General features: G+C 43.6%; 5 protein-coding genes across 37 annotated transcripts; 2 read left to right on the top strand and 3 right to left on the bottom strand.

Moving 5' to 3' along the window:
* Window positions 1-12444: 12444 nt before the first annotated feature.
* ABHD6 (abhydrolase domain containing 6, acylglycerol lipase) lies at window positions 12445-28472 on the bottom strand. Of its 3 annotated transcripts, none has more exons than XM_054162551.1 (10): window positions 28363-28472; window positions 24725-24784; window positions 22916-23059; window positions 19287-19443; window positions 18781-18894; window positions 18431-18563; window positions 17040-17197; window positions 16173-16227; window positions 15597-15697; window positions 12445-14885 (listed from the first exon to the last, which is right to left on the bottom strand). In XM_054162551.1, exons 3-10 carry the CDS (start codon window positions 23032-23034, stop codon window positions 14709-14711), a joined length of 1014 nt encoding a protein of 337 aa, XP_054018526.1. In that variant the 5' UTR covers window positions 23035-23059; window positions 24725-24784; window positions 28363-28472; the 3' UTR covers window positions 12445-14708. The 3 variants fall into 3 exon arrangements, with proteins under 3 accessions (XP_054018526.1, XP_054018540.1, XP_009908334.1); XM_054162565.1 differs by lacking the exon at window positions 28363-28472 and adding an exon at window positions 25308-25396; XM_009910032.2 differs by lacking the exon at window positions 24725-24784.
* Window positions 28473-35561: 7089 nt separating this feature from the next.
* DNASE1L3 (deoxyribonuclease 1 like 3) lies at window positions 35562-41720 on the top strand. The gene is made up of 8 exons (XM_054162290.1): window positions 35562-35812; window positions 37499-37587; window positions 38483-38575; window positions 38874-38986; window positions 39449-39561; window positions 39915-40072; window positions 41236-41332; window positions 41565-41720. Exons 1-8 carry the CDS (start codon window positions 35681-35683, stop codon window positions 41691-41693), a joined length of 924 nt encoding a protein of 307 aa, XP_054018265.1. The 5' UTR covers window positions 35562-35680; the 3' UTR covers window positions 41694-41720.
* Window positions 41721-52273: 10553 nt separating this feature from the next.
* Window positions 52274-123245, bottom strand: FLNB (filamin B). 5 transcript variants are annotated; one of them, XM_009910028.2, is made up of 47 exons: window positions 122807-123234; window positions 98820-99068; window positions 97747-97844; window positions 96731-96878; window positions 93549-93667; window positions 92711-92788; window positions 91778-91940; window positions 90345-90542; window positions 88512-88649; window positions 87192-87318; window positions 86494-86630; window positions 85959-86152; window positions 85492-85605; window positions 84818-84961; window positions 84354-84477; window positions 83940-84100; window positions 83305-83395; window positions 82899-83068; window positions 80633-80750; window positions 79892-80154; window positions 78694-79291; window positions 78306-78479; window positions 77788-77950; window positions 77241-77401; window positions 76023-76190; window positions 75327-75416; window positions 74394-74517; window positions 73966-74122; window positions 72175-72364; window positions 69851-70098; window positions 68046-68120; window positions 67227-67329; window positions 66206-66346; window positions 64543-64671; window positions 63907-64080; window positions 63598-63756; window positions 63034-63237; window positions 62303-62455; window positions 61860-61982; window positions 61028-61294; window positions 60436-60573; window positions 60229-60344; window positions 58304-58436; window positions 57077-57253; window positions 54432-54650; window positions 53317-53520; window positions 52274-52612 (listed from the first exon to the last, which is right to left on the bottom strand). In XM_009910028.2, the coding sequence occupies exons 1-47, from the start codon at window positions 123153-123155 to the stop codon at window positions 52425-52427; spliced, it is 7959 nt and encodes a 2652-aa protein (XP_009908330.2). In that variant the 5' UTR covers window positions 123156-123234; the 3' UTR covers window positions 52274-52424. The 5 variants fall into 5 exon arrangements, with proteins under 5 accessions (XP_009908330.2, XP_009908331.2, XP_009908332.2 ...); XM_009910029.2 differs by lacking the exon at window positions 75327-75416 and having other exon boundaries at window positions 122807-123244; XM_009910030.2 differs by lacking the exons at window positions 68046-68120; window positions 75327-75416 and having other exon boundaries at window positions 122807-123243.
* A 41217-nt stretch (window positions 123246-164462) lies between these two features.
* On the bottom strand, window positions 164463-256819 carry SLMAP (sarcolemma associated protein). 25 transcript variants are annotated; one of them, XM_054162374.1, is made up of 25 exons: window positions 256728-256819; window positions 255147-256596; window positions 218268-218421; window positions 209525-209597; window positions 208205-208241; window positions 206732-206794; window positions 205175-205270; window positions 204819-204890; window positions 203810-203950; window positions 200328-200465; window positions 198924-199092; window positions 198788-198838; window positions 198186-198236; window positions 194761-194823; window positions 190455-190511; window positions 186855-186935; window positions 186545-186604; window positions 180744-180866; window positions 179938-180012; window positions 176079-176399; window positions 174680-174797; window positions 172940-173111; window positions 172307-172441; window positions 168764-168853; window positions 164463-167722 (listed from the first exon to the last, which is right to left on the bottom strand). In XM_054162374.1, exons 2-24 carry the CDS (start codon window positions 255342-255344, stop codon window positions 168770-168772), a joined length of 2532 nt encoding a protein of 843 aa, XP_054018349.1. In that variant the 5' UTR covers window positions 255345-256596; window positions 256728-256819; the 3' UTR covers window positions 164463-167722; window positions 168764-168769. The 25 variants fall into 25 exon arrangements, with proteins under 25 accessions (XP_054018349.1, XP_054018358.1, XP_054018334.1 ...); XM_054162383.1 differs by having other exon boundaries at window positions 218274-218421; XM_054162359.1 differs by lacking the exon at window positions 168764-168853.
* A 7512-nt stretch (window positions 256820-264331) lies between these two features.
* Window positions 264332-288037, top strand: DENND6A (DENN domain containing 6A). 3 transcript variants are annotated; one of them, XM_054162344.1, is made up of 20 exons: window positions 264332-264566; window positions 267227-267265; window positions 267360-267402; window positions 269640-269752; window positions 271638-271718; window positions 272040-272145; window positions 273278-273357; window positions 275320-275382; window positions 276442-276497; window positions 276790-276912; window positions 277085-277180; window positions 280013-280107; window positions 280765-280830; window positions 280924-280988; window positions 281606-281695; window positions 282737-282790; window positions 283456-283565; window positions 284149-284251; window positions 285809-285883; window positions 286357-288037. In XM_054162344.1, the coding sequence occupies exons 1-20, from the start codon at window positions 264384-264386 to the stop codon at window positions 286486-286488; spliced, it is 1773 nt and encodes a 590-aa protein (XP_054018319.1). In that variant the 5' UTR covers window positions 264332-264383; the 3' UTR covers window positions 286489-288037. The 3 variants fall into 3 exon arrangements, with proteins under 3 accessions (XP_054018319.1, XP_054018312.1, XP_054018323.1); XM_054162337.1 differs by having other exon boundaries at window positions 272040-272148; XM_054162348.1 differs by lacking the exon at window positions 280765-280830 and having other exon boundaries at window positions 272040-272148.
* Window positions 288038-288358: the final 321 nt, after the last annotated feature.

Raw genomic sequence — 288358 nt, 5'->3', positions numbered from 1 at the left:
GGTGAAGTTGCCATCCCTGGAGGTGTTAAAACTTGTGCAGATGTGGCGCTTTGGGACATGGTTTAATGGCCATAGTGGTGTCAGGTCATCAGCTGGACTCGCTGATCCTAAAGGTGTTTTCCAAACGAAACAATTCTGTGTTTCTATGGAGCTATGGCATCTAGTACAAGCCCAGGCATGGCCAGCTGCAGTGATCACCCAGGAGACACAGTTGTTCTCTCAGGGATGCTCACAGCTTTGTCATCCCCTAGGGCTCTATGCGGCCCACCTCTGCACCAGCTGACACTGGCATGTAACAGGACTTGCCAAGTCTGTGCCTGAAAACAGCAGCTGCATTTCTCAGGCTGCCTGACATAGAGAGGACCTGCACCATGATCCAGTCCCACCCCATTCCAGGAGGTCTTGGGGGCTGTACACCCAATGGGGAGCAGCAGGACTCATTCCCTGCAAAACCAGTCCCTATGGCCAAGTGCCCGTCACAGCTGCATGCCACCACGGGGCCCCCCTGCCCATTGGTAGCCTGTCATGCAGGACAGGGGCAGCAGGCAAGTCCCCATGTGAGGTGCTGTCAGTCTCATAGGAGGAATATGGTGATTTAGATAGAACTTGTCACTGGAAAGAGTCTGGGGACAGTCTCAGTAACACTGGGTGGGGAACGTGCCCCATGGGTATATATTGTTAGTGTTCCTGACCCAGAGACAGTTGTACTGACCAGAAGCAAATGGGGACATGGAAACAATCCAAGGAAGAACCCCCACTCAGATAGTGAGCTGCTCCCACGGCTAGGGCCCAGCCAGAGGTCATCACCAAAGTGCTGATGGGAGCCCTGGGGGTTGGCTGCAGGCTCACCTGGCTCAGCCCCAGTGCTGGCAAGGCAGGGAGGAGCACCTGGCAGCCAGCACTTGCTGTAGGGAAGAGCCCTGCCTGAAGACTAGCACAGCAATTTGTGTAGCCCCCTGGCCACCTTGCCAGCCCAGCAGCCCCCCCCCCCCCCCCGCCATGTCCCACCATCCCCTACCTCTTCACTGGTAGCTGCCTCCAGCTGCAGTTATGCCATGACACAGCTTTGAAGGGTCTCTCCAGGAGCATAGCCAGCATCCTCACATCCTCTCTGCCTCACTGGGGTGTTTCCCTTGGTGTTTTGTTTCTTCTTCTATTATTTTTTTTTAAGAAGTGCTGCCACTTTACCCAGGGCAAGGGAAAGGGAACACTGCATTACTCTGGCTCCTCTTCTCTCTCCCTGCATCAGGGCTGGCATCCCACAACTCTCTGCCAGCAATCAACTGCACTTGTTGGAAGATCTCTCCTGAGCCCAATTTTTAAATTAAAGAAATACCCTTAGGGTATAATTAGAGATGACATCAGCCTATATTCAGACCAGGTGAAGAAGTCAGGGTGGTACTGGTGGCTTTCAGAGCAGCCTGTGTGGTTCAGCCTTGCAAAATGTCTTGGTCTGTGGTGAGATGGGTGAGGTGATGCTGCAGCTCAACTGGCATGCCTGCACAGCTCTCCTGGAGCCCTCCTCTTAAGGATCACACCAAAGAGAAACTGCTCTTGGTTTGGTCTCTTTGCACTAAACACACTTGCTATCCAGCTATTTTAACAAGCTGGCATAGACAGATGCACACAGGCTTTCTCTGGAGTACCAAGCTGTGCCAGCCATCCTGGGAACCGGCCTGTCCTGTCATTAGCAGAAGTGCAGATTTCAGGGGTGTGGGTGGCTTTGTTTGCTTTGGATTTTGCTCATGCACTTGTTTTCCTTGGTATTCATTCCGGCAGCTCCAGATGGGTATGTACCCAGGAGCACAGTTCAGTCAGCTGCCCCTGTGGTTCTGACCTCCCCAGCACTGTGTTCCCCTTTGCTCCAATTTCAGATAATTTTAGGCCTGGCTGGCTAAAAATACTGGCAAGCAATTAATCCCCTTCTGCAAGATGGGACTTCCTGCCCCCATCCACAGAGAGCAGGTGGGAAGGTGAAGCCAAACCATGCCAAGTTACAACCCCACCAAGTGAGAGGTGAGAAGGCAGCTTGAAAACCTAGGGCTGAAGTTCACCCCTTCCTGGGAACACAAATTCTCTATAGCTCAAAACCCTTCCACTAGCTGAACTACTGCCTCTGCACAGCCAAAGCTCAGCTCCATCATTAATTCAGAAAACCTAGGAGGAAAACAATTTTTAGTGTTGCTGACATGGTGTTTCTGTGGCCCCTTGTACTTATTACCTTGGTGTCCCACCACTGCAGATTATTTAGTCCTGCCCACAGTCAGCACTGCAGGCAGGACCTTGCCCATTTCCCAGGAGGGTGTGGAGGAGAGGCCAGGTACTGTTATTAAGTGCTTGATCTCATGAGAAACTTTTTGATTGCTCTTGGCCACAGGAAAACTGCAGTGGGGCTGGAGCTGAGCAGGGCTGAGCCCAGTGACATTCCTAACAGAATGTTCCTGCAGCTGCATGAGAGCAGCCCCAGTAAACCTGATGGCTGGCCCCCCACCCCTGTCCTGCCCTATCAGACATGATGGAGTCCCATCCTCTCCAACACAGAGCAGAGGGTTTCCTTCAGTGTTTTGCAGCACTGGGGTGGCCCTCAGCTCTTGGGGGTGCTGACACTGAGGGTATTTCCCAGGTGTCCCACCCTGGGAAGTGTTGATTTCTGCCACTTTTCCCGGTAGTGTGGGGAGCTGGAGCCACCTTTGCTTCAGCTCAGCTCCCTGCTCTGCATCACACAAGGGCATTTCCCAGTTTGGGGCTTCTTCTGCTGGCTGCCTGGGGCACACAGAGGAGCTGCAGTGGAAACACAGTCAAAGAGGACATCCTGCAGCAGCAGTGCCTGGACTTCTCCCCATCATAGGATCACAGGATGTTAGGGGTTGGAAGTGACCTCTGGAAATCTTCGAGTTCAACCCCGCTGCCAGAGCAGGACCATATCATTTAGTGCAGGTCACACAGAAACACATCCAGATGGGTCTTGGAAGTCTCCAGAGAAAGAGACTCCACAAACTCTCTGGGGAGCCTGTTCCAGTGCTCTGTGACCCCTACAGTAAAGAAGTTCTTCCACATATTGAGGTGGTACTTCCTGTGCTGTAGTTTACATCCATAACATCCACGCATCCATGGTGCATCCACTGCCACACCAGGGGTGCCACCACCTCACACCCTGCTGCAGATTTTGCAAGGTGGTCCCCAGGGTGCACCACCACTAACAAGGACAATGAAGCCTGTTTCTGTGCTGGGGACACCAACAGCCACTTGGGGTATCATGAAAGACAGTGTGATAGGAGGCAGCGCTTCACCTCCTGCAATCCTGGCCATGCACGTTAGCTCCCGGGGGGGTTCATATCTTGTGAAATGGCCCATTTGTGTGTGTCTGCCCACTCTGCTTGGGACATAGGCTGGGAAAGCAAATGGGCCACTGCAGAAGTAGACCCCACCCAAACAAGAACCTCAGTCCTGCCCTGCCCACCTGGGAACACAGGTTGGCCTTGGCTGTTGGCACAGGGCTCAGCACAAGGTGATGTTATCATTTATTGTCAGTGTTTAAGCGCACTGGGTGTGCCTCCTCCTGCTGCCCTGGACTTCACCTCACCTTCCCTGCCCTTCCCAGCTCCTCCAGAACAAGCTGACCAGCGTTCAGGGCTCTGTTTTAGCCCGAGAGATCAGTTGTCAGAGGTTCACGTTTTTATTTAACTCCCGTTCAGCTTCCCAAATTAGCACAAACAGGCTCCTGTTCTGTTTGCCTTGGAAGAAGATGCATTGCCACAAATTATTTTTGATTCAAGTAAATAAAGCCTCTGCTTGTTTTCCCCCCCCCTCCCCCCCTGCTCGTTTTTGATGTCGCTGGCTAATTTCAGTGTGCAGAGAAGCGACTGCGAGGGCACTGGACAGTGCCCAGCATGAGGCACCAGGAACACCCTGGGCTCCCTGCCCTGCCACTGCTGCAAAGCCAGCGTGGGTCCAGCCCTTCTGCAAAGGGCTGCTTGTGTCCCCCAGCCCTGAGGCAGTCCCAAGCTGGGTGCTCACCCTGACAGCAGCACCTAGAGCGCTGGTTTCCAAACCTGGTAGTAGGTGGCACAGTGGCTGCTGTGGTGCCAGGCTGCTTTGTCACTCCTGCCCTCCTGCTGCCTGTGCCTGGAGATGCCAGGCACCCTGCTGGCATGCCGCAGATGGCTGCATTATTTTCTCCCACCCAGCATGGTGGGAGAAACTGCAGGGGTTTCCCAGTCTGGAGAAGCTGGGCTGAACACAGGTAGGTGGGCATGCAGTTGCCACTGCTACCAGGCATCCTCCAGCCAGGCCAGAGGAAATGCACTGGTTTGACATTGCTCCATGGTGATGAGGATGGGGACAGGTGGGCATGCTGTGAGGGGACAGCAGCCCATTCCCAGCACATAAGCATAGCTGTGAAAGCAAGGATTTGTCCCAGTTCTGCTGTTCCCAGTGGCTTAGCCAAAGGATTAACTGGTGCAGTAATTCCTCCCTAACCAGCCAGAGCAGTGCAGGTTCCCATTCCCACTGCCCAGCCCATTCTTCTCCCACCCACCCACCCAGTGGTGCTGCTCTTGTCTCAGGAGGGTTTCTTTCACTGCCTCTGTCCCAAAGCTTCCTCTGCATTTGTAGCTGGGAGGAGAAATACCTCTTGGAGCAGCGGAAGATGGGGGAGGGGGCAGGGGTCACAGGGGAGCAGCCAAACCTGGGGGTGCTGGCAGCCTGCCCTTGGCCATTGAGGGGCACCACAGAGGCTGCAGCAAGCCCTGGGTGGCACAGCATGGCATGGCACACCAGCATCAGGTGAGAGTACATGCAGCATGAGACCAGGCATAAGGCCTGCAGTGGCACCTCAGGCAAGGGTCCTGTGCCCAAATGGTGCCAGAGGACTTTCAGGGGACGAGTTGCACGAGGCTTCATGTCAGAAGGGTGCATCGAAGCAGTGTTGATTCAGTGCTATCCCAGACTATTTTTGGCACCTGTTTTGCAATGGAACAGAAGCTCCTTGCCCATCTGCACGTTGTTACCTTGGGGGTTCAGCCCTTCCCAGCACAGCAAGCCCTTCAGTCCTGCAATGGGGACAAAGCAGTAACTTTGCAGGCTGGCACAGAGAGCCCCTGTGGCAGGGCCAGCCACCTTGGGGGACAATGACCCCACCGAGCTCCCATTCCCTGCAACCCAAGCCTACAGCCCCCACCGATCCTTTCCAACATTGATTCACCTAGACACACAGAGAGCTATTTATAGCTGGGGCTGATGTTGATTTGGATCAAGTGGAAGATAACAAGGCTATATTTACATTTATCTCTCAGCCTGTGCAGAGAAATAGGCTTTGCTGGCTCGGGCAGGCTCTGCCCAACCTGTCAGGGCACAGCTAGGTTCTGATGGACACGGAGGAGGGATGCAGCTCAGAGGTACTGAGGGCACAGCAGATGCAGCAGGACAAGCCCTGATATGCTGGTCCCCATTGTGTTATCCTGCCTGACCAGAGGGTCCACTCCTGTCCCCACTGCTTGGGGGAGCAGTGGCACAGGGAGCTCACAGCTCCAGATTCACAGGTCTCAGAGCCCATTCTGGCTGCACCCCCTGAGCTCCTCTGTCCTATGGAAAGGTGGGTGGGTGCCTATGGGGACCCTGTCACTGGGACAGGGCACAAGATGAAAAGCTGCAGCTTGGCAACATCCAACTGCCAAAAGAGTTGCTTTAATGATAATGTTGTGAGTGTTTGTTTGTGTTTGCTGTGCTGAGAAGGATCTAAAAATATCAAAAACACTCACTTGCCCTGTAATGAGATGTTTAGCAGAGGGAGCTACCATACAAAACAAACCAGTGGAGATGGGAGGCTTTTCCCATGGGGAAAACTTACGGAGCTGCCATGCACGCCTCCAAAACACTCCAGTGGGTGGACATCCAGTGCTAGCTCTTGGGGGCCCATGGCACTGGCATTGCTGTGAGTAGGCCAGTACAGACCCTGTAATTACCTTGGAACAGATTGCTGGAGGATATGGGGATCCCTAAGGGCGGGAGGCGGCACCAGTCCTGGAAATGAGGAGCTGGCTCCTGCTGGCAATAAAGCAGCAGGAATCACTCCAACCACAGCAATGCTCTGGGGAGAGTGGCATCTATCCCCAGTGACTAAATCTTAGACAAACCTTGATGCTCCTGGTATCTGGGAACCAGGAAACCTTACTCCCACCAACCTTTGTCCCTCCAGGCCAGGATACCAGCCATGGCCCTGGCACACAGAGAGGTGTGAGTATGATAAGAGGTTGGTCACAACCATGTTGCAGAGGAGTGCAGATGTCACACTGCATCCCTGCTGTCTGGGATATGAGGGCACAGCCCAGAAGCGCTGCTGGTTATGGCTCAGCTTTTGATTTACAGCAACTCTTATTAAGGAAGCTTTCTGTGATGTTTATGATGGGGGGAAAAGCAACCAACAACCTTCCCAGCTCCAGAGTGACCCACAGCCCCACTGCTGACACACGCGGTTTTAAATACATGGCCTTGCCTGGGCACAGTGCCTGCCAGCCTTTGGTGGCCTTTTGAGCACCAGACTCCCTCAGTCAGCAGGGCAAGATGTTTGCCTCCCTCCTCCTGTGCCTGGCACAGGATAGCACCCGGGAAAGCTGAAGCCGCCCCTGAGCTGCTCTTTTGGCAGGCCTTTCGCTCGCTCAATTAAAGGCAAACCCACCCAGAGCAGTGTCCCACGGCTGAGGAGCAGTCAAGTGATAAAGTGATTGGTTTCTGAGCATGTCCAGGATGAGGGCATGGTGACCAAGCTCCTGGGGGTCATGAGGATGCTAAAGTTGCTTGAAAAAGCAGAGATTTTTGCAGGTGGCTGCTCCTTGTCTCATCTGCCCCACTGCTCCCACCCCAACCCTGGATACCTCTTATGAGCTGACTGCCTTTTGCTGGTGGACCACTGATGTGGCATGGGGGCTGGAGGCAGTGGGAGGAGAGCATTCCTCCTCCACAGCACCCACCCAAAAGCAAGAGGCCAAGGGACTGTCTGCGATATCTCACAGCCTCTCATCACCAGCCATGCACAGCAGCTCTCTGCAGCTGGCCTTTATGCCACCAGCTCTCAGCGCCCAGTACAAGGTGCAGCTGGCCTTCACCCCAGTGCTAACAGAGGAGTCCAGTCTGGGGACAGCACATGTGCCAATGTCACCATGAGCAGCAGTGCTTCATCCTGCAAGAGCCAGGATACCAGTGGGCACCCAGCTCCCATCAGAATTAGGAAGCTCTCCAGGATTTTTCTGCGTGCTGCCTGTGCCTTGACACCTCCTGAACCACAGGCAGTATGTCAGTCATATGCCTCACACCCTGGTCTCCACTCTGGTCTTTGCACCTTTACACTGCCTTTTCCCACCACACTTCATGAGCAGCTGTACCCTGGGAAACCTAATGCCCAGGGCTACCAACCTTCCTGTCCCCTTGCATGCTCAGGCACACACTACCCACCTTGCACCCCCAAGCGTGCTCCAGGAACTACAAGCAGAAACACACCAGGGTCAAGGGTATGTGCAGCCAACATGCATTAAATCAATTAAATATGGATCTTGCTAGGACACACTGGTTAGAGTATGCAGCTCTGCACATTATTCCTGGTTCAAACCACACCTCAAACAGGAGAGGACCAAGCTGAGACTGGGGAACAGAAAAGTAGCAAATGGACAGGTTTTGAAGCAGAAAGGAGACCACATCTCAGCCCTGCTCATTGAGGAGCCCAAAGCCCTATGGGCAGAGCTCACCTGGGGCTTGGAACACAAGTAGGAGAAGCTCAGCCATCCCCTATCCCCAGCACAAGTTGTTCTGGGTGTTGGTACCCAACGTTCAGGGCCCCTGCACAGGCATGGCATGGATGGGCTGGCTTGTACCCAGGGCTGAACTGTTACATAAAGGCAGAAACATGTTTGTGCTGCCAGGTGAGACCATAAATAATGTTTGTGCCAGAAGACTAGCTCCAGAGCCAGCAGGATAAGGGAGCCATGCTCAGGGGAAGCCAGGGCCAGGCAGGTAGGTGAAGGCTGTGGGTTCGGCGCAGGAGCCCTCAGGGCAGGATACAGCACTCAGGATAGACTAGTTAAAGTTTGTACTCCCTCTTAGTCTGTGCTATTTAAAGCCCTTTCTTGTGAAAGCAAGACCCAAAACAAGCAAATAAATGTTATCTGGAAACACAAAAGCCCTGACAAATCTCCCAAAAATTCTCGTGGGCTGCATGGTGGTTGCACAACAGGAAGAGGCTGTTGATCCCACTTGCTCTGTGCCGGCACTGCATTAGCCTCCACCCAGAGCCGCCTGTTCCGGCTTCAGACACAGCTAAACACAAAGGCAGGCCAGTGAGACAGGGAAGGTTTCCAGGTAGCCCGTGGCCAGGTGCAGTGATTGAGAAATGCAGGGGTAGTTGCAGGAGCTCTCCTGGCTGTGGCACTCTGGTTGCGTAGATGGGAAATGCTGGCAGGGGAGCAGGGACTTACAGATGCCAAGAGGAGGATGCAGCACAGGCTCTGCTGAGCTGTGTGGGATGGGAGGCCTCACATCGCTTTGCCAAGGGTACAGGGGTCTTGATCCTGCAGGCATTGCCCCCATCTCCTCCAGCCTTCCTGTGGAAAGGGGGTGCATGCACTGGCATTGCTCCTGGCAACGTCCCTGCCCAGCACCCCCTGCTTTTCTCCTTTTACATCCCTCACATTATCCCCCACCCTGAGCCAGCACTCAGAAACAGCCTTCTTGATCTGTTTTCCAGGAGCATGGAGGGCAAATCAAGGCTCTTGAAAAACAAGTTAATGATTTAACTCCTTTCAGGGGTGACTTGCCCTTAAACTTCAAAGTCTGGACATCTTATGGAAGGAGACAATTTGACCCTGACAGCACCATTCTCCAAACAAGACAGGAATGCTGTGCTTTGCCCCTGAACTGGTAACACACAGGTTAGAGATGTATGGAGCACTCAGCTCCCATAGAAAAAGTAGCCAGATCCTGCCCAGGCATCAGCCCAAAGCAAGGAGCAGGACACCAGTGAGGTGCTGGGCGGTACTGGATGCAGTTTGGAGTGCAGGGGTGCAGCACTAGGACTCCCCTCTGCACCCCCTGGGGTGCTGCAGTCTCCCCATGCTGGTCACTTGCTGCCACCTGGTGCCAATTCAACACAGTGCTGGGGATCTGGGTTGTTCAAACTCGTGATGCCATGTGTGTGGAGGATGGGGACCCCATGGACACAAAGCAGATGATGTCCCCATCCTCAACACCCGTGGTCCCAACCAGCCCCACTTGTCCTCCAGAGGACAACCTTCACCTGGTTCTCCAAACAGGCCAGCGACCTCTCTCCTGCCTACGGGGTCAAAGCCAGGACTTCAAATATTTCCTAACCATCCTAACTTCCCAGGCATCGCTGAGGGTTATTTCCCCTAAGGCAGGTGGCTGTTCCAGCCATCAGACCTGGAGGTGGTCCCCATAGTGTCCCAGAACAGGTTGGGAACAGGGAAAAAGCAAAAGCACCTGGAAACCAGCAAGGTGGTAGATAAGAAGAATGACTCACTCCAGATCGATTTTGTTTTGCAATAGGATAACAGGTCCCCAAGGCAAAGAGAGAACAGTAGGGGCTCTGTTTCTTTAGTAGGGTTTTTGTCAAGCAAGACTCTGTAATTCTTGCTGGAAAAGAAAGGAAACTCAAGATCAACTGAACCTGCAGGCTGGTTGCAAAACACGCAGCAACATTATTCTCACTTGTTACCGGTGGTTCCCTGTGGAAGAGGAAGAAGACAGTGCTCTCCACAGCTCTGCCAGGAGCTCGCTAATTGGGCTGAAGGACAGGGTGCTTAATGAATACACAGGTGAGCTTTTCCCAAGGGGTGTACTGGAGAGCTGGGGTAGGATACAAATGATCTTGGCAGATAGACTAAAACAAGCTGGAGGGGAGAAAAGGAGATGTAATTCTAGGAGGACCAATACAGGATTCTGCTCTCAGGCATGAGTGACCAGTGTGCAAAGGCAGGCTACAGAGCAAGACTGCAGGGCAGGGTGACTCACAGGCTGCACAATGTCATTCAGGGTGGTTGGGGGGGGGGGGGTTGTTATTGTTACTATCTATTTATTTTAAAACCAAACTGATGGGATGTTTGCTCTTAACACACTCATGAAGCAAGATACTCGCTGTTTGAAGCCAAAGTCTGAGCCCACAGTTTGCCCAGCTGCCTGCATTATCCCTCCACATAGAGGGGGAGCAGCTGGCAGAGCCTGTAGGGTTTTATTCTGGACACAGAAAGTCTGCAGACATGCAAGAGGGCACTGCAGGAGTTACGAGCTTGCATCCAATGGGAATGGGAGAAGTAATAAGCTTAAATTTCTGCAGAGATTCGGGATAGTCATCAGGACACCTGGCAGTTGCCAGGTAGCTGTGGTAGGATGTCCAAGACCAATGGGGTGATTTTGGGCTGATGCAGAAGGTGATCTAGGGATGGCCTGGATGATATCTCAAGGTTACTCCCAGTCCTACATTACTGCTATCCCATGAAAAGGCTGCAGAGCAGCACAAGCTGCTCCTTCAGGGCACACAGACTCTGCCCGGGGTGCCTGACCTCTCCCGGGCTTCTCCAGCACTTGGGTAGCAAAGGCAGAGGCCACGGCGAACTTGTGTGAGGCCTCCCCCACAGCTGTACCTTATGCCTTGCAAGGACTTTGTGTTACCCGTTCAAGGAATGCAGGTGATCTGCACTGAGGCAGTGCAGAGCCTGGGCCAGAGGAATGCCCTGTACACCCTGCAGGGAAGCAAAAATCCCTGTGCTGTTACCAGAAAGCTGCCAGCTCACCCAGTGCTCCTGTCCAGCTTTTCCCGGAATGCAGGAAAACAAATAAAACCAATAGAGCAGCACACCAGGGCTCTGCGTGGGCTCTGCTCTCCCCAGCAAAACAGAGGTTTCTGGGAAAGAGTGGAGTGAAAAGAGAAGAAAGCAGTGGGATGCCACTGCCTCTGCCAGGCACCTGCCTCCAGGCAACAGCCAGAACCCTTGTCAGAGCACCCTGGGCACAGACAATTGCTGGATATATAAAAAGAAGGAAAAAACGAAAGGCGGCAATGACCATGTTGAGAAGCTGAAGACAAAGGTTTTCTGTACAAAAGGAATGTCTCAAGCTGCTGGTGAGATGCAGCAGACAGGCAGCGCTGTTGGGCAGGGAATGGCAAGGAGAAGCCATCAGCGCCCGGGGCCCAACCAGCATTCATTGAATGATCCCAAAACTGCCCCCAGGAGGCTGGCACTTAGAAAAGGGCCTCCCAGAAGGAAAACCAATCAAAGCTCAAACCCAAACACCCACCAGATCCTCTATGTTTCCCCTCCATTTGCCACAAGTCTCAGCTAAAGGGTCCAAGGAGGAGAGCTTTGTCACATCATGGGGCAGCCACAGGAGTGTGTGTCTCCATTGTGCCCTGAGATGCAGGGACACGGGTAGGGACTGTGGTGCCTCCTCCCACAGTAGGCAAGAAGGTCTATGCCCCAGGGTGCTCTCATCCAGGCTTCTTTGGGGGAAATGGCTTGTATCTAAGAGGATTGTGAAACACACTGAGTCAGGGGAAGATTCAGCGGGTAATGAGCTCCTGGGGTGGGAGACACCCACAGCAGCAACCAAACCCCAGACCCCCCTGAACATTGCTGACTGACAGAGGATGCTCCACACAGAGCTGTGCTGGTGAACATCCTCCTCCAAGGCCACAGATGCTGTTATTCTCCTTTGCTAGAAAAAAAGGGGAGTAAGGTGCTTCTCCACTGCAGACAAACATCTGGCTGCAGCTGTGTGGAGCAGGAACCAGCCAAGGTTTCCATGCGTGCCTATATTTCAAGAGCACCACATTTTCCCCCTTCAGCAGCAGCTGGGCGTATATCAAGTGCCCAGCAGCTGCTCCCACCAGCTCTGTCCTTCCTGCTCCTGCAGACACCCCAGAAGAGGGTGATGGGCATCACCACAGACCTAGATGCTCAGCAGCAAAACTTCTTGCTTGGAGGCATCATCAGATATATCAGCAAGCCAGCCTGTTGTGTTTTGCAGCCCGTTTTCAGGACACATTGAATCAACCTTGGCAAGAACTGTAACAACCAGGGGTCAGCTTCTTACCTGGCTTTTATACGAGCCTCTACCTCCATGAGCTTTCCTGCAGGAACAGAAGACAGTGACATGAGTAACTTGTGACACAGTCTTTCTTTCAGCAGAGTATTTGCACAACTCCTGTTTGCAAACCTATTCACAACATACTGACTTTTCCGGTCTCTTTCAAAGAGGTCTGCAAGACTAGAGTGGGTGTGTGTTCAGCTAAATATTTACAAATACATTTTCTATTTGTAATCAGGACTTGCAAGTTTGTATCACAAACAGATTAATTTATAACACAGTCCAGGGGGGATACAGAAAATAATCCCACTGACTCCAAGTGAGCCCGGCGTGCAAGAAATGCAGTACAGATTAACCATTGAACACAGAGTCATTTCAAGGCTCACCGTACATAAAGTTGAACCCTAATTTTGACTGATTGAGCCCATCATTCTTTAATTACAAGTATGAAACAATATCCTTGCTTGTAGAAATATTCATTGTTGCTGAGGCCATGAAACAGAAACCTGGGTCAGAAGATATAGGTCTGCGAAGGACTTTGGGTCAAATTTCATAGCTGCTCTGTGGGAAAGTGTCCTGGGTTGTAACAAAAATATTTGGAATCCAATGCAGTCCCCCACTCCTGCCATGCCAGGATGCTCAGGCTATGTGCAGGCTCCCAGTGCCTAGGCTTGCTGTGACCAGAATCCACTGACATCCTTCTATCAACTCTGACCAAAGGGCACCTAAACCCACCAGGAGAAGTAGGACTTTCTGCCTGTTGTCAAATGCCACACTCAGCCCAGGGATGCAGCCTTACCTGGCGGGAGGCTGGAGGCTCAGTGACAAGGGAGCAGCAGCTCAAAACATGGGAGCAGCCCTTCTTCCTCAAACAAAAAATAATCAATGCACAGTGGACTCCTTAAATCACTAGATTTTAATAGCCATAGAAATCCTTTGTGTACAGCAACCAGTGGCATATGAGGAACCATATAGATACCCAACAAAATGTTCTGGCTTTTACCACATGAAACTATCAGCTGTAGTAGAAACAATAATCAAGCAATTAACAGCAAATTTCCCATTTTCTAAAAGAACAATGTTTCTTCTCTTAAAAAGAGCAGAGAAGCTGACAAGGAGTTTCAGATACCTGTACAGACTGGGGTTCCTCAGAAAGATGGCGAGAAGACAGCTGTCAGCACCGCAAGCGTGCACACCCAGTCTGTGGGTGGGCCCTAGCAGCACCTGGTGTCAGCCCCTGAGGAGGGCTGGGGGTGACCAAAGGGTGATGGCTGCCTGCTGCTCTGCCCCCAAGAGGGCCACATGCCACCTTGCCCTCTGGCAGCCATGGGTCCTGTAAAGACAGGACCCGCCCTCTGCCCCTGGGACCTGTGGCAAGGGACTGCACCTGGAGAGGTGCAGGATCCATCCCTGTACATCACCCTGCAGGCTGCAACGCATAGCTCATCATCATTGCCTGTTTCTATTGATGATTTCACGTGGTCAGGACTTACAATCATTGAGAGCACACACAAGCACACTGTACCTTTCCATGGCACTGCCCAGCACCTTGCAGGTGAGCTGTCCCCCTCCTCACTGCCCAGCCAGCCCAGGAACCCTGGATCCCTGCACTGGTAACATGCACAGCCCACTCCCCGCTTCATGCCTGGTTGTCAGTGATGTCAGCATTTGCAGAATTTGCAGAATTCACAGAATTCATTAAGAAAATTGTCATCTACATCAATGTGTTCAGCAGTGTACATGGTAGAAGAGCTGAGATGAGTTCACCCGAGTTTGCTGACTCGAACCCTGCCCATGGGCTTATTGCTGACTTGGGCTGGGGAACCAAATCTCTTTTGGCGGTTTTCCATCCCTCCGTATCACACAACAACGGCGAAGCTGCTGTCTGCACCCCCAGTTCTCGCTTGCTATGTTCACTCTCAGGGGGAACCATCCCCCAGGCAAGGCGGGCTGTGCCACACATGCCCTGCCCTGGGCAACATTAAGGCAATACACATACACAGGAGCTCTTTGGGGATTTAAAAAACCCACTCAAAGTGTAAACATTTTTGCACGTACAGTCATCGACTTCCACGCACGAAGTGTTCCGTAGTTTTCTGCATAAATCACGAGTTAAGGAGCTACACAAAGAGCACTCGAGCAGACACCTGGAGCACTGGGGTTCTCTTACAGCATGGCAGCATGCAACGCGACGGACTCTAAGGAGTAGAAATATTCTAAGTCTCAAGTCCAGGATTCTTCCTCCTCCCTACGATTGTTACATAGTTTAGGTAAATGTCATTAACAATTACATGCCGGTAACGGGGACGATGGGTGGCTGCGTAAGGAGCTTCAGGACACGGCACGGCTAGCGCTTGGTGGTTTCAGCTCATTTCTACTTTATCTCTAAGTAGAAAAGGGAGAGATTCTGCTTCCGTTCCTGTTATCTATGGAGGTTGCTCAATGACCCCTAGGTCGCTGTGCTGGCGGTGCTATAGGTTTAGGTATCAGTGATTCTGACTTCCTCAGGGACTTTGGCACATTCACCCCGATTCATACAAGATCCCTGAGAACTTATCAAAGCTGCAGTAGTTTACAATTTAAAAGACCTGGCGTGGGTGCTCGGCTCCTCGCCACGCTCACGCCTGCTTCTTGTTGTTGTCCATGCTGTGCAGCAGTGCCAAGAACTCCATGATGAGGTTGGCCGTCTTGCGAGGCCGCTCCACCACCACCGAGTGCCCACAGTTCTCCAGGATGTACACGTGGCAGTCTGGGATAGCGCTTGCTAAGACACTGGCACCGGAAACATCCAGGACCTGGGTGGCAGGAGAAGAAATAGTCACTCCCACAGGAGTGGCTAGGTCTTGGTGGACACCACAGAAGCCCCATGGGAGTTGCTTTTGCAAGTCCAGTTGAGATGCTGAGCAGGAATGCAAACATGCTCTTTGTGATGCCAGCCCCACCTCATGGTACCTGTGCCTGGGGAACAGGACAGGGAGGCTGCTGGCCTCAGCACACAGCAGGGAACTCTCTTGGATGCATTTTGGCTGCCAGCTCAGTGCAAAGGGGTCACAGCAAGCAAAAGCTTGCACCTTTGTGTTTACAAAGCCCTTTGCACATCCGCAGCTTGCCTCCTTCCCCTTCATCTGTAACAAATTGCCATGCTTTTGCCTCACTGCCTGCCCACGAGCAGCCAGTTGCCAGGACAACTCTCTTTGCTGGCACTTTATTCCTCTTCCCATGCTACTCCTGCATGGTGCTGGCATCTGCCCCCTGCCAGCCTCCTCAACCTCCCCAGGCCCCTCACCCACTCCAGCCCTGGCTCTGTCTTCTCCGCCCTCCAGCCCCATGCTGGCTGGCAGCTTGCTGCCCATCACCCTATTGAACCCCGACATCCAAACCCACCGGGGCCAGGAACACGTGTGCCAGCTCCCCACAGAGCACAGCCCATGCCATGCCCCTGTGAGTGGACACAGGCAGAGATAGAGACAGGGTCCCATGGGGGAGATGGAGAGTGGGCCACCTACCTGGTCCTGCTTTCCCCAGATGACCTGCGTCGGTGCTTTGATCTTGCTCATGTTCTCATGGAGAGAGTGCCTGGACTTTTCATCCACAATTTCTAAAAACACTAGTGGAGCCAAGAAAAGAGTCAATCCTACAGGTGGGATGCCATGTCTTCCCTTCTTGCAGGGGTCTCTGGGCCAGCCTTGTTAGTGCCCCCTTGCTGGGAAACCCAGGCAGGGGTGATAGGCAGAGCCCTGGCAGGCAGCCCTTGCAGAGGCTGAGTTCTGCACTGCCACCAAGCCCCTCTCCAAGAGATCCTTCTCCAAGCCCATCTCCTCATAGATATTAGTACTAATTAACTCAGCATGAACAGGAAGCAGAAAACCCATCTCCCATGAGAGTGGCAGCAGGTTGCTAACAGTGACCCCAGAGCATCCCAAAATTGTTAATGATGGGGGCCTGTCCTACCCTCAGCAAGGTAGCAGGGAGTGCAAGGAGACAGATGGCAGCAAGGGACAAGCACCCAGGAACAGTCTGTCCCCATGTCCACAGGGATCCAGCTGGAAAGCCTGGGGAGAGGGGAGTGGCTGCACACTTACACTTCCGGTAGAAGTCATTGTGCGGGATGCGAACATCAACGAGGCCCTGGAGGATCTGCAGGGAGAGCAGAGGAGAGCTGCAGTCTGCACAGGGCAAGGCACACCCAAGAATGCCCATGAGCGTGGCAGGGAGCTGGGACCGTCTCCCTGCCACCCAGACGTGCCCTGCACAAATTTGCCCCAGCACAATTTCCTTCCTAAGCACGTGTGGTGTCGCAACTGCACTTCAGTAATGTGTGTTTCAGCAACAGGCAATTTCTGTCTTTTATGATGCAGACCCAAACTTCTCCTCAAGGCCAGCTACCCATGGCCAGCAGGCTGCCTCAGCCATGGCTGTGCTTTTCTTCTACCTCCCACCTTTTTTTTTTTTTCCTTTTGCAAAAGAATAGAAGTCTTGGCGTTACCTTGTTTATTTTTTAAACTCCCCAATCTACTCATCCCAGACTTCCTAAGGAAAACCAGCTTAATAGCCAGCCTCCAGCCAAGTTTCTCTGACCTAACAATGAGACAATTGACATTTCCGTGGCTTTTCCTTAAAAAGCAACAAACAATCCCCCTTCCTGCAGGACAAGAGCTGCCTCAGTTAGTTAATACCTTCTGCCAGCCGTATTTTCTAGAAAGCCCTTTGACATCCCAGCCCACTGCCAAAGACCTGAAGGGAGGAATAATTACAGTGAGGCTGTTGGAAGGCAGTGGGGAAAGTAAGGCTGAAGCAACCTGCCTGGGTCATGGCAGAATGGCAGCACCAGTTCTGCTCCCAGCATCACCTCAGCTGCTGCCATGCAGACTTGAGGAGCAGCAAACCTGCCTTGACCCCCAGCCCCAAACCCCTCTATTCTGACTGCCACAGCTGCCCAGGCTCCTCACCTGCTGTGGCACCTTGAAGCGAACGTAGGAGCAAAGCTTCAGCATATCTGCCATCTCCTCAGGTGTGGAGGGAATTAAGGGGATCCTGTCGATGCCTTCAGACTCATGCAGCTCCCGGAGCTGCTTAATGAACTTGCTGTCAGTGGTACTTGGCAGACCTGTGTCAAACAAGAAAGGAGGCACAAACAGGAAACCCAGATGAGACCCCTAGCAGCCTCAGCAACAGAGCACCACTGTCCTGATCTCCATCACGCCTGCCTCTGGCCTTTCACTTGCTCAATCATTAAAAAAACCCAACCCAAACAACAACAAAACAGAGGGGAAGAATAAAATCTGTACATACAGCAACCCTAATGTGTGCTCAGCAGTACTGCAGCCTCCTCCCTGTTCCAGGGCTTGACACCACCAAGCTCCATGGGTTGGCACAACAGGAGATGTATGCCCTGTAGCTAGGCATGAACACTTGGGTGTTAGTGTCTATGCGGACAATGGATGCAAGTGTTAATGTCTGTGCCCAGCCTGCTACCACAAAGGGTCAGACAGGAAATTTCAGAAGCCCCATGTGTATGCAGTAGCAAACTCCCCCAGAAGCTCAACGCCAAACATCTCTGCAAGCCCACACAGAGATTTCACATCCAGAAACACACAGAGAGTTGGCCAATCTCTCTTCCATAGAGGAGGAGCACTCTGCCACCTGCAGAGCCTGGTAGCTAGGTAACCTCATGCTTTGCTTCATTACTTATTTCTTATCTAGGAGCTGCTTTCCTTGTGTGGGAGGGGGAAGGAGCTGCTAGAACAACTGTGATGCAGCAAAGCCCTTCCCAACAGAGAAGCTCTCTGCCAAATTCCCTGTGCCTTTTGCAGCATGTCATGCTCAAGCTTCCCCAGGCCCACCAGTCAAGGGGACAATGAGGATGGAGGGGTGTTGCATAGGCACAGACATCCCACTGACCTGCATCTGGCTTCAAAATGTTCTTCCCACTCAGAACACCCAAGCATGGGAGGAACAAGCTCACTGCCCCCAGAGCCCCAGCCCTCCTGCATGCTGGGCCTCTGGAACAGCCAGACTGGGGAGAGTTGCTGCCTGGCTTCCCCCTCCAGACTGAGAGGCTATGGCATGCCATGTAAAACAGGTGCCACCCCATTTTCCTATGGAGTAGGACTAATCCCATGTGCTGTAGTCCCAGCTCTAACCACAGCAATGCAGGCAGACTCCAAAGCCTGGAGAAGAGCAAGGACAAGACTGTGATTTTCTACCATGCCCTGGATGCCTGCCCTGCTATTTCAAAATTCCTTGCACTAAAAGCCTCTTTTGGTGGTGATACTGCTCTGGGCTTTAGCACCAGCTCCTGCTTGCCCACTCCCCGTCTCTCCTTCCCTGCATTGCTCACCTGCAGGACAGATGAGGGTCAGGCTGCAAATGTCATCTGGGTATTGAGCTGCATAGACACCAGCAACATTTCCACCCATGGAAGTGCCAACCAGATGAAAGGGCCTTCTGTTGAGCTTGATGCACTCCACAAACTGGCAGGGGAGCAGAAGGAGCATTGTTAGAGGAGACAAAGCAATGGTGTGGAGTCATTAGAGAAATTCAGCTCCAAAGCTTGAGGTCAGTGGCTCTGCCTGCCTGGGAAAGGAGGGAGCAGGGCCACCCAGAATAGGGCTCATGAGCTTAGCACCCCTCATGTTCCCACATCACTCGCATCCCTGCATGTCCCTGCAGAGGTGATGGGGGGTTTACCTGGTGTATCCTCTTAGCTTGCCCATTAATGGAGTAATCATCCAAGGCTGAGCGGGTTGTGCCCTCATGCCCAGGCATGTCAACACACACCAAGTGCAGGTTCTTTGGCAGGAACTGCAAGAAACAAATCAGAGGTGGTTATGACATGAAGGAACTGCTGTGAAGCACAGGGATGGAAACTGGTGACCATGGGTGGAAGCACAGGGGTCACTCTCCTAGCAGCCCCTCGTTACTCATGCATCAGAACAAGCCAGCTCATGTATGAGGGATGGCATGATGAGAAGCAGTGGGCAAGATTCACTTCCCAATGATGAGGCAGGCACATACTGCTCTTTCCCCACTGCTCTGTATGTCATAGGTATGAAAGGGATCCTAAGCTAAGAAAGGTGTTTCCAGCACGTTACAATGATCATCACATCTCACACATGCAACCACTAGGTCCCCACACTGCTCTTAAGCCCAGAACTGTCTCACAAAGTAACAGCATGATAGAAATGGAGTCCCACCTTGACTATAGCCAGCCACATGTCTTTGTGGGCTGAGAACCCATGTAACATCAGGATGGATGGTCGGTACCCAGGTCTCCCTCTATAGGAATAACAAAACTGATAGTCATCGTAGTTGGCGTATCTAACCTGCATACCCAGGGCTCGGCGCCAGTACCTGCAAATGAGATGAAAACACCACCAGTGAGTGAGGCAAGACCAGGGCCCAGCAGCAATATAGGCCAGGTGACAAGTCCAAACTCAGCCACAGATTTATTACATTTGCTACAGCAGTGCTGTCATGGCCCTAACTGGGACTAATTCTAAGCATCTGGTCCCTGGACCAGACCCCATGCTTACAAGTGATCCCTTACAGGTGGGTCCCAGCCAAACCAACCATGTCATCTGGCAGCACCACAGAATCCATTCCCCATGTATGAACTAGAGGATCTTAAAAATTTTATACACACAAAGGAGCAGAGGGAACCATCCTGACACAAGGTCAAAACACCCCAGAAGGTACTGAGCTAATCCCAGGGGAACCTGTGTTGTTCCTCTGAACACAGAGGCAGACAGGTCCTGCAGCACACACCTGCAGCCTGCTCAAGGAAGATGCAGTGAAACTGCTGGCCAGAGATTATCAGTGACACTTTGGACACATGATGTGTATGTGCTGTCCAAGACAGAGCAGCAGGCACTCTTCCTCTGCATTTCCCCTATGCTCAACCTTGTCGGGAAAATTGCTGGGCTACTCCTGATGGCCATGATAGTGGCAAGTACTTTTATACACCATATCAGAGTTTATTTGAGACACAAGAGCAAGGTCACTTATACTGCTAGGCTGTCCTAGCTCTCTGCCCACTCAAGCTTATGCATAGTGCAATCCTCTTTTAGCATAATCCCTTTTTAGAGGGAGTTAGTGGGACTTAAGCAGCATCTCAGCTCTGTGCTGGTCCTACAAGGAGAGGTGAATTTCTCCCTGAATAAGTGTCTTAAGAGTCCTCGCCTCAAAGGCACCGGTGTAAACTACCGATGGGCAAGTTGATAACATTTTTAGCAACTGATCCTGATGGATCAATTCAGCAGAAGGCAAAATAATCTGTGCAAAGCTGAACTGATCCTTTGCAAGGTGTTAACACGCTTAGTGGCAGTGGCTAAACTGATTAACCCCTGGCAGCAGAGAAGCAGGGCAGGAAGAGCAGGCAGACTCTGGTGCCGGTGTCAGCAGGGCAGCCCTGGATGTTACATGTGGCGGGGAGAGCATTAGTGGCAGGGGAGGGACTGGGACCACAGTGGCCCAGCATGACCCTTAGCTGCAGCCACTGAGAACATGCAGACGAGTAGTGAGAAGTAGTGAGGAGGACGAGTAGTGAGGAGGAGGAGGACGATGACGAGTAGTGAGGAGAAGGAGGAGGAGGAGGACGAGTAGTGAGGAGGAGGAGGACGAGTAGTGAGGAGGAGGAGGAGGAGTGAGGAGGAGGAGTGAGGAGTGAGGAGTAGTGAGGAGGAGGAGGAGGAGGAGTAGTGAGGAGGAGGAGGAGGAGGAGTAGTGAGGAGGAGGAGGAGTAGTGAGGAGGAGGAGGAGTAGTGAGGAGGAGGAGGAGGACGACGAGTAGTGAGGAGGAGGAGGAGGACGACGAGTAGTGAGGAGGAGGAGGAAGACGACGAGTAGTGAGGAGGAGGAGGAGGAAGACGACGAGTAGTGAGGAGGAGGAGGAGGAAGACGACGAGTAGTGAGGAGGAGGAGGAGGAGGACGACGAGTAGTGAGGAGGAGGAGGAGGAGGACGACGAGTAGTGAGGAGGAGGAGGAGGAGGACGACGAGTAGTGAGGAGAAGAACTGTGAGTGATGGGAGAAAGGAGAAGGGTCCCCAGAGACTTCTCAGGTTGCTCCCAGGAGCAGTAACACAATGCTCAAACTGCATGGAGCTAAAAAGGGGTGGTCAGCATGGCATACTGCCTGCCCCATCTCCTGCCTCTGCTGATGGGGAAACACAACGATTTTACCCCCAAAAAGCTGACTCAGAAAAAAAGCAAATAAGAAAGAAGAGTAAAGGACAAACCCACTCTTCTTGCCCACTGTTCCTAAGAAATGAGGTGCCTATGGAACAGAGCTTTGTGATTACCCCTGCAAGATGCCAATGCTGCCAGAAATGCTGGGAGAGAGAGATCATAAAATCACAGATGAGGGCATTTACACTGCAAAAGAAACAGCCCTGCTGATTTCTGCTCACATCCTCCTTCAGCTGAACAAAGACAAGATTTACCTGGTGCATTTTCACTCAGCCCCCAATTTACAAGCCTGTAGGACAAGGCAGCAAGGTCTTCTCTACCTCCCTCTCATCCTGGCTTCCCAAAGTTCCCAGCATCAACACCTATTCTGCCTCTCCTGCCTGTGGGGCAACCCTACCTGAAGGCTTCACCCTGACCATACTTGCTCTGCTCTGGTGTGGCAAACACTTCTTCAGCAGTCCACTTCTGAACCTGAGCCCATCAGGGTCCTCCCTGGGTCCCACCAAAGGAAAAAAACCCTTTGGCTGACAAACATACTGGCTGGAACTGCCCCACGCAGCAGCCCAGACATCCCTGGAGTAGGAGGCTGTCTACTGCCTGCTCTCCTTTGCAAAGTGATGTTTGGCCTCACAGCTGCCCATCCAATGCACAAGCAGATGAAATCCTCTCATGTGCTGATCCAAGTCACTGGGGTTTTCATCCCATCCTGCCTCCTCTCTCAGCTCCCAGATGCTGTGATGAAAAGGTTGCTAATAAATGTGCCTTAGAAACAGGCTTCATCATGCTGCTGCATCTGAGTGCCGGATGGGCTAATGTCTTGTTCTCACAGGAGGTCACTTTGATTTGGACGCACCCTGTGAGCAAAACTGCAGGATCCACCATCTGCCAGCAGCATGGGAGGGCAGGCTGCTGCTGCCCATGCTGATGATGGGACCTGCCCTGGCTTCTGCAGGAAGCTCTCCCCTACAACAAACCCACACAGGAAGTGCTTATCACTATTTTTCAGGGACAGAGCGGGACTACCTCCCAGTATTGGAAAGGATGAGGTACAAAGGGTAAGGAAAAGCAATCCGTCCATCTTCTCTGATGCTGCAGCCCAGAAAAGAGGAGGAGAATGAGAAAATCCTCATCCATAATTACTAGCAAAAGTCCCTGCCAGCTGAGCAGGCTTTTAACCAGGAGGGATCATGAAAGCCTCATCATCAGAGCTGCGGCAGAGCCAAGGACACCCATGCCAATGGCTGCACTGATGAGTCAGGAGGTCGCCAGCCTGCCAGGCTGGCAGATGGGCTGCAATGGCAATGCTTTCCTCATGCACAGTCTCATCCTTTGGGGAAACAACCCAGAAACATACAGAGATATTCTGCATCACAGATAAGTCTCAGCAGCAGAAAAGTTGTCAGGAAATGCCTTTTTCTTCTCTCAGAGATGCTTAAAGACACAGACAGACAGTATGCCCATAGGAAATCCCACCTCACCTGCTCCTGCTGCCATACTAGACAGGAACAGCCACCTCTGTCCTTCCTGCCTCTGGGCAGCTTACACACTCTGCATGTGCCAGGGTGCAGCAACCTGATAGGGACCAGCAGTAATTCCACCCCTGCACTGAAATTAGAGCAGCCAGGCCAGTGAACTCACCAGTAGTAGATGCGGATGAGTGCTGAGGGCCAGAGGAGGAAGGAGGCCACAAAGGCCAGGATGGGGATGGCCAGGGTGCCGCCGGCAATGACAAACATGTTCAGCACATCCAGATCCATGCTGCTCTTCACCACCCAGCCTCACCTGTGCACATTTAAGGAATGATCAGAGGTTAAACACCAAAACACAATGACAAGTCGATGTTAAATGAGATCTCTGCTGCCAGGGAGTGTGGTGAGGGATAGACTCAGGAGAAAAGTGTCTTTCAGTTTTAAAACGCTATTTTTCCTCCTGGCTCTTTAATGGATCTATTTATTACAATGTTACCCCCTCAGGAGATCACATCTCAAATGGGCAGTGAGTCTCCTTAACAGGCACATACCATGACCAGGGTGGATGGGTGCGACTGGCCCCTGGGGCACTTCAGCAGAGGGGGGAAGCACAACCCTGCCTCCTTGGCTGCAGGCAGCCTCTCAGCTGAGTGCAGACAAGGCTGCCTTAAGGCAGGCTTCACGTTGCTTTTTGGAGGCAGGTCCGGCTCCGGCTCCCCTCCCCCTGCCAGATCCCAAATCCCCAGCACACAATCACTGACCTAGAATTGATGGCTTGAGCTCGGCTCTCATTACTGCTCTGCACAGGCACCAACTAATCAAGGGAGCAGAGCCTATTAATGGACTTGGGAACTGAAGAAAACAACCTGGCAGGGAGCTCTTTGGCGACCAGCCCTTATCTGAGGCAAGTTCATCCCCTCCCGCACATCCTCACTCCTGTTCCACGGTCATTTTGCTCTTGCTGTTAATCACAGGTCCCTAACTCGGCCTCCCTTCACACAAATCTCAGGGATGGCAGGTGGAGGACACAGAGTGCAAGGGTGAGCTCCCACACATCATCCCTGAACTTGCCCCACCATAGGCAGCTGGGATGTATTTTTCTCATTAAGAGATTAAACCCTGTCGCACACACATCTCCTCTAATTCCCCCTGCTAACCAACTTACATCTCGCCCTTTCTTCCATACTCTCCCTTTTGTCACACGTTTATAAAACGAAACATCCTCAATACCTGCTCTCCCATCAGCCATCCCACCCCATCACCACCACCACGTTTCTCCGTGACAGGGAAGGCAGACTAATTTCTGCTTCCCACAAAACTCACGGTGGATTGTGGTATGTTTTGTGTTATGCCATGAAGCAGGAACAGAATTGCTGCAGTCACATCCTCTCCCTCCCTGACGCTGTTGCACTGGATCACATCAAACACACACACACACACCCCCTTATGTATGACCAAGAAAAACGGTTTACAGACCCTGCGAAGCCACAGCCAGGTCTTGCCGTCTTCCCCCAGGGGGGAAGCAGGAACACTGAAATCTGAGGAATACCGTAAATATTTTCACCAGGCACTTCCTTAACAATGAAAAACCTCGTTTACCCTCTTCAAGCCTCAACAACACGCCGTTATTCGTTTAATTAACATTTTGTAGAAAGACCTTTGATCTCTGCACGTCTTGTTCTTAGATAAACACTGTGCAACAGAGAAGCCTCCTACGTGAGAGCACATCTGCAGAGGAGCCCACCCGAGAGCACTCGCTGCCTTTCGTTATGTCGCTAAAACAGGGGAGAAATTATGCACAGAAAATTGCCATCATTCCCATCGGCGACCCGTAACGAGAGAAGGTTGCAGCTAGAAGAACGGACAGGAAAACCGCCGAGTAGTGGGAGCCCCTGAACTCCTCAGCATGGGGTCACCGCCTCCGCCGCTCTTGGAAAGCCGAACAAGAAGGGGAAAGCCTTTAAAAAGCCCAGCTTACTTTGCAGAGATCCCCTCCTCCTCTCGGTACAGGTCCTGCTCACTGTGGTAGCAGCGGCAGCTGAAAACAATCAGAAGGAGGGGGGGAAGGTTTAAAATCTCACTTTTGCTTTCTCTTCTTTTCAGCCTCCGTAGCCAGGCGAGACCGCGAGTTTGGAGTATTTAAGGCACCGGCTTCCCTTCGAGAGCCCTCATCTTCACCTCTTGAGCAACCTTTCCCCTAATTATGTAAATACAATCTTTTGTACAGTAAAGCTAAGGAGGGCACTGATTCCAAGCAGGAGCAAAGTGCAAGCTGCCATCAGAGAGGAATCAAAAGCTAGGGAGAGTTGATGCCAACAGCCTCTGCTGCAGCAGGGCTGTGCGGCACCCAGTGAAACGGGGCTCATGGTTGTCCTTCAGGTGATTACAGCTATTAGAACAAAGCCAGATAAGCTGCTTCACATCCTCTTCCTCTTTGTCTTAAATGTAATTTTCCAAGCGCTCTTGGTGCCCCTCAAACCTTCCCTGTGCAAGCCTGGGTGAAGCGTAGCACAGTCACAGGAAATTACTGGAGAGGCAGGAAAACGCTGGTCCGAACTCACCGGCAGCTTTTGGCAGTGGAAATTCAAGCTGGAGACACAGCAGGAGCACCAGAGCCCCTTGCATAGGAACCAGGGGCTGCTTCACGCCAGAAAATCCGCCAGAGATTCTCTCCTGCTGCAACTGCAGGGCCAGGGGCACCCGAGGAGTGTTTCGACAGGGCCATGGCAGCTACTGCTCACCACGTGAGCCTCGGCACCCAATGCCGGCCATGCGCACCCGGCAAGCCCTGCTTGGGGCCCCTGTCGGCCATAGGTGCCCGGGGGGAGGATGCTCAGGGAGTCCCACAGCTGTCGAGCTTCTTTCTGCATGGGCAGAGCATCGCCACTGATTGCCATGGCAACCTTCGATGGAGGCAGTGGGAAGGGAAATGATGGCAAGCCCAGCTCTGCGGTTGGAGGTAGTCACCATCACCCCAGTTCCCAGCGCTATAAGGCACCATGTGGGGACACTGGCTCCCCAAAACCACACAGGAACACATGCAGTGCCAATCCTCTGCAACTGTGCTTTGCCCAGGGGAGAATCACCCTCTGTGCTGCACCCATACCAGGGATGGGAGAGGGCAGCATCTCCCCAGGCCCTGGCATGGTCCTTTGCTATTAGCTAGGGAGACATCATGGACTTAAAAATAAAAGTGAGCTCCCTGGTAACAGCTGTAAGACTCCAGGCCACAGCTCATCCATCACTTTGAGGTACTCTGTGACAAAGAGTCACAGCAAATGCTCCAAGCATTGCTACTGCTTCTTGAAAGGATCTCCAAATACCTCATACATTAACTCACAAACATCAATTAGGCAGGTCTGATAAATTTCAACTGATCACAGTAGTGATAGGGGCAGGCTTTGAACACAGCAGAGCATGGGATGCCAAACCAGGAGCACTGTTTCCCATGCAGGCAGCCCAGCTGCAGGTACTAACCACCACAGCCGCTGCATCCTGTCTGAGAGGAGTCTCCAAGCAAACCACCCCAGGTAATGGGATGGACCCCAAACAGATGCTGAAGGGAAGCTCCATGTCTCCACTTATCTCCTGCTTCCTTTCCTGTGTCAAATTCAATCAGGGCATCATCACCTGCAAACAGAGAGGCCAAGAGGCAGGAGGGGGCTGTGTGTTGCTACAGAGGACAACCACACTCGTGATAGTCCTCAGGGCCTCCAGCCAAAAGGACAACAAGTTACTGTGAGCAAGGGCTGAAGCCGCAGCAGTACTTTTTCTCTTTCAAGCTCTGTGGGTCACACCAGAGAGGCTGGAGAAGACCCAGTGATGCAATTCAGGTGTATCTATCAATTTTTCTGAAGCCCCATGCAAGATGCAGCAGCAGCAGCAGCAGCACCCCCAGTGTGTGGGAATGCAAAAAAAAATATAAAAAGGAAGCAATTCCACCCATGTGAAAGCAGCTCAGCTTGTTACCCAGGGAGACAGGAGGCTCTTGGCCAGGATCAGCATCTCTTGCAGAGCCACTCTCTCTGACAGGGTGAGAGGCTGTGGGACAAAAGCCTTCACAGGGCAGAGGCGATTGGCTGGGAAGGGGAGGGCAGCAGCTAGCATGCTGGGTAACCCCCTACAAGGACAGGGAGGGTTTGCACAATGCAGAAATCATGTGTGTGCCCTCACTGACCAGAAGTGCCAAAATTCAAGAACAAGGGCTGTGTCAGGCTGTTCTCATCCAAGCTGGGGATGCAAAACCAGGGCTGCTGCGTGTGCTCAGTGTTTCACTTACCCTGTGCACAGAGCAGCCCATGTGTGACCAACAACTGATCTAAAAACTCCAAACAGCTGAAAGCTAAGCAGCACATTTAGGCATACTGTGATTTGTTTGTAGGAACTGAAGAAAGAAGAAGAAACATTGACTAATGTTTAGGTCCCACTGCAGAAACAGGGGGCTTTGATAAGCCTTAGCAGCTGATATGGAGCCCCCAGAAAACCCAATGCACACCACTATGTAGAAAAAAACACAAAACATGCAAGCAAGCCACTTCCTTTGGAAACCATATCCCCCTTGGCATCCACAACCACCAGAAAAAATAATCATAGAATCATAGAATATAATGCTGAACATAAACCACAACATAACTAATATTACAAATCCTCACTGGTATATTTATAGATGCCAGTCACAAAGAAGTTTCATTTCAAATCTGTTAAAAGTCTCTGTCCATCAGCCAGCCAGCAGTCTGTCTTAATCCAGCCTCCAGAGGGCTGGGAGTAGGAAATGTGCCCTTTCACCTTAATTTATTTATAGAGGCAGAAAGGAGATAATTATTTCAGCACCACCCTTTCACAAAACATTAATCTCTGACCCATTTGCATCTGTGCAACACAGCTCACAAACGTGAGCTGGAGACTCAGAGCTGACCCCAGCCCCGCTGCTACACCTCAGGCTGGGAACACACAGGAACGAGCTGTCAGTGTCCCTGCCAGCCAGCCTGGGGACAAGGTGGCTGACCAGCAGGAGCGGAGCAGCCGTGCTGCCAACCAGCCGGCTTATTAATTCATAAGGTGCCCGTCCTCCTTCCGGACCCCGTCGCCATCCCCATCGTGCCGCACACGCACGCAGCGGAGGACGCACGGCACATCTGAAGTCACGAGTGCGCCCGGGCTCAGCCCTCTCCTGGTGGGGGATAGGAAGGAGGAGGGGAGGGATGGGGCAGGGGTACAAGGGGCATGTCCAGATTCCTTCTCCCAGCACACGGCCTCCCCGCAAGAATTGTCCTCCAACAAAATTATGTCCTCCAAACAGCAGCGGCTGAGATGCAGTGCCACTCTCCAACCCTTTATGCCCTGTTTCCTGATTTATTTATTTTTTTTTGGGGGGGAGGAGGATTTTAATGCAAATTAATTACATTTTCATATATTCAAATTATTTCTTGCATCTTGACTTTGCTCCCTGTCTGCTGCCCTCTCTCCCTCCCCACCCCCAGCGATGCTAGCGCTGGGACCAGGATGGATGGGGTAAGGGTGGGCAAACGCCGGAACGGCGTTCGGGGCTGCCCCACAGGTCTCCCCTGGTCCTGGCATAGCTACCATCAGTCCCGCATCCCTCCCTCCGCCTCTCACCGTGCCGATCCGAACCGGGCCGGGCCGCAATGGCAGCGCTGAGCGGCGGAACGCGGCGGCTCCGTGGTGCCCGCCCTCCCTTCCTCCCTTCGCGCCGGTGCCGGTTGCAGCTCCGCGGGGGCGCAGCGGAGCGCGGCGGCGAGGCGGGGATGCGGCGGGGCCGTGCGGGGGTTGGAGGAAGGTGGAGGGGATAAGACTCGCGTGAAAGGGGGATGCAATAGACGAGAGAAAGGACATGCAACTGGGTGCAATGTGGGGGACACCATAAGGCTGCAGTGGGGGCACAAGGCAGGTAGAGAGGGGGTGCAACAGAAATGCCGAGGGGGAGCGCCATGAGGCTTCCACGGGGGTGGGTACCATGAGGTGCAAGCAGTGGAGTGACAACAGGGGGATGTCACGAAACTTCAGTGAGTGCAAGGAAAGGATGCAATAGAGATGCAGTGGGGTGCCAAGGGAAGGTAACAGGGGTGTCCATGAGTTGCAAGGTGGACACGGTGACACTAGAATAGGGGGAATGTAAAGAGGCTGTGATAGGGATAAGACAGGGATACAACAGGGGTGCAGAGGGCCTGCAATGGGACACAAGGAGAGTGTGAAGGGTATGCAATAGGGTGGGAGTGGGCTGCAATATGAGTACAAGGAGGGTACAGCATGGGTGCCAGAGGAATGCAAGGCAATTGTTCATGGTACAGTGGGGATGCAATATCACTCCAGCTGGGGGGTGCAGGAGGCAATGCAAGATGGATGTAACAGGGATGCAATGCAGCAGTTAAAGAGGCAGTGCAACTGGGAGTCGGGGGGGAAAAGGGGGAGTACAACAACAGGGTGCAAGGGGAGACATGACAGGAGTGCAAAGGGGTACAGTGGGAATGCTGCAACAGGGATGCAACGGGGTGTGCTGAGGAGACATAGCAAGGATACAAGGGGGATGCAATAAGGCTTACAGAAGTTGTACAATGAGATTGCCATGGGCGTACAAGAAGGATAAAAACCAGACTGTGATAGGACTGCTACAGGGCTACAACAAGGAGATACAGTGTTGGATACAACGGTGGTGGATACAACAGTGGTTACAACAAGGATGTAAAGAGGATGGGATGTAACTGCTGCAGCAGTACAAAGGGGAATGCAGCTCTGCACTCCACACAGATCTCAGAGACCTTGTGCACCAGGCCCAGGAGCAAGTCTGGGCATGAGGGATGCCTGTCTCTTTCCCAGGTCCCTGTGATGAGGGCTCTGCAACATTTCCCACAAAAAAAAAAAAAAAAAAAGGCACAAAGGATGAAATCAGAGCATTCCACTGATACTTCAACACCTGAAACAGGATTTCTGAGCCTGCCATTTAGGTTACAAGCCTGTTACCTGCCCTATCTTCCTACCAGATGACACTGTTTCCTCTCAAGAGCTGCATTTCAACCTGCATTTAAAACCTACTCTGAATTTTCTTAAGGCTGCCACCCAAATACTTTTGCTCCAAGCAAATTACTTCCATTCCCCAGGGTCACATTTCAGCTTGGTATGTACTTTCAAGATAAGCCCAAAACTATGAGAAAACTTAATTAAATTGGAAATGAGATAATTTCCTGAGTAAATGCAAGCAAACTGGGTCAATAATCACCACACCTGTGCTTTGATAAAGGGTGTCCCTTTGGTCTGGCAGTTTGGGAGAGCTGTGTAAAGGGCATTCCACATCAGAGTTTACTAGAAGAACCCAAACCTTTTGATAACGTGAGCTGTTAGAAGAGGTTTGTAACTGAAATCAAGGATTCTAGGTGGCCTGCTGCTGGCAAGGCACAGCTTCATGCATCACTTTTTGGTTTTTTTTAGGTTTTGTTTGAAGAACTTCCCAGTCATGCAAGGATAAGCAAAAAGGAGCTTCCACTGTGGTGACCTCACCAGGCATGGGAGGTATTGCACAAGCCTTTAAATGTCGTTTGCAGTTGTATTTGTTTGTTCAGCTTTCTCGTGCATGGCCCCAGGCTCCCATGGGACACATGCAGGGCAGCGCTGACTCACACCAGGGATGGATTACCCAGTGGGTAGTTATTTCAGGCCACCTGGTGGGAACACCTCTGGACATAGTCATAGCAAATGATGACTCTTAAAATAGAGAAGCCGAAGCAGAGACTTGTGGTGGTTTCATGTCAAAACATGGCATGAGCTAACTGTGGAAATCACTCTCGCAATCTCAGCATGCTGCCACATGGAAGAGTCATCAAATGGCTCTTTTGGTGGGGAAGGAGGGATCTTCAGAGCTCTTGTAAGCCAGCCACTGCTGGAATGAGGCCACAGTTTCAACAGTTCACAGCCCTGTTGAGGCAGGTGGCAGCACAATGATGACTTTGCTGGGCAGACACCAAGGCTGCTCCTTGATCCCTGCACTGCAGAGACCTTGGGCTCTCTGGGTGGCACAGGGGGCTGTGGGAGAATGCAGAGCACAGCTAGGTTCCCTATCCCTGCAGAAAACAAACGAGCCTCAGGCTTGAGGGCAAGCCCCAGCAGTTAATGCATATACCTCCTTGAGGACCCTACAATGCCATTTTGAGGATGGTTGCAGTGCGGCAAGCTGAAATTAAAGGCCAGTACCTGCACTGACCTGCCCCTTGTGTTTCAATTCTCTCAGTCCACAGATGCCACTCATCACACAGCTGTGGCATTCAGTGAGGGCAGTCACCCCCCGAGGCTGACAGTATTTCAGAAGCCAGCATTAGCTATCCTGGCCCTCAGCTGAAAATTCCTCATTTCTAATGCCAGTATCAGGAGCTGACTGTCACTGGCACAGGAGCATAGCTTTGGTGCTGTGGGCAGGACAAAGGATGAGTGATCCAATTTAAAAACAAAAAGAAGTCTAAATCAGAGTAGCCACACTAAAAAATAAATAAGTAAAACTAATCAGAATTAGCTGCCCTGTGTCCTCAGAGATGAAGCAGCAAGACTCCTGTTTTCCATAAGAAGGTGGAAGCTTTGACTAGATTCAGTCCCAGGAGAACTGAAGCTTCTACCTCACTAAGCTGAGGAACAGCATTCTCCACCAGATTAAAGGCTTCCATGTTATTTTCCGTTGCTGTGTGTTGAGTCCCCAGGGAGCACAGAAAGATTGTTTGCAGCCATAACAAGTGACAGCACAGTGCTTTGGCAAACTGAATCATCTTCCCAGGGTGACTTGTCCCCATCTGTTTCCACTCACACAGTGCCAGCCTTGTGGAACAATGCTGTGACTAATCCCCAGGGGACCATGGGCATGGAAGAGTGGCAGGACAGGCGGGTGCCCCACAAACCTAGTGTGGCACCACAGCCCACCCATGGGGCTCGCTGCTGGGGAGCGTCTTGCCATGCCCTGAGGAGAGGGCAACTTTAACGACATACTGTGGCCAAAAGTCACTCCCTAGGGCAGGGATAAGATCTTGGCTCACCCCATTTTGCTGACATTGGGTTCCAGTGAGCTCAGGGATAAACAATGCTTCTGGGCACTGCTCTGGGCAGGAGCCTGTCACCTTTCAGTGGCTCCATTGCACAACCTGGGACAAACGCAGCAACAAATGCTCCTGCCTTTTAAAACATTATAAAGCAAGCCCTGCTTGCTTGTTGACAGCTTGAAACAATACTTTCTTAACCCCGCTCTAAGTTAATGTGCATTTCACACACATTTTAATTACACCTTTAACTGGTAGCAATAAGAGTGCACTTATTGTCACAAAATGTGATGTTTGGTGGCTGCAATATCTTTGGGGGGGGGGGGGGTAATTCCAAAGTCTTGTCTAATCATCCTGCGTCAAAGCCTTTATTTCTGATTATCGTGTTCTCTCCCACATCTCAGCCAAGCAGCCTTGTTCAAGACTGAAAGCACAACAAAGTGTTTTTCCTTGGACTACTTTAGCAGTCAGGCTTTCACTCTTTGACCCACTACTCAGACAATACTGGTGTAATAAGTTAGAAAAGAAAACCCTATCAGAGTCCTGTAGCAGCAAAGGAATTACATCCTGACAGTAACTTCTTAAGTAGAACACATACTTTCCAGAATTGAAAATAAAGATTAGGCATCAAAGATGACCCCACTGATTCAAGACATCTGATGTATCTTGCATGCCAGCCTCAGTTATACCAAATTTCAAGTGGGTCATGCCAGGACACTTGTCATTTGATTGACAACAAAGCTACTTCCCACATGGCCATATAAGGTCTGCGCTTCAGTGACACAGAATGACCCAAGTGCTTTGCTATTTATTAACTTGAAATTCCAGGAGACCAATAAAATACTCTGCCTGATGGTTGTGATAAGGTCACTAAGAGCCCAAAGGTCACTTTATTTGCCCAAAGAAATCTACTTTTACTGTGACACTGCTGACTTTGGGGCTGGCCCTACTGGCCAGAGCTGCAGTTTAGGTAAAAATTAAGGAACGCCTAACAGCTTAAAGCCTGGTACATGGGAAGGGAAGAGGAGGGGAGCACATATCACCAAGGTTGGAAGAGACATGGGTCCCTTGTCCAGTAAACAGACCTATGGTGGCATCTGGGGAGCATCAGCCTGAAGTGGCTGGTCCCTGCACCACCCCAGCACTGCTCTCTGCCCACGCTGCCAGTGCTCCCCCAGAGCCATGTGCTTCCTTTTGGCTTCCTCTGCCAGAGCAGAAGGGGATGTGGTCTTGCCTGTGATCTCTCCCTGCAGCCCTCCAAGGGAGGCTGAGGAAGTATCATAGATCCTCTCAGTTCACCTCTGCCAGCAAAAACCAAGCTGCCCCATGAGGCAGCCAGGTCTACAGCTGGAAGGAAGTGGCAGTACCTGAGTGGAGAGGAGAAACCACCATGTCACTGCCAGACCCTCACACCCTCACTGTCCCACGGGGACCCTTAGCGGGCACATGATATGGAGCCACATCCCACTTCATCCATCCCCCAGTACCTTTCTGAGAGTGAAAAGATGATGGAAGGCTGCATTGCTGCTCCAGAGATGGCAACACACCTGGTACAGCCTAGCACAGGCTGTCAGCAAAGATGGGCTGAAGAGCCATCAGAAGGAGCAGACAGGGCCTGGCAACTCACACTTCCTGCTCTGAGCTCTTGCCCAAACTGGTTTCAGCAGCCTCATCCTCTGCTTCTTCTCCCCTGAAAGCAGAGAGAGGCTGAGGAGGAACTTTATTAGGTAATGTCCTACAGGTGCTGATTAGCTGGAGGTGGTGTCTCTCACTCAGCATCTCTCAGTGTAGGGGCAAAAACCCAGCCCAGTTTGGTACCACCAGCTTCACCCCTCTTGTTCGAGACCAGGACAACCTTGAACTAGCACAGTTTGTGAACCTGCATTGAGTGGCTTTCATGGCCTGTTAAGGAGCAAAGAGCATCTGCACAGAAAGTGCTGTAAACAGAAAGATAAGATGGTGCAAAAAAGAGTGTGACCTCCCTGTGTCCCACCCCACAGGTCACCTCCCTGCTGCCTGTCCCTGTGGAGGGTGGCTCTGTCTGTTCTGCTGATAACGCCTGGGATGGAGGGGAAAGGGGAAGCTGATAAACGAGCAGTCCTGGGGACAAACATGGCATCCACAAAGGCAGGTCTCTGCAGTTCAGGGTTAAAGCCCTCACAGCACCACACAAACATTTGTTTTTTGACGCCAGGGAAGCCTAAGGGAGCATGGATTTCAAGGGAGTTCCAGGTTTTGATGACTCTGACCCCAAGGCTGCAGCTGCTATCGTAAGCTCTTGGCTCAGGCTGCCCTTTTAGCAAGGACAGGCAGAAGATTTCCAGCCCCTAAAGCTGTTGCTTTCCCACCCTCTGTTAGTTTTCTCTAGAGTCTGTCTTGCCTGAGGCAGGCTAATTAGAGCCAGTGAAGAGAGCTCAGTGTGACCCCTGTTCCCTTGGAGGGTTTCACACTTGCTCCCCAGGTTGCTGCCTTCATTAACAAGGAGCAGGCTCACACAGCAGCACATCACTCACTAACAGCACCTGCTCAAAAATCCCTCTTTAGCCAAAATGGGTTTGTGGTGCCTGTGCCCACATTTGCAGCACCCTCCTTGGAGAGCCACAGCTGCTTCCTTAGCAAGACTGGGATCTCACTGCAGCCAGCCATGCTGCATTTTTGGGAGCCCCTCATTCACTGCACTTTGTGCCAGCACCATCTGACCCTGTTCAACTGATTGAGGCAAAGTAAGATCCATGCACTGGAGCGTCTGCTTCTGGAGATGCACAGGTGGCCATGCAGGCAGGACAGCAAGGTGCAAACAGGCTGCATGGCTGTTCTCAGGAAGAGAAGAAAGAATGTGAAAACACCCTGCAAGCACTGGGAGAAAATTCCAAGGCATTTGATGACCCATTTAGCCTGACTTCTTGTTATAGCTCCTGCCACTGAACTTGATCAGGGGGCTGACCAATGCATTTCCAGACAAGGGCTGGCAAATGGTGGAAGAGGAAGAGAGGGAAGTGGCATAGATTCCCTGCAAAAGCTACCCCAGCTGCAGAATCCTCACTTGAGTGTCATCTTGACCAAACTCCTGTGATCCCTTTTGCCACATGGCACAGGCCAAACCCATGTACATGTGCTTTGAGTCACCAGCCTGAGACTGCAATGATGAGGACACCTGGCTGGGCGTTTTGGGAGCAGGGCTGGGGTCATCACATACATTCCCATGGCTGCACTGGGGTGGCTGAGCCACTGAGCCCGGTTAGCTGCGGGCAAGTAGACATGGCCATCCCACAGCTCTGGGCAAAGGGAGAAGCAGGTTAAAGTGTCTGGCCTGTGAGGATGGACAGTTCATTACTTCCTCACAGCATGACTTTCCAACCACAGTAAAAGAAGAACAAAACATGGACATAGTCAAAACCTCTATGTCCAGGATGTTCCACCACTGGGGCTTCTGGTACCCTCCAGAAACCCCCCTCTCCCCACTGCTGGTCCCTTTACCATTCACCTTCTAGTCTTGGCCTCTTGCCCAGGGTAGCCCAGGGAACTTGTTCCTGGCCTGACACTGCCTGGGGGGCGGTCTTGGCTACTGGCCAATATGGCAGGTAACCCACAGCAAGTGCCTCCCTGTGAGGAGGAATGCTGGGTTCTGGTGGAGAGGTTGCTTCCCCAGCATGGGGAAGGTGGTGCAAGGAGCAGGTTTTCCCCCAAGGCAGAAGTTCAAAGTCTCTGTGATGCTTTGCACTGGGAGCTGGAAGTAAAGGAAAGGAGGAAATGGAGATTCCTGTTCATGTTTGTGATTGACACAGCTGACTGCTCAGCCTAACCTCCCGACTGGCCGCAGAGGGACGGATGCACAAACACAGACACGCACACATACATATTTATAGGCACACTCGGAGCAACTCATTTTATCCAAGTCCCTGAAGATGTTGCTCTTCATCTTGCTTTCACTCTTCAATTTCAGTCCATCTCTGAGCCTAAAAATCTGCTCCTTCAATGTGAGGTCTTTTGGAGAAACAAAAATAGCCAGACCTGAAGTCGTCAATGCTGTGGTAAAGGTATGTTCATTTGCCTAGATGAGAGGGACTGAGCTGCTTGAGGATTTCTTAGCTGTATGACCTTGGACTTAATTTCTCACAGCTGAATTTCAAGTCAAAAAGAAAAGAGTTAATAATTTAAATATTTTTGTACCCTTAAATAAGAATCAGCCTGTGGTTAAGCAGGATGTCTGGTGGTATTTTAGCCTGCATGGGAACGTTAACAGAAACAATGTTTGTTGTGTCCCTTGGAAGTGGTGTTACAAAAGGAGGAAAACCTCTGTGCGCTGCACAAAGAGTTTTCACTTTGAATCCACAGAGCTCTGTTTTGTGATAAATTATTTAGCTTGCTTATGTGCTAATTATTCTGAAATATTCTTGTCTAATCAAACATATTCTCAGGACAGCAACTATTGCATTTGAGGGTAGTACAAAACGAGAAAGCCTGATGACTGGTTTATGTAAGCAAACCCTCACCATCAGGCTTTCTCTGCAGCAACTCTAGAGTACTCAACTTTTTGAAAGAACCATGTTTTGGACTTCTGGCTTTTGCAAGTCCCCTCCGAGATGCCACACTAACAGAGGACATAGTGCTCAGTGTGAGCAGGAGGGCTGCTTGTGCCAAACAGCAGCAGAGAGGAATGCCACCATTTAGCTGGGCTTGAATCCTTTCACTGGGAACAGCTGGAGGAGAGGGATTTGCCAGCATTTGCATTTCTGAACCGTTCTTCCCATCCTGTCAGCAGCAGATATTAATTTGTAGGTCAAATATTAATTTGTGCAAGTCTCAGGTGGCAAAAAGAGGCTTTTGCCCCATGAGTATCAGCCACAAATTCTGAAGGGAAACAAAACCGGGGGTAGAAGGAAGCTTCTGAGTGTGCCAGGCTGCTGGCTGAGCCGGGCTTTCCCGCGGGGAATCCCAGTGCCAGCAGGGGCAGCCTGAGCCAGGCTGGGGCAGCCTCCCCACCTCTCTCCAGCACCCTGCAGCTTCTCGGTGGTGCTTCAGCCCTGGGGTGCCAGTGCTCCATTTATAGACTGGGGGTCACTCTGGGCTCTGCAGGCTGTTTCAGAGGGGTCCATCACAAATGACTGGGACAGGCAAATGTTGACAGCACATGCAGCCTGTGGAAGGTATGGCATAGCCATAGAACCCCAGAGGTGCCTGGCCAGAAAAACGAGGAAAACAGCTGCAGGGGTTTGATAACAGACCCCGACTGGCTCCTCTTGATGCCTTCCAAATCCTCCTGCCATATCCATCTGGGCACCAAATGAGTTGGGATGCTTGTTCGCAGCACTGATCTGAAGCAGAGAAGAAAACCTATGTGGCAAGGGGGAGAGAGGTATGACCAACCACAGGTTGAGCAGCCTGGGTAACAGAACCCCAAAGTGGTGGGGGGAGAGCGAGTTCACATCAGCAGCTCTTGCTCCCCTTCCCTTTCATGCTTCCTCCTATGAGGCAGGAACAGGTTTTTAATATACTCACAACTGCTGTGCCGCAAGTTCCCTTTCCCAGTTCCCTCAGGGCTGTGAGGCAGTTCTGAAAGTAAAAGGGCTTTGCTCCAGCTGCTTCTCCCCTCCCATGACTCCAAACTGGGTGCTGCTTCCTCCACAGAAGACTTCCCCTTTAACCATTTCTTTCTAACCTTTTCCTAGTTCATGTGAATTCTCATTCAAGTGAAAACCTGCTTCTGCTCCTTGCTCTTGCAGATCATTTCTCGCTGTGACATTGTGTTGCTGATGGAAATAAAGGAGAGCAAGAACCGGGTTTGTCCTCTTCTGTTGGAGAAGCTCTCCAGGTAGGGTGACCACAGGCAAGTGGGCAAATACTGTGAAAGATGCTTGTCCAGAGTCTGTGTTCTGCTCAGCACCACCCTACCATGGCAAAAGCTCAGGATCTGAACTCTGTCCCAGCCTTCGAGGAAGAACAAGGCTCTGGCAACTTTGCTGAAGGTCAGAAGCAAAGGCAGCTCCAGACCAGCGTAGGACACATTTTAAAACTAAAATAACTGAGTTAGATGAAGTTTGTTAAAGGTTAATTCTCAAAGGAAAACAGAAGGGATTATGCTCGGGGAGGTTTAGGTTGAACATTATGACCTTAGAGATCTTTTCCAAGCAAAACAATGCTATGATTAGGAAAAAATTCTTCACTGAAAGGGTTGCAAATCCTGAAACAGGTTGCCCAGGGAAGTGGTTGAATAATCATCCCTGGAGGTATTTAAAAGAAGTGTAGATGTCATGCATAGGGACATGGTTTAGCAACAGACTTAGTAGTGTTAATGGTTGGATGTGATGATCTTCAAGGTCTTTTCCAGCCTAAAGGATTCTATGATTCTATGCCTGGCAGTGAGCTGCAGCAGTGCAGCTGCTTTTCTGCAGGGCTGGGAATTGCTTAGACCAAGGACTACCAGCCTGGACCAACAGTCCAGAGGAAAGAGCAGTGTATACCTGGCTGAACGTGAGACCCAGCTGACAGAGGGATAGAGACTGCAGTAAGCAGGGAGAAGGTAGAATGAAAGACCCAGCAATGGAGCACAGGTCCAGACTATAGGTTCTGAGTTAGGTTCATTGTCTCTACCACTCACTTCTGTCATCAGGCAGGCAATGTCTCACCCTTCAAAACAGGCAGAATTATCTTCTCCTCAGCACCTTGTGAATGCAGAACTAAAGTCAGGAACACTGATTTCCTTCCAGTCAACTGAAGGGGTCCAAGGATGAATACAGATGTGTGGTCAGTGAGAGGCTGGGAAGGAAGAGCTACAAGGAGCAGTATGCCTTCATCTACAGGTAAGTGAGCTCCCCTTGCCACTGAGCCAGCCCTTGACCCTGCCCTCCAGCACTGCAGCTTTGTAGAGGTGGGCTGCACGTGGTGATGGCTTTGCTCCAAGGGAGTGGGAGAGGTGCAAGCTGAGTGGGTGGGATGGGCTGTGCCTGGATGTGGGGATGATCCCAGGTGTACCCACCAGGCTGGCTGTATCTGTCCTGGAACGTAGCCTGGGGTCCAGGTCAAAGGACTGAGTCAGTGTTAGACACATCCTAGCAATCCATAAGCATGATGTCCCCCATCCTGTTTATTCTGCTGCAGTCAACATCTAGTATCAGTGAAACAAACCTACCAGTACCGTGACACCCAGCCTGGGGATGAGGATGTTTTCTCCAGAGAGCCCTTCACTGTCTGGTTCCAGTCTCCCAAAACTGGTGAGATGTTTCAGAAATAAATTGTTCTCCCACTGGCAAGGCTCATGGATCAAGATGGTGCTAGCTGGATCCAAGCAGGTGGCAGAGGAAGGAGCTGCATCCTGACCTCACACTGCATTTCCTCGCAAGAGCAGCATGTGCCTTTGGGGCTGCTACCCCTGCATGCCCACAGCTCAGTGCAGGCTTCAGCCCCCGGAAAGCCTCTGCTGCTGCCATGGGTGCTGGTTTGGCAGATGCACTGGTATGACCACAGGAACTTGCTGTAACACCTCACTGTGTCACAGCCTTGCTCAGCCTTGGCAATGTGCAATGACACAGCAATCACCTCTGAGCCACAGCCAAAACAGAAGCTGTTTCTTCAGAAGAAGAATCTTCTTCCTTCCAAGTCAGTCTCTGTTGCTTTGTGATTCAGTGTGGGTTTAATAATTACATTTCTCCCTGTTCTTTTGCCTTATTTTTAAGCTGTCAAAGAGTTTGTTATAATCCCTCTGCACACCACACCAGAGACAGCAGTACGGGAGATTGATGAGCTCTATGATGTGTACTTAGATGTAAAACAGCACTGGAAAACTGAGGTTAGTTGCTGCATCTGTGTTACTAACAGCAATTATGGTGCTGAGTCACCCTATTCCTTACTCACAGCCCGATAACCTTAAAAGCATTGACAACAAGCCCCAGATTTCTAATATCCCTTTGATGCATTTTCCTTGAGTTATCCACATTTTAATCAGTAAACTTGATCCCCCAATAAAACTGTTTTATCAGCATGTGCCCAGCACAAAGCAGCTGCCCTGCAGCACTCAATGAGCACTTGCTATTTGAGATGTAATGGCTATTGGGAGCATCTGTTGACCCTCAAAAGCCCTTGCCAGTTTTCTTTTGAAGAGCTGACCTTGTGATTGCTTTTGAAAATCTGTCTGATTTCCAGAACTTCATCTTCATGGGGGATTTTAATGCTGGATGTAGCTATGTTCCCCAAAAGCAGTGGAAGAACATCAGGATGAGGACTTACTCTGAATTCATCTGGCTAATAGGTGACAAAAATGACACGACGGTGAAGACAAGCACAAGCTGCCCTTATGACAGGTAAAGAGTTCACTGCAAAACTATTCCCTGGTTTTGACTCTAAGGGGGGGGAAAAAAGGTGTCAGTGACAGCTCAAGCAAATGTGCATGAGACCATCAAAGATATAACAACGTCTAAGGAGGAACAAGACCTGAATACTTCTATTCAGGAGCACAAACCACTTTGCAGGCTGGTGGGAAAGGCATTTCGAAGAAAGGGCAAGATTTCATGCAAGAACCAGCTGTTGCAGTGGCTTAGGTGGAGATAAATTACAGGCAATTAGGCAGCACTTCGCATCTGCAAGAAGCCCTGCAGACATCCAGGTGGAAGGCACTGCTGCCTCTCTTCTCTGCTGGTTTTACACCATGGTTTTCACTCTTGTACTTGTCATTTGGCTTAACAAATGCAAAGATTGATTCTGCTTAGGAGCTCAGACACCTCACCTTCCTTGGGCATGTGGTGAGTCCTGCAGCCATCTGCAGGGACAATAAATACATCAGCTTATTAGAGCCCAGAGTAAGTCAAGACTTGAACTTCTTGCAGAACAAGTTTCTGGATCAAAGCAGGACTTGACTGAGCCTCAAGTCATAGAATCATAGAATTGGTTTTGTTGGAAAAGACTTCCTTGAGTCCAATTGTCATGGCCATTGAACCACATCCCAAAGTGCCATGTCTATACAGTTTTTCAACATCTCTAGGGATGGTGACTCCACCACCTCCCTGGGCATCCTGGCCCAATACCTGACTACTCCTTACATAAAGAAATTTTTCAGAATATCCAATCTAAACCTCCCCTGCTGCAATTTGAGGCCATTGCCTCCAGTCCTATCACACGATACTAGGGAGAAGGTAGCTGTAGAGAGCAATCATTGGTGTCCTATGATTTTTGTATCCAAGATATGGCTCTGAACTTCACAGCACTGTTGTGGTGGATTTAGATACAAGTCATTTAATGCTGGCTTCCAAGGCCAGGTATTTAGGTGTCTCACTGATGAGGAAAGCAATCAGCCAAATTCAGCAGAAAGCAAATGTTATCATCCCTGAATAGATAGCCTATTGGTAAGGACAAACCACATGTAGCTGTGATTCCATCAAGGCCACCTCCCTGTTCACTGGCTTAGAGCAGAATGGCTACTGTTGTTCAGGCACTCCTTAACAGCACCTTGCTCCCTTGCTTCTTGCAGGATTGTGGTCAGTGGGGAGAAGCTCATAAACGCCATTGTGCCACACTCTGTCGACATCTTTAATTTCCAGAAGGCCTTTCGGATGACTGAGGAGCAGGTAGGCACAGCCTGACTTCTGCAGCAGTGGGGCAAGGGCTAACAAAGGAGCACAAAGCCAGTGGTATCCAGGCGGTTTTGAACACGTTCTTGGCCATAAAACCATTGCACCCTCCCATGGTGACGCACTGCTCACATTGCACCTCCCCACTGCTGCAGTGAAACCCCTGGGGCAGGGTTTAGTAAGAGCGTGGGTGGTGAGCTCCCAGCCCCTCTGTGCCCTTGTCTTGCAGGCACTGGGAGTAAGCGACCACTTCCCAGTAGAGTTTGAGTTAAAACCAAAAGGTGGCTTCTTCAGCTGGCTGAAATCAAAGTTTTCAAGGAAGAGGAGAACACGAAAGGGGCACCACTCGAGGTCATGAATGTGCCAAGTCTTCTCACATGGCATGGAAATAACACAGAGGCCAACGGGTCTTGTAGAAGACTAGTGCACATATACTCACAGCAAGTGCAATGCTTAGTGGGGGAAAAAACCAAATAATTTGTTAAAACTCACTTTTTTTTTTTTGGAAGAAGGCAAATTAAGCCTTCAAATTTTTTTCCTCATTGTATGTAAAAATTAAATCAACTACAAGCAGCATACTGTACTCACTGTACTGATCATTAATGTAAAGAGCTACTAAAATACTTGTGTGTTTTACCTGTAACACCCAAAGGGCAGGGATCTCCATGTGCTAACTCCAGCTCTGGAGCTCTGCCATTCCTCCTTAAAGACAGAAGGATCGAAAGGACCTTTCTGTGTGGTACATGTGGATGTGGATGCTTCAGAGCTGCAACTGGCAGGACAAAAAGCTGTGCCTGCTGATTTGAAATATAAAATGTTGCTGAACTTTGAGTATTCGCTCAGTGTGGATTTGAAAATGCTCACGGCATTGAGGGCTTGGGGAAAGACAGAAAAAGACAGGCAGTGAGAACATTTGTCTGCACTAATCCAGCCAGAAGCAGCAGGAAGACAGAACCTCCCACCCCTGCATGCAAACCTCAGGTGAGAAGTCCTGTAGCTGGCAGTGCTGTCACCTGGGATCACGTCATAAAATTGACATTAAAATCTGATTTCAGCATCCTGATATAGAAATGAGCCTCATCCCCACCCAGCTTGCTCCTCAAAACCCCCTCATGGCAGCCTATATTTCTCCAATGAACCAGACTTCAATGGTGATTATTTAACTTTGTGATGCAGCAGTCTGTTTTCTCAGCTCAACCCACAGGCTGTATTTAGTGCAAACCAAATCCTGTCACACAGATGGCATCTGAGAAGTGGGAAAATCCAACTGTTAGTAGAGGCAAATACTCATCTCCCTTCATCAACACCCCCCAGGCTGTCTGCTGATGTGGCATGGGGAGCTAGCAAACAAGATGGCTTTTAGGGGAGGAAAACAGTTTGGCCTTTGCAAAGCTCACTATTGGGGGGAAAGAATTTGAAGAAATCCACCCCAGTGAGGTATATGCAGGGCAGACAACAAATCTACCAAGTTTAAGTAGCAATTAATCTTGAAACGATACAGCATTTCATAAACTCCCTCAGTTAGACTCCAGTCAAGGCACAAAGAAAGAGCTCAATGTAAACCAAACGTTTACATTGGGATTTTTATAGAAATGCCACTGTCTGGCTGACAGCAGCCTTCCTGTGAAGGCTGAAATCAGCCTGAGTCTCTGGCCTCGTGCCTTTCTCCCACATAAGTCCCTACACTTTCTTGGCTTTCAGGAAAAAACCGTGCACGAAGGAATAAATCACACCTCAGGAAAGCAAAAATGCATACATTCATTCATGAAAAATATGTAATTGTGACTCAGATTCTGCTAAAAATCTTTGTCCTTATTTGTGACATCAAATATAACCCTTTACCCAGCATCTGAAGATAAGAGACATGGTCAGAGAGCAGCTGCAGCAGCAGCTGCAGCCTTGGATATGATGTTAGTGGCTATCTAACTGTCTGGAGATGCTATCGCAGAGGCTGAGCATTTGACCAGCAGAAAGACACCTTAATACAAAGTGACACTCCACCATGGAGAGCTGGGACATGCTTCTGTGGAACTCAAAGTAGACAGACAGCATCTGCACTCAGTTCATCATGTTTGATAGAGGCCAAGAGGTGTCCAAAGATCATAGTCAGTCGCCACAGATATCCCTGTGTATGTCCCTTGCATTCACTAGGCACTATTGTAAATACATCCTCATTTAACAGTTCATGCCATCACCAGATTTTCCCCATCAGGGGATCATTACCTACCTATCCCAGCTGCAAAGGGGTTTTAAAGTTGTTCCAGCCTGCAGGAGCCTCAATATATTGTGCAGCCAGAACAAATTTTCTCTTTTGATGAATAAGGTTCCTTGAGTTTTATTGATGATCAAACAGAAGTTTTAAACTGGGAGTCTGAACTGGCCTAGAGAGAATTTGTCTCATGCAAGCCAGGTCTTGATTCATGGCTGGGAGAGAAACAAAGAGGCTCTTCAGAAGCTGAAAACTCTGGTGAGAACACAGAGCAGATGGGATTCATTTGAACATGAAAGTTCTAAGACTCCTCAGTCCCCCAGGTTTGGGTCTTTGGGAAGCCAATGCATGATGCCGGAGCCACCCTTACTTTCTGCAGACCTGAGGTTTCTACTGCCTCACAGAGTCCTCTCCCAGCCCCACAGGAGATCCCTGTGCCTAGAGTGGAGCCAGGGCTGTCCCTTGCCCTTTGAAAACTCACGTGAATATGTTGTTTGCTGCCCTGGGGGAGTGAGTCCCTTGGCAGGGAATCTCCCAAGAACCCACTGCAGCACCCCAAGGCAGGACAGTTCTTTATCCATAGCCTCCATCATCTCCACTGCCTAGGTTTGTCCATCTTTGACTTACCTAAACAGGGCTCATATTCTCTTCCTGGCTTGGCAGTGCTTTGCACTAACCCCTGAAGGCCCCAGTACCCCTCTGCCTGTGCCACATGGCAAGAGCCTCATTGGCCCTGGGCAGGGCTCTGCATACCTTTTGCCTCCTTTTAGGTACAGGCAACAATAAGGACACAGGAGAGCTGGTATAAGATTCCTCAAGGATCCACCTGGCTTGTTTGTTCAGGTCTGTATATTTCCAAAGCCAGACAGATGGAGCATGCACTGTGACTGAGCATACAGCATTAGGGAGCATTAAACAAATTATATATAAACCATCATCAAGCATACATGCTGGGATGTGCTCCTCAAACTGCACAGAAGGTCAGCAGGAATGTGGACTGTCCCCTCCCTGAATCACAGCAAGTGTCCTCTGCTCTTAATCCCTTTGACACAGCAGTACCCAGGTGCAGCACAGCCTCAGCTGAGCTTACATCCAGGTTTGTTTTACTTTCCTGAAAGTTTGACTGTACATGAATACACACAGACATGAGCAAGCCTGAACACCCTCCAAAGTTCCTACTTCTTCCCCATCACGTGGGTGATGGGCAAACAGCAACAGATGCCCAAGTACCACTGATGGGGTTTGGACTGGGATTTGTGTGCACCCTGAGTCTGGACAGACACAGGTACATGGGTGCAGATGTACAGCCACATATAGATGTGCAATAAGCAGCTGAGCTGCAGCCCTATGCTGTGCTATCACATAGCAGGGCTGGCAGCACTGATAGCAACATGAAAGGCAGAAAAATCAAAGAGCTTACCAGCAGGAGACTGCTGAAACAACTGGTCCAAGTCTGGCTGCATCACAGTTCCCTCAGCATCTGGAGTGATTGTTGAGCCCCAGGCTGGACTTGGCCACTCACTGATGTGGCATCTGCTGCAGAGAAGTACCAAGAGCAGAGCAAGGGCTTAATGGGCAATGCTCACATGGTACCCACACGGTGATTGTTTTCAACATCCTTCTAGCACAGTGTTAGTGCTCAGAGGCCCCTGGTAGGGGTCTTTGCTGAGCAAGGCAAGGAGACAGGAAACAAACGGTGAGGACAGTAGTCATCACAGAATCACATAACTGGAAGGGATATCTGAACATCATCTAGTCCAACCTCCCTGCTAACACAAGTACACCTAGATCAGGTTGCACAGGAATGTGTTCAGAAGGGTTTCGAAAGTCTGCAGAGGAGACTCCACAGCCTCTCTGCTCAGCCTTTTCCAGTGCTCCATCACCCTCAAAATAAGTGCAAGTGAAACCTCCTGTGTTCTGGTTTGCACCTGTTGCCCCTTGTCCAATTACTCAGCACCATTGAGAAGAGCCCAGCCCCATCCTCATGCCTCCCACTCTGTATATATTTATATGCATTTTAAGATCCCCTCTTAGTCTGCTTTTTTCCTGGCTAAAGAGCTCTAGTTGTCTCCGCCTCTCCTCCTAAGAGAGATGCTCCAGTCTGCTAACCACCTTTGTGGCCCTTTATTGCCACAACTACTGAAGTAGTTCCCTGTTGTTTTTGCACTGGGGAGCCCAGATCTGGACACTACTCCAGATGGGGCCTCGCCAGGGCAGAATAGAGCGGTAGGAGAAACCTCCCTCCACCTGCTGGCCACACTCTACATGCACCCTAGGATACTATCGGCTTCTTGGCCATGAGAGCACATTGCCGGCTTTGTTTAAAGCAAAGAAACAAACAAAAACAACCGTGAATATTCTTTGGGTTTTAATTTCCATCTCCGGGTCGTCATAAAAGTTCCTTCAGCCGCTCGCCCAGGACAAGGCAGATATGTGCCCTCGGTAGTGCCGCCGGGCGGCGGAGCCGTGCACACGTTCAGCATTATCAGGGCACCCTCTGGTGGCACCTCTGCAAATCCCGGTGCCTGGGGAGCCCGCGGTGCTCACACCCGTGCAGCCCAGCACAGCCTACGAGCCCGCCTGCGGAGACGAACGGCGATGTCACCCTTGTCTGGGAGCTCACGGATCTTCAGTCCCCTCTTTATCTCTATAGGGATCTTTCCATGCCGTTGTTGAAAGCTGGCCAGAGCCTATCCCAAATCGTCCCTTGGTCTTGCTGTGTCTGCTGATGAGTTTTGCAACAAGAAGGTGGCACACTGCTTGACTCCAAGCCTGTTCATTCATTGCCCACAGTTATTTAACTAGGAAACACACTGTAATGACCTTCACAAGCCTGCCCTGCTTGTAGGCAGCAGCTCCCAGAAACGGGCTGGCAGGTCACAGGGCATGTCCACCCGGGGCACTCCTTGGTGTCCCTTAATGTATTATCTGCCACAGGAGATCAGGGAAGGTGATTTCATTCAGGAGCAATTATAGCCCTGCAGCCTGCCCAGCCCTTTCAGATGTCCTTCAGTGTCTCTGACATTTGGTGGTTTGCACCTGGTTTTGAGAGCCACGTGAGGCTGCCCTGGGACCAGAGCCCCTCTCTACTGTGCTCACCTGGAGCAGATGCCATCAAGCCCCTTCTTTGGTGTGTGGGGACACTACAGTCTGGGTCAGGGATGGATTTAGGTCACGTTCCTCTCCACCCTCCCAAAGGTTAAGTGACACAACCTCCACACTGCCATCTGCTATAAAAATACAAGCGCCCTTTCAAAGCAGTCTGCTTCCCCAGCCAGTGTGAAAACCAAGGTTAAATAGTTCTAGTGGCATTCTAAATGTCGTGCTTCAGCTGGTGGTGGTTGCAGGGTATTTTCTGTTACTCAGGAGACAGATTTATAGGAATTAATTTCCATATTGGCAAAGGAATCAGAAAGCTTTCCTGAAAAGCTGACATTTGAAGATGTGACCACTTTCTGCGTGTCCCAGCTGAGAGGAGGGCCTGACCCTGGCCATTCTCAGGGAAGCCAGACACAAAGCCCACACCTTCCCCCCCCGCCTACCCCCAGAAAATCCTAAACCCTTAGCAGGACATCAATGTCAGAAATACATACCCTCCAGCAAGGCCAGCTCCTTTATGGGACTCAGGGAGTTCACAGACTTCCAGCTAAGCATAGATGTAAATATTTGTAGTACCAAGGTCATACAGAAAGGCAGTTGCTCACAGGAAAGAGCTGTCAAGCATACCTCTGGGTCCTGCTAAATCATATTTTGCTTATAATTTGGTATTTGGCCTTTTCTTCTTCTTCTTCTTCTTTTTTTTTTTTTTAAAGTCACATATATTAACCATTCATTCATGTTCTGTAAGGAATGTGCTTTAAATCCTTGTCAAATTAGTAGTGACACAGACTATAAATCCAGGCTGACCTAGTGACAATGTTTTTACGAAGAGCGCAGTGTAAAATCACAACTAGGAAAATTAACTCTGAGAGCCTGAGATATTCTGAAAATCCATTTAAAAGTGTTTTCTCAGGAGGCCCTGGGGAAACAGCCCTGCACAAGGAGAAGGGAGCTGGCAGCGGGGCTGTTTTGATAACCTTCTGCAAGAGGGACCTGCTGAATATTAACCATCACTGCAGGCTGCAGAGAGAAAAAAATTTGCTGTGGCACATCCTGCTGCTACCTTGCCAGCTCAGGTGGAGCTGTGAAGATGTGGCACCTCCCAGTGTGATGGGGATGGGAACATTTCCAAGTAACACAGGGGAAAAAAACATTTTTTAAAATCAACATTTGCTTACAGGAGTTGGGGAGTGTGATGTTGGCAGGAGCAGGGACCAGGTCAGTTTGCTCCCAGCTTGCAGCAATGCAGTGGGGCTGGATGCTTCAGAGGCACATTCTGTACCGTGCTGCTGGCCACAAAACCTTAGACACTTCTGTCTCCTAGTTTAGATGCAGACATATGCATAAAATGAAGAAAACAAGGAAAAAAAGAGGAAAAGAAAACTAAGATCTTGCAAGCCAGCTGGCACAGAGCAGAGTATAAACACCTGGGGATGCTGACTGCAGCCTTGCTAGACCCATCCCCTGCATGCCAGTGGGTCCAGAGCTGTCCCTGACCTGGCAGAGTCCACAATGGGCAACCAGTTTCATTTGGCCTGTGGGAGGAAGAGCAGAGCCAGCTGTCATGATAACAAATGCTTGGGAAAGAGTCTTTCTTCAAAAAGTAAACTGAGTGAAAAAAAAAAAAGCATTGTGCCACCCCCTGAATAAGTTTCATGCAACTCCATCCCAGTTTCTGTCAAGTGACATCTGTTTAGACTTTGGTCAGGCTTTTAAATGTGATTAATCCATAGTTTGCTTCCTCTTTTTTTTTTTTTTAAGTTAGAAAGGTGCATTGTCTGTTCTGCAAGCACATTTCAATGTGGGATTAAACAAATGTGAAAATAAATCAGTTAAAAGAGAGAAAGAAAATCAAATACATTTAGAAGGTGAAACTGACTAGAGGAAAAAAAAACCAAACAAAAAAAACCAAACCAAACACAACCTATTTTGGATTGGAAATGTCACAATCTTACTTTCCACAGACAATTAGAGGGAAAACTAATTCTAGGGTTTGCATTATCTGACCAAAGGCAGAGTCCTGCTAAGCAACAGCCTTGGCACTTGCTAATAGAATCGACAAGGTTGGAAAAGACCTCAAAGATGAGCAAGTCGAACCTGTCACCCAACACCTCATGACTACTGGACCATGGCACCAAGTGCCACGTCCAATCCCCTCTTGAACACCTCCAGGGATGGTGACTCCACCACCTCCCTGGGCAGCCCATTCCAATGCCTAACAACTCTCTCTGTGAAGAACTTTCTCCTCACCTCGAGCCTAAACTTCCTCTGGCACAGCTTGAGACTGTGTGCTGTGTTCTGGTGCTGGTTACATGGGAGAAGAGACCAACTCCCTCCTGGCTACAACCACCCTTCAGGTAGTTGTAGACAGCAATAAGGTCACCCCTGAGCCTCCTCTTCTCCAGGCTAAACACCCCCAGCTCCCTCAGCCTCTCCTCATAGGGCTTGTGCTCAAGGCCTCTCCCCAGCCTCGTTGCCCTTCTCTGGACACATTCAAGAGTCTCAATGTCCTTCTTAAATTGAGGGGCCCAGAACTGGACACAGTACTCAAGGTGTGGCCTAATCTGTGCTGAGTACAGGGGGCGGATAGCCATGAGGGCAGCTCACAGCTTTTTGGTGGGTGAAGGTAGATCGGCTATGGACAAAGTGCTCTTCACAGTCCCAGGCCTGGCATGGGTTGGAGGCTCACTGCTGTAGATCCTTCCCACAGGGAGGTTTGCTGTCTCTCTGGAGTCCAGGTTAGGGCCATCACCATGAGAGAGGTAGATTCTGACACTTAGCTCTGGTCTGGTGAGACCTCACCTGGAGTACTGCATCCATCTCTGAAGCTCTCACACAGGAAGGACATGGACCTGATAGAGAAGGTCCAGAGGAGGCCCACAAAGACAACTAGGGGGCTGGAACACCTCTTCTACAAGGAGAGGCTGAAGGAGCTGGGGTTGTTCAGCTTGGAGAAGGCTCCAGGGAAACGTTGGCCGCAATGATCTTGAAGGTCTCTTCCAACCTGGTCTGGTCTATTCCAATAGTGAGCTTCCAGTACCTTAAGGGAACCTGTAAGAAGGCTGGAAGGGAACTGCTTACAAGGAGCCTGCAGTGATAGGACGAGGAGTAATGGATTTAAATTAAAGAGCAGATTCAGATTGGATGTCAGGAACAAGTTCTTTACCATGAAGGTGGTGGAACCCTGGAACAGGTTGTCCTGGTGATACTCAAGGTCAAGAGTCAACAAGGCTCTGAGCAACCTGATCTATTGGAGGATGTTCCTGCTCACTGCAGGGGAGGTTGAAGTAGATGACCTTTGGAGGTACCTTCCAACCCAAACCATGCTATGATTGCAGTATTGCTCACCTGAAGCCAAGCTCAGCTTTTGCTGGAGGTAACCAGGACTGTCAGCTTCACAGACAACTCCCATTAATTTCAGGCACTATGACTAGACCAAGACACGAAGTAGGAATAGGCAAGAAGGCCAGACATGAGCATGGTTTCTGGGCAGCAGGAGTTACACAGGTTTGAGGTTCTTAAGGTTTATTTAACTCAACAGCTGTACCCAGGGTTTTTTGTTTGTTTCATTTAAAGAAACGTTAAACAGGAGGTTCAGGTTGACACAGCACAAAGCTAATGAAACAGTTTACTATAAAAATGAAATAATCTGATAACCCTGGGGCAGGGAAGTCCTTGGCAGCCACTGTGTGTCAAATTTCAGTGGGAGCTGTGTTTGGGAAAACAGCTGCTAGTTTCCATGGCTATGTGCTGGAGCTGGCCAGCCCCAGGTACAGTGCCTGGAACCTCCTTCTGCAAACAACCCCTGAGAGCCCAGGGGAGCTGGTAGGTGCCACCAGCAGTATCCCAGGATCATACCCATAACCCTGCCACGACCTCTGAGGATACACTGCTCCCTGGCTCCCCTGCTCCAGGAACCAAGTCTGTGCGGGGAAACACTGACATGACCATGTCATGCTCTGCCCAGAGCATTTATGCCATGGTTTAAACTTTTGCCAGACATCAAAGGAAAACAACGTTTTAGAGACAAAAAAAGTGGAGGGCACTGAGGTCATGCCCAAGTTTTTCATGTTTACCTGCACAGCTCATGGGTCAGGGGTTATCTGGTCTGCCTGAAACTGCCACATGCTGTAGTTTTAGTCTAAACTTCACTGACTACATATGAAAAGAATCCAGTGTTGGTTTTAACATGCACATTTTAATAAGCAAACACTTCTATTTAATAAGTTATAAGATACAATTTTACAATCCTGCATTTTATTCCAGTTTATTTTGTTTTCACTTCCTAGTTTATGATGTAGTGAGCATTTCACATTAAGGCACAAAAAAAAAAACCCAACCCCAAAGCACAGTTAAAAAACCACCAACCTTCCTTTATTTCCTCAATGACTGTGCTGGAGAGTAGTGCATCCACATGTTAACTACAGAATGGTAAGCGTGAACTTATCCCTAGGGACATTTCAACAAGTTTTCAACAATACCTACCATCTCCTAATCACAGAGTTAAAGCTCATTTGGAGAGTTTACTATAGCCCCAGCAGCTGACAGCAATTCAGATATGCACTTAGGAAGTAGCATGGAGTAATCCTGGACAAACAAGCTATAATGGAAGTTTTTGCTCCCTGACCCTCAGCACAAAGGGGATTTCAGGAGAGATGAGCGTGCTTCAGGCATCCTTGGATTGAGATATAATAAAACGACTTGCACTGAAGAAGGGTCTGTTGGCTGGTAAATTCACACATCCATCCTGCCTCCCATTCCATACCTGACTACAGATGTGAGGTCACATGCCCAGTTGGCTCTTTTGCACCATCTCAGCTCCTCACCTGGCCTGCAGCCCACAGATCTTCTCAATACACCACTGTGCTCTGACCTGCATCAATTCTGGGTCACAGAGGCAAGAGCTCAGCTAGGTTGGCAAGTTTAGAGGCTTTATTTAGTTCAGCCAAACCAAAGGGTGTTCTTAAAAAAAAACAAACACCAATGCAAAAGAATGTGGGGAGTTACCTGTGGAGTTACAGAAACCTCACCAGAATCCCAAGCTAATTAAAAACCGCATTGCTAGCATCATGGCCACAAAGCTACCTGTCTAGATTTACAAAGCATTATAACATAGAAAGGTTGAAAGCTCCCAGGAAGTAATTTTCAGACTGCTTTTGGTTCGCTATAAAAGATAAAAACCTTTCCTAAATGTAAACTGTTAGCAAAGCATTTTTCAGAAACGTTTTAAATTTGAGTGGTGAAGCCACTTTTAGTAGCTTTCCATAATGTTAAAGAGTTAAAACTGATCAAGTATACAAAAGGCACCTATTATAGTACCAGTTTTACCTCATTTCTTTACAGAAAAGAATCTGAACTGGGGACAGCCCAAGTCATGTTCCATAACTAAAATGTAAAGCCTCCAGTCCAACAAAAATCAGTAGTTAAGATACCCAATTACAAATTCCAGTTTTCAATTAACATCTAAAGTCTTTAACATCCACAAGGGAAATTAGTGTCTCATTATCCACATGATTCTCCAAACACTAACAGTGACCTCGACACTGCTGCAAGGGTACAATTTGAGGAGGACATTAAATAGATTGACTTTAGGTTGGTAAGTGGGATAGATGTGAAATGCTTGTAAAAAAAAGAACCCCAAAGTTACAGAGTTTACTTCTGACTGCATTGAAATGTGAGCCTTGTGTGTATCTAGATACTGCGTTTTACAACAGGACTGCACCCAGCACAACTCCACATCTGCGCTCCCAGCGCAAAGGTCGACTCCGACGCTCCCTCAGCTTAAGGGACGGTGACGTGGAAGGGACTCCCTGGGATGTGCTCATCACCCCATTTCACTGCCAGGACATAGTCACCCCTCTCCTTGACGACGTATGTCACGTTGTACTGATGGCTGCCCAGATGCTTGATGGATACCTCTTCGCACGGTATTGTAGGTCCGTGGACACCGACTAACAACATATTTGAACCTACAGTGAAATAACAGACTGTTAGCATGCCTAAGCTGAAATGAACAAGCATGGCTGTCCCGGAATATATTGTCTCCAGAACACAAGGATTTTGTTTAGGTCAGAGTGGTAGTCTGAGGTATGGCTAAGCTCATCTGGTATAAGCAGTAATTTTATTTAAAAGAGTTTTCAGCCTCATCGAGGCAAGGGTTTATTTGTGCATTTTCCCAGGCCTGTCAGGCTGCCACTACCTAACTAGAGCACTGAAGACATTAACACTGCTCATGAAACCAACTGTCTTTCAAAATACTTAGTTAAAAGTTACTAGCAGAGACCAGTGAACACAGCTGGTCTGTAATCCACTCACCACAAACCTCCCAGATGATGATGAGGCTTAAGGCTCGGTGCTTAAGGCTTATGGGAACACCTTGCATTACATGCTACAACAAACTTAAGCAACTCTTGTGATGCAGCAACCTGTTTGTTCCCATGCCCTAAGCCTGTGGTTTATTTCAGGTGCACCTGAATCCATTAAGAGAGGAACTAGTGTCTTTACAGCCTCTGCATTAGGACTGATTTGGTGAGTACCGTGTAGCATTTGAAGTCTTTCTTTAGAATCAGATCATTACCTCAAGCTTTTATTTTTAACACTGCAAGCTGGTTTAGGATAAAAAAATATGTCAGGCCAAACCACATTCACACCCATCTGGTTCCTGTGCCCATACCTGCTTTGCTGCAGTCCACAGAGAAGGAGCTTTTCTGACCCACAAAAGCCTTTGAGAGTCCTGCTCCCCGGGAAACCACTTTGCTAGCATCCGAGGCAGACTTGGGGATGGCACTATAGCAGGTTTCAGTTGATGACCTTGTCACAGACTCTACCAGGATGGATGAAGTTTCACTGGCGCTGCCTGGACTGACCAGGCGCAGTCCTGGAAACAGAAGAGATTTCTGACATTCAGATTCATCCCAACTGAAAGGCATTCACAGGGAGGTTTTGAACCAGCCCTAATGAACAGCATGCATTCTGCATCCAAAATGCATTTTTGGAGAGGAGCAATTTCCTTCTTGGGATTTTAAGCTGACATCTTCCAGCAGTGCTGGCAACAGTCCCATCCCAGAGCTCTTGAGTGGTTAAAGGACCACAGGAACTTCAGGATTCATTAAGCAAAGCTGGCTGCTTCAGAAGAGTTAATTGTGCTCCAATCACCAAATGCCGAAAATGACTGAAGTTGGCAGAAAAGCAGGTGCAATTTTGCAACAACACATTTTGAAAGCAGAGCATGTCCCAGCCCAGGGGAGTGCAGTCCCTGCCATCTGCTCCCAAGAACACCACCACACGCACCAGGAGAGGGTTCACTAGCTCAGGGGCAGCAGTAAAGATGAACTCCAGTCTGTGCTTAAACACAGCACTGAAGAGTGAAAGAGCTTCCTAAACTAGTCCTCATCACATCTAAAAGCCTCCCACACCTTGGTTATGTGATGTCTGCACCAAAGAGAGAGCAAGAAGGGCATAGCTTATGCTACAGTTGATCAGGTTTCAAGCTTTAAGGGGCAAATAAGTCAGTTTTATTTCCCTACTGCCAATGACGCTACTGCTCGGTCAGGATTTGCTATTCCCCTATAAAGCTGTTGTAAGGCCCTCCACTGAGTCAAGCAGGCAAGCTCAGTGACTAATGCTCTTGTAGCCTCTCCTGAGAGCCCTAATCTAGGCTTTGAAGATGATGGGAAGAAACATTTCAGTTCTCATGTCTAAACCTGAATGCTGTACTGTCTCAGAGGGACATTTACTGAATGACACCAACTGCTTCAGGCACACTGAAAATACTGGTTAGCTTTTTACCTGTAACCTTTGCCTTGAAGGGGCTGCCCACTATGTGGTTAGGTCCACCATATTTAATTCCAATTAAATAGTTTCCTGGAGCCATGGGTGTGTACATGACTTTGTAACCTTCTGGAGTTTCCTGGCAGTCCATTTTCACCTTTGATGGCCCTTCAATTGTAACAGAGAGGGTACCTGGACCAGCCTTGGTCGTGTTAATGAAAAACTCCGACTGCAGTCCTAGAAAGACGTAGCACAGTAAGACACACCCTTCCTCACACCCCAAGTTGCAACAGTAGCTTGTTAAGAGGAATGGAGAATTTGGCTCAAGATGAGGCTGCAGGCGGGGAGGGACAGCATGCCCCCCCCCGCCCAGCATCCTCACACAGGCCAACCCCGACTGAGGGCTCTGCACCTCAGCAGCCTCCTCACCAGCACCCTGCTCCCTCCTCCAACCACATCCTGTGACTGTAGGGTACATGGGAAAAGATCTTGTGAGCTTTTTATGGTCAAAATGGAAGGATTTTGGCATTGAAAAAAAAAAAAAAAGCTGCTTTAGAAAACTCTTAAAACAAGAGCCTTTCAAGGGCATCAGAGTCTGTGCTGACACAGCCTCCTGCATGGCAAAGCTTGGAGCCATCTCACTGCCTGTACAGTAAAATCAGCAGTGAAGAGCATACAAGAAACCAAAATAGATGAGAGGCAGGAGGTCTCCTGGAGAAGATGGGGGTTTGAACTGCTCAGCAACTGCATTCCAAGCAGTTTGTGGAAACAAAAGGTTGTTTAATTACAACGTCTAGTTATCACAGCTGTATTACTGCTGCTAATGCTAAGCCAATGATGCAACATCAGCAACACGAGAAAAGAATTAAAGTTTTCAGTCCCCAAATAACTTAGTGTCAAAATCTGGCTTAAAATATTTATGATATTTGGGCTGAGGAATTAAGTGCTTGAACTCAATCAAAACCAGTTATGGGAAAGTTTACTACAGCTGCAACTGAAGCGTGCAGGCATGGTGATAAACTAGGGAAAAGTTTCTAGCCCCTCCACACAAGAGGCTGCTGTGTCGCAACGCTGGAAGAACCCAGCTCCCAGAGAGGATTGTATCATCTTCTAGTGCTTGAGCAGTAAATCTCACTGGCAGCACTGGCCTGGGAGGTAAGGTAGGCAGTCTGCAATGTGCATCACTCAGAGGAAAATTCATTTCCAAAGCCAGCAAGCTTCACAGCTTCTCACTGTAAACTTCTTGCTCCAGTCACTGCTTTTCCCCTGTGCCCCAAATGAAGGCTCCCATTGTTGTAGGCTGCAGACGTGAACCCCTCCTGGGGGGACGTTTCAGGTGCTCAGCCACCGGCAATGGAAACCTCTACACTACACCATTGTTCAGAAACGCTGCTCAGCAGCTCCCAGGGGCAGCTCTCAGCAGCAGCCAGGACTCAACAAGGGGGCACAGAGTAACTTTCCTGAAGTTAAACAGTCTATTTATATAAAAAACAACCCCAAACACCTTTATAGATGGAGAAAAATTCCCTGTCCCTGATGCATCAGTGGCCAGTATTAATGAGTGCTTTTGTTTCCACCAATTAAAGCAGCACAGCCTGTAATATCTTTATTTTATATCATATATCCGTGTGTTTCCAAAACCAACTTGCTTGGTTTCTCCAGAACAGCAGCAGCTTTGACTGACTAACTGCAGTACTTATTTTTAACAGGGAGGGAGGGGGGAAAAAAAACAACAAGGGGGGGGGGGGGGGAAGGGAGGAAACAAGGAAAAAGTGATGAAACAGAAGCCACAAAAGACAGCAGTCCATAGGATAAGGGGAACTGGTTACCACTTGGCATACCAAAAGGAAGAACAAAATTTGCAACATTAAAAATCAATTCTGTTATTCATCTGTGTGTGAAGTGCACATCTTGGGATATTTTCACACTTTCTTATGTGAAAAATAAGAAAAAGCGAACCAAACCCTAAACTCTACAGTCCTATGTTGAGAACTATCAGATGAAGAAACCACAGCAGATAACTAGGTGTCAGATTCCAAGGAGAGCCAGCATTCACACTGCATCTACAGCACATACAGCATACTACAAACAACAATCCACTATACTCCCTGGAGTTTACACACCATATTACATCCAACTTGAGATTTCTCAGAGGTGCAAGCACTGAAGAAAGGTAACTGGGTACACCCTCATACCCATTTCATTAACAGGAACATGCAAGTTAAACAAGACTCCTACAACTAGGCCACCAACTCAGTATCTGCAGTCACAAATTGCCTCCATCTTTTGCAGACACTGTGTTCAGGCGTGGAAGGGAGCCAGAGCATCTGTGGAGCAATGAGGGACCACTGATATGGAGCTAAACTAACTGGCAGAGTTGTCACCCAGCTGCTAACCAGTTCAAGTGAACTTGTGTGCAGTTATTGGTTTACAGAGGTTTTAAGTTTAAGGCCCAGTACAGCTTGCAGTTTCACTAACCGGTGGTTATAAGGCTTGAGGAGCATGTGAGGAAGCAAAATTAGCTTGTGCTCAGGTCAGCAAAGAATGTGGGTTAGTTCAGCTGCCTCAGCAGGCAAGGTCACGTGAAAATAAGCCTAGGAACAGCTTCTGTCTCTCAAAGCCAGAGCGCAGCCAGGTTCCAGTCAGAGCTGTGAAAGGGTTACCTGTGGTACCACTCTCCAGGCCAGACCCATAGGCCGTGACGAGCGCGGGGTTGCCTGCCTGCCCAGGCTCCCCAACGCGCACTTTGAACGGGCTGCCCACCACGTGGCTCCCGTTGAACTTGACATCGATGGAGTGGATGCCGTTCTCGTGGGGGATGAACCGAACAGCATACTTGTCTGCAAGAGAGAAGTGACTCTGCTGAGCTATTAGAGACAACAGTAGAACAGCAATGAAACCCAGCACGGGGCTGGCTAGCAACCCAAGCAAGGCTGCTGTAACACTTCAACATATTCTGGTGCCAGTGCAAGCAAACTCAGCCACACGAGCTGCTAAGCTCATATTTAAGTAGGAAAACACAGCATGTATCGCAGGAGGTGTCAGGGGTTGTATTTTCACCTTGTCTACTACGACCTGATCTCAGCTGTCATCTAGTCTGCAGGGTGAGTTTTAAGGTTATATGCCTCACACGTGCACCAAACATGATAGCTTTATCACAGCCCAACCTGTCAACAATTGAGGGTGTAGTGCAGAGAAGAGAAGCAGCCAGTAAGAGCAAGGCAAAGCTTACCAGCAGGCTGTGTGCTGCTCCGACACCAGGCACCACACCTTCACGCAATAAAGTCATTTAACAATTTGCTGATACTTAACATTTTTGATTGCATGTTAAGCCAGAGGAGGGACTGATCTTCCCCAGCTGGACAGCTGCTGTCTGTCCATAGTACAGATCATAACTCATTCAGACTTCAAGTAAAAGAAACAAAACACAAAAGCTCATTGCTGAAACAGGTGTTGAGCTTTCTGTAGTGTTTGCTTACATTCAGCTTCCTTGACATTTTGTATGAAGGAGTGACTGCAAGTTACAAATAAACTATTAGTCAAAGATGGAAGCATAGCTTTGAAAAAATAAAAGTCATCCTGGCTAAATTCAACAACCACATCGTATTTCTTTTATGACTAGTGTTGCTGTACCTTCACTGGCAAGCCAAGACTTAAATATCTCTAACCCTACACAAGTTAGGGCTCAGTCATTTCATGGGTTACATAGGAAAAGTGTGGACTTTACCCTGACCCAACGACACTTGACACCAAGAATTCATTCTCCAAGCAAGGTCTTTGTCCCTTGGGTATATTGTCCACAAGCCAAAGGGACTAAACCCTGCTGTGGGGCAGCAAGTGTGTTTTGTAGGTCACCCAGTTTGTTCTGACCAATATAAAGCCATGCTCACCTGGCTCCAGCTCAGACACGTGGCACTCCTCTACAGCTCCAGAGGGGCTGTGGACTTTAGCATCGATCTTGCCCTTTGCCCCATTCAGCCTTATAGCAAAGGATGCTGGCTGATTAACTTTTAATCCAGACTCCTGAGAACGCAACAGTCAGATTATCAAATTTAAAACTTCATTTCAGACATTACAAGATCTGTGGGAAATAACCACTTCAGCATATATATATATTATTTTTTTCCAGATTTCACCAAGAGGCATAAAGTTGTGACTTGCATCAACTCTCAAATCAGTCACTTGTGTGGCCTAAAAGGATTTTTCTCCTAGTAACAGATCATTCTTGGAAGACAGAGGACTCAAATCAGGTGAAGGAAGGTTTAGAAGACCAGTCACCTGTTATCACTGAGGTAAGCCCCAGTATTCAGGCACTTGATTCAAAGGATGTTTAAGATGCAGCTCCCTTTTCAGCCCAGTCATTCTAGACTCGTTTGGGGTAAAAGCCTCTGATAACCCAGTTGTCTGAAACAGTAATGTGCATGTTTATATTTACCACAAGAGGCTGCATTTAGAATGCCACCACAAGATATCTTGACATGAGAAAACAATTTAAAACACAAAATCAGATGTTGCCATGCTGTCAGGCCATCGGTGGAAGGCCAGGCAGCTCTGCATCCAGGCTGCAATAGTCCTCTACCAGAGCAGTCCATGCAGCTACCCAGCAGTAATGTTTTACATTGAACATACTTTACCTGAGTTTATTTTCAACTAAATCCTGAAGAGGGAAATAAATGCAACTGAGTAGAACTGAGGTACAACATATAAAGCAAATCCCTGGTGCAGGTTTAGCAGAGGCTGATGCACACTGTGCTCCGTTACCAAATACTCAGCTTTATCTACCTCTCCAGGACTTAATTGAAGTGAGTATTCCTGTCAAGAGTCTTTAAATGAAACACAAGAGAAACATCAATACCACAGCGACTAATTAACGCCCTTGTAACTCGTGGTTAGAAGAGGTATTATGCAATAAGGCTGTCATGATTCATTTACACAGTCAAGGTGGAAGAGTCCTGCAGCCCAAGCCAACTTCTAGGGACCACAGCTGGGACATATCCAAAAGAGAGCCTCAACTGAGGTACTAATTGCTTACCACCACTCCATGAGTACTGAGGTACAGTATATTTAGACACAGAGTCTCAGTCTCACTTCCAAGTTTCTGGCTTTGGAGATTTAAGTAGGGCCTTTAATGTTACTTGAATTTAATGCACATAACCACACACACACGAAAATGACATGGTGAGGTTAACAGATGAACCAGGGCAACTACAGAGCTGTGATTCACCGAGATTTGCTACTGTAATGAATCATCTGAACTGCAACTGTGTGGTTTTGTGCCATCAGCCAGAGCAAATCTGCACTGTGACTTCACAGCGAGACCCCCTCCATCTGTTCACATGAATGCTCCAGCAAGGCTGCAGCAATGTCCCAGTGCTGCCTTGCCCATGAAAACCCATCTCTTCAGTCCACATGCCAACCAAGCAACTCATTACTAGACATGATCTCTGGTGGTTCAAATTCATGTTTCAGTTCTCCTTGGCCTTCTTCTAGCTGAGGGTGGAAAGCAAGTTTTAGCTCTTCCAATGCTATTTCTAGGGCCTCTTATTCTTAATTCTCATGTGTTAACAACTTTTAACACTCAGTTGAACAATCTGCCTTCAAATTCTGGCTAGCCAGAGCCAGACCACCTCTACTGGCCCAAGTTAATTAAGGGGCCAGCTGCCAAAAACCTCTCTCTGTCTGCAAACTGAGCTTGAAAACAAGCATCAACCAAGGCAAGGCTATCACTGAGAAGTAAGGACAACCATATTCATCTGAGAACAAGGACGAAATCAGTCTGTGTGGCAAGTTGTGGAGATGTTTCCTTATGTCTCACCTGAAGACTAGTGACAGTGAGCCTGCGAGCATCATCGGAGGGGGCAATGACAGGAACCAGGTAGGGGCTTTCAGGAATGTGCTCATCATTGAACTTTATGGACACCTCATAGTTGCCTGCAGGAAGAAAAGAAGCAGTAAGTATCCTTAGTTTCTCTGAAAACAGCATTCAGTTATCTCAGTGTGATCTGGTGGCAAGAGTACGTACCTGGCTCTTGAACTATGTACGACACACCACAAGATCCATCTTTATGGTCCTCAAAGGCAATTTCTGCTTTACTTGGCCCCTCCACAGCAATAGACAGTCCTCCAGCTCCAGCTTCCCGTGTCCATATACTGAACTCGGCTGTGGAAGCACACAAGAGCGCACACAAGAATCACTTCACTGCTGCTGCTGGGTTGCAGCTTCTTCTTAACAGACTGCACATTCCATTCTTGTGTATGAAGAATGGGACCTTGTCTCATCATCCTGGGTGGTAACACTCAGAATTTTCTCCAAGAGGCTCCTATTAGCCTTGAATTAGGCCATTAGCCCTGTATAACACAACTTACAGCCTCAGGCACATCCTGTGAGAGCAGTCAAGTTTTCAAAAGGTAGATTTCCAGACTTCTCTATCTGCATGACTGGCAGCATTATTACTCCATGTTTCTCCACTGATTAACCCTGGCTTGGGATGACCTTACAGGGCTACACCAAGCTCTCCCAAACTCTTAGATGAGAGGCTAACAGAAATCAAAGCACTTGTGCTGCAGAGCAGTGCACAGCAGGCACTGGAACCTAGCAAGAGCAGAGGACTCACCTGGGACACCAGTCTCTCCACGCTCCAGCCCTGGGCCTCCAGCTCTCACTTTATGGGCTCCTCCCTCACCCAGCGGCCCCACGGTGAACTGGAAGGGGCTGCCTGGCACTGGCTGCCCTCTGTATTTGACATCCACAGTGTGGACCCCCATTTCTTGTGGTACAAAGCGGACACAGTAGGTGTTTTTGTCAGCTTCTACAATTTCAGCATCAAAGTTTCTTCCAGAGGGACTAGTCACCTGGGCTGTCATATCTCCACAATCAATTTCTAACAAGAAGAGAATTTTTAGAAGCAGATTAGAAAATGACAAAGGGGTTTGGTATTTTGTGTTCAGAAGCAGGATCTGAGCTCAGGTGATTACGCAGTACAAACAACAGAAGCAGCACACAGGTGCCAGTTTGCATGCTCAGCTAGGTATATGCTGCCAAACAGGAAGCCTGGCAAGATGTGTCCCACCAGGTGCTATGGAAGCGAATGAAGAGGCTGGTTAAGTGCAGCCAGCTGAGACTGGCCTATGTGACTCACATTTGCCAGACAGCAGTACAAACACTTAACAGACAATATGATCATCTTAAAGCCCCAGAGACAGGGTGAGCTGTGCAGCTCCTTCCCCAGTCTGCTGTACACAGACTAGATTAAGGCCTCCATAGTATTTATTTCTCCTTACGCTGTGCTTATTTTTACCCATTCAAAAGAGACCACACCACCAGCGTTTCTGCCCTAAACTTACTATGAGGATACCTTAACAACACTGAAGTTTATTTCCACTGCTTCCAGTACACTATGCTGCACAAGTACAAGTTATGCCTACGGAGATAAAGACTTTGCCTACCTGGAATTTTGAGGTTCAGATCACATATGCTTCCTACTGTTGCAACAGATGGAGCTCGTCTTGTTCGTGTGATGCTCTCCTTAACTCTTCCTTCACCGCTTATCTTCACAGTAAATGGGCTGCCTGTAAACACCACAGCAAATCAGTCCTCTGCCCCTTACACACTGCATCAAGGGCAGGAATTAAAATCCTCCTCTGCCTTGCAGTCCATCACAGCGCAAGTTTTAGAGACAGCAAACAGTCACATCCAAGTGAAATACAGCCATGTAACCAGAGCGGTTTTGGATGCTTGCTGCTTGTGGAGGGTACAGGTAGGGTTCTCCTTGCTTCTTTAGGACCTAGTCTGAGCCAAATCACACAGCCACCTGCAGTTCCAGCATGCTGGCCAGCTAGGTAAGAATTTTATTGTACTAACCAAAAAGCTGCCCGACACTTCTGCTTACCTGGAATATGTTCATCTGCAAATTTAGTGGACACAATGTAGACCCCAGGTACAGTCGGGAAGTAGGACACTTTGCAAGTACCATCTTCTAGGTCTTCAGTCTGGATATCTACTTTACTGGGTCCTTCAACTGCCAGCGAGATCCCACCATAACCTACAATACAGCTAAGTTAGCACTATGGAAATCTGAGGCTATTATAAATTTGACATAAAAGCAGTCCAAACCCATAGCAGTAGCTAGTCAGTAGTTTTGCATCACACTGCGCAGTTGCATGATGCCCTAACAACATTTTTGGAGTCCTAATCAGTCATACATTGAAGGCATAACATGCATTCAGCTCATAAAAATTCATTTCATCCCTTTTATTTCATTACTGTTGAAAAACTAGTTTCAAAGACTGTGGCACAGGCTTCACATTAAATCAATAGAAAGATGTCCTGATTTCCATCATGCTGTACACAATGACACTAGAACCAGCACATGAAAGAACACCTTCATGGGTACCTCAGTGGCTGTAACAGAAGACATCAGTCATGACAATGCAAAGCTTTTTTGAAGTTAATAGCATTGCCTGTAGTTAATAACTGACAATAATGACTGTGCATGCTGAATATGCTATTTGCATCTGCTGCTTTGTGGCTTGTGACCTGGTGCTCACAGGCTGAGAGAAATATGCATCTTAATGAGAGCATTCTCACAGCATCTCACACTGCCTTTGTGATGAAACCAACCTGCATCTCTTGTGTCTACAATGAAGTCACACATTTCAAAGGTTCGTCCTTCTACCAAGCCACGTCCAAAAACTCTTGCTCGTCTGGCATCTCCTATCTCAGACTGGACCACCATGATTGTTACAGGACTGTTTGCTACATGGCTCCCATTTTTCTTGATGCTAACCACATGCTCTCCTACTTCCCGTGGAATGAATGAGATGCCTACAAAGCAGAGAAATGTGACAAACTTACTCACTTTTGATACATGTTATACTTAAATGCCTTAATTACACCAAGAAATGAAATACTGAAAGAAAATTTTACACATCAAATGTTGCTCTCAAATGGGCCACAAAGCCACTCACATACACTCACAAAAAGCATTTCCATCACAACTTGGCATGCCTCAAGCAAGCTAATGCAAGGGGTCGTTCTTCATACTCTTCTGTCCTTGGTCAAGCGTACCAAAACCCATCACCCACCTGGTTTGACACCACACTTCTGGGAAGGAGCAGAGAAGTCAGTTTTTTACATAGCAAAACAAAGCTGAGTAGGGGCTACTATACTAATGTCAGAGCTTACCAACGTGGTTATTGGGTAGCCTCTTCAGAAGACAAGGCTCATCACGACCTGATGGGGCTTTAATGCTGGCTGTTAAGAGACTGAGATCAGTCTCATGGATGTCCAACAAAAAGTCAGCAGCAGAACCGAGCTTAACCTGGGACCGTGTTCTGTTATCATCTGAATGTACAAAGATGAATCAGAAAAACATCACAAGATTAAGTACAGAGCAAGTCAGAGGACTCCATGTTCCTGCCACAAACTAAGTCCCTAATGCTATTAGAATTTAGTTCTCCTTATGAAGTACTTCCAGAAGTCTAAACTTTATACCTGTGATCTTGGCTGTGAATGGACTGCCTGGAATGTGTTTGTCATTGTACTTGACCAGGATGCTGTAGTTTCCAGGCAGAGTAGGCAGGTATGTGACTGTGCATGTCCCATCTTTGTTATCAATGCAGCTGATCTCTGCTTTTGAGGGTCCTTCAATAGCCAAGTCCAGCCCACCTAGGAAACAAGGAGAACAGTACTTTGTAAATCTTCATGCACAGCAAGTCCATAGAGGAAGATTCAGTACTTGGTACTGAAAATGGAGCTTCAATGGATATTTCCAAAAGACAGTAGCAAAAGGAGCTCAGGCCCATCCACTAAGACCACAACTCTATTTAGTCTGTTAGATTTACCTAAGAGTGATTCCTCCTCCAGTTATCTCCTAGATCTAAGCTGCCTCCAGTTTAGTTTTAATTAAACAAATTGCTTGCAGCCTGTACCACAGGCTACATCTACTGCTCTCAGGAAGAGGTAATAAACTAAGTCTTACTGCAAGTAGCAGTCTGATATTCACAAAAGTCAGTTGTATCACACCAGAAATTCATAGTGAGACAGATGAATGCAAATTAATGCCGATGCAGATCACACTGCCAAGAAGTTCCTAGTTTAGGACAGGATGGATTTAAAGAACAGACTTACCCTCTCCTGCATCCTCTGTGACAATGGTGAAAGTTGCCGGTTTATTTGCAACTCCATAAATGAGGCCAGGCCCATAAGCTGACACACTGCCACTGTTTGGATAGTTCACATAGAACTGCAGAGGGCTCTCTAAAGGAAAATGAACAAGAGAAGCACTTTTAAGGATCAGTGGCCTGGACAACAAGAATAAAATGGACAACAAGCTCCTCCAACCCAATGGGATTGACAGCCATGTTCTTCATAGCTTTGTCACTAGGTATTTGAAGAATCTTTATGTGACTATAAGGCACTTAAACTGATTAAGCCTCCTCTTTCATCTTCAAAAGATACTTCTTCACAATTTGTTCCACTTTCAGTCATGACAAAGTCAATGTTACCCAAATTACCAGATATAAGCTTCAATGAGGTTGTAAAGAGTCTTATGCATTACAAGTTTATTTTTAGCACATTAAATCAGGACACAGCCTTTCAGCTCAGGCACAGATCATGAATTTTGGTAGCTCAGAATTAGGAACTAGCACAACATATTGTTTGACTCAATGAACCTGGACTAGCAAATCTGAAATATATCCAAGAAACACATTTGTCAGCCTCAGATTAGCTAAACTGGCGCACAAGAACAAAAAGAACAGTAACCAACAGCCAAAATGGTTTCCAAAAAAAGGCACAGATAGCTCTCAAGTCCAAAACTAGATCTTGCAGCTGAGACCAGAGCAAGTTTGATTCACAATAGCCTTCAAGAAGAAAGCATTACAGCACACCTGTCCTTCTGTCCAGGTGCAGGGTCACAGTCTCACTGAACCACCATATCTGCCCATTTGGCACTTAGGTCGGTGTTATATCCATACAAGTCATGAAGATACTGAAGTCACACCACACACTGAGCTCCCTACTTCAGCCAAAGCCTTCCTCTGTCTTACACCAACAGGACCAGCAGCCCAGTGAAGGTTTTGTCTTATGTCTACACATTCTTCTACAGATCTGTCTGGTTTTGCTCCAGCTCCACACAGCCAGCACACTGGGAGAACCTCAGGGCAGCCCCAGCCTCCAGGCAAGGGAGAGCTTTGTCTAGGGAGCTGCAGGAGCTGGTGAAGTAAGGACAATGAATAGAAGAAAAAGGGAATGAAAGGCAGTGGTTTCTGTTTGTTAAGCAGCAGGCAGGAAGAAAGTAAAATTACAGCATAATGTGCATGTGCATTTTATTTTGCTGCAATGAGATGGAAAGAGTAACTATAGTGTTTTAGCCATTGAGTCCTCCCCACAGTTCAGAGATTCTATGCCAATGCCATTTTGAAAATAAATGTGTACTGTAACCACTAGTTTACTTGAGCACCATGGTAGTAAATTTCAACCTGAAAAAAAATGGCAGTTTGAAAATTGTACGTTTCTTCTTCATAATAAGATGCCACAAAAGCCAGATTCCAAAACCAAAATCCATTTTAAGCCTGGCTGGTACTATTAAACCACAATGGAAGCTCACATGTGCCAGCACTTACTTCTTTGCTTTAGTTTCTTTCCGGACTGCTTACAGATAAACTGCTGCTAGATGGCAAGAGGTCCTGAGCAGTTCTTACTGCAATGTATACAACTACGCTTCACAGATAGCAAAAGCATCAGCAGGGTGCTGCACTTGGATTTGTGTCACCCACTTTGTCAGACTCACCTGGGATGTGCTTTCCCATATATTTGATGTGCATTTCATGCAGCCCAACCTCAGTAGGAGCATATCTCACTGTCACTGTGCCATCCTTGTTATCCACAATATCAGGCGTATCAGTCTTTCCGGAGGGCATGAGCACTTCACCTACAAAAAGCCACCCAAGAGTTACAGGGGGAGAAGCTGCCTGCTCCCCCTCTCCCACTCACAAGGAATTGTCTAGCCATTTCCATTTCAAACAAGCATTTGAAATTGTTAAACTGCTTACCCACAGGCACAAATAGGAGACTAATGGGAACACTAACCAGACATGTTTTCTACTTAAGCTACAAGAATACCACACAGCAGCAGACATCTGGCAAACAGTCCTGCGACCTTACAAACTCCACAGGAAGGACTGTTTGCTTCAGCCACTGAAATTTCCACGGCAAGCCCCAGGAAAAGCACCTCATTGCAAGACAATCCCTCTCCTGCAGCTCTTTGGAAAAGGAAAGATTGACTGACCCCTCAACAGGGACAGACCAGGGCTTGGGGTGAGACTGCTGAGCTAGCGAGCAGGAAGGGACATAGTCTGTTATGCGCAGGAGCTTAGTGCATCTAGGATGTTGCTGGGGAGATGCTTTCAGCTGCCAGACCTGTGGAAGAAGGGGTGCCTGCTTTGGTGAAGGAATGTGATAGGAATGCATGATTAGACTGTTCTGCAGCATCTGTACAATGTAAGTAATGATGTTGATCAAGGATGCATGTACCAGCTCCAGAGACTAAAAGTAGCAACAGTGGGGTAGCTCACAGCCTAACTGAGCAGCACCAAGAATCCCTTTACTTAACTCAAACCATCAGCAGGGTGTAGCCTACTCATCCTCAGCGGGTGCCACTTCATGTCAAATTAAACAACTAAGTTGCTAGCAGGATACAATCCTCCCCCACGCACACTGTGGTCTAGACCACCCAGACTGTTAGCTGCAAACAGAAAAACATGCTAACAAAAAGCAAAGCCTCCCCAAAAGGCCACACACACTCCAGGTACCTGTTATTTCTCCTTTCCTTACAGCAAAAGGGATAACCATATCGAAGGGCCTGAACCCCATGCCATTCATGTCTCCAACTGGGACATAAGCTTCTTCCGTGACCTGAAGGAAGCAGAAGATTGGGATATTTCAAAAAGGATATCAGACCCAAATGAGCACTGAGCAATGCCATTGTGAGCAAAAGCAGAAGAGCGCGGGTGGTGATTATTGCAGCCAGCCACAGGACTGGGCTCAACCAGAGCAGCATCTGGCCAAGCTCTCCTCGGTAACACCACCACACCACAGAGCAGAGTGAATCACACACGGTGCGAATGGAAGACATGCTGGAAAAAAAAGAGATAAAAATGGAACACAAAGGGATGGAAGAAAATGTAGCACACACAAGACCCAAAGTGGCTCCATCTGAAAGGATTTAGTTGCTTAAGGCCTGGAAGAGAAAGTGATTTCTGAGTGGGGCAGAGTGGTTGCAACACAAAATGGATGAAAGGAACAGATTTCACAATGTGACACTGGACTCGAGACACTGTGTGTTTTACTGAGAAAAAGCCATGTGCTCAGGTTGCTTTTGCCAACAGCAGACATTGAAGAAGTAGAAGCTGTAGGTGTAATGATCCTCCTCATGTTTAAATGAGAGTTTATTTGAAGACTCCCTTCAAGCAGCAAAGTGAAAACAAGGTCTGGATCCCAAGAGCAATTGATCAAACAGAAAGAATGAACACAGTGACCAGAGCAATTCAAGCAGTCCCAAGAAGCAGGATGTCATCTGAAATGGAACACAGATGGGAGAAAAACAGCTGAAAAATGTAAAAATTGTGTACCCAAGGGCGAAATCCGGGGGGGGAGCTGCCCACTGGCTCCTGCGACCGCACGGTGACATCATCTGCATCTACAGCCTGGGCAGGGGTAAAGGCAGGTTAGGTGGTGTTCTGTCACAGAAGCGTTCCCACCTTTCACAGTACTGAACATTAAGCTCCTTTCCGCTCCTCAACACCTTCCTCCCATCACACAGCCCTCCCAGTCTTCTCACCATCACAAGGATGTGGATTGAACTGGGGAGCTGGGAAACTGTCTGTATAAACAGGCATTGGACACAGCGGGAAGCCACCAGTAGCCCAGCAAAGGGACAAAGTCAGAACATGCCGCTGCTGGGAGCCTGGGAGGGAAGCTGAAAGCAATGCCCAAACACTGCTGGAATCGAATTTCAGAGTTGCTTTTTATGGGACTGTGGTAGGGAAAGAACTGAAAGATTTTAACCTAAGATGCACGTCCCCAAGAACTGTGCAACATGGCGCACAAACCGGGAGGCTGGGGAGCCTGCTGCCGTGGGAAGGCTGCTCCCAGCTCATGCCCTTGGGTGAATGACCCAGCCCACATCCACCCATAGCTGCAAAGCCATTCTTCTGATTCATAGCTGGGATGGCGTCGTCAAGACACCAAATGTGTTTTCCCCTGGCGCAGCCTCCCTTCCCACCAGGCATGCCAAGAGGATGACTTGCAAATTCCCATCTCCCCCACTTAACCCAACAAGGGCAGCCAGGACTGACATTCACGAACACAGCTCCACTGGGCTCAGACACCCTAGCTTGTCCTGCCCTTCTACATGACGGCAAACCACCCTAACAAAACAACCTACTCAGAACATACGCGTGGAAAGACTCTACTAAGGAAACCAATGAGAAAGCAGGAATACTGCTGCTGCACTGTTCTCCATCCTCATCTGAGACACTCAAGTCAAACACCTACTGCATCAGTCAGCTGTGAAGTGGGAATTTTGGCTGGCCAGGAGCAGGCTCCCTAACCTCAAGAGACATTTCCTGTGGTGAGCTTTGAGCAGCAACCAAGAAAGTCAGTTTCCTCATGAAAAACTTCAGAGACATTGGCAGTGATCCGCAGGTAGGAAAAAACAGTGTGCCTGGCCCCAAGAAGGCACCCATATATTCCAAACAGACTCAGCACAAGCATGGCCATGTGGTTTAACAGACCAAGATACAGAGGCCACCTCACCAAAGATTACAAGGCCAAAACTTGTTTTGCTAACGCAGAACTGATCTTCACATGAAAGGTTTCTCTGAGCCTCGAGAGGCGCCTTCTCTGCTCCTCAGGGAGACTGGATTTCTGTTTGCTTTTTAAACCTCAACATGCTGAAGTACTGCATGTTGAACATAATTAGGAGGGGGAATTTGGCTATAACAGTTTAACTAGCACTTGCAAATCATAACAGCCTCCCTCCCTGAGATCTGTCAGCAGACTGTTCCTTATTTTGGGGTCAACATTACAGAGAGTGAGAGATGGATGGACAAGTCAGAGCAGTGTATCTGATAACAGCTGAAGTAATTAGCCATAGAGGCTGATTGCAACCACCCTTACATCATTTACAAAGAGAACTAATGGTCAGGAAATGCAAAGTTCAGAGAAGCCAAGTCTTCATCCTCCAATGGCTTCTATCCCTCTTCACTTAACTGTGCTGCCGGCTCAAAACAAGGTTTGCAAGCAACAAACTAGCTCCTGCTAGTTTAGTAAAGGACTAAACGAACATTGACACAGAGAGCTAACCTATCACTCGATAAAACAACAGGCAACAGGAATCCGAGTGGGAGGCATTTTGGGAGCAGAGCTGGCTTACCATGACGGTGAAAGGACTGTTGGGAATGTCCACCCCACCAAAGCGGACGTAAATCACATAGGTTCCTGGTTTGGCAGCGGTGTAGAAGATATCATAAGTCCCATCCTCATTCTCAACAACATCTGCTTCAGCTTCTGTCCCGTCTGGCGTCAGGACTGTGCACGTCACTTTTCCCTTCCCTGCTGATTTGGCATCTACCACAAAACCAACCTCCTCACCGGTCTTCACAGTGGGTGCAATTCCAGGACCTGCAAGGCAATTTTCATTACAGAACGCATTCAGAGAACAGTTTTCCCAGGCAGGCCGACCGCAAGGGGCCTGGGAAGCCCAGCAACAAAACACCCGTCCCAGGAACCCACAGAAGTGATTTTTGGGAGCTGATGTACAATAAAAGGACATTTGTAGTGTTGGACAGCATAGTGGCAAGAGCTGACCTCCAGCTTTCCTTCTCTGCAATCAGAAAGGCTGAACGAGAACAGAGGGGAAGATGAGCTAAGTTTGAAGCAACAACACCTTAGCCCATACTCTTATTGTCCTCCTTCACCAGAATCAAAGGCACTACCTTCCACCCTGGCCAAGGATTCTGCTGTCACTACTTTAATATCATAGTATCAGTCAGGGTTGGAAGGGACCACAAGGATCATCTAGTTCCAACCCCCCTGCCACGGGCAGGGACACCCCACACTAGATCAGGCTGGCCAGAGCCTCATCCAGCCTGGTCTTAAACACCTCCAGGGACGGCGCCCCAACCACCTCCCTGGACAACCCATTCCAGGGCTTCACCACTCTCACGGTGAAGAACTTCCTCCTCACATCCAGCCTGAATCTCCCCACCTCCAGCTTCAATATAAGCCTCCCTGTGAGAGTACTTACAAAAGGGCACAGTAGCAACCACAGCTGCTTCCTCATACATTTCCCACACATGATTTCCCACCATTCCACCACACCCCAAAAGAAAAAATTGTGAAACAATGCCCAAATTGTAGCAATTTGATCCAGCCTCAAGAACACTGTGTTTAAATGAGAACTATTAAGTCACATTTGAAGTACATACTCAATGCTCTTGGTTTTGACCAGCACTTGTTATACCAGGTAAAAGGCTCATTTTCAAGTGGCAATGAACCTGCTGTTTTAATAGCTTGACAGTATTCCAGCTTCTATTCCTATGGTGATTGTATTTCAGCTTTACAGCAGAGTCAGGCACTTCTTGGAAAGGGGAAACTTAAGCTAGCATCTGACAATCTCCATCAGTTATTTTATTAGTCAATGACTTGAGTTACTTGCAACAGTATCAAATTCAGCCATTAAGGCCCTTTCTAAACAAATTCTAAAGCAAAGGGGATACTGCCACTCTGTTTTCCATTGTGCCAGGAATATATTTCTGCTTTAAGCAGGCTTGAAAGCAGCCAGCTGATGAAAAGGCACCAGGTACACTCTAGCTGCACAATGGCAAGTCAGCATGGTGCCCAGATAACCTCACAGGTCTACAATCACAGACTGTTTCCCTGTTCAATTTGGACTTGCCTAATTTATTACTCTAAATATCACAGGATTTAATATTCAGTGGCATTCTTGTAACTAGTTCCTGGTCACCTCCGCTCCCTGCCACAGCCTCTGGCTGGTTAGGAGGTAGCAGAGTGCCACAGTGGCCAGTCGAAAGCTGTATGATTATCACCCACCCTGAGAACAGGCAAGGGTTGAGGCTGTAAGTGTGCTCCTACAGCAACAAATTTTGAGACCTTCCCCCTGCACCACAGCACTGATTTTTGAGGTAATAATGTTTGAGTTGCAGTAACATCTTGTCTTTAGGCTATCTCTATCCATACACACCTCCCCAAAATCTATTCAGATCCTGGCCAGCCAGACAGAAAAGTTGAATTTTTCACCAGTAACACCCAACCTGAACAGGCTTTGCCAATGTAGAAACACACAGCCAGCTATTTGCATCCTCACAATTAATTCTGTTCTTGGTAGGAAAGAAAACCCTCTTGCAACACTTGCAGCGCAAGACACATGATGCAGTGAACGTGGGCTGATGCATTATTTTTTATAGCAACCTCACTGCAGTTCTCAGCAGGATTTACCTAGACTAAAGTAAGTATGAGATTCCAGTTTTATCTGTCTGTTCATAACAGCCCAGACAATTTGAAAGGTTTTGCTAGAGACTGCAAGAGATTCCTCCTTTATCTTTAGGAAAACCCCTTTGGTAAGAGCTGTCAGATTACACATCTCCAGAGTCTATCTCCACTACATCAACTGTACCATTCTCAGAAGGCAGCTTCACACCAAGTACAAACAGCAGCAACAGAGAAGCCAGAATTCACCTGTGGCCAAACACTTGCTGGCATCCCCAGCTGGAGAAGCCCGGATCCGATAGGGAGAGGATGGGATATCATCTCCACCATACTTCACACCAATCGTGTAGCGGCCGGTTTTGTCAGGAACATAGGTGACTGTGTAAGTGCCATCCTTGTTGTCATGAATGTCCACTCTCTTGGGTTTGCCCTCCTGGTCCTGAGGAATGCAGACCAGAAGATTTAGGCACTATGAAGTTAGTTACAAATGTCTTCAGTCAGTCTCAGACAGATACAGACTGCAGCTTTTTGAGGGTTAAATATATTTCACTCAGGAACTAGTACCAGGAACAGACTATTAGGAGAAAGAAGGTACCAGAGGAGTCTAGAAAAATCAAAGTGATCATTAATTACCCTTTATTTAAGAAAGTTTATAAAATGCAGCAAGCCATTTTAATGAACTTTATATTAATTGTAAGAAATTTTAGATTTCGTTCTCATATTGATGCTGGAAATGAAGAATGCTTCAAGTCCCTGTGGTACAGATCAGAAGCCAGACTGTGCAGCTCTGTCCTGACAAAGCACTAGGCAGCTCTGACCAGCTGCTCCCTGAAAGGGCAGACTCCTGTAATGCTTCCCCCAATGTTAGACATCATCACTCTGGGATGAAGCATCCAGGTCCTGATGCTGCTGCACTGAATGCAAGAGTTAGCAACACAAACAATACAGATCTGAACTTCAACATCAAGCTTTCCTGTCTACAGCCAAGATCAGCACTACTCATACTGTTTCAAACAGAGCTACTCCCAGCCTCAGCTTTCAGTGCTACTCATCAACTGCAAAGCATGAAGCATTTTTAGGAAGTCTTCCAGGCCTGTTTGAAGGCATGTTGACCCCATTCTGTATCTCACAGCTTAACACCATCTGAGGTACAACATAAGCTGCAAAGGACTTGAGATTATAGGTAGAGCACCAAAGAGTTTAATGTCTTTCAGGACAGCTCATGAAACACTGGACATTCAACAGCTCAGAACAAGACACAAACAAATACTGTGTGGAGGATCACCTATGCACTTCCACCAATGCAGGATTTGTGGAATTAGATCTTCAAAGCTATGGCCAGATTGGCAGCTCTGCTAAGCATTTTGGATCTTCTAAGAGCACATCTGCATGCCAGAATAAGGGCAACTGCTTTGCTGCATATGAGCAGACCACAGGACATCAGGGGAGCAAGAATGCAGAAGGACAAGTACAACCCCATACCATGACCTAGGCATGCCAGAGCTGAGAAATGTGCTTTATGGCCTACTAACCAGAGACTTTCTTCCTGAGGCCACAGTCGAGGCACCAAGAATTTCAGGAAGGGCCAAACAAAAGCATTCCTCTAGTATCTCCTTAAGCAGATTATGACTTTTGGCAACCTTAGGGAGATTTCTTTGTCGAGTTATCATTGTGCAACACTCAGTGTGGATGTTATCTCATGGCCTTGCTGAACTACACTGCTAGACAGCTGTCTCCACTTCAAATTCCAGCATTTCGATAATCTTATAAGAAAATATCTTATTTGGGGCACTTGTGGAGTAGAAGGTTAGGCAAATATAGCATGGGTGATGACTTCAAAGACAGGAGTGTCACAAAAGCAGCATCAAGAGCCCCACAAATACAGAGTGCAAGACCCTCCTGTATTGGACCTTACAGTCAAGCCCTGGGTCCAGGCCACTAGGTATACCGGAATACAGCTGTAGACACTTCTTATGGGACACACTCGCATCCACCCAGAACAACATGTTTCCACTCTTGTTTGGTTTTGTAGTTACTTACAGTGATCTGCACAGCCAGAAGTCCCTGCCCAGCATCCTTAGCATCCACAGCAAACTCCACAGGCAGGCTGGCTGGTATGCCATAGGAACTGAGACCTGGTCCACTTGCTGTCACTTTACTGGCATCATATGTAGGAAGCACCTTCACCTTGAAGGGACTTAAAGAGAAACCAATTATTGCACCCTCCTCTTAAGTCAATAGCTCATAGTTACTGCAGTACATGCTCAGGTGTGGATACACCTCCCCTACAGCATCTCTGCTGCAAGTGAAGCAGGCTCAGCCTACCACTGAACCCTGAAGTCATGCAAAGAGCGCACTGGTTCAGCAGAAAGGACTACGGTTAGCTCTTAAACAGAGTTTGTGTGCTGGGAGAGCACAATCAAGTTGTTAAATTTGTAGTTCCTCTAAGCTTATCTTCATCACCTTACCTGCGAGGAATCTCTTCATCAGCGTATTTGACAGAGATCATATAGGGTCCCTCCTGAGTAGGGGTGTAGACTACTGTATGGGTGCCATCTCCATTGTCTACTATGTCGACAGGCTCCACAACTCCTAAAAAGGCAAGAGATGAATATTTTCTCATCTGCACCGTTAGAACTCAGTTGTACATCAGACATTTGCTGCACGATGCACAACTCCTACAGTTTGCAACAGGCTAAATTTCAAATTCATTGTTTTGAATGAAGGCAAAGGGTGTGGATCAGTGATCAGTCTCATTTTGTACCCAAAATCCATTGACTTCAGATTAGTTATCCACTGCTCTCTGGGCTCCCATCTTCCCATTATAAACAAAAGCTTCACGTGATAATACTGGAGAAAAATCTGCTTTTCTGTACAGCCCAGGTCAAGAGCAATTGCTCAAAACACACTGAAGATCATACAAGAAAGAAAATGAGTAATGGTGATTACTGCCTGAACTGCCATTGACAAGATTACACACTGTTACTGGGATTTACTGCACAGAACTGAGCCCTAAAGCCAGCTGGCATGTAGCATTCACTAACCGAGTCTTTCACAATCAGGTATTTGGAAAGGCAGGTTCACTGCCTGGGCAGGAGAGTCCTGCAAGCTGCCAAAGCTCTATGACAGCAAGATCAATTATTTCCATTTGCATTAAGCTATATCTACAGCAGACTGTGTGACACATCAGTTCAAATCAACACACAAAGCAGTCCACAATTACAAGCTGGCTCTAAAACACAAGGTGGATTAGCAGTAAAGCAAGAGCTGAGGAAATGTATAGTTGCCATGCAAAGCCTAAAAGCAACAGGCCTGGTTCCCTTCCCCTCCTCCAGATGATTCTTGCTGTTGCCAATTGGATTTCCAAGAACTAAGATTGCCAAGTAGTCAGGAGTGCAAACCCATCTCAGTGTCACCCTTTGAATCACCTTTAAAGAAATCCGAAACGGCTTTCGCTGGGGAGCGCCATCCCTGGGAATCCGTCTCATCTACTAAAATTAAAGAAGGGTTACCTGAAGGGCACCTGCTCCAGCATGACCTGACACTCAACTGGGGAAGCAGCTCTTGCCTCCTAGCAAGGCCAGACTTGCAGTCATAAGGTACTTGCTGCCAAGATACTGTGGCACTGAGACACAGCTTCCTGGGCTAATGCAAACATCATTAGCACCATGACTTGAGGGCCTTGCTGCTCTCTAGGGATTGCTGAAGGGTTCCACCATGTTTCAGACTCCTGCCACCCGGTGACACAGGTTTCCCAAGTAAGCACTCATGTGTGAGACTTTGGATTTAGTTTTTGATATCTAAATCTAAGGCACAATTGTTCACCAGTGGTGGTTACTAATGTCACTTCTCACAGCTCTGCAGACCAGGATAAAGCCAAAGACACTGCCCAAAGCAGGACTGTCTAGGACACAGCCTTTCTCCTCTTACAGCATGACACATGGGTCAGTTGTCAAGATGCATATGCCATATGAACAGGAACAGAGGAAAACGTTCATTCAAGTGGTATTACCACCTTTGAAAGCAGAGCCATGAGTACCTTACCCATCCAAATGCAGAGATGGGAGCACAGCTGGCTGGATTATTTTGGTTCTTACCTCTGGGTCCTGACACCACCACCTCAAGGGGTGCTACTCCTGCCTTGCTGGTATCTACGGTGAAGGACTGCGGGATTTTGGCTCGAATGGCTGTTCCCAAACCTGGTCCTGCTATTTTCACCTTGCTGGGATCCACGACATCCTTCACAGGAACCTTGAAAGGACTGCCTAGAAGTTAGCACAGCAAATGTCAAACACCACAGTAAAGTTACAGAAACACAAAAGGTCTTTTCCGTGGGCTTTTTTATTACCGTCCCTTAATCTCAGGCAGGAATGCCAACCCCACTACTTTGCTTCTGCAAAAGACAGAAATGTAATGATGGTGCTTCTACATCACCACTGTCTACTCAATGATTCATTTGTGGCCTGTTTCTCACACTTCAGGAAAAGAGCATGAAAGAAACTAGAAGTGCAAATGAAGCATCAACACAGGCATTTGTTTCCTTCACATTTTACTAAGTTCAGTATGCTGATAAATGAGATGAGACCAAGAGGAAAGAATGGGCTCACTCACAAAGTCTAGGAAAGACGACCCAGTAGGACAGCATTTAAGAACCTCAACATTGCAGCAAAATGTATCTGGCATTCAGGAGCATTTAATCCTTGACATCAAGGAGAATATCCTCCTTTTAACCATGAACCGCTGGCTGTCATACATATCTGGCACCTACTTCACTTAGCCTAACCACCAGTGCAGATGCATACACAGGCAAAGGTCTGCTTTAGCAAATGGTCACTGCAGAAGGCACAGCAGACAAAATTTGCAGTGTTTAATATAATCCCCATGATAAGATCACCCATTAGACCACGTTACTGGAGAAGTCTTGAATGCATACACATACAAAAGGGTTGTTTTCTTGACCTAATGTAATATGTACCACTTACACATAAACCGCTTATTTACCCATCTGTACCTACTCTCTTGTTCCCCTGTATGGGTGCTACAGCCTTGATGAGGCTCTTGAACATCCCCACAGAAGCTACTTCATAAACAAGAAAAAACTGCAGGCCTTCCTCAAAACTACCACATCACAGCACAAAGCATTCCACACTTCCAGGCTGGGTATGAGCAACAAATGCCATCACTGTTTCTGCTTGAATTCCCTGGAAAAGCAGGCAGCCAAAACCTCAACTCTGCCCTCACACAAGTGAGATGCAGCCAAGGTATCAAGTTCAACACCTTCCCTCTTCTGAAAGCCACAGAGCAAGAGTACTTACCAGGAACATGCTCTCCCCCATACGTGATGTTAACATCATAGTCTCCTGGAACATAAGGAACATACTCGGCACTGCAGCTCCCGTCCTTGTTATCTTTACAGCTAATTTTAGACTCTGAAGGTCCTTCAACAGTTATTCCAAGGCCACCAATGCCTGCCCCTCTGCAAGAGAAACCACACATTGTTAGAATCGTCTGCTTCAAACAACAGCTTTGTTGCCTTCACATGCTCTGGCTCCATTTTTGTCCTACTGAAAACGCAGGAACTTCTGATATCTGGTCCTCAGTGTGCTCTGGCATGCAAAGCCACTCAGCATAACCTTACTTGCATTTTTATCCTCAATTGCTATCAACCTCTAATCTCTACAGAGCAAAGTCCTCAGTAAGGCATGAGGTAGCACACAGTAATCTGAAAGACACAGCTTGGCTTTCCCATTTGTAGCAATACTTTAAATTTTATAAATATTTGTGCCGTGTCCAGCATGCCGCATCACGCTGCCCACTACACTCCCTCAGAGACTTCCTTACGCATCAAGTAGGCTCAGTCACCTGGTGACAACTGAAAATGCATTTGGCTGATTTGTGAAAGCTTCTTTGAGTCCAGGTCCTTGTGCCTTCACACGTGATGGATGGCAGCCCTCCGTCACATTCACTCTGAAGGGACTGTTTGGCACAGGGACGCCGTCATACGTTACGCTGACTGTGTGGGGGCCTGTTTGGAAGAGGAAAACACGTCCCAAATTCCATAAATATTTTTATCAGTTAACATGACTTCTACAAGATGATATCGACCTAAATATCTGTATACTAGTAAGAGGCACCTCCTGTATTTCACAAGACTTCACTAGTTTCTAACCAAGATGCCATCTACCAGAGAAGTCAGTTCAGGTTAAAATACAGCTACTTCCTACAGAATTACCTCCTCTGCTGTCAAAAATCTTGCTGAGATGCCAGCAAGTTACTGGCAGACCTCAGCAGTTTGCCAAATGCAGTGTAAGAGCAGCTGCTTGCTCTGTTTTCCCTTCTCAAGTGAAAAAGAAAAGGCACACAAAAGCCCCAGAGGTTACCCTTTTCAAATGGCGTGTACTCCACTGAATAGGTTCCGTCGGCATTGTCCTGGATGAGACAGTCAGCAGGGGAGCCAGACGGGCTCGTGACCTGAGTCCTGATGTGGTCACCACCAGCCTTTGTTAGAGGTCTAGCATCGACAGTGAACTCAGCTGTAGCTTCTCGGAAGACATCTGCAGGATACATTTTGAAGAGTCACTTCAAGAACTGCAAGTATTTCCGATGACAAAACATTTTGTGAAGCAGCACGATAAACAACTCATTTGGGAACATACCGAAACACCCCTGTTCAAGGGTCACCATGGAAACATGCAAGGCTATTGCAGCTTTCAATGCTCAGAATACAGGACCACAAGTCCTGCAAACTCTGGTAAGGTTTATCCTCACCTTTCCCTTCCACTCCTGGCCCAAACACTTTAACTCTGCTTGTGTCCACAGCTGGATCCACTTTGACTCGGGCTGGAAATTTAGGCACTTGTTCTCCTCCGTATCTCATCTTGATGGTGTACATGCCAGCTGAGAGCGGCACGTATGTCACGACATAAGTCCCGTCCTTGTTATCGTCGATCTGGATCTCAGCTTTGGAACCGGTATCCGACACCATGTCCACCCGCAGGTCCCCAGGACCTGCCTCTGTGCAGTCGACATTCAGCAGCCCTGCCTCACCCACTTTACCACGTTCCAGACCTGGGCCTGTGGCAACAACTTTAGAGACATCAAATGGCATTTCTATGTCTGCCTTAAACGGTGAACCAGGAATGTGAACTTCTTCAAAGAGGATGTTTACAAAATACTCTCCAGGCTTTGTAGGGAGGTAGGAGACAGAGCAAGTTCCATCACCATTGTCCGAGCATTCAATTTTAGCTTCACACGGACCTTCTACTGTCAAACCCAAACCTCCAGTTCCTGCCCCTTTGGTATCTATCGTGAATTGGGCTGGTTTTCCAACAAGGCCCCCTCGAAGACCTGGACCGTGAGCTTTTACCTAGAAGAGAACGTACAGTTGAGATAAACTCATTTTTTTCCATGTTATTGCCAGCACAAACTACCTAGTCAGACTTGTTTGTATGTGGGACTCAATTAACAAGCTCTTAAAAATACACAGAACGCCACGTCTCCTTAGCTGCTCCCCTTGCTTTTACTGGAAAGTTGGCATCTCTCCTCCACAGCAGGGATATTCATACCCTCATTATAGCTGTTCATATATAGCCACGGGATATAAGAAGTAGAAATACTAAAATATTTGGTGGCTGTACACAAGTTTTTCCTGAAATCCATTTCTTCAGAAAGAAGTGTCTCAATTAATATAGTTGACATGTTCATGAGGCCAACTTCCATTAAATTAGGAGCAACGCTTGTATTTGCTATGGTGTGCAGGATGTTTGCAGTACTGTTAGTTCAGGGTTATAGAATGATTTCAATGAGTCATGAAGCCTCCCAAAAGGAACAACTCAGCACTCTGAGTAAGGTTGTTCCTATGTTCCTGGGTCTGGTTTGGCCAAAACCAGAGCCAAGTCTCATGCAATAGTCCACAATTCAGTTTTCAGCCTTCGGTTGCTATTACAACCTTAAACCATCCGCTTACCTTGGAAGGGTCTGGAGGTAGTGTGGCCTCTACAGTAAAGGGACTTCCTGGAATTGGGTTGCCATCATAACTCACATCCACCACATATAGTCCTTCTTCCCTTGGGATGTACTTTGCAGTGCTGCACTCTTTACCCAGAACTGGTTCCACCAGACATGGCACAGCTTTCCTCATAGGACTGGAAATATTAACATCCAGTTTACCCTGCCCACCAGCTCCTTTGGTGTCAATTACAAACTCCTGATCCTTCCCTACTTCTACTCCTGAAAAAGACAAAACCCGTATTACTACATTAAGTACTCAACATCCAAGAAATAGCTCACACACACGCCACCAGGGAAGCAACCAGTGAAGCAGCCCTGCCTGGTCTGCATCCCTCTGCACGCAAACAAACCCGACCAAATCTGCAAACCAGTATGAAAAAAGCCACCAGGTGCTTTGGTTAGTTAGAGCTACAAAGCTATGGCACTAAACAAGCCTGTAAGACATGGCATGACAGTATCAAAGGCAATTAAGTTTCACAGCCCTAAGCTCTTCCACTTCGAGAAAACAAAGTCTTTAAGAGGAATAGCTAAATCAGAGTGGTCAAGCGATAAAGTTGGAATTGTTTGATGCCTAACCATAACATTAAAAACAATTGTTCTGCCCATTTCTGTTCCATCAGGACACATTAGCCATTACCCAGATTCAGGAGACATTTCAGAGGCAGTCTATGGGGGCTTCCAGCCCAAAGGTACTTACTGTTTTCAAGTCCATTGAGTTTAACTTTGCTTAGGTCCAGCGGAGCAGCAACACCAACAGTGAAAGGGCTTTTAGGAATGGGATCACCACCATAAGTTACCAAAATCTTCATTGGACCCTGGTTGGAGAATTCACTAGTTAGCTCAGCTCCCCACTGCATAAGGATGCACTACCATCCAAGCAGTACATAACCACTTCATCTAATCCATTTTAGCTGACCACAGCCAAACTTAATAGTTCATGGACTCTGAAGCTCTCATCCCATTGCAGCCTTTCACAGCATTACATAGTTTTTATTTAATGCAGGAAGACAGAAAAAGACAGCTCTTGCCAATGTTTAATTACGACTACATTCAAGTTGCCTGGCAAAACCTCCATCTCAGGCTGGCTCCCACCCTTCCAGTGCTCAGGCTTGATAGCTCAATGTCCCAGCGCTCCAGACCAGGTATCCCCTTCCACTGCATGAAGAGGCCAGGTCAAAGCCAAGCCTGCAAAGGGGCCATATTATTACAGCATCTGAAATACCAAGGTTTTAAGCTCCACAAGTCAGAAAGATTAATACTCTTGTGTATTTTGGCTGTAATACTGCACAGCCATGGCAAGCTCCAGCCCACAATGTGTGCTCCTTTTATTCTCTCCTACCACAGTCCATATTTTAGCTATATTCACTGTTTGCTTACTTTTCATTCTTGGCCAGCTCAGCTCCCAAGTGAAATAATCATGGATGTTTCACACAAGCTAGTGAATAGCTTCCATGATTATTCTTGGTTGTTTTTAGAAAACACACACACGGGTAGCTGTAGCAACACCGTGAGATAGATAAGGCTGAGTAAACAGCACTAAACCAAGGCTCCTCTGCTGCTGACGTGGTCCCTCAGGAATCTGACTACCTCGTCTGTCCTCCCCCCACTCTGAAGAGTCCAGAGTTTCATTCGTAAACTGCTGCTTATGAAACAGAGAAAGACAAGGTCCATGAACGACCTGCATGCTCATAGACTGGAAGGACCATAAGGCTACTCGAATTACTGTGCAGCCTATTTTCATCTCTTTCTAACAATTGCTTTCCTGCCACTGCTATCTGGGAGTATCTCCTCTAAGTCTACAGCTCCACTGTGACTCAAGGTACTCTTCCAGACAACAGACCTAGTTTAGGAGTCCTGGCTCATTTCACCACCGCTTCTCAGTGAAGCGGCAATCTGGTACTACTCACACACACACACACGCAGAGTTCAGATGACTTTGCTTCTGCATACCAACTCTGGCTGAACAAGCCAAAGCTTCTCCAAACAGGCATGCCAGCCACATCCTGAGATCATGCAACTGCTTTATCTAAAAACAAACACTAGTTCTACAGTACTTCCAAGAATGCTAATCCACCACCATCATTAATCCTGCAGTTCTCCATATCAATCCATTTTTGTACAGGTACGTTCAAGGAAGTTAGTGCAGATGACCGAGTAGCTCATGTCTGTTTAGCAGTAAAACATTGATCTCAACACTACAGCACCTACATCTTCAGAAATAGATGAGATTCATGTGTTCTGGCATTAATGGCCCTTTGCAAACACACAAGCACAGAACGAGGGAACACACTTCTAGCTATTAAATAGCTGAAATTGGAAGCTGCTAATGGAACTGCTGGGAAGATCTGTCTGTGATCCAAAACAAGTTAGACCGAATCTTTTCCTAATACAAGGGCAAACCTCAAATACACACAAATACTTTGATGCATTTAATCTGCAGCCCAGCTTCCCTCATCAGCAACAACTTGTTTGCTTTTCTCCTGGGGAGCTGCTGTACCATCACCCAAACACTGTGCTTTTTGTCCCTGCTCTGGTTTGCCCTACAGCTCCTTCAACAACAACAGCTTGCTGAGAGATGGTGCACTACAGACCCAATTTGGCAGGACTGTGGTAGCCCACAGCAACTGGTGCAGCAGCCAGCTCTATTTCAGACCCCAAGAAGGACTGCCACCTTCCCTCTGACTGATAAGGTGCAGAATGACAACATGCACTACACACTACTGCTTCACAATGTCACTTGTTCCCAGAAAATAAAACAGTGACAAGCTATCAAAAACTACACCAGAAAACTGTATCACTGCTTTCCAACTCCAACTGCCCTATAGGCTTTAGAGATCCTGGGGAACAAGACACTACTAAGTTTATCTGCTCATTCCTTTGTGCATGGGTATGAAAAAGGGACATCACAGTAATATGGCATCATGAGCTGTTCACTCTTTTATTTCTACAGGGGTTGGACCTACCTGCTGTACTGGAGTGTATCTAACAGTGTGGGAATAGTCATAGTTGTCAATGATATCCAGATCGGCCACTGCCTCTCCTGGCATTGGGCTGCTGAACTGCACATCCAGCGGTGCTTTTCCAGCTCCCTTGGTGAACACGGTGAAGTGTGTGGGCTTGCCATTTTCCACACCTGAAGAAAAAATGTGAATTCTAATTTATGCTGAGTTTGTACACAAACTCTTCCCAGAAAGTATGCAGTACCTATAAAGCCCAGCCAAGCAAAATGCCAAGGGAAAAGAGTCATTCCCAATTGTCTGGCAGTGCCCATCCCCACTGTATCCAGCACTGCATCACTGCATCCCAGCAATGCTCAGGCTACCCTGAAACAGCCCCTCCCAGTCCACACCATCCCAACAGAGCTCTCACCAGTTTTGTTCAGCCCAGGTCCTTCAGCTTTCACTTTGCTGGCATCATGTGAGGGGTCCACTTTAACTCTGAATGGGCTGGTAGGAATTTCCTTCAATAGAAACAAAGCTCTAAACATCACCTACCAAACCTACATCATTAGCCAAAACTACACAGGCATTTTAAGATACTGCTTCAACTCCATCATCATCTTAAGTATGTTTGACCTCACTTAAACATTCTGATACTAGCCACTAAGGCAGAGCAAAGGCTAGGACAAAGTTACCAGCTGGAGAGTTTACAGAGTCCTCTCCTCCATCTTTCTTTTTAAAGGAAAATTTTTTTCTGTGTTCCTTGGAGAGCCACTTAGGTTTTTCTATCCTTTAGAAAGCAGCTCTGCCCTATCACTGAGACCACAATCATTATGCCACCCCAACACATCACATGCTTGAGCTTCAGTGCTCCCAGCCAATTAACTCTCACTTGTGTACCTTCCGAGCACTTACAGAATTGTTTTCATAACGGTGACCAAAGTGCATGTGAGCTGAAATGGAAGCAGCCCCCTATAAACTGTCACAGCCAGTGGTGAACTGGCACACACTTGGTGATCAAAGAGCAGACTACAAACATCAGGCTGTAAAACAAAGGCTACAAACCTCTCCTGCAAAAAGCACTTTAATAGTGTAGCGCCCAGCAGCAGGTGGTGCATACTTCACTGTGAACGTATCATTAGCGTTGTGGATGATGTTGAAATCAATGTCTTCCTCCTCGTCGCTGACCACACGAGCATCACACTTAATTCCAACACTGACATCACCTAGGAAAAGCAGATGGAGGCTTTGCTGTCTGGATGGTACAGACATTGCTAGCCAGCCAGCCAAGCATGTTCCAGTTTGCAGCAGTTGTTCAATTCACCACATCAACTGATCTAACAGATCACATCACAATTCACTGCAGTGCTGCTCTTCCCAAAGTTTTTCCACAAAACAAGGAAAAACCAGCATGAAACAGTACATAAGCCCCCAGTCCCAAGGCTCTGATACCACAGCAATAGCCCACCCTGCCTTTACCTTCTCCTGCATCTGTGCAGTCAACAGTGAAGTGTGTGGGCTCATTTGCTTTCAGGCCAGTTCTCTCCACACCAGGTCCAAAAACTTTCACTTTCTGAGGATGACTCCCTTGACCTATAAGGACCTACATGGATTCACAAAAGCCAGAATCATACATGTCCTGCTTGAGATCAGTCAAGTCAGAGCATTGCTGGGACAGAGGCTACAGCAAAACAGTACCAAAGTAGGAATGAATTGCCCTGACTCTCCAAGTCTGTAGCTGGACTGATAGGAGACCTCTGACATGTGAGCTTACAAGAACAAAGGTTTTTTTTCAAGTGGATAAGTTCTGTAAACAATTGAAAAAAGCAGAAGGACACACCTCCTTAAAGTTCACAGAAGGGTTTTATCATGTTAATTACAAGTAGTTGTGAGCATGAATGTCCTACTTGACTAGAATGAGTAACATCCATCTCTGTACTTACCCTAAATGGACTATTAGGCACATTGGCTCCTCCCCAGACAACAGAAATTGTATGTTTGATTGGTTTAACTGGCACATAGGAACAGGCAAACACACCATCAGGCTTGCTCTTGATCTGGATATCAATAGGGTTTCCTTCTCCATCCTAAAAAAGCAGCAGTACAAGCACAAGATTCAGGTACTTTAAAGACGTTTGTGTAGTCTGAACACTCCAACACAGATCCAAAATGGGGGGTTGGGTTTTTTTTTCCCAGAACTGCAGCTCAGAAATACTGAAGGAATATGCAAATTATACCCCTACAAAAGTGTTTCTCATCTAACGCTTGCTCATTCCTAACACCATCCTACAACACATATTTTAACAAGTTCTCCTGAAATTCACAGGCTCATAGACACTTTGGGTGCATCCAAATCACAGCTCTAGGAAACTACAGTTTGCTGAGCTGAGGAGTCTCCAGGTAGGGAAGCAAAGCCTTGCTATTTCATTCGCCACGGAGAAGGCACTTTGTATTGAGCTGGGTTTGTTGCCTGACTATGTTACACAGACCAAAGCTCTGGGAGAATTACACATGCCCAGAATGGGTGTGCAAGTGCACAGAAATACTTCAGGCATTTTTGTCTACAGTATTAAAGCCCTATTGCTGAAGTTTCACATAGCTGCCTTTGGCTTTTTACCTGTGCATACATCTTCAGAGGTGCTTTCCCGGCATCCTTAGTTTCAACAGTGAACTCAGCAGGATTGTTCACTATACAGCCAGTCCCCTCCAAGCCTGGGCCATAAGCCTTCACCTAAGCAAAACAAAAATCCACCACACCGAAAGTCTTAGCTTGCAGTTCAAAAAGACAAATAAAACTAAGCAATTAATTTCTAAAGACCTTCCCCTCCTCACAAAACCCAAGAAGCACAGGATACAAGTAGAGGCTAGTGCTGGAGTTGAGAATCCAGATTAATTCAGCAGGTTTCCATTATATTAAATCAAAACCACACCAGTGTTATTAGAAAAAGCTGAGTAATATCTGGCTGGAGCACAGCAAATTCAGAGCTTTAAGTCAAGGCAGCTTAAAAGCCAAGCTGCCTTCAGAAACATCTCCACTGTAGTTACATCAAAGATGCACTATGTCATGGGTGAACTCTTACACACCTTATCTGGGTTGAAGTCTCCTGAAGCTGGTCGGATGAAGGCCATGTAAGGGCTATCTTTTATGTCCTCATCATCACACATGATGTGCACAGCATATTCACCAGGCTCTTTGGGCCAATACTTCACATCACACGAGCCATCGTTCTTGTCATCACACTCAATTTTAGCCTGAGAAGGGCCTTCTATTGCAAAGCCTGAAAAATTGACAGGTAGGTTCCTTGTGTTAGGTTTGTGGCAGTCGCTAATTTGACACCACTTCCCCAAGCTGCTTTATATTAGCACTAACCATGTGTTCAGCATCACAGGAGATAATCCATCACTCTCTTCTGGATCTCATCCCACAAAACCACAGAGTAACACTCTACCTCACACACATTCATGTCCCTAGAACTTGCCTTTGATAGACTAAGCTTGTGTATAGACCGAAACATCTTCTAGACATGGTTTTGTTTTCGACTCTTGGGAAACTTGTTTCTCTTGAGTTTGTTGCTAGCACTGCAATATATAAATATCTCAGGCAAACTAAGTAACGTACCAAGAGAGCCAACTTCTGTGCCAATGGACTCTACTACAAAGTCAGCTGATTTGCCCACAATCCCCTCATGCAGTCCTGGCCCCCAGGCTCGCACTTTCTGGGGACCTGCTTCATGACCCACTTGAACTTCAAAGGGGCTACAAGAAAAAAAAACAAAGCACAGGATTAGAAATGAGGGCAAATACAGCACCCATCTTCTTCCCCCAGCATTTTAATGAGGCTTTGCATTGGATTTCCCAAGTTAATAGATTCTATCATGCAGTGGCACAGTGCCCAGCAGACTGTCCTTCTAGCTGAGAGGTCAGCCAGTCCATCATGTGCATCATTCTTGCACCACAGATCCTGAGTGTCAAATGCTTGGCCTGCACCACTTGCTGTAGCCCTGGACACTACAATAAAAAGATCCCTTTAAAACCACACAGTAAAGTCCAAGCTGCGTGATCCATCAAGTGTTTTGTACTCATCGTTTGGGGGTTGGCAAGACTGATGTGAATCACCCCACAAAGCTTTCCCAATATAAGCAGTTGCATCCCTAAAACATGCTGCAGATAAACTGACACAACAAATGCTTGCCACTAACTTCAAACCCATAGAGTTTCTTCAAAGGTCAGCATTGCTTTAAAAGCCCACCAACCACAGAACACACCTAACAGCACAGAAACTCAAAGAAAGCCAAAAAGAAGCTGCTTCTAACTCACCTTTTGGGGATGTTGTGCCCACCCCATGTAATCATGACAACATATTTTCCCGGGGTAGCTGGATAGTATTCAAATGCATATACACCATCCATAAAGCCTTTTTGTTTCACCAGCTCCTCCAAGCCCTCTGTTGAAAGATCAGCACAGTATTAAACTTAACAGCTTCCATCCTGCTTTCAATTACTCAGACAAGTTCATGTTTTCTCATATTTATTTTAGCTTGCAGGAAAAAAAAAAATTCTTCCACCAGAAAAAAAAAAAAAGGTGAGTTTATAAGGGAAGTCAGCTCTAGTTGCCCTCTAGGACAAAGACAGCAAACACTTCCAGAAGAAATACAGCAGAAAGTATTTTAAGTTACCAGACTTAATGGGTTCCCTTGTGTTTTATTTTCTTAGTCTGCAGTATGATGCATGTCATATGTTAAAACAAAAAAGCTTAACATTTGTCAGACTTTGCAACCACAAGTATGCAGGGAATGCCTACTTTTCGTTTTCTTCAAGATGAAGAATTTAGGGAGAAAAGCTTAATAGGCTAAAATTCACATCGATACGTCTGTTGCTTTTTCCCCCCCGCAACGGCATTAAGCCACACAGTCAGAGCAGTGTGCCTCTGGAGGAGGTGAAGGCAATACAATGCACCTTTTAATACCATCTCAGTCAGGGGGAGGTGACTGGCTCTCAAGTCCCACACAAGCAAAGCAGCTCCCCAAAGCAGCAGCACAGCCACTGCTGCTGGCAGACTCAAGAGTCCAGGGCATAAGCCAGCGCCTGCTGGCACTCTCACCATCCTAGCCTGCCACTGTCCAGGCAGAGGGCCACATCCAGAGCTCAGGACACAGATCCTAGCAGAAGGTCTCCATGTCAGCCTACAGCTCCTTTCTTCCCCTGTTCATGTGCACAAGTTCTGCATGAGATGCTCAGGGTGCTTCTGAGCCACACTCAGCTTTGAGAGCAGCATTTCCACCCTGCCAGAGACCCTGGAGCATGACTTGCTCTGACAGATCAGATGAAGACGTAATGCAAACCCATAAAGCTTGAAAGCCAAGACAGGCAGACACATGGATTTTCTTGGTTTTGCTGACTGATGTACATTAAAATGGAGACACTTAAACCCAGACATAGTTTTACCCATCCCTGCAGATCAAAACCTTCACACTAGACATGAAGTACCAGAAAAATGCTTCTGAAGTTTGGCTTTTAATGGCAATACAGAACCCATCAGTTCCATCAGGCCACCATCTCCTTACTGCTCTTAGGTACCGGTCTGCCTCTCCCATTTCTCCAAAACACAACCACAGCACAGATTCACCCAAACACTTACTCGGTCCCTTTATGGTCACTCCGAGGTCTCCGCTCCCTGCCGCTCTCGTATCCACCTTGAAGTCAGCTGTCTCCCTAATGCGGACCCCCTTGGGCTGCAGGCCTCTACCAGTGGCACGGCAAGCATTTGGATTGCAGGCTGCAAGGGAATTTCAGGCATCAATACAGTCTTTGACTCTCCACACACTTGTAGCTCAGCCAGCCTGCAACAACCTTCAGTTTAATGTTGACTCGGGGCAACCTCAGCTTAGCTTTCAGCTCGAGTTTTAACGTTACAGCATCCAGGCAGGCAGAAAGGAATCTGCCCAGCCACTGTCTCCATCCCATGGCTTTTAGGCAATAGTATTGGTTGCAGCCAGGCAAAACTGACTCCTGCAATGGCCATTTTTTTGAAGTAAAGCAAACACTGAGGCCCTGTTGCTTTCCAATTTGATGCTAGTTATCAACATGAAACTTTTGCGCTGTTATCATGGACAGGTATTCACCATGCTAGGCACGATCATCTAGATACCTTTCACACCGAGAGGCACACTGCAGCATGGGGTGAAGTTTCCTTTTGCAGATAAGCTCCAGTAAACTATTACTGTGCTGTTCTTTCAGAAGCATGTGACTGGAATAACTGCTATTAACAAAGCTCATTTCTGCATGTGCTTCTTTAAAAGATGTCACGTCAAAACTCCCTGCTTGCCCCAAGTCACATTTTCAGAAGGCATCAAGCCTTCTGTAGACCAAAGCAGCCATGGGTAGGGGCAGTAGGCTACATATGGCTGAGCTCAAGCTTACACTTGACCAGTTCACTCCAAGTGCTTCTCCAGGCCTGCAGAGTGGCTACACAAATAAGTGTCACGCACTTATGAACAGTTTTCATTACACAAGTCTCGGCTATCATGTGGTCCTCAACTCAGAAAGACCTGAAGGGTTTCAAGAGACTTAAAAACAATCACAGCTTCCCAGTAGTGTAAGCCCAACATGCATTTCCCCAAAATACGTCGTGCTTACAGCAGGGGCACAGGTCTGCCAAGTTGCTCATTAAGTATTCACTTGTTTCAAGAGCTTACAAGTTTTACCCTCACCCTGCAGCAGCCATCATTGCTCCACATTCTGCACTGGATGGTGTAAGCAAAGACCACATGCCAATGGCTAGCTCTGGAAGCTTGGTGAGAGCATACACATGTGGAGTGGGAACAGCTCGCAGAGCTCTTACACAACTGTTCAGGCAGCTTGTGGTTAAGCCAGTTTCACTCACTGGGTCACACTGCTTCAGCTCACTTTTAACTTTCTTCCCCAAACCCAACAAAACCAAAACCCTTTTGGCCAGGACAAGCTGCAGGCTAGAAGCTTACAAAAAGCAAACACAACAGAGCACCCTGCACACCTCTTACCAACTACGAAGCCATTAGCAGTGAAGTCCAAAATTCCACAAATGTAGGGTAGCTCAGGAGAGATGAGCAGAGATCTAAAAGCATAGGAGCACGTAAGGATGGAACAGAAAGCAAGTTAGGTGTCAGTTCAGGAGGAAAACAGTAAATATAGTCACTTGAGGAACAGAGGTGGAAAACAGCAAGACACTGCATAGCTACATAAAATACTTCCAAAAATATGAAGGGCAGCTTATTCAGAGGTCTAGGCAGAAAGGAAACTCTAGCAACAAAAGCTGTAATACTGTTAGAGAGCACTGTTCCACCCTGTGAATACCCAGGTGAGCCACTGAATCAGGTCCAAGATGTTGAAAGGTATATAGAAAATGTCCAAGGCAAGATTCAAGCATATTATGTGATCAGATCCAAAGGGAAAAGTGGCCATCTACATGTAGGTGCAGTTTGAAGATGCATACCTTCTCCAACAAGAACAGTGCAAGGAGTTTTGGGAATCGCCTCCGCAGCAAAGGTCACTTTGACGACGTGAGGACCAGCTTGAACAGGTTTGTATGTGCAACGGTACACTTGGTTGCCTTTGTCTTCTATTACAACTTCAGCAAGGCTTCTCCCCTGAGGATCTTCCACTTCCACATTCACGTCACCCACACCGGCGCCTGCAAAGGAAACAAGCACAGCTGAGCCTTGGCTCCCTCACAGCAAGATGCTCTGCTTTTAGGATCACAGCCAGCTCTCTGGCCTCAGCCAGCCATCCTCTGTTACCATTTTTAGGTACAGCCTAAATATTCAGCTTCTGCTGACAGCAACTGGATGTGGGGAAGGGGAAAGACAGGATGGTGGCATCTCCATGAATACATCACACTGACAGGTCTCTGCAGCTCCTGCTACAGTTTCAGTACCCTAGCACTGAATACATACGCATCCTGGTTACCCTGTTGCTACCACCCTGTGGCACCTCTATCACAGACTAGAACACAACTTCACCCAGTTCAATTTCTCAAGCTTTGAAGCAGCTCAGATTAAGAGCTCAGACAACATGCATGCTGGTCTGGACATGGATCCTTATCTGTCAGACTGTATGGATTCACTTTTGTTCAGACACCTGCTCCTCTCACATTGTGCTCAACTCATCACACAACAGCAACAGTTTCAGAGGCCTAACATGTCTCTACATGATTCCAACCTCTCCCAATTAGAGGCTGAACATAACACTTCCCCTCACTATAATTAATTTTAATTTTATTGCCAAGCACCCTCAGGCAGAAGGCAATCCAGAATATGCTACTCAGCATATTTTGGTGTTTAAATACTTCAAGTAACTGCCCTAAGTAGTTCACAATGTTCTAAATGAATTAACAGTTGTAGCATCTTATTGACCAATTCCTCTAGGCTACAGCATTGGCCTAATAGCAGGCAACAAGTCATATGATGAAGATGCCCTAATGAAGATAGTGGCCCTCTAATAATTATGATAGAGGTTGAAACCAGTTTGTCATTGAAGTATGACCTCTAAGGAGCACCCTGGCAGATTTTCTTCTAAAGCTAAATACAGAAGATATTAAGCATTCAGTTTGCTCACAGTTCATCCTTCAGAGGTGGGCATTTCACATTCCTGTTTAGAATTAATTGGTGGGAGAAACCAGCCAGGAACCTGCCTGCTGTCATTCAGAAAGCTCATGGCAAATTTTTGGGTAATGTTTGGTACTTTCCTGCACCAGCTCAGCTCCACACTTCCAATGTTTCATACACAGCTGAAGCCTCCATAACAGCCTGGCTATTATTTCACCTCTGAACCTGATGGGGCTGCTAATCCTCATCCACTTTTCTGGGGTTTTTTATTTTATTTGTTTGAGGAAGCTGCAGGATCTCAGCACTCATTCCTCCTGCTTACCTGCTGTGTAGAGGTCAAAGTAGGTAGGCTTGTTTGCAATGTTCCCTGTCGCCTCTAGTCCTGGTCCCTTCGCTGTTACCTTGCTTGCGTCTCCCTGGGCTTTGTCAACGTTCACTTCAAATGGGCTCTTTGAGATGTGCTGCCCAGCAAACAGGACTGAAACCTGGAGACAGAAAGCATCAGGTCTGACCCACCAGGAAGCAGCAGAGCTCAGTGACAGCACCACACAGCAAACACCTGTGTTCCTAACACAGAGAATCTATGCCTCAGATGAGAGGCAAACCATCCCACAACCTTCTTCCTATCCATACAACATAACTGCTGGCCACCTCCTTACAGTGCTGCTGATCACAGGGTCAGTCACATCAGCAGTGACGTCTGAAAGAATGTGCCCAGAAGAGGCAGATCACCATCCAGCAATGAAATGGCAGCAGAAGTTGCCTTTATCTTGTCAGGCTGGTTGTGGTGACCAATCATTCAGACAAGCAACGGAATTCACCTGTCGTAAACCTGCTTGTGTAGGCATCTGGGGACAGAACCAGGTAGGGAACTTTCTCTGCAAAAAGCCTATAGTGCACAATATCATCAGCAAAGACATGCCTTACAGGAAAAAAAAAAAGGTACTTTCCTCTGTCTGTGATGAGCCATAAAACTGGCTTCATCAGCTGCAAGAAGCAGATCCACGTGAGAGGAGAGCCAGCTGCAACACTTGATACCAAAATGCCTACACACTCTCCCAACACACATCCCCTTCCCTCTGAAGGAGGCAGCCCAATAGCCCAGGACAATTCAGGCCACACCAGGTTGCCTTTTCTTCAGCATGCCCAGAGAGGCTATTACACCATCAGCTAACAAGCAACCCACAGGGGCTCACGTTAACCAGCAGAGCAGTGTGTTTAGCAAGAGAATTCTTGTTATTGATTCACAGCCTACCTTATGAGGTCCAGTAACCCTTGGCACATACTGAACTGAATAGGTCTTGTTTTTGTCACTGGATGGTGTTATCTTTGCCTAGGAGAGAAAAAACATCCATCGTTGAGCCGCACCTACACGCATCAGCCTAGAACTTCTCTGGGTAGCACTTCATACTGCAAACTATGTCCAGAGTCAGCAATGTCAGAGACACGTGGCTGTGGAAGCAGGGATCCTTGCCACCTCCTCTTCTCACATGGAAAAAAATCCCATTGGTTTTGCCTTTACATGAGACAAAGCAAGCTACCTTCTCCCCAGCCCAGCCACTTCCCTTGCTGTTAAACAGCTCTACTAAGGCAAGCCAAAACTGAGGAGACATTAAGTCCAACATACAGCTGTATTTCTCTGGAATGTAACATGATCAAGTGGAGCACTTGGATGAGAAGTTTCTATAAACATTAAAATCAGTGCTTTTAACTCAAAATGATTCATGGCATCTAAATAGCTGCTTTAGCCATTCTTGGAGAATGAGTAAGGACAAACAGTGATTTAGTGAAGTATGTTATCTAAAAGCATGTCAGAATGTACTTGGCCAAACTAGAGCACTGCAACTACTGGACATGGGAGTCATGCTGCTTAGTTGCAGATAACGATATTTTTTCAAGTTCATCCAATAAAGCAATTATGAGCAACAGCTTGAGGCTTGCACTTTTGATAGATGGTATTTTGCAACTTGGTTTTAGATTGCTTCACTGTGAAAGATGAAAGTTACTGCAAAAACTTCAGTGTTCAGACCTACTTTACTGGTTTATTCCACACAATTCCACACTACTATTCTACACATTTTTAACTTACATACCTCCTCTCTGTTTCCTTCTGGATCCTCTATGAAGACCATCAAGTCTCCCTGACCAGCACTGATGGTGTCTACTGTGAAGATAGCAGGCTGCTTTACCATGTTCCCATGAGGCTCAATCCCTGTGAGACAGACGAACAGCAGCACCTTAATTGCTGCTACAAAACATGTGGCTGGTAGTTTGAAAGCGACCTATAAGCTATCCAAGTGGTCCTCCCAGACAAGACCCAACACCAACTTCCTCAGGCCATTTCATGACACTTCCTTCACCAGCTACCCAGAGCACCATGTTCACAGTAACCCTTCCTCTTACAACACAAGCATTTTTAAAAACTGGTTGAATCCTTTGCACTCAACTCATCTCAGGATCTCTGTCCAAGTCTGGAATCCAGCTGGTATCTGGTTTCATGTGAAAGCAAGTTACCTTGTTCACCTGAGCAACACAATGAGGGTCACCCCTACAGCTAGGGATTGCCAAGACAAGGCTGATAGCAGGTAGGGTACGTGCACTAATTGTTCAGTAGCTGCTGCTCTTCACACATCTAAATGATGCAACGGGACTGCACTGCAGGAAGTGCAACCAGGGAGACAGGAAAGAAATTCTAGGAAGCCTTCTGATAAAGGCATTACCCTAGAGCCAAGAGCAGACAACAGAAAGATAGTTCTTACCCATAGCATCCCATTTTACTCCACTTTCACAACTCAGCTGCACAGACACTGCTGAGATGTATTTTTCTTTGAAAGCTGCTCAAACTTCCTTGCCAGTGAGCACTGCACAAATGGCATGCAGCAACTTCTTTAAACCATGAAAACCCTGCAGCTCAATGCCACTTACACTTCTAATCAGTTTCCTCCTTCCTCAGCACAGAGCCTGCTGCAGCACGCACTTCCCATCAGAGTTTCATCATCTCCCTGCATGTAGCCCCAAGTCACAACACCTGTCATGGTGGTGTCAGACTGAGTGGGTGGAAGAACTTCCCAGAGCTGCTGGTTCCAGACTAGCCCAAACATATATACCCTTCCGTCCAAGGGAATTACCCCGTGGCTTATTCATAAGGCCATGGGCACTACTGGTCCGTAGCACAATTAGTGGAAAGTGCAATGTCTGATAGATTATAAAGGAAGTGGTTGTGAACAACAGAATTCCTGAACTTGTTTATCTTCAGAAAACAATAACTTGAGAGCAGTGCAAGGAAGACCATGTTTTTACTAGGAAATCTGAGCATTCTGATAAGGTGTTAACAATTGACATATTCATTCTTTCAAGCTAAGCCCTAGATTATCATCTAGTTTAAACAGCTATAAATTCACTCTGCCTATCTTCAGCCCACCACACAAGAATCAGGACATGGTATTCAAGTTAAGTATCACCCCTGCAAGCACAACGAGAAGGATTGCTTATGCTTAGAAGACAGCTTCAGACAGGACAGTGTTAGTCACAGCACTTCCTTAGCCTATATTTATTCTTCCAGATTTTACTCTCTTCTCAGATATCTGCTTTGGCTGAGTAAGTGAGAATTGCGTCAGTGACAATCTGCATGATTCTGTATAGCACCTCTGCAGGCTCCCTTCACATGCTGTCTGTGCTCAGACACTACAGGAGCAGATAAGTGCAGGGTGATAAATTCCAATATTCATGTTGAGAGGTTATGAATAACTTACTGTGGTGCATGGATAAACAATAATAAAGCCAAGATTGACCAACTTCCACCTTTTTCTGGAACTATGACCTGTTACTTTTTTGTCCAAAAGGACCTGTTCAGCTTGGCAGTGAGCCCCTTGCTGCTGGAGTCACCTTTTGGCTCCCATGTGTGTTAGCACTCAGAACCGTCAGTTCTATTTAGTGACTATTTCAGCAATTAACTTTGGGGGGAAATGAAAAAATAAGATCAACCATTCAAGAAAAATCACTCACCCTTTATATTTTCCATTACAAAGGCTCCAGAGCACCACATGCACAGAAACTGACCGCAAAATAATCCCATTTTTGAAAGAGGAGGAATACAACCACAGCCAGAGTTGCCAGACTGAGGCAGGCTGCTCAGTCATTTGTACAGCAAGGGGAGCATAGGCAGTCTATACATTTGGGATCTGACAAATGTGTCTGTGTATTGTGGTGTGCTGTGGATGGCAACAATGAAAGACAGAACCCCAAGAAGTGGGAACTGTGAAACCTACATCTGACTACAGCAACTGCTTGTCAGTGCAGAGACGGTGTCCGAGTCTATTCATTCAACTAGTAAAGTTTCAATGGAGAAATGAGGTTGAAAAGAACACCCTCAGGATAAACAGAAAAACAAGAAAAGTTGTGTTTCTTTCCATTACACTCTTGTACACCCAATTCTGAATCTCACTAATTCTAAAAAGCTCAAAGGACCACAGCTGGCCCCAGATCTAAAAACAAAGATAAAATGGTGAACAAATTGTAATGCATAAGGGCTGTCTTGCTACACATCAAGTCCATTAAGGGTAAAAATCTGTTATTCATTTAGTTGTGACTGTATTCCAGTCTAGAGCAGAACCACATCAGAAGTTACAGGAATTATCAATTTAAAGGTAAATTAAAAATTTAATGCCTATGTAGATCTCCAGATGCATAAACATCTATGGACAATTCCTCCCAGTTAGCAAACAAAGCCTTTACAACAGTTTGAAGGTTTATCAACCCAACTTTGTGCCTATGCAAACAAAGTATTCACACCTAATGATCAATTAAAAACACCTTACTTCAATTAGCTGATCTCAGTACACATTTTCCACCCAGCCTGCCTCTACAGGGAGTCTGTCCAAAGAGACACACCGATGTAAGGAGGTTTCTTGTCTTTTAAAGGAGTGCTTTATCACAAGCAGCACTCACTGCTAGAGCCTGAGCAGTAATATTGCTAGCTTAAATTTCACACCAAGGTTGTTTTAGCCCCATATCATGCTGCTTCTTCCAGCTGTGGACTGCAAGGCTGGCAGCTTGCAGAACAGGTTCAGAGACCTTGGAGAATTTACATATTAGAACTAGGAGTGTCTTTTGGATGATATCCATGTATTTCTGAAACTAGGCACCACACCAAGAGTAGACAAGTGAAACTTTGAAGTCAGTTACAGTAGGTCTGGAGTTCAACCTAAGCAAAAACCCCACCCAGTTTTCCACACAGTTAAATGCTCTGTGCGGCATAAGCTCACCAAGTCCTCACCTCTGCCATAAGCCCTTGCTTTCTTTGGATTCAGTTTGGGTTTTAAAGGAGCTCCTGGTTTCAGCTTGGCTTTGGGGAACTGGGACAGGTAAGTCATTACAGAGTGCTCATCCACATCGGGGTGGATAATTTCTTCAGGGGTAATAACCTGAAAGACAGCACAATTAAGTACATTGTATCAGTGCTTGGTTACCACATGTCAACACAGAAACACAGTTATAACAGAGTCCTGCATTTCAAAACTCTCTCATGCTAATGAGATTTCTTACATCCATTTTCCCTTTGATACACAAAACATCATTTATTAGCTCATGTCAAGACAAACCAAGCAGCTCCTTACAGTCCAAATATAGTTTGGGGGCTTTTTGTGCCTTGTTTAGAAAGGGTTCTCATGAGACTGTGACAAACTAAACAGCAACAAGGCATGACAACAGTAGCCAAGTCCCCCCCTACCCCCCCCCCCCCCCCCGAAAAAGCAAGATGAGGATAACTGAAAGAATTGGTAATTCATAACCCTGTGTGTTACAGCTCTGAACTGCAGGGCTTGCAAAGTGAAACTCATGACCAGTCTCTTCTGCTCCCACAATGCAAACTGCTCTAACAGCTTCAGAGACTTCAGCAGTTCTGTTCAGCTTTGCCAGTGTGAAAACAAACCAGTTTACAAATACATTGTTCATTGTTCTGTGCTTGAAAGTCATCTTTGCAGGTGATTTCCTAAGCCAGTGAATTTTATTTCTGTGGAATTCAATGCAGCAAAACAAACATTCCAAGGACTAACAGAGTAAACACCACTACACATGCACATATTCCCCTACCATACATGCTACACACCAGCTGTCTTCAAAGACATCTTCACAAAAATCTTACAACCAGAGCTCTTTCAGGCAATTTCATGAGGAAACTGTAACTTCTGGAACTGTACAAGCAATTTCACCTGCTCTCCTCCATGTGAAGGGAGTCGAAGCACGAAGCCAACTGTTGTGCTTCCTGCAGGCAGCCTGCCTGTACAGCCTTACCTGTGGCACACCCAGCCAGTCATCTGCCTGCTGCATGGCCTCCCGAGCATTGTCAACAGGCTTCCTTGGGTCCCAGGTCTCCCAGTCAGGGCACAGGCCTGCAAATACATTTCAGTTGTTAGGTGTTACCTGCAAATGAGCTTCCTTAGCTGAAGAAGTTGAGTACAAACCCCACAAGCCACTTGTATTATATTCCTATATAGAAAAGACATGCAGAGCTTTGCAAAAGTAACCAAAATGAGATGTGCAGGGACTGCTCACTGAAATGCTTCTGTGACAACAACCAGCATCAACACAGGCCCTTATGGCACAGACAAACAGCCAGTTCAGAGACAACCCCACCCACCTTGCCTGCCAGCAACATACACATGTAGCTTTTCAGTCAGCTGCACGACTCCACTGCTTTAAATTTAAACTGGGTGAGACACCCTCCAAATTCTGTACCAATACATATAACCACCCTTTAAATCTCACTGGCTCTCCTACACCAAATTCAAAAAAGAATTTCAACTGCTTGCTGTAGCACCCCAGATTGCATTAGATGAGCACCAGCAAGGCTGTTTCACAAGAAGATGAGGAAATTGTGCCTTTTTCACACTTCATCACATTACTTGCTGCAAGTAGCACAGCCTCAGCTTGCTAAACACTGAAGTTTCAGGTAGTGTGCGGCTTCTGGCGGCTCTGTGCTCCCTCTGCAATCCTATTTCAAGAGAACACATGAAGCCTCCTGCTGCGCCCTGAAGTTGAAAGGTTGTTGGCACTTGCTGTGGGAACAAGCCTTTCTTGCATTGAGGAGCCAGAATTTGTGCCTTTGTCCCCTGCACCCAATACAAAGCTAGACGTGGCGCCTCAAATAACGCAATCACACATTCTGCTTTGGGTCAGTATTTCTCTTGGCCAAGTTGTTTACAACTTGCTGCTACCCACAACTGGCCTCTTCAGACTTGGGTTTTCTCGAAAGCCTCATTCTTGTGTCCAGCTCAGCAATAAAAACCCTCTCCCATAGAAGCGGCAGAGCAGCCACGAGGACAGAAAGCATGGGGAACACTTAACCATCAGAGCAAAGGACTTACCTGGAGCACAGCTATCAACAAGAGCCCCCAATGCTTTGCCATCCTGCCAGTTCTGATTGAAGTTCGTGATTGGCAAGTAGGGAATTTTGTTCTGGATCCAGCCCAGCAGCCTCTGCTTAGGGGTCTGCTTCTTTGCATCATCATCACCTTCATCCTCCCACACTGGCATGGAAATGGAGTAGTGGAGGATAAGGGTCCATATCAGGCCAAGGATCAACTTTAAGTTTCCATCAACTATAGCTTTACTATCTGGAAGACAAAAGACAGACGATTGGTAATTCCCAGCCTAAAGGAAAAAGGCCTGTTTTTAAAACACTGTGTCTTCTCATGTCCAGGTAGTCGAGGACAAGAGAAGCAACCTAGGTTAGTGCAGGCACTTGCTCAGGCAGACACTATTCTTCATGCCTTGCATTAGAAAAAGAAGAGTCCAAGGACTCAGTACTCTTCAGCTGTCTTCACAGGTGGTGTGACTTGCCCTTGAAGCTTTACATTAAGCTCGAGAGCACTGACAGTTCAAGATCTCTTGTACTGGGCATTTGGACAATAAATACCACCTCATAGTTTTAACTGCATTTCTGTCTTTTGAAAGAAGCCAGGCAGCACATAGTGGAGTTCACAAGCACATCCCAACAAGTGTCAAAATGTCTTAGTATGCACCCAAAAGCACCATTATGAAACTGCATTTACATACAGGAATAAAAACAGTAGCAGAGAAAAGTCCTGGATGGTTAAATCCAGCAAAGGCAGAGTTCAGAATTAGAACAAAGTCTGCATATATCACAAACTGAGTACAAACAGCAAAGTGGGGAGCAGCAGCTTATCAGGCAACCTTTCCACCACCACATGCTTGCCTGCACAAAAAGTCATCTCTTTGTGCTACCAATTCAGAGTTGGAAGAAAATGGAAGTCAGTCTGGCTTTTCCATGGCACACTAGCTTAGCATAAGTCCATCATCACAGAGGCCACATTACAGCTCTATTTCAAGACATACCAGACAACTGAAGGGTTCCTTTATTGAGTCCTAGCTAGCAAATGAAAAGCATTCAATACTTGGATTGCATTATTCAGTTCAAGTTTGGAGTGTTAAGAGGTAGAGTCCTCCAAGCTGAACCTCGCCATGCCCAACAGGGCAAGTAAGGGCATGCCTTACTTGCACCTCTTCAACTACAGAGATCACAGCAACAACCCAATACCATCTTATCAATACAAAAAGATGTCTTGACTTTCAAAAGAGGCGATTACACAGAATAGCTACTGTCCTAGATTTAGGGAGCAGACGGATGCTCTTTACCCCTCCCCAACAGGGTGAAAGAAAACACTCCACACAGGATTGCAAAGAGTACTATTCTCAACTACATACAACAATACAAAAACATACAAGAGTCTGGGCTTCTCCAAAACCTCACTAGGCCATCACCTTCCAAAACCTAACCCCCCCTAACCAGGCCTCAATACCCCAGGTCAAAGGGCCCCTCTCCCCCCATACCTCCCTACCCAGGACCAAATGACGCAGTAAAAATTATCCCAGCTGCTCAAGGCCAAAAGCCTCCCCTGCAATACTAAACAAGAGATAGCAGTCTGTGCTGGGAGCAGGAGAGAGAGGAAAAAGGGAAGGAAAGGACTATGCAGCCAGTTTATATAAGGAAGATAAAGATGCATTATTATGGGATGGAATAACAATTTCTGATGCCATCCCCCTTGGGACTGACAGGCTGTCCAGTCCTCCAGGAGAGCCTCTCTAGGGTGCTACTCCTTAACCCGCAACAGCAACCAAGAACAGTAAGTACCAGGGTGTTGCCTTTAACCCCATGCTTAGGCAAAGTGGTTAATATTTACATGGTTTCACAACAGGGCGGTATGGCTGGAACAGATAATGCTGTAACTTCAGACCTCGTGTGGCGTTTGGCCTTTCTGGACAGTTAACATCTGCTTTCCATTCAGCATTGTATTGACATTTTAAATATCACTTTTGACTAATCATACAGGATTATGATAAATAAGTGTCTGCCACTTGACTGCTCAACTGCTGATGTCACACCCAGTCTGAGACAGACAATATATAGCTATGAGATGATTAAGCCTTGCTGGGTTTTAATTATAAGTTCCAAGGTAATAGCCTGAATCACGCAAGCAGCACGTCTCCTAGCAACAACTAAACAGTTTCTGCTGTTACACATTTCCCCCCTCTTAGCAGTTCCGTTGCAAACTGGTCAGCCAAAGGAAGATGCTCCGTTGCAACCTATAATGGAAACCCTTCTTGAAAGAAGTCTTATCAGAGTAGAAAGGAGACACATTTTACATAAGAGGGAGACAGCAAAGCCTGTCTGCAGGCTCACCACAGCACCTGAGCTCTGCAAACTGGAATTAAGGGCTACAGCGCACAAAACCCAGACCACTGGTGCAATCCCCCGCAGCCGACCTGCTCCCCATGCCTGCAGCCCCTCCATCCTGCATCCCCACAGCAGGATCACCTACTCACAGCGCTGGCCATCACATCCCTGCACCAGAAATGCCTCCAAGCTGACATCAGCATTTTTACTAGAGTAGACATAGCAACTGATTTAACATGACGCAAGTAAACTTGTTTTGGAAAGTCATCTAGCATTCACAGGGAGAAAAGCCAGCCAGAACAGAAGCACCTCAAGCACACTGCCACATGCAGGTTACTCAAGATTTAAAAAAAAAAAAAAACCCAAAAAAAAACCCCCACTCATTTCATATTTGCAGCACAATTTCTCTATGTGGATGCACTGCAGTTACTGCAGCAACCAGCCCACATGTTCAATTTCCTCCAGCACCCTATCACCATCTCCAAGGGCACAGCTGGTCTCTGACCTAGGGAAAAGGCACTCATAACAAGACAGCTTCACATCAAGAGCAAGAATATCCAGTCTCATCAGCTTTGTCCAGAGAGGCCAGGCATGGGGCCGCCGCTCTGATGACAGGAAAAGGTCACCGCAGGAATGGGACAGCTCTTCCTCTGCAGGGCTGGTGCCATACCCACGACTGTATTTTGTTAGCAAAGTTAACAAGCTCTTCTAGCTTTCCAGCTTCCTGAGAGGCATAGGGATCTCATGATGTAATTTTTTCCAAGCCTGCTTGTAGAAGAGCTTGTCTGCTTCCATTTGGAGTGGGGTAGAGGGAGTGAGAACTCCTCCTGAATTAGGACAGGAGACCTTGTCAGCACTCAGTAGTGCCATCCACATGCCCTTAATGCAGGCACTCCACTCCTGGTTACAAGGAATCCCACCAGCATCTCAACCCCGGCTCAATCTCTGTCACCATATTAAAGGACTCTCCATGCTCAAGAAGAGAGTACAATTCAAAGCAGACTTGGCTTCCAAGCACTGGTGTCAAGCTTGGATCCCACCCAAGCATTCAGTCTCTCCAGAAAAGCCTCTGCTTTAGCGCTGCCTTTTTAATTAAATGACTAAAAACACCGAGGTCTCTCAGGCACAAAGAAGCAAGCAGAGCCCAGGAAGAGAAGCATCCATTACCAGGTCCTGCACAAGGAACACACAGCTGGCCCACAGAACCCTGAAACCCTCTTATGAGAGCCAAATTTGCAGGCATCCTCCAACAGCTCCAAGCGCACCCTGTCAGTTTAATACTGCCAAGGTTTTGGAATAGCGACCCAAAAAGTGTTTCTAATGGCACTTAAGTGCCAACAATCATTACTGCAGGTGCTGCTATGCACCCCAGCTCAACTGGCTTTCCACTGGATTCCCCTCATTCCCTGGTCTGCTTCAAGACACACGCTCTAGCCATCACAGGCTGGAAAATGGATTATATGATCTTGCAGTGCTGCTTTCTTAGTATGAACATTACTTTCAGGCATTCTAACTATTCACACAATCTATGTTCTGAAGCTTTACAGAGCCTTTCAAGCTACGTGTCTTAACTCCTTCTCTGGAGCTCCTTGTAAATTTACAGCAGATATGCTCACTTGTGGCCAATGCTTCAGCCTCACAAAGATGCACCTCCAGCGATGGCAGCAGCATTTCATTTTCAGCTTTGACAAATTAGGTAGATGGGAAGAAATTGTCTGCTTTCAGCTGAAAAGCATGTGTTTAGTCCATGGCACCAGGGGCATTTCTGCAGATTAAAGGAGCCCTCTCCATGCAGGCAATGGCTCTTGATCCGAGCCTTCCCACACTTGGAGGAAGTGAGCTGTCACATCTCATCCGCCAAGATAATTTAGCAGGGCTGAACAAATTCTTCACAGCACCATTGTAGACAGCTTTAATCTAGCCTTTTTTAGAGAAAGTGTGGTCATCTGCATAATTTCCTTTATTCATATTACAATGCTTGTGTTAAGACCTACAGACACACTTACACATATGAAGTACACTCTCTCACTGGTTCTCTGTATCCGGTAGGAGATGTATGCTTTGGAGATTAAAGTTCTGCACAGCTGAGTCATGCACCAGCAGCAGAGCAGAAGACCTGCTGACAGCCACTGGACTTGTATTTTCAGAAAATGATAGAATGGTAGGACCTGGAGATCACCTAGTCCAGCCCTACTCTTAACACAGATACGCCTCAATCAGGTTGCATGAGAATGCATCCAGACAGGTGTTGAAAGTCTACAGAGGAGACTCCACAGCTGGACAGCCTGTTCCAGTGCTCCATCGCCCTCAAAGTAAAGAAGTTTCTCCTTAACTTCAAACGAAAACACCACATTTGTACGAGGAGCCCAGGCACAAAGTATGAATCCATGGATGGGACACAAGATCTCTCACCTGACCCAGACCAGTACTTAGAACTTGAGCTCAGCTGGAAACAGACAACCAGCTTTAGAAGTGCCATCTAGAACAGTCAAAGGCTAAAGGTTTCAAAGGTTCTGGTGTGTTTTGTGTTTTCTCTTCTTTAGAACTCAAGAGGCTTTGAGCTGTCACATGCAAGTCCTGTGGATGGATACTCAGCAGCAGACTCTAAAAGTGCTCCTGGAACAGCACTCACAAATTTGGACAATCTGCAGATACATGGTCCAGAACCAGCAAGAAGCTGAAACTCTCAAGTCTGGCTCAAACAAACAAACAAAATCTTCCTTCCCATATACACTGTTCAACGTACATTTTAAATGCAGTTACTCCACTTTAACTTGCTTTCCTCCTCTAAAACTACCCAACAGCAACCCAATGCTGACAAAAGAGCAGCTGCCATGAAGTCAGATACAGCCTTCATTCAGCAGCAGAGAGATGCAGTCTGCAGTGACAGGCTGCTGCCAGCCCACTGCTGAGAGGTTCTGGTGTCAGGACCCACACACTGACTGCTGAGGAAAACCTGCCAACAAGACCTAAGCTGCTCTGCAGAATCAATACCAGCATTGAACAAGCAAGCACTTACTCCTCTGTAAAGAAAAAAGGCTATATATAGCTAACAATATTAAGTTTTATGTAGGGGTAGCCTGCTTCTTAGTCACCTATTAGGACTTAAGTGGCTGCCTGGAAGGTGAAGAGGAAAACAGGCTCAACCAGAGCTTACTTGCTTCCCCCATCACACCTCCAAGTCTAGATTGTAATCCTTACATTTTTATTAACTAAATGGAAATTGGCCAAAAAATATGGATTATGGCAATTCTATAGGCCAGCAGTGCATACCACCAGTCTGTCTTGAAAAGAAACCAAGTTTTAACTCCTGAAGTTGATTTACAATTGTTGTTCTGTAGTAAATATTAATATGGTATGTTACTCTTGGACTGTTAGTATCACACTCCTTATAGCAAAGGCATTAAAGTGCCTAGCATTCAGCCAGCAACAAGACTTGCCTAAGCCAGCACTATGACCATCAAGACATGTGCATGTCATTTTTACAACCTGGGCCACACAAAAAACTTCCCAACCCAACTTAGCATTTGGAAAACCACCAATGCTGTACAGCTGAGTCCTCTTTTTGTGCTTGCAGTTACCTCAGAAGAAAACGCTAGGACTGAAATCTGGCAATGATCTGAAGCTTGTAAACTCATCTACTTGAGTAGAAAATCCCTAAAGCCTACCTGGAGTGTTGTGCCATAGCCAGCAGCATGGTAAAACACAACTTGGTGCTGGCTTTTTAAACAGAGCTGTCCTCAGGCCTTTAAGTCACAATATCCTTGACTAAGCAAATTCAGCATCTTTTGCCTTTAACTTAGGCATCCAGGGGCACTTCACAATTTTGTTTTAGGCATCCTTAGAGCTGCAAGATTATTTATCATTACTTGATTTCAAGAGCTAGTACTGCAAAAGGAATTCCTGTGACTTTATGTAGTTTTCAGAATCGCTCCACTTGCCCTTCTCTGATTTTCCCAGCCCAGTGTACACCCTTTAGTTCAGTCAGCACTATACTGGAAGAAGAACTGTGACCAGACGGGATGGAGGTTGGGATGAATAAATGCAAAAGATCTTGCAGACTAGGACCCTGCTCAATCATCTGCTCAAAATGGTTTCCAAGTTGTAATATGGAAAATTCCAGGCAGATTTTGGGGAAAAAGTCTTCTCCACAAGGGCTGTCACTTACTGGAAGAGAAGCCCAGAAAGCCCACAAGGTTTCCATCTTTCAAGGCACTCAAATTTAACTGGACACATGCTTCAGCAACCTGATCAAGTTGGGTCTGCTCCAAGTACATGGCCTTGACCTACACAACCTTCAGCAGATCTCTACAATTATAAGTCACTCTACAGTTACAATCAACTTTGTGAACAGCACCTTTTGCTCATGTGCAAGCCTGCCCTGCGTTCAGATTAGGCACAAGTATTATCCAAATCGTGGCACCACTCCTTGAACTCTGCCCTACAGCAGAGCTGCAAGTCATTTTCTGTCGGACAATTAGTGGAAACAAGATAAGCTACCGCAGCAGACAGCTTCCTTGCTAAATTGAGCTAGCAATACAGACTTGTACAAAGTCTTGTGAAACAACTGAAGGACTGAAAAGGCAACTTTTGAGTAGTAATTTATTTCCTAAAACACAGTTCCCTGCCTGAGGCTGTGGTCAACACTGCTTGTTTAGTCTGGGCAGTCATCTCAGTAGTTTTGATCTTCACACCCAGAAGTTTTGCCACAAACAGCACTGACCTCTGCATCCAGCTTCTCTAAAAAGTGGGCACCCCCTCCAGTCTTATCTTGCCCATCTACAATTTTGGTTCATGCATTATAACAAGGAAGAATCCAAAATCCATAGCCCTTAATACAAAACAAAGGAGCGGCCTCAACAGGCCTTACTCTCTGCTTCCAGACATTGAAGGAACTTATGTATAACACAAAGCTCATCTCAGTTACAGATCATTTATGCAGAGACTGGAGAAATTTTAAATCCTGGTGCATTGAAGTTTGACTACTTTCCCACCTCTAACCATTTTCACCTATTGTTAAACAGCTATAGCAACTGGAGAACAGAAAATTTAAGCTCTCATTAGGGCTTAATCTGCTCCAACAGTGAAAACCCTACACTGAACCAAGATCTTCTAAAGCCCTGGTCTGCACTGCATGCATGCCAAACAGAAGTATTCAGATGAGACAGAGCTGAGCAAGCAAGTTGTCTAAGGAAATTCTTCACTGAAGCATACAGTATGTGTTCACAGGCTCACTGTGCCTGCTAAAGACATTAGCAACATCCTCTGTAGGGATATGTCTTTAAATCAATTATGTGGGTTCCTCTGCGCTTTGAGAACATACTGCAACCATTTCTGCCAGTGACCTTTAGAGCCCAGGCCCACCTCACAGCTGCTCAGGGCTCAGCACATTGTTGAGCCGGCACACATCTCAAAAGCACAGGCTGTGCTCGCAGAGCAGAGCTGGCACCGAGGTGGCTTCACCACCAGCCACTTCCCTGGATTCCTAACTGTGACCTGCTGTCCTGTAACAGCAGCATATTCCAGCTCCATTCTATCTCAGCTCCTCAGCAGCCTTTGCAACTGGTGCTGTGACCCACCAGAGAACCATTCCTCAGCATCAAGCTTACCTGAATGCCAGCAGGCTCCCAGCTTAGCTCCTGCACCCTGACAAGGCACAACCAGTGGTCAGCTTCACTAATGAGCCTCAGAGCATTCATTACTTGAGGAAGTTTATCTTCAGGAAGCGTAACAGATACACCATGTACACAACAGATCCACTAAGCTTTTACCAGGTGAGTTTTTCAGGAGGGATTGCATTTCACTGAAGGGTTGTAAGGACGGTAACTGAGTCCTGATCTGGGCACTGACAGGAAAGAAAAAAAGCTGGGTTGGGTTTTTTTTGCAAGGCAGCAGAAACTATCTTCCCCTATGCTTACCAGGGTATCTGGTTATTAAAAAGAGTAAGATTGCTTTGTGAGACTCATCTTAGGATTTGAGAAATAAAACATTACAGTTCAATGGTTTTTCAATAGTTTTCACTTTAACTGGATCTGAAACAATTCAGATCATGGAACTTCAGGCCACCATTGCGTTCATAGCCCTGTACTGTCTACTGGTGCATGTTGGGCCTCTGGAAAGGATCTCTCATGAGAAGGAACAGGCAACTGTAAAAATAAGTTCAAATCCAGTTCTTTCAATGTAGATTTAGCAAGAAAAACAAAACGGAGTTTTTCTTTTCTGTATTAAAAAGAACCAAACCAGTGAAGCTCACAGGAGTGAAATACAGATTAAAATAGTCCTGCTCAACTTAATGGGCATCCAGAGATCACTCATGTCTCGCAACCAGAGAACAAAGGCATAAGATGAAGTAAGATTAAGCCAGCAGTATAACAGCAACCAACCCAGCTTCTCCAAGAGAAACTGAAAACACCCATGGGGGGTGGAAGAAGTCAGGAATTTCAAAATCAGAAATTGCTAGGGTGGGTGGGGAAACAAGTCAAACTGCGGGTGGCTTATGACCACATTCCTTCATATTTTCAGTTGGAAGCCTAGGGTTTCTATTGTTTTAGGAGCCATACACCAAATAATGGATGTGAGAAGGTGAATGTCTTGATCTGATGTTCAGAAAAAGCCCAAGGAATTAGTGCACATCCAACTCTTGTCATGAGTGCTTCCCAGAAGCATCTTCACCGCAAGCACTGCTTCACACTGCAGGGATGGGATTAGCAGCAAGCAAGGATGCAAAACACAGAACAAGAGCTATTCACAGCAGCTATTTCAGACTCAGCCACTCGCTGCCAAGCAGGTCCCTGCTCACAGCTGCAGGACCGTGGTGCAGATACCCAGCCAGGCTGCACACAGGAATGCTGCGCTAATTATTTGAGATCCTTTTCAGGAAAAGAAAAAACAACAACAAAAAGTCTGACCGTTCTGCCTTTGTACAGCAGCGAGTTTCCATGAGTGCCGCTTTGTTCGCAGCAAGCAAAGCCCTCGGCAGCTCAGCAGGGCAGCAGGCCAGCACGCCACTGTCGCGCTCTGACCCCGAGCCCCCAGCTCCGCTCGTTAACCAGCACGGCCATGGGGCAGGAGGCATCAGACTCCTCCACTCTCATAAACCCCTGTGGCCCATCTGCGGCTCCCCATGGCCTGCTGGTGGGGAAGCAGGCTCCAGCCATACTCGAGGCCTGCCATGGCATGCCGCTGCCCGTGACACCACTGCCAAAACTGCCCCAACAATGGGCCCAGTGAGCGCAGCCCCCATGGCACATTCCCCACTGATGAGCTCATCCCACCACTCCTCTGGTGCCGACCCGGCCAGCACATTGTGGCTACTGCTTGCCTCTGCGGGGGCAGCAGAAGTGACCCACATTGCTGCTGCTGAATGAGGCAGCAGCTCAGCATCCTCAAGCAAAATGCTCTGCATTTTGGGACAGCAATGAATAGGAGCTGGGTGGCAAGGGCAAGAATAGGCTTACAACCCCTTCATGCCTCACCATGCAAAGGCAGCCTGAGTCCACTTGGGACATTCCTGCTCCCCACCAATTCAGGGGTAACACAGTAGCTCTCCATTCTCTAGGATGACATGGCGGGCAGCACACCAAAGACCAGCTCTATTGACTCTGACTGTGGGCTTGGGAAAGCCCCTGGAAAGAGCCTGGAGGCAGTGTGGGATCAGGCTGCGGGAAGGGCTGCAGGATTGCACCCACACTTTCACTTACTCCCACTACCTGGGGTCTTCAGTCAGAGGAGCAAAGCACCAGGAAATCATGGGGACGTGGTGGAAGCTGCCTAAGTGCTGATTAATCATTCGGGAATGACTTGAAGGAAAGTCCCTGCGGTGGGGAGTGAACATTCCGGAAAGCGGATTCCTGTTAAACGGTGGAGGGAGGGGCAGGAAGAAAGGAGTCCTCCTGCCTTTGCCATGCTTTGCTGAGAAACCCTTGGCTTGGCTTTTGAAACCAAGCGACACAAACCACACCTCTCTCCTCTGAGCATGGGATGGAAGCAAAAGGGGAATTCTGCTCAGCACATTTATTGCCACAGCACTGCAAAGCTTGGCCTTCCCACCACAGTGGGCTACTACACCCGAGTCAGCAGCACCAGCACCCAATTCAGAGAAAAAGTTCCACTTGAAGGCATTAAAATTTTAGTAAAATGAAAAATTATAACCTTAGCAAGAAATACTTGTCTGGGTGTTGATAAACTGAAGGTTACCTCATGCATGCAGGCAAACAAAAAAGCATCTCCTCGCAACACATGCCGACACCACAAGCAAGCCAAGCCTTGATCATCAAAGCTGAACTGATAAAAATGCTGGAGTTATATCTCTGCAAGTGTAACACAAAACAACAACAACAAATTGTCTATGAAGCATGAGAGTGCTGTAGCTATCTCCACTGGATTCAAGTAATCCTAAATCTCACCAGGTCACTTCAGGTTGCATCCAGGTTAAAAACCTGGCTAGTTCTTGCACACATCTCCCAGGGGGCAGGAGAGGCACTGGGTAACATGGCATTAGCACTATGTTGTAGCTTACATTACTGAAAGAAGATTTCTGAGCTTTAGTGCAGGAGACCAACATGAAGATCCATCCTCCGGCACCAGCATGCACTAGAGATGGAAAAGGTGCAAGAGGTATGGCTGCAAAAAAAGCAGCCTCAGCAAAGCCAAAGAGCAACGAGTAATCCAGAGGCTTCCAGACACCAGAATGACCTCTGCATTACTAAAGAGTGTGTTTACTCACGTTGGGGGGTAGGTCAAGTAAGTTTTAAGAAACAGCATGTAAAATCCTGCCGAGATAAATGAGCCCATTCAGATAGGGCTAACATCTTCTGTGCAGCAGACACCAGGCACAAAAGCTGCAATGGATGGAGCTTTTGAAGCCAAAACCAACACATTGGAAATTATCAGAAGTGATTACTCTTTGGGGAAATCCTTGGCCACAACATACAACAAGATTCAATTTTTCCATCTGAAACTAGAATGACTGTACTGACTGGTGATTCACTGTGCACAGGGCTGTTTGAAGGAAATCCCCATTCATGCAGCCCTGCACAGCTCAACCCATCTCCACTCCACATTGTAGCACCAAACAGCTCAGACCTGGAGCATACTTTGTGGTCCAGGGTTGGCAACACATCAGAAAATATCCTGCCAGTTACTTCAGCAATGAAAAAGATTTGTGGTTTGTCTCAGTTTTGATAGTCTGTGATTCTGAGCCCCTGACAGCACAGCTTCAGCATGTTTGTCCTGAAACATTTAAGCACAGATACCCTCTTACAGATGCTCTGCCTTAATGACAAAGTTCCTCAGAATTTATCAGCAGGTCAGCTATCTGTCCTGCCATTTTCCAGAGAAGCAATAGGAAAGGTGAGCTATCTCCCTCCAACATCTAAGGCATTTCAGAAATTCATTTTGACATTCAGACATAAGTACATGCTCTTAAAAAACATACTGCACCAAAAGCAGCCCTAAACCAACACAAGCTGCCACCAGAACACATCCTGCTGCATCTCTGCAATTCAGTGCTGCCATGATGTGAAAACTGCCTGAAATCAGCTGTAGTCCTGCCTCTGAGCTCTGGCCACTGCCATGACATTGCCATACAATTGCCCCTCAGGAGGTGATGGTGCATCTGCACAAGCCAGACTGCTTTCTGCAGCCATGGATCAGGTGGAGAAGCTCAGGGCAGCTGTACAGTCACTACAAACACGTGCATCCACTCGCATCCCTGCAGTTCTGGCAAGCACTGTTGCTTTTCCATGACCACTATGAAGATGTCTTAAGCTTTTGTGCCTAAGCCAGCTAGATGTATATTCTTCATGAGCATTCACACAGGGATACCTGCCCTCCCTCTCCACTGGAAACTATGGCCATTCCTATCCAAGAAGGGAGAAGGCCACTTCCTTCCTGGAATACCAATCTTTAAATAAAAAGTGTTCTGTGTTGTGCAGCTGCTTCTTGAAGGAAGCAGCTTTTGCTCTTTCTAGAAAAAGCAGAGCACATTGAACACATTTTTGTACGCTTGTGCAACCCAGCAGTAAAGATGCTTCCATCTGCACAGAGCAGAAGGCTCACCCCAGCACAGCCGAGATTTCAGCCCTGTGTGTTTAACATCCCACACAGGACAGCGCTGTGTTTATACAATTTCAGTTACAAGCCGCCAACATAAGGAATAGACACTTGGCCTGAGGCCCAGGTAATTCATCCAACAGTGGCAGCCACTATCAGACAGAACTCTTTTGAAAGGAGCTTTCATGAGCAGGAAAGTGGTGGTGGTGAATCTGCAGAGGCACAGTCTGCACGGGTGGTCTCCAAGCACCTTAAAGAGGACCATATGGGATTACTGGTACAGCTTGAGCACATATTAACCACAGCTGTGTGACTCCTCCCACCCAGATCTGCCCACTGCACACCAAAGCTTTGCTTCAGATGCGAGTTTTGCATCCCTCTGTGTAGTCTAAGGGACCCCCTCCAGCTCACACCAGCTTCTGCACACTGGCTGGCCCCAGACCCTGAAGCTGCTCAGGGGCCATCATCCTGCTCTTCCCTCCACAGGCTGCTCTCAGCAAGAGGCCAAAGCAGCTCTGCTCATTTGACATGATCAACCTAATCCAACTTTGTCAGGAACAGATTGGCTGTAACAGGCCAGGTTCTGGCTGCCAACAGCACTTTCAAGCTAGCCAGCACTCAGAGGGATACCGCCTTTCCTCTCCAGAGGGTGGACTTCAAATCTTCCAACTGAAGACTCACACAAGTCCTTCCAAACTTCACAAGCTCACAACTCTCTCCCCAGTCTTCAGGAAGAGCCTTCCACCACACACATTATGACTGAGCAGGGTGCAAGCAATTACCCAAATCTCATTTTCAATCTGTAGTCTCACATTGTTCACATTTTGAAAAGCCTATATTACATTTTGCATTTTTAACACAACAACAAAAAGCAGCACTGGCTGCAGGGGCAGTTTTGTTACAGATGGAAGTTGCAGTAACACCGAAAGCTCCACTGCTCTGCGTGATCTCCCATACCCTTTCCAGGTACTTACCAGGTTAGGTAAAGCATTAGGCTGCCTCATTTGGTAACAATTTCTCTATTTCACCATGCACAGTGACACGCTATTACCTCCACCCAGACAGAACAAGAGCACCTCAGGTGCTTGTCTTAGTCCTAGATGAAGAATGGGCTGCTCCTTTCAGCTCTTCTTCAAGGGTGCACATTCTTACTGTCCACGTACTGCTTCAGAAGCCTGAGCAACTTTTCCTACAGGTAGAGTATGAAATACTCTACAGCTTGTTAAAGTCTATGCTTAAGTAATAAAGCTGGTTAATCAAAACATTTAAGCTTCTTCTGCCTTAAGCAGTGTTCTCAATAGTTGCAGCACTTCATGAGAAAGAGCTCATCCTTCTACCTTGCAATTAAAATCTTTTAAAGATCCACAACTTTCTTCAGTTATTCACTACACTGGAAGCAGTATTTTTTTTACTTTTAAACACTGAACTCAGAGCTAGGCTACAGAACCACAGCAAAATTTGAAGTAGATTTATCAGAGTAGGTTTTTATGTCACTAAATTCAGGGAGCTTTCCTGGTTGAGTCAAGATTCTTCAGCAGAGCTTTCCACCTGGGAAATCCCAGATATCTCCGCTATTTCCAAGGCTTGAACCAGCAGCTCCTCGCAGGAGTCTTGCTGCTCCTTGTGCTTTCATAGCAGAGCAAACCACCTGTGAGCTGACCCTTGCATTCCAGCTCCAAAGTGTTTCCTCCCAGAAAGCAGTATATTGGGATACACGCGAGCAAAGATCCCAGCAGTGATGTGGTTAATTCTCTGGGACAAGGTCATTGTCCAGGATTCCCACATGCCCCTATCTGTATAACTGCAAATGTCTGCAAGTCATTAGCATGTTCAGTAATGCTCAGCAGCCACTAATCATCTAGTGGGACAGCATCAAGGGCAAGGCTGAGCTAATCCCACTTTACAGCAGCAGCAAGCTGAGCGCAATTAGTGTTTCCGTACTCATATTTTTGGGAGAGAATCTGGACCACTGGAAGACTAATCTCAGACTTTTCTAACTTTTTGGATGCAAACAGTAACCAACTACCAGCAAGCTGCACCTGCTTCTACACAGCTCTGAAGAGCCCCAGGGCATGGTGCAGCCCCAGGCCACAACGATCTGCAAGCACTATTCAGTAGCCTGATTTTGTGGCTACTCAAGCAGACATCTCACATGGTCTCTGGCAACTTGATTGAGCTGGCAATCTTGGCTCTTGCTCACTACTCAGGACAGGTCAGGGAAGTACTATTAGTACAGGAGCAGGTTTATCAACATGCAGCCAACTTTGGCCAGCCAGGGTCTTCTCACAGCTGTACTAGGTTTGTGATAAGTTACCCTCCAGCTTTTGGCCGTCCATATGTGATGCAGCACTTTAGTGGTCCAGCACACATCATTCACCCTCCTTTAAGAGGGTCAGCTCACTTGCAGCCACCACTATTTACCACAGGCACTATTTAACCACAGTGCAGTAGGGCAGCACCACTACAGAGGGTGCTGAAGCCCCAGTTCAAAAGCACCAATGTCTTTGTCTTGATGTCTGATAGCTGCAGTGTCCAGCACTGCTGAGCTCAGGCTGTGGCACTAGAAGTCACCATTTTTTCAGGAGCCACTACATTTTTCCTACAGTAACCAGCCTGGTTTTCTGCTTCCTCCTATCAGCATTTTTACCACAAGCCTAAGAGTTACCAAAAGAAATAATCCCCAGAGATGAATAAAGCTGTTTGACTTTTAATTAGATCATTGATCTTCTTCAAGCAGTTACATAAGCTATCGGATATTTGCATGCAACCACATTGTTAATCAACAGCCAGAACAAAGCTGAAACAACACAATTAGCATCCTAAATCTTCCCACAGCCTGTATGTTAAGTCTGCTCAGACACCAACTCTTCCCCCCCAGAGGAATTTGATAACAAGCTGCATCTGAGCAAGTCACAACTGCTCAGAGAGCCACAGTGACTAGCAATGACTCCAGAAAACAGCAGCTCTGCAGGAACATCCAGGTGTTGGAGCAGGCTCAAATGTGCCTGGGCTTTGGATTATTTAGGAGACCAACAAGCAGCACTACTCTAACACTTTCTGAGAAAAACAAACCCTCCAAAAATTCACTGATTAGCCATAAAGGTGAAGTAAAACTTCTTACACCATCAAGATGGCAGTTTGACACCAACTTTTAGCAAGCCAGAGTTCCCCATTCTGTAATGAGTCTCAGAAATAGTGAGGTTAAAGCAAGATTTGTCTCAGACCATGACAGATACAAGGTATAATTGTTATACTGCCAGTGCCCAGCCAGGAAGATGCATCAGAGACAAATGCAGAACCTTGCATATAGCACCAGCTTGGGTATTTAGCATCTGTAGCTCACAGCAAGAAGAACTTGCTACTACCATTCGCCTCATAAAGGGAGGACCTGCACGAAGGTAAAAGTCACCTTCAAGACATTTTAGCCTTGTAACCTAAACTAGAGAACTGGCTGGTCAGTATTTGCTTGTGGGAAGTCCACTAAAACCATACTGCATCCACTGCTGCAAGGTTGTTAAAAAAAAGGGGAATGTAAACCAGTTAATTATACCAATTAAAAGAAGCACAGATAGAGCACATTAGTACCTAGCCAAGGGGAATATTATTTCCTCTTTTGTGTTTGAATAACCTTCAGATGCACATATGATGGGTGTTTGCTCAGAGCAGCTCCATACACTGTGCCTTCTGCTGCAGGGCTCCAGAGGATACCTTTCAGAGCTTGTTTACACAGCATGCCTCACCAGTTGCCACCTACGGCTCATTTTAGGACCACCAACCATGACAGTGCCCTTTAATATAGGCTCAGAAATACAGACACATACATTGTCTTCTCATAAGAGCAGCCGCAGTCTAATCAAAACCAGTAGGCAGCCACAACCGCCCAGGGTAGCCTCCAACAGCTGTGGGCTGAGAGCCAAGGAGGAGAGCCAGCATGACATCCCCAGGGCAGGCTGGAGCAGCCCCCAGGTCCAGACGTGTTCGCAGCACCTATGCAAGGCTCAGGAGCTGGTGTTTCAGAGCAGGATCTAATAGCTTTACCCAGAACTCGCTTCACAGGCAGTTTGAAGTGACCTCGGATTTCAGCACAAAAAGCTGGTGGGAACACACCAGCTGTGGGCTATTAGGAAAGATGGCTCCACTGTTTTCAGTTACAGCAGCGCAAGAGTGCCTGTGGCCAGTCTGCGTGCACCCCACTCAAGCTTGCAGAAGATGCCAGGAGCCTCCCCGGCAGCATGGCAAGACTTGAGAGTCACTCACAGCCTCAGTGCAGCACCCATGCCATGCAGGCACATCTGCAGCAACACACCACCTGCTAGTGTACACCTGGGCAACGCTGGGACATGCTGCCCACCTCATCTTCAGAGGACCCAGCATTTGGGTCCTGTGCTACCACACAGCCTCACCAGTTCATGCCGGAGCAATTCACTGCTCTGACAAATAAACGAGTCATGATTTACAGCATGCCTTGAAGCAAGGGAGAAGGAGCCACAACCCATGATGTCATTGCAGTCCACAGCCAGTTTTGTGTTCTTACTGGGTAAGACTGGCAGGAGAGTTAGCAGCAGCTTGCATTAGGTGAAAACAGCTTGTCCCTGTGCAAGGAAAAGCCCATCCTGGATGCTCAAAGCACTGCCACTACCAACTTACAAGCCTGATCAGTAGAACTCACTATATTTCAGTGACTCAGTGAAAACTCTGGAAGTATCCACTGAATTTATGCTTTAAATTTAGAGATTGCCTCCAGTATTTATTGATTCCTTCCCATCAGATTAGCAGTCTACTTCTGCAAGTTGTAAGGAACAGCAGAGGACCAGCACCTATCTGACTCAGAGGAAACATTCCATCAGCACCCAGACAGCACAGCTGTGCATGTGGCCACTCTTCTCAGACAGTTTGAGAGCCACAGCTGCTTCCTTCCAAGGGCAGTATCTGCAGGAGGCCCAAAAACTTTCAACCCATCACACCAGGGGAGACAAGGATCAGCTGTTCCATCCTCTACCCACCTCCAGAAAGGGATCAGCTGTTCCATCCTCTACCCACCTCCAGAAAGCTCCAGGGCAGTATCTGCTTCATTACTCAGCACAAGGGAGGACATGTAAGGCAACCCTTGCTCCTCCAGAAACTTGAGCAAAGCTTCCTTTCGCTGTTTGAAGTGGCCTAGCTTGTTTGCACTAACACAAGAAAAATCCAGTTTATTCTTGACATGGCTGTGGGCATTACAGTTGCCATGCACCAGCACAGTAGGAACTAGGCAAGGTACACGCCTCACTTCAACTTGTTAGACTTCAACTGCTTACAGCAGAAGATCATTTATGCAAAGAATTGCAACCCTTTAGCTGAGCTCAAAGCCTGCAACAGCAAACCCAAACCTCACTATGATGCACCAGACATTACAGAGATACCTCCCAAACTCAAGGTTAGTTGCAGGGGGAACAGAAAGCTGAAGGAGACTAACTCCAGATTAGAGACCACGTCCATCTGGATATGATGCAAAAAACCCACACTCGTGGCAAAGTTTTCAAGTACAGAAACCAGGATTCATCTCCTAATGATGACCTGGAAAGAAAGTGTCTTCCCTATTCGATTACAGGGCACTGGTCTTTCCTCAGGAGAAACACAAACAGGCAAGCTACAGAAATTTTTGCCTGGGTGCGGGGGGGAAGAGAAAATAAAAAGAAAAGGAAAGGAAAGGAAAGGAAAATCTGCATCAAGTCCCCAGAAGCAAGACCGAGACTTGAGTTTCATTGCATTAATCTAGGTCAGTAAGTAGAGCTGCTCAGCCCATTGAAGAGAACCTCAGATCTAGGTTGTCTCAACTGTGAACCCAAGGTCAAGTTCCTAGGAAAAAGAAGGGTAACTCCACTCACCCCACCCAGGCAGCAGTTACAAGAAGGGTGGGTATCTACCTCTGCCACACAGTAGTAATGCAATCAAGAAGGAATGGAGAAACAGCTAGCACAGGTTTTAGACAGTACTTCCATGAAAACTGATATACTTATTTCTCCAAAGAAAAAAAGTGAAGGTACACATCCATTCCCCCCAACATTAGCATGAATTTAGCCTGCATAAACTAAGCCTTGTGAGCAGTGCTATACCATGAAGGCTGAGCCAAAGATTGCTCACATCTTCTTACAAGAATGGGCAGTGCCTTCCCTTAGTCTTCTCTACAGATAATTTGCTTTGGATTCTTTCCCCAACAGTTAACAGTCAGCTACACAACATTTCCTTCCTCCAAAACAGACACACTTGGAAGATCTGGTTCTGTTTTTCTTGCCAAGTTCAAAGGAGATTGCAGCAACACGTCTTCACCCACTTCCACCTACCATGCATGTCCATCACTACCTTGGTGCACTTGCATCAAGATGACCTTGTTCCCGTAAGTGGATGCTCTGGAACAAGACTCACAGTACTATCGAAGTGCACACACAAAACCCAAGAAATTTTCAGAGGTACCTACAGAAAGCCTGCACACCTTATCAAGAACCAATATCAGGCTTGATGCTTTATAAGTAACAACCATTGGGCAGGCTCTACAGATACATCAGTACCAAGCAGTAACAGAGCCAGACCACAGGCTGCTGAGATTCTCATATCATTATTGTAATAACAGGTCAGGTACCACACTCCTGAGCTGTGTACCATGCCAGGCATTAGAAAGGAACACAGGGCCACAAGGCCACCTGATGCTGGCGGCAGAGACTGGTAAGTGCTCCACTACAGCAGAAGTCTGTATGCTTCAGCATCACCTGCAACACACTATTTCACTCTGGTGTACTTGCTTAGCTTGCGTTGCTGGTTTAAACCTGGTGGCCTCCTGTTCAGATCCCAAACTGCACATTCAAGTGTGCTTCTGAGAGGCAGAGAGAAAGCAGGATTACTCTGCAGCTTGGGAGATTTAGAGATCATTGTTTTACTTCCCATTGCTTGGAGCAGACAGTGAACAATACTGGCAACACAGAAGCACGGCCACACACAAGGCTAAGCATGTTCTTAGATTACAGTTGGAGGCTAGGGAAAGAGTTATTCTGACCCATTTAGACTTAAACAGCCCCATGTAAGTCAATACAGGACATGGCATTAGAATATGGAGCAGTTAGACTTCAGCCCTCCTTGAATAGCTGGCATGGCATTCAGTACCTTAAGTGAAAAAGCTGTTTAGCACATTAGCCTAACGGGGCTCAAGTAATTCTGCTGAAGTTTGATCACTTTACAAGTTTCCGTTCATATGTAAAAGAATGTAAGAACAGTCTGTGTAAGCTACCTTCAAGTTTCCTGTAACTTGGAGCAAATAGTTCATACAAAGCTACTTTTTCTTTCAACCAGCAGTCCAACTATTGAAATAGAAGGTACTGAGGAGACCAGTCACCCTCAGAAACCGAAGTCACCTCCAGTCTCCAGCAGTGAGGCCCACTGCCGGTCTATCAAAAATAATTTTCAAGGGAAAGGATTAAGTGTCACATTTCCAAGAAGCAGAAACCTGCTTCCAAGACACACTGGATATTTTCCAGAAAACAGCCTCCAGGGAAGTCACAGGCAAGTGGCAGACAAAATGCAAGTGTATTTTGACTACCTCCTTATGATGTGTTAATAGCACCTGGAGTGAGACAGACAGAGACCCTAAGTGTGTACAGGCTGAAAACACTTCCCTTTTTTTCCAGTTTTCAAGCACCTAGCTCTAGGCATTACAGGACATTAAGCAAGTTTTGAAAAGACAAATTTTCCTCTCAACATTTAAGATTCACTTTATCATTCCTCAGTGAGTAAATCAACAGCCTAGGGGAGAAAGCTGGCTTTCAACCATTTTCCTAAAATGAGATTTCAAAAGGTACTCAAATGACTTACAGGTCAAGATATTTTCATCTTCAGAGCACAGCGGAGGTCTGCACTACAGAGTACAGTGCACATATCAAGTACTCATCAAAACCCACTGGATACACAGGTTAGGCTTGGTTGGAGAAAAATAGCCCTTCCAGAAGCAGTACTGCCGTTGAGACATCCCAAGACCATTAAGGTCTCCATGAGGCAAATACGAACAGACCATGTTTACAAACTCATCTTCTTATCCATCTCCCTCCTGGCATAGCTCAGCCTCCTCCAGGCACTGCAGTGGGACTCAGGACCACCACAAAGGCAAGCTTGAAAACCAGCCACAGCACTGCAGCGGGGGCAGGCACCGGATCCCAGTGGCACCCTGCAGCTGGGAGCAAGCCAGATCAGCTCCCTTATCTGGTGAAAGCGCAGCCGGGCAAAGAGAAACTACACGTTTTTCAGTTCAATCAATCTGACTGCTGCAGTCTAAGATTGCAGCCACACCAAACAATCCAGCCACTCAGCACCCATCCTGCCTCTGCCAGCGAGGCAGGGCTGCTAAGTGAGCAGTGGCTACAGGGACACTGCCAACAGGCACCAAACAGCACCAGAGCACACACCTAGGACCTGCCAGCTGCAAGCTTGGGTCCAACTTGGCAGGTCACAGTCCAAAACCACCTGCCAAGCTTCAAACACTGAACTCCTGTTTCTCAGCTCAATCAGTTGGCTCCTGTTGCCTGGTATCAGAGTTTCTAGGGGCAAGCTCAGTGCTAAATTAGCTTCAATCTCTCTTCTCTGCCACTTGCTATGGCTTTTACCGAGGCATGATGTGGCTCCTGTACAAAGTAATCTGCAGAGTGAATCAGCTCCTTAAGCCAAGAGCAAAGCCCTTGTGTTTTGCATTCCTGGCATCCTACTCCCTAGTGCCTGTCACGCCACAGCCACTCAGCACCCAGGAATCTGAAATTATCTTCAGTCTAGCAGTCAATAAAAAAGCCAGACTTAACACTTGTTAACACGTGAGTAGTGCTGCAGCTACCTCTTGCAGCGCTGAAGACTCCATGTTCAAGCCACCTTCCCTCACAGCAGTTTCTTCAGAGCTTTCAATCCCATCTTTGCTGGATGGCACAAAGTATCTATGTGCTTTATAGCTGTTTTTACAGTAGACCACACATGTTGTCACATCTGCACTGAAGGAGCTTTATACCTAGGAGAAAAGCATCTTGAAACTACCAAACTCTGAGCAGAGACAAAACAAGGGGCAACAGCAGAAGCTGTCCATCCAGAAAGGGCTGTGATCAACCATTTAACTGATTTCTCTCTGTATAGTCAGGCTTATTTTAAATGGAGAAAACCTGAATGCCAAAAGCTTGCTACTGAAAGTTGAAAAGTGTTGCTGTAGTAAAGCAGCAGTAGCTGAGCCATAATACATGGCTTCCAAAACATTCCTGGAAGTTAAATAATAACTGGAACAGGCACTGCTTCCACTTAGCAGAGGTCTGATGGCATTATTAATGCCAGAAATCCAGCAGCCACAGCTGTCAGATCTTCCAGCTGATCTAGCTCAGAACTGGCCCAAAGCACCCCAAGCCCTGAAGACCAACCTGGTCATAAAAGTTCTCTACCTTAAAGCCTTTAGTGATTCATAACACCAGACCCCATAATGGCCTCATTTTTGTTCAGTAACACAAAAGACGAGACTGAAAACTAGATACAAAAACAAAACTCCAAGTTCTTCAGAACCTCCAGGGACATCCTGTCTCAGACAGATAGCAGCCCCAGTCTATGGGCACTTGCAAGAATGAGGTTGTGGGCTTCAGCCCTTTCAAATGGAGCACTGCAAAGCTTACTTGGAACATTTTTTTGGAAAGGGAGTTCAGGATATTTTTTCAGGAGTGGCTTGGTTTATCCAGGACAGTAGGGCTCTTGTGCTACAAAGGCACCATGGCCATTCAGCTCTCCCAGAGATTCAAGTTTTCCCAAAGTTTTGGAGTTTCAGGTTTGTTTGGTTTTGTTTGCTTGGAGGTTTGGGGGTTTTTAATACCCAACACAATACAGGTAAGGTGCAAAACAGTCAAGTCTTAAATGGTTATGGTCACCCCACAGCTCAATCCTGTAAGGGAGCTGTGCCACTGTAGTAGCATTTCTAGACAGGAAGTCACTGGAAACCAAGCCTAACCAAACAACCTTGATCTCCCAAACCCACAACTCCAGAGAAGTCCCACAGACAAATAGGAAGACAACGCTTTTCTAGGGGAAGCAACACAACAGAAGGGGAGCACTGGCCTGGGGTTAGTGTTGTGGCTGGCAAGGAGCTATTCCAGTGGCTGAAATGGAAAGGTGAGCTCAGATGGTAGCAAAAGCAAGCTCAGCCCTGGAATCAACAGCTGCAACTTGAACCCCACTGTGTGTGAAGAGAATGCATCGCTGGTAAATAATTAGCACCAGCTTCACTCTCAGCTGCGACTTCAATAGTTGCTTTCCTCAAGAGGGGGAAAAAAACCCCAGCCATTAGAGATCCAACAGTCCCCTTTTGTCCAAAGCTACTTTTACACGTTGGTAGTGAGGAACAACAGCATAACCCCGTCTTCTCCACCCAGCCGCAGGTTTCCAGAGAGGGCCAGGCCTCTTCCAAACTGGAAAAGTTTGTATTTTCTCACTATTGAAGCTAAAGCCTCCAAAGGGAAACAGCTTCCACCACAGCCAAGAGTTTTAAGCAAGTAAGCAGAGCTGCATTCACCCAAATTCAGCTGTGCAACTTTATCGAGCCCAGAATCATCAAGAAGCAGTAATTAGAGTTATCTGGCAAAGAGCTAGAAAACGCATTCACATTCCTTCCCACAGATCTCTCAGGCATTCAAATTACTGCTTTACAGACTTCGTTGCAGCCACACCTGAGTTATTCCCAAAACGGTCACCACATGCATTCCTGAGGGATCATCTCCAATTCGACAGGCTTGCCAACAGCTTTCATCTCATGAGCAGCCCACTAGTTATCTAGCAATTGCACCCTCCAGTGCGGCAGTGAACAGTCAATCTTTGTGCCAGCCAGAGGGAGCATTAGCTCAGCCACCTATCTCCTGGGGTTAACAGAGGTCCTCATACCTTTTCCACCCATGATCTACCACAGCAGAAAGATGAAGAAGTGCAATCCTGCTTAAAAGCTGCCACTACACCTAGGCAAGTGTTCCAACTAACCTGAACACTGGTATCATCTACTAGGCTCTGGCGAGCAAGAGGTATCCTCGCGCTCCTCTACCACCTACAGTACCACATCTGCCCACAGCTCACTCCACAACAGCCTGGCTCCAGCAACTTGCCAGAACCTAGGCATCCTCAGCTAGCACCGTCCTAGCGGCATCTCCTGTTGTGCCTGTCGGAGGAGCCAGCGCTTGGGGAAATGGGCTGCCCAGGGGCGGAACGTACTTTGGCTTTGGGCTTCTTCAGGAAAATACCTGAAACTAAAGCCTTACCTATCTTACAGCAGCAAGAGAAGCTCAGGTTAGGCGAGCACCCCAGCCCTGACAGCCTCACGGCACGCACAGACTTGGACTAATGCTAAGCTGCACCTCCAAGCTTACTCTTCAAACCAACCATGCCTCAGCTCGCGATTCCGGGGGGTCCAGCCGGCAACACCCCGCGGCTGCCCAGCGCCCCCAGATCGGCCACGCTCTTTGCCTGGCAAAGAAATAAAAAAGAAAACCATAACAAAACACTACAAACCGAGGGAGAGGAAAAAAAAATTAAAAAAAAGAAGAAAAAAAAAGCGACCCTCCTCCGTGCAGATGCACTCACCGATAGAGACCAGCTTGATGCTCTCCCGCTCCAGGAACTCGAGGGCCACCGAGACGTTCTCCAGCTGCATCTGGCGGAAGGTGGGCCGCTGGTGGTACTTGCGGTACATGCGCTTCTGGCTGAGCACCTCCAGGAGGGCGATGAGGCGCAACCCATCGCTCAGGTCGTGCTGCAGGTTGCCGATGCGCTTGTTGACGCAGCGCAGGTGCTCGTTGCACCAGCGAGTGAAGGTGTTCTGCTGGATCCGCTTCCAAGGCGCGTCCTCCGCCAGGTCCTTCTCGGTGGCCGGCATCTCCCCGTCAGGCTCCGCCGCTCTGCGCCCGCCCTGGCCCCGCGCCTGCGTGCTCATGGCGAAGCCCCGCTCCGCCTCCTTCTCCCCGCCTCCTTCTGGATCCGCTCCGCCCGCGTCCCGCCCGGCCGCGCCCGCTCGCCTGCGGGGAGGGAGCGTGGAGATCAGCCGCGTCTCCGCCGCTGCGCCTAGTCCTGCTGTTGCCGTTGCCGCCGCCGCCGCCGCCGCCCCCGCTGCCTCGGCCCGCCCGCTCCGCACTGCTCCTCCGCTCCCCGGCTCTGCGCGGGCCCCGCGCCGCCGCCCAGCCTTTATCCGCGGGGAGCGGCACGCCCTCGGCCGCATCAGCCTCCAGCGCCCTGCCGTACCGGCCCGAGGCGGGGGGGGGGTGAGCGAGGGCCGGGCGGGGCAGGGAGTGGCCGCGGCTTTCCCTGCCCCGGGGTACCCCGCTGGACACACTCTCACCTGGCCGTGGCAGCGGGCGCGATCTGGCCGCGGTCCGCCGGCGCTGCTGGAATCCGACTAACCTGGCCCCGCGGCACGATGGGGCCAGCGGGGCAAGGGCGGTAGCGCAAGTGGTGTTGGCACTGCTCCGCGGCAAGGCCAGGAGCGCAGCCCTGAGGCACCAGTGCAGAGACAGGAGCGCAGCTTACCTGGTGCTGGTGCGTGGCCAGGGATGCCAGCCCCCTTGCACTACAAACGCCACCGAAACCCACACTACAAGCAGGAGCACAGCCCCACCTCCACTTGAGCACACTCAGGGCAGCCCGGCAACAGGCTGCCCAGAGAAGTAGCGGAGTCCTGCTCCCTGGGGGTATTTAAAAGATGTGTAGACCTAGTGCTTGGTGACATGGTTTAGCAGCGGACTTGGCAGTGCTAGGTTAATGGCTGTACACAATGTTCTTTTCCAAACTGAATGATTCTATGAAAGGCAGGACAAATGCCAGGCAGTGGCTGGGGGAAAATACAGCCATGGGTGGGCAACCCAGCACTTCACAGTGCAGACCTGTGTGCAGGACCCAGCAGAGATGGTCTCTGGGTTGGGAGGGATCCGTTTCTGCACGTCTGTAGAACAGTGCAGCCATCAGGAACACTGTGCAAAGTACAGCCTGGCTCAGCAAAGTTGTGCTCGTACACGATGAAGTATCCAGCTGAGGGATAGCACTCTTCGTGCTGGTACATAGAGTTTTATCAATCATTTTAAGAAAATAGAAGCTTCAAAAATCAATCAAGTAAGGCTGGAATCCTCACCCCCCTCTCCGCTTTGTGACTGATTTCCTGCCATACCACTCCCAGCCGACATACAAGGCTGTGACTTACTGCTGACTCATTTGATGACAATGAAGAGTCAACAGAACTACCCCGTCTGCAGTTGCTACACGCTGACTTTGTGCAGGTTGCTGAGGCATCTCATGACGCTTATGGGGTCAGTGAAAGCTGCACTGAGGTGTCCCTGCATGTCCCTGCCCAGGGAAGGTCTGTGCCCACCTACTCACCTTCCCCTTAGGGCTGATTCCACGAACACTTACTGTCTTGGCTCTGCTGCCAGGATCCGTTCCACCAATTTCAAGCGATGTGTCTGTGTGCAAACTTATTTACATCAAGGCTGCCACACTGAAAGATCCAGGACTCTGTCAGAAACAACAAATCCATTCAAACAGAGTCAATAAAATCTAGCTGAATTAAATAACTGTAGCCACTCTTCACTAGAATTAGAATACAGATTTCCAATTATTTTCTTTCAAGGGTTTTATTCCAGTGCCTTTACTAAGCCATGGCACTGTGGTTCTCTGCAGTGACCCAACAGCTCCTTTCTCAACACTATCTAAATTATATTAGATAAATTTGTTTACAGCAAAATAAGGAAGAAGCAAAGATAAAGGTGAGGAAAAGTGGGAGTTATGCCTAAGCTTCTGTTGCTCCCCAACCAGCATCACCTATCAAAGAAACCAGAGATCAGCTTTAATATGCTGAAATGGTGAGTTGTATCTCATGGTGCAGCAGCCACTGTCCTTTCCTCAAATTATTGAGCCAAGCAGCAAGAACGATTAGAATAAAATCTAGCTCTGACTGGGGGATTTTATTTACAGAGCAAACAGGTGACAGGCCACTGAAGTACTGCAGCCAGGGTGGGTTGTGTCTCTGCCAGCAGCTCTCTGCCATTGTCACGGGCTGGTCCAGCCCAGGGGAAAAAAGGCTGGAAACATGGGACTGAGCCTTTTTTCAAGAGCTTTCTCCCATCGTCCTATACTTCATCTTTTAATAGATGCTAATTGCTTATTGACTTTGGCTGGGGCTGGGGCTCCTTAGCAACACACATCCGGATTAGCTGATTGCTTATAACAATTTAATTTCAGTTCCTTTCCAGTCCCACACCTAGGAATGCACACTCTCTTTAATATTGTTTTGTACCCACACTATGCTGAAAGTTGAAGATTCAGCCATATTTTTTCTGTAACAAAAGAAGTGAATAAAAGAGAAATAAGGAAAAAGGCAGACTCCGTTTCAGGAGCTTACTTTTTAGCTTATACATTTAGCTAAAATTTTCAATAAAAGTAATTTTTTTTTCCACAGATCCAGCAAAGAACATTTTCATTGTGAGAACATATTGTGCAACTAATTGTGGTTTTGCACCACAAATGGATGTGAAGTGCCCAGTGGAGCACTGGCAAGGAGCTCTAAGCCCAGCTCATCCCAGCAGGAGAAGGGCAGCAGCACAGTCAGGAACGTTGCTGCTTGGTACAGCACAAAGTTGGTGTGATGCTGGTTGTCTAGGTGCAGCAGCCCATGTCACAGCTGCTTTTCCCTGCACATTGCAGGGCTTTTGAATAGAATTTGGCCTCTTGCATCCTGATTGCTTTCACAATTATTGAGAAACAAAGACTGCTTTATGGGAAGAGAATGAAAAAAAGCAAAATAATTCCTTCTTTGAGAAAGAGATCTGGTTCCTTTCCTTCCTTTCTTCCATCTTCCCATTCACAGATGACCCTTACAGCTGTGGTCTGAGCAACATTTCTGGTTGACAAGCAGCAGAGGTGCAGCCCCTGCATGCACCCCATTGCCTGTATGAGTGAATTCAGGAGAAGCACCATGTTTGGAGCTGCCTGGCCACAGGTATGGCTCCTGGCTGTGGCAGGGACCCCTGCACCAGGCAGCTCCTCTGGCATCACTGCCTTGTACTCCTCTATTGATAAGAAAGTTGTCGGTGCTGCTCAGTGATTAGATTCTTCTTGAGGTGATGTTTGGCCTGAAAACCTGGATTTCCTTTGGAATGAATTTGGAAGATGTTTTAAACAAAGTGAACACAAGTTTCAAGTTTTATTAGGAGGCAGAGAAATAAAAACAAGCTAACCCATGAATCTGTACTTGTTGGAACACTGTCTTGGTACTGTATATTGTTACAAATGAACTAATACACGCCTCGCAGAAATACCCTGTGTGTATATTTGTACAGGTAGATGTTTGTGTGGGGATATGGATATATGGGAGGGAGATTTCAACACTACACTCTGAGACAGATACTTTTTTCCTTTGATTTGTCCTGTATGATGAGGATCTTTCCATCCCAGCTCTTCCTTTGCTCACTAGACACAGAAATAAGGAAGGAAGAACACTGTCATTGCTTTTTTGGTTCTCTTTAAGCAGTTGCACAAACATGACACTGAATGTTTTCCACTGATTTAAAAATACTCTTCTTCCCTCTTTATGATCACTACAAGGCTGGACTTAAAAAGACCCTTGTTTATTCAACAGCAAAGGTCTTCCACTGCCACATGCTTACTGTTTTGTCAGAATAACACTCAGAATATTTTGCAGTCGAAAATGCAGCCTTGGGATAAATTTTAATGTCATTCAGTGTCTCTATTTTCATCAAAAAGACATCAAAGGATGTCTCTCAAACCAGAATATGGCATTAGGCCCTGTGAATTTACAGGGAGTTGCTCTGTAGGCAAGAAACCAAAAAAGAGGAGCACAGTTCAAACTGTAAAGGTAAATAAAAATTGGCTGGCCTTTACATGTCTTCCGCTGCTCTTGCTGGGATCAGCGATAATCCTTAATGGAAATTTAATCTCAGCAGAGGTTTATCACATCTTTGGGGGCCCTGGAAGCATACCATGGGGCTCTGCAGTGGACACTTGCATTAGTTTTTTGTAGCACACTAATAGCAGTGGGAAATAGTATCTCCAACCACTGACTGTTTCATTCAGGAAAGGTGTGTTTAAGCCTGGCTTGCAAAAGAAGAAGGGTGTGGGGAGCAGCAGCTCAGGCCCTCAGTGACATCAGTGGACAGGCACCACATGATGGGGTGACTAATGAAGTCTGAGGTCTGCTTCAGGGTAATCAACTTTATCATGATCACATGTGATGATATGGTCTTGGATTCCTCCAAATCATGGGCTATTTATGAGAGATCCCAACCATTTGGGACACTGTATGTGCTCTCTGCTTAATGCAATAGCTTGCTTTGATCAGAGAAGGACAAGAATCAGAATTTATATGAAAAGTTAACCCAACATCTTCACAGTTTGCTTAGAGCAGGAATAAGCCATGGCTGAACATTCAGGGCTAAGTCTTCACAGGTGGAACGGGTTTTCTCTATCACTGTCATATCATGGTTCAATTATCACCTCTCTGAGTGCCTATGCAAACAGAAACATCATCTCTCGAAAGATTTCAGCGGTGCTGCAGGAGGGGCACTTATCCTACACTCTAACCCCACAAAAATTACTTTGAAGATGCATCACATTGCAGCAGAAATGTGTGGTGAAAAGCCAGCAAGATGCTTCCATCCTTTCTAAAAGCTTCTGTCAAAACCACAGCACCCAGCAGGTTTGTAGCCTGCAGCTGTCAAAGCTTGGGAGTTGTCAGGGCAGTGGCTCGGAAAAGGAATAACTGGGCCATAGGCTACAGCAGCCGGGTAGCTTTAGAAATTTATCAGGAGATTTTAAATATTTATAAGTTTTTGGCACATAATAGCCTTATCCAAACACAGGACAGCATTGTTCATTGCAACAAAAGCCATGCACAACAAATGCTGTAAAATAAACGATCACGCATTCAAAACACTCAGCAGATACTAATCCTTGCAGCGCCACAGGGAGACTCATCTGCTAATCCAACACCCAGCCAGCAGCGTTAGAGATAGAGAAGCTGAGGCTCAGAGCAGTTAAAGGTCTGGGTTTTCAGAAGCCGCAGACACCATAACTTGGTGGGATTTCATGACTTAGTGACCATAAATGGCATTTCCTTGCAGCCAGCAGTGCTGATCCTGGCTCAGCAATCACAGCTAGGTGCCCCCGGAGCAGCACCCAGCTTCCTGCATCAAAGTTTTCCAAACACACTGTGCATTTTCTTCACCCCGTACTCTATTTACTGGGGTTTTAAGACAATAGAAGTGTTTCTTCTTGATTGATGAAGTAGTCATTAAACCTCTCCTTTTCATTACCACGGTCTCTACCAACTGAAGCAAAACCAAGACAAGTCATTCAAGTCAAAGCATGAACTAAACGGATTGCGTCTTGGATCACATTTTCCTTATTCAGCAGTTCTTTGGAAGGCAAAGAAGTTCTGCATTAAATAAATACTGGCTAAGACATTTGAAACAACTTGTTCTGAGTTTTTCCATCCTCTTTTCCCTTCAACTTCTGTTATCCAGGGAAGACAGCAAAACATAAGCACGCAGCAGCAGTTCAGTCCAAAGCAGAGAGAGGGATGTCTGTAGGCAGGGAAATCTCTAGAAATATGCTGAAAAATATAAGACCTCTCCTAGAATTTGTAGTGAAATTTGTCATTCAGAAGTCTGTTTAAGCAACAGTTGCTTGTAGTAGCAGTTTTGCCCAGGGCATTTTCCTCATCTCTCTAGGTCTAGAGGAGTATGAAGTCTTGCTGCAATATATGTGTGTGTGTCTCACACATTATATATGTATCCAGAAGCTGACACTGATGCCAAAAGCAGCCATCCATCTGGCAAATGAGGTGCTTTGCCAGAAGTTAAAGTGCTGCTCTTACTTTGGATCCCAGAGTGTCTCACAACTGGAATTTAAAGCTCTGGTTTTGACACAGGCTCTAAACAGCCTAAGAGCAAGGCTGCTTGTGCTTGTTGCTATCCTCTGGCAGCTGAAATCGGGGGAGACAAACTGGAGTTCATTTAGCACATACTAGAAGTGCAAGAACAGGGCATTCCCTAGGAGTGTGTCTCATGGAGGAATTCACTTTTTTTCTTTGTCCAAAATACCCTAACTGCTTGTTCCTATTGAAATACTGCAAAGTTCAACTATTTTTCTGGGTTCATCTATTTTTCTGACCGACAAATTGCTGTAGGGCATTTAATTTTCCTTCTGAATCGTGAAGATAGTTTTAAGAAAGGAAATATATACTCAGTCATTCATAGGCATTTGTTTGCAAAATCCAAAGAGAAGTTGCATTGGTACCTGAGGACAATGCCTGGTACAGCAAACATCCCCACAGCCTGCTCCCAGCCAGAACCTCTGCTGAGCACCAGGAATGCAGTGATGGCCTCGCTGTGGGTGTCTGAGCAAAACATAGCTTACCCAAATAAATGTGACTTGACATATCAAACAAGAAGTTGAAAAATTATGTGAAATAGCAACACATTTTTATAATAACTCAGGATCTGATTTCATGACCTGGGAAGTCAGATCCTATACAACACCACACAATGCTCCAGTGTGCAGCTAATCACAGCTTCCTGCCCGTATCAGATACCATAGGCACAGTCCTCAACAGACATTTTCTGTGCATACTTCCAGCTTTACCTACTGCTTGTGTTTGCATTTGCAGTACCTGGGGCTCTCTTCCTAACATGGTAAACTCATTTTGCTCACGGTTTGAGTTTCTTTTCTTGCACTTTTACTTCATCAGTTGAACCGATGATGTAAAATCAGAATGAAACATCTCACATCTCCCAGAGCTCATGGTCTCTATGGAATTCCAGGTGGCCCCTGCTTACTCTTCAGGAGCTGTCTTAACGTGAGGCACAGATGAATAGTTGTGCTTGACTGCAGAGGCACAGCCAAGCTCTGACTTCAGACAGCTGGATGAAGAGTAGGAAGGAGTGCTTTCCAGGGGAACAGTGTATATTTTTCAAACAAACCAAAGCTGTTCTATGTGACATAAACAAAACTGTTGACCTACATGCAGCCAAAGGGGGAGGTCATTCGTCTCTCCTGGCATGTGCCCCAGGATGCAGCAGACACACAGATGCAAATGGCAGTGCACAGAGTGAGTGAAACCACACACAGCCCAACTATTCCAGAAGAGAGGCAGGATGCTGCCCAGCGCTCATGTCTACTGTCCCCATTACACGTTCTCATGGTGGTGAATAATCAAGGTAAAGACCTCTTCAAGTGGATTTGCTTTGTGCAAAGGGCTGAAGTCACTCTCCATTCCTTTTTTTTTTTTTTTTTAAAACCCACATTTCTCACAAAAATATTCCCAGACAGAAATCTTGCATAAGAAGCCTTAAGCCTACTGACTCATTTTGAAAGCTACTTTATTAGCCCCTACGTGGGCTGATAAGCCTTGGCTGGCACATAAGAAGACAAGGGCCATGCATTGTTCTGCTGCCTCAGCCCAGTGCTGGCAGCCTGCTCTTGATCCAGCCAAGCAATTAGACAATTTAACTTCCTCTATAAATGGTTGTATATTCAAGGTCACATATTTGTGGGTGTTTCTCTGCTCAGAAAGGAACTAACCTTCTAAAAACTTTGCAGAAATTGTGTGGGCAGCAACACATTGATTTGGGTGAGAATTAGGAATAACAAAGGTGGAAGAACAGCAGCTCGACCTGGCCAGCAGTCACCAGCCTCAAGCCAACGTTCCCTTCTGCATAGCTGTTGTTAGCAAATTCTGCAGTTAATTGCAGTACAGCAACGTCCTGTGGCTGAGCTCTGCCCAGCAACACCCTGCAAGGAGGAAAGGCGGAGGCGAGTCCATGGGTGCAAAAAGCACCAGCCGGGGGAAAAGGGCAGGGTGTTGCCACTCTCTCAGAAAATAATGGGAGACACCACCCCAGGGGCAGGTGGGAGCAAGGCAACAGCAGAGAAGACCTTAGGCTGTGCATGCTGGCACAGCCCCCAGCAGGAGCTGGGAGGCTGGGTGTTCAGGGGTGGTTCTATGGAGATGGCCTAGAGAAACCAGAGCACCCAAGCAGGACAAAATAGGGCAGGAAGAAAGCTGAACATATCACCCACCCCCACAGCACAATCTGTGCCTTACCTATTCCAAGGAGCCTTTCTAAGTGTAAGTATTTCCTAAAACCTGTCAGATTCACTTGTGCAGACCCCACTCTGCTCTGTCTTTGCCCTTGCCTTGTAGAACAAATTGTGCAGTTCTCATGTTCCTTCTCATCTCACAACTGTGATGGGGGGGAAAAAACAAAACCAAAACAACAGCAACAACAAAAACACACAGCCAACCAAACAAAAGAGCAATAAAAGGTGTGCTACTGAGAGAAGATGGCATCAGAAATGCATTACTGGTGGAACTAACTAGGCAGCTGGCACCTCTTATTCTTTACATGCCTGACAGAGACCTGAAATGGGAGACAAAATCAAGAATAAGCCCAGTCACATAGTGTCTGATTGAAAAGAACCCCAAAGTAAAAATAGATCCTTTTCCATCAAAGAACAGTGTATTTCAAAGGACAATTCAGCCATAAGGCAGTGGTTGGCACCACACTTTCTATCAGCCATCTGGCAGAGTGCTCCCAGCAAGGAGCCTTGTCTTTGTAAGCCGTACACATTGTGGCTTCCCCAGGGATTAAAACACCAATGGAGAGGTTGGTATGACACAGAGTGGAATAAAAGGAGCCCTACCAAGCCCAGTCCCACTAATCAGAGTGAGCAAGAGAAAAATGTAACATGGGAACAGGGTTGAGGCATGGCTTGATACCCTTTTTTTGAGAGTGGTCACTGTGCCTTAGGCCCAGTTGCCCCATTGCTGCAATTGTACTGTTAGAGAAGGGAGAGGGACAAGTGAGATATAGATACAGCAGCCTCAGGCAAGTGGTTTTATCTTAACAGACGTGTGGTAATACGGGTTGCAGCAGGATGGAGGTGATCTGACTGGGGCCAGTCATGCTACATGGGAGCCCCACAGGTGCCTGGACAGGATTGTGGGAGCCTTGCCAAGCTCTAGGTTATCGCCACTGCCCTCTCAGAGGCTCTGCCTGCTTTCATGGGCACGGCCCAACAGCCATCCAGGCATCTGTGAGGGCCCTTGTTTGCTTTTGGTCTCTCTGACAGAGAGGTGGCAGCAGCTCCACTGGGGACCAGAACCACCCCACCACCACCATTTTCTAACACATGCCAGCAGGGCCAGGTGTACCCACAAGAATTTTACCCCCTTCTCCTGCTTTCAGCTCAGCAATGGTTTTCAGGATACAGCTCCCCTTTTTCTAACTTCATATTTAAAATTTTTCCTCCATTCTGCATGGACTTTGATCCCTTTGGCAACAGCCACTGCTGGCACCAGCTCCTTGTATGACTGTATCTAAAAGTGTCAGGCTAAGCAGGACATATGCCAGCACACCTGTGTTATCCCCAGCTCCCTGAGAGCAGAAGCTGGGAACACTCTGCAGTGAGAGCCATTGCCTGTGTGAGAAAAGCACAAACCAGGCTGGCACCACACTGGTGCCCAGCTGGCATGGGCACTGAGGCGCAGCTACAGCCCAGGAGCTGGGTACAGACAGACGAGCTGTGCCCTGCCCTGTGAGGGGCTGGTTTGGCTACACAGCAGCCTTCCTCCCACTCCTTCACCAGCCTCAGCACTGGTGTGCCTGGCTGCAGGCAAAGCTGGGGAGGCACTGGCCCACTGCCTTTTCTGTAGTCCTCACAGCAGGAGCAGATTTTCCTTCTGGAAAGCAAAAATCCTCTCCCAGATTCCTTGACAGCAGTAAATTTCCAGAAGCAAAATAGGGAAGTGTGATGAAGTGGTTGCATACTGGTGAAGTGCAACTGGAAAATGGCTTTGTCGTTTGTACCCCAGGCTAGAAAGCACAAGGCAGGAGAGCAGAGGCTGCTGCATTTTTTTCCCTTCCTGCCAAATCCCAGCCCCTCTGACATCTCTTAGAAACATTAATTAGAAGAAAGTTCATTTAACTGCCGGTCTTGGAGGATGAAATGATACAGTAAATAATAAAAGGGATACAGGGATACTGCCCCAGAGGGCTTTGAAGAGCGTTCTTCAAGTCAGGGCTGCATGAAAGCCTGTAAGTAATCTGAGGGTTAGAGCTGAAGCCACGCACCGCAGTTCTGCTGTGTGCACACAGCTGGGTGGGGCATGGTGTGACAATGGCCACCATGAGTGGGTGCCCCATGCAGGACTGAGCCCACAGAAGCCAGGCTGAGCTGGGGACTGGTGTTGTCCCAAGGCTTGGGAGGTGCCCCCAGAACAAAGCTAGTGGGAAGGGGCAGCCTGGCTTGTGCACCCCACATCTAGGGAGGTCCCACTAGCACTGCCAGCCTCACGGTCCCTCCACCATCCACAGGGCCCTGGCTAGCACCAAACCTGCCCTTACAGCTCCTTGCTCCACTGGGCCACTGGCCAGTTCTCCAGCACAGGACAAACCCAGCAAAACAAGCTGAGAATTTAATTCGATGAAAATCCCCACAAACCAACAGCAGGGAAATTACCCAGCACAGATGAAGAGTTCATTCGCTCTCCACAAGCTTGAGAACCAGCACTGCTGGGTGGGAGGCAGGGAAGGGGATGTGCTGCCCCTGCCGAGGCCTGGGAGTATCTCCTAATGCTGCAGGAATGTGGTTATGTCATGGCGAGTCCCCCACACACCCTGCCACTGCCTCCCAGCCATCCGCCAGCCAAGAGCTCCGGTGAGCATCATTACTGCTGAAATGGAGGCACAAACTTCTGCTGGCAGGGCTCCTGGCTGCGAAAACTTGTAAGACAAAGCAATCACTTGCTGTGACAAGGTTACTCCAACATTTCCCATGGTACCTGTCCCATCTGCGAGAGCTGTGGGCAGGAGGAGGGGGAAGAGGTTTTAAACAGCTTTTCATTTTCCTTACGTAGCTGAGCATTACCGGGGGCAATATTTCTGACTGTGCACGAATCCTTCCCACTGAACTCACTGGGCATGACGCACCCACGGGAGGGGAAAGCATGCCCGTGACCAGAGCAGCTAAAGTACACTCCTGCTGAGCCGCTCTTTCTGAAGTTTCATATTACTCTTTTTCCAGCTGAGGAGCTTTATTATTGCAGAAAGAACATGTGACTTTTATGAGTGATATTACAAATTAGTTTCTCACATTGTTTGCAGCAGCACGAGAAATGTTGCAGTCGTTAAAGTTCATAGAAAGTATTGAGTGCTCCAACGCTGCAGAGCTTTTCCTTGTGCAACAGAAACAAAGCAAAGGCATCCCTGACATGTTTAGACATCTGACCCTGAGACACTGTTCATCACCTCTCCGCTGTAGCCGCACAACCACTCATCCTGCCCTTGTGTACATCGGCGGAATGAGCCGGGAGCTGAACCAGCACAAACCCAGCAACAAACATGAATTTAAAAACAAATAACTAATTATTTCCATTCACTTCATTTAATTTGGGCTCACACAGAAATCCAAAAGATGTCACGTATTAGGAGCTAAACAGTCCAACCCAATGAATGAGTCATCACCCAGTGGATGAAATCCCATCTCTTCATGGCTGCTCATAAATAAGACAAGCTCAACTTTATAGTAAGTCATAAGTAAACAATGAACTATATGAAAATCAGAATCAGCTGTGTTATAACTGCACGGGCACAGTGCCCATGCAGAAATGAAAAGCGAATGTGATACCATCGTTGTTTGGCTGTGGAGGCTGAATTTGGGGCTGAAACTCTTAGTAGGGGTTTTAATGCGTACCAGGGCGGTCAGACATCCAGACCTTCAAGGCCGCTGCAGATGCCTGTTTGCAATAAACAACACATTATCCCGACCATTAGCACTGCCGAGCGCAGCCTCAGATCTTGACCAGCAGATTTTCCGAAACAATCGACTGGTATCTCCTCACTACAGCTCAGCGTCTCCAGGCGGTGCTCCTGTGCTCTCTCAGCCCCTCTCCTGCATCAGCATTCTCTCCTAAGCTGAAAAGAAGCAGCAGCAAGAAGCTCCTCCTTCACCCCACAGTGAGCATCGGCGCATCGCATCCCCGTAATCGTTGCCTTGAGTACTTGGCTGGATTCACGGAACTGGCTGGGTTGGGGGTTTTGGGGAGGGGGGGGGGATGTTTGTTAATAATGTTGGGAGAGAAGACAGGAAATAGCAGAAAGTATTGATCAACCTCTGCCTCACTATAAAATTAGCAGCATATAAAACTCAGCATTGAAATAATGAAGCCTGACTGCATGGTGGAAGGCCTGGGTGAGAGAAGATGTGCTTGCTGCACAGGGAAAGACTGGCATGTGGCACCAAAGGGTCTATGAGCAGCTGGAGCAGCTGAAGCCACCTCCATGTGTGAGCACAAGTGGGCCCCAGGGAGTGTCTCCCTGGCCACAAGCAGCTCATGTTGCTGTAGACAGTGCTGCAGGGGCATATGCTCCAATAAAAGCATCTTGCTGCTCCTGAGGAAGAAAAGTCAAAAACTTTAGGAAATGAATATTTTTATCCCCTCACTTCTCATATCCTATTTGTGTTCAGGTGCAGGTGGGATACTCATCCTTAGAGCATTTCAGGAAGCAGATCCTTGGATTTCAGGGAAAAATAGGCTGTGCTTGGTCACTGCTGAAGGGAAAGCAACAAGTACACAAAGTTGACCATCTCAGGGGATTTTCAGTTTTCATTAGTGTGGCACCACACAGGAAACCATTAATGGCAGAGACAGTCAGAGATGCTCATTGCCTGAAGGAAGCACTCTGGGTGTAGATACTGGACGGAGGATAGCCTTTGAAGACTTCCAGGTCCACATGGGCATGGTGGTGCACTTAGAGGTGGAAATGTCCTGCTGCTCTCTCACCCTAACCTTCTCCTCTTCAGCATGATGGAGCAGTTCAGGCTGCCATTAGAAGAGCCACAAGGCCAAGACAGTAGCTGTCTGGCTATAAGAAGGAGAGAGAGACCAAAGCAGCTTTTCCCTGAGAGAGCAAAGCTCCAGCATCTGCCAAAATACACAAGGACACAGGCTGCCTGTGACTGACCCTGCAGAGCAGGGGCTGGGGCAGATCGGGCTATCCCCCAGTGATGTGTCTGGCCACAGTGGGGGATGCAGCAGAAGAATGGAAGTCATGAAGAGGTCCAAACCCGGTTGCAGGTGCTCCCACCACCCTGAGCTGCAGTTCCCTAAAAAACATTGGGAAATGAGAGGCCCTCTTAGAACTCCACAGATAATTTCCAAGTTCTCTCACAAGATCTCAAAAGAGCTCCTCCAGCTCCCTGGCTTCCTGATGGACCTCAACCAAAGTGACTCCAGCAGTTGGAGTAGACTAGGCAGCACTGTGACCCCAGGGTAGGCTCTTCCCACCAAGGATACTTTGAACAGCAAAATAATTTTATTTTCTCCACCTCTGCTGCAAGAGGGAAAAGTGGAGATGGAATCCAACCAGAGATGTGACAGCACAAGTCCAAGATACCGCTTTCTGTGCAAGCAGAAGTCCCCCACAAACGTTCTCTTTTTAAGATCAGAAAATTATTGTACCTTGCCAACGCAGTTCTGTAAACTGATGAGCAATTTCCATGAAGGAAGCAATGTAAAGCTTGCATCAGCACAACGTTGCTGCTAATCAAGTGATCTTCATAAAATCTCCAGAACAAACAGAACTTCATATTTTCCATATGTAGCCATCTTTGTCACCCAAAGCACTTTGTATTCAATAAAATCCCAGCTTTCATTAGAGGGGAAAAAAAAAACACAACCAAACCTTCTGGTGCACAGTTTTCCTGGCATTGCACATCTCTGGTTCCTTCACTCAACATGTTTAGAATTAAATCTCAAAACCTTAACTCACCCTCTAATGATCTGTTTGTTTCCAGGTTCGTATTCCCACAATATGTTTGCTGACAGCAGTTGGGCTCCTTGACAAAAGACAAGGAATTTTTCCCAGCGATGTATAGCTGCTCATTCTGCTGCGTTATAGGGAAAGGGTGCGGGCTGCACGAGCTGTCACCAATAATGTGACTGTAAGACCAAGTGTAATTTATTTAGCACAAACTAAATGTTTATACTGAGTGTTCTTTGTTCTGAACATTATCACTTCAACATTCAGCTTTTTATGAAGAGAGCTGTGAGAAAGGTTGAGCTCTGTTTTGAAAAGATTTTTAAATATAGTATGGCTGTGAGTCGGAGCCAAAACCCCCAGGCATACAGCTCTCAGGAGAAGGATGGCAAAAAGCTGCTCCCTTCAGTTTCAGACACTTGAAATTTGTTCTTTTTGAGTTTACATTATATATAAGAGCAGAGGAAAACCAAACCAATTCTTGAAAGGCTATGCCATTTCAAAATAAATCTGAAACAGTGCACCCCAGATAATGCTAAATGCAGTATTTTGACATTAATGCACATTATGCTTTTCTCCCACCCTTAAAATAATGCCTTCAAATTCATATCCATTTCACAAAGCACTTTGATCTCGACAGAAACAAAACACATTGGAATAAAACCTGGTCCCACCAGTATGCCCTCAGCCTCTCTCACCTGTCCATTGATGGATGGGGCCAGGAAAGTGTTCTCACACACAACCAAACTGAAGGCAGCAGTGCCAAGCAGCTGTCGTGTAATAAACGTGCCACACAAACAAAGCAAAACAATGTTTGTAATATCTGAATAGCCATGGATGTGATCTCTTTAAAAAGTAAAATTCATCTCATATTTTCTTGGTCTAGTGCAAATTTCTTTGTCAGAAGAATACTGGACTTCATTAGCGGCATAAAATGATAGAATTTTATCAGTTGGAATACACCTCCGAGATCATCGAGTCCACTGAGCTGACACCACTGTGGCAACTATACATGAATAATCTCATCCCACATGAACACACGGGAAAGCTGCATCCAGGTGTGGTATCTGCCACTCAGCAGAACCAACAGGAAAATGGGGAACAGCTACAGCATGGGAAACCCACCTTGTAGTGAAGGGCTTTGGGAGACCAATCTACTGCTGAGGTCGAGGCCAGACGCGGTCCCAGGCTGCAGCACCTACACAGGGAAGCACAATGTCAGAGGCCAGGGGTTCAGCCTTTCCAGAAGGAAAAGGACTCACTGGCAGAAAGCTGCATCTAAGCACCCATGCACCAGACAGGTACATTTTCAAACTAGCAACTTGACCTAACAATTAACGGCACCATTATTCACCTATTAGAGTAGATCCTCCACCTCTCATGTGGAAAAAACAATGTCAGATGTTTCCCTACAACAAGCACTACTTAAGTTGGGTGTCCCACCTGTTCTATCGTAACTCATCATTAATTCCACGGTCACTGTTTCCCTGGGGATAATTTCTCCCATGAACAGGGATCCCAAGTTTTACTCCTAGAAAGAATTAATATCTTACTATTACTACTACTAGAATTAGTTTGGCTTATTACAAGATATTTTAGACACAACAAATAAAATACCTCCAGGTTTCTCTGAAGAAAGGAAATCCTTTCTGCGACTCCCCTTTGCTCCCTGCTGAGATGTCAGCTCAGAAGACTGCACAGTCCTGCGGCAACACAAGAGCGTGTTTCCCTGGGGTGTGAAGCTGACTCTTCCTTATTACAGACACAAGCTTTATGGCACAGGCATTGTTCTGCTTTACCAGTTCCCTGTTTTCACAAGGAATTTAACGAACAGGATTTCAGCTGCAAAATTACAGGCTGAGATCAGGAAGGCAAATGACCTTTGTCTTGTCATTGCAGGTTGGCATCGTTACGCTTATTTCCCTCATTAACACATGGGCATCCTTTTTGGTTAACATGCTTTATTTCATTCTAATGGGCCTTTTTAGTGTATTTTAAAATTTAGAGGAAAACAGGAAAAAAAAAAATCCCCATTGTTCTCCTGCATGTTTGTTTTCACTACAGCTGCTAAGAGGAAAAGCTCATTACAAAAACAGGATACAGCAGACTCCTCTGCACTGCAGCCCTCCGCACCCCCACACACTCGCACACTCCAGGCATAGTTGCAGTAGTAATTGAGAGTCCATATAAAGTCATAAGTAAATCAAAAATATCAATGGGAGTTTTATTATCCACTTGAATGGGAGTAATATCAAGTCCTTGCTGAATAAACCCCACCAGCCTGGGCAGGTTCTTGCTTCCCTTGGATACCTTACCAACTGCTTACAGGCATGTTTCCCTGTGACTGCAGTTATGGACACTGGGGATGTCTGCAGGCACCCCACCATTGCAGGAAGGTGTTGAGCCAATGAGATGCATGTCAAGAGCCCTAGCGTCTAGCATCCCCTCCTAGCTGTCCTAAGAGGTAAAGCACCAGGGTCTCACCTGATGTCACCCTAGAACATGCCTCCAAATCCCCCATTGACCTCGCTGAACAGCCTCAGGCCATCTCTGGGGTGCCCTCAGCAGCAGGGCTCCCCACTGCATTTCTACTAATGACTTTCCAGAACTCCTCTCTTAACGTATCCCATGGCCTCCTTTCTCCCACTCAGATTATTGCTTCCCCTGCTTGGTTCTCAGATAGTTAGCAAAGGGGTCCCTGGCTGTGCCAAGAGCCCCTGGGAAAGACATTGAGGCCAAGGCAGAAGGACTCACAGGCTGCACTCCCTGCAAAGCACCTTCCTATGGGCTCTTGTTAAGAAAGTAACAAAAATTGCTGTTTCCTTTCACTCCACACGTTAGCATTTGGACGAGTTCATGCTTCCAAAGAATAACACTGACTTGTTCTCCATGAAACAGAAGAATAAATCAAGTTCAGTTACCAGGAGACCTACACTTCTGTAATCAGGAACCTCATCTCTGGCCAGAAAGTACCTTGTGGGAATCAGGCTGTAATGACTGGAGACTAGTAAAGAGCAATTTGAGCTTTTCTGCACTCTGAAACTCAGTGATTGCAATTCCATTCACCTGGTCAGAAACCACTGCTTAGCAGCAATTTGCCTGGCAACCTCCTTCAGATGCCACCCCAAGATCATTTTAACTTAACTAAAAAAAAGGGAGGGAGGAAGCCTCATATTTTAGGCAAATACATTTTCTGCTTTCTTTCTAAGGAAAAATATGTCATAAGGGCTGGGGCAAGAGAAATTGATACACTACTTTGATTTTCATTTTATAGGGATGTGATTCTATTTGTTTTTCTTTGAACTGAGTATAATCCTTGTTTCTTTACCAGAAACAATCATGACTTTTGATTCAGCCTTGATATCTGAACAAGAGGAAGTATTACTATAATGTAAAAGCATTACATTTTATAATGCAAAAGATATGAAAAATGTTTATGCAAAACCCTTAGGTAAGGCTACACCACTTTGTTCCTGCAAAATAATCACCCAACTTGCTGCCACAATGTCTGTGAACCACTGTGTGCTTGCTTATCGTGCAATAAATTGAAGAGCCAGAGAGACAAGACAGACTTAACACAACAAGCTATGCCTCACATTACTTAGAATCAGACCATGATGTTTCAGCTCATGATTAAAAAAAACCAACCAAACAAACAACCAAACAAAAACCCAAACAAACAACCCGTCCGTTTATACCAGGGAAACCTTTAATTGTTTAGGAAGTGTAAACTGACATCCCATGTTTTCTGCGTTTATTGGTAAATGGCTGCCCATCATCAGAAAACAGGACTAAAGAACGTGACAATCATTCCTTCCTCGTCAGGGAGAAAGAGCTCCACAACAACCTTTCTCGCTGCATGCAAGGAGTTCAATTACAAACCTTTTCAATTCCCAAAGCCTCAGGATCTGCCGGCTGTGCATCCCAAAAGACAAGAAATCACACTTCCCTAGGCACTGTTTGACAAGCTGGCAGTCCCTTCGAGCAGTCCCTTCTTCGAAAGCAGATCAGGGACAATCTTCCCATTGCTCCCTCCAACCCATAGACTGTCACACCCTGTCATCGCCCTTCAGCCCCAGCTCCAGGGGTCCCGTCGGAGCCAAGGCCAGGTTCCACACGATGCCCGACCACAGCACCCCTTGCACCTACCGGCCGCTGTTCTCCACCAGTCCCAGCCGATGGATGAAACTGCCGGGCTTGGACTGGGGAGCCGCTGCTGTCCCAGCAGCGGGAGGTCACTAGGCTGCTGGTTTGATCTTCAGTTCATTTTCCATCTGAAAAGTTTAACTCCTTCATGCCCAGGAGGTGAAGTATCGACAGGGCTGGCTGGAGCACTCGTTCTTTGCTAGAGACACCAAGCACACCCTTGTGCCAGGCTGCTGAAAACAAGTGAAAACACCTGAGTGAAAGCGGGACCGGGGCTGGCTGGCATGGGGAGTTTTGCTCTGAGACTTGGGGGTGATTTTGCTGCAGAGAAGCCCACAGTAAGATATTCCTCCTAACAACTTACACCCACCAAGCTCCATTTTGAAGCCTCCTGCATTCCCATGCATTCCTGTGGCTGCCAAATCCCTGCCAAGGACCCCAGGGGCTTACACTTGGGAATGGAAGGGGAAAACCTTTGACAGTGCTTTTTTTGCTTTCTCACCAAGCCCCTGGGACATGGCAGGAGATGGAAATCACTTCTCAGACAGAAGAAACCCAGATCTGCAGGGGTGCACTAGGAGGTGGCCCTAAGCCATCCCAGCTCCAGACCTTCTGCCAGAAACCCCCAATCAGAACTAGGTTGGGCACCCATATCCCTCCTTGCTTTGATCAGAGAGAGGTTCCCAAGGACAGGAATGGGTTCTGGTGGTTCAACATGATAAAAGAGCATTAGCTTGTACAAGAGCAGAGGGAAGAGGATGCCTATGCTTGGTCCTGGCAGCCCCCTGGGGTTCCAGCTCCCTGTGCACCAGCACCAACATCTGCACATGCTAGTACCATAATGCATAGGACAGGGTAGAGCCAGCCTTTAGGAACACGAAATACTGCTATTTCCAGCTAGATGCATAAAACAGTTACACGATGATGTCAGCCCTGACCTCCATGTTCCTCTTGCATTTCTCTGCTGTACAGCTGTTCAGCAATGGAAACACTTTCTGCATTTCAAGGCACTGCTTCCAGTCCCTCATCCCCTGCTGCAGGCTCACTCTTACCTTTCGCCACTATGTATGTTCCATGCAGACTGTTCAAGGCAGGCAGATAGGAATTTCTGTACTCCTGTCCTCCAGGAAACAGCCAAGTCTGGCCCTGGTGAAAGCTTCTTCAAACACTTATTAAGCATGAAATCATGGCTCAGTATGAACCCTGTTCTTGAAGCTGCTGTCACACAGAGGCTGCCCTCTAACCTGGCCCTAGTGGCAGTTACAGGAAAAGGGCAGGCAGTTCCCAGCCTCCTTGGCAGAAGAATGTGCCGGTGGGCAGGCTGTGAGTAGTCACAGGGAGGGTCACACATGGCAAGGACAAGAGTACGTCAGGGGGCCAACAATAAGGCAGTAGGGTCAAAACCTAGTAAAGATTTTCTCAAAACATGCCCCATGGGCACAGTGCACACCGGCACTCACTGTGCTGAGCCCAGCTCCTGCCCCCCTGCTTAATTTCTGCATCCATTCCAGTGCATCTACTCACACAACCACAGGAGGCTGTACAAGTCTTCATCACCGGTGATGAAGCACTCAAAGCAAATTACAAGCACCAGGCTCCTGCAGCTCCTGTAACTGGCATGTCCCACCCTGTACACTGTATCTGGGCTTCCTGTGAGATCCCCCAGGAGCATTGGCACACCCTCCTTGAGCACCCAGGCACCCCAAGTTGCACAAATGGTGATTTTATGCCCGATAACAGGAGCTTTGATGAAAGAAAACCCTGAATGAGGGAGAGGGAGGAAAAGGTGCCCCTTTGTCTCCAGAACAGGAGGCTCAGCAGTGCTGTAACTCCAGGTGACACACAGCACCTCCAGGGCTTCACCACTGATGCATGAGATGACAGCAAACACATAATCCCCATGCAGACACTCTTAGTGAAGGGCTGCGGCAGCTTTTCATTCATCTCCAAAATCAGCCCCACAACATAACTTGATTTAAAAGTCAGCATTCAGGATAATTTTTTTTCCCTCTGGAGGGAGGGCAGCTTTGAGCCTTTTAATTTCAAGCATGAAAAATGTAATTACAGATAACGATGCCTTTTGCAGCAGCACAAGCAAGAAATCTCTGTTTCCTGGCTGGTCTCTGCATCCTAGAGTAAAAGAAGGTTTCTGCTTCCATTACAAAACATATTTGTATTTCAGCCTGAAAGGCTTCTCATCTGGGAGCTCTCTAGTGGCCAGCAGTCTCTCCTGCATCTGGTCTTACTTAGCCAGCAATTTTTCTTCAGCGTTGCCTGGGGGCCAAAAGTACTCCCTGAAAGGCGAAACAGGGGTTAAAACTGCGTAGAGAACAAAAGTCTGTTAGAACATTTTATTGCGGCCCAGGGAAATTACTTTTAAAACACACACACATAATATTAGCAGCAATAATAAACTTTTAAAAAGTCCACTGTAAAAGTAACCATGCTCCAGGAGGGAGCCAGCGTTTCAAACCCATCTGTAGGGAGATCGCGTCAGACACGCGGCTTGTGTTTCCACTTTGTGTGGTGTGAAAGAAAACACCCTGCTAAACGTACCTTGCCTTCAGAGAGTGCTGGCTGAGCTCGGAGAGCTGGGCTGTGCAATTGCTTGTACGCAGAAAGCTTCACTTTCACAGGAAGCTAAAACTGTTCCTTTTGTTTGGTTTAGTTTTTAATTTACAGACTACTCAACTCGTTTCAAACCCCACCCTTCTCACATTGGCTTCTGACACCCTGAGGCTGAAGTCCCCTGTCATACTGTAATGACTCTAATGCAACAAATTAAACTAGGACTTGAATGGTGAGCACAGGACTCGTCCCAGCAGCTGTCTCGCAGTGTTACATGGCAAACATCTAGACTCACGTAGTTGACACCAACCTTTCATCTTTCCCTGGGCTTAGGTGAGGGACAGAGATGCCGGTGGCCAGAGAGGCTGTTGAAGTGGGCAGCAAAGAGCCGTGCCAGGAACAACGCAGCTCTAGTGCCTGTGCTATCCTGGCCTCAGGCTTTGATGATGTTAATTAAGGAGTTGCACTACATGATGGAGACTTCTCAGCTGAAAATAGAGACACTGGGTTACTTCCATGTGCATCTGTTTTAAGCAGAAGCAAGGTCTCCTCTTTTCTACCTCCTCACTTGAACGGTACAGCCCTGGTGGGCTGTAGGTATTCAGGGGGACAGTTGAAGGAGGTGCAGTCACAGCTGATCTGGACCTTGCACAGGACACACTAGGTCCAAGCACACTATACATCACCTCTGCTTATAGTTACCTGCCCTTGATAGCATTTCCTAGGGGAAAACGGGGAGCTCCAGAGGATTGACTGTTCCAGTCTGCAGAGAGATGCCATCACCTGGGGTACCGAGACAGAGCAGTGGGGATCTGGTAGCATACATACTCTAAAGCTAGTCTGAGATTTCCACACCATCAAACAACCCATAAATTATAACACTGGAATAATGAACTCTAAGCCTAATTTCTTAAGCCACCTCCTAAATTTACAAACAAAAGAGAAACATCCAGAGGTTCCTCGTCTGAGATCTTATTTCCTTGTTAATCAGGAGCAGTCCGAATATTTCTCAGTCTATTTTCAGGTCTTGCCTTCTTGCAGAAATGACCATCTAAAGCATTCTTCTTTCTGTTAAAAATACACTATTTAATTAAAAAAAGGGGGAGAACTCTTTTTTTTTATTATTTGTCTTACAGCCCTTCAACTTTCTTTTTCTAGATGGGAAGAAGGATTTTTCTAAACTCACAGAAAACCTTCTCAGAAGAGGTGAAGATTACAAAATGCATTTTCCTTTGATTTCCAAATAATTCTATTTAAGTGTAGAAAAGAATCCCAGTGAGAGAGCAGTAACAGAGGACTAGGTTCTTCCTAAGCCTCCAGTGGCCTTCCAAGCTGGTCTGAAAACCTCATTGTTAATCAAAATAATTGCATGAAAACTGATCAGGAAATCCTGAAACATTCAGAATGAAAACTTGTCATTACAAATTCACCATTGTGGCTAAAAAGCCAGGATTATCTCTGTCAAAAGCTGTAGGAAAGTTTGCTTTGTAGCAGTAGGGGCAGAAATAAATATTTGCCCAATCTGTTTTGTTTATCCTAAAAACACATATACATGTACAGCACTTCAATTAAACACTATTTTCTTTTCCCCCATGTGCACATCATTTGAACTGCCCCTGTGAGGAGTTGTTACAGCATCTCTCCCAGGAGGCAGGGCAACGGCTTGATGCCAGTGCCTTACTCAGACAGTTACATCACAGCAGGGCAGGTTGGCCTGCTTTGAATTTGAAGCCTCATTTCTTCAGTCTCACCTCTGAGTCCCTTTAAACACGGCTGGCCCCTTGCTGTAATTTCAAGTGATTTAAAGCAGAGGCACAGAGTGCCACTGAGCACACACCTGGGGGGCACGTGTTGTTATTTTTGCTGATAACACCAGGTGCATCCATGACCTCCTGGCACACACAGGCAAGGCTGCTGCTTGCTGGGGAGTGGGCACAGGGTGAAAGGGGTTGAGTGTTGACAAGGTCTGTTTCACCAAGACAACATGAAGACTCCCTAAACTGCAGTATCTCAGCAATTTAAGACATTGCATGTTCTCTTGAGGAAGTGGTGCTGGAGATGACTGAGTTGGTGGAAGAGTTTGACCCAACATGAGGATCAGGAGTGGAGACCTCCTCTGCAAGTAGTGCAAGGGAACATCACTGACACCCAGATATCCAGCACCATGTGGCTGGCCCCATGATGGTCCTCACCAGCCCAACAAACACCAAAGCTGCCCGCTCCTCTGTGTCGATTCCCCTCCTTATTAATGGGGTCCCTCAGAGCTTCTCCCAAGCGTCTCCTTCCCTCCTCAGAGGTTCATATTTCCACAACTTCAAATCAAATGACTGCTCAAGCTACAGCTCAGCTTCCTGCGGGACAAATGACTGAAACAAGTGTTTCAACACACAGCCATTGAGGGCCATGTGGTAGTCACAAGCCTCTCCTGTACAGACCCCAAGAACAAAGTCCACTGCATTGACCACTGGTTCCACAGGGACGCAGTGAGAGTTATGGATGCAAAAGGTCTCCAGTTTAAGCTCTTTTTGAACAGCTGTTTGCAAAGTTAGTGGTGCACTCTGCTTTGAAAATCCATCCATATTTATAAACACATCATTTTAAAATGTAGATTTAAAAGGAAAGCAGAAAAATAAAAGGAAAAAAATCCAGCCTAGGGCTCCAACCCTCCTGGTCCATTCCCCTGTGGCAGCAACATCCAAACAGGTGAAAGGGAGAGAAAAACAAGGGGTAATAAAAGAACAAATGGTTGCCACATGTACAAACATGTGCTGGAAGTGACCACAGGAGAAAATAGTTCAGGGTATTTTTCAAAATACATAGATGATGCTCCCATAACCCACTGCTCTCCTGAGGGGGCTGGGGACCTCTGAGACTTCACCCCAGGACCCCACCGGAACATCCATTGATCCCACTGGCATCACATGAGAGTGCAACGTTTCTCTGTGAGGTATCATTTCAAAACCTCCTCTTGCTTGAAACAACTCCCAGCTAAACAAAGTGTGGCTTATTTTGTGCACATTCAGCAAGTGTTGGATTTGTCTTCTCAGGAGACTGGGGTCTTGGTGCTTCTCTCACTCCAGTCATTGGGAACATTGCCACAGGCTTCAGATGGCAGGCCAGACCCTACCCTACATGTTTATCTGTTGAGCTGACAACTTTCAATTTCCTAATGCCCATCACAACAATAGATTGCCCAGGGCTGAGCATTGCTGGAACTCGAGTGGAACATGCAGCAGCTTTCTGTTGCTGCACAGGGAGGTAATAATGTCACCTGGGATGCCCCCAGCCCTTCAGCTCTGGACCTGTGGTTGGGGTTTCTCTTCCCTAAACATGAGGCAGCACTGCATGTGTGGCATGTGTTTTAGGAATGAAAAAATCTGGCATTTTTCTCCAGCTCTCCCTCTTGGTCCTTGCAGCATAGTGAAGGGCTGGCTCACCCCAAAGTGAGGCCTGTGACAGCACATGATTTTGCACATAAGCATCACCACTTTTATATGAGGACAACTGGTTTGACACGAGGCTCTGTTTCCAAGTAAGAAGGGGTGGCAGGTGTAGACTGCTTGGTTGAATTCCATTTTTTGACACATTTCTTCAGGATGCAGCAGTGAATTTTTGTAAAACCGTGGAAGCAGACATATCCTGTGTGCATCTCCTCACAAGACAATCAATTCTGGTGTCAAGACACCAGGAGCACTTCCAGTCACCAGCCTTGATGCGCTGCAGCACCTCACTGTCACCACAAGCTGTTGGCTGTGGCCAGTGACCCATCAATGCCAACTGACAGCTCTGACCAGCTAGTTACACTTCCATGGGCACACATACAGGCCTGTCCCTGAAGAACAGGCAGAGGAGGGACACTGCTACAAGCAGCAGGCACCTTTTCCCCATTCCTTGGGAAAAATGGAGAAACTCAAAGGGAGTTGAGAGTGGTGCTCGGAGGCGAAGAGGCCAAGGAGCAGAATTATAGATGAATAACATGTGCAGTGTAATTAATCTAGATTAGTTTTTATTCTATGGCATTAACAGCCTGCAGTCACAGCATGTGGTGATCTGGTCCTACAAGTTCCCAGCCTTCACAGGGCTGGGCTCCGCCCGGCACTGGGAGAGCTCCAAGCACAACGTCAGTGCGCAGGAAGCAGTGGTGGTGACTCACCGGCTGCATGCTTGCTTGGAGACTAATGAACTAATACCCGTCACTCTGGCCCTTTCCACGGCCCCCTTCCATTAATCTTCTATTTAAAAAGCACAGCAGTGGCTCAAGGGGGAAATTCCCACAGAGCAGAAGGATTTGTGCCGGCAGCCCCCCTGCGCCGACCTCCTTGACAGCCCTCACAGAGCCAAACGTCCGACTCCTCTGACCCAGAAGCCATGGAGCCACTGGGATTTATGGCTCTTCCTCCTGCCTGCCCTTGGAGGCTGTCTCCTGCACCATATGCTGGGTGATGGGGTTCAGGCTGCAGTTTGTGTCTTGGGGATGAAATGCAGAAACAGGGTCTTGCCCTCATGCCAGGCAGCTCACAACACCTTTGCTCTCATGAAAGATTCACTTTTGCACTTTTTGGCAGTTTCCACCTTCCACAACAGCAAATTGCCTGTCTGAAGTGCTCACAGCCATCCTCACCACCCTTCCACAGCCTCCCCCGCCCTGTACAAACTAGAGATTCAGGGTTTTGTTTTCCATAGATTACAAATTGCCACACACTGTGCCATTACATACATGTGCTACCCCTAAAAAGGGGCCACATACCTGTTGTGCCTGGAGCAATAGTAGAGCTTCTCCAGCCTCAAAAACAATGAAGGACAGTTAAAAACACTAAAACTCCCAAGACACAAGAGCTGCACAGTGCCACAAACAGCAGGAAAACCTGAGATCTTAAAGACAGGCTCTACTGATGAGCAGTGTTTGACAGAATTTGATCTGTCTTTCCCTTTCCATCCAGGACAAACTGTATATTTCACATTATATCTTAACGTGGAAAATTCCTACAGCATTCCAGAGATGGCAGAAACCTGCAACCACAGTCCTTGCCCAAGAGGCTTTGAAATGTGACAACCAGTGTAAGGAGGGACTAGGGGTCCAGTTACCACACAGCTACTTTACTCCATCCTTTGACTTTATTTTATATTCATTTTTCTTCAATATAATAGAATACAACTTATTTTACATAATGTATACAAACTATATCACAATGCTTTACAGAGCAAAGCATGAATTACATAGGAAAAACTGGGAGAAAAACAATGAGTTCCTCTGCACTGCCAAGCCCCACCATGTCCTCCCAGGACACCCTCTACCTACTGCAAACTCCCACCTGAGTAACAACTGGCCCCAAGTGAACTCAGCCCATCACCAATGCTCCAGAGCAGGAGCAGGGCCAGAGCCCTGCTGCTCCCAGACTTGGGGCCAGTGGAGCACTTCTTCTGTTTTACCTCCCTGTGTTTTACCACCTTTTTGTCACAAAACAGAAGGCAGCTTTCTTTCTTTTGAGCAACACATTCCCAAAGTAATTACTGCAAAGTCAGGGTGAAAATCCCACCTTGGTCTTTTCTCTGAGGATGAGCTATGTTCTACATAGCACATGGGTGGCCCCAGATAAACCACTGGGCTTGGCAACACCATTTGCTGTGCCTATGAAAGCAGTAAATCCTTCACAGCAACACTGGCAGAGCCAGGGTAGGATGTGGACCTGCCTGCTCCAACAGTCTCTTTTTGTAGCTGCTTTATGAACCCAGCTAGGAAAAGCGCTCACAGCCACCATTCCTGGTATTATGGGATATTGTAAGTGACCCTAGATTGACAACTGCCAAGTCTGTAAGACATAGCAACGAGAGCATTGAAAGGGGAAAAGGGAAGGTTTGGGAGATTGGGAGAGAGCAAGATGGTGAACAGCAAGAGCTGCCAAGAGTTGGGGGTCACACACACAATAGAGACATTAGAAGGACAGACAGAGGAGGGAAACTGACCTTGCTGCCAGAAGAACAGTTTTCAGATGGATCCTCAAAGTGTTCCCTGTAGGATCCTGAACAAAACACAAACACCTATGCAAAGACACACACACACCTAGCAACGAAAGGAAGGAACTGGCTACAGCTTCCCCCATCGCCTGCGTTACTGAGAACATCCCATTGTGAACTAGGCCACTATTTTATCAAGTATTTTTCATGAGTAATAAGAATAATAAACCACCCATTTACTATTCTCTAAGCTAATGGAATAAATGTATGAATTCACAGCAACTGTACAACAAAGTCATGTCCAGAAACTTTCCCAAATACGGAAGGATCAGGATCTCTTCCTGAAAGAGCAAAATGGAACACACCCATGGCAGAACTGATGACAATGGGCAGAGAAAGAGCAGAGGCGGGAGCACAGGAATAAGTTACTCTACAAGACTGAAATTAGAAACATAGGCTAAATATACATTTGATGAGTAGGAAAAAATTAGCTAGTGGACAACAAATCAGAGAGTTTTCCTAACTTCAGAGTCTACTTCCTCTCCTAATCCCTTTCATTCCAGTTCTGCATCAATGAATCAGACTTTAACCTAAAACCTTTGTGCCAGGAGAAGTAGCCAAATGCTTGCATTATATATTGCTTATAAAAATCTATTTCCCTTTCTTAATAGCAAACTTTCCAACTGGGAAAAGAGTTTGAGGCCCATATGCTTTCTGAGTTTGTAGAAACAGAAGTTTCTCTCTCTTGCATCCCATCTCTCATGATCTGGAAGAGATACAGCCTTACACATCAATATTATTTTTTTTCCAGAAGACACTCAGTAGGATATTTGCTTAACCAGGAAGAATTCTCTACCTCTAAACCAGTCTTGAAGGATCTCCTAATTTCTGATCATGCTTCCTGTAGTCCTTGCAACCACTTAAAGTATGATGGGTTTCTGCTGACCCTGGTAGCTGCTGTTCAGTAGTCTAGGAATTCCTCCTGACCAGGACCTGGAGCATCTGCTGTGGCTCTCTGGGGCCCAGCAGCCAAGGGATGGACCTACTTGGCTGACTGCAAGGTTATTCCAACAGGAAAATAAAAATAAATTGAAAAAAGGGGAAAAAAGAGAGTAATCTCAGACCCTACCCACATAACTCCATTTACCAAGCAAGCCCCAACCAACCAAATTAAAAAATCCCACATCTTTCTCAATTTTATAATATATAATCTCTGGATCAGATCATCCATGGCTCATTGAGTACACTATGGCCTGAGGAACAAAATAAATGCATTGCCAGATTACATGTGGCCACATTGGCCATGATAGGCGAACTAGAACTTACAATGTTTTCAAGAACAGACTAAGACTTGCAGAACAGGAGCAGGTTCTGCCCAACTAATGTTGCTTTTAATCAATGGAGATATATTAGCTTTTATCTCTACTTGAAGTTTGGACACGAGGCACAACTGATTATAAAACAGCTGCAGCACAGGAGGTTCCACCTCAACATGAGGAGGAACTTCTTCATTGTGACGGTCACAGAGCACTGGAACAGGCTCCCCAGAGAGGTTGTGGAGTCTCCTTCTCTGGACACTTTCAAGACCCATCTGGATGCATTCCTGTGTGACCTGTGCTACATTCTATGGGCCTGCTCTGGCAGGGGGGTTGGACCCGATGATCTCCAGAGGCCCCTTCCAACTCCTAACATCCTGTGATCAAGATAGTAACTGTGATCTCAAATACTAAACCAGCAAAGTATTTATTTAATAAGTACTGGGTAGTCCACACAAAGCTTCTCTTCCAAAGATGGTTATGACTATGATTTTAAAACATTTAAGGCCTAAATAGGTTTTTGGTAACTGTGTTATGGTCCCATTTTCATAGTCGATTGCGGCTTATGAGCAGCAACCATTTCTCAGCCCATGAAAAGAAGGTTGTATCTTCTCTGCAAGCAAGTAGAAGCCCACTGCATTTAACCAACAATGGAAACTTCGCCTGTGGAAAAAAATATCATTTAAGTTTCCATATTGGTGGCATAACTGGAATATCTAAGTAATTGCATGAGAGTTTTCTTGGACTACTTTTAAGCTTACTGCATAAAAGGAAATGCTTTGAAGGTCTGGCAAAAATGAGAACTTGAACTGGTGGCTTTATATCCTGCTGGACCTTTCAAGGGCCACAGGCATATATTTAGAGCAGCAATTAGGTCAAGCTTTTCTGTAGCTCTCAAAAAATGTTTCTGGATTTCTTGAGAATTATTCTTTAACGAGAGACAAAAAGGAGGCTACTCTCCCTGATTTGCCTCTGGCTTTACATGATGCTCTGCAAATATACAAGGTTGGCTCAAGGAGCCCATGTAGTCCAGGGCCCATTCCTACAGAGCAGCATATACTAATAAACCTGGAAGCGCTGTGGACTTGAAGTGAGCTCATGGCTTTGTGTGTGCACAGAATGCAGCAACCTCCCTGCCCTCTCCACTTTGTAGGTATGCTCCAGCCATGGGGAAGACATCCTGCAGGCCTTATCCAGTGAGTTTCTTTGAATCTCTGCCTGAGGCCTTATGTTCTTGCAGAAACATGGGGCCATCACAACACAAATCCTCCTAACTACTGTGGTGCAGATGACACTATCGGCTTTTGCTGTGCACTGGATCAATCCCTATCTGCCAAATCCTGCTGCCTCCACAAAGCAGGTAAGACACATACAGCAAACTTATACACAAGTTATTAGAATGAGTAAACAACGACTAGTGGACAAGACACAAAAAGAATTGAAAAGAGAGTCTAGTACGGCACCAGTTACAGCTTAGAATATTCTTCTGCTTTCTCTCTTCCTTCAGTCAGATTGGTACTTTTTAATACAATCTTTATCACCTTATTAATGAAAACATTACACAGTTCTGTTGAAACAAAATAGATTGCACTGTAAAGTATAATTTCCTAGGATTTCAGGCTCTGGCACTCTAAGACACATTGATTCCTATTCTAGGTGTGAAGAGGTGTGTTGAGTTTTGAAGGTCACAGAGCATCCTGCTAAATAGCCCTTCTTCAGAAAATGCTGTAAGGTTGATAAGGACCACTAAAATAGTCCGGAAAACAGAGCATATCCTAAGGCAGTGATGCTTCAAACATGTGCTGAAGCCCATAAAAATAAGTTAAAGGCTGTGTTGACAGACAGGATGAAGGGAAAATCTGTTTCTGGGATTAGTAGCTACAAAAGGTCTTCCAGAGTCTGGAGTAATCACAGGATGAGATTTCCAGATGGCTAACCAGGATTTTCATAAGACCAGGGGAGAAACATGCATCCCTAAAGTTACCAGGCACAGCAAATCTTCTAGATAAATGGTATCTCGAGGGTACTCCTGAGAATCATCACAAAGGTGGCACCAAAAACCTTCTTTGAAGGCCAACCCTCTCTTCCTGGAAGCACAAGGAGTTAAAACTGCTTCTTGCCTTACATGTCAGCCAGGACACCAGCCCATAAACCTGAGCAGACTCATTGCAATGGAGGAGCACACTGAGCTGCTGGGGAGGATTCATCTGAGGCACTACTGAATGACAGGTAATCCTGGACCCAGTGAGATAGCATGTTTGTGAGATGGCCCAAAACTTCTCACTTCTGCCCCTGTGCCTTCAGGGCTCATTTGCTTTATAAAAGCTGCCGGTTTGGGGTAAGAGTGAAGACACTTTATAAGCTCAAAATAAGGCGTAAAGTACCATTGGCTAGTTACTCGTTCAACACAGATCTGACAAGAAAGATCTTCAAGATGTGGCCTACCCTAGATTTTAGAATGAGACTCAGCATCAGAACAAGCAAAACATGGCAAGAGCCACAAAAAGCAAGTTGGTGCCCCCCTTCCAAACCATCTTGGCAGTAACAGAGCCCTCCACAGGACCAGATGCCAGGATGATGGGTTAGTCTACGAGTGCTTTCCCAGCTCCTGCTGACAGAGTCACAGTGCTGCAAGTGGCAATGGGAAAAGGCAACAACCACATCAGAGAAATCTGGAATCTGACCCAAAAGTTTGCTGGGACAACTCGGTGCCGGTGAGAAGCGGCAACAGCCACTACACAGGAAAGGTCTGGGAAACACTGTTCTGCCCCTGGAATAATGCAACATTTGTCTTCTTTACTGAGGTTATGATTCTGAGAGAACAACAGGTACGCAGACTTAGGACACAGCTGGAGGACATCAGGCGCATGGGACCGCCCCCCCACCCCCTCCCCAACGTGTGTCAGCACAATAATGCTGCACAGCTGATCTAGCCGACAGGGCTCCTGCTCCTCATTAACAGCACCCACCGAAGTCTTGTGTGAGGAGGGAAGGGCCCCAGGGATGGGTCACATGGGGTGCCTAAGCTTCAGGAAGAGAAAAAGGGGCTTCAGGATGAATGAGCTTTGCTCCAGGCTCTCCTGGCTGTGTCTTCCCCAGGAACACTCTAACACTGGCTGTCCACATGACGTGAAATCAAGTTTGAAAACAACTCACTGAAAAAAAATAAAAAAAATCACTAATGCTTGCTAAAAACTTTTCAACTCTTCTTAAACAAACCAACCAACCAACTCAAACAACTTTTAGTCTTCTGTCCTTGCGTGACTAGCACAGATGAAGTTGCTTACTGACAGTGAGAAGAGGCACAATGAAACCATATTCCTGCACAAAGGCAGGTTCTAGGAAATGAGGAGCCTGTCTCTTTCCCCAAGGCAATGCACTACAGGACCAAGCCTTTTCAGTAAGTATGGCACACACGAATAAAACTCGCGAGGATTTTCTCTCTCCAGCAAGCAGATCAGTGTGCACCTCCCACTGAGGTGGAGCCTGCCAGTCTATAGCTTTCTCTTTCGGAGGGAGTATCTCCCCTTCAGGTACAAAACAGATTGCAGGAACCCAGCCAGGCCAGTGCTCTTGGCTGTTCACAGAATGCCTTTAAAAGTTGAATGACAAGCTGTAGAGCAGATGTTCACCCTTGGGAGCAACTGCAGCCATACTGTGCTGTATCATTTTGCTTTTTCAGCTCCAGCCAAAAAAGATGCACATTTCCTCCATACCGTGTTATGTAGAAAAGCCTGAACTTAAAAAAGTATCACCAAGCTTAGGAGACAACAGGAAACTTCTCTTGGAGGAAACCAAGTGCTTTACTGGCAAGTTCATCAGTGCCCTGAACACCACCACTCTGAATGACTAACACACTGAATCCCAGAAATGAGACAGCACAGTTACTTTATGCTTCAGGCATCATTTACAAAAGGCTTTTAGAGGTGTGCAAAAGCAGATTTCTGGAAGAGGACAAAAGAGCTGCCTGTGCTTTACCCCACCCTCCCCAGCAAGATGCAGGCACCAATTTTCACGCAGTTTAAAACAAAAACAGGAGTGAGTAAATTTTGCTAATAAATTGCAGTCTGAAATGGAGTAAAGCTAAGATTCAGAGAGCAGATTTGGCTCAGGACACAGTGTCTTTCTCAAAAATGCACACTTGAAAGATGAATCACATATGTCTCATAAGGACGCTGTTGCTAAAATTTGCTCTCCCATAACCATTTAAGGTTCCTGTTCTGCAATAAAAGATGATGTCATGACTTACATTATTAAAGGTAGTGGTGCTCAGATCAAATGTAGGAAACCAGTCTCTTCCCTCTTAATGTTTGGTAACCGCATTAACTGTCTTACCAGATTGGAGAGTGTACAAACTCTCCCAGGTGCCAGAGTAAAAATAGAAACACGAAGACGAAAAAGGTGCAAAAGTGACCCAAACCATGTCCTTAACACATATTCCTTCTGTTCTGAAAAAACTGGCTAAGATAGAAGTGACGTAGTTCTCATTGCTCTCCCTTCATCCATGCTAGGGAGATTAAACTTCCACACAGGAGAGCTGCAACTGAACAATATTGCCATTATACTAAGCACAAATAGCTTTTGCTTGAACACCGAGCATGCACGTGGCCTCCCCTCTCCCCGCCCCCAGCTTACATTTTATGACATTTTGGACAGTCACAGAAAACTCTCCTTCCGTATGTTCAAGATGTTAAGATTTCAACCTCCTTGCAGCAGAAAAATAAAGTCATCTTCTTTGAAATGCCACAGCACTGAGCACACACACAGCACTTAAACAGTAATGCATGAACTGATCTCTGCCGTTGCTGAGAACTGCAGGGATCCCGTAGCAGGTCTTGTTCCTGTCATGTCTGCAGATGCTCTGTTAAGGACTCCAGGGACATAGAGCAATTACTAGGGTTTGTTTCTGCTTTCCAGGAGCAGTTCTGTTTAGGAGAGAATAGAAAGGGGTTATTTTCACCTTATAGTTTGGACTTACAGGGTTTGAACTGAATTCTTCTTCCCACAGAGATACATTGTCGAAACAACCGAGTATTCTAGTGTCTCGTAAGGAGGGGTTCCTTCAGAGCAGCACACACCATCTCGAGGGCTAACAAGGGGGAAAAGCAGGGCCCAATTAGCAGCACTGCCGGAGACTGGCAATCAAAAGGCCCTGCTGCATTCAGCCCACACATTGAGGGACGCCACGAGGTTTTTCTCGTTTCTTTTGGTGGGCTTTGGTGGTTTGTGGCTTTTATTTTTTTTTTTTGCTTTGAGTCTGCTATACTTCACATCTGCTTCTGGTAAAATTAACAAACTTTCTTATTTTCTTTAGCATTAAAAATAGATTAAACCAGAACTGTGAACAAAACCACTGTGTCTGAATCTGTGGGACTGTAGGAAGTATCTATGTGAAGCATTTTCCACTTGCATGTATATAGAACAAAACATTCAAAGTGAAGATCATTTTTTCCATATATACTATGTACATTATTATATACAAGAAATAATTAGACAAAACAAAACTAGAACAAAGATACTTTGACATTTCAAAAGAATCTTTGTCTGTCTTAGCCATAGGGATGGCTTAAGCATGAGGCAATGAATGAGGCGACAGATGCATCAAAGGCATCTCACTCATAATACACCATTTAGCCAAAGCAATACTAAGACCATGCAGAGGACGTGCTGACACCAACATGATTCTTCCTACAGCAAAGGAGGTCCACAGATCTTACCTTCTGACGTAGTCAAGCACAGGTCCACCCTTCATAGTGACCTGCACAAGCTCTGGCACTTTGACCAGCAGAGCTGCTGTTGCCAAGGGCTGTACTCACCCCTGCAACGGCACTGTGCCATCACAGCAGTGTACACTTTTGTGCTCTGCAAGATGATCTCCACCAAATCTCACCCCACAATACTTCCTGCAGCAGTAACTGCAGAGACAAAAGTCTTTGCTTCCTGCAGACCGCAGAGACTAGAAGGGTGTCTCTAATTAACCCCCCTGGACATAACTGGCAGCTACTTTCTTTATTGTTCACCTGCTTAATGCTGCAAACAAAGCTCTACGTCATCTCTGAGTTGTTGCAAGGAGCTGGAGAAGGCTTCTGTGCCCAGGAAGATGGAAACCCACAGGTCCAGCTCACATGGTGGAATGTGCTGGCCTCACACAGGCCACAGGAAACCTTGGGTCAGAGCAGACTCACAGGTCAATGCCAGGAAAGGGAAAAGAATGGAGCAAGGCTTCCCATGAAGTTCAGGGATAGGGCAGGAAGGCAGATACTATCTGTAAGGCCCCTCTCTTGCACAGCACACCAAAGAGCACCTTCCATCTCACTATATCCAAAGTCATGCATGGTCAGCTACTCCCTGCACAGGACAGCTGGTGGCTAGAGGCTACCCACCACCATATTGGCTGAGGAGAGACACAGCAGTGAGGAACAGGTTCTCTCAAGGTCTGAAGAGTGCTTTTCTCCTCTGAGGTAAACCTCAGGAACACCCCCATCCTTCCCAGATATATTCACTTTGCCCTTTCCTTCCTGACACCCCTCCCATGCTTCTCCTTTGTGTGGTGTGGGAACTTTCCCCCAAACAGTTTTCCCCTCATTTCCTTCCTCTCAAGACACCTGGAACTTCCTCCTGCAGGCTCCTGCCACCCCTCACAGTCACATGGGCCAGCCCTCACTTCCCAGGGCAGCAGCCCATTGTCTACGAAACCAAAACAATCACACATACAGCACAGGGCTGCTAGGGTGACACATTCAGAGACAACACAATTACAGATAGCAGTCTTTAACATACTGAAGATGACAAGTAATTTACTTCAGGAAAACCAGCCTGATACTTGAGGAAAAGCAGAAGTAGCAAGTATCAGCAAGGACTCCCTCCAGAAAGACTTTTCCATCATGAAAGATGTGATGAGATGTATTTGAAACCCGTGTTTTGACATCTCAAGCTGTTAGTTGAACCTTCTTGCTAAAGAGTCAGTTTTGCAGGCAATAAGCAATGCAACACAGAAACAAAAGGGGAAAAAATCCTTTCCACCTTCAATGTCAGTTTCAGTTATTGGGAGGCAGCCAGTATATTTGGGGAAGCTTTTTAAACTCCCTTTTGCAAACTAAGAGATGCTTCAGCAGAGATCTGTGCACACAGCAAATGCCATGCATCTCAACTCCAACTGAACTTACACACCAACCTTCCAATACGCTACATTTTAAAAGCTTAAAATCGTTTCACTCGAACCCATCCCATTAAAGCAATATCGGCAGGCCTCGTCTTGCAAAGAGACTGCGCAGGTAAGTTGAGTTTTATCCAGTGCGCTCCTACACCAATTTTCTCCTGCTGCAGTGTCCACTTGATGCACGCAGCTATGCCAACACACACTTTAGCTGGCTCAGTGAACTTGTGAAACAGACTGGCCTAACTGCTGGCCTCGCGCAGAAAGCCAGCATCACTGCTGACTGCAGCACACCGAGATGCAAGGGAAAGACAACGCTTTTCACTGGTGGGCAAGCACTCCAAGGGCAACATGTGGGCACTGCTAACTATGGGGGTTCAACTCTCCCACACTGGACACTTGTATAACCAGGAGCAGGTGCAATCATATTTAATGAGATTAACACTAGATTACACTTCTCCAAAACCACCAGAACCCACATCACAGCAAGTCATCTCAGCCTGTGCAATTGCAGAGAAAAATCACAGCTAAAAGCTGGATGTAAGCAAGACCGCTACATCTGCCCGAGTCTGTAGGCAGTTGCCACTCAGTGGGACAGTAACAGCTACAACCAAGGCAAAGTGGTCCACTTGACTCTAAGACCTCCATAAACGCAAGGCTGAGTTTGAATTTCTTTTGAACAGGCAAGCTACCTGCATACAAGTTTGGATAGCTACAGAGCTCACATTTCAAGGGTCCTCTTTTCATCTCTTCAGCTTCATCAGTCAGAACTAGAAAGAGTGAGTGGTGGTGTCCCTAACCAACGCTAACAGGATGTCACTCTACTTTGAGTCATCATCCTCTTCCTCAGTTGGAGATGGCTGCCCACACCTGGATCACTGGATACCTAGGGTAATACCTATCAAGACAAAACAGACAGCTTTTCAAACTTGCTCTTCAGAAGCTGCAGGTAGCAACCTTCAGATCAAACAACTTTTTATTTTCACAGTACCTTCACAGCCAAGAGGACTGAAAACCTTCAGTATGTGCTCAAAATCTAAAAATACAGCAGTTTTCTGAAGTATCTGAGCCAGCAGAATCTAGCCAAACCACTACTTACAGTCCAAGAAAGTGAAAACTTAACCCACACAGCTGCAGAATGACTAAATACTCAATTATTGGTCTTTATTATAGAATTAAAACAAAATAATCTTACCATGTTTCACTAATCTCCAGTGACATTTATTTCATGGGAACTGGAAACCATTTACATTAAATGAACGCCACTGTTACAGAGTCCGTGTGCATATGAGTAGAACCGAGATGCCTCAGTTGAGAAATAGCTCTGCCAGCACAATTGTCTCATCTTCCTTCTTGATACATATTACATGAGAGGCTTCAGTGATGAATCTCCTTGCCCATCTAAGGGCAGCCAGTAGCAGAGATGTGGGGCAGCCCCACATTCCAAGCAGACACAACACCCTACACATCTAACAATGCAATTCAGTTCTCACCTAAGACATATCCCACAATTACTCATTCTGCTGGAATTATTCCAGTATTTGTTTCTTAATTTCTGGAGGAAGCACCAGTTTGAGGCAAATATCTTTAGCACTCTCTAGATGTGAAATGAAAAATGAGAAACACCATGTAATTCACTATTTTGCTCTTTTACCAAGTCTCTTCCTGAACAGGGGCATGGATGTACCATGGAAACCCCTCACTCACTCCAAAACCAGTCTTGCACATAGAGTAGTAACAAGGGAACTGTTAATTTGTTATTGTCTGAGACATAATTACAGAATGTATAAACGTGATAAACATGCTGCAGGTGCACCATGGCAGCAACTACAGCTTTACTGTTGAAACAGATGGATGGAAGCCCCTTAAAGTTGGAAAGTATTCGGAACTAAGGAAGAATTGTAATTCAGAGAAGTCTGGAGAAGAAGGCCATAGTTGCTGCAGCATGAAGCACAGAGACACCAACACCTGGCCAACCCGAGTCTGTGAGTGCAATTAAAACAACAGTCAAGTTGCTGCAGGCTACATTTTCACTTATGTGCCATTACAATTATGAAATGGAAAATACTGAGCAACAAATGCCTATGACACTGCCCTGCTACAGTTGGATTACTGTCAAGTTCTGCAACAGGAAAAACTACCAATCAACTGTGACTGCCACACACACAGTAGAAAACCCAAACGCTTTTAATGCTGCGTGTACCCTAAGTCTGTAACACTGAACCTTTAAAAATGAGCAATACTTAATCACCACTTCCACCTATAGCATTGCTCATAAATAAACAAGGACACAAACTCTGAATTAGATCTAAGGAAGAGTGCTCTGCACCAGTATTTGGGAGATGAGCAGTTGAGATGAAGTTACTGGTAGATGTTATGTGCTATAAACAGCATCTCTTGAAAAGCAGCTAGACAGACATTTAACATGAAAATCTAAGAAATCAGGCTTTTTTTTTCCTTCTCACAAATCCCCAGACATCTATTATTCTAATGGTAGCTCCGATTTTAACTTTTTAAACAGAAATTGAAGAAAGGCAAGTTACCTAGGCTCTTAACAGCAGGACTTAGAACAAGCTTAGAGGGCGATCATGCTTGAATTACACTCTGAGGTGGATCCAAACCACAGAGCAAACAGGGAGGAGACTTCCCTTCCTCAAACTGCTCAAACTTGCTGAAAACTACGCAAGTGTCTGGGATGTCCTTCTCCTGAGTCAGCACTGAAGCAGAGTTCCCTCTGATTTACAGAGTAGGTTAAATACTGTAGGATTGTTTATCTCTGAAAGATACCCTGAGGGTGTCCAGTCACTAAAGAGACATAACTAAGGTTGCACTCATATCCTGTGTTCCAGCCCCTCTCCCCCCTGGGTTTGCAGGCAGAGCTGTCAGAGGACTGCTCTACCACATTACACAAAGTGGAAAGATCGTATGTCTGTGAACTTCATTCATAAAGTAAACAGGTCAATAGAGTCCAACTTAAAACTAACTTTTAATTAATTTCCTGAACTAGTAACTTGTCTTCTCTTGCAAAAAAGCAGAGTGCAGTAGGCTATTTGGAAGGTGTGAAGTGCTGCAATTTGGAGTCGGGCTGAATGAAAGACTATGTACAATGCAAATCAGCTTTCTGTTGTGTTGTAAATTTATTCTTGTCATTTTTACCATTTATTCATCCCAAGAGACATATTGCATATTTGGAACATTTTTAAATAAGTATTACTCAAGACAAGTAGATTTGTCACATAAAAATTGATGACATACCCAATGAAAAGTATTTTCCAGAGCAAGAACTCCTTACAAGAAATTTAAATAGAATAAACTTCATAAATGATCCAGCATGAAAAAACAGTAAAGCCATTCCATACCATAGGCAGTACTTTACCACTAATAGTATGTGGGTGGTGTTTCTAAAACAAATCAGTTTCCTAACAGAGGGTACCTAAACAAATGCCAGGTAGCTTTTGGGTAAATTTTATTCCAACAGAACAGAATGAATTGATCACTCTTTTTTCTCAAGTTACTGATTAATACAAAAAAGTTACTTTTGGTTTAACCCAAGGTTTGGGTTTGTTCATCTTTGTCAGAGAGGATGATGACATGCTTGGAAGCACAGCTGCATTTTCAATGCATCACCTGACACAACAGATGAATTACACCTCCACGTTAACATCTCCATTCCCACAGTTGAGAATGACTCAACTGAGAATCTCAACTACAGCTCCAATCTCATGGTTGCTAAATGCAGGTAATCATGATCTCTGCTACTGCATGCAAGTGCAATCTCAGGACAGCAATGTACCCATACACATGCACACACCCCCGCGGTGCACTACAGCTGTTGCATTTCCAGCACTGGGAATAATACTGCGCCAAATCAAGTAGCCTGCAAAAGAGTCACATGAATAACTCAGGAGTGCCTTACACCAGGAAGTGGCAGTAAGAGGCAACAACATGATGGGGCTGAGGGAAGTGAGTAAAACAGGGTTTTGTTTCACTTGAAGATCTAAGTGTATCAGAGAGTAACCTATAGGAAGCAATCAGTACAAGATTCAAGAATGCAGTACAATTCCTGCCTGTCAAAGCACCTGAAAAATAAAGTTCCACTTCACAAGTTTGTTTTTTTTCAAAAATTGTTAACTTTATTGGTGTTAAGCCACAACTTCTGTAAATCATTTGACATTCCAATGAAAGTGATGTCTACACTACTATCACTGTAACTAATAATCCACATTAAAAAACCCAAACCAAACAAACATAAATGAAGAAATTGTTTTATGAATATTTTCCCTACTGTCCTGCAGGGATCTGCTTTTGGCTCACTACCATTCAACAGGGTATGATCAATACCATTCAACAGGGTATGATCAATAAACCAGAAAAGCTTCAGCAGTCATTTCTGTTAAAATCTGAAGGGGGGGAAAAAAAAAAACCAAACCCATTGATGAAGTGCTGAACAGTAATAAGAACACATTGTTGCTTTGGACTGCTTGCCTGCAGCGGTTTTGACAAAACAATATTGCAAAGTCAGATGCTACACAGCTGGGATGATGCAAGGAACGCACAGATTTGATTTAAAAGATTCAAATCCAGAAGCTAGAAGTCAGTGAATCCCAAAAAAGGTTCTGGTAGACAGACAAACAGGAAGACCAGAGCAGGAAATATAAAGCTTATTATCCATTTGTATACTGTTAGTAAGGTAGTAAGAACATGTTCTGTTCTGGCATCTGCTCTTCAAACAAAAAAATTAAGTCCAAAAATTCAGTTTAAAAAGCTGACAACAAAAAGCAGAGGCATGAAGAAAAAAATTAAGACATTCAATTTGTTCCTCTCAAGTAAGATTGGAAGGTCATTGTCATGGTATGCCAGTCCCTGAATCAGGACAATAGTTGCAGGTGCAGAACATGCTCCAAGAGAGAGCTCTTGAAATCCAGTGGTTGGGAGCCAAAGCAAGATGGACTCAGACACAGAGTTGGGGTTCATTTTGTTGGATTCTTTTGAGAGGACAGTAGTTGCTCAAGTAACTTACCTACAGAGGTGATCAATTCTTTTTCTGAAATTCTTAAAAGCAAGAGTCCCTTTTGTTCTGAAATCAGTTAGTGACATTTTATGACGGTGATCTCCAGAAAAGCAATCAGATAGGAATTACCTCTGCCTTCACCAATGAACGTAGATCTGAGCCTCTAATGGCCCTCAGTACTGAAAGCTTTGTTCAGTTGCTGATTTGCCTTCTGCTCCTGGGAGCGTGTAGTCAAATATGACAGCACTCACTGTTATTAAAGCAGTGGCAGGTGCAAACCTCTCTCTAAGCAGAAGAGTTTGGCTCTGTGGGCAAACTCTTGCTCAGGAACTTGAACAAGCTGGCAAAAACTATATACCCAGGAAGAACAGGGAGATCCATACTGCAGCACAAATCCCTATCACAGGAGAAAGAAAGGAATTCTGAGTCAAGAAGCATATGCAAGGAGGCACTGGGATGAGTAAATCAGCTGGATTGGGGAAATTCAATGCAGCTGTTCTGGAAGCAATAACCCTTCAAACAGACCCAGAGGTATACAAGCGCGAGACAGAATATGGCTTCTTATTCTTTCACATGATCAATTGCTATATTAATGAAGACTTAAAATCTTGAAACAGTTGATAATGAAATACTAATGGTGGATGAAAAGCCAGATGGGAAAAAAGGCCCCTGGTGGAAACCAGCCAGCCCCAGCTGCAGACTTAGTGCAAACTACAGTGGCTTCCCAAAAGCCGTTGCGGTGACCTGGTGTTTTAAAGCACTCAGAGGCTGCTGGTGGAATGAATCTTGGCAGTGGATTTGTCATGGAGAAGACTCAAGCAGAAGAAATGATTCTTGCAAGTGGTAGAACCCTACACGTTAAGGCAGGAGACATTCAAAATGTAAAGCACACTGATAACTGGAACAGGTAACATAATTCAGAAGGCTTGATTAGAAAAAACAGCTTAGCAATATACCCCAAAAATACACACACAGGTGTGTATACACACACACCTTTGCTTCAGCCATCAGTCATTTGATACCAAGCCTCACTAAGACTTTTTATGAGAAAACACTGCAATATGTTGTGCAGGCTCACAATTCTCAGTTAGCACCAAAGAAATCCAGAGATTCTGTAAGAAGGATCAGGCCAAGACTGTGGAAGGATGCATTTAATTCAGCTACAGGAACCAGGTAAGCTACACTGTATTTTTTTTAATATCTTTTTATTTTTGACTGGTTGTAGTCCCCATGTCAATAGAACTCCTAGAATTGAAAAAAAAAAAAAAAGGTGCCTCAGAGTAAGTGTTCAGGTATTTTATTATATTGAAACTTCCAAACTGAACTAGCAACTGATTCAGGCCAATTTTTCTAGTATGAGGAATGCCCTTAAAACCTCAAACCTCAGAGTACTTACTCTACAAGTGTCTTCGATAGTGTAACAAGAGCAGCTGTTCACAAATAACTAAGGCTTAGCTAACCAAGCCTCACAACTAAACCCAACCTAAATCTGAATATAAAAGAGCACACACATTTATCATAAACAAATGCAGTGGAGGAAAAAAAAAAGAAAGGTTTATGCATAGAGCACTTGCAAAGTTATCTCCCCACTCGCTGCTTTAGCATCAAAGCACTCAAGAACAGCAGCTTCCCAGTTACCAAACCTTCTCCAGGGATTCTCACAAGAGAGTGAACTGTGCATTTGAGCTCATTTCTGATCATTTTGAACATGCAAATATAGGAACTCCTGGGAGGGAACCACAGGTATACTTGTAAGCACAACCCCCATGCAATGTGTACTATGCACCTGTGTATATAATGTAAATATGCACACATGCACATCTTTACATTAGAAATCTTTCTCCTTTAGTACAACCACATGGGATCTCAAATTCCATCTGTCTGATGCTCTAAAGATAACTGAACATTTGTCTTTAATACAAGAGGAAACTTGTATCACAGGCAGCATTGCTCATCATGGGGCACCAACTGGTAGTGCAGGCCTGCCCTGAGGTTGTCCCAGGGAACTTGGCACCTTCCCTGCTGCCAGCCAGGTGGGACTGCTGCTCCACTTCACCTCCTCACACCATGTCTACATGCTACCAGCAGGGAGGAGGGAAGAGAAACCAGTGAAAAATAAACAGTAGCTGAATGAGGGGTGAATAGGGAGTTCTGGATGCTGGAGAGGAAGCAGCATCAGGCTCCCTTCTCCTAGAAAGGATTTCTGCTACTGACCCCTATCTGCAGCCACTGCTCCTCCAACCTCACAACCCCTGCCACAGGCATGATCCAACCTTGAGCTGTGAACACTTATTTTTCTCCCCCACAGCAATTTTTCTCCAAAGGCTCCCAAGTCTTCCATTGTTCTCTCCTCCCTTCTTTCTTCCTGAAATACACTGACAGGAGAGAGATCAGCTAAACAAACTTAAATCAGTGCAAATGTGAAATATAAAGTGGGGGAGGGGGGCGAAAAAAAAGTCTTTTGCTATTACTGGACATGCTGCAGACACTGTGCCTAGTAACTATGGCAATCTCTAGTGCAAAAGAAACTTAGCATGAATCTTGTTTTCAAATGACATTCAACTCAAACATGCATAGGGAGAGTAAAGTTATTTTATTAAATCATGCACATCACGTGTGTTAGTGCAAATAGTTTAATCTGTACTCCAGAAATTCTATTGTATTTTTATATCTTTACAAAATAGATTTAAAACAATTATTTACTTTAAAAAATGTAATTCTGAAGTTAAGCATTTCAGAACAATATTTGCAATAACCTATATACAAGAGGTACTAAGTACCACTGGCATACGAGTGTTCTGTGGTTGGATGGCTTCCTGCAACTGAAAAGGATGAAATGAATGAACTAAATGACAATATTTATTTTCTATAAGTCACTTGTGGACTATTTTTTCCCACCTAATTATCCTCCCATTAGCAAATCCCATGTAACTTAAGATAGAACCTTTAAAGGACAATGACCTTGAGACCCTCACAAAGAAAATTATATGCTAAACTTCTATTTAAATACTTAAATTATCTGTCGATTGCCATAACATTCTTTAAAGCCAATTGAATTGCTGAGACTACCTTCCCATTTTGCAGTTTCCTTCGGCAGAGCCATTTTGCTTGACCATTCTTCAGCGTATTATTTAAGTCTTTAATAAACTTTTTGGACAGAACTGTTGAGCTGAACAAGACAACTACAGTCTACATTTAATTCAGCACTAACTACAGTGATTCCCACCAAAAGTCAGCAACTAGCAAGTTAATAGTACTTAGACAGGGAAAATAAACTTTGTAATGGGGACCACTGCATCATACAGCCACGTGATGTGGATGCACAAAATTGTACTACCAAATTAAAACCATCACCTGCCAAAACCTTCCGTCAGGCGTATGATTCCAATTTCGCAGTATTTTATGTATCTTGGATTCTTTAGTCTCATCACAGATGTACTGTAGCAGTTCTCTTAACAAAGTTAACGTCGACAAAAGCTTATCTAAAGAGCTTCTCCAGCTCAAGTCAGGAAGTATCAAATGACTGAAAAAATAGATTGATACATGTGATATGTGAGACAGTATTCATACTTTTAAAGAACATATTTCTTTAAATATATGAAATTTAATAAATTACATTCAAACTAAAGTTAACGTAAGTTGAATCACTGCACTATGTCCATCAAATGACCCAATACTTGCTCCCACAAATACCTTAGTTCACTCAGTAACACACACATGCTTACACTCGCACACGCGCACACTAAATACTCTAGGCTGGTCTTCACCATCGATATCTCTCTCTCTTTAAGGCTGGACATGAATTGTGTTTATTCCCATAAATCATTAATAAAGCAACCCTTATCAAAGAAAAATATGCTTCCTTCAAAAGGCGTGGTAAGAGAAGTTTTCTTAAGTCTTGTTCCCAACAGCTCAGTGACTAACAGCAAGTAAAATGATACACAATTAAAAAAACAACAAAAAAGAATAAAGAGAAAGTGTACTGAAAGGCACTGAGCACACTGCATCTGTTTTCCAAGTATCTGCAAGGTTACTTGGCTTGGGTGTCCAAATCAGAAACGTGTTTTCCTTTTAAATCTGGCAATCAGACTCTAAAGTATGTGTCCACAACCCTAGCCATTATAAATAATTTGGTACCAAGAAGCCTACTTTAGGCCACCATTAATAGAATTCAGAATCCCAACATACTAATTTAAAACTTCCATGAAAGTGTAAGCAAAAATATTGCTCACAGTATGATGAATCACAATTTTATTCCCTCTTTATAGACAGATACATTTTATACAGTTTAAAGCAAATGACCCTACTGCTGTTCTCACGCAGAGCTGTGCTGTATTAAGAGGTAAAAAGGAAGAGAATTAATCTGTTTTCCCTCAGTATATGAATGTTGCCAGCTTCTAAAGGGAGGACGGTGTATGGATTCAACAACAGTTCTCATGGAGAAGCTCTGGTTAGGCCTGGGTACAGCACCACGGCTGTTACAGCAACCAAAGCTGCCATCACAGGCATCCAAGGCCATTGTCTCTGTGTGGAGAGAAAAAAAAAATCAATATCATATTTGTTCTAATTCATATTAACCAGTTCACCCCGTGGTTCCTGAAAAGTCTTGAGTACCTGTTGATAGGCATCACTAAAACATTACCCATGAGCCCTACTGCAGGCTAGTCCTGACATAGAGCATCACAGTAAACCGTGGTTCTTTAGCAAAGGGCACTCCACAACTCTTCATGGCTGAGGATCATCAGGAGAACTTTTGGCAGTGCTGTATTTCCAGCTCCATTACTGTATGCACCTCAAAGAAATTTGCTATTAGACATGAGGGCTTAAGATGTTTAAAACATCACTTGTGCCGAGTAATTGCTATAGACAGATTTATGCAGTACTGACATCTTTAACTTAGCTTTTCAATGTTTAAATCCACATCTATGAAGTTAGTTTGTAACAGATCCTAACATTATGTCTAATTGACTGTCCCAACATTTCATGACAACAATAGCAATTTTAGGAGGAGGACACACTGAGAGACGTTAGAGAAAATGCAAGCCGAGAGCTCAGAATACAAACCAACCACCTATTTCTCATCTTGTCTTGTTTTTTTCCATCTTCTCCATAGCAACAGTAAGAAAAATTAAAGTTTAGAGTCAGAGAGGAATTTCTTAGTCCATAAATAGGAACCAAAGTTTGTCGATTTTTGTTATTATTTAGAGGCAAACTCTTCATTTTTCGTAGTTAATTAAGCAATTAAGTTTTCTTACAAGCCCTAGCATCACAGCATTGTGCAAAAGGTAGCTCATTGGCTCAAGACAAACTGAAACCAAGATAGATGGGGCACATTCAGGACCAGTTAGAACGATAGACATTGTTAGGATTAAGGAAATCACACAGATGTTAAATGATTAGTTGATCGCTCGCCTCGTCAGTATCAACAGAATGGCATATTAAATGAAGGGTTTGCTTCAGGTGAAGAAATACCTGTGAGCATTTCACCATGCACTATTTTATACAGAAATGGCACAAACAGGTGAGAGGGACAAACATACATTGACTGAACAGTAGTGCTTGTACCTTTCGCTACCACAATGGGCCGTAACACCAATACAGGAAAGCCAGGATTAGGCCGATGAATACGGCTGGGACGGGTTGTAATATGGAAGGCTAAAGAAGGGAAGGGATATTAAAAATCACTTTGTGCTATAAATCAATCAGGTAATGATGATTTAGAGAGGGGAAAATAAGTCAGTGAGTTTTGTTTTAATTGAAATGTATTAAAGATATCTAACACAATGTAGTATTATCTCATGTGGTATACAAAGTTAGTACACCGTTCTACTCCAACAAACAGGGATGTTTAAAAATAAAAGGGAAGTAAGCAGAAAATGTTCTAAGAAACCTCTTGTCACAACTCAAAATTTAGCACTTGGAAACAAAACTAATTTTAAACTGATTTGCCTGTACTTCGTTTTATAGTTGGTTTAATTTTTCTACGTAACACGAAATCCCATCTGGATTTCTGAAGGTACAAAGACTCACACCAGATATTGAATTTTTCATCTATTTCTTCATTTCTTACTACTTAGCCTTTCCCACTCTCCATCACCAGCCACCAGGAAAGGCAATCTTTTTTCCCCCCTTAGTGAATCAACTGCAACTATGTCCACAGGCAAACCAAGTAGTTCAGACATTTCTGTGAGATTGTAAGATGACTGTATAATCAACACTAAGGTACTATAAAGATGGGAAGTACACATCAATTAGAGATACCACAAAGATCAGCATCTCCAGCAGGTCTGTAGAACTGCGACCAAGTGCAATTCTGAAAGTGTATCAAATGCTGCAGCTGGGCCAAACTACCAGCTGGCCAGAATGCAGGCTCCTTTAGCTTAAAGGCCTCATTAGAAGCCTCTACACATTTTCTCAGCTATGTCCAATTAACTGTAAACTACTTGACATTCTGGATGGACAGCCTCTATCCTTAGTATGATAAATTAAAAGTGGACTGAAATGCTTTTTAAGCTGTCCTTAGAAGATATCTGCTTTCTCTGTATCGTAGTCTATATGTTCGTGCACACACAAAGACACACAGAGGTTAAGTTCAAACCATGCTAAATACTTTTAAGAACTTTTTTTTTTTTTTTTTTCCTGAAGCCACCTTGATTTTGCCCAGTCAAATAAATATATTTGAAGACTTCATAAAAGATTGAGATTCATAAATAAAAATCACATCCTGTTAGGAATTTGTAGAAGTCACTTAATCATAGAACCTCCAATATGGTTCAAAACACGGGAATCTCAGAAAGAATTCTAGCTTTTGCCATTCAATTCAAATTTGTTTCAATCAAGGCAAATATTTAATAGAAAAATTATGTGTAATGATTGAAGTAATTTTCATGCAAGATTATTTTTGTGTCATTGGTGCCACAAATCAGAGCGCCACTTTCTCACAGAAAGCACGTTGGTAGGAATCATCACAGCAGTGTTCAAAAAAGCGCCAGAAGTTTAAGTCAACCAGAGCAGCTAAGGTTCTCAAACCATTCACAAAAAAAAAAATCAATCTGTCATATAAAGCACATCAGGAAATAATCAGTGACTACAAGCATGCAAGCACAAGTAGTACACCACACTGCTAAGCATTCCGGGACACAACACTGCAATTTGGTTTTTTCCCCAAGTAAAACTTAAGTATAAAAAAGTAATGTTTAAATTCTATCCCAAACGGAGTACAGAAGCTTTGTCTTTTCTGAAAGTTCTTAGGTAAAATATTTTTTGTTTGTTGTGGGGTTTATGTTGTTGGAGGGTTTTTTGTTTGTTTTGTTTGTTTTTTAAGTTAAATGCATTCATGGCTGTTGACAACCAAACAGATGATACGCTTCGACCGCATTACCTCCAAACAAATTTGCACCCTCATGAACAATATGTAACAAATCTCCTTATTGTTGAGGAGCATTTCATTAGGTGCTTAATGAAAGATGTGCATTTTGTATTAGAATCTAGATACAAACTCAGATACAGACGAGTCACAAAAAGGAACAAATCCCACAGTGATTTCCCTTGCTCTGTGGGCCACTGCCCTCGGAAATGAAGTAATAATCATTCCATCATATGGGGACAATGGTACTTGAAAAATTCGACCTTGGAACTCAGCCCAGCATCCATGATGCTTCAGATAACACACAAGATGAATGCCTTTTACATTACTGATTGCAGCTAATCCTTGCTTGAACAGCAAGCTTGTACTGAAAGTCCTTATATGGTTGGATGCTCCTGACCTCCAGGTTTCCACTGTCATAACTAACTCCTCCTCTGGAAGCAGATTTTGGCAGCTGCTGTGGTTCCTGAATTCATTCAAATACTCACCTTGAATTGTTCCTAAAGTTCCCCTTAGCCTGCAAGCTTTTCCGCTTTCAAGAGCTCCAATTCTCTTCAAAGTATTTCTTCCCTCTGCTATGCTCTTTTTTTACTGATAATTTTAACTATTAAGTTAATGTTTTTAACAAAGCAGAAGATTTCACAGTGACAATTATTTATTCAGTGTCATCTCTTCTGTTAGAATGGGGTATTTTTTTGGGTTGTTTCTGACTAAACTTGATATTATCTGAGCATTGCAGAAGAATTCCAAACAGGAAGCAGGTTCCAAGAGAATTAGAACGTCATATTCATGAAAATATGGCTGAAGAAAAGCTTTTGAATACTTTATATCTTTGACAGTTTTACTGTGTTCAAGGATTACATTCAGTAATTGGCTATTCATACAAACTTTGGGCATCTAGCAGCTGTAGAAAGATGTAAAACTTTCTTTGCAATCAGAGAAATAGTTCTCCTAAAAGGTCATTACAGAGCATCCGTTAGCCTCCTGTTTTGTACTGTCCACTACAGGAGTGGTTCACCCTGCACTGATCATTGAGGCAGTACATGAAGACAATAAAGCCAGCCAGTTCAGGGTAGTAAGGGATCTAAGATGAGGCTATCACCACCACTTTGTAACGTTTGGAGGATTTCAGAAGTCTTGCATATTAAAAAAAAAAAAAAAAAAAAAAGGTTGTAAATAGCTGTAAACTCAATTCTAATGATACAATCTCTTAAATCAATTGCAACAGAAAATAATGTATTTTCATTAGTGAATAGAAAGGACAGTTCTGCTGCACTGTTCCAAACATGAGCTGATCAGGGATAATCACTGGTAAGAAGCACAAGCAAGAGAAATGGAGCATTGATTGTAACGAATGCCAATAACATAAAAGCATCTTAAAAAGGATTGCTTCATTCATTTGGATAAAGGTTTCTCAAATTTATAAGTCTTATGTAGCTCCGGCTCCTTAGTATTTAAGACAGAAGTTTTCAAGAGAGCAGATATCTAAGGCCACATAGAAAACTGTCACACAATTGTAAATTTAACTTGCATGCATAATTGCAACAGGTTAAAAATGCACAAATTTACACAGGTAGTACCAGAATGGAATTTCGTATTTAATACAGCACACAGCTTTTCATGGTGGTTGTTTTTCCCCTGTGTAAGTCTGTCCTTTTCTCTTTGACACTGACACATTCCCTCAATCAACAGAACTGCCAGTATCGTGACCTGACTCTCCTACTTATTTTGTACAAACTTACGTTGTTTCCTTTTTCTTGTAGCAGCTTCAGGTTTTCTTGACATTGTTTGAGCTCTTCTGTGAGTGACTGGTTTTGTTGTTCAGCCATCTCATACTTCGCCTTCAGCTCTGCGAGCACAGTCTGTGTTCTTTCATACTAAAGACAAACAAAAAACAGTCTGCAGACTCCTGGACACCCAACACGTGGTTACATTTGCTTAATGCACAGCTTCCTTTTCTGATGCACTTGCCTTGGATCAGTACACTCTTTTCAAAAAAGCAGAGTAGAAAGCCCTTGGTTTAGATTCCCCACCCCCCCACCCCTCCCAATGAAGATTTTTATTCCTGACTTTACAGGGCTAGGATTACTAACACCAAGGAAATAGGAAGTCAATGAAAGGTCCTGGTTCATCTCTCATACCAAAAAATTACTCATCAGATTGGAAAATACTGTAAAAACGGTAGAAGACAAGACATGACATGAGAACAAGGAGTCCTTTAGCTTTAAATAGTGGTCTTGCATCCAGGCTATACCATAAATACCTACACAAAACAGGGACATCACTAGAAATTTTAGATTCTTCCTTTTCTTTTAGCTTAAAAATCCAAGCCATTGGGTGTTATATTCTTTCCAAAAAGAAATGTTTTGTGTTACCTCTTTCTGAAAATCTTTTGCTTGACTCTCAGCTTCACTGAGTTGACTTTTTAGACTGGCTGCATCCCTTTGATGCTTTTCTCTCAAAGATCCCATCTGACTTTCAAGTTCCTTTCGAGACAGTTCAAGCACACTTATATCGCTGGTTAGTGCCAAACTCTGTTTCTGAGAGCTGAAAAACAAAATCCAATTGATCCCTTATGTCTTTTAAACAAGATAGAGTTTTATTTATTTTTTAAAGCAGCTTTCATCCTCTAAAGCTTTAAATAAAAAAAAAAAGTTTGATAAGGAAATACCAGCTTAGAACAACCATGGAACTACAGATCATCACTGTCTCCCTATACACAGCACTGACACAAAAGGCAGGCCACGGTCTTGCTTTTAAATAGATGTACATAGCTTAGTGTATAGAATTAAACAAACTCTATAATTTAAACCATTTATTACTAATAATTTTTAGTTTCTTATTTTCCTTTTTATTATTCAGTAAGTATTAGTCTCTGGAAAATATCCTGAAACAAGTTTGTAATGAGAAGTCTGTCCAAGATTGTAAGAAGTATTTCACTTATTTGTAAATACGCTTCTGCTTGCTGCTGTTGCATAAGCTAACAGCCAGAACATTCAAGTGTTTAGCACAATTGTGACACAGTCACAGAAAGCTCTAAATTAAGCTAATACAAAATTCCAGGTAATAACCAAGTAGTGTTAATTTGTGCCTACATAAGGCAGAGAAAAAAAAAGTCAGAGGAGAGATCTTGTGCAGCTCCATTACGCAAATCCTGTGTTTGCTAGCGTGACCTCCTGTGTGATGAAGAGTGGAAATCAGGACATGATGGAATGAAAAAGAAAGGTGTGACTCCTATAAGCACATTACTCCCAGAAATGCTTTCCTGTGGGAAATAATCTGTTTTTTTCCCCCAATTAGATCTTACAACAGTGAGGAAGCCAGAAGAAAGACAAAATCATTATCTAAGCATGATGGTAAAATTGAGATCTTCAATATAACAAAGCTGCTGTCCAATATTTACTTTGTGAATTAAATACCAATATCTGAAATTGAATAGCAACATAGTAATTGCAGACTAAGGGCAAGAGAAGTTACTTCCAGGCAGATGATTTAGATAGTCTTTAGCAATACCATGTGCTCAAACAGCAACAATACAAGAAAATACCAATACTCCAGCACTCTAAAATCCCTCCCAAAAGCTAGTATGGCACTTGAGATAGAGATGTGCGTGCTTCTATTAAGCAAAACATGATACAAAAAACTATCTCTGCCCGTGATTGCTATTTATAATGTGACAGACTTCGGTGAAACCCCGTTCTATTTGAGAATCATTTTCCAACTCTGAATGCTGAGAACATTTTAAGTTAGCAAATGTATGTCGTTTTTCATCTTTTGAAGTAGAAAGATAATGTCTAAATACTTCCACAACACATGCTTCCAAGTGATTAAAAGCAATAAAATTAGTCAGGTTACTTTCTGACAATATAACATCACTGATAAGTAGTACAGAAACATTTGCAGAATAGAGAACAAAAATAGCCTGAAGTAACAATTTGGCATGATAGCAAGTGTTCAGCCCAATACTATCAAATAAATAAATTTTCAGTACATGCATCAGACACACAGCACTCTGGGGAAGAACCCCCACCCTCACCAGCCCACACCCAGCAACCCAAAAATCCCTTTCTTCAGCTACTCTAATACTTTCCTAAACAAATCCATTGTGCCCTTACCTAGAAAGTTCCTTCTCTTGTCGCTGAAGTTCAGATGCAAGCGAAGTATTTTCCTTCCTTAGTGTAACACATTCTGCTTCCAGAGCACTCCACTCTGCCTTCAACTTCTCAAGTTCACCTGTAATAAATGAAATTTAATTAAACTGAGTAAAATTATTCCATCACTACTTCAAGGATCAACAGCTAATAAATGGAGGAAAAGCTGATACTGCTCATAAATCTCAAATAAACCTGATTGGAATCATATGACATGAATTCTCTCACAAGCACCTATAAAACATTACAATATCTTCTCCTGTTATGAGGTTTGTGAGCCATTAAACAAGCTACTGCTTGCCTTTTGTTTTGTTGGGTGTTTTAATGCAAGCTTTTCCTAAAGGCAGAAAGGAATAGAAAGCAGTCTGTTTATGGGTCTACTGTAGTACTTCAAAAACAATGACAGAAAAGTGTATTTGAAGAAAGTAAGTTCCTAGACTTGAAAATACCAAGCAACTAGAATCACTAGATACTGTGTCTGCGCCACAAGGAACAGAGTGTTTAAGAAATAACTAAAGGGTGAACATGAGATCTTTGAAATCAGTCAGTCTCTGGTAAAACAGATAAATATCAGTTACATGTATTAGCAATGCAACAACAGAGACCGAACTAGAAAAAGGCTTCTCTAACAACTTGACAAAGATTAACTCATTCTGAATTTAAAGTGTACTTTACACATACCAGTTTCTCTGTAGCACGCACAAAGTTTCAACATGAGCTTACAAACACTGTCAGCAGACTCTCCAAGACCTGAAGCTATAGGCCTGCAATAAGAGCTCTCAACCAGCCCTCACAGATGAATTAGAGGTAAAGTGACATGGAAATGAACGAGCCAAAAGGAGCCCTGTGCTGGCTCTGCACAACATATTGTTGTATTTCTAGATCATGTATCCATAACACGGCTTTGTGATGGTATCAACACTTTTATCAAGCCATAAAATCCAGTTATTTGTCTTGACTGAAGCTTTGCTAGAAAAAATTAAAGGTCAGAAGCTACCCATTTATGATCTTAAATTATAGAGAAGTTAGACAAGTCCCTTTGGAAATCTGTGGCAGTATCAATCCCTCAAACAGTACAAGTTTTACACCTTTTCTAAGTAGAATTATACCGAGTTGATTCTTGATATCAAAGGGTATCATCTCAGCTAATTCAGGCATAACTGACAATTACTATTTAATGAAGTGTACAAAACCAGCTTTTATATACAAGCCTTAACACACACAAACATACATGTGTATCTATATAGACAAAGTAAATGATTATAGAGAGACAGAAAAATTGTGCCTTGAATGAATGTCAGCTATCAGATTGAGAAGGATGCTACTGATAGTGCTGGTCTGTGACATCCTTTTAAGTAAGTACCTTTTAAGCGAGTAGCCTCTTCCTTATGCTGATCCTCACACTGCTGGCATCTGAGCTGAAAACTTGCTTGCAGACTGATAATTTCTTTTTCATAATCTGAGGCATCTTTCCGCCACCGTTCAAGTTCCGCTTGCACCGTTTGCAGCTCGCCTTGCAATGCGGAAATGTCAACATCTCGCTCCGACGCTGTCTTTTCTGCTACTTTTTGAAGTGACAGAATTTCGTTTTGAGCACTGACTAGCTCATTTCGAGTGCTGGAGATTTCATTCTCCTTTTCCGCACGAAGATTCTCAATATCTTCTTGCAACTTTTGCAGCTGAGCTGGAAAGCACACATGAATATTTTTTTAAACTCTATTTACAGAAAATGTAACACACTTAACTCCCCTTTCCAACAAAGCTTTAGACAGGGTTGTTATGGGGTGGTACTAAAGCAACTCTGAAACAAAGAATTAGATTCAACTCGCTGTAAGCAAAACAAATATTACAGAATGAGGACACTGCGAGCTTCAGGGACAAGAGTGGAAGTCACAGAAGCTTTCCTGCATTCCCAGTAGTTGTGAAGCTACAATGGAAATGTTTTCCCGTTCAGTAGTTAACTTGTGATGTCTATAAATATTTGTGGCATAGAGTCTACCTGCTACTCCAGTCTCAACATGTACTAAAGGAAATAAAAATTGCTTCTCTGAAGGAAGGATTTTTCAAAATGCAAGATTAATTTTGAATTAAAAGGAACAGCTTGAGTTTACAGTAAATGTGCAGCAGTCACTACGCTATTTTACCTTTCTGCCTTTATTCCCACTCAAAATTGTTTCCTTACTAACCACTGTCAAAGGAAGGAAGGACAGAAGGACGTAACAGTTAAAAACCTTACTGATGGAAGCAAAGTGTTTGATTTGCTTCATGGTTTTGCTTTGCTTTCAAGGAACACAGGGTTCACATATATTTCATTGATTCATAACAAAGCAAAAAGCAATTCTAAATTAAAGAAAACTTACACTGAGAAGACAACTTTCTTACTATCATGTGAAAACAATTTTAAGATAATGTAGAGGATCAGAAATACACATTTATAGTTATGTTTCAGAAGCAAAAGGCAAAAAGAAGACAGTGGAAAGCAGGGGGAAGATAACCAGGTGTGAGTAACTTTCCCAAGTTCCTTGTATTTATTTTTGTTCTCTCAGTCCATTAGAAAAGATGAGACAGAGAATGTGAGCGAGTATTGCCATAAGCTGACAGAGCAAAAGAAACTACTCAAGGGAGACTTCCACTCTCAAAACTATAGTTGGACATTTTTCAGCAGCTACATAGAATATAGGCAGGCTTCACACACAGGTATAATCTACAAATTTTGCTGTTAGTTGATACACAGTAAAGAAGAAAAATGCAATCTCTTTTTTCACCCTCCTCTAAAGAGGCTCCAGAAAGACATTTAGCTCATTAGATAAACTAAAGAATTCCACACTGGAAGAAAAAGACAGCATGGGAAAAAAAATAATCTGATAGTTACTATATATATTATAAAACAGAAGAACTATTATAGACAACAGTAAGTTAGATTTCACAGCAATTCTGTGTGAGATGAAACAGTCTATCCGTTCATCTTGCATTTTTAAACATGTGAGCAACATGAGGCTTACTACCACCTCTGTTGTCTGGCATTACCTTCTAAAGGTTGATACTAACAGAATGGCTAAGTGGTTACAACAGGTTACTGTTAAAAATTTCTTTTTTCATGTATCCTTGCATTAGAAGCCTCCAATGAAATCTAACTAAAGCAATATTCAAGGAAACCCAGTGTTTCTGTAACAACAAGAATTATAACTTGATGATACAGCAAGTGTCTATTAATGAGCAAAAAACCTGGTATGTTTGTTTTTTGTTGTTTTTGTTCCCCCCCCCCCCCCCAAGCAATATCCTCCAATATTGTTGTCTTTATCAAGCCAAGCTAAATTTCTGCTTCTCAGTCATAGCAATATTTCAAAGAATTTTTTATACTTCTTTTCCCCCCCTCTGTCTGCATTACTGATGAACAATGCTTGCATAAAATATTCAGGCATGAAAACAAGCATGGTATCACTGCAAATCCAAACATATGCAAACAGTTCTGAAGTTCAGTAGAGTTGCAGAAATAAATTAGAGGAAAATAAGGACCAGCAGTATTGGAATGATTTCCAAAGCACTGTATATAGCTTGAGAGGCCAATTAGTAAGAAAACTTCCATGACATCTTTTATGTAAGCCATTACCTCATCTGAGCTGAATGCTTCACTTTTTTTGTTTGTTTGTTTAGAGTAATGACAAGTTACTTGAGTTTCCTTGCTTTACCTATCTGTTCATCTAAAGAACTTCACACTTAAGAGACAGGACCTCAACGGTTTCTATGTTTTTCTATGACAAACAGACAAAGCCATGTAGTGCTGACTGGCTTAAAACATTGATTTAGTGAAAATACCTCAAGAAATGTTACTGAATGAAGTTACCAGGATTTTTTTTTTTCCTCCATTACAGTTCTCAGAGGCTGTCAAGAAAGAATCCTGACAACTTTTCCCAAGTTGTAAAATATGTCACACCCTAGAAGTCTGCAAAGCAGCAAGCATATATAATAAACATATGAACACTTAGAACTACTGTGGAGAGAGAAGAGGAAATATTATTAGGCAAGACCTAAGTTTGAGGTGAGAAAACAAAAGAGAACTGAACTGACAAGAGGTAGCTTGTAGTTAAGTTTGGCTCTGTCAAGCCTCTTCTTTTTTGAGAGGGGGAAAAAAATAAAGCTCTTTTCTACTTAGAAATACCTATCAAACTCTATTTGCTAACTTTTTATACAACATTTTTTACTTAGAGGATTTTCATTATCAGAAGGATAAGATTAAAAATTAAACTGCTCCTCTTGTTGTGAAAACTATTATGTAAGCTTCTTATTCTTACAGGCACAATGGCAAAAAAACCATGAGAATTCTTTGCTGACATTCCTACAAAACAGTGTAACTGGTATTCTCAGTGTAACTGGTATGTTACACAGCATTCCACAACAAACTACTGCCCATAAAGTAATTTGCTAAAGTTATTTTCATTTCCTAAGAAAGTGAAGGCTCTCAGTCTGTCTGCTTGTCTGCTCACCTGCCTTGCAACCATTTTTGGGTCTAGACCAAATCATACACTAACAAAGATTCCAAGGCATGAAGCTCCTACAATTTTCATAACAATGAATAGCTGAATGGATGTTCAAACTAATGCTTGCTTTAAGGAAGTCCTAATGTAACCCTTACTGGTCACACGGCTAGCCAGTCTCTCACCCAGTGAGCCCAGTGACCTGCACAGGATGACAATTCAACATGATGCAGAATGTGACACAAGTAGTTATGCAAGTCTGCTACTATTACTTTGGGCTGAAAAAACATGACCAGTCATATTGTTTGTTGGTTTTTTTTAAAGCACAGTCTCTGTTACAGAAGTTTCAGTGGATGCTCAGATATTGGATGAAGCTCTGGATTAAAACTTTCTCTGAGAAAATCCCACCAATGGAGTGAAGAGACTGAGTAGCGCACACAAAAATAAAAGGACTGAACGTTCTGAGTCACAATAAGAATTCCTAGATCATTCAAACCTGGGAAGGACTGAGGAAAAAGAAAGGAGGGGTAGGATCTGCTAGATGATACTTTTTGCTTTTTCTAAGTTATAAAAATCATACAAATTGACAGGAAACATTTCACAGTAAAATTCAAAGATATGGTGAAAGAGACCAGATTTAAAACGTGCTCTATTAACATTTTCCTTAATTAGCATATATGATGCCATGGAAAGAGCCAAAGTAATGTATTTTCCCTGAAAAGTGGGATGAAAAAATTTAATTCCTACCTTGCAGAACATTTATTTGCTTGTTAGATTCTTCAACTTGAGCTCGGTAAGCTTTTCTCTCTTCTTCCAATAGAGCTATAAATGAAAGTGAAAATGTGCCCAGAAGTTTGTTAGTAAGAAGTATTTCAGCTGTGCAATTAATTTTAGTCACAACTTCCCCTTAACTTAAAAAGATTAAAGCAATCTTATTACTTCAGTAAGTTCACAATGCTAGTAACTGTGTAAGTAGTTTAAGAAAATGTTAATATTAAGGCATCATTCCATTATTGTGATAGTATTATAATTAATTGGAAATTAATATAATCTGTTGCCTGATCCAAAAACTCCATGTGTGCTAAATGCAAACTGGTGTGGGAAGACAAAAACAAAGGCAGTTGTAAATATACTCCATAAAGAGCACTGAACAATATGCAGTTAAACTGGACTCTACTATTTCCTGTCAAAAACAATCCACAGTTTTGCTGAGAATAATGACACAACTACATATCTGATAAGACAATTTAAACAAAGAACTATCACTGGATACAAGGAATTATGTGTGTTATCTGACTGAAATAGAGATTGATATCTTTAGGATGAAATCTATGGAGTTCAAATATGTATTTGCTGGTCTACCTTGAACCAAAGGACAGAGCTCAATTGGACTGTGTACGGTGTTTAGAAAAACAGAAAGTGTTTCTGACATTCTGTGGAGACGAGAATGCTTTGAAACAAAATTATCTAACAACCAAAAAACAGAACTAAAACTACCTGATCAATACAATTTGAATGGCTAGGCTACACAACCAAGTTGATCTGGGTCTCACCTTGAAGTTCAAAGCATTTTTGTTTACTTGTCCTAGCTAGCTCTTGGGCTTCAATCAGTTCCTTGTGCAGTTGCTGAATTTCTTGCTTAGCCTCAGTCTCTGATTGTGCACCCTGGAATTCATCTGCTAAAAGAACATTTTCTTTAAACCATAAATTTGTACAACAGTTTAATTTGCACTGAGGTGATGACCGGTGATTTTTTAAAATTTAAATCATCTTAAGTTAGTTAAAGTAAACTCAAAATTGGATTAGCAAAATATTAGAAAAAATATTAATATACTTTTAAACAGAGAAAAAAATACACAAACTTTAAAATATTCATTATATATAGCATGCAGTACAAAACAAATAAACAACAAATACGAATGACTTTTTAAAAGCACCATATAAATTAGCAAAGATAACTGCATTGACAACAATGAAAGAAGCATGAAACAACCCTTGACTTTGTTTACAACTTGTCTGTTCTTAAAAGGAAGATACTCTAACCCTCTCCCCCAGTGCACACTTGGTCAGCAATGACCCAGTCTTCCATCTCCCATGCCCACCCCCCTCCCTCCCCAGGCTCTGCTCCTAACAGCACGTACCAGCCCTGGCAGGCAGCATAGCAGCAAACACACAGCCCCAGCCTGTCCTGAGCCTTGCTAATACCAGTCAGCTGCAGGAGATTATGCAAAGAGCTGCTAAGAAGGAGTTTGCTGCTGCACAAGGGTTGGCTTCCCCCTCCCTCTGTGGAACATAACTACAAGGAAAGGAAAAAAAGCAGGGAAGTGTTCTAAACCAAAACTAAAACCACAGATCCAAGAAAAGCCTGCTGTCTTGATTTTATTCAGTGGCCTACTGAATACCAAGCTACATTTTGCCTTTTTCTCCCCCTCTATCTCAACATATTGGGTATATCTTCAAGACAATGAGATCTCTACACCTGTTATTTAAACTCTAAACAAAAACACTGTCTCTTCTCCACAGGTTTTGTACTAGCTAAACTGTATATTAAATACTTCTCAGGCCTACAAGACATTATTTGCAGTTGCAGAAGGAAGTATTTGTAACAAATAGCAGCATCCTCTAACATGCTCACACTAGAAACTAGATGCAGTAAAGAAGAGGAAGCCAACACTCTTTTTTGTCTACAGGCATTTGCAATGCCAGGAACTTAATCCAGGAATCTCTCATTCACAGAGTTTTCCTTACGTAGTGCCTGTGCAGAAGCAGATCTGTCAGTAGTCACAAACAGCACTAACACACCCCTATAAGCAGAGAACTAAACCTTTCTTTAAAGCCTGTCAGGTCAGAAAGGTAAAGGAAGGAAATGGGTAAAAAAAGCCTAGCTGTGCATTATGGGAGAGGGAGAACTGAAAGGCAAATAGCAGCTAACTGGTTAATAAACCTCTACCACTGCAAACTATATGGATTAAAGATAAAGGCACAGTGCTCAGAATAAAAAGCCCCAAAAGAGAAATCACTTTGGCTGTCTGGACCTTTCAAGTAGTAAGAAAACTAATAATAGTATAAAAGCTATTGTTTAGATCATCATTACATTTTTGACAGTCATATTTGACTGCGTGTCACCAACCACAAATTTTGTTTCCTTCATTAAAAAAATCGTTTATCAAATCATGCTAAAGTATGCACAATGTATGCCCCTCAGAGAAGAGGCTGTTTTTCTTGTTCTCACAATAATTAATTGGTGGGTTCAAGTAGAGCTGAGGGGGCACAAGTGCTTTTAGACATTCACAACAAAATTATGAGAGCAGAAAGAACAGAGGGGACTACATATTTCATCCAAATACCTTCTTTTATAGTTTATTATAGAGTTCCAAATCCAAATTTCTCTTTACCAAATGTTTTTTGTTCTGCGCCTCTCATGGATAAGATTTGGGGCAATTAATATGTTCAACCCTCCTTAATGAGACTGTTCAGAAGAAACAGATCAGGAAGTTGACAAATGAAGTTCAAATCATGGCTAAAGAAGAAGCAGTGTCCCCAGTCAACAACGGGCACCCTAAATGAACTTTCTTGTGGACAGCGTTTTCCAGTCAGTGAAAGCACACAAAGACAATACTGCTTCAAAGGAGATGAGGAACTCAACTTATGGGACAACAAAATCAGTTTAACAAAGGCACAATCCTTCTCAAATGCAATAGGAGAATTTCCATATATCTGACATGCTTCAAAATCTAAAGCCAAGAAATGTAAGTACAAGAAAGTAATGGCTTCTCAATCTTAACCAAACTGAAAACTTACTTAATTTCTTCTAGTTGGAAGTGAACACTTTGTGCTAAACTCCAGTTATGGAAAAAAATTCTTACTGAGTAGAATTGCTCTATTTATAAATAATAAAGGTACTAAAATATCATGAAGCTTAGAATTAGTTAGCTCAAGAATCAAATCCATGTCATAAAAACCTGTTTTCAGCAATTTCCAGAAGTATTCAAGCATTAGACTAACTGTTCTCAGAGAAATCTAAGGAACTCTAGCACTAATTCCACCAAGGTGCCAAAACCAGAAAAAAAATTAAATACAACAGTTTGAAACCCCCCATTTATTTATTCTAGCTCACTTTGTAATGTTACAAGAAACATTCTCAACACACATACATATAAGGGGGTTTCCCTAATTGTCAACTCTACTAAGAGATCAGAAATCGTTACAGTAAGTTATCACCTGTACACATCATTCCCAAAGTACACTAAAATGCCTTCTCCTTCAATCTGGCTCAAGACATCACGGGACTCCTTGCAATAAAAGGACCACTTCCAAATCATTGAACAATGTGAGTGAGGAGGAGTATTTTGGAAATTTAGAGATCAAAACAAAGTTCAGGTTATATTATTATTTACAAACATTAAGGTATTAACAGAGCTCTGCTAGTTGGTTTGCCTTCATGCTTTTGTTTTGGCAACAGAGATGATCTAGAACCACATATAGGCTGTGGTCTTCACTGATTCCCTGATCTGTACACGCCTGGCCTGTGTTAGTAACTTCATGAGCAGGCAGGTATTTCTCCAAAAATAGATCACCTCCAGAATTTTGCAGAATTTGTCAGGTTATTCAGATGACTACTTTCAGAGCACTCAGGTGAAATCAGATAATTAAAACCCCAAGTCATCTTCTGCTTTGTAAGATCCATGTAAACTGTATCATATATTTAAAATATCTGACTACTGCAACAAAAAACAATTGCTGCTTTTCAGTATTTCTTATGTAAACTACCACTATTAAGCAAAATCTCAGCTGAAACCTCTTTTTATTAGGATTCCATGGATCACTCTTGTAGTTAGGATGAAATAAGGAAGTTGATAAAAACAAGATTGCTAGCCTTCCAATGACATTTATTGCTTCTTTCCATCTGTTTAACATTTACCTGCTCCTAACTTTGCAATAAGTAGTAACAAACAGCCTGTCTAAATAGACCTGTCCAGGGAACTGTTATTAATGGCTAATAAAGTCGTTTACCTCGTGAGAAAAAATGCACACTTCTCCTAATCTGTGACAGCTTTTCCCCTTCCCCTCCTGACTTGTAGAAAGTTGAAACAAATCCTCAATGTGCTCAACATCTATTTATGGAAAACACACTTGGAGGAAACTACAGCAGTTAAAAATCTCATAATTTTCTTGTTTCATTTATTTGTGTTGCAAATTCCAACAGTTAAGCAAAAAGGAACGCTGCCTTTTTCAGCGGCCGTTTCTGCATTCCAAACAGCTGCGAGATCAGAAGTGTTCTCACTCCTCAATTATATGACTGCATAACAAATCTACTTGGAAATCTTTTTGTGGCAAATAAGATCCTTTTTAGGGCAAAGTCAGGCATATGAATTAACTCACTGACAAAACCTCAAACAAAACTCAGAGTTTATAGGCTCTTTATAATAGTTATGAGGGCAAATGATTCATTGTGCAGGTATTTTTTTAATGGTTTCATGAGAGCAAAGTAGGAATGCCCATAAATAGCCTCAAGAGAGTTACTCCAATTATTTAACAAAAACATGCAATTTGAGAGCTAAGTGGTCTATGCAAATAGGTATTTTTTCTACTTATTCACTTAGAAGTTCAGTAATGCTTACGGTTTAAATCTTCAACAGAGTAGAGACAGAGCAATAAAAATATTCACATTAACAAAAGACTGCTTCCATGTTACTACAGAAAACTTGATCTTAGTCCTTTAAGAGTTCAATTAACCCCCCCTGCCAGTTTAATATACCCTGGATAGAAAAAGTATAACTACACCTGACCTTTGCCGTGACACAAGACTGTTCTAATGCAGGAAGCAGCATGCTCACAGCAGCCCTGCCCTGGTCTTGTGTTAAATGAAACTTTCTAACAGGCTTAGATTTTAATTGTGTATAAGGAGAATTCAGGAATCTGGTGTTCAGCCTGAGGGAACTCAAGGACTGCTTTTAATATGTCTGCAGAAGATAACTAATAAACCTTCAGTTGGCTATCTTAAAACTAAGAATTAGAATTAAATTAATTCAGTTTCTCTACTGTAGTGTTTACACACAAAGGGTTATTCCAGCTGTGAATTTTCCGCGTGTGTCAGCACTCACAGGAAACAAACTCCTTCAATTGTATCCTATTCTGAACTTAAAAAGTTCTGATATTAATGACCATCACACTTTTCAACCAGAACTTTTTTCTTTACATAAATATGGGGTTGGCAGCAAGTTTTATTACAAAAAAAGATGACTATCATAATCACTATGAACAACATTACCAGATTGTAGCTTCTAACACAGGACACCACTGAATATACTTGTTATTAATTGCAGACATTAGAGCAAAAGCCAGATAGAACATTCTCAGTATCTCAAATATCACTGTTTAAACTGCTCTGTTGAACTAGTATCCACCAGAAAAATCTTAAACTCGGTTTCAGTTTTGTTGTTTGGAAATATATGTAACACAAGCAGTTTTTGAAACTCCTTCTGTCATAACACCAGAGAAGTGTGAAAATTCCAGAAACAATGCTCTTCTACAGGTCTCCTAAATTTCATTATCATTTCCAGTCTTTCAAAACCAAAAATTGTCACGACTTTTACATGTGATCCCAGCATAGGTAGCACTCTACAGATCTTACTGCATGTCTAACTGTACGTAAAGCACAGATTTTCAGTACACTAGATGTAACACAATCAATATCCCACAGAATTCTTCAGCTCGTGAACATGGAAATAGTAGCTCACTAATCGAGTTTTAAGTACGTGTCTCTTGTGTACAAAGCAGTAAGAAGAATCCTTTTATAGCTACAACACTCAAAGCTAAGGCTCAGTGATTATTCTTAAGTAGTTACAACAGAAAATTCAGATCTTGCTTGTGTTTAAAAAACCAAAATATAAAAATTCTATTTTCTTTTTAAGCCATCAGGTGCAAACTAACAGAAGCATTTCCGAGAAATCATGAAAACCATCCCCGTGAAACATGGCAATGCTTAAAACATGTCAGTGATTGAAGACTCTCCTCACAGATACCAGCTCTAGCTTAAGTGTATGCTGAAACTATTTCAGTTTCACTTGAAGTTAGACCATATAAATTCCTCGAGTACTGTTGGTGCAGAAACCAGCTTTATGCACAAATTATTTCTATACTGAGACTCAGAAGTATGCTTTTATATTACGTCACCCAAAGGAATCATTATTGATATTTAAATGCAGCTTTTCCATGCTACCAAAAATAAAAGATCTGAATTTCAGCACACTACTTCAAAAGACATATTTGATAAAAGCCAGGAAGGAAAAAAGATATATAAATATATATACACAGATTATTCACCTAAAGTCACAAAAATAGATTTGTTTACCTTTTAGAAGAGCTACTTTAGCAATAGGTTCATTTAGATCTTGGTCATCCATTTGGGCATCTAAAAAACAAAATCCCACATCCTTCAGACCGCAGGCAGACTGCAGACAGTTTTTATGCAAGTGTTCAGTGAAGAAAAGCTTTGACATTGTTCTCACATTACAACAGCTAATTATGAAGTAATGAAATAGGCAACTCTGCTCTTGATTTGTATCTGGCTCTGCATAGTACACACCTTCTCCACTCTTACATAAAATGCTCTTTATTAAGTGATTTGAGTCAAATTACAGAAACCTCAGTTAAACACTTACCTGTAGTGTCTTCACTGCTTTTTTCCTTGCTTGGACTAAGTGTGTCTGACAAATCAGATTCCTTGACTCTTGCTTGATTCTCTGTAAAAGACAACGGAAATCAATTGCAATCAGTAAACGCTTTGTCCAGTCTCTCGGCCAGGATTTCTTTTATATGTCTATTTATTTAACTACTGAGAAATGTTAATAGAAAACAACTTGGTTGAAGAAACAGACTGGTGGCTGCATATTTCTTCATAAATCTGGGCTAAAACGGATTCAGCATCACTGAAGGCATTAATCTAGCCTAGCATCAAATATGGGATTCAACTGCCTCATGCACAGCTTGAACTTTTATTAAAGCTGTATTCTTGCCAGCTGGAACTCTGTGCAAAAGCTGATTCAATCGGGGAACAAACAAGAAAAGAAAATTAAAACAATGCAGATACTGTAACAAGTCAGAAAGAAATTGCTGTGAGCAATAAAACTGTGCTTCAGTGTTTTGAACAAATAAAATAATAGCGACAAATCTTCTATATACATTTCTATTAAAAAAGAAGCGTGTTATGAACCAGTAAAGCATCACAACAATATCCATTAATACACTAACATTGAGAAAATATAATTTGAACTGAAAATTCTAAATGAAGGCAGTCTATGCCCTTTCCACCAAAAACAGCTTCATGAAATACCTGTTCAGGGACAATTCACCATATTAAATGCAGCCTAGTGAAACCATACAGTTGGTTTTGGGGGTGGTTTTTCGTTTGGATTTTCAGGTGTTTTTTTTTACTTATTTGGGGGTTTTGTTTGTTTTTCTGTGTTTGGTTGGGGGGTTTTGTTGCTGTTGTCATTTCTTTTTGGGTTTGCTTATTTTATTTTATTTTACTTTTCCAGTTTCTATACCAAATCTAGATTTTTAATGAATACCAGATTATTTTCAAAAGGTGAGGGGACTTAATTACACTAATGCATGGTTTTCCCCACACAGAATTATCCCTGACTCAGTTTAAATACTTTATGAGGCTGTACTGCTTAAAATCCATATATTTTTTAAAATAATCATTCCAGTATAGTTGTGATAGGTCCATTAGAGAAAGGCACATCATTTCTGATGTGGGCAAAAGCAGTACCTCTGCAAGTGAGCAACCATGTCACTAACATGCAGGTAAGGTTACATATAATTAAGCCTTTTTTTGGCTTTCACTGAAGCATCACTGCCCACTCACTAACAGAGGTTTCCACCAAGTCTCAAGTTTCAGCCAGAAAGATACATATATAATAAAATAGTATAATAACAATAAAACCTAAAAATGCATCATTACAATACTCCCAGTATACTGACTTCAATTCTACTGTACGTGCAGGAAAGCACACTGAACAATTTCTTCACACATAGAAGCTGTAGATGCACACAAGTATCAGAATGCAGGAAGAAAGGTGTGGAGCAGTAAATAAACCAAGTATGTTAGAGCAACAGCATTAGCATACACAAATTAGCAAAAAGCAAAGGAGTAATGAGAAAGCTTGTGTGCACTGCACTTTCAAACAAGAGAACAGACAGAACTAAAAGCCCCCAAAATGACAGTGAAAGCTGATGAGAACCTGTGGACCTACACAGTGAAATTAGCAAGAGTATGAAACACAGAAAAGTTAATAATAATAATAAAACAAAAAGCATTGTTTTCGTCATCTAGCATAAAATGTCTTCTATTTCTCTCTGCTAGAGTAACACCCACTTGTACATAAAACAAAGCAAACATACTGATCAAGAACCCGACTCTTCCTATTCCAAAGTGACTGAAATCACTGGGGTTGAAGAAAAGGAAATCATCTGTACCCTTAAAACACATTAGGGATTTGGACCTGGCAGCTATTTCTTTCATGCCTTCATCAGATTTCAAAGCTCATGACTAGAAGAGTTAAAAACTTGATTTTTGGGAGTGGTTCCTTGCTAAAACCAAAAGGGCACTTTCCTATTTTTAGCAAACCATTTCACATGCATTCTACAAAATCAAGCCCACAAGACTGTCAACAAAACTGCAATAGTCAACAAACCAAGTAATACATGCTCTTTAAAGTATTAAGAAAAGTATATCCTAAAAGCCTCACCCATGTCGTTCATATTAGTGGCCAATCCAGAAGCACTAAGCTGAGCAGTGTGTGTATCCAGCTACCTTAACCATATCTGGTCATACATGGAAACACAGCTTTCTTGCTCTGTGCAAAACGGGAGGAACAGTGCAAGTTCCAGCCGCTGAATTAATTCTCTCCCCCCCCCCCCCCCCCCCCCCATCCCATACTCCCCACCCACCCACTCCTGGGTACACCAGCTTCTTCCCCTTCTAGCCTCCTCCCCCTGAAAAAAGGAACAAGATTAGGCACCAGAGGAAAGATACCTCAGTGTCTACAACTGAAAAAGCAGAAATCAAGAAGAGAAATTTAGAAACCTACTTCCTATTCTGGAACCAGAGTCATAAGCACAAAGCTCTTTCCTGTGCTATGTTATTTCACAGCAGTTGTTGCTATTTTCTGTAAGAAAACTGAGCTGAATAAATATAGCCAAAATGATGAAGTATATTGAAATGTGTTGACACCATACTTACTTGATGAGTTAGAATATATTAACAGACACTAAAAATAGCTCACTGCTTCGAAGGATAACTGGCATGCAAGTGTCACATTACAGTTATTGTATGCATTCTTTTGCCAAATATGGCATGCTTGTCTATAGGTTATTCACATACAGAAGCAACTTAAAAGGTGCAAATTCATACATTAAGAGAAGATAAATTGTAAAGTCTCTAGAATACCAGAACTTTTAACAAGCCAACATTTATTCAACACAGTAACACTTTGCAGAAGGACAGAGCATACAGGAAGGAGTTAGTATGTCTAGACACTAATACAAAGCTACAGAAGTGGAGTCAGCCTGTGGTCCAAACAATCTTACATTATTAGACACATAGGAAACACTCATCTACACACTTGGCAGCATTCCTGATTGTGGTACTGCAAGATAAGGGTAACTGCTCCTTAACAAAGGGAAATCTTTTCTAACTAGCTCCTTGTCTAGTCTTGTTTTACATATAAAAGAGTTAGAAATGCACGGACACACTTTACTTGGCAAAGGCACATTGAAGAGGTTACAGTTACAAGTGTGTAAGCTAGAAAAAAGTCAAAACACACTTTTATTGAGAAGTTACAATGAGATCACATATAATTTCTATTTAGGTCTATAACAAAACCAAAACCTGTTTGAAATTTACGCAGACAGCAAAGATTTAATTCAATTCACAAAAGTCAGTCAATTTTAGATTTTAGTTTTTTAAATGCATATTGTTTTAAAATGCACATTCATGTTAATGACATTCATTCAGGCAAAACTGAGACTAGTATTTCATGCAGTTGATCTTAAAAAAAGAAGGTTTGCTTTAAACGTTTTTGCCCTACAACAGTATTTGGAGCACAGTTCAGTAAACAATATACCTCCTCTTCACTGATTTTTTCCTTAAGTGAATATTCCACAAAATTGAAACTGCTAGTTTAAAGACAGAGCATGCACTGAAGTGACAAAAAACATGCTTCAAAAACAGTTTAAAAAAAATCCAGAAGTCTAACCTTTCAAAAGCTTTGTTTCTTCCACTTTGGTTAGATGTCCTTCATCTATGATCTTGTCTGCCAAACAAAATAAGTGTTACTTTCCAAGCTCAAGTTAAGCAAGCTTTTCCCTGCACACATCTATGTAGACTGCATTCCATGACCAAATTAAAAGCTGGTAATATTACTTCCTACTCAGCGTTGAACAAAACCTTTATTCTGGCATGGAATAATGAAACAGAGCACATAAGCCTACTGGAATTTTGTGATCAAGTGCATAATTATTTCTTCTGCAATTTATTAACTTATTAATGCTTTGGTTCACTAATGGGAAGTTAGGAAAATTAAGTTTTATGAATTTTAAAAAAAACCAAATCTAAGTGGCAACAAAAAATTATTAATACATTTCTGAAGTTTTAGTCATAAAACAATTAATTAGAAGAGCTGATTGCCTGAAATAGATATCCACTCCATACAGCAGAAATCTAGAAACATGCCACAGTAAAACAGCAACTGAGATTCCACCTCCACATCACAACTGCTTTAGCAGTGCCTATGAAAAGCACACAGAAATAACATTTCTTAGGTTGAACTGTCAGAAATCCACACAAGCTTGCAGAAAATTTTGCATGCATCATCCAGGTTTACAACAGTTGAATTTACATGTAGCACAGACAAAGAGGTGTGTTCATGTGTGTCAGGTGCATAAAAACCTAAAACACAGAATTTGAGACTAGATTGCTAACTTCAACCTAACTCCAGCTAGGACATGAAGGCAAGCGGTAAGACCAAGAAAATAACAGGTTTGATTAATCAAGGACACTAAAAGAACTACTGAACCAGAAATCAGTGAATTTCTTTTTCAGGTTTCATTATTTCAAATCCTTCAGGAACTGGCCAGCAATGCCTACACGCAAAATTATCAAAGGTCACATATCTTACAGATCACATCATCACTTCCTAAGCAGTGCATCTTGCAGTTTAGACAATGGTGAAAGCTGTTAACAACCACCGAAACCCCAGGCTTGAAACTGCCTCTGCCTCCACTCTGTGCTCTCCCCGCTGCATCCGTGACAATCAAGCAGGGACCTGAGTTTGTTGGTTACATCATGTGCTACTAACATGTAACTGAGACAAGGAAGTCTGAACAAACAGCACATACAGGAGAGTTCAGAAGGTGAGTGACTGAGTATTTTTCAAAATTTTAAATAAAATGAATTAGCATTTTCAGCTTTAAGTAGCTCTGAAGATTAGAAGTCTCTGCACTGCTCAGATGGCATGTTGCTGGAACCATGACAATCTAAGTAAGGGCAGAGGCAGGACAAGATTTGCAGAGATCTTTTTCAACCCTGAATAGAGATGACAAACTTGAGCCACAAATCCTCTAAGGTCTGAAGAACTGTTTGCACAGCCAAAAGCTTATTCTGTCCCCTTTCTCCTCCCACAGCCAGACAAATCAATCTAAGAGAGACATTTCCTTCACCTGCTTTTCTCTAAAAGTATAGTTGTGCATTCCTGTAGCATTTTGCAAATACCACTTCAGAAATACACTAAACAGCACTGGATTTTCAAGTCTCAAGCAATCGTAGGAGATTAGTCATCATCCAAGTACAGAACAGTTTCCAGTTCATCAGAGCTGGAGACAGTCACTGTGCCTAGACCAAGGAAGGCACTAGAGGGAATCAAGTTACTGCAGCCACAAGTGAAGAACTACTGAGCGCTATTATAAGCCCTCTTCTGTTTAACAAATTAAACAAACAAACAAAAAATTGAACTAGAACAAAGTCTCCAAATGTGATTACTCCAGGACTCAGCTGAGGCTGGAAAGGAGGTAGGAAAGAAGGCAGTAAGAAATCAGCTGAGAAATCCTGCCTGTCTGAAAAAATTAACTAAATGTGAAAACCATACACTCAAACTAGCTATCAATTGCTTATCTGAAGGGGTAACACCTCATCTGTCCTGGACTTTTAGCTTAAAATAGGTTTCTATAATCTGTTTACAGAAGAAAACTTATCATTATGAAATGATGGATGTCGGAGTTCTCACAATTCAGCTACTCTTAAAACCAGAATAACTTTAGCACAAAACAAAGAAAGTAGTCCTCTTGACCCAGATGTTTTTCCAAACTAAAACCTTTGCAGCAGCTCTTCACACTTTAAAAAATTCTCAATTCCTGACCATAACAAATCTGCAGACTTAATTTTTTCTCTTTTCCATGGTGGCTTACTGTTTTCCAATGTTCACTATGAATGTGTACACATGCAAGTGTACAACAGCTTTCTTCTTGACACTACTTCTTCAGTAACACACAAGTCCCCTTGCACAGTGACCCAACACTTGTACAGTCCGTGTTTTTTGCTTGGTGGCTAGCATGTCTCTTAATTACACAAGTAAGCATTCTCTGTTGTAAGAATGCTAGCATTAGTGGGTTTCAAAGCCAACAAAATATGGTTTATTTCAGCATGCCTGGGTACATTTAGATAATGAGCACAAAATTGGAAGTTGGTGTCACTGAACTACGTAGAATCTATTTGGCATTGTTACCAAGTCACTGAAAATGGCAGAATCCAGACAGCAATCAGAAAGTAAAAGCAAATGTACCTATATCTTTAAAACTTCCTTTTTTATTTTCAGTTCTCTGCATCTTTTCCCATCACTATGTCAGAAAAATTTATAAACTTGGTTTCATTTTCATCAATCCACATTTGCCCTGAAACAACATGCATATTTTTGGCTAACTAAAATATAAATTAGGGTGAGGATCCTAGCTTTAACTGCTGGCACAAATAATGTTTATCATTCATGCTATCCAGTCACTACTTAACAGAAAGCAAAGAGTTACTGATACATTATCATAACTAATACTAATTTTTACTGAGGCAATCTAGTTTGAAGTTAACCTTTGTTCCTCTTTAAGAGTAGTTTATGTTATTTTGATGATGAATACAGTTCAAAGGCAGCTTTCCTTCAGGCTTTTAGGCATTTGCTATCTTCTCTATTTGAAAATCCCTTTTATATTTGTGTTGCCTATCATTATGTGTAATAAAATACTTCAGATCTGTTAACATTACAATGACTACTTAAGATGGCTCCAATAATTTTTTTTCTTCTGTCAAATTAGTCCTTGAAGGATACCAGTTTTGAAGACAAATAAAATGAAACCTGTATCTCAACATACAGAGGGGGAAAAAAAAAAGATAGTAAGCACTTATAACTTTATTTGCCACTAGCAGGTCATAAGTTTTGGACAAGTTCAAAAAAGCCATTCAATCCATCCAAAAGCTACCCCATTTTGGATGGATTGGGAGGGAAAAAAAATCAAAAACTTACTAGAAAAAAAAATTGACTTGCATTTGAAATCATAAATGCAAAAATCACAGAATTAAGAAAAATTGAAGACACAAATAAAGAAGAGTTAGACTGGAGTGAGAGACAGACATTAGCAAGGCACCAAATCTCTTTTGTCTATACATCATCACTGGTTTTGGTGAAAATTCATATTGTGTACCATGACTTTTTGCTGTCCATGTCACTGGTTTTCACCAGTGGGCACTAAAAAAACCAACAAAAAAGGTAATGAAATGAGCAACAAGTGAGCTGCATGGAATGATCAGAAAGTAACAGACTTCCCAGATCATTCAGAGCAAGATTTCTACAGCTGCTGTAGGTCATGACAGGTTACTGGGTGATACTGTGTGCCACATCTGCCTTAAATGCAAGTGCTATCTTTAAAAACCCATCAAAGCTGGATTTTACCTAAGTTAAGCATTCCAGCTGCATGGCAATTCAGATTTTAGTGTCCTGTTAATTCTTCCCTACCAAAATAAAAATAATCTAGCTTTAGTATCTTAAGAGGTCTCGATGCTCTTAATTAATAAACACCTTTAATTGCCTTGTTATCTCTGTAGTAACTGTTGGTAAAAAATGGTGGATTGTTTAAAGCATCCCATTTTCTTTCTTGTGCTACCTTACACACTCTACTTCCCTGAATTAAGCTGGTTTTCCTTAATGCTCTGCCTGTGCTTTCCCAATTTAAGTGCTTCATTCCCAGAACTATGGGAATGTGCACTTTCCCCACTGTACCAGCACAAGGCAGAACCTCCTCTTCTAGACGAAATAGACAATGTGACCGTGACTTTGCAAGAGCACAGATAGTCTCTTACTATTACTGGCATCTACTAGTATCACAATGCCACAATTCTATGCTCAGAAAATCTATACTAATACAGAAATATTAAATGATAGTGTCAAATTCTGTTTTTTATCCACCTTTTCTGGGTTTTCTTCTTGTTTTTAAAGCAAATGTGATGAACACTCTTGTACTCACTCTGACATTCTATGAACTGATGAATAAAAGTGCAGGCCCCTCCACTCTTTGTAAGAAAGTGCTCTAGTAAAGAAAGAAACACTTAAGTTTACATCTTCTTATCATTTTCAAAATGATGCAACAAAAACTTTGAAGGCTATTAACAACACTTGTGTAGTTACAGTGAAGTATTGAAATCAGAGTTTGTATGTAAGCAGACAAGACAAAATTGAAACGTCTGAGTGATATTAGAAAATAGATTACAGTTTTCAATGCATCACAAGTACTTCAACAGCATTTTCAAAGGGTACTTTTAAATCCTAACTACTAATAGCAGTTCTTAAGTACAATAAAAAGCTCCTTACCACAATAAAAGCCTTTCCCCCCCCTCCCCCCAAAAAAAAACCCCAAACCCATCAACTCTTTTCCTCAACAAAATTTACTAAGAAACAGTAATTAGAAGTCCAAATATTCTGCATTTGGCATTTGCTGTATTGGCTCTTTCAGGTAAGGTGGTGTCAAAGGACTTCCACTAAATTTCCATTAACAACTTTGCATCTTTGGCAAGAAGATGAATACAAAAATGTGATTCTTAAATCACAATAAATTTAGAAAACATGAGATGATACATGACTGAAACATGCAACTGTGTAGCACTGATGCCTCCAGTTCTTGCTGCCGGCTAGCTCATAATCAGACAAGGGTAACTGGGAATACTAAATCCAAACCTTGAAGAATAAGAAACATTTAACCACTACTAATGGGTTTTATTAATTAAGGGCATTTAGTAAGTTTCTTTAATCTTCATGTTAATTCTTACATCCAATACACTCTTGAAATTAAAAACATTTTTAAGTGTTGCTAAATAGCTCCCTTTACTTTTTGAACAGTTTCACTGCACAGAGACAACACAATTAATGGACAGTTCTACAGGAGAGATCCTAAAACTGGGCTTGATTCTCAGGTTTTCCCAAGTCCCATGTGACCTTGCTGAGATCCCAAATCCATCAGGATCTCTTCATGTAAAAACATGCTAACATTTCCTTTCAGAAGAATCTCTCGTATATATATACATTAAAGGTTGTTTAGCACACACACAAGAATTCCTGGCTTCTGCCTTCAACTGTGAAGTGTTTTGCTCATGCAGAATACCTACAACCACTTTCTACCAAAGTTACTGAATCTACACTAAAATTCTTAGCTTTTCTGAAATAATGCAAAACTATTCAGCAAAAAAAAACCAGTAACCACCACCTGCTGCTTTAGAAAGAACAAAATCCAAGACCTGGCAGAGAAAATGACTGCCCATCTGTCGTTATCCAAGGGCTAATGGACAGGAGGATACAGAAAAGCACAGACTGTCATGAAGAACACAGACCAGCAAGCTGTGAAACACCAGAGAAATGGGGTTGGACACAGAATAGCAGAGATGTAGAAGGATGTGGTACAAGAGAATAATGGTAAAGTACACTAAAATAAAGGATTAATAAAATAGCATGGTAGATGCACGACAGCAAAATGACAGACTGTATAAACACACAGAAGGATAACTTGAATGAGCAGTTCTATGTCATTTATATTCATATAGATAAATTAATTGGCCAAGAGCTTCCTAAAACTTCCAGATTTAAGCACAAGCTCTACTGTTATCCATAGAATGGAGGAATCTCTATTGCCCTGCAGCTATGCAGGTGACATTTTAACTCTTGTGCAATCCAAAATAAGGAAAAACCAGATTGCTGCTTCTGCTTTTAACAAAGAAGTGGCTAGCAGGGATTCCATGTTATTTCTTCTAATCACATAATAATGAATTCAATTTTGAAATGCGTTAGAACATTTTTAAACCCAGATTGATAAAAGGTAGCAGTATTAAAAACCTAACAAGATATTCCTAACATCAATACTGAACCAGTGGGGTGTTTTAAAAAGTAATTGTTACCATATTTAGTGTAACATTATTCACTATTTCTTTATGAAACAATATTTACATTCAAAGCTTGAAAGTTTTCACTAAGTGTTTTTATTTAGCTGTAAGATACTTTTTGTTTTTTTAATGTCTTTCAAAGTCTTTTTGTGGCTTCCATAAGTAGAATGAAGAATCACAATCCCAATATAGTACCTCGGGTTTGCTTTTTAAAGTAGTTCTTTATTTTGTGAGGTGGAAGAATTAAAGAAAAAATAAAAGCATACTTATTTCTTAACTGGTCTATTAAACATTAAGACTATCACCAACCTGAAATTATGCATCAAAAAGATGGATCAACCTATTTGAAACTGAAGCATGGCCATGCATAGAAATAGGAAAAGACAAAGTCTCCTGCTTGCTAACCTCAGCGTGCACCACAGCTAAGTGCCTCATACATTAAGGGATAACTAGTACTTAGATTAAGGGGAGGGTTTTGTATAGCTCCTGTCAGTGTTTAAAAGACACCCTCCTCCTGGCTCCATAAAAAAATTATATGTGAGGTTATGCCATGATTAACTTTGTTTTCCTATTACATCTCCCTAGTTAAGAAGCTCTTAATTTATACTTTAAAAAAAAGTGAAAAGGTAAAATCTAATAATTAGAGCATGGAGAGTCTCTTGTTTGAAACAAAATCATTTACAGTGAATAGTTAAAATAATTTCTCTATATAGGTGCCCCAACCTTCCAGCTAACACTACCACCATTTCTCAGAGGTTTCGCTATCCAGCAGGCACAGCAAATGCTGAACAAGGGCACGTCCAGGCAAAATTTAAGCAGGTAAATATATCTTAGCCAAAGGAACAAATGAATGAATTTTGTATCATAACTACAGTGATCTTCTCTAATCTTTGTGATGTACAGAGTATTCTTATCAGACAATTTTATTGTAAAAAATTTTAAGTGTACATTACTTAAAATTGATTTAACTAATTGGTCTTCAATAAAACCCCAAAAAATAATTCCTCAGTTAGTTCCATCTGCATTCATTCCTCCTTCAAAGGCACTCCCAAGTTTTAAAAACTTAGTTCCCGCTATTTATCTAGTTCATAAACTCACTTTTTTATACTTCAGAGTTGAGGGGACAAAAAATAGTTTTCCTGACTTGACTTAGCATACCAAATTTACTAGAAAATGGTGCATATCTGTGTAGTAAAGAAGAACAAAAATTGAGAGGGGGAAAAAGAGTCAATGAGTTTTCCACTTCCTTGTGTCACTAGCCTGATATCATTCAATAGACTCCTACTATTTCCAGTGAGAGCCCATCAGTAATGAGCAAAACACCAAAAAGTCCAAGTTGTTTTATTATGTTTCACAGAACTTTAAAGACACCTAAGCAAAAAATGCTGGTCAGAGAAGTGGATCAATTCAGTTCCAATTTTTTAAGAGAATACTGTTCCATGTAAAACTTGAAAGAACGTTTTGATTTTGTTCAACTTCAAACATCAGTCATAAGATAAAAGGTAGCCTTAGGATACACTACCTTTCTCTGTGCTCCCATTAATTTTAGGTATGAAGTCGTCAACTTGTATGCCTAGGATTAAGAAAGGGTATTATTTTTGGAACCAAACAAAATGGTTGGGGTTTTGTTTCTTTATAAATACAGCATTGTGAAATACATCAGGGCATTCATTCGACCTCCTCCTAAGTATCTAATCTAGTCAAACAAAATGCATAATTTAACGTGCTTTCGTGCAGTACAGATCATGTCCCTGTTTGTTCAAATGAGTAAGAGGTTACTGTCACTCAAGGAATTACCACCTATTACATATATAACTATTTGAAATCCATATCTATACGTGTGTGTGTGTGTGTGAAAACCTTCAAAATCTTGCAGTTGAGAGGACAAAAAGAGAGCTCTAAATTGAGCAATGACCCAGAAGCCTGAACAGTCACAACAGCAGTGCCCTCTACTGGCATTCGGTTCTGTTGTGGTTGGTAAGTGACATCAAGAAGAATGCACTACTGGGCTAACTGCAGGACATTGCTCTTTGTCAGACACCTAGACTAAGAGATTATTATGAAAAAAGTAATTGAACAGAAGATCTGGAAATCAGCTTGAAACAAGAAACTGATCACACCTACCTAAGCTGTTGTGTTCTTTTAGAGTTTTCTCTTGAAGATGTTCTAACCGTACTGTAAACAGAAGTCCAAGAAAAAGATATTTCACAGATAAAAAGAAAAACAAATAATCAAAGTTTCTTCCCCACTAGTGACTAACCTTGTAAAGCAGTTAGGCGCTCATTGGTGAAGTCATTATCAGCCTGCAAGGCTTCTATTTTTGCCTGAAGCTCTTGCTCTCTCTCTTCCATTTCATCTATTTTATGCTGCAATTCCTTTTTCTCTGTCAGTCCTTTCTGTTGGATTTCTTCTTGTCTTCCTTCTGCTACCTGTTCAAAGACAATTAAATGAATCATGCAACAAATCAGCATTAACATGCTAAGGAACAGACGTGGGTTTTTTTTAACAACTAAACATACATAAGTAACTCTTTGCTAGTCAGATGAAAAAAACAGAAGCAATGCATGAAAAATTTCTACTGTTATTTTTCTATTAATTTAATTGCAAGCACAATACCAGAGAAAGAATTTCAAAACATCTTAAATAACTTTTCATATGAGGAACCTAAACGTTACAGGAATAGCCCAAGGACTACAAAAGACCCAAAGTTTCCCACCATTTCAGTTCAATCAAAACCCAACAGTCTTTCTGAACTGAATGAACATAGCACAGATCAGCTTGACTGCAAGCCCTATCTTGCTGGATTTCATTATATCTCAAAGACTCTCCTCCCTCAAAACTCAGTAATGAGTTTCAATGTTAATCCTTCTGTGTATACACAACATCATCAGTGATTAACTCATAATTGGGAAACCAATTGCCTTAAGATCAACAATTTAACATTTTAATTTGGAAAGAAAAATACTCTGAGGTGTTCTGAGGTCTAGGACTCAGAGAATCTAAGTTCAAATTCCAATATTTATCTAAAACAAACAGAACTGTCTTGGGTTTACAAAAACTGCTACCTTCCACAACTACTTAGCTAGATAGGAAAGCCTTTGGAAAGAAGTTTTCTCGTATCATGATTATTTTGTTCTCAAGCATCAAGGATCTTTAAGTACTAATGTATTTAGCTCTTTAGTTTAATAACAAATCTGACAGCACACTCCTTCCCCCTGGAAGTTATTACTACTACAATGTGATAGTCTAGTTGTAATTGTAACTGCACACAGAGGCAACATGAAATGCAAATTCACTCCTAATTGCAGTTTTCATTCCCATTAACTGTAAGATATTTTGGTTAAACATTATTTGTTTATTGAAAAGCACCTGAACACAAAGTTTCCTACCATCCATCATTTTACATTGTATTGGAAGACCAAAAATACAATAACTTTGGCAGTGAATTAAAAGGGAACCTTTCTAGCGATTCACTTAACTGATGACAGTTTCAAGTACATTACATGTAAAACAAAAGAACATGTAAAAGGTGATATGCCTCTTTCTTTCACTAACCTGCTTTGTAAGTTTCTTACATTTTGATTGCTTCATTATAAATTAAATCCTACTTGTTTGTCCCATGCATTACAGTATTGTCATAAGGCAGATGAAGTTCTGTCATTACCTTTAGCTTGTCAGAAAGATCCTTAATTTCATTTACAGCTCCATTATACTTATTAGCTAATTCTCTTAATTCTTCCTGAGTCCGCTCATTCATTTCTTTCAGATGAGTACATTCATCTTCTGTATTACTTAAACTCCGCTGTAAAACAGAATGATTACGAAATAAATAAGAGTCTAAACTGACACTGAACCTGATCCAATTTGTTTAAAACAAAAATATGTAACTAATCATATTTAACTGCCCTGATGCTAATCGTTGAGGCTAAACAAACAGATCATGTCCTGGCAAAACCAGAACCTATACAAACCTTTGTAAGGTTGTACTTAAAGAACAGATTATGTGACGTGGTAGGTTTGGCCCTGGCTGGGGGCCAAATGCCCCCCCCAGAGCCACACTATCACTCCCCCTTCTTAGATGGGCAGGGAAGAGAGGAAAATAGAAGAAGAAGCCCACAATAAGACAGAAGCAAAAGTGAAGGTGGAAAGAAAGGCAAAGATGTTATTCTCTACTTCCCATCAAGCCAGATGGTGTCTTTGGTCACTCCCAGGAAGCAGGGCTCTAACACACGTGGTAGTTGCTCTGGAGGACAGACGCCACCAATGAACGTCCCCCCCACCTCCTTCTTTTACTTAGTTTATATATCTGAGCTGACATTAGACAGTATGGGATGCCCCTTTGGTCAGTTTGGATCAGCTAGCCTGGCTGTGTCCCCTCCCAAGATCTTGCCCACCCCTCAGCATACTTGTGGGGCAGAGAAACACTGGAAAAACATAGCCTTGGTGCTTGGTTCAGCAGTAGCCAAAAAACTGGTGTGCTATCAACAGCCAGCTATAGAACTGCAAAATGCAGCACTAGAAAGATGCTCTGGAGAGAATTAACTCCAGCTCAGCCAAACCAAATTCATATCAAAATATACTGCCCTCTTGCATGTTGTAAGAATTGATTTTACTAACAAACACTACCACCGGGACCCCCCAAAACTTGGACTTAGACAGGCCAACATCTTAACATGAGTGTAAGGTGGCCTGCTCCATGATATTACTAAGTTACTGAGCCTGTACAATGGAACGTAGTTTCCATGAATATGCATGTGCAAGTTCTACAGGAAGGGGCCTACATAGTAACAGGAGCATTAAGCCATTCCCATTACCTAGCGGATGTCAAAATAACAGATTGTTCCACTGCCCCAGCTCATTCCCTCAGAATGAGAATCATAACTGCTGTTAAAAGGGGTTGATGCCCCTTAGGCAGGCTTTGCTCGCTATAATGTTGTTATAATATAACACTTCCTGGTCGAAAGCTACCCACCTCCAAGGCAGACCACACCTCGGATACTTCTCCCTGGGCATGCGTGGACACCTTGCTCATGAGAGGAGGAGGTTGGCCATGGACAGGTCTGACTGACTATAAAAGAGGTCTCCCTAGCAACAAGTCTTTGGAAAAACCTTTCCCCACCAGGATTAAGAAAGGAACAGAAGGACCAGCAGGACTGGAACCAGTACCAGAGAGATGTCTTTGGGCCCTCGTACTGATGGTAGCTATAAGCCTCTTTCTCTCTTCACTTCGCTTTACTTGACCTTTGTCCTCTCACTTTTTCCTACCTACTGCACACCACCTTATGGGCAAACTATGAAATTTTACTGTTGATTGAAGCAAACCCCTGTGACAGTTTCAGGCTATGCCTCTAAAAAGATAGCTGCAGTTTTTTGAGCAGGAAAATGAAAAAGAACAAACAAATCCACAGCTGGGTGTAAACAGGAAAACAAGAGATTATTCTAAACAAATTCCATTGGTCAGATGTGTCAGATGTATTTCTAACAATCTCAGATTCCATTTCATTCCATTCTCTTTCTTCTGGCTGCTGCCTGCTTTGCTGGAGGACCCTTATCAGCTAACTTTGCAGATAAGCATTACTGACTTTTAACAACACTTTGAGAACACAGAACTCTCTCTAACATTCTCTATTTCTTCTAATTAACCAGAGGAAAAAAAGGAGAGAGAGGTTAGGGGGGGAAGCAAGGCAGTGTCCTCCTGGACAGGAGGATTTCTGTGCTGTTTTCTTTTTGTAAATACCTGCATTATATTGCAAATACTGTGTATTTGTACATATTCTTTGCATTCCATTGTAGAGTGTAGTTATTGCTTGTATAATACAGCTTCCATTTGCTTCCCGACTGAGTCTAGCTGAGTTTAGTGGGTTAAACCATCACAACCCCCCTGGCATGGACACCTGAGTTTTTACACCTTGAGGTCACAGCAAACAAACCATGTTGAGTCCACTGAGTGGACTGTGACACGTATAAAAACAACCCAAATGAAAAAAACCAACTACAGTAGGTTATATAATTAATTGTGATTGATAGGAACAATGTAGTGTGTGATCCATTTTCCCAGTTCTTCCTCATCATTGAATAGAATAAAGTTATACCACCGGATTAGGTCTTCTTCCAGCCTTTGAGTGAATTTATCAAAGGATTTGTTTACCATCAAAGAAAGTTCTATGTATATGCAAGCTTATCTCCCTAGAAAGCAGATGCTCCACCAGCTACTACAATTTTCCCTTTTGACTCAGATGATCTGTTTTCAAGGGTTTGCAGTCTCCTCCAGTGAGGTGGAGAAATTCAGTACTGCATATCTCACATACTTTGCTGTGTGTTTCCAGAGTCCCATGTAATGCTAAACTGTAAATGTTTTATAACATTTTGTGGTTCAATATTATCAGTAGATGTCATCATACCTTTCCTCCAGCAAAAGAAGATTTAACACATTATGTAAGCCAAATGGCTCCAAGAAAGAGTTCTAAAACTTTTCTGTAGTCCATAATGTTGAAAGTCATCTAAACTATGATCTCTTTACTGAAAAAACAGCTGGGTCTTCAGGAAGCAGGGAATCAGCTGGTGACAGCAGTGAAACTAAATGGTGTGGAGAGTTTCCTCCTTATAGCTCAAGACTTGTTTCTTTACTCAGTTTTTTTCTTAAAACTCTTAGTTCTCCAGCATTGAAACAGAACAAAATACCTTCAAACAAAAGTGCTTTTAAAACTACACTTTATAGTAATTATTAAAAGACTACTTTCAACCAGAAGCCAATGAATCTTCTGTGTAGAGAGACAAGTATGTGGCAGGATGCACTCAAGCAAAGACACTAAATTAGTTTTGCTCCTCCAAGAATCAGAGTAAAGAAGAAAAACTAGAACAAATAGGTGGAAGATTCATTTCTTAGTATATAATTGGAAAGCAGAATAAAGCCAGAAGTTAACATAAAACTCCAACCATTAACAAAGCTGTCAAAAACCATTACAATATAATAAGGTGCATTTAGCTGAAATCTCACAAGATTATGTATTAGACCTCTATATGCACTGCATCCTATAAACAGCATGAGGAGAGCAGAAATTGTCTGCACTTAATTTTAAGGCAATAAACCAGTAACAGCACTATAACCATTTCAACATTTCCAGATTAGGTATGAAACTTCAATACCTCCACTTCAGATAGTTTTCTGACCACTTCAATTTTCTCCTGAAGGACCCGCCTCAGGGACTCTTTGGCTGTTGTCTCGTAATTGTGTTTGTCTTCTTGTAATGCTATAAGTTCCTTTCGTATACTGTCTTCTGTTTGATTCTGTATGTGTAAGATAATTCAGATACAAAAATAGAATGTAGATTACTGTTGTGCTGATTAAAAGCATTAGATGGTGGTAAGGCCTGTTCTATACCACAATGCTTAGCAATTTCCAATAGGTGGGAAAATATTATCCTCATGCCAGTGATCAATGACACACTTGGATGTAAACCAGTTATTTTTTGCAGTGTATCTATGAGAGCACACATATTCAATGGTCAGCTTTGCTCACAGGAAAACAATGAGGGATTTTTGGACACCACTAAGGCAACATCAAGCCTAGGAGACCTATACTCTGACAAAACAGAAACCTATGAAGTGACATCTGAAAGACCTCACATAGGACCTGCAAAAATAGTTCTTAAAATGTAGGTAGCTGACAGGAATTGAAAGTAAAAATTCAAGTCAGGCTGGAGGTGGTCTAAACAACAAACAAGTCTGGGCTTATTTGTTACTCTGAATCCATCACACAGCATATTGATAATGTATTCTTCTCACAGCCCTATTTGGAAAGAATCATCCATAGGAAACATGACAGAACGGCTGCTTCTCATCGATGATGGAAATTTCATTACATACATATTTATATGCATATGCAAAAGAAGGGCTAAAAATGCTGAAAAATAGCAGTTTATCCAGATTTACAATAACTCAATTAAATACAGAAGAGATCTATAGTTTTCACGCTATTCCATTATCAAAACTGTAAAGACTCATTTCACAAAGTTTGTTCACAGTACCACCAAGGTTGGAAGAGACCTCAAAGATCATCGTTCCAATTGCTTTCCTGTAAGTAGCTCATTTCAAACCACTTTGAAAAAGCTATCTTTCAGCACCCCTAGCATTCAGCTTTAAGTGAATCACTTACCTTTGAACATGCCTGTAACTGATTTCCCATAACCTCTAATCTTGATAGCAGCCTGTCTTCATCTATTAAAGCCTAGCAGAAAAGAAGCATCACCTTAGTATAAACATGTGCCAGTAGAGCTATGCTTGAAAGCATAACCAGTAGAGTTATGCTTGAAAGACTACCATCAGTTACTTGAAATTGGTACACACTCACTGAGTTTGTTAAACATTACCTTTTCTGCAATTTAAGAAAACTGCCATAAGCTTTTTATTTTTTCTGCTGCTTTTCCTCCCTCATTGTTTATAAATTAATAGCTAAAATTTGTATGCCACTGCATATTTCAGCCCACAAAGGGAAAGGATGCCTGCAGATACCTGCCAACTAGTATCTGAAGCCTCCTGTGTGACAGCAAGTAGTCGCTGAAGGGTTGCCAGCTTCTGCTCCAACATTTGTTCCCGATGTAAGGCTTCCTATGAAGAGAGCAGAACACCACTCAGTTCAGTTAGAACTCAGTAAAACAGAAACAACAGAAGAAATACCAAGATATGATAAAAAAAAGGCAGTGAGAGTAGCAAACATTGTCACATATTCCAAACTACAAAGCAGCTCATTCCATTTTATCCAGCCACACATTTTTCTGGGTATTTTAATTACAAGATGTTATCCTATTCAGACTTCTGAAAAGCTTAATTCTTCATGCGTATGTTGCGCATATTGAACACACGTTGTAACAAGTCATTCTTTCCAGGACCCAAAACCACTGTCAATTATTTGATTAATAAAACTAAAACCTAAAAGGCAGTTTGGCAACTCCCATGCAATGAGCTGTTCATCATCATATTAGGTCACAGAAATAAAAACACCAAGCAAGAAATACTCTGTTCAATTTTTGGTTTATGACGGTGTAATGGTTTAGTGCAAGGGCTAACCTGCCTGCTCCCCCAACAGGATGATAGAAGACCATCTTCACTAACAGTTTCAGGACACAGAATGAACAGATTGGTGAGCAAGTATGTATTTGGCCTCTCAAGAAAGAGCATCTGCCTGAACTGCTTCCTGCTACGTCAGCAAATACATAGAAACTTATTGTCTGTCTCCAAAACCTCACCATTGCCGTTACCAAACACAAACAAGCAACAATCAGTGCAACTAAACAGAAATTAAACCTAGGTAATTTAACAGTAAGAATGTTTCCCAGAAAGTTAATTTTATGATCCTTTCTGAAGAGTTCATTTATATCCATTAGCATACATATTAATGCATTGCCATTTGGCAGCCTAGCCCTTTTGTGACACAACATTTAGGAGGGAAAAAAAATAAAATTACACTTATTAAACTGACACAGGAGCAAACACAGAGAAGCTGGAGATGCCAATGAGGGAGAGTAGCTGCCAGCCAGCACTGTCCCACTCCTTTGCACTTCCCAGTAGACACAGGGGCAGAAGTATTCACACCACCAGCCTGTATTCACAGAAGCAAACTAGCTCTTGACATCTCAAAAGACATCTTGCTTTGATTTCCTTTTGTTCTATGAAATCTGTTATACATGTACACAAGTAAATCCACAGCAATGGATGACAGCAATACTGTGAGGAAAAGAAAATTGAGGGCCATGAGGGAGGAGAGGAGAATGAAGAAGCAAAGCAGGTATATAGCATTTGAGGGAGCTTTCTATAAAACAGGCAGCTTCCATGGTACCTTCAATAAAGTTCTAATCTGTACTGCTCACGCAAAGCCCCACAAGTTAACATACAACTATACTACATCCACTTACAAAATGCTTTGCACTATTTTGCTACAGAAAAGGCAGTTACAAGCTTATGTTCCAATTTAAAAAGTGCAAGCCAAAGAAACACAGAGACCCTAAGATTTGTGTTTTGAACAAAGATTAAATATTTACCCAAACAAAATGCTGTCAAGAGAAAACCCACCTGTAGATACTGTGAAAGCTGAAACAATTCCTGAGAATACATACTGGGAGTGTTAGCAGCAACCTGAAAAGTAAGAATTTAAGAATCAAAATCAGTTTGGATTTTTCATTCAGCTCAAATCATGCAAAATTCATCATTTAAATCTAGTCATAAAGGTAAACTGAAGATTATCTGATAGTGGCATTTTCAATTCTTCACAGAACTTCCTAACTCTGGACTGAGGTCCCACTAGGTTAATTATGTCTTCACAAGTTCTTGAACTACCAACACAAAGGGTTTAAGGCTTTTGTTTCAGCTAGGATTGAACTGACAAAAAAGAAACAATGTGCACAAAGGTGAAGCCATTCAACTCAAAGACAAACAGAAATCACAGGCTTCCAAAACATATAATGAAGTCTCTCATGTCCTAGAGTTCAATGTCATCACATGCACATTTCAGTCACACATTTCCTGTTGACCTATTAGCCATCATTCTCCTCATTCTGCTTTCTAAGTAACTGTTTCAGATTTGGGAAATACCTTTATTATTTGTCATTGGAACTGAAACTCTTCAGCATTTGGTGGGCAAGAGCTGGGGTTGTTTTGTGAAGCCTTTTCAGCAAATTTATTTAAATATTTAAATAAATTCTTGGAGATTTGGAAGATGGTTTTTTTTTCACACAGTTATACCTGCAGTCCCTCCTCAGAACGTCTGCCTAAGCTGCAAATGCTGTTTTGCAACGTCAGCTTAAATGCAGTCTGTGAAATTCTCAAGCTGCTGACTTCACAAATAAGTTTCCTTAGCTTCTCCAAATTTTGCTTTTCACATTTACAACTCTGATTCAAACCTTCTTACATTAATCCTTTTTATTGGTTAGAGAAACAATGAATTCCTTATCCCTTCCCTCAAGGGTGTGTCTATTAACAGATAGTCCCCTACACTGTAAAAATTGAGTTTAAGGACCACACCAGACGCAACTGACTATGACTCTGCAGTGAGCAACACTGCCTACACAAGAGGAGCAGAGAGGTCTCGTCTCAACCTTCTTTTGGAACATGCCAGAGCACTTTCCACTCTGTGCCGTGCAGCATGTCCTCCATGAAAAGCAGGATACAGGATGACAACAGACCTCATCCAAACACCAAATGATGAGCCACTCTCAGGTTCCATAAGCACCACATTACCCACTACCCAAGTCCCCCTAGTCAATCCGTAATTTAACCACAGAAATGTAACCATCTTAAGATGAGTGGTTTTGGTTTGGTTTTTTGTTTGTTTTTTTTAAGGCCATGTTTCAGGTGCCACACTGCATGACACAAAGCTACCTTGTAATACATACTACAATACTACAGTATCTGCCCTACCTTAAGTGTCACTCAAAATAATCAAGTAGGTAAAACTAGGGCATGGAAAACATATCTAAATGTATCTGGACTTCACCTCTTCTCCTTTGTAACAGGTCAGAAAATAAAACCAGCAAATTACTGAATTACCTTGTCAACAGGACTTGGTAATGGAGCATGGATAACACTAGGGGGAAAAAATTAAAAAGTGAACACAAAATGCAGAAAAGCAGTTCAAAAACCCAGAAGATCCCTAGTACTATGCACTGAAACACAATACTTAGTCCTTTTAAGGTTTATCTCTCAGATAGAAATGAAGAGCTAACATGTAAACCCAGCTAATACTATGCTAAGTGACATTTTCAAAGTTACAGAGCTACTCTCAAATTACAAATCGAAGGTCTACTCTAAAAACTCTCTTCACTAACTTATTTCAGTAGTTACACAGCATTTGATTCTTATAGAACTGATTTAAGATTTAAACCAATTCACATGCACAAAACAATAGATATGAAAAGACAGTGAATATACTACTCTCATTTACAAATTCAAAGAAATTGAGTAAAACAGTATTTGGTAGCTTACAGAACTTGGTACACTTTCACTACAGCAAATGTTATACTTGCACAATTTCTTCAGAACTGAAAATTTAACACTCTACATTTCTCCTGTGTCTTATTAGGACATATGATTACATGGACAATTTCCCATAGTACTTCATTTTTAGTCTTGCCAGAAGCAAAGACATCCTTAGGCCTCAGGCAAATATTTCTCAATACGAATGATACAGTACTCAGGTACTGTAAACAAAACATACTGCTCTTCAAAATTCTATTCAAGACGTGTACATAAGCACAGAAAACCCTTTCAACATTCATCTGAGTTTTCAATCCAACATGCTGCCTCAAGTGAGGCAAAATTTTCTTTGTGACATCAAACAACTGTACCATAGGCACATGTTACTATATTACTTATCTGAAGAACAGTGTTATGTGTACACACACACACACACAGAGATGTTAACTTCACTTCAGTAGAGTCTGTGTGCATTTAAGAAGAGCAAAACCAACAATCCCAGTTAAAAATTAACGGAAGGAGAATCTGCTCATTTCCTATATTCCTGTGTTTAAGTAACACCCATTCCAGTACACTAAACTGCTGCCAGTCACAAAAGACCAACTTGGTAAGGATTTTATTCTTGTATAGAACACTTTTATTCTTTTATAGTTGTCTTAATTTCTAGAATTGACAAGTAAATGAGATTTCTTTCTTAATACCTGCAGAAGAATCGTGCTCTATTACTTCCTACACATGATCACAGGAAAATAAACTGTTCCTATGCTGATGTTATTAAACATAATATCCCTCAAATTAAACTGTTCCTAATGCTGGTGTTGAACATCACACCCCTCAAATCCTCATTATATATTAGTTTAATTTTGTCAGACATGAACAGATACTTATTCTTACTCTGATCGTAATCGAGCTTCCATTCCATCTGGAAGAAACAGCTTGACTGTGGAGACTATACATCCATGGGTAACTGAAAAGAAACAAATATTAACTCATCATCATTCATTACTGTTAATTATAAATTCAATAGTGTGTACCTAGGCATTTCAAAGGAGTTCCATGTAACATAGTTAAGGTTTGTAGTAAATAGGTATTCGTTTTAAAAAGTATTCCTTAGCTAATGTAACATCTTTCTATTTCCTTCTTAGACATTAACTAGAAAAAAATACAAATAATTTTAAAAAAAGGGAAAAGAGAGAATACCCCATAGCAAAAAAAGTTTTTTAATGATACCAACAAGAGATAATTAGTTCATGTCAACACCTGGAAACATCAACTTTGCAAAGTGCTGCAACCCTCTCACCACAAGACGGCACGAACACGGCACAACTGTCATGAAAATGACAGTCAGCAAACCTGCCTAGCACTGACCTCAACTGTCACGATAATCCAAGATATCAACAGAAAGCATCTAACTTATAACTGAGTGTCATGACTGCTTAACTGTTGTGTGAGATTAGAATTACTAGGATGAGCAAAAACACATCATTATGTGTAATTTTATACTGGGCAAAGCAATGAAGCTCTTTTGCTCTTGCTGTTTGCCTGCTAGTTTTCTATCTGTGTAGCTAGAGCCTGGCCAGATCTACATTTACAGATTAAAGAACTCTTGCTACCATTAAACAATTAATGATTTTTGACCCTTCTAGAGAAAAATAAATATGCAACATACCCCTAAAGCAGATTGTAAAAGATAGTGCTAAGGATTGCATTTGTGTCTTAATCTCTGTGTGCAATGTGTTCAGGCATCAAGTCTTCTCTGTCAGTAAGAAGAGTGAAATGTAAAGATCAGAACTATTAAGATCTAAGTTCTTCTTTACAATGTCTGTTGTATTTGACCATGTATTATGCCAGCTCTGTTAGAACATTGTAACTAGTTCAACTTAAGCTTTGTGCCTTGCATGGCTTACATCAGTCTGTTAGATATGCTGCACTGCAGAACTCTTGCTTTAGCTATAGAGCTTAGCTTTAACTCGCGTGCTTCTGTATATGCAAGTAGTATCCTGTATGGGATGAGAATAACTCCCATGACCAGATTGCTCACAAAAACAAAAAGGAGGATTTGTGGCAATGCCAGCAACGAGCAGTGTGAGCAATCTGGCAGTGTAAGCCTAGAGCCTGACATGGTGGTAGGCCATGCTCAGCATAAGTGCAGAAGTGGCTAGCAGTGTAGCAAAACAGTGCTGTGCCTGCAGCATGTAGCTAAAGCAGGGCACTGGTAGCTATAAACACAGAAAGTTATCTGGGAATAACAGGACACACACCTGCATCAACCACCTCACGTGTCATTAGCAGTTGGACCAATAATCTATAATAATGTGATGTGTGGTCACTCGTGGGAACCAACGAAGCCATGCCAACAAGGCTCTCTGAGTTTATATAAGTTGTAGAAGTTCCCTTGATACACACTTTCCCTTCTTTGCTTTACACTACTGTGCTGTACTCACTATGCTCGCACTATAGTCCTACAATACTGGAACAATAAAGGAACAATACTCGATCATATTGGTCATTCTATTGCTCATATTGAGTCTTGTCATCCCTGTCTCCGTTCTCATCAGTTCACTTCAATATTTGGAACTTGCTAAGCACTTCTTATTTACAAACATGAAGATCAAAAAGGAAATGCTGAGCCTCTTGAACACTATAAGCAGGATCCTTCAAATCCACACAGCCGCACAGCTCTATCTTTCCACACCAATACTGATCCCTAGACAAGTGGTCTCTCATTTCAGGAGGAGAAAGCTTGCTTCTCCAGGGCCAAATTCAAATTTCTTTGAACTCAAGAAAGATCCTGAAGAACAGAAAGAAGAAATGTGATATTTGATTCTTACATCAAGTTCAACATCTCTGCACTGTATTTCCCCAAACATTTACAGTGACATGACAATCAAATTACATCTGGGTTTTTTTCCTTGTACAGTTATATCACAGTATCACACAGAATCACTAAGGTTGGAAGAGACCTCGAGGATCATCAAGTCCAACCTGTCTCCACAGACCTCATGACTAGACCATGGCACCAAGTGCCACGTCCAAACTCCTCTTGAACACCTCCAGGGATGCTGACTCCACCACCTCCCTGGGCAGCACATTCCAATGACGAATGACTAGATGAAGAACTTTCTCCTCACCTTGAGTCTAAACCTCCCCTGGCGCAGCCTGAGACTGTGTCCCCTTGTTCTGGTGCTGGTTGCCTGGGAGAAGAGACCAACCCCTTCCTGGCTACAACCACCTTTCAGGTAGTTGTAGAGGGCAACGAGGTCACCCCTGAGCCTCCTCTTCTCCAGGCTAAACAATCCCAGCTCCCTCAGCCTCTCCTCATAGGGCTTGTGCTCAAGGCCTCTCACCAGCCTTGTTGCCCTTCTCTGGACACGTTCAAGTGTCTCGATGTCCTTCTTAAATTGAGGGGCCCAGAACTGGACACAGTACTCAAGGTGCGGCCTAACCAATGCAGAGTACAGGGGCACAATGACTTCCCTGCTCCTGCTGGCCACACTATACCTAATGCAGGCCAGGATGCCATTGGCCTTCTTGGCTACCTGGGCACACTGCTGGCTTATGTTTAGGCAGCTGTCGATCAGTACCCCCAGGTCCCTCTCTGTTTGGCAGCTCTCCAGCCACTCTGACCCCAGCCTGTAGCTCTGCATGGGGTTGTTGTGGCCAAAGTGCAGCACCCGGCACTTGGACTTGTTAAATGCCATCCCATTGGACTCTGCCCATCTGTCCAGTCTGTCGAGGTCCCTCTGCAGAGCCTTTCTACCCTCTAACTGACCAACATCTGCTCCTGACTCGGTGTCATCTGCAAGTTTGCTGATGACTGACTCAATCCCCTCATCCAGATCATCAATGAAGATGTTAAAGAGGATGGGGCCCAGCACTGATCCTTGGGGGACGCCACTGGTGACTGGCCGCCAGCTGGCTGTGGCACCATTCACCATCACTCTCTGGGCTCGGCCCTCCAGCCAGTTCCTAACCCAACACAGAGTGTTGCAGTCCAAGCCACGAGCTGACAGCTCAGCCAGCAGTCTGCTGTGGGGGACGGTATCAAAGGCCTTGCTGAAGTCCAAGTAGACCACATCCACAGGCCTCCCCACCTCCACCAGATGGGTCACCTGATCATAGAAGGAGATCAGCTTGGAGAGGCAGGACCTGCCCTTCCTAAATCCATGTTGGCTGGTGAATTAGGAAGTAAAAATCCATTCTAGTTACATGGAAAGAAAGATAGATGTTGTTTCCAAGACATTACTGTAAGCTACATACAAATAAGTATATGGTGATCTATCCTCTACCACTATACCTGAAGTACCCACCAAAACACAAATAGCTGCTCTACTTCCATGGTTATTAATATCAGCAAAACAGCTAATCTGGGTTTGAAGAAAAAAAAAAAAAGGGGCAATGGGTGTTTTAGGACATGGGTAGTACTCCAGGGAAATGAGACAGTTCTTTGAATAGAATCTAAAAATACAGTAAAAATCATCCAACTAAACACAATTGTTCTTCACCTTTACTCAGTGCCAAAAGCTAATGCTTTGGAGAACTATTCTCTTGGCTACTGCACCTTGCTTTTTCAAACTGACCTGCTAAACTATGGTATGTCAGGGAAGAACAGCCAGAACTTCATCATCAAAATAAATTAACCAGTAGGGCTTGGGGGGAAGGGGTGGTGGTGTTGGCTTTAAAAATCCTAGGTGCCCAGAATTCACAAATCTGTTAATGCAAAAACATTAAATAAAAAAAAAGGGCAATCCCAGCTGTAGCATGTGATACTCACATAGCTTTAATAAGGAAGAATCTTTCCTTTAAGGCATAAAGAGGAAATCAGTGATTTCAAGAAGAAAGTGCTGAGGTATTTGAAATGAAACATCAACAGCTTTACTTTTGAGTCATGTCAGGTAGATCTGCTGTAAAGTTACAGAATTCTGAAGTTTTGCCATCAAGGCTCAGTCCAAAATAAATCTCCTAAAAGCTGCATGAGCTTTATTTTGGTAAAAAATGTACACAATGGGAATTTAGCAGAGGGTCTCAGAATGACCGATTGGGAAAAGGTACTAAGCATTTTGTTAGGTTAAGAAAATAAAAATCATTGAAAACACACACTCCACATCCTATCCTTCAGTGGCAGTATTTCATAATTGGAAAAACAATGCAAAAGCCCAGGGGAATGCAAAAACAGCACATAAAACATTTCTCTAGTGAGGAGAGGACAGGATAGTAGTAACTGCTGCATTTGCATCCTGTATTGTTTTTATTCCTCAAAAGGAGCAAAGCAGTGAAGCAACCCCTGGTCGCCAAACGGGACTAACGAAACGCTCCTCTGGCTAAGCCGTGCTCCCCGCCCGCCCCAGGCCCCTGCCACAAACTCACCTCCGGGCGCGGCGACCGCGGCACGGCGGCAGCGGAGCTCGACCGGGAGCGGACGGCGGCGCCGCCAGAGGGCGCCCCAGGCCACCGCTGCCGGCAGGGAAGCGCCACCGGGCAGGACCCCGGGCCCGGCCTGCTGCCCGCCCCACTGCACAAAGGCGCATCCTGAGCCGCTGCTCTGCCAGACCTCAGTCACAAACGTGTTGCTAGCTCATTCTGGAACGCACAACTCACTACAGAACTCCAAACCACCACCAAGAGCTGCCCTGAGCACTGATACAGGGTTTATGCTGCAAATGAGTAAAACGCTCAAAACCTTTGCTTCACAGAGACAATGTGAGTGAAACTCACTTTCATTTTCACTTATTCATGTGACAAGAGTAGGCAAGGTAATAATCATAATGGCACCAAGAAATTGCCTCTTGCTGGCCTTGGGGAACTCCAGGTATCTGACTGGCAACGTGAGCTGGGCCACCTCATCTGCACATTTTTTCTCAAACACCACACCAGAGCAAAGCTGGATTAAAATGAAAAGTTCAAACTTGACTGGAAAAAACAAAACAAAGCAAAACTGCATGAACTGTATTAACTAAATTATCTGGCATTATTTCACGCTATTTGAGCAAGCTGCTGTGCTCTCCACACCAGGAGGTCACCACCAGCTAACTTGTGGAGCACTCTGTCACTGATTGGGAAATTTCAGAAGTGCTGAAAGGTCATAAACGACACAGAGGAAAGCAGGGCAAGATGATTAATAGATAAGCACTGCATTAAGAAGAGGGAAATGAGCAGGCCTGTGTACTTGTTAGCAATGTAACAAGTAGACAAATAAGGAAGCAGGAGGTTTGGAAACATTTCCTTGTGGCCTTGTTAAGGACTTCAGCAGCAGAAAGCAGAGCAATCACTGCTCCTGTAAGATACCCTGGAAAAAAAAAATATCACATACTGAACATGCCACTATTTTAATGAACCAAATCAAGATCATATTTGCAAGGAAATTACTTACCAAGATGCAGCCTGAACAATAAAAAGAAATGCATTCTAGCAATGTTTACACAATTCAGAATCTACATAGGCAAGTAGACTCTATCCTGTCATTACCTTGCAATTATGCAGAAAAATGCTGAAATGTCTCACACAAGGCATTATGTAAACACCAGAATGCAAGATTGTTTTAAAGGAAATCACTAATTTAAAACCTACTTCCATGTCTGTTCCATTACTAGATGAACCGTAACATCTAAGACCACTGAAATGAAATGGTGCAAAAAATGTGCTTATATGCATTCCACTCGCACTCATGGGTAAACACTTTAACTGTGAGGTAGGAGGTAGGTGTTTCATGCCCCAGCAGGATGATACAATCTTCATTCATTGCTTGGAAGAGCACAGGGAGGGAGGAAAGCAAATTTGTATGCTCTTCCTCATTAGCTATCTCAACACATTCATGAGTAACATGAGTACAGCTCTTGCGTTCAGAGCAGAAGAGTAAAAGGAAAGCTGCAAAACCTGATCACTCATTACACAAGTGCCAGGTGGCTGGGATCATGTTCTGTAAAACTAATATAAAACCACTTGGAAGAAGCACTACTGGTACAAATTTCTGACAAGAAATTGCTTACAATGAGCTTTCCGCAAACTTCCACATAATCTCATTGCAAATAATTGCTGATAAAAGCAAGAGAACTTCAATTAATAATCCAACCAAATAATATTTTTTTTTTTTTTTTTTAGGTCTAAATACACATGAAGTTTACTTTCAGTACTAGCACTCTTGGTGTAGTTTTGAAGCTAAAAATTCAGATCTGGGGACAGGCTCAGATTTTGACATCTTCATCCTAAAGTTATATAGGAGTAAAGAGTAGATACTGAAGAACAGTACTGCAGAGCAGCATCCTGTGGAAATACAGAGCAAAGAGTATTTTTTCCCCTCATAATTCTGTATTTCAGGTACAATTCTTATGTGTTTCCACAAGGTTACCATTCTTCACAGAGAGAGCTGTTAGCCATTGGATTGTGCTGCCCAGGGAAGTGGTGGAGTCCCCATCCCTGGAGGTGTTCAAGAGGGGATTGGAGGTGGCACTTGGTGCCATGGTTTAGTAGTCATGAGGTCTTGGGTGACAGGTTGGACTTGATGATCTTTGAGGTCTTTTCCAACCTTATTGATCCTATCCTATGATTCAGTTTCTTTTAGCAAGGACAGCATCTCATCATATCCATAGTTCTAAATGCAAAGTACTCTTTTCGCTTATTCCATGTCTATTGCTAGTATTCATAAATATTTGCAAGCACTTAACTCTGAAATAACATTTTAAGTAACTAACAGACAATTCCAACTAGACATCTGGGACTTAAATTTTGGAGACATCATTTTTGAGAAAAGTTAAACAATGTGATGGGACCTTTGCTGCAGTGAATCGCTCAAAAACACTCCAGCTCCAGAAGCTCTCCATTACAAAATACTTAACTATCATCACTGCTTAACAGTGGTTTTTTTTAACATTCATTAACCTTCCTCTCACACTTCAGACTTCTTGAACTACAGTCTGCCTGGCTACAAAGAGACAAAATTCATGAGTAACAGATGGAGCAGGCCACGTCTTTTGCTTTGTTCACTTAAAGCCCTTTAAAAATGCTCTTGGACTGCGGGTTGGTTTGAGGGTGCTTGGTTTCAGAGGTGGTGGTGAAGGTTGTTTAAGAATTTTACCATCAGCATTTAAATTTTAATATTATTCTTCCATTTCATTCTTTCCCAATATACCTCTCTTTAAGCACAAGCTCTATGAAAATCACAACAGTAAAGAGAAAGAGCAGAGATGGCAGTTCTGACAATTTATTGACAAATCTTTGTATTACTGGACTAGGAGTCTTCCAAACATGGCCAGAAGTTCCATACTTGCAGCAAGTAAAACCTACTAGGAAACTTTAAAATGCCTGGAGAACATTGATTACAATCCAGTAACTCCCATACAGACCAGTCTTCAGAAAGAGAAAAAACCAAAAGCTTCTGAAACACTACATAAATGCAAAAGAAAAGAGACTGAGGTTACATTTTTATTAACACAGATACATAACTATTACTGTAATGGGTTGGGGCAGATCCCCTCCCCACCACAGGCAGAAATAACGACTCAGGCAAACGGATTGCAAAAGTGATGAAAGTTTAAATAGAAAGCAGTGAATGTTACAGACAACCCAAAGCGCAGTGACAAAGAAAGATCCCATCCCCACCTGAGGGTGCATCCAAAACCCCCAGGGTTCCTTCTTCCCCCTCCCTCTGCTGGGCTAGTCTCAGCTGGCCAGGCCTGAGACTGCCCATCCCCCTGTGGCCTTGGGCCCAATCAGGCCCATGGCCGGGAGATCTCTCCCCCAGTTACCAAGTCTCGGAGAGGGAAGGAAAGAGAGAGTGCCAGACTCCGCACTGGATCTTATAGTGGTGCAAAGAATTATGGTAGGAAATACACAATTTCCTGTGTCCATCCCTCTGGGCTGGACTTCTGGACACAGGAAGTGAATGCACCAGGGGGGCACCCAACTCAAACTACAACAATTACCAAATACAAGATCTCCTGAGTGCACAGACTGGGAAGAAAAAGGCAAGAAAACCAAACCAAACCAAAATCCCATCACTTCATTTTTCAGCTAACAGCATTCTTCTATCCTCATTTTAAAGTACCTGCAGAAACCAAAATCAGTAGCAGTCACAAAGTAGGTATCTTGACAAGAATTAAATTAGCCTGTTTCAAACTTGTGCTGGGTACCAAAAAAAGGGCAGATTCATATTTCTGCCACATTATTGGCTGAAACTTCTGGGTTTAAAGAAAAGTAGTTAATAAACTAATTCAACCAAACCCCAAACCACAACAAAAAACACCCAACACAGCACTACACACGTGCCTACGCTGCGCTTTTAAAATAGCTGTTAAGTCAATTTAAGTGATGCAATAGCTAAACATGTGGTCCCCGTTCAGCCTCCTTTTCTGGATCTGCATTTTCACTATATGCACTGGCACCCACACATCCACAGAAGAGGTGGGCTGTGGAAGCAACCTAGTTAAATCTAGCTGTGGCAAGAGGAATGGAATAGTCTATGTTTACAAAGCAGATCAGTTTCTTGATCCAGTTTACTGTGTGGCTCACTTGCCAGCACAAAGGAGAAACAACAACAAAATACCCACTCTATTTTCTTACAACAGGAATATAATTTACCCTTAACCAAATCATAATACAGTGTTCTAAATAAATATGCTTTAAAAAAAAGATCGATCCATACCCTTACCTTTCCGTGTGTTCTCCGTCACATCTACACCAAACTGGATGATGTCACCTGACATAATTTCACATGGTGGGCTTTCCTCAGATCCTCTACTCAGTCTCTGACTATTAATGAAGGTACCATTACTACTTTTAGTGTCTTGAAGATAGAACTGCAAAAAAAAAACCAAAGAAAAAGAACAGTAATGTACCTGGAAAAAACCAATGTAAGTATGATGAACCATAAGCTCCATTAAATTGTATTTTGCCAAAAAAAAAATAATAATATAGCTTGACCTCTCAGCGTAGAAGAGGACAAGTTGTATCAAACTCAGAAGGCCCTCATCAGGATGCAACATTTTCACATTATCAAGAAAACTTTTCCTTACATTTTGGTTTACATGTGATTGAATTCTACCACATTCACTATGAAAATAATTGCTACAAACTGTACTTAACCTCTTGGCTGCACGGAAAGGATCGGATGCTGTTAGCAACACCACCTTTTGCCACACATGTAAGAATTTATGTTGGCCAACACACAAAAAATCCATTTAGAGTACCAGTGTTCCAGACAGAAACATGCTGGAGGGAAGAATAGCAGAGAGCGCACAAGGGAAAACTTTGGCAGAAGACAGAATTTGGGAACTGTAATACAAGATCATGGTGAAATCACGGAGAAAGAAAAAAGAGGATGCTTTCACCTATCAGTGATACTAGTTCACATTATTAAGTTAATCTCAAGACTGCCACATCATCAAGTACTTTTGTAAATATCCATTTGTGGAATTAACTTAATTTTAATAGCAACTTACTGAGTCTGAAACTGCTTATGACACAAGACTTCAAGTCAAAACTGCTGCATCTGAGAAGCAGGTATAAGTGAGTCATCTGGCAGAGGACCAGACTCACTGGCTAAGACCTGATCAGCCTGAAAGAGGCATGAAAGAGGGGACTGGAATGTTAGTAACCAGCCAGGTGTAACTGCTGAAATGAGTCATTTTTAGTCATTCAAGATGACAGTCATTATTACAGGAACCTGATGGGAAGGTAGAAATCCCTGGCTTCCTGTCATGAAGTACCAAAGCAAACCTAAGGCTGGGTGAGAGATGTTGCCTGCACAGAAACAGATACATTCCCATGTTTTTCCTATAAAAGCAGTCAGCTTTTTTTTCCCCCAGGACTCCATATAAAATTTCCCATGCTTTTATATGCCTCTATTATCACACTCCTGAAAAACATGATATATTGCTCAAAATCATAGTATCAAGGGAAAAGGTGGGTCTAAAAATGGAACAGGAGACCAGCACTAGGGCTCTTCAGATCTCATACTGGAAAATTATACCAAGCATATGTCTCTCTAATGTGCTTGTCCATATAACTTAAATACCATTGTACCCAGAAAATGGGACTCAATACAGTAAGCAAGGGGAATACCAGCACAGGAAAGTTCTGCTAGGTGTACATAATAATAGGATGAAAAGCAGCACATGAAAGATTTATTTATTCTCCCCTTCATTCTTCAATGAAAGAAAATGACCATCAGTCATGTGTACATAGAGGTAAGTACAAATGTGGATAGATTCAAGAAATTACAGCTGCATTCATTGCATTAACAATCAGACCCACTCTGTGTAATTTATATATTAATAAAGTACTAAGTATTAATATAAAACCATAAAATTGTTAGGGTTGGAAGGGACCTCAAGGATCATCTAGTTCCAACCCCCCTGCCATGGGCAGGGACACGAATAATAGCATGTAATATAGCTTAGATAACAATTAAGTTTAAAAGCCAATTAAATTAATAAGCTAATTACTCATCTGAAAGTACTGAGCCCTCTCATGGTTCAGTGCAGAGAATTATTTTTTTTTAACTTCCTGTTTGTTTTCAATTAGCATTCTGCTCCATTTGAAAATCCTTCTGTTATGAAATTATGAGTCACAGGCAAGGAGGAACAAATATGCTTGGGCTAATTTGTTTTCCCCACCCTTTTCTTCCCTGTGCATAATGTCTGCCTTTCATCCCTCCTTCTACATTAATCAATGCCCCTTTTGCACATACTTCTGCAGAGTCTGCAGACAGGTCACAGGTGAGACAGCTCAAGGAAATACAGGAGGGAGACCATGGGAAAGGACATGCAACAGAGTATCAGCAACACAAAGCTTACAAAATACCAGCAGACACAAAATTCAAACTGGAAAAAGAAAGAAAGATTTTTTAAAAATATATAAAGACCCCCTGTAAACAAAGGGCTGCATCTGTGGCCACATTACATTTAATAGTAGTGAATCAATGTACATTTAACTGCATGCTACAGGATTTGATTATGTAAGTTTAAAAAAAAAAAGTCTAAGTCTTTACATCCAAGGATGAAACCACTCTTCTTCCTGCATCTAGTAAAGAAATAAGGAATACCAGCAACGTGTTAATAAGCCAGTGTCCAAGGAGATACGCACCGACTTCAAGACTTTGTGTAAAGGATTCAGTTATCTTTACCTAGCACTTCGTTGGGAACCCACAGAGCCAGTCCCTTTCCAATAGGAAAACTCAACTGTTACTGCTGTACAGTTTTCTCTAGGTCAAATGATCTTTGTCAAAGGTTGTCAATCTGTCACTTTTGTGTCATTACTAAAAATTATGTTTAGAACAACAAAAAAACCCAAAGCACAAGCTCTAACACAAATACACGTGTAGTCAACTAGCATTAAGAATTAATCAGTATTTATGGTAGTATACTGGTATTTAATATACTGTCAGTGATGCAGTATCCTTAGCTGGTTCTCCAATTCCCAGAGCCTTTCGTACAGCAGCTATGAGGTAATACAGCGCCTTCTGTGAAACCAGCACCACTTGTTCTTTCTGCTTCCCAGAGCAAACTAACAAACTTCAGCAGTAGTGCCAGCTTAAAGGATAACTACAGGTATCTTTCCCTTCCCCAGTGCTCATTGCTGAGTTGCACCACCACCTCTTTAGGTGTATTGGCTCAGGCATTTGTTTGGCTACCACAAACCAGTCTTGAGAGCTGACTCAATTTGAGAAGTTGCTAAAGCCAGTACTGCCAGAAAAGAAGGGCAGCAATTACACCTTTTGTTTTTATAGTTCACACCTCTCTTCAGATCAAGCTGAAGTCTCAGCCCTTTGTGCCTCATGTTAACAACTTGTCCAGTGTAGAGCAGAGATGGTAGTTCATGCGTATTCGGAAAAAAAAACCCTCAGCTTTTAAGAACTGTTAAAGAATGATCACATCCTTACATCTCTATGTAGGGTTCAAGTGGTAGTTTCCCTTCTTTCTTAAGGTAAAGGAATTATTTAACAAACTTACTCTCTGGTATCACCTTTTCAAGTGGACAGATAAATTCTAGCCCACAATTCTTCCTTAGTAGTTTATATTCTCGTTCCACGGGAAGAGGAAGCCACAGGGATGAGGCCAGCAGCTGCATAGCGTGAAATACCCACATCACTGGCAAAGTCACACTCTGAAGGCCAGAGCAAGAGGAGCTGTTGGTGGCACTAGGAGGAAGGGTCCAGCTCAGCATCAGCTGCTGAGCCAGAGTGGACTTTGGCAATGCTCAACATTGTAGGGAGCATGGCAAGGGCATTTACATAATAAATATCATGATGTTGGCATCATCTCTCATTCATATACCATTAATCAACTCTGCTAAACACAAACATCCCACCATTCTGCTTCCACAGAAACATGGAGACTTTATCCTGAAGTAAAACTTGCAGTTCATTGGTAGACTCAGATTCCTCTAGTACAGTCCAACCTCTTTAGAAACTGCATTAAGGAAGATTCACAAAATTGCAGACTTTCGTTTCCATTCTTTGCAACAAAATGTGGATTAATTTTACAAATTTAGTATTTATTGTATTTCAAGTTATTACTCAGTTTTGAAAACTGAACATAAGTACCTCCTCCATTCTGACCAGTAGTGCATGAAAATGTCTTTCCATTTAAGTTCCCTTGCTTTCAAGGTGAATGAAGAGTACCAACAAGTTCCTAAATCACAGTCCAGCCCCCCCCCCATCCCATAACAAACTCCTAATACTTCCTGGTTAGTGAAAAAGAAAAATCCTTCCTTAGATGTTGCTACACATACAATAAGAATCCTAGCCGATATTAGGAAGTTGCTAAATTGCTGTGCTCCACAAGGACAAATTTTAACTGCCTATGCAATGTGCTGTTTTCTTCAAACAGACAAGAAAAAAAACCCCAAACATGACCAACAAAACCCATTCTGCTTAAGGATTACTACTGTAACACCTTCCAAGAAGTAGGCTGAAAAGAACTCTTTATTTAGCCTGACACATGAGAAAGTCATAGTGTTTTGTTTCCCAAGCCATATGCAGTCCCAGTATAGGATGAGATGCTTCTGAAGGATCTCAGAGAAGACAAAAGATAGGCTCAGAAAATCCTGAAAAGAAAGAAATCACTTAAGCAGTGCACTACATTAATTACATTACATTTAATTATAGCACAACGGTAGAACGAAACACTGATGTGCTGTTTTAATACCTGACTATAACATTTGCTTTAAAGCACTGCATTTTTTCCATCTTCACGATATACAGCATTTCTCTCAATATACTACACTATATTTCACTAAGGATCCAACTAGAAGTTTAACATGAAGTTCTAGAATTAGCCTAAAGTGTAGACAAATACATCATCAAAAATGAACTGTTAATAAACTTGCTAGTTTTTTTAATTTGCTCTGAGAAAGCCAACACATATTCAAAAGCCAAAGACAGAGATTCTCTTGTGTAACTGTTTGTTACAAGGTCAAAGGTAAAGGTGGAGAGTGAGTGCTCAAAACACAGGACAACAGAAACAAAACAACGTTTAAAGAGTTAAGCACCCTATTAACAAGTTCTTGAGCATTTAAACTGTGGGTTTTTTTCAAACTCTTATGATCTGAATAGCCCAAGTACAATACACTGAACAGAAGAACCTCATGTCTCTTCCAGCGCAGAACTGTTCCAGTACTGCAGTAAATGAAGAATGACATCAAGACAGTCTCACATAACATTTGCTATCACTAAGTATAGCCATCCTTTTCCATTTTAAGACCACATTACTGCTACTCCATCTAACCCAGCTTGAAACCACAGTTCAGGATAATTATGTTGAGAATTACAATGAGGAGAATTACTGGAGAACTGAGAGATGCGAGATTCACTCCATGAAGAGGAAAAAATTCTGCCATCTAAAGATATGGACATAGACCAGGGCATGCAAGGAAACATACTTCAGCCTTATTCCACTGCTGAATTAATAATTAATGAAATAATAAGTACCAAAATGTAGGCTGTTGCCTTTGACAGGAAAAAAACAAACAAAAACAAACAAAAACCCAAAAATCAACCATTAAGACATTTTATTCATTCAATATATTTTCACTGCCAAGACAACAAATGTAGAAAGAAAATCCCAATGTCAGGACCTCCTACTTTACCGTTCTTTTCCTCAGCTCTCATTTCCTGTGTGAGAGAAGTACACACAACTCCCATATGCTTCAGAGCCCTCTCACACAGGCTTTAAGGCATTAGTTTAAATCAGAAATATTTAAGGACAGCCACTAAGAAGTTAATAGCTTCATTTCTGTCATGCCCCACGAAGGGGCAGCAAAGCTGTCATTTAGAGCACCTAAGACAAACACTGCAGTTTGATGACATTCTTCTACTAATGCTACAAACTACGTAAGTGAACATTGAACAACTGTGTCCTTTCACTTGTTTCACACTGAGTATTCTAACAGGAGGCACTGGGGACAGAGTAACTGGAGAGCAGCCAGGCAGAAAGGGACCTGGGGGTACTGAACATGAGCCAGCAGTGTACCCAGGTGGCCAAGAAGGCAAATGGCATCTTGACGTATATCAGGAATAATGTGGCCAGCCAATCAGCACTGGTCAGGTCACACCTTGAGTATTGCGTCCAGTTCTGGGCCCCTCAATTCAGGAAAGATGTTGAGTTCCTCAAGTGTGTCCAGAGAAGGGCAATCAAGCTGGTGAGGGGTCTGGTGCACAAGCCCTGTGAGGAGGGGCTGAAGGAGCTGGGTTTGTTTAGCCTGGCCCAGAGCAGGCTCAGGGGAGACCTTATTGCTGTCTGCAACTACCTGAGAGGAGGCTGTAGCCAGGTGGGAGTTGGTCTCTTCTCCCAGGCAACCAGTGACATAAGAGGAGGACATAGTTTCAAGGAGAATTTTAGGCTGGAAGTTAGAAAAAAGTTCTTCACAGAAAGAGTGATTTCCCAATGGAATGGGTTGCCCAGGGAGCAGTAGTGGGGTCAAAGTCCCTGGAGGTGTTTAAGAAAAGACTCGATGAGGCAATTAGTGCCATGTTTTAATTGATTAGATAGGGTTGGGTGATCAGTTGGAATTGATGTTCTTGGAGGTCTCTTCCAGCCTGGTTGATTCTGTAATTCAAATTGCACACAAAGATTTCCGAACAAAACAAAATTGGGTCAAACCAATATGGCCAACATTTATTACACTACAGCCAGAAAGCTTTCTCCCTCATACAATTAAGAGACCTTGAAGGGTAAACACTATTTTCTCATTTTAAGAGCAGCACTTCTGCTAGCAGTGTACACTGTGTGAACCATACTGAATTCCAGGTCAGTCGTTCAGCTGTAAGAAAAGGAAGTTCAAATGCTAAATTATCTCCAGATCCAATTGAGTTCATCATTCTGGTCTGCTTAGACACAACCTAAATTCCTTTCCCTCTCACTTGCCTAACTCCACCCACCCATCAAGGAACTCAAAGTATTTGTCTCCATAAGCAAGCACAATTCACAGGGTGGAGTACAGCAAGCAGAATTGCTTTTCTATTTAGTTTTCTATTTCTCAAGCACATGGATCTAACAGCTGTTCTTACTGAACTCCAGCTCCTTCAACTTAGAAATACAACTGGTGCATTAACTTTTGAGTTCTTAGCACACCTCCTTCTAAAAATTATTCTAGCTACCTGAGGCAAATACACAGTGTGAATCCAGCGGTGAAGAAAGGGATTTTCTAGGCAGATTGAACAGACTGAAGGAGAGGTCACTAACTCTTCAGGGACCATAAATATTGGAGGTCGCCAGAGAGAAACATAATTTGCTAACAGTTTTCAGTAACTTCTTTGAAAAATAATTAACTTCAGCACTCTTTCTATGCACTAAAGAAAATTTAAGCAAACAAATTAAAAACACACACAAAAAGTTAACTTTGAGATAGCACTGGACCAAATATATTCACCTGAAGTTTTTATCTGAACATGCACGTCTAATATAAATCCAGCTACTCTGACATAAAAGGTTCAAGTCCTCAGCTACTCCCAGGAATTCAGTGCTATCCTTCCAAACCTGTCAGTAGCTGCAAGGCCAGGAGGGAGAGGACAGCAGGGAATATACTCTTTTGCTGACCAAGTTGTTCCGTGTCTGTTTACACCTTAAAGCTTTGTTGACTGTACTGCCAGGACAACCCTGCTGGCTGCTCATACCTGTTGTCAAGCAAAATAAACTATGGCAGCATAAGCACTTTTGTGCCAGCATAACTGAGGCTGAGCATAAACAGCGCTCAGCCTTTTCTGGATGTATCTGAAGTGCTGTAAACTATTAATCTCTCTGCTGCTTACCATGTCCTGAAAGTTCAAGAGCACTGAAGTTCACTACAAGCCCGGTCACTCAGCTTCACTTTTGTCTGAGCTATGACAGCAGACTTTGCCTGAAAAGGATGCAGGGGCTATGACAAGGAAGACAGGTTGGATTTCTGGGGAGAAGGAACCACCACCTTAGGTGGAGGGGCAGTGTCATGCACCAAGAGCTACCAACAGCTTAAATGGCTCAGAACTTCTATTTGCTTAAAACCTTGAGTTGCTCTAGTGTGTTCCTTGGTAGCAAAATGTCACCTTTCTCAACAAAACAGAGCAAACACTTCAGGTGTGTTGTACCTGCAAACATTTCAACACTGACCTTCCTTTTAACTTATGACACTGCCATATTTATTTTAACGGTGGAGTTCTACAGAGAGACTTACACCTATCAGAATTTCAAATTATAGAATATTAAAAGCATTCACAAGAAAAAGGTAAAAGCACGCCATCTCCTACCTGCTGTGCACATCAGGCAAAAGCATTTACTTCCTAAACCACTATTCAAACCTTGCATTTACCAGTTGTTGCAACTGAACTTACTGGTCTGAAGATGAAGAGCTCAGGACTCAAGGTTACTATTAGTCAAGAGCACAATACTGCTATTCAGTACTTTGTTTTCTACACAATGCACATCAGGGAAATTCAGAACCAATATGTCAAACATTAAAATGATTTTTACATTTGTATTAATGTATTGTAGTAACAAAAAGGCTACTAAAAAGCTTAAGCAATACTTTCAAATTACTCAGTTTTAGAACTTGCTACATGGTGCTTAGAAGAGTCTATTTAGATGTTTTAGGTTCTTCATTATAAAATAAAATTCTCAAGCAATATTGTTGGGTTTTATGAAGTAATTCATATTGAAGAGATTGGCTAAAAGTCTTAAGTTATAGAACCTCAAGCTGTATCACAACCTAAATCCTCTAATTTAAAATAAAAACAAAGCCTCCTGCTCACAATTTAAGTAAAAGGATGAGAGTGTGAAGCTGTCTACCACTTGTCTCCAGAGGTTTGCTGTAATGATGCACTCCTGCCCTCAACTTCAAACTATAGTCCCACACATCTTTCACAATCACTATATCATTCAAGACTGAGGTCTTAAACTCACATGTGGTAATGGACAAAAGAAATGAAGCAGCTGAGCCCATCATCCTAGTTATGTGCTCCATCCCCATCACAAAAAGCAGGAAAGTTTGCCCACAGCAGGGACAGGTGAACAACTCAGCGTGGGTTCAGAACACCTACCATTTTCAGTTTGCTTCATTTGGTTGGCATATAACAATGACCTGGGCTAAAAAAGACCATGCTTTAGACACTGGCTCCTAAGCCACATACACCTCCCACAGCAGCGGCATCATTTAAGATAACCACAGAGAGCAGGCTGTATTTATAGTGTCAGCCATCTGACTTCTGTCAACTACTGTACGTCAGAATCTTGAGACCTTAAAGTACTTTTCTCAGTCAGAACTTGGAGTTTGCTCTACTTGGAGTTGCACTAAATGAAGGAAATAACAATGACCTGCATAATCTTATATTTTATGAAAGCAAAATAAACAAAAGGTAGTCCAGAATTACAATTCCTGGATCCCCCAAGATCACGGTGCTTGGTACAAAAACTGTACAAACATCACTAATCAGATTTCTTCAGTTTACTTTATCCATTAAAAGGAACTAGCAACACTCCGAGCACCTGAAGCAACAAAAACTCTAGTAAAAGTACTGTATTATAGTGATAGTAATTCACACAGGGAAAAAAAACAAACCAAAAAAATCTTTCAAATGGAACGATCACCATAGGATATCAGTATTAAAATAGCTCTCCGAACAGTGTTTTTGCGCTGAAGCTGCGCACACAAGCAAAAAATTGCACAAAACATGTTCTGTCTTGGGGGTATTTTGAGGGGCTGGGCATCTTGTGTGCATGTGTTTTTGTCTTTAGTGGGGTTTTGTTGGTGTGGTGTTTGGTTGGTTTTTGGTTGTTTTTTTTAAATTAAAAAACCCCAACAAACATGTACACACAGAAAAACCCTCAAACACCAAAATCCCAACCCACCAACCAGAACCACCAAATGTGAATAGACACTATTAGAAGGGACTGATCCCATTACTAATCTATTGGCCCTCACTCTCCTGTTGCAGGCATTCAAGTTACATCACAAACTCTTTTCTAGAAACAATCATATGTAACCTAACTTGACAGCTGTGTAGTAAACTCCTCCCAACCATCTTGTTCTGTAATTGCAAAATGCAGAAAAACACCCAGTCACAGAAGAACAAGTCCTGACCATTCTCTATTACGCAGTAACATCTCACTCCTGAAAATTCTGCAATAAACACATTCATGTGGAAGATTTATGCTGATGGATGTGACCTGAAGCAATCATAGGCACGGCACACAATATCCGTTCCTCTTACTGGACAAAGTTTTCTTTGGTAAACAGAAGGTGTGCATTAAAGTAGTTCAAAGAGGTAAAAGTTATTCACCGTGCTGATCTAGCCATGGATTACTCAATCTAGAAACTCATTCGCTGTCAAAAGGAGCAGGATGACAAGACACTCCTCGAACACCTCAAGATCAAATGTTTTACCACAAAATATGTAGATGTCATATAAAAATAGATGTCTTTTCACATCAGTGTCACTAGTTTTGATGCAAAAGGCTATTTTTAAAACGAAGAGATCTTGAGGAAGAGTTCTAATTTACAAGTAATTTTGGTTTATATATAGTTGACTGACTTGCTACAGTGAGACATCTGTCACCATAGCTACTAATTACTACTCTTCCAAACACCTCTTAGTTAACTTTTGTTCTCAAAGTTCACACTAAGTCCTGAAAGTCTCCTGCACAAATGCCGGATTATTTCAGGGCAAGCAGAAAAAAAATTCTCACATTTATTGTAATAAAGTCTGGCCCTTCACATACTCCATCCTTGAAAATTTCCTTTTTAAAAGTAAGTTGCAAGATAGATTAAGGGCATTAACAGCCTCAAAAAGAGATGCAACTCTGTTCTGAATATGGACAAAGCAGAAAAGATTCCTACCAACAAAAACCAAAACAAAGCCCACAACTCAGTAGTAACTATATAAAATTTTCTTGAAGAAAACAAAATTATTTGACTTCTCAGCCTACACAGAAATCCTAAAGCATAATTTAGATTCTGTGTGAAATTCTCATCCTGAAGATGCAGGGAGGTTTTTAAACTAGTTTGCTGATTTAAGTGCTAAGGTAAAAATATATTAACAACAGAGCACAATCAAGGGAAAGATACCCAAGAAATTATTACTCACACATGGCCGTTAAGATGTCCAAATTGAATCAGAACACAAATGCAAGCTGATGAAGAGACTTACTGTTTTATATTACTGCTCTCATAAATGACAATATCTAACACAAGACACTTTGAAAAAAACAAACAAAAAAACCCACCCAACACCACCTTCCCTGCTGCATATAAAACCCCAAGCAATTCATAAAAACTGGACTAAAGGGTTTCTAGGAGGACATGGCTCTTGTTGCAATTGTCTCTGCTCCATTCATTAAGGAAGCTGGTAATGCAAGGCATTTTTACTGTTATCTATAATGTAGCACTGTTATACCAGTGATTACTTCATTTAATTTATATCAACTTCTATGACCACATCAAACATTCATGCTGGGGAAAAACATGTGGAGAAAGTAACTGACTGAGGTTTTGCTTGATGTTGCTGTGTTCTGTGTAGTAATTAATTACAGAAATACACTGCAACTTGATACGGCTTTAAAATACAAACCCAAAATGTTTCATAGGCCATTACCCAGAAATTCAGACTTCTTCAGAATAATCACTTAACTTCACTACCAAAACACTCATCAATCCTGATGTCCTCACGTTAGTATTTTCCTCCAGAATTAGACTGAAAGCTAAATACCATCATTTACTGTAATAAATGTTATGAGAGCTTAGCAATATGACACATTCGAACTTCGCAATAACCAAAGTAAACATTATCGTCAAGTGAACAAAGTCCCAAAGGCTGTATTTGTAGGGCACATGTATCCAGATAAAGATTTTTGAGTTCTGCAAAGAGCAGTTTCCCATACATAACTCAAATCTTCTTTCCAAAGGTTCCTAATGCTTGCAATTTATCACACTTTCAAGTAGCAAAAGCACCTGTACTAATACTATACTAAACCACTAAGACTATTCAGAGATCTAAAATTTCTATTCTTAAATTCATGGGCAAGAAGTGGTTAAAATTTGATAGTTATGTTCTTCGGCCAACTTGGTAAAGTGTAAGATCAAAAAAGTCTCTGATGACTGTGATGAAAGATACAACATAAAAAGAGAGATTTGTCATGTTTGGACATCGATTTGCCCTAATTTAAGACCAGAGGTAAAGCTTAAGTCTCTCCTGGTCTTTAAGTTTTAAGAGACCAACCTCATTAAAATTTTGCATTTAAAAAAAATAAATTAAAAAAAAAAATCAAAGATCTACAGCACCTAGTGAAAGGCTAAATTGCTTCAGCAGGAAAACAATGGAAAAATAGGCAGAACTGAAAGAAAGCAGAAGAGCAATGAAATACAAATGTTTCTTACAAAGTAAATCCTTAAATACCATCATGATCAGGCATGATAAATACTTAGAACATCACTAACATTATCTCTGCTTCCTGAAAAATACCGAAATAACGAGATAACTGATTAGCAAAAAGTAACTGAAATCGACATTTCCTTAAGAAATCTACATTGCAGATAGAAGTTTACTAAACCATTACACTGTCCATTTGCAAGCAAATTGGGAAGAAAAACCCCAAACACAAAAGAGCAGAAGCCAAGATTACCAGATATTCCATCATATGAAGAGCCAGAAGATCTACTTATATGAAAACAAAAAGTATGAGGCAGCTCATTAGTTTCAAGAAACTCGAACTCCCAACCATAATCCCAGACATTTCAAAGCAGATGCAGTACAGCAAAAGTTGCTTAACTATCTTTCTACACACAGCTAGTTTCTCCTCTCAGTTAATCATTACATCAAAGCTCCTCTACTTGCAAAGAACAATCTCTTCAAGTGTTCACTTTTCAACTGTATAGTTTCAACAAAAACTCCATTCTGTTTCAACCTTTCCTCATTCCCACTCCTTCCACATAAAGCACTGTGTTTACCTACTACTATTAATTCCATAGCACTGCTGGTTTATGACAGAGAAAACTCCCAGTGATCACACATTCAGACAAATGGGGAAACAAAACCAAACAAAACCCCCAAACAGACACATAAGATTTCACAAACCCATCCAAATGCAATAGTGGTTTGGTATCATCACAATAACACTACATAAAAACCCCACAAATATCCTGAAAAGTCTAAGAAGCAGCTGTCTCCCTTTCAGCAAGGCCAATATTCCATCTGAAAGGACTCTTCTGAAAGTGACTGCAGGGGGCAGTTAAACATCTGCAGCAAGCCCTAGTTAATTCATCCCTCCTTTGCACAAAGAAAAGATTTCTTGCTTTCTGACATCTTTTGCTGCTGAACTATTTATTAAGAGGTGAGAGGTGTCATAAGGAAAACAATGCTCAGCACCTTTCCAAACTGAGTTAGAATGACCATACTGAGGATGAGCTTAATGTGATAGTGATGTAAATTCACCACAGCCAGTAAAATGCAAAGTACGTACAAGTTCTAACTCAAAAGAGTTGCCCAAGTACAAATGACACTGCACTAATTTTAATCATGCCCAACTAAACATTTTTGGAACAGGCCCAAACCACAAATACCATGAAAAAAAATACTGCAATGAGAGTTCACTGCACATTTCCTCACACTGAAAACAAGGGGTCACCAGAGCAATTTGCTCCTCTGTGTTTTCCCTGCATCAAGTAAAGACAAAACCTTTTTTCACAAACTAAATGTAATTTAATTTTTACTCTGTGTTTTGAACTTCAGCATTCCATAGAGAGAGCAAATGCAATTAACTGGAAACCAAACACTGCCAGAGAAGGGTGCGGCTCCATCCAAAGATGGAAAATTCACTTCCAGCACAGAGGAGAAATTCGATAATCGGGAGTTTAATATTTGTACTCAAGGCACTGCCAAAGCCATACCTCCAACAAAGTGAGAGTGAAAATGGTCTGGGAGGAGGCTGTATGTGTTTGCAACTCATTCCTGGGTCAAGACTTTCAAAGCAAGCAATAACCAAATGCTAGTATTAATGAACAAAAGCAGATTATTCTGATGTTCCTCTGAGATCAACAGTTAAGGGTTTTTTCGTTTGTTTGGGGTTTTTTAAGCTTAAGAAAATAAATAACTACGGCATGCATCCACATACTGAGATGGGTCTGCCAGCAATGTGAGAGATTGCATGAACTGGAACTCGTTTTTCATAGACTATTTCAGAGCACAGTCAGCCACTTCTTGAGCAGTGCCCTACTGGCTTTAGAACAAGGGGCAGGTACTGCAGCTTTCTCACTGGTTCAGAATGACAGAACGATCCCAGCAGGCACAGAGGAATGGGCAGACTGCAGATAACATGTTCAAGGATATGGTAATTACAGGTTCAAACACAGTGACTCACAATTCAGACTGGTCTTACTTGAGGGCAAAAATCACATATGTGGTACTTTGGTTTTACAGATTAGAAGGTTTGCTAATGTGGCAAAACTTGCCAAGGCAATTAGTGCAGTACAGCTTTCTACACAGACAAAAGTACTTTGATGTCTTCTTTCTAGCTATTTCCCATCACATGCACAAAGCCACCAGGTATGCTATACTGATAACACTGTCCCCATGAATTTTATCCTACAGACAAGCTAACACCCTGCACCTGCCCCACGCTGCCCGTCCCCCCCCCCCAAAAAAAAACCCAAACCAAACCAAACACCTGACCCACAGCAAATTGAATACCTTTTAAAATAGCTGTCATTAAAGTATTTAGAATACAAGGTAAGTTCCCACAACCAACCTGCAGGAGCAGGAGCAGGACAATTGCTAAGTACTGCTGGCAATCTTACCCCCTTTCAGCCACAGAGCCTGAGAAAGCAGCTGTCTGCACCTCTCAGAAATACATTATCAAGCCTTGCAAGTTTTTTGTACCAAACGTGTCTATTTCCCTCTAAAACAAAGAGAACATTTTTCCAAATACAAAAAAAACAAAACAAAACACAACCAAACAAATAAAAAAAACCACCAAGCCAAAAAAACCCAACACCTTCTAACACAGCAGTTCCAGATTGTCAGTCTAAGATGAAATAACCATCTTAGATGCTTTAATCCTTTAAACAGCCATCAAGTAACTTTCCAAATGGCAGATCCTTCCAGGCATGAAAACCAGAGGCACTTCAAACCATACATACGCAGATTTCAGGTCACACTACCCAATTGACACACACAATATAACACTCTTCTTAACAAGATGATACCCTCTTTTACTGGCTAGAAACATCTGATGGAACTTGCCACAGCTTACCTCCTAAAAGCAGCGATATTAAGTTGCTCCTATAATGTACACCAAATCACTTAAGTCACTCTTTGTACTTCAGTATAATCATCAGAACAGCTATTTCCGTTTCCTCTTTTTTAAAAAAAATGGTACTTAGGATAAGCTTGACTTTTTTTTATTCTGAGTTAATTTCATTTGTAAACAGAGAAGATGAGAGGGAGAGATGACACAAATATAGCTAGTTTCAGTCCTGAAAAGCACATGCAAAATTATATCAAGATAACTAGTGCCTCTGACTACCACGCTTTTCCACGCAGCTATCTATTCAGGGATCTTCTCTTGCCCAAGTCGGTATATTGTTCACCTATGAATGAAGATCAAGTGATTTTTCTCATTAACTTGGTTGTGATGCTTTGAACTAGGCAAAAAAGGGGCAAATTTAGAGGAAATGTCAAGTTAAAAAAACAAAAGAGAGACACACTCCCCTGAAACTTAAATCTACAACCTCAAAGTGAAGTGCCACTACACTCTTCACATGCAGCCGCTAAAGGTACATCCATAAATGCTGCAACCAGCACACCAATGTGGTATTAATCATAATCTCATAGGATTAGGAAAAAAGATAAATTGTATAATGAATGTAGAAAGGTGGGGAGGTGTTCCCATCATAATAGTTATGGGTGGTATCCCCTGATATCAAATTATTTCACAGTATCACAGTATAACTAAGGTTGGAAGAAACCCCAAAGATCATCAAGTCCAACCTGTCTCCACAGACCTCATGACTAGAACATGGCACCCAGTGCCACATCCATTCTCCTCTTGAACACCTTCAGGGACGGCGACTCCACCACCTCCCTGGGCAGCACATCCCAATGACGAACGACTTGCTTAGTGAAGAACTTTCTCCTCACCACAAGCCTAAACTTCCCCTGGTGCAGTTTGAGACTGTGTCCCCTTGTTCTGGTGCTGGTTGCCTGGGAGAAGAGACCAACCCCTACCTGGCTACAACCACCCTTCAGGTAGTTGTAGAGGGCAACGAGGTCACCCCTGAGCCTCCTCTTCTCCAGGCTAAACAATCCCAACTCCCTCAGCCTCTCCTCACAGGGCTTGTGCTCAAGGCCTCTCCCCAGCCTTGTTGCCCTTCTCTGGACACGTTCAAGTGTCTCGATGTCCTTCTTAAATTGAGGGGCCCAGAACTGGACACAGTACTCAAGGTGTGGCCTAACCAATGCAGAGTACAGGGGCACAATGACCGGAGGTTCTACCGAGCAGCATATTATGTTTGCTTTTTACAATCCTGACATTATTTAGTTACGGAAGCTGTAGTTCCACAGACAAGTGAACACACTGTTACTGTGAAAACCCAACAGACCTAAACACTCGCCAGTAAGAATCCCTGAACCCCTTGCCGAAGCAGGAAAATCCCTTCTTTTCTCATTATTTAAACTGGAGTTGCAGCCACTAGAGGGCAACGTAATTATACGTTGGTCAAGTAAGGCAATCCCCTCAAGAACTGCAGATCAGAAACCGAAGTTGAAGGCTGTCGTAACAAGGTGACATTTTTTACTACTGAAATTTCCATCAATTATAGCACATATCCTGTGGGCTGTCTCAACTACTAATTCCGTTTTAACAGTCTAGAGCCTCCAACACAAGCTACTTTTAAGCTACAACAGCCACATTAACAATTCTCCTACTTGACAGGTTTTAAAATTGGGTTTCTCAACTTCAGTGTTCCTGCTACTGAAATTATGCAAGTTACTGAAATCCTACCAAGAATATGCAACCATGTGTATAACTCAGAATGTTCCCAAGGCCTTTTCACATTAAATATAAAAATTGACCTTTCTAATCAATGGTGAAAAATATCTAGCCAGAAATTGGCTATATGTTGCAAAAGAACTGAAATTAATGTGTTTTTCCCCCCATGTCTAATCAGCAGTTCAAAAACATTGATGTTCTGAGAACAGTTAGGCCTTTTCTTTAAAAGGTAGCACTTGCTTGGTCTCTTCTCCCAGGCAACCAGCACTACAACAAGAGGACACCATCTCAAGCTGTGCCAGGGGAAGTTTAGGCTTGAGGTGAGGAGAAAGTTCTTCACAGAGAGAGTTGTTAGCCATTGGAATGGGCTGCCCAGGGAGGTGGTGGAGTCACCATCCCTGAAGGTGTTCAAGAGGGGACTGGACATGGCACTTGGTGCCATGGTTTAGTAGTCATGAGGTCTTGGGTGACAGGTTGGACTTGATGATCCTTGAGGTTTCTTCCAACCTTATTGATTCTATGCTACAATTCATTATCTAGGCTGTAAAAAGAACAAAAAAGAAAGTCCAGAAAACTAAAGCAAACCAGGGGAATGAGTAATTTACTAAAAGAACAAAAACAACTAGCAGAAGGATATGCACTGGTAACTCAAAGCAAAAGCATTTTAAGTTTTATTTCAAACTCAACAGTCTCCACAGAACACAGAAGAAAGCTCAGCAAACTTGCTTTCTACAGTCATCAGAAATTATAACATTTACTAAGAGTGGCAAGGCACAATACTGTTGTGACTGTTTGAGGCTGTGCCTTTAAGAAAGGGACAGCACTGGGACACTGGCTGAATGTTTTTGTATCAAAATGAAAACATGATATTCTAAGCGAATTTCATTGGTAGATGGGCAGAATGCAACTTTAAGTTTTAGGGCAGTTGGAATTTTTTTCTCAGTTTGGGTTTCAGCCTGTTCTGCCTGCCTGCTTCTCAGCAAACTAGCTGGAGCTGACCTTGAGATAAGCAAAACTAATCCTGCATGGGCTTTTGAAGCTTAATAACAATTCTTTTCCTTAATAACTTACCTTTCTTTCTCTCTCTTTTTTTGGCAAAAAAGGGAGGTGGTGGTGGGGAGAGAGGGGGTTACAGGGAAGGAAACCCTCCTCCCCGAGGAGGGAATTTTGTTGTGTTATTTTTCTTTGCTGTATATTTCTGTATATAGATTGTAAATACCTGTATATATTGTGTTATATATAACCTGCTTTCTATATATGCTTGTAAATATAGCTTGCTTCTCTGACTGAGTTTAGCTGTGGTTTCTTACTCTGAGGGGGAGGGAGAGCTAGGCCCTCTCTCAACCTACCACAACTGTGCATCAAATCAGTTTCATCTATTCTGTGGAAAAACAAAATCTGTGCTGGCTATTCACCAAAACAGACAAACTCTCAAATTAAGTTCACCTTAAATTCAAACTGCACTCCCAGTACAAACACAGCCTTCCCACAAAAAACATGTTTGCGATTAAGTTTTGACATACGAACATTAAATTTCATATGGTTATAGACAAGCCTAAACTTTAATTCAAGGAAAATCAGTGAGGCTTCTATGCTGCCCATAATTAGTCTAGTATTAATACAAAGTTTTAAAAAACTTTAATTGGAATCAGAATAGAATAGAATAAACCAGGTTGGAAGAGACCTTTAAGATCATCACATCCAACCCATCAACCAATCCAACACCACCCAAACAACTAACCCATGGCACCAAGCACCCCATCCAGTCTCCTCCTGAACACCTCCAATGACGGTGACTCCACCACCTCCCCAGGCAGCCCATTCCAATCGGCAATCACTCTCTCTGTATAGAACTTCTTCCTAAGGTCCAACCTAAACCTCCCCTGGCGCAGCCTGAGACTGTGTCCTCTTGTTCTGGTACTGGCTGCCTGGGAGAAGAGACCAACCTCCGCCTGTCTACAACCTCCCTTCAGGTAGTTGTAGAGAGCGATAAGGTCACCTCTGAGTCTCCTCTCCAGGCTAAGCAACCCCAGCTCCCTCAGTCTCTCCTCATAGGGCTTGTGTTCCAAACCCCTCACCAACTTCGTTGCCCTTCTCTGGACTCGTTCCAGCAAGTCAACATCCTTCCTAAATTGAGGGGCCCAGAACTGGACACAGTACTCAAGGTGCGGCCTAACCAGTGCAGGGGCACAATGACCTCCCTGCTCCTGCTGGCCACACTGTTCTTGATGCAGGCCAGGATGCCATTGGCCCTCTTGGCTGCCTGGGCACACTGCAGGCTCATGTTCAGCCTACCATCAACCAGCTCCCCCAGGTCCCTCTCTACCTGGCTGCTCTCCAGCCACTCTGACCACAGCTGGTTTCAAAGGAAAACAGGTTGGGCCACTGGAAATTCACAGATTTAGAAGCCACATGGTTAAACACAAAGAGAAACATGTCTGTGACCCCATGGCTTCTTTCTTCCAAACGTTTTGGTGAAAATAGTTTTCTTCTACCACCTCCCTGGGCAACTTGTTCCAGTGTTCCACCACCTTCATAGTACAGAACATCTTCCTGAAGTTCAATTCAAATCCACCCTCGGTTCATTTTTGTAGCCTTCTTCTGAACCTGCTCTATCAGGTTCATGTCCTTCTTGTGTTGAGGGCAGCAGAGCTGGACACAGGTGTGGTCTCACCAGAGCAAAGTGGCAGAGTCACCTCTCCCTGTCTGCTGGCCATGCTTCTTTTGATGCAGCTGAGGATGCCATTTACCTTCTGGGTTGCAAGTGCATATGGCTGAGTCATGTCCAGTTTTTTGTCCACCAGTACCCCCAAGTCCTTTTCTGCAGGGCTGGTCTCTGTCATATCCTCTCCCAGGCTGTATTGATAATGGGCATTGTCCCAACCCAGGTGCAGGACCTTGCACTTAACCTTGTTGAATCTCTTAAGGTTTAACTGGCCCCTCTAGATGACATCCCATCCCTCTGGCCTATCAACAGAACCACTCAGCTTGGTGTCATCTGCAAACCTGTTGAGGGCGCACTTAATCCCACTATCTAGACCATTGATAAAGATATTAAATGTCACTGGTCCTAGTAAAAACCCCTGACGAACACCACTTATCACCCATCTCCAGATGGACATTGAATCACTGACTACTACCCTCTGGATGCCACCATCCAGTCAATTCCTTATCTACAAAACAGTCTACTCATCAAATCCACATCTTTCCAACTTTGAAAGGAGGATGTTGTTGGAAGGGAGACCATGTCAAAGGCCTTGCAGAAGTCCAGAGAGATGACTCCCTGTTGTTGTCACTGCATTGTAGAACACCATTAGGTTGTTCAGGCAGGACTTGCCCTTGGTGAAGCCACGCTGACTGTCTCAAATCACCTTCCTGTCATCCAAATGCATCATCAGATCTTCTATGAGGATCTTTTCTGTGATATTCCCAGGCAGAGAGGGGAGGTTGGACAGGTCAGTAGTTCCTAGAGTCCTCCCTTCTACCCTTTAAAAAAAAAGTGTTTAGAGTTTTCCTTCTTCCAGGCACCTGATTTCCTGACTTTTCAAATATCATGAGTGTGGTTTACCAGCCGTATGAGCCAGTTCCCTCAGGACTCTGGGATGCATCTCATCAGGTCCCATAGACTCATGTATGTTCAGATTCCTTAGGTGGTCACAAACCTTGCCTTCACTTACAGTGGGCAGACCTTTGTCTCCCTGGTCCCAATTTTGTGGTCTTTGAAATCAAGAAGTGTGAGTGAAGTTGCTAATGTAGACCAAGACAAAATGTCACTGATACTGTCAACTTTCCTTTTCTGGTCGACATACCTGTAGAAGCCCTTCTTGTTGTTCTTCACATCCCCTGCCAAGTGCAGCTCCAGCCACACCCTGGGTTTCCTGACCTCATCCCTAAACAACCAGGCAGCATCCCTATACTCTTCCCAAGATACAAGTCCTTTCTTAAACTGCCTGCACACTTCCTTCCTGTCTTCTAGTCTGACCAGCAGCTCTCAACTCAGCCATGCCGGTCTCTTCCCTTCCTTGCCTGATTTGACATGAAATTTACATACAGATCAGTAACAACTCTCCCGATTGATTATATACAGATCCAAGCAAATAACAAGCCAAAGTTACATAATCTGGCAAATACAGCTAACAAGTAAAGGGCAAGACTCTCTTACATAAAAGCACTTTTTCACACTGCTCCTGTTAACTAGGTAGGAATTGGCATACCATAGACATCAAAAAAAAGGAAGCAAGTCATTCTCCTACTTGATCTTAAAATTACATCCTTCCTCTGTTGCCACCTGACAGTAGCTCCTAGGTTCTGAATAAGTGGCTGCAGTTGAGGTACTCTCAAATGAGAGAGTCTGTGACTGGTCCTAGAAAGTAACGTACATACAACCTGGTAAAGGTAAAGACTGCTTTACCTATCTCTTGGCTTTACTGGATAGCACATTCCTCAACAGCACTCAGTATCTCCTATCTAAGGGATGTGCCAGGAGTCAAACTCTCTGCCTTCTTCCCTAAGTATTTCAACTACTTTTCATCCTAACAAGTTCCTCTTTTAGCACAAGGCCTATGCTGTGGGGCAGTTAACATTTCATAGCCCACCCAACTGCAGGAAAGATGCACTGTGCAGTGCACACAGCTGTTCTGCTCTCCCAAACATCTGCTTTAGAAGTTGCACCACAGCTTCCTCCCCCTTTATATGTTCTGGTTTCTTTTTTGGGAAAAAAAAACAACAAACCCAAACAAAACCCTCACAATTAAACACGTGGAAGAATTGCCCTCTCACCATGCAACTGCAACATGTGCAAAGCACATAGCAACTAGAGGCACATCACAGAACATCCTGTACTATAGTTTCAACCTTCAGGAGAAGGTACTCTCAAAAAAAAAAAAAAAAAGGGGGCTCCAAACAAACACAAGTAGGTAATTAACTCTTAATAAGTTGTCTTAGGACAATCAAACTGTTTTTTTCACGCTATTTGTTTATTCCTTGGCTTGCTTTTCCATCTCTTAAAATTAGGTACAACTCAAAAAAACCAAACCCCACACCAGATTCAGTTATCCAAGGTTCCTCATTTATGTTGTTAAACTACACTTTTCACACTTAATTCAAAGCTGGACAGCTTGAGCAGCTTACTTACCTGGGGACTGCACAAACAGGATGGTATGACAACTTACAGACTCACCAGTTGAGTGTTTCTAGACTTCCAACACCATCCACTCAACCGGCATCAAGGAGAACTAATTCAAAGCACCACACAGGATCATCAACAACCACCCAAAAGCATTTGCCTTCTCTGTTTCTCAAGAGTTTTAACCTCAGTATTTCTTAATAGGTGCATCAGGAACATTGTTTTCTTCACTTCCCTTTGAAAAGTTTAGCTTGAATATTTAAACACCAGCAGCAGTGGACTAGTAAACAAAAATGTGTAAACCACATCAATAGTTCAGAGTAATGAAGGAGAGAAGAAAAATTCCCCAACTCTCACAGATTATTCTGAAAGAAAAATGGTAGGCATTTCAAACCAACTGAGCTTAACCCTTTCTTCCTAAGCCTTGTGCCAATTCCTAAATTACCTTGTATAAAATACTTTGCAAATATTGTTACTTACATAGAATACATAGAATACACCAGGTTGGAAGAGACCTTCAAGATCATCGCGTCCAACCCATCAACCAATCCAACACCACCCAAACAACTAACCCACGGCACCAAGCACCCCATCAAGTCTTCTCCTGAAAACCTCCAGTGATGGCGACTCCACCACCTCCCCAGGCAGCCCATTCCAATGGGCAATCACTCTTTCTGTATAGAACTTTTTCCTAACATCCAGCCTGAACCTCCCCTGGCGCAGCCTGAGACTGTGTCCTCTTGTTCTGGTACTGGCTGCCTGGGAGAAGAGACCAACATCCGTCTGTCTACAACCTCCCTTCAGGTAGTTGTAGAGAGTAATAAGGTCACCCCTGAGTCTCCTCTTCTCCAGGCTAAGCAACCCCAGCTCCCTCAGCCTCTCCTCGTAGGGCTTATGTTCCAAACCCCTCACCAACTTTGTTGCTCTTCTCTGGACTCGTTCCAGCAAGTCAACATCCTTCCTAAACTGAGGGGCCCAGAACTGGACACAGTACTCGAGGTGCGGACACAGTACTTGAGGTGCGGACTTTCACAGAGCCCCTCTGGATTTCATCAGTCATACCTACTGTAACCAACTATTCATTCAGTTTTTACTTACTACTTGAAACTATAATCATTCACACAAAGAAAGTCACCCAACAGTGATGTCCTGTAAGTTACAACAGACATCATCTTGCAACAGATTTTTTTTTGCCAGATAGCCTATAGCATTTATAAAACTTCACTCAAAACCAGCTATCACCTTTCATTGTTTCACAGCTATTGTTTTACCAGCTGTGCATGATTTACAAACATTTCGCTCTGCAACCCAGAAGTGTGCCCACAGTCAGCCAGCCAGCTAGAACCTCAATACCACTTAAATGGCAATAATCATTGCTCTCATATTGCTGTGCAGCATAATTTAAACTGAAAAATCCATGTATATTAATCCCTAAACCATTCATAAAAAACAAACAAACAACAAAAAACCCCAACAAACAAGCCAACAACAAAAAACCCACACAAAACCAAACAAACTCCAAAGAGAGAGAAATAAAAAATAAACCCCAAAACAACCACACAAGAAGAAACACACCAACCTGAGTCAACCTAACAAGAGATTTAATAAAGAGCTTCTAAGACTACACATTTTGGAAAGCATACAATTTCTTTTCAAGCAACAGTTAACCATCCTTACATTATGTTAAGAATCACTCTGCAAATATCTAACTTTTCACTTAAGTGACCACGCTGCTGCTGCTCCAACTATACCTGAATTTCTGGTTTTTATTCACTTCAGATATTGCATAACAGAAAAGTTCAAATTGGTAGCAGATGAAGATCATAATTTACTGTGAGTCTCAAAAAAAAAAAATATCCCTGATTACCATTTAAAGAAAACTACTCGAGCTTCTGTCAACTACAACCCAAACTGAATTCCTGGATTTCTTCATGAAGCAACACCTTCAAAGCCACATTAAGTAACATAAACTAATTTAACTGTGATAGAACCATGGAAGTTAACCTAAGTAGTTCCACACTGCTATTTAAAACATAAACCAAAACCACTGATGCAAATGTTAGCATCCAGTGCTCTCATTAGCAAATCACAACATATACCTTAAAAAAAAACCCCACTCCATCGAACTATTTAAAAACCGCTTAAGTAGTAAACAATAAGGGTCTCAAATGTAGCAGAGAAATTACATACTCCTTATTAGGAAGAGTCTTACACAAAGAGATTGAACTATTTTCCCCTAAAATTTTCCACAAAAAATGACCTGCCTTCCAACTGCATGAGTAGTTCATTGAAAAACATCTATCTGATCCAGAAATATTTGGTTTGCTATAAATGAAGCTCATCACAACCATCATTTCTGTATTGCTCATTATGGTGCCTCTTTTTAAGGGTAAGAATATTGTGAAAACCCATGTAGCTGAGAGAAATACACATTTTTCAGAATGAAATGTGCAAACAGCAGACTTAAAAGAAAATTTTCAAAACTAAAAGCTTTACCTGAAACAATACCTCTAACCTTTATGACAACAGCACAGAACTCTGATCTTCAAGCACCTATGCTTAATGGTACAAGCAAATTTGAAAAGAAGAAGTGGCAATATATGCTTCCTGTTGGTGTTTTGTTCCCCCACCCCCCTCCCAAGAGCAACTTGCAATCTCAAGTGTGTAACTGTGGCTTCAATTGTTGTTTTGCTATTCCCTTTTGCATCATTGCAACAATCATCTTGTCCCTATCCCATGCAATGCATTTCCAGTGTTGTCAAACTCAATGGGATCTTCACTGATCAGTGCTCTTTTCACCTGACTGTTTATCCCTAATACCAAAAGGTGCTTTGTGCCTCACTGATGATATGAAGGTCACCTCTACAGTTCTCCAGTCTGACACTACAGATGTGCTTCTGCTACCCATGGTACTTAAGCACCTGGAGACCACCTTTCAGTATGGCTACCATGCTCAAAACAGAGAAACTGACCTCAAAAACTGGTAGATTTGATTTAGAAGGAATAAGACAATACAGAAAAATGTCTTTCATTCTTCCATCTTACTCCAGCTCCTAAAATTACTAGTGTCTGGCTGTCCCGTCATCACATAACACTTCCCTCAAACATACCTGAACAAAAAAGAAAGGGAATCAAAGGTGCAGCTGTGATGGGAATGCTACCACAGCCTGCTGGGAATCTCTTTCTTTGCAGAAACAGACAGTAGAGCAAGTGGCAGGTGGCTGCTAGAACAAAAATTGCTTTCAGGAAGACAGCCTTAGAAATTCCAACGTTCCTCACAGTGCTATTTATGAAAGGTGTTTTAAGAGCAGCCCAAGCACAAGAGTTAACATGTGGAAGACAGGACAGATGAAGGATGCAGAAGGGCTCCATCTGACACTTAAGAACCAGTTTGGAAAAATTCTGTGCACCTGCAATCTTTTCTGCCAGATTTGTTCTCATTTCAGTAGAAAATATAAAGGGAAACTTTAATTCCACAACCAGAAATAGTGTCTTTTCTAATGGCAATGCATACACATTACACTAAAAAGGAAGTTGCTATCCAAAAATCCACAAAGATACTCACTGCTACATAGTCTTTAGGTCCCAAGAGGATTACATAAATGAGAAGAGAAACACTCTGTTCCGACATTGTGGTTTATCAGGCTATTTTGCTGCCTACCCTACTTCACTCTTCCTGTTAATTTACTAGATTACTGACCTAAAAGCAGCAAGAGCCCTCTTGTACCAAAAAAGCTTTATCACTCAAATTTTCAGAAATGAGAAAACTGAGTGACCTCAGATTTTCTAAAAGATCTTCACCAGACCTGTTCACAAGACTTGGATTCTTATCTTTAGTTGTTTTGTCAAGTGACCTAGAAAGCTCAGAGGAACACAGCAATCAATATTTAAGAGGTTATCTTTTGAGTTGGGAAAAAATCCTGTAAAAGAGCAGAACTGGAAATGAACAAACACAACTCACTCCTCTCTGAATTGCAGCACTGAATTTTGCTGAAAGTAACAAAGACTCCATATTCTACCACAGTTTTCATAATGTAATTTCTCATTAGCATTGTGGGAAGATGCAAGACACACAAGCTTCCTGCTATGGGGCATTTTTAACAGTTATACCCAAGTGTAGTATTTTGACGGGTCTGAAAAATAACATAGGCAGTATCTTATTTTATAAAGAACAGTCAGCTGTATCTGTTTGCTGGAACCTGAAGCTGTAACACTTGCAGACAAACAAGCATTTGAATTACAACGTTTTCAAAACGTGTATGTTTGGCTTAATACACCATTAGCAAGTTAAACAAATGTTAATTGTTATAATTAAGGCATTTAAGTTATAATACCTTTCCTCTGCCTCAAGTGTAGACAGGTCTCTCAGGGCTTCACACTCTAACAAACTGCACTTCAACCGATTTTACCACTGCTGATTATATAAAAGAAATATACAAGACATTCCTTCCATCGTTAATTCTTCTTCCTGCAAGGTCATACAGTTTTCTAAAGGCTTGTTTATCAAAGTGGATAAACTTTCTCCTCCTTCTTTGAAGATGCCAGCAAACAAAGCTCATACTTCAAAGGCTACATTTAAAAAGTAAGCCCCAGTACAGCTAATGCTCTCTCAATCACTAAAAAATAAAATGCATCAGGAAAAGCAGCAGCTCATCTACACCAGCCTAAGTCCATGTAGCATATTCATAAAATAAAAAACCTCAAACTCACTGAAGAGTTTAAAAAGGCCCTCAGACCTAGTCATAGACACCACTAAAAGAAGCTGTGCTCACAGCCAGCTGTATGAGCGAATGAAGTCTTCTATTCCAAAGAAATGGGACATTTCATCAAGAGCTATAAAAAGCACAAACAGTGGGAAATTCTACTGCAGTCAGGAGTTTTGTTATTAACTGTTCTAGAATTTGAATTAGTGCAATGAAGTTAAAGACCAGGAAAGGAAGAACAATGGAGAGCAAAGAAAATTGGAATAAAAGTAGCAGCTTGGTCCCCTCTGTCTACTATAGTATCTCTAGCTTTATGGAGAGGAACCCCAAAAAAGGCTCAGAAGTGGTAAAAGCAAAGACTGAACCAGGCCGTCTTCCGGTTTGGACTCAACACACTCACTAAATCCCTTTTTAAAGTCTTAGGAATTACAAAGCCACTGGTAATATCAACACTGTAAAAAGCTGGCCCCTTCCTTTATTCTACAATTTGTGTTGCTGGTATGTTCATTCTACCATGCGTTTTTGTTATTTCAGACTTCAAACAGAGTTTAACAAAAGTTTAAGATTGAAGAGAGTATTCCTAGAAAGCTGATTTGTCATTCTTTTAAATTTATTTCTGCTTCTTACTTGTGTTTCCACTCTCTCATCCATTAGATATAAATGATCTTACAATATAAATGCAAGTTGTCTCTTTCTGTAAATGTAATAGTTAAAAGACAAAAGCCATTTTATGCCTATACATAATCACAGAGAGTCATTCTGAAACAGATCCTGCTATAAAAGTTCCTTACTCTAATACAGTTCCTCACTGAAACAGACTTCACTATTTGGTGAGTAAATGCTAATTGTACAGCCCTTAAATGGGTTGTGCTGTCATATTACTAGTGGTATTAACACCAATATTTTAGTAAATCTTTTGGAAATATAAAACAGCAATGACAAAGGAAGATGTGTACAACAAGCTTACACTATAAAACACGTCAAAAAGCAGAAGTTAGGGATCTCCAACAAAAGACTAATCATCAAGATCCTTTAGTATTAGTTTATAAATTTTATGTCCTCATCTACAATTGATCCAGCAACACCAAACCTGGGAAGGCTCAGCATAAAGCCATCCGTGAAAGGGAAGATGAAAATTGAGCACTTTTTCATTTGATCAGCCAGGGAAAACTAAATAAAGCCACCTATCTGCACACAAAATTTTTCAATGGCAGGCACATTTACACTAGGCTGTGAAGCAGGCAAATCCCAGAACAGGATGACCCAAAGAGCCCACAGGAAGGTAATCTAGATGACCCAGAGCGGTTCGAAGAGAGCAGGGCTGCCGTGTTGGTGCAACATTTTGCCAAACTAATTCTCCTCAAGCCCACTTCTGGAACATGGGGTAAGACTAAGTCAACCTGCAGCTAAAATGTAGATCTGCACTGAATTTACCAGCAGGTAATGTTCTGCAATAAAATGCATGTACAGCCTGTACTGATTTCTGTAGGCAAGATATCATGTGCACACAGATTTCAAAACAAAACACGAATTTTGAGAGAAAGTTGTCCATACGTATCAATGCAATACATTTGTTCAAACACAAAACCCAACAAAAACATTTTTCCTACCATTTGCATGAAAATTAAAAGTTATCCAAGCACAGCATACATACTTTTAATTTTCTAATTAACAGTCACATTAATAAATTTCACTAAAAATCAGGATGACACCACGGGCAAAGAGCATTCAAACAGGCTGAGAACATCCACATGCCTTTCTGTGTTACAGGAAACATTAATTTAATACCAGTCTACCAGTTCTTTAATTACATAGGAAGGCTTCTGCTCATAAGCCAAATCATCGGCCTTCAGCTTCACAAACAATATTTATATACCTCCCAAAGGCCTTTCTTATACAGGCCTTATATCAGATAGCTACACAGAAAGCAAACCCAAACACACCCTTTCTATGACAAATTGGGATTCCTGCTTTCCTTGTACAACTGCTGGAATAGACAGTCTAGAAGAAGTCTGTGAAGAGGAGGATTGAGGGGGAAGAAGAAGGAAAAAAAAGTATTTTCCTTTGAGTTCTTAAAAAGGAAGTAGTGGTTGAGAGCTGCTAGTGAAAGTGTTATTTCCATCCTGATGGAATTACGGGTGGAACAGTGAACGTTCTTAGTTCCTTCATTTAGTTCTTCTTTTCCTCTATGCAATGTTAAAAGAATTTCTGTCTAATTCTAGTTTTACACCATAAAATAACTACTCCAGGTATAACACTGAATTATACATATATACAGACTGAAAGTTCAGAACAAAACAGCAGCAATACAAGCTAGCCTACATAGCAAACATGCCTGACCCTCTCCTCAGTAGCTTATTTGTTAGTAGGGATTAATTTTGTATCCAAAATGTTATCTGAAGTCCACAAGCAACCTAAACTAATCACACCTGCTGTTGCAACAAAGATTGGACTACATGACCTCAAGAGGTCTATATCAAACTAACTTACCCTCTGATGGGACATCCATGTCCTAACACTTGGATATCCTCATTCATTGTATTGTAACTTCCTCCAAGTAGATACTGCCTTAACTACACAGTTCATTACAGTTCTGAAATCTGCAGAAACAAAAGGAACTCCACCAACTCAAGAGGTCTGGCTTCTACCCTACACAGTTAAGCATTACATTTCAAGAAAAGTAGTTGAAAAATATAAATCAACATAGGTTCATCAAAATCTGCTGGGAGAGAGGGGTTTAAACAAGGAAAAAACCCAACTCTTAGAGAACATTAATAGTCTTGTATCAGACAAAGGTTTTGAAAATCTATGTTTAAACTTTATCTTCCTTAATGTCCAGAAAAGAAACTCTGAGAAGTGCCAGTTAAGAGTAAAAACTGCTGTATCAGGTAAGACTAATGGCATATGCAGATCACAGCAGTAAGCGCCAAATGCCTTCAAGAGAATCTGCTGTACAAACACCCATTTGGCCCATAACAGAACTTTTCTTCTTTGATTTGAAATAACTTTCTAAAGGAAGAAACGGAAATGCTTACTACTCAATATGCTGTTACAAGCATCCATAACTCTTGTAATTTAAGCTCTAGCATTCATTTTATTTTTATGGATGAACTATTACAATTGTCATTATGAAAATATACAGCATTAATAACTTCTTGTTTTTTCAATAGTCTCTTAATACAAAACCAAAAGGTCACTTGTTTGTTCTTATATAGCTTCTATATATATATCTCACACTGAATGTTTCCTAGTCTTCCTGTCAGTAAATATTTTCAACACATTTGAATTACCATGTGAAAATCAAAATGCAAGGAGATGCTCCAACTGGAGATAAAGTTACTTTAACAGTAGCATATAATTGCCATTATTTTTGTTACTTAATACAAGCTCTCACTGTTTTATGCTCCTAGAGTATTTCTGATCCTTGATTCTTCGGTCTTTTCAGTGCATGGTTACTGTTATTTCATAATCTAAAAAGGTTTAAGAACAGTAAATATTTCCCCCCAGTATGCACCATTAGTTCAGTTATCAATGCTGAAATGCTCCTTAGCTCTGCGAAGACCTCCTATGTCCTTAACTACCCTTGACTAATTCCAGTACTTTATAATACTTACTTCTGATACTTTTACTAAAGTTAAAGAAAGAATCTTTTAAAAGTTGAACATTTTCTGTGGTTCTCCACGCAACTAGTGTGTTACTACAGGATTGTGCACTTCCTTTTATAAGCCTGCTGGAAGTCCATAAGTTATTTATACTTTCTCAAGCCTGAAATAAACACTTAAGATACTGCTCAATCACATATATGTGTGTCTGGTACAACATAACACAGAAATTGTATCCGATTAAGTGTCTGGCTCCAGCACAAAGATTTTCCTTTTTAAAAAGGAAATGGTTCTGAGCATTTGGCACACATGTCTGCCTTCTTGCAGGGTCTTGAGATGGTACAGTGCGATCCATCTCTCTGCCTGAGGTTCCCACTCCTAATGCAGACCGAGAAAAACCACTTGTATATATTCAACCAAAATGTGGCAATACTCTTACACCTTCTTTCAATAATTCTGCCACAAGCAGAAATGTTTCTGGGAAGACAGAGAAGCTGTGAATGTTAATGCACTGTCACAGAAAGATGTGATGTAATGAAATGCAGGAATCTCAAACCAAATTCTCAGCAAGTAAGAAACATTAACAGGAAGCAATTACTGATGTGATTCAAAAGAAAATCCAAGGATGGCAAGCAATCATATAATTTAGAAACAACAGTGTGAAATTGCTAGCTTTAGGGATGGAGACAAAATTATTCCTTTCCTTTCACTTGCCAGTTCCACAAACAATAATAATTTTCATTTTAGATGATGTATTAAAAAGAAATTACAAAACCCAAAAGAGAATAGATCAGCTGTGCACTTGTCTACACATTTTACAGGTTTCCAGCTAGATGGGATTCAACTCAACATCAAGTAGCACACTGACAGAGTTAGACACTACTACCCCACACAGCCCTTCACAGCATACATGAATTCAGTTACTTGAATCAGACAAATAAGCAACCAAAACTATTCAAATAAGTATTTCTTCAGTATAATATTAATCCATTGGCAAATAATTAACAGACTGTTGCAACTAACCTGAAAAAGTAGAAGTGGAAAACAATTTCAAGTGTATTAAGCAATCAATTTTTACATTTATAAGCATGGGCCCAGGAACAAACCCAAACCATCCCATTAGAGACCTAAGGAAAACACATTTACTGGCCCCCATTACTGATAAGTAACTTGGATTCATTTGAGGTTTGTAAAAATTCATTGCAATTACAAAAGTGATTTTTGTTTGTTTTTAAAATCAAATCAATGTGTTTGTGTTCCTGGCTCAGGATAGATGCATCATGACTGCAGTGGATCAGCTCCCAGAATTACAGTATTAGCTTTGCAGCTCTGCAGGGAAATCCTCATCAGCCGTAACTTAGGTCTCCTATAAATGGCCATCAGCACTCCTACACGTTCTAAAAGTATGGTGAAGTTTGCTGAAGCCAAGAGCTCCCTAACCCATACCACTCTTACAATCATACCAGCATAAAACTGAATAGGCCATTCAAGGTGACAAGCACTTAATATACTAATATTAACAGATGTATGTGAGGACTGGTCGATATCACTCTTAGCAAAAGCATCTAAGCACTGAAATTCCACCTTAGTGCATTATTGCAGGTGCAAGGTCAGTCTCCCAGGGGACTTGGAGTAAACATTCAAGGTTCAGAAGATAATGTGTCTCCTCTACAGACACTGCACACTGTAAACATACAGCAACATCAAAAGTACAGAAAAATAAAACATTTGTTCAGCTCTCAAAACCAACAAGTTAGCACAATGCTGAAAAGATGCAAGAGGAAAAGCAAGTAATAGATAGCGTATCTGCTGAAAGAAATACTACTAATATATGAGAAGCTAAACATCCCATGCACAGATTGATACCAATAGTCCACAGTATCTCATGGGACCCTCGGAAAGAAAAGTCTGAAGGAAAAAAAAACCTCCCATTTAAGTTCTGCAAGCCCAAATACCATTTTTCTTATCTTACTATTTTTTTTAGAAGATAGATTTACTAAAATACTTCTGCACAAGCAGGATGTCCAAAGATGTCCTACACGACTCCCATCTTGTCAAATTCTTAATCTCCACAAAACGTTCCATGTAACATACAGTGAACAACATACTTCCTCTTCAAAAAAAATTCTCTTCTTTCTTTCAAGGTCAACATACTTTTGTCCCTAGCACATCACAGCAAGAGAGAGCATCTCATCTTTCAACTCCTATTTAACAATTTATGTCTTGCATTGGTGGTCCAAAATGAGCTGCAGTATCTTAGACACTGTCTAACAAGCTGCAAGGGGTTCTTCCTTTCTACGTGCAGGACTTCACGTCTGTCCTTGTTGAGATTCCTGAGGTGCCTGTTGTTCAGCAAGCTCAAGCCTCTCTGGGTGGCATCCTTGCCCTTGAGCATATCCACTTGTTTCCACCACACCAAAAACCAGATTTGGTGCCATCTTCAAACTTAACTAGCACATACTTTACCATGTCCTTCATTTGATCATTGACAAAAATGTTTAGCAGGACAGGTCATAGCATAGACTCCTGCAGTATTTTGTTTGTTAACCAGCATTCAGGTAGCACACAACCTCCAAACTACTAGCACGATGCTTGATCCTTAGAACAGTTTTAATTTTACCCATACAGTTGTTCACACATCCATACTGCAGTGCCCTAGCTTCTAAGGCCATTGCAGCAAACTATCAAAAGCCCTGCTAAAGGCAAGGTAAAAGAGCATGCATTGCTCTTCCCTGCCCACAAATCTAGTCACTTTCTCATACACGGCAATCAGACACGATTTACCCCTGCTAAATACATACTGACCATGACCAAATCACCTTCTCCTACATGTGCCTAGAAATGCGTTCCCAAACCTGTCCCGTTATTTTCCAGGGGACTCAAACAAAAATGGTCAGCTTCCAATTTCCTGGTTTGACCTTTGGGGTTGTTGTTTTGGGGGTTGCTTTTACAGTTGTTTATTTTATGGTTTGGTGTATTGCTGGAGCTGTGGCGTTCTCTGGGGGTGAGGGTAGCAGGATTGGTTTGTTTTCTTTAAAGAAGGTGCTCCCTGCAGTAGGTGCTCTGCAACATTCTTATCTCACGTATTTTAAGCCTAGAAGCCATAAAGCACAGGCTTAATAAATTCCATTTGCCATCCTGTGGATTATTTGGCTTTCAGTTTACTAGGTAGCATTTCTGTAACTAAGGGACTAGGAATCTGCTCAACTCAACTTACACTCACTTTGAGTCAAATGACAACAGTACTATTAGCTGCCACCCTAACACAGAAACTCATCTACACTTTTTTCCAGTTGTTAAAAATTACCAACTCTTTGGAGTCCTTTCGGTCTAAGAAAAATACTTTGTTTCTCACACAGTTTCTCAGTGCCTTTGGTAGACTATGGCAATGGATTCTTCAGAAAAGGTCCTTGTTACAGCTACTCACAACAGTCTAAGGCACTGAATAATTTCCAATTTTGAAGACCTGGATATCTGTTGGAAACTTCAGGTTTCAGCTAAAAGCTTCCACCACATCTGCCAGAAGCATTTCAGCGTGGGAGAAGCCACATACAAATTCTCAAGGGTTTTCAACTTGCTTATTTTTAAAAACAAAATAGAAACAAACTTATTTAGGGGGGGTGAAAGGGGAGTGGGGGTATTAAGACAATTTAAATTAAGCAGTTTTTACAGTTTCTGACCATATGCAGTGGTAGAAGCTGAACAAACATATTTAGATTTTATGAACTATAGCCCGCTTTTTCCTTTTGCTTTGATTCACACTTTTTGGAACACTCCATGCTCAGCACAACATCCACTTCCTACATATCTAGTGACTCATTTTTTCAGGCATCTCATAAAAAGATTAACTTGCAATTACTCCAAAGAAATAAATCAATTCTAAGCATCAGCTTCTGATGTTATTGCTGTATGAAAAATCCACAAGGAGATATTACAATGTTTCCACAAACACAATCAAAAGGAGCTGTTGCGGTGGTTATCTGTAAGAGACAGCTTACTTATTATGTTAAAAATATTTTTAAAGCAAAACCAGCTTTAAATATCTGGTTTTAATTGCTGTTTACTGGCAATCTTCAAGACTCATCCTACTTTCATCTTTAATAATGCTGGTGTTACATACACATTATCTCCTTTGGGCATGTAAATTTTTCCATGCATAATTAAAGTGCCTTTATACAAAGTAAACATTGATATCTTCAACTGTAAGTAACAGGTCACCCTCAACTTGGTCTCCTTCAGCTTAAGACTACCTCTGCCTCAGTAAAAAAACCAATATATATACACTATATACAATAGTTCCCTTGGCACTGCTTACAGTTTCTCCCTCTCTTGGTTTCCACCCATCTTTACAGATTATGCTGATACAATTGTTTACAGATTAGGTAGTCAACAGGATCACTCAAATGATTCACTAAAACAAAATAAACAAAACTTCAAGAAAAAAAAAAAATATTAGAGTTAACTGAAAGGCAGCTCAAGAGGCAGCAGAGAGACTGGACTGAGCGGGAACGTCAGAAACCGGTATTGCCCACACCCACAACTCATGAAACTGCAACCTCAGATCACTCATGAACTACTCTGAATTATTTGAGGGTTTCTCTCTTACTAAATTAACATTTCAAGGTCCTTCATCTTTCATAAATCCCAGAACTGATAAAAGTCCCATATATAAGCTTGAAGATATGTTTACAAATACTGTGGCAAAAAGAACTGATGTAGGTTTAAATATAAGCAATTGATAGGATAATGACCTATTCCTAAATGAGGTGTACTTACAAGAAGATTGATAATAAATGTTCCTGCATGCAAATATTCTGGCATAGTTTTCATTTTTCTTTATACTTTGAAAGTACCACAGAATTTATTTTTTTCAATTCAAGATTAAGATTCTACCAACATCACCCACCTGCCTTTTCACAATAGCGTATCTGTTACCTATGATTTTTTCCCTATCCTCCAACTATCTCACCATTTACCACTACACAATCAGAGAAAAAACTGTCAGTATTGCCAAAAAACCCCAAACATAATTCAAAATGCTCCATGCTGCTGTAACAATGCTTTAAACCTTTTACAGTGCCACAGTGTTTCACAGGCAAAATTTACAGCAATCTATTCCTATGCAGAATCTTAAACCCACTCTTTAGTTGATCACTCTGGCGACTGACCCAGTTACCCACCTGGGCAATTCTCATCAAAAAGCCCCATCAAATCTTCAAATGATGGTACCTCAAGAACTATCTCATACCATCCACTTATTTACTACTACCAAGTCACTATTTAGATCAGTTAGATTAAATGATTAAGCATATAAATTTTTTAACCGTATCAGAAAAGCTAAACTAACAAAAAAACAGCTGACAGTCTTCTAAGATTGTCTGTTATTTACCAGACGTGTTTGACACTCAGTGCGTTGCCAAATTAGTACTCTTTAATATGGCTAAACTATTTGTAACCATAAAAGACCACAGGGAGGTCTTATAAGAGAAATGTTGATTAAAAGCTATATGCACAATACTTTTTAACTTAAAAACAGCACAATAATTTGGAACGTTTTACTTTGTTGTGTCAAGCAATTAAAAAATATGCTTAAATCAAAAATGTTCATGCACTTCAGCTTTCTCAAGTGTCCAAGAACGTACATCACGTAAGCAGAGCCAAAACAACATGCTTAATGAAACGCTACCACAGATAGCAGTTTGCACAATTAAGTGCAGGTAACTTGAAAGCAATGCCATAACCCAGCCTTAAGAAATTAAATGTTTGTCTTGTCCCATCATGCCCAGGTATTGCATAACACTGGAGTGTTAACAATGGAAGGTTTAAGAACTTTGACTGCATTGTACTGTTCCTCATGCTGTGTCACTCTACTAAAAATTACTGCATTAATTACAGACCACATTATTCAAGCGCTACACTGACCACATTTCATAGTGTGATAGCATGAAAGGCACACTATGAAGCTAAAAAGCAAAGCTGATTTAGAGCACATGAAACTTCAGGGCACATCATCAATATATTTGAAAAAAATATATATACAGTGATGAGGAACTGAAGTCTGCACTTTGTTAATTCCTTGGTGGATATTTAAAATTAACCTGACATCAAGTCAAATAAAACTTAACTTGTCGCAGTTCAATCCCTAGTGGACAAAACGTGCACTACAGAACCCTTAAACTCCACTTAAACAGAATTAGCCTTTGGAGAGGTACAGTTATGACAACACAGCATGTATTTTAAAGCCATTTTCACTGCCAATGAGAAAATACTTTGCATGACTTTTTTTTTACACTTCTGCTGCCAGGAACAAACCTTCTATAGCATTTTAAAAGGGCAAGTAGGAAAAGTTTCAAACGCTTTTTTTTTGTTGTTACACTCCTCATGCTTAGATGAAATAATTTATCAACATCTGAAATTACCGCAGTCATAGACGCTGGAAGTTTTACGTATTTTAACAATATCTGAAGTTTTTGCATAGTAGGAAATTATCAACCTGAAGAGTAATCGTTTTAACTAAACACAATCCTTACTCCTTCCACACGAAACCGTATTACAGCAAAACCAAAGCAATCTGCACTCTGCAAGGACTTGCGGAAATAACCATGCAAAATTCACTACTTTTAAATAAAGGAAACATCTTACCTTGCCTGTCTTGTGATCAAACCACACAAGAGCATGGTTCCTGGACAGCACCTTACAGTCAAAAGTTGCGTTATTCTGAGCTGGCCGGCAGCGAGCCACTGAGCGGCCAATCTTGACAGGCTCGTCCAGGTAGACATGACGCTCCTGAAATGGATGAGAGTTCGGGCGGCAAGTGAAGATGGCCAAGGCTGAAGGCATCGAGGACAGATTGGGGTCGCCACACCAACCAGAGACGAAGAGGTGTTCTTCTGATGCAGACTGTCCTCCACAATTTTTAACCCAAACTTCCACAGTAATTTTATATTAAAGCTGGACAAACATTACTGTATAAGAGGCCTAACAACTCATTGTTTCAGTGTGTAAACTAATTCTGGCAATAATCCAGTGAAAAAGCCCCATTATGTCTTTTAATGATATCAGTGGCCCAAAGAAAGTCTAAAATGTACAACTTTCAATCCATTCTCTTCTGAAAGAGTAAAAACAAGCATCTGATTCCTTCAAAGAGTAGCAAAGGCTCCTTGAAAGGATAGAATGTCTTAAATCCAAGTAGATGAGTCATACACGTACTTTTGTTTGTAACCTCAACTGCTTTTTCTCCCTCCCCTCCGTAAACAACACTGACCAAATTTCTGACCAATGCAACATGGAAGCAAGGAAAGGTTTAGGGAAGGAGGATGAAGGAGAAGGATTAACGTCCTTTCTCAAAGCACACAGATCAGGCGTTGGAAGGTGAATACAAAGCACTCACTCCAGAAGACAGATCTAGTCACTTCAAATGGCAACCCGCATTTCACCATCTTCATGTAGTTAAACCAAAGCAAAATATATGGTCCTCAATTTAGGCTAGGGTACGAAAGCTATACTGTTTTCCTCCCCTACACCAGAACTGGTCTACAGCTTCAGGCCGCAACTCAGATAAGGACTTGATAAGGCATGGAGAGAGCTTCAAACTCTCCTCTCGGGGACAAACCAACGCGTGAGAAGGGTCCTTCGGGGACGGCCTACGAGGTGCACTGACAGGTTGCTCCCAGGCGGTGCCCACGATGTCTCTGGCTGGGAGCAACAGACAAGCGTCGCTCCGCGGCGAGTCCGCTGGCAGTGGGTCTGCGGCGACGGGTGGGCAGGAGTGCGGGGGCCGGCGGAGGACGCAGGCGAGCAGGGAGGGGGCTGCTCCAGGAAGTCTCCGCCAGAAGCCCCCGGCGCAAGGAGCGGCGGGCCGGGAGAGGCGAAGCGACCCCTCCACTCCTCTCAACCCCACCTCAAGTGGCTGCGCATGAGGAGGGCCCGCTCCTCAGCCCCCCGCGCTCTCCGCCCGCCGAGCGCGGCTCCGCTGGCCCCGCGGCGGCCGGCCCTGCGGCGGCAGGAGAGGCCTGGCGACCGGGCCCGGACGTCTCCCTCTCAGTAGCTCTGCCTCTTAGGCAGCCGCCGACCAGGAAAACTTTCCTCCGACCTGCAGAGCCGAAAACAAACCGAGTCAGACGCCTTCCTCGCCCGGCGCGGCCCCACACCTCCAGCCTGGCCTAATACTGCCCGGCCCCGAGGGAGACACAGGGCGCACCAGGACTCCACTCCCTCTCTTACCTTCAGCGCAGCGACCGCCATAGTGACTAGAAACCTACCCGGTGTAGCAGCCGCGGCGCTGCCGGGGAGGGGCGGGGGTCGGGGGGGGGGGGGGAGGGAGAGGGGAGGGCAGGCGGGGGGAGGAGCCGTCCTCCGTGGGGCCTGACCAAAGGGAAAGCGCCGCGGCCGCCTCCTGCCTCCGCGCGGGCGGCTACGCAGGCGCGAGAGCCAGATCTGGGCCGGCGCGCTACACTCGGTGAAGCTGCGGCAGGGCTGAGGCTCCGCCCCGCGGCCGCTGCCGCCCTCTTCCGGGTGTGCTGGGAGGAGGAGAAGAGGGGGGGTTAGTGTGAGGAGGCGGTGGGAGAAACATGCTGTGCCTGTGAGAGGGGGTGGACGCGGGAATTGGGCCGTGAGGGGCGAGTGTTCGGATTGTTGTGCGGGAGGACGAGCGCTCTCTTGTGGAGCTGGTAAAGGGGGAGAGGGGCAGCTGCGGAAGGGCGCAGCTAGGCTGTGTTAGCAGGTAGGAGCTGGGTCATGTTTTTGAGGTGAGTGAGCGCCCGGAGCCGGTGCCATCACTTTTGCCTCCCCTGTATTCCTCCGCTCTGCCTTGGGAAGGCGAAGGGAGGGAAGGAGAGAGCGGGGCTCGTCTGCTGTTAAGTAGAGAAGCCCTGGGGACAAACGGGTCAGACGTCATCGGCAGAGCTATCATAAGAGCGTATAGGAGTCCCTCCCCACCCCCCCGGCCGCCTTCTGCTGTCCCCGTGCTCTTTTTGTCATCCCAGGACGAAAATTTTGGAAGTGGCAGTGTCGTTTGACGTGTCGTGGGACGGGAAAAATGATGGCCGTGCGTTGCCCTCTCTGGTTACTGGTTGGCGGCTGGAGCCGCGGGGGGAACCCTTGAAGTGATAACTGCAGGCACATGGCAGTGACAGGGAAGGGTCAGGGCGGGACAGTGGTGGGGTCACACTGGTGCAGTATTTCCCTTAAGTGGGTCTTATCATCATCGGAGGTCATGTTTATCCCCATTTTTTGTAAGGAATGGTGGTTATCTTTTCAAGGTCATACGGTAGGCTAGTGCCCAGTGTGTCTCCACTGGACGAATTCATTTTGAAGTCCGTCATTCCCTATAAAGCAAACAAGTGGAGATTGTTTGATGTAAGATAGATGATGGGAGTCATGCCAGCACTATAATTACCCTGTGACAAGGTGTTAGGATTAGGGATACGGTAAGGTTCTGTGACGCTGGAAAGGGCAGGCAGCCAGCAGTATATGAGGGAAAGAAGAAACAGCTGAGGTAAGGCAGCACAATGGTTGTGTTATTATAGCACAGGGCTGTCTTAATTTCCTCTCCCCCCCTTTCTTTTTGACTGTATCTCTGTGCTTTGGGAGGGGTGCAGTTCATTCCAGCCTAGTTTTCTTCCAGTTATCCAGTGAGAAAAAGACAGCAAACCCAGGCGGTAATGCCTCTGTTTGAAGCAGAAGAATGAATTCCAAGATAAGAGACAAGTCTGAGTTTTGAAGACAAAACAAAACAAAAAAAAAAGACTAATATGTGGAAGCTTTAGGACTGTGTGTCCATAGTTTCCAATTCTCCTGACAGGAAAACCCCAAAAATACCAGGAACACCATTTCATAGCTTTTACCAGATTATACTATTGTGATAAACATTTCTAACTTACTCAGTTTTTAAGTAAATGGAAATTGAGTGTGGCTGTTGCTTCTAGGACACAAAGGGACGTGAGTAATCAAAAAAGGCTATCAAAATAGGATGGGAGACATAAGAACTAGATTTAAGTTCCATCAGTAGTTAGATTGGAGGGAAGGAGTCATAAGAGTGGAAATAATTGAGAACACTTTAGAATTGCAAAGGCATGGAAAGTGGGAACAAGGGGCACTACAGGTGTTGAAATTAAAAGAATGTTTGAGAGCCTTTTTTTATGTTTTTGTGTGCTTGTTTAATGGGGAAAGGAATCGAAGTAAAGATGAGGAAGAATCATTGCCATTTAGAGGGCCTGAGAGAATCAAACAAGATAAACTGTGCAGTGGATGTCTTTTTCCGATGTTCTAGGCATTTATATTTTTTACATATTTTTATTGAAACAAATGTTACACTGTAATTCTTCATACAGTATCTTTCTGAAGTCTTTTGATGACCAGCAGAACAAACTAATACTTAAGTATCTGTGTCCTTTAATCTGTAGGCCACTGCCATATAATAGTATCATGAACCTTTTTCTGTTGCCTGGACAAATCTGGTTTTGATAGTCCCACAGGGGAAGCAATGGTATATGCCAGGTGCTTTTCTGATACCTTTGTGTCACAGCTGCCTAGTGGTGTATGTGACAACAGACTTTTACCTACTTTTCAACATGGGCATTAATTTCTGCCTTCTTTTTCTGTATAAGTGTCAGCTTTTGGAACACTTGGATGGGTTATGTTTCAGATTTACTCCCTATTTCAAATTGCTTGATGAGTTCAAAAGCAAAATGATTGCATTCTGAAATGAGGATAGAATTATTGTGTGGGTGGTGTGGTTTTGGTTTGGGGGTTTTGGTGGTGGGGTTTGTTTGTTTTGGGGTTGGGGGGGTTTATGTTTTGGTTTTGTTGTTGTTTTTTTTTTATTTGACCTTTACCAAAAGCTGTCCATTTTAGAACTATGGAAAGCAACAGGTGGATGTGAGAGCTTGGCATAAAATGCTCATCCACAGCACTGTGCTCAGCAGGAATAAGGATGCATGAGGTCATGCTTCCTTTCTGTGAACCACTGTGCGCTACAAAACAGAAAGAGGCAGTGAACTTTGGCAGCCATGTTAGGTAAGGGCAGAAAGATGCCACTTAGGTGGCCATCCTGTTTCTGGGCAGGAAGTCCCTGAAACTGTTACGATAGCCATCATAGCTGAGGGCAGAACAGCGTGCTATATCGCCATCTTGGATAAGGGAAATGGAAAAGGTGATCGTCGTGCGTGTCCCCTTAAGCAGCTGGTGTCTGTTTTAATAACGGTGCAGTACAGCAGAGGTAGAGTTATGTGCACACCTGCCAAACATTTCAGAGTATTGTGCGATGATGATGTTAAGGGCTACCAAAATAGTATACATCAGACTGCAGTCTTTTAAGCTATACCAAATTTTAAAATATGACAGTCAATAAAAGCATTTACTGGTCCATAGAGCAGTGCAGAAATGTGTAGCAAAGTCTGAATTATTTACATGGTCATGTATCTTTTGCCAAACAAGCTTGCCTCAGAAGTGGCTTCTGAGACACTCAGAATCAAGTTGAACTGTCAGAAAGTAAGGAACTGTATCAGAGCAATAGGTTAACTTTCCTGGAGCTGTAGATACTTCAGTTTGAACATTAATGCTACAAAAATGTAGTTGACAGCAATCACTTCATGTTGAGTAGAGGACTGGGGGTGGTCTAGCAGTATGACATGTCAGACTGACTAGCTCAGACCAATTGCTGATCTATAGATGCTTTTAAGATGCAGTGACAGAAAATGTAATTATTTTTTTCTGAAGTAGGAAAAGTGATGGTCTCACTAAGTTAAACAAGGGGTGACAAGATTATTGTAGCACTGGTGAGTCTACGGTTTGAAATAGTCTGATTGTAATTGTTTGTAAAACTCACAGTATTCTGTACACATGTTGTAGTGGATATCAGCAGATGGAGTAAGTGGTGTAGTTGCAGTATCTGTCAAGACAGCAATGATCCCATTTGAATTCTTGGATACCTGTTTATTTTAGGAGCTGCTGAATACACACATTCTGCAACCACGCTGTTCTCTAGCAGTGTGTTCCTCTCCTTGCTAGTATACCTGAGAAATAAATGGAGCAAGATCATGTCCTCAGAATGGTGGTTGTTACCAGGTGAAAAACAACCAAAGAAACAAAACCCAGATATTTGCTAGTTGGTTATTTGCTGGTTCCATTATCACATTGAAAAAGAGCCAAATTATTGTAGATAAAGATGACATAACACAAAGCCTGTAATACATTTAAGAGCTGATTTCCACTTAGGTTTTAACAATTAACTGCTGTACACAGTGTTTGAACCACTGTATATACACCACTTTGGTGTGTGTGTGTCTGACTACTGAATCCCTCAGCTTTCAGTGGCAGTCATCATACTAAATGCTTTTCATAAGCTCACCAAGGTCCTCCCTAAACCTTACTAGAACTTTGCTGCCTGCTACTCTTGTTGGAAAACTTCATTGCAAACCACATTGCTGCACTGATTAGAAAATTTATTCCAATTATCAGCCCAGATTTACTGAAGGGTGCTTCCAGTTTTGGGGGTTTATTTTAGCACTACCATTCTTCTTTAGTTTCAGACTTATTTTCTGTTCCTGATGTTTTAACTCTCTGATTGTATAAGGAACGATCACATGATCTTTTTTTATAGTTGTAGCATTAATTTTGGAAGAATAAACAACTCATTTTCAATCAGACCCCTCCCTGCTCCTATTTTTCAGGCTAATTAAAAAATACCCAGAATGCAAATGAGTATCTTATTACCATAACAGAAAATTATATTAATGTAATTTAGGTAGTTAGCATATATTGAATAGGTGGCTCACATTCAATAATAAATGCACATATTTTCATACAATTATAGATAAAATCAATTATTTATAAGGATATTCGGTATGTCCTATCTTTATACAATATGTTGTTAATATTTGGTGTGTATATATAAAGTACAACATAACATGCATATCACTAATACAGTATTATTCTAATATGTAATGATTTTACCTGATGTCAACAAAGAAATACTGTATGTAAGTTGTTTTATCTGGCATTTTCAGTGCTTTATCATTTTAGTCTCTTCCAACCTGGTTTATTCTATTCTAATATATTGTCAGCCTGTGGCTAGCTTTTAGTTGCTTTTCTATTGGTATGGGGTTGGCTTTTTGAAATGCTTGGTGTTTTGTGTGGCTGTCAGAAAAAATAAGGACAAGTGGTTTGTTTTTTTAATATGGTATTTCTGGTGTTTGTTTCAAGTGTAGATAGTAGATTTCATTTTCAAATGCAAATAAAGTATTGCTTTAAACTGAAATCTCAGGGTGGAGGTTGGAGGGGGAAAGGTGAGATGAGAAGATGTTTACCCAATTCTTAGATGTCACTCAGTGCATGAGAACAGTCCAGGGCTGAAGCTGATGGAAATTGGCCAGCCAGGACACAGCACAACATCTGCTGCTACCTGATAGCATCCTGCTGAGAGGGGTGGGATAGAACGGTAGAGATAGCAGCTGTATGAGAAAGATAGAGGATGGGAGAAAGCAGGATAGGCTCAAATGCTATACAGTTTCAGCTGTTTAGAATCCAGATGACCCACATAGACCTATACTCATTTTTATTCCAGCAACTGACATCACAGGGAATGCTTGTTCTAGGGGACACTCTCATCCAAACCCTGACAAATACTTCTATTAACAGATTACTGACTTTCTGCAATTTAAAACTGAGTTCATAGAGCTTTCTAAGGGCAAATTCCACACATAGAGCCCTACTGTTTCATGAGACTGCACTACAATCTGCACCAAAGCATTCTCAGTTAATAGATTCCCAGCTCTGAAGTCTGTACTTTGTCCTGCACCCGTTGGCTTCTTCAAGGGGGAAGCAGTCGATCTCAGTTGTTATGAATGCTGCAATACTTGAAGGAAATGCAGAATTAGTTTTATTCTTTTTCTTAAACAACTGGCATCCTTTCTCAGCCAAGGAAGATAATCATATTTTACCAAAACTAAAATGTATTTGAAATGGCTAGGTGAAAATCTTCCTAGTGATTTGGAATATCTCCACTAGCTGAGAATCCTCTCTTTTTTTTTTTCCTGGGACTTCTTCCTCAAAATCCTGTCTCCAAGTATTTCCCTGCCAAACTACTATTTCTGTTAAGCATCAAGTGGAGTTAAGGGTTATTGTTTAACAAAATAAGGTGAGACTATCAGCCTTACCAAGCATTTCATTCTTCTTATTTTGTTTGTTTTATCTATATTTTTTGATCACATGAAAACTTAGAGACCAGAAAAATTAGAAGGAAATGTGTGGTAATAATAACTGATGTTTTCTTCTGCCTGTGATAGTAAGAATGTAAACAAGGGAAAGTATGGAAGTATAAACAAGGACAGGCTTGCAAGAACCCAGGACATTGTATCTTTTTTTAAAAGCAAGTGATTCAAGTTTTTGGCCATGCTTTGTTTCAGCTCTTAAATGGAAGCAGCAATGAAATGCCATTGCAGAATTATTGCTATGAGATTAATCTGATGAAGCTCGGGCTTAGCCATGTCTAGTAATCACCTACAGAACTTGAGAGTTAACTATTCGAAAAGTTTGTGAGTCTTACGTGGCCATCGTGGCAAGCTACCTGAAGGAGCTAGAGACAGCAGGAGCCTTCCTGTACAGCCCCTCCCACTGCAGGCTGTGCAACTCCATTCGTATCTCAGTTTGTATCTAAAATCCACTTTGCCACTAATGGTTTATGATGACTGAAGGCTGTTGTATCTTATTGCCGTGATAATTTTGTATATTATAATTTTGTCTGAGTTTTATGTTCCTCCTTTGTCTAGGAAATTAATGATCAAAGAATGCTTTAATTTCTGGCAGTTCGCTGTTGATAGATAAACAAATGTTGTTAATGGGTATCAGGAAGCAGTGCAGCTGGAGAGTTGTAAATTTTCTGTTAAGTATGTGGTGTCTTGGTTTTTGTGTTTGCAACTTCTACCGAGAGAAAGCAGCACTTTGTCATTCAGGCAGCCAGTCTGTCTGCTGGTGCTACAGTTGAAGCTTTTCAACCAAATGTCCAGTGCCAATAACTAAAAAGAGTTAGAGGTCAGGAAGGTGTGATGTTGTTTGTTTCATTTAATAAAGTAGCTGTTTAGCACTGTCAACTCCACAGATTGCTTTCTCCTGAAATATAAATGGGACATGAACTATGTGAAAAGACTATTTGAAAGTTCTTGCATTATTAAAGAAAGAGTTTGGCTTTTGGTTAAGGTGCTAAAAATGGCTTTAAGAGATTAAAATGCTTTCATTTTTATTATTCTAATTTCCTGAGCAGTGTAAAGCCTATACGATATTTCCATCTGACTCCTGGAAGATGCTTAGCGTTGCGTAGGACATGCCTATTAATTGCTTAGCGATACCCTTGGCCCCGCTCAGGTGTTGTTTCCTGACGTGCCAAACAGGAAAAGAAAATTGCGATTCTTTGCCTATGGTGCGCTGCCTGCAGAAGGTCCTCGCACCAGCACCCTGCTAAAGCGCTAGCGACGTGGGTAGCCCGCTGTCCAGGGCAAGGCTGCTCCGTCTCAAATTCCATGACAGAGCAGCTTGTCCCTGCTCACGGCGAGCTGGAGTGGCGGAGCCGCGGCTCGCCGGGAGCGCGGGCTGTTCCAGAGCGGGGCAGGCGAGAGGGGGCGGTGTTCTGCGGCTTCGCCCGCTCTATCCCTGCGAGCCGTGAGAGGGCGCCGGGTCGCTGCTTCCTGCTCTTGCCCATAGTAATGGTTTGGGCTCCGCGGCGCTCGCCGCCCCCCTCCTCTTGGACTCTCCTGCGTCAGGCGGCTCCAGTCTCCGCGGCAACCAGGGGGTGGGAGGCGGTGCCCCGGAGGTCACGTGGTCCCCGCGGCGGCGGCTGGGCCAGGGCCGGGGCCGGGGCCGGCTCGGCGGCGGGCCGGTAACGCCATGTCCCTGCGGGAGCCGAGTCCGTGCGGCGCCGTTGAGGCCGGAGAGGATGCGGCGGCGGCGCTGGCGGAGCCGGATGGTCCGGACACGTGCTTATCGCTGCTGCCCTGGGACCGCTTTTCGGCTTGGCTGCACTGTGTGTGTGTGGTGGGCTTTGACTTGGAGCTGGGCCAGGCGGTGGAGGTAAGTGAGGCGACGAGAGCGCGGCCACCACCCGGCTTCGGCGATGGGCTTGTGGGCAGCGGGCCCTCGGGGCCGGCGGCTCTGCGGCAGGGCCCCGCCGGAATCGGGCACTTCCTCTGGTGCAGGCATTGCACAGCGGCGGGGGAAGCTTGGCGGCGTTGTGAGGGAAATGTGATTGTGCAAATTCCCGAGGGGCGGCGAGGGGAGCGAGCTTCGGCGGGGCTGGCATAGCGTACGGAGGGCGGGAGGGAGCGTGCGGTGGGAGAGCGGCGACAGCTGTCACCAAGCGTCAGGTGAGTCCAGTAAGCAGCTGTGTTCATTATGCTGGCCGTCATGTCACAGTGCTCCTGGGAGCGGTTTTCATCTCGTGCCAAGATCTGTATAAAGGGCACGCTCAGCTTGTTTTGTGCACCCATAGCCCTAATTCCCAGCACAGGTCCGTGTCAGAGACTTTTTAAAGTGTGTTAGCGATGTGAATGCAACGGTTTGCTCCAGATCACAGAGCTATGCAAATAAATCGTCTTAAATGTTTGAAGCACTTTCCTTGCGCCTTTAAATGAATGTCAGGCTGTGACAAAGCCGTAGTGATGCTGCTTCAAACCACAGGGGTTTTAACTCCCCGCTGAGCTTTGCCGTTTTGTACAGCAGACATCTATGAAATCTCATGTGGAACTGCATGAGAGAGCTGATTGGGCCGAAAATTAAACTTGAAAGAGGAATTTGAATCAGTTATGCTGTATTTGCCATATCACCCCACAGCAAACAGCGTAGAGGGGAAAGTGTCTTTTTCTTTCTTTGTGAGTTGGGGTTTTGTTGAAGTAGTGCTATCATAAATGTATACGGACTGGCCTAAAGTTCTGGCAAGCTAGCTAGTACAGTATTTAAAATACAGAATTGATATGTGTTGTTGGCTGCAAGAGAACTGCAAATAAAACCCCAACATACTGTGCTAATTACCTAGGTTACATTTGCTTTGTGTTAGAAGGTATTGTTAGCAGCAAAGACAAGCATTTCTTTATAACCTCTGACTTAAGCAGATAATGTGCTTGATGGCTGAGAAGCAGAGTGAGTAGCCTCTCCTGTCTGCAAACAACTCTGTTCACCATCCCTTCAGTTGTAGTTCATTGGACACACAAAATGAAACTGAAAATGTCTGCATAACTAAGGCGTGAGCTTTTTCACTTAAGTTACTGCAGGAAGAATTGACATTCAGTTTGAATTTTGGGAAGATACACTGATGAGGGAGGAAAAAGCAGTATGAATTTTAGTTTGGTCTGTACTCAAGTCATCTGACTAGATGCAGGTCACTTCAGCATCAATCAGCTGCTGAAAGAGTTACCTTTGAGTGTGTTGCTTAGCATAAGACAGGGTAGGAAAATGTTCACAGATTAAAAAAAGCTGATGATAGGTTTTCTAAATAGAGTACACAGGTGTTCCAGTCACATGTCTACTTTTAGCTTTAGCAATAGTATGTTGTATGGCTGGATAACATTGGATAAGAGTCTGAGGGAAAAATAAATTAATTGGAGATTTTATGGCACAGGGACAGATGACCTTCTTAGAGACCAGCCAGTGGATATATTTTTTTGTTTTGTTTTTCTATAGAGTAGGTTAGCATTATGCTGTCAGGAGATTTACTTGCTTACAAGATTAAATCAGATAACTGGATGTTAATGGTATGATAACATGAGGACTTCAGACTAACTTAGTGTTCCTGCATTGAACTTCGTTCTTGGTGAAGTTCCCCTCTGTGGAGGCCTTGAAACCTTCTTTGAAAGATCATCTTAGAATTCATGATGAATTTCTTTTGCTTACAAGGTAGCTACTCATTTCAGTAAATTTGGGTTTGGGGTTTTCTGAGTAGCTGTTTAGTTGAAATTTAAGTATCTTGACGTCGTCTTCTTTCCTGGATGTTCATGTCTCATTTACTTGCATATTTACTGATTCTGTACATCCAGGGTATTTTAAATGATGGTACTTCCATATCTTACATTGTATTGCATCATTTTTTATTTCTGCACTGTAAAAATAGATAGTTTAAATTAATTTCTGTTTGTTTGGGTTTTTACCAGTACAACAGCCATAGCTTTTTGAGTATGTTCCTCGAGATTTCATGGTTCCCAGCTCTCATTTACAGTATCACCAAGGTTGGAAGAGACCTCAAAGATCATCAAGTCCAATTTAAGGCAAATATTCATCCTCCAAGAGTTACTGTTACTACAGGGGGGAATTCTGTGATTGAATTTTGGTTACCCCTACCTAACTATCAATTGCAACAGATTTTGGACCATAATGTGTTGTTGACTTTCTGTAGAACCCTCTATCACATTTTGTATGTACAAGATAAATCTGAAGGGTAGAATGTTGCTCTCCTTTGAGATGTGTTGCACTAAGAATCTCAAGTATTCTGATTTTATTTTATTTTTTAATGATCTATATGGCCTCCAGCTGGCATCTAAAATACCTTATAAAGATGAATGATTAAGTTAGTTGTAAAGATATGAAAAGAACAGAGACACTACATCAATGGCTTACCATTGACAATAGCCTAAGGCTAAGCAGATACTTGAAGACTGTGTTGTCAAAATATTGAATAGAAGCTTACTGGTTATACCCAGTGTATTTTCAAATAAGGTTTTCTGTGTTTGTTTTCCTTGTAGGTAATATATCCTCCACATTCAAAACTCACAGATAAAGAGGTAAGTCATGGTTGCTGGATAAGTATATAATTTGGGTTTAGTTTAGTAATTTCAGGAACTATAATGACTCTCTTTTCTTTTCCCTGCTCTTTAGAAAACCAATATTTGCTATTTGTCTTTTCCAGATTCTAATTCAGGTAAGTGCTTCCATCAATCACTCTGTAGTCATCTGTTGTTGGACTGAACTGTGTTTAAGAAGTTGAGAGTATGTGTTACTGGGTTTAGATTAAATACTTACATGAGTATCTTAACATTGCAATACACAAAAGTTGCAAGTAAGGTTAAATTAAAACTAATTGCCTATGTTGCAGTAAGGTCTGAGAATTCTTTGTTTTGTGTAAGTGAAATATCAGAACTCTGAATGCAGAAGAGCTTCCAAATGAGACACATGCAGAGGTTTCAGAATACTTTTCAAGTAAAGAATGAACATCTTAATCTCACTTTAAAAAGAAATAATGTCATTGTAGGCATAGAATTTGAAGGGCTTAATAAAGCTAATGGAAGGGATACAGAACCCTTCTCATAAAGGAATAAATGTGCATTTTCTACCTTCATAACAGTCAAACTGACTTTTAAGTTTGAAAACATTTGGAAAGAACAGTTGTGAAAGGAAAACCTAGGTGATCTTACATCTTTTTGATGTTTCTGCTGCTGTGCGTGGTCCTACTTGCTCCATTCTTTAACCTTCTGCCATTCTGCTGCCAAAGAGAAATTGGAGGCATGTGGCTGATGACCTGGACCGCCTGCAAAAAGATCTGGCAGAACTACAGACACTTTCACATACATTTCTTTACAAAAGTCAAAAGCTGTAGTAACAGACTCTTACCCTGTGCTTTTGGTTGCTGTGCAGCATACAACTCTGATATGGGGAGATGCAGGTGTGTGCTTTTAATGTGTGTGTGAGATGTTTCTTATGTAATTTTTCAAAATATCTTGGTTAATTTTCCCCCATTGTCTTAATGTCTTTAAAATTGAGATTTTTTTTCTCTGTTCATATACTGTGAGAAAGAACTTGCTTTAGCTACCCATTTGAATTGTGTGGTTATCCCATCGTACAATACTTTGCTACTTTTGGTTTTGTCTTTGTGTATTGAGAGTTTCCTGTTGCAGCTTCAGGGGGTTTTAAGACTCAGACATGGATGCTCTGAATGTGCTGGTATAATTCCACTGCACAGCCAGTAACTTCACCTGAGGGTTTGGGCTTTCTGTGGTTGCTGGAGCAGTAGTTATGTGACTGAAAGAGAAGATGATGACATGGAATTTTAAGTTTGAAGAAGAGTAATCTAGAGAATGGAGCTTTGCCTGGCTGTGTAGTCACTTAGCACTGGCTGGAATAAGAAAGGACAGCTGTGAAGAATCAAGATTATGACTGCATGATTTTTTTTCTCCTTGAGGTCTTTACAGAGAAGCAAATGAGACTTTTGCCAGCCAGAAACTTGCTGCTTAACAGTAGCTGTAAGTTTAACATAAGCAGGTAGTCTGCTTATCACAAGTTGACAATGCTCATGAGGTGGTCTTTCAATTGATTGTGATTATGTTAATAGTATTGCATTCCATGTTTTTTTTACAGGGTTGCTAGAATAAGTAGCTGGATGTTTTTAAGATTCTAGCAGTCCCCCTTATCACTGTTCCCATGAACAATGCATTCTGTTCAGTTTACATAGTTTCTACTTGAATTAAAGGGGTTTTTTGAGCTTTGTTTCTTTTAACAGTGAGCAACATCAGTAATGGTGAGAACACAGCTGTGAGAGTACCAGTGATGCAGGTTCTGATACTGCAGTTCTCACGTTCCACCTGGATAAAGTTTCTTTCTTGTCTGATACAAACAGCCTAAATTTATCTGGGAATATTATTGGGATGTAGTATTCAGTTTAATTCAGTTTTCTGCACTTAGTTTTGTGGCTTTCAAAAATACTGAGTCCTAGGCTTGGGTGTGGAGTTGTGAGAGGTCAGAATAACACACTCCCATTTGACTTAACCTATGAACTGCTTGGTGTCAAGAAGAGGCCAAGTGCAGTCATCAACAGAGAAATGATACATGGTCAACATGATCAAAGCTCTACAGGCAGATCAATAAAATGTGTAATCACAGTAGGAGAACAGCCATTAGTAGAGCTTCTTTAAGGACCTGGCAGCCTAACAAACTCATTGTGAGGCACAGTGACATTTTTCTTCCTGTAGGTTAGATCTCTATTGTTGCCAAAGATACCAAGTTCGTCATTGAAAAATATACATGGCCACAGTAACAGGGCACAATACCAGTGCAAGATAAATGAATCAAAACTGTTACACCTCTTTGGCTGTAAGGAAGTCCTCATGTTAAACAAGGCTCAGACTCAGAATACTCTGTTGTTTATGTCTTCCTTCTACTTAGGTTGTCTTGGGGACACACAGTTTTGTTTTAGGTTTCGACGATCTCCTGGAAGGAAAGTCTCATTGTGTTGTTTTCTGGACCAATTGGACAGAGATCTACCAGTTTACTTAAAGGTTGGAAATAAGAAAAAACTGAATGTAACATCTCCTGGGTTGTATTCATTTATGGGTCTTCACACTTAAGCTTAATGCTTGAAAAACAAAATGCCCAAAAGACGAAGCTCAGCAAATGTTTTCTGCAGCATGTCATTATCATAATAATTAACTAATAATTAGTTTTGTCAGCTCTTCTTTAAGCTTTATTACTATGGTTTCTTGGAATGCAAGGAAATAAATTGGAGACCAGACCTATTTTTTTTTTTTACTATCTAGAAACCTGTATATCAAATTGTAAAAAACATTACTTTTTTTGAAACCTGAAGTGCTTTATAACTTCATAAATAAAATTGAGATGTCTCTTTCTGTTTCCACTCTTCTCTTTTTTTTTTTTTTTTTGGTGGATGGAGCAGTTACCTAAAAGAGGTAGTGGCCAAAAAGTTGCTCTCAGCATGTCCTTATGGAAAATTAAGGCCTTAAACTGTGCTAGTGGGAGTCTGAATCTCAAACTCAAATTAAATCTGTATATGTGGCAAATACTTGAATTCCTCTTTGTAGGAAGGATGAAGCTGTTCTTTTGTCTCTGTAATAGGAGACCATGCTTCTTTAATATTCCAAGAATCTTTTAGATAACTAGTAGACTGAAAGACTGGGTTTTACCTGTTCACGTCAGAGCTTTAAGATTTTTCAGCTACTAATATCTTTTTAGTACTTAGCAAAATTGAGTGTTGATTTTTATTCCCCCCCTTCATGGTGTGTCAGGAGAGTATAGGTATCAAAATAGGGAAGCCAAAAAACACATCTGTTTCCACCCACTGATGTTTTCTCTTTGGAGTTTCATCCAAGACTAATGCACCACAAAGCATATTATATATGCTTTGTGAGAAGGGCATACTTTCTTAGAAGGGTAACGAAGTTGGTGAGGGGTTTGGAACACAAGCCCTATGAGGAGAGGCTGAGGGAGCTGGGGTTGCTTAGCCTGGAGAAGAGGAGGCTCAGGGGAGACCTTATTGCTGTCTACAACTACCTGAAGGGAGGTTGTAGACAGGCGGAGGTTGGTCTCTTGTCCCAGGCAGCCAGAAGAAGAGGACACAGTCTCAGGCTGCACCAGGGGAAGTTTAAGCTGGATGTTAGGAAGAAATTCTACACAGAGAGAGTGAATGCCCATTGGAATGGGCTGCCCTGGGGAGGTGGTGGAATCACCATCATTGGAGGTGTTGAGGAGGACACTTGATAGGTTGCTTGGTTGCATGGTTTAGTTGATCAGGTGGTGTTGGATAATAGGTTGGACTCAATGATCTTAAAGGTCTCTTCCAACCTGGTTTATTCTATTCATTAAAAAATAATAAAATAAATGCAAATAACCAGGGTCATCTTTCTGGTTTATTATATCTTACTAACTTTGGAGCTTGCAGGCAAATAAGCTTTTAAAATAATAATAATAATAAACCAGGTTGGAAGAGACCTTCAAGATCATCGCATCCAACCTCTCAACCAATCCAACCCACCTAAACAACTAACCCATGGCACCAAGCACCCCATCAAGTCTCCTGAACACCTCCAATGACGATGACTCCACCACCTCCCCGGGCAGCCCATTCCAATGGGCAATCACTCTCTCTGTGTCGAATTTCTTCCTAACATCCAGCTTAAACCTTCCCTGGCGCAGCCTGAGACTGTGTCCTCTTGTTCTGGTACTGGCTGCCTGGGAGAAGAGACCAACCTCCGCCTGTCTACAACCTCCCTTCAGGTAGTTGTAGAGAGCAATAAGGTCCCCCCTGAGTCTCCTTCTCTCCAGGCTAAGCAACCCCAGCTCCCTCATTGCATTGAATGCTGAAGAGTGCATTGAATGCTGAAGAACAGTATCAGGTTGTTGCAATGAATTCTTTCCTTTCTTTTGCAGAAAGATCCAGCATATTACTATGGTTATGTGTATTTCAGACAGGTCCGAGACAAATCGTTAAAGAGAGGCTATTTCCAGAAGGTAATTTCAATTCTTTTAGCAAAATATTAATTCAGAAATTAATTATTTTTCTGTGACCTCAGAAAAGCAGGAAGAGTATCTTGCTCTCTTAAAAAAAAAAAAAAAAAGCACTGTCAAATTACAAATTTTTTGTGTGCTTAAAAATCCAAAAGTTGGGAACTGTGGGGAATTGGCTTTTTGCAGTTGCCATCACATCTGTGGTTGGCGTGCGTGTGAGGAGAATCATGCTTGATGTTCTCTGAAGATAACCAGAACTGCAACAGAACTGAGGGGAAGGGTTACCATTGAATTATATTTTTGTTTTCTTACTCTTCCTTCCAGTCACTGGTCCTCATCAGCAAGCTACCTTATGTCCATCTCTTTCACACGATGCTCAAGCACATAGCACCAGAATACTTTGAGAAAAGTGAAGCTTTCCTGGAAGCAGGTAGTGGTACTGTTATATTGTTCTGGAAGAGCTTGGATGTATCATGTACTACTTCGAAAGAAATAACAAACAACACTGTCACATTCTAGTTTGTGGTTTTGTCTCCTTGCAGGATAGAGGGTTGAAAGTTCAGCTCACTGGTTTGATTCCTATATCCTTGAACAGAGCTAACATGATTTTGGATCTTCCATGGGAGAGTTGATGTTCTTCTCTGAAAAACATGCAGGGTTTTGTTGGATGTTTTAGGACCAGCTGTTCAGCACAAGGAGCTGGTGGCCATCCTTACAAATTCAGCCTTTTTTGGGCATTCTGGCAACTTTTGTTTAATGTCCTTGAAAGAGATTCTCCACACCCCCCCCCCCCCCCCCCCCGCCCCGGGAAAAAAAGCCAAAGAGCAGGACTGAGAACAGGTTCCTTAACCTTACAGTAGACATGTCAGCCAGAGAAGTCCAAATGGGAAAGGAATTTCCTCTCTGCCTAGAGGTGCTGGGTTCTTTGTACTGTCTGGCCTATACGACACTCATGTCTTTGTTCAGTCACTGAGCAGCAATTTGTGGAACCCATTCTTGATGATGGAATTGTACTTTTCAAGCACCTTACAGCTAAACAGGTTTTATTGAATGATTGTGTTATGAACAAAATAAGCTCTGCAGAAACTACTGAAATTATTTAGGATGTTCATAACTTTTTACAACAAAATGTTGAAAAACTTTCCAGGCAAGCTACAAAGCTAGCTGTACCCTTCACTACTTGTGTTTCTGTTATACAGCAGCTACTGTACATAAACGTACGTTTTCTTTTCAGAGTTTCTTAATATATACTCTCATGGTTTCTTATGTAACATTTCATAAACTAATTGTGAGGCTAGTTGCTAGGAAAAAAATGGAGGACAAGGAGTCTGTTTTCTTGGAATTAAAAACTTTATAGATTTAACAAAATAATACATTAAAGATGTCAAAAAGGCTGTAAAACTTCGATTGAGTTTAGAGTAATTCAGGTGTGAGTAGAATTGTTGCAAGCTTTCAGGACTGATTTAAAACTGCAATGTGCACAAAGGTAATTACAGTATCCTGAGTTACAGCATATATAAGCTAGTTATATTTCTTTTTTTTTCTTCTTTTTTCCCTTTAAGTTTGTAGTGATGTTGATCGTTGGCCACCACCAATTCCAGGGAAGATACTGCACTTGCCTATCATGGGCATTATCATGAAGGTAAATTCTCCTGTACTTATTTTACTCAGGGTATGTGTTCCTTTCCATTGGCGGTGTAAATATTCACTGTATTCTACCTTGTTTTCAGGGTCTTGTGCTTCAGAACAGAAAGAGATGTATACAGCACTGGGAGTTAAGATCTGGGAATTGTTGGTTAGGTTCCGTAATAGTGGGGAGGAGGTGAGATTCTTTTATGGTGCGTAGGTTAGAATCCTAGAATAAATAAGGTTGGAAGAGACCTCAGAGATCATCAAGTCCAACCTGTCACCCAGGACCTCATGACTACTAGACCACGGCACCAAGTGCCACGTCCAATCCCCTCTTGAACACCTCCAGGGACGGTGACTCCACCACCTCTCTGGGCAGCCCATTCCAATGCCTAACAACTCTCTGTGAAGAACTTTCTCTTCACCTCGAGTCTGAACTTCCCCTGGTGCAGCTTGAGACTGCATCCTCTCATTCTGGCACTGGTTGCCTGGGGGAAGAGACCAACCCCCTTCTGGCTACAACTACCCTTCAGGTAGTTGTAGACAGCAATAAGGTCTCCCCTGAGCCGCCTCTTCTCCAGGCTAAACAACCCCAGCTCCCTCAGCCTCTCCTCATAGGGCTTGTGCTTGAGGCCTCTCACCAGCTTCGTTGCCTTCTCTGGAGGTTAACACATAATAAGCAATATTTAATACAACTGCTAATTGTGGTGTCTATATTATCCTTCTGGAGTATGCATTCTCTGAGACTTCAATGCTAATTATATTTATCTACTGATAACATTAATAACACCTCAAAATACTGAGAATTTAACTTCCAGTCAAGCAGATTAAACATACTGCTGAAAATAATTCTTTTTCCTAAAGTTTGACTTTTTTGACTTGCACACCAGAAATTGGTTTCTTGGTCTGTTGATGTTTTTCAATGGAAGTGAAATATCTGAGGAAGGCTATCAAAGAAGTTGTATCTAGTATGTGGGGAGGAACTATATGCCTGTGCCTAGATGCACGGAGGTTACATGATGACTAAGAACTGGGCCTCAGGGAGCGATAGCATCTCCATATGAAATGCAATTAAATGGACTTGATAGATCTGGAGGTTACAGTCAGAAGTATATTCTTAGCAGATACTCTCAAGTTTATTGCTGGATGCATGTGTATCACCAGGGACAGGAAGGCAAAGTGTCTGAAGCTGTTCTAAAATTAAAAATTTTAAAAAGCAGTATTCTGGATGCTGGGTGGTAATGATGAAAGCTGGATATGTGTTTTTTTGGGTATTGCCTGCATTTATCAAATCAGTAATTCTTACCCATGAGAGTTGAAATGGCTTTACTTGGTTTAAGAATGCAGTAATTACTGTCTTCTGTAATATTGTCCCTGTTTAAGGTTGGTTGTTTGGGGGTTTTTTTGCACTGCACAGGCAGTCAGTTTTAATTTCTGCATATGAATTACATCTGTTTGTGCACACAGGCTTCCAGTATGATTAAATTTGTGTTGCTCAAGACAGAGAAGTGAGACCAGAAAAGGAGATTTATGTTGTTCAGTTTGTTTGGTCTCTGCCTCATACCCGCCAGGATGTCTCATGTTTTAAAAGAAGATATTTTCTAAAAGTAATTCTGTAACTCCTTAAAACCCCATAGCTTTACATCTGATCATTCTCTCCAACACTTAAACATATTTTTATTTGAGCTATTATGACACTTGTGACTAATGTTATTAACAATCTTTTTTAACTGAAGTATTATTTGTGTGTTCTATTATTTGATTTGCCACGCAGGATGACATAGTATTGCATACTGATTTCTGTAGCAATGGTCTGTAGTCTTCAGGTATGTGTTCATTGATGTTGGATGTTCTGTGGAGCAAATTAAGCATCCTGCTGTAATACAGCCTCTTTAAATACTGTATCTGGTCTGTAAGTCAGCATTTTCAGTCTCTGCTGAATTTGATACAAATAAAAAATCTTTTTCTTTCACAGCTGCAGATTCCAACATATCGTGACAAGCCTGGAACAACGCCAGTAGCACAGGATATGCACCAGGTAGAGATCAGATAGTTCTGCTGAATATAACCTCAAGAAAAAACTAAATACCTGCTTTCATTCTTTTACTTTAAACTTCTTCCTAGAAGATTGGTAGCAAATCCTGATTTACTTTGTTAATAACAAAATCACAGTATCAGGAAGAGACCTCAAAGATCATCGAATCCAACCTGTCACCACAGACCTCATGCCTAAACCATGGCACCAAGTGCCACGTCCAATCCCCTCTTGAATGCCTCCAGGGATGGGGACTCCACCACCTCCCTGGGCAGCCCATTCCAATGGTGAATGACTCTCTCAGTGAAGAACTTTCTCCTCGCCTCGAGCCTAAACTTCCCCTGGCACAGCTTGAGACTGTGTCGTCTTGTTCTGGTGCTGGTTGCTTGATAGAAGAGACCAACTCCCTCCTGGCTACAACCACCCTTCAGGTAGTTGTAGAGAGCAATGAGGTCTCCGCTGAGCCTCCTCTTCTCCAGGCTAAACAATCCCAGCTCCCTCAGCCTCTCCTCATAGGGCTTGGGCTCAAGGCCTCTCACCAGCCTCGTCCATAGCCTTTGGAACTTTGAGTAGAAGAGTCTAGGGTTGGATTCTTTGTAGAAAAGGTATTCTAACCCACTTACACCAACTACTTTAGAAAGTCCAGCTCCTGACAAAATTACTGAACTTGAATGTCCATTTCCTGGATGAAACTATATTTAAACTAGTGGTTTTTTGAGGATTCAAACCAAATTAAAAATCTTCAGCCATGGGAAACATATATAAAACATATCTGTGCCTTGATGTGCTGCATGACTAAAAACAACTTCAGTGTTTTATATCTGTTCTGGACTGAAAGTGTCATGCCTGTAAGTGTGGTGTGTGTTGGGTTGGGGAAGTCTTGCTTTTAGTACGCAAAAGGAGTTACTCTTGGAGATGATGTAGTACATACTGCAGTAGTAGAGTAGTGGTAAATAATTAGGGTTTATACCATTTACCATCTGTAAGCATTTAAGGGAAACTATTTCATTTAATACCTAGGTATTCTGATGACTAAAAAACAAGCATTGCGATGTCTTTTAGGCAGATGCTCAGATCTCCATGCCTCTACTGACTGTTCATGAAGTAAATCTTTTCAGGTAGGAGTTTGGACTGATAATATTCCTAATTGTGAATTCCCACAAGTCAAAGATTTATGACAGTTCCATAAGACATCTCTTAGCTTGCAAACTAACATGTATCAGTATTGGGTTTAATAGTCTCTTTCTGTAAAGATGGCTAAAGAACAATTTTGGCAACAAGCTGAAAGTGCAATAAATAGGTTCATTAAATGTTCCAATGCTATTTCAGACTTCCTTTTTATCTAGTTCTTAATTATGTATTTCCTCTGGTTATGTTAAGTGTAATTAAAATACCTCAATCTATTTTTAGGTGTTTCTGTCCAGTGTTCTTTCACGTCCAGATGCTTTGGGAACTAGTACTGCTAGGGGAACCACTTGTTGTGATGGCACCATCACCATCAGAGTCTTCAGAAACTGTGTTGGCACTTGTTAGGTAAATGTAGTGAAGCTTTCTAACTAATGACTGAGTCCTTGTAGATTGTAGCTGTGTACAGCATCATTTCACCTGAGTCTATCAAAACATGACAAATCTTAGATTTGCTTGTGTCTTTCATGGAATTTGCACTGCATACATGCCATGAGTTTACCCTATGTTTGCCTTGCAGTTGCATTTCACCATTGAAGTACTGCAGTGATTTCAGGCCATACTTCACCATACATGACAGTGAGTTCAAAGAATATACAACTCGCACACAAGCCCCGTGAGTAAATCGAACTTTGTTATGAAGGTGCTGCTCAAAGCCACTCCTAACCATAAATTTGTTTTGAGATATGCCTTCCTTAACTAGTCTGAATTCACATCATTAGAGAATTACATTTATACTATTTATAAGATTTATCTTACAGAGTGCTATAATTTGTTGGTTTAAGTTTTCACTCCAGTTAGATACAATAAAGGAAGTTATGAAACCATGTTGTAATAAACTACATAGCTTCATAGGATACTTGTGTACAATGTAAATAAAACTGCAAATACAAAAGCAAGAAAAATTTTGCTTTTCCATAGGGTCTTGTCTGTGTGACACCAGCTCCATAGTAGCATCTTGGGAAATTGTTCTATAACTGTTAGTATTTTTAAGCAATTACTAAACACAGTGACTTGTAGACTTCAGCATTCATACAACTCTTTTGTAAGGTTTTTCCAGTTGGTGTCCTGATTGAAACAGTAATTTAAATATCTCTTCATTAAGTTTCTTAGAAAAATGTTGTAAATAATTCATAAATTATGATTCCTTTTTAAAGAGTGTCAGTCTACAAAACCAGATTTGTTTGAAAGTGCTTTAGGAACACACTTTTCCATTTTTCTTCTTTTTGTCTTTCCTTTCTTTTTTAAATCCTACACCTATTTTGATAGCATACACCTCCAGTATTTCCTATTACGTGTTATTTAAATGCAACTTGATTTGGGAGTGGAGTGCTTTTGTTAGGTTCACTGGTCTCTTATAAATATGTTTTTCTGATAACACGACAGTGGTTATTGTGTTGGGATTTTTGTTTGGTTTCTTTGTTTTATTGGTTGCAGCAGAGGAAAAGCATACAAATACAGGCACTATGTTTTGGATTGCATTCCACAGGAATGATTATGCAGTATGTAAGTCAGCTTCTAAAAATAATTCAAAGAAGAATTTGGTTAAACTTTAGGGGCCCATGTTTAAAAACTGCATCTGCTGCCCTGTAGCAAATTAGAAAGTTTGTTCAGTGCACAGGCTGGTATTTGAAGCAGAGCTAGAAGCGCTCTGCCTTGCGTACAGAAAACAAAAATAACTGGAAAGATTGGGAACAGGATTTTAAGAGTAGTGGCTAGAAGAGGAAGACTGCTGATAAAGCAGATTTTATGTATTTTATCAGCTTCAGCAAATGAGGGTAGGAAGGCAGTGTTCTTCATCTGGATGTTTCAATTTATCATGCCTTTTCTGAAATTACTTCAGTATTTTTTAAATCAGAATTGGTTCTGGTCGATATGATGGATTAAGGCTCCTGAAAGTGGCCAAGTACCTTACCAAGACTTCCTATTGTACCACCAGTAGCAGTGAAACAAGATTCCTCAGGATTTGCTACCAGTTTACATTGACTTGTAGAAATGCTGATTTTGTGCATGTGTGAGCATGAAAGCCTTACTTAACTTTAACCCTCAGTCTTTAACCTGGCAGTTAGTAACAGAATGTCAATTTGTGTACATGGGTCCAAGCCAGCTCTGTGTGAAATTTGCTTTTTTGGGTCTCAAAAAACAGGCATGAAAAGATTTAATAGGTTAGATTTGATCCATTCCTGGGGAGAAAGAGAATGCCTATTGTTTGGGTTCTCTTGAGCCTTGTTTTTTTTTCCTTTTTGTGGATTCTTATGACATAACCATGAGAGGAACAGAAAGGATCATAAATAATTTTTTTCAGAATAAACCAAAATAATCTGTTGAGACCTTTTTATGGATGCTGGTCTTCCTTGTTTTGGAAGAGAAATTGTAAATCATGTATGATAATGGTGAAACGTTATGAACAATTTCTGCAAATCCTGATGAATTAAAATGAGTTTAACAGAATTACAGAAACAGTAGAGGTTAATGAGACTGAATTCAAATGAGTGGGGGAAATATATCTGATAAAAAGTTTTCAGATGAACACCTGAACAGCAGGAAGACTTGGAAGAAGTGATTTTTCTGGTGAAGGCTGAATTTATGACAAGCAAGAAAATCTATCAGAGAAACTGATACAATTTGGTGCTGCTCATTCTAAGATGAAATACAGAGATGAAAATGGCTATTTCCATAGCTCAGACATTCTGCTAATCTCTTACCGTGCTCTGTGGTCAGATTTTTATTCTGTTTTCATTTAAGCAGTTATAATTGTGTGTGTGTATACACAATCAGTTATGATTTCATTATATTAGTGCTATAAATCCAAATTCGCAGGCCTATGCCATAGCAGCAGTTCCATGCTCTTACAGCCTCTTGTTGTCTGGATGTCCCTGTGCATCTCCAAAGCCAGATTCAAAGCACAGAGTAGACAGAAAAATCTGACAGGCTGTGAGCTTGGGCACAGTGCTGTTAAGGTGTTTGTACTTCATCCCTTGTTAACTGATTTTAACCATGACATTAAAGTTTTGGAAAGGAAGTGAGATAAGTGTCTCTTTCTTAATCATGTCATCTGATCTTTAGCTCTGCTGAAAAGTCACATACAAGCAGCAGTCATATTGACAGGCACATTCGATACCAAGAGTTTGTTATAATCAAACCTTGAAAAGTAGCAATTTGTCTTTCGAATACGGGCCAGATGCCTGCTTATTAAAAATAAAAAGTAATTAAAAATCAGATAATAACCCTATTCTCATCATTGCAGAAGGACAGAATTTAGTCCAGAGTTTAAGCAGATGTCATCACTTTTATTCTGCACTGCTATAAGCATACTGTGCTCTTATGTGCAACTTAAAATATAACTCTAAAATACAAAGGGAAAATAATTTTAAAGTTGGGAATTAAAGTTGACCTTTTGTATTCATCTCAAAGTGTTGTATTTTAAATGCTACTTCTGTTTTTCTAGGCCATCTGTCATTCTAGGGGTGACAAATCCTTTTTTTGCTAAAACACTTCAGCACTGGCCTCACATTATCCGCATCGGAGATATTAAACTTCCAGGTAAAGTACAAATATCTTCTACAATCCTGCACAGCAAGGTCTAACCTTATGCTTATGTATTTGCAAACATATGTGATTTAGTTCAATTACTTCAGTTTAATACTGAACAAATCCTAGTTTAATACTAACCAAATCCTTATGGTTATAAATCTGTCAAAGGTCTTCTGGCTGGAGAAGGATATACTTCAACCAACCAACCTAGTTTGGCCTATGGAAAAGGAGGCTTAAACTAATTCTCTTACTTACTGTGGGGCCATTGTTTTAATTCCTTGTATACAGTTTTTGGTTTGGTCACAGTTCTAAACATTTGTTCCTGAAAGCATTTATCCTAAGGGGGACAAAGGAAGATTGCTGCTTTGATTCAGAGGATCATCCTTATGGCTTGTTTTGGGTTGGTTTTTTTCTTGTTCATTTCCAACAGGGAACCCATGTATAAAATGAAAAGCCTGTATGTTGTTATTCATATGTTAACTGAATGTTTCTGGATATATACTGGGATGCTTGTCAGTGTTTCTAATGCTTCTCAGAATATTAAGTAATCTTAAAGTAATAAAAATACCCATTTCTGAAAATCATTGCAACGTGTAACGTGTCATCAGTAGTGTCTAGTAATAGAGATGGAGATTGTGAGAAAGGTGGCTTTAAATGTTTTGGCAGGTGAAGTTCCAAAGCAGGTGAAAGTGAAAAAACTGAAGAACCTAAAAACTTTGGACTCCAAACCAGGTAGTGAATTGCTTCAAGGTGAAATTATCAGTATTTTAATTTTTAAAAGCAAAAATTTTCTTTAACTATATGCTGCTTTTTTTTTTTCTTCAGGTGTTTATACCTCTTACAAGCCATACTTGAACAAGGATGAAGAAATTGTTAAACAGTTACAAAAGGTAATACTGCAAGTCTCTTCTTTTGGTAACTGTTTTGTGCACAGTCATATGGTGCTTTCAGTTATGACTCAGTTTTGTCTACATAACTGGAATGAAACTGGATTCTGATTCCTTTATGATTCAGTCCATAACTGACTAGAACACATCCCCATTGTAGAATAAAGGCTGCAGCCTTGTTAGCAGTTTCTCTATGCTAACCTCTTGAGTTCTACCATTCATGTTGTTAATGATTTAGAGAATAGAAATGTTTGATCATCTGCTTTGGGTTTTCCACCCTCTGCTGTTCCCTTCTAGCCTCTTTGGTCTGGAAATGAGGTGTGTAAGAATCAGAGCTTCCTTTAAATCATTTGCACAAGTTTGCATGTAGGTTTTTGTCTTTCTTTTAAATTCCTGACATAAGAATTAAAAATCAGCATTTGAAGGGATGAATATCTGTGCATAGGGACTGGATGCTGTTGCTTTTGTTTCATGGTTCAGGCTAGGGGGTGCTATGTTTAAGCTTATGGCAAATGAATGCAGAAACAGTGGAATAAATATTCCTTTAAAAAACCCACCACAACTACTTACATGCTTTGGATTAACAGACTTACTGTCCTATTTCATTTCTTTTCCTCCAGGGTGTCCAGAAGAAGCGTCCTATGGAAGCACAGAGCGTGATCCTGCGGCGGTACTTTTTGGAGTTGACAGAAAGTTTCATTATTCCATTAGTGAGTTGTTAGACTAACAGGGATTTCACACATGTCTCGTGGAGTAGCCTTTTTTGGCACTAGCCTAAGTCCAGTAACTATCCTGTCAAGCCTAAACAAAAGTTATGAGAGACTTGAAAGGGCAGTATTTCTGCTTAGATTCAGAGCATTTAGAATTGGTGAAAGGATTATGATGAAACTCATCTTTATATCATTTCCTGTCAGGAAGTGTTAATGACCAACATGATGCAGCATGAGCTACAGAATTTGCACTTAACCTAGTCCCAGGTGAAAAAATACTAAAAGAAAAACCAACAACAAAAAACCAAACCAACCAACCAAAACCACAACAAACCCAAACACTAAGCATTCCCCAACTTAGGCTTAGAGAGATCAAGAAGTACAGTCATTTGCATACAAACACTTTGAAAATGTATAGTAGCTTCTCTTTATGTGTGCTTGTGTGAACTGGCAAGGCAGAGTTGCTTCCTGGTGTCAGACCTGAAGCTTTAGCAGTGGCCTTGCTAAGAAATGTCTCCACTGTTCATCCATTATCCCCCTGGGACTCTATCCATGTTTTTGCCAAGTGTTGCTACTGCAGGTGTGCCTACAGCTGATAAGAGCATTTTGTAGGTTAGTTCTATATTTAACTTTTGTATGAGAGACTCTGAAAATCACTTCCAAATACTTGACACAAAATGGAATTACTGTTTTGGAAACACTTGTGAGGTGAAGGTACCTGTGAACTGCCACCAGAGAAAAGGGAGTTTATTTACTAGAGTCTGAAGTTCAGGATATACACATTCCATGTGTATGTTTGTTTCCTGTCCTCCTTCCCCTTGCATCCTTCTTGAATCTTGCTAACGTAATGTTCCAAGGCTGGGAAATACAAATGGTGTTAGATAAGCTCCTAATGCTCTCATGGGGTAAATATGCATGACCTCACCCTGTACCAATACAGGAGAAAATGCTGTGGTCACAAGTGATAAGTAAACATAGACGTGGACTGTGTATCTTTAACACTGCTTATGCAAACAGCCTATTTTTTTTTCCTTTCCCTAGGAGCGTTATGTGGCAAGCCTGATGCCTTTGCAGAAATGCATATCACCGTGGAAGGTAAGGAAGTAAAATTCAGATGAGCTGGAAATTGGTAATTAAACAGTTACCGTATGCTCACAGCTGGCCAGCACGGCAAGCATGGTTATTCTGCCCCTCTGCTCTGTTGAGACTCCACCTGCAGTGCTGTGTGCAGCTCTGGAGATCTCGGCAGAGGAGAGATACTGACCTGTTGGAGCAGGTCCAGCCACTAAAATGCGATGGCTGGAACACTTGTGCTGTGAGGCCAGGCTGAGAGTGTTGAGGTTGTTCAGCCTGGAGAAGAGAAGGCTTCAGGGAGACATTATTGTGGCCTTTCAGTACTTAAAGGGGGCCTATAGGAAACATGGGGACAGTTTTTGTAGCAGGGTGTGTTATGACAGGGCAAAGGGTGATGGTTTTAAAGTAAAAAAGGTGAGGTTTAGACTAGATATAAAGAAGACTTTTTTTTGTGATGAGGGTGGTGAAACCCTGGCACAGGTTTCCCAAAGAGGTGGTATGTGTCCCATCCCTTGAAACACTCAAAGCCAGTTTGGACAGGGCTCTGAGCAATCTCATTGAGTTAAAGATGGCTGTGCTTATTGGAGAGGGTTTGATCTAGATGACCTTTACAGTCCCTTCTAGCCCAAAGCATTCTGAGGTTCTAATTGTCATCTTTTTAACGTTTTTTTTTTCTCTTGCCATAGAGCCCACCACAGCTCAGGCAGTTTAGCCAAGATGACTTCATGAAGACACTGGAAAAAGCAGGACCACAGCTCACATCAGGTTTAAAAGGAGACTGGATAGGACTTTACAAGTAATTTCTTTCATCAGAATAATAATAAAAATACATAAATGAAGACAGATTAATAATATAAGCATTCTTTTCCTGAGCAAACTTACTATTGATTTGGTTTAGTCTTACTTTTAGACTATGTATTTAAACAGGAATCAACAGTGCTTAGTACTCTTGCTTCAGTCTGTACTCTGTAAGCTGATAATGGTTTTCTTAAGATAATACTAACCCTACAGGTCTCTGTATACGAGATTATGATTTTATTTCTCCTCCTAACTTGATTCCTCCTTTCGATCAAATACAGAGATAAAAAATAGGATATTTCAAACTAAGCCTTGTGGGTTTTTTTTTCCTGACAAAATTCCTAACCATTCCTATCTTTCAGACACCTTTTATTGGCTTTGCTTCCTCAATCCTTGTCTTGGTTAATAGCACCCATTACAGTCCACTTCAGAATATTACAGTCTTTTGAAAGTAAATAGAGAGAGGGTCCTAATATCTCCTTCAGCCTCAACCATAACTACCTTAAATTTGACAACACTGAGCCCAGTGTTACCAAAACTAATGAAAACATAAGGTGTATTTTGCTTTGGTGTTTTACCAGGCATTTTTTGAAATCTCCAAACTTCGATGGTTGGTTTAGAAGCCGGCAGAAAGAAATGACACAGAAGTTGGAGGCCCTTCACTTAGAAGCGCTCTGTAATGAGGTTAGAAAAATTTGTACTTCTATTTTTCATCTTGTAACAAAAATCGATTGTCTCTCAAGTCAGTTCTACTTCTGCTGTTTTCATTGGTTGAAAGTAAAAATGTTGACAATTGTGTCAAGTCTAATTGAGCAAAACATGGTTTTGCCACGGTAGCTCTACAAGCTGGAGCTGACATAGCGAAAGAGAACAATATGAAATGCCCTTCACTTTTTAATAATAATAATTGTTGTTGGTTTATTGTGTTTATTGTGCATTTTGAAATTGGATACCTCCTTCCTTTTCCTCTTATTGATCATGGTGTTTTAGTCTCCCTCTCTGGAGATACTCAAAATACACCTGGATGCGTTCCTGTATGATTTGCTATAGGTGATCCTGCTCTGGAAGGGTGTTTGAGCTATATGATCTTTTAAGGTCCCTTCCAACCCCTAACATGCTGTCATTCTGTTCAGCTTCCAACCTTGGCAATTCATTTGGCAAGACATTTTTAATTGGGATATAGTTTGTAGCTTTGAAGATATAAACTCAGTGAATACTATAGAAAATTGACAACTAATTAGATACAGACAGTAAATAAGCCTACAACTGGTCCAAGGTAATTTGAGGCTAAGATGTGAAATCTGTTTATTGATACATAGAAAATGCCACATCTTAATGTTGTAAGATCCATTCTTTACTTAAGAAGTAAGTAGGGTATCAGTTGAGGCAGAAAACTTGTAAAGAAATATGTCACAAGAGATGAGATTGTCACACTAAAGAGGCAATAGCAAGAACAAAAAAAGTAAGTCAACACCACAGCTTTGAAACAAAAATCGTGCTAGTTAGTTTTAAAAAGCTATTGATTTTTATCTCTTGCCTTATCAGTCCCCAAACAGTGCATTGTAGCAAGCCAAACAGGTTGTTCAAATAGAGCAGCCCAAATAATTTCCAGGGCAATAGCTAGGTCGTTTGTATCACCTAGAATGTATCCAACTATATTTGACTTCTTGCAAATAAAAGGAAACTTGTGACAGCTTTGTTCCTGATTCTGCTCCTTACTAATTTCATCTTTTGGTCCAAGTGTTAACATCTTTCTACACATGAGCAAATGTCTTCAGCAGATGAATAGTAAAGGGGTAGAGAAACAGAAGTTCCATAAGAAAATTCACTTAATGAGTGTATTTTTAAGTTACCCATTATGATCTCCCTTAATGCCCTCGAAACAAGAAGTGCCACCTGGCACTATTGTAATATTTCATTGTGCTGGCAGATCTGATTTGGTAAACCCTCACTGACATTTTGCATTGTACATGCTGGTTTTGAAACTAAGCCTGTGTGGCATGATTTTTATTCTTTAAATTTGTTTGTATTGCATTTGTGTGATAGTATCCTGTTAGGCTAAGTCCTGGGCAAACCAGTTAAAGCAGATTTTGCAGTTCACAGTAGAGACAGTACATAAGTAAAATGAGTTTAGTATAAGGGAAAGGAGAAAGCACATTCTGAAAGAGTAGATATAAATTAATACCACTTCTGAAAATGACATATGTCGCTGTAAATATTTCAATGTTTTTATTCTTTCAGAACTTGGTTTTCTGGAGTCAGAAGCATACTGAAGTGGAAACAGTGGATCTTGTCTTAAAGTTGAAGAACAAACTGGTTAGTAAATGAATTGAACGTGTCTCAAATTTGCATGTCTTACCTAGAGAACCATTTTATCTAACTGTGTTTACAGGTACTTAAAATATTGCTCAAGATCTAGAGAGATCAATAAATCAATCCCTTAGGTGTTGGAAAAAACCCAGCTCACTCATTTCAGCCATGACTGAAAAGTTAGCTGGCTTCCCAACATGGTCCAGCTGTGTTGGAAGCAGTATTGCACTGATCTTGGATTATTTTTAAAACTCTTTGGAACTTTGTGACTGATCTGAATGGGAGCAAGGCTCAGTGGTCTGGGAAGAGAAAAACCATCTAAGCTCGTGCTGTTGTGGGTGTTGAGAAAACCAATCAAAATCCAAATTCCTACTCAGCAAAGGAGAAAACTGATTTTCCAGATTTGCTAATATGTCACTTTGTGTCTCAACTTAAGCATGCAGTTTTAATAGAAGCCATGTTTTATTGTTTCTTTACAGTCGCAGGCTGACAGAGAACATCTTCCTGTGAAAACCGACACACTGAAAAAGCTGGAGGCACACATCAATGATATTATAAGAGCACTTCCAGATGACTTACAGGACATTTTGCTCAAAACTGGCACAACGTGATTCCTGCTGGGCTTTTTGCTTGCACAGGACACAAGGCAAATACAGTTTCACAGAAGACAGTGACTTGAGTTCAGAACACAGCTGTAAATATCATTATAACAACACTACAAATGGACTGTACTAATTGTATAGCCACTATAGCATTCTCATGTTTTTTTCCACTTAAATACCAATGCAACTAAAGGAATTTCTATATCTAATAATGTCTGAACTAAGTGCTCTTAAAGAAAACTCTGTGGGCATATGAAACTATACCACAGTATAGGACCATGGCGCAGTGCTGGCATTGCAGAATGTTATCCAATTGGTGCTGCTATACCCAATCCTGTTAACTCAGGGGTAAGCAATACTCATCCTGTACTGTTCTGTTGATGTAGTACACAATTGCTTTTCTTTCCTTCCAGTTTTTAACTAGTGGTAAGTCCAAGCAGCATATTCTGTGATTTGGTCAAAATACATTATAGCTGAGGCATTTTACTAGTAAATCATAGCTTTCAAGTGTGTTTCAGGGCCAGCTGAAACAGTCAGATCCATTCTTTACTTTATTCCTTTCTTCTTCTTACCATCTTTCCAAAACCATATTAATTTAGCATCTTTCAAGATGGGAAGGCAGCTGACAAACATTTCCTGAAGGGAAGTGTCTATCATTCCATGTCAGTTAATTAGAGTGCTCTTATTGACATGCCTTAAATTATGAAATAATTGTATAATAACTGGTGGTTTTAAACTGCTGACACGCAGGATTTAAAGTGGATCGCTGGTGTAAATGTAAGCATGCAAAATCCATCACAGGAAGTAAACACAGTGGCATTCTAACAGGGATTTCAAAATCAGTGATTTCAGTAGGGTTAGCTGACATACAGTCTGTTTCAGTTGGTGATCATAGTGGTCAGCTTCTGTTATAATTTATTGTTTTAACTTTTAAAAATCATACTAGTAGGATATTTAAGGACATAGTGGAGCTGGAGGCAGAAACTGTTGCCTACAGCTGAAAAAAGCCTATGTAAAGATCAAACTGTGGCAAGAAGGGATTGTAGCATGAAATTATTCTCAGTATATGCATATAGCAGACATGCATAAAGAGCAATTTCCTCTTGCATATTAAGCAATGAGACTGTCATGTTTGTCCTCTACAAAAGTTTCAGTGGTATATAAGAACTCAGCTGCTCTACATGCAGTGTCATACTTTGAGCAGTTCGTATAGAATGAACTATGGCATACACACAGCATACACCTCTGTACGGTAAGAGGATCACAGTTACAAAAAAACCCTTCTGCTGTAAGTGCTTGGATAGAATTTGCAAAAACTTACAACATAATCCTGCTGTAAGAATATGCTTTTGTATGGTAAATATTTCATACCATCTTTTTAAAAATGTTTTATTTAGATATAAAGTGTCACAACGGTATTTTTATGGAGATAGCGTATTTTAATACTGTTATGGTTTGTATACGATTACTCATGACCTTAATGTATCTTTTATGTTACTTAAACTACACCACTTCAGCATTAATGTCTAAATTGCAATTTTTTTTTAAGTTGTGGGGTTGTTTTTTTCTTGCACACCCTGATCCAGTGGCATTTCTAATCCAGAAATTATTAAGTGGCTATTCTTAATACCAAATTATCTTAAATAATTAACCTGGAGCACTGTGTAGTTTCTTGGAATCATGTAAACTGGTAACAGCAATGGTAACTATCACATGACTGCAAATATGTATTTTTTTATAAGAAAATAAAGGGATTGGTTTGGTTTTTTTTCCCCTTTGGAAGTTTATGTGACTTAGGTGATGGGTGGGATTTGTTGGGTTTTCCCATCTCCTGTGTAAGCAGGGCTGTTCAGCACCTTGCACAGGTAGTTTGATTATG

Source organism: Dryobates pubescens, chromosome 1, assembly GCF_014839835.1.
Source record: "Dryobates pubescens isolate bDryPub1 chromosome 1, bDryPub1.pri, whole genome shotgun sequence".
Taxonomy (NCBI): domain Eukaryota; kingdom Metazoa; phylum Chordata; class Aves; order Piciformes; family Picidae; genus Dryobates; species Dryobates pubescens.
Note: the sequence above shows the minus strand (reverse complement) of the source record. Positions and strands in the feature narration are given on the sequence as shown.

Bases quoted from the DNA above. Each gene is read 5' to 3' on its own strand.
- DENND6A (XM_054162337.1), top strand. From the start codon at position 264,384: ATGTCCCTGCGGGAGCCGAGTCCGTGCGGCGCCGTTGAGGCCGGAGAG. The intron at 273,358-275,319 runs GTAAATTCTCCT...TTTCTTTCACAG, and splicing joins TCATGGGCATTATCATGAAG to CTGCAGATTCCAACATATCG. The intron at 276,498-276,789 runs GTAGGAGTTTGG...ATCTATTTTTAG, and splicing joins CATGAAGTAAATCTTTTCAG to GTGTTTCTGTCCAGTGTTCT.
- ABHD6 (XM_054162551.1), bottom strand. From the start codon at position 23,034: ATGGATCTGGATGTGCTGAACATGTTTGTCATTGCCGGCGGCACCCTG. The intron at 19,444-22,915 runs GTGAGTTCACTG...TCTCATTTGCAG, and splicing joins CTCATCCGCATCTACTACTG to GTACTGGCGCCGAGCCCTGG. The intron at 17,198-18,430 runs GTGAGCAATGCA...TGTTTGACACAG, and splicing joins GACCCTCATCTGTCCTGCAG to GTCTGCCAAGTACCACTGAC.
- DNASE1L3 (XM_054162290.1), top strand. From the start codon at position 35,681: ATGTTGCTCTTCATCTTGCTTTCACTCTTCAATTTCAGTCCATCTCTG. The intron at 38,987-39,448 runs GTGAGATGTTTC...CTTATTTTTAAG, and splicing joins GTTCCAGTCTCCCAAAACTG to CTGTCAAAGAGTTTGTTATA. The intron at 40,073-41,235 runs GTAAAGAGTTCA...TGCTTCTTGCAG, and splicing joins ACAAGCTGCCCTTATGACAG to GATTGTGGTCAGTGGGGAGA.
- SLMAP (XM_054162359.1), bottom strand. From the start codon at position 255,344: ATGCCTTCAGCCTTGGCCATCTTCACTTGCCGCCCGAACTCTCATCCA. The intron at 180,867-186,544 runs GTAAACAAATCT...TTCTTTTAGCAG, and splicing joins TAAAGTAGCTCTTCTAAAAG to ATGAATTCCAGGGTGCACAA. The intron at 174,798-176,078 runs GTACTTACTTAA...CATTTATTACAG, and splicing joins AGAGGCTACTCGCTTAAAAG to GTGAACTTGAGAAGTTGAAG.
- FLNB (XM_009910028.2), bottom strand. From the start codon at position 123,155: ATGAGCACGCAGGCGCGGGGCCAGGGCGGGCGCAGAGCGGCGGAGCCT. The intron at 91,941-92,710 runs GTAGGCTGTGAA...TTCTGTCTCCAG, and splicing joins GGGTTACTGGACCTCATAAG to GTTTCAGTCCTGTTTGCTGG. The intron at 53,521-54,431 runs GTAAAAAGCTAA...TTCTGTTTCCAG, and splicing joins CTTCAAGGCAAAGGTTACAG to GACTGCGCCTGGTCAGTCCA.